Source organism: Malaclemys terrapin, chromosome 21 (genome assembly GCF_027887155.1).
Source record: "Malaclemys terrapin pileata isolate rMalTer1 chromosome 21, rMalTer1.hap1, whole genome shotgun sequence".
Lineage (NCBI taxonomy): Eukaryota > Metazoa > Chordata > Testudines > Emydidae > Malaclemys > Malaclemys terrapin.
This window is the reverse complement of record NC_071525.1, coordinates 11,997,141-12,283,931: the sequence shown is the minus strand read 5'-3', so window position 1 is coordinate 12,283,931 and position 286,791 is coordinate 11,997,141. Positions and strand designations below refer to the sequence as shown.

The following is a 286,791-nucleotide window of genomic DNA, read 5'->3' as shown; positions in this document are numbered from 1 at the left end:
ACTTGAGGATCTGCTCCATGATTTTTCTGGCTGACCGATCTGTAATTCCCCAGATTCTCCTTCTTCCCTTTTTTAAAGATGGGTACTATATTTGCCTTTTTCCAATTGTCTGCGACCTCCCCTGTGATAAATGAAAGGTGCGGGGAGCTCCCTTTTATGGACATATTCCTTGTTCATGCACTGTTACAGACTAGGGATCGAAGGCTAGGAAGCAGTTCTGCAGAAAAGGACCTAGGGGTTACTGTGGACAAGAAGCTGGATATGAGTCAACAGTGTGCCTTTGTTGCCAAGAAGGCTAACGGCATTTTGGGCTGTATAAGTAGGGGCATTGCCAGCAGATAGAGGGACATGATCATTCCCCTCTATTCGACATTAGTGAGGCCTCATCTGGAGTACTGTGTTCAGTTTTAGGCCCCACACTACAAGAAGGATGTGGAAAATTTGGAAAGAGTCCAGCGGAGGGTAACAAAAATGATTAGGGGGCTTGAGCACATGACTTATGAGGAGAGGCTGAGGGAACTGGGGTTATTTAGTCTGCAGAAGAGAAGAATGAGGGGGGATTTGATAGCTGCTTTCAACTACCTGAAAGGGGGTTCCAAAGTGAATGGATCTAGACTGTTCTCAGTGGTACCTGATGACAGAACAAGGAGTAATGGTCTCAAGTTGCAGTTACGGAGGTTTAGGTTGGAGATTAGGAAAAACTTTTTCACTAGGAGAGTGGTGAAACACTGGAATGCGTTACCTAGGGAGGTGGTGGAATCTCCTTCCTTAGAGGTTTTTAAGGTCAGGCTTGATAAAGCCCTGGCTGGGATGATTTAGTTGGGAATTAGTCCTGCTTTGAGCAGGGGGTTGGACAAGATGACCTCCTGAGGTCCCTTCCAACCCTGATATTCTATGATTCTTCAGCTTTTGCGAACAGGGGCTGCTAACAGGGAGTTTTGCAAGGGAGTTTGGAAGGGGAGCAGGAAGGGGGCGAGGGTCCCTTGCCAGTTCTATCTGTTTTCCCTTTATTCCCCTTAAAACCTATAAGCCAACTACATTCAAAACGTCTTGCTTAACAACCCTTTCAGCGGATAGGGGGCTGCAGACCGGAGTTTGACAGAGGGAGGCTTACGATGGTTAGGAAGACCCGCAACACCTGTGCCAGCACTGCTTCTGTTTCCTCCGCCTGTGCCTGTAGCCAGACAGAGCGCCTGAGCATGGTTGCTTCTACCCAGATCCTGGTGTGGTTTTGCAGAGACTGTAACTTGCAATTTCCACTTACTGATCTCCAGGCTGGGGGGACCATCCAATGTGAGAGGTGCCTGCTGGTGGAATCTCTCACCCAGCAGGTGGGAGAGCTAGGTTGAGGAGCATCCGAATCCACGAGCAATTCCTCGACAGTGTCCATGTGGAGACAGCTGAGGTAGCTGTCCCAGTACACAGGACTGCTGATACACCACTGGTGGAGGAGGAGATGGCTCAGGGTGGACACTGGCAGCTGGTTACTTCTGGCAGCAGGCAGTGCTCAACCCCTGCTCTGAACCCTCCTGCCGTGGTAATAGGTAACCGTTATGCTCTTCTTGATACAGGAAAGAAGGAATCACCCCCTACAGTAAAGGAGGAGAAACCTCGTACCCCTAAGGCTGGGAGGTCTGCTGCCACCACTGCGAATAGGAAACGTAGGGTAGTGGTGGTCGGAGACTCTCTGCTGAGGGGGACGGAGGCGCCCATCTGTCGCCCTGACATTTCATCTCGGGAGGTACGCTGCCTGTCGGGAGCCCGTATCCGAGACATTACGGAGGCATTGTTGAGGATTATCCAGCCCTCTGACTACTACCCCATGCTACTCATTCATGTGGGCACAAATGATACTGCGCGGTGTGACACTGAGCGGATCAAGCGTGACTACAGGGCTCTGGGAGTACGGGTGAAGGAGTTTGGAGCGCAGGTGGTATTCTCTTCGATTCTTCCTGTCAAAGGTAGGGGCCCGGGCAGAGACAGATGCAGCATGGAGGTGAATGCCTGGCTGCGAAGATGGTGTTGCCAGGAGGGCTTTGGCTTCCTAGACCACGGGATGCTATTCGAGGAAGGACTGCTAGGCAGAGATGGCATTCACCTTTCGAGGAGGGGAAAGACCCTATTTGGACACAGAATGGCTAACCTAGTGAGGAGGACTTTAAACTAGGTTCGACGGGGACAGGTGAGCAAAGCCCACAGGTAAGTGGGGAACATGGAGACCTGGGAGATGGGTCAAAAACGAGAGGGAGTGTGGGCTACATTGGCAGAGAGAAAGGAGGGTCAGGACAAAACTGGGAGGCAAGATCAAACCAGTATCTTAGATGTCTATATATAAATGCAAGAAGTATGGGAAATAAGCAGGAAGAACTGGAAGTGCTAATAAATAAATACAACTATGACATTGTTGGCATCACTGAAACTTGGTGGGATAATACACATGATTGGAATGTTGATGTGGATGGGTATAGCTTGCTCAGGAAGGATAGACAGGAGGAAAAGGGAGGAGGTGTTGCCTTATATATTAAAAATGTACACACTTGGACTGAGGTAGAGATGGACATAGGAGATGGAAGTGTTGAGAGTCTCTGGGTTAGGCTAAAAGGGGTAAAAAACAAGGGAGATGTCATGCTAGGAGTCTATTACAGGCCACCTAACCAGGTGGAAGAGGTGGATGAGGCTTTTTTTAAGCAACTAATAAAATCATCCAAAGCCCAAGATTTGGTGGTGATGGGGGACTTCAACTATCCGGATATATGTTGGGAAAATAACACAGCAGGGCACAGACTATCCAACAAATTCTTGGACTGCATTGCAGACAACTTTTTATTTCAGAAAGTTGAAAAAGCTACTAGGGGGGAAGCTGTTCTAGACTTGATTTTAACAAATAGGGAGGAACTCGTTGAGAATTTGAAAGTAGAAGGCAGCCTGGGTGAAAGTGATCATGAAATCATAGAGTTTGCATTTCTAAGGAAGAGTAGAAGGGAGAACAGCAAAATAGAGTCAATGGATTTCAGGAAGGCAGATTTTGGTAAGCTCAGAGAGCTGATAGGTAAGGTCCCATGGGAATCAAGACTGAGGGGAAAAACAACTGAGGAGAGTTGGCAATTTTTCAAAGGGACACTATTAAGGGCCCAAAAGCAAGCTATTCCACTGGTTAGGAAAGATAGAAAATGTGGCAAAAGACCACCTTGGCTTAACCACGAGATCTTGCATGATCTAAAAAATAAAAAGGAGTCATATAAAAAATGGAAACTAGGACAGATTACAAAGGATGAATATAGGCAAACAACACAGGAATGCAGGGGCAAGATTAGAAAGGCAAAGGCACAAAATGAGCTCAAACTAGCTACAGGAATAAAGGGAAACAAGAAGACTTTTTATCAATACATTAGAAGCAAGAGGAAGACCAAAGACAGGGTAGGCCCACTGCTTAGTGAAGAGGGAGAAACAGTATCAGGAAACTTGGAAATGGCAGAGATGCTTAATGACTTCTTTGTTTCGGTCTTCACCGAGAAGTCTGAAGGAATGCCTAACATAGTGAATGCTAATGGGAAGGGGGTAGGTTTAGCAGATAAAATAAAAAAAGAACAAGTTAAAAATCACTTAGAAAAGTTAGATGCCTGCAAGTCACCAGAGCCTGATGAAATGCATCCTAGAATACTCAAGGAGCTAATAGAGGAGGTATCTGAGCCTCTAGCTATAATCTTTGGAAAATCATGGGAGACAGGGGAGATTCCAGAAGACTGGAACAGGGCAAATATAGTGCCCATCTATAAAAAGGGAAATAAAAACAACCCAGGAAACTACAGACCAGTTAGTTTAACTTCTGTGCCAGGGAACATAATGGAGCAAATAATTAAGGAAATCATCTGCAAACACTTGGAAGGTGGTAAGGTGATAGGGAACAGCCAGCATGGATTTGTGAAGAACAAATCATGTCAAACCAATCTGATAGCTTTCTTTGATAGGATAACGAGCCTTGTGGATAAGGCTGAAGCTGTGGATGTGGTATACCTAGACTTTAGTAAGGCATTTGATAACGGTCTCGCATGATATTCTTATTGATAAACTAGGCAAATACAATTTAGATGGGGCTACTATAAGGTGGGTGCATAACTGGCTGGATAACCGTACTCAGAGAGTTGTTATTAATGGTTCCCAATCCTGCTGGAAAGGCATAACGAGTGGGGTACCGCAGGGGTCTGTTTTGGGACCGGCGCTGTTCAATATCTTCATCAACGACTTAGATATTGGCATAGAAAGTACGCTTATTAAGTTTGCGGATGATACCAAACTGGGAGTGATTGCAACTGCTTTGGAGGACAGGGTCATGATTCAAAATGATCTGGACAAATTGGAGAAATGGGCTGAGGTAAACAGGATGAAGTTTAACAAAGACAAATGCAAAGTGCTCCACCTAGGAAGGAAAAATCAGTTTCACACATACAGAATGGGAAGAGACTGTCTAGGAAGGAGTACGGCAGAAAGGGATCTAGGGGTTATAGTGGACCACAAGCTAAATATTAGTCAACAGTGAGATGCTGTTACAAAAAAAGCAAACATGATTCTGGGATGCATTAACAGGTGTGTTGTGAGCAAGACACGAGAAGTCCTTCTTCCGCTCTACTCTGCTCTGGTTAGGCCTCAGCTGGAGTATTGTGTCCAGTTCTGGGCACCGCATTTTAAAAAAGATGTGGAGAAATTGGAAAGGGTCCAGAGAAGAGCAACAAGAATGACTAAAGGTCTTGAGAACATGACCTATGAAGGAAGGCTGAAAGAATTGGGTTTGTTTAGTTTGGAAAAGAGAAGACTGAGAGGGGACATGATAGCAGTTTTCAGGTATTTAAAAGGATGTCATAAGGAGGAGGGAGAAAACTTGTTCACCTTAGCCTCTAAGGATAGAACCAGAAGCAATGGGTTTAAACTGCAGCCAGGGAGGTCTAGGTTGGACATTAGGAAAAAGTTCCTAACTGTCAGGGTGGTTAAACACTGGAATAAATTGCCTAGGGAGGTTGTGGAATCTCCATCTCTGGAGATATTTAAGAGTAGGTTAGATACATGTCTATCAGGGATGCATGTTGTGGGGAGAACCCAGGGCTGGGGCAGCAAGGAGCGGGCGGGGGGAGCCCCGGGCTGGGGTGGGGGCAGCCAAAATGTTTTTTGCTTGGGGCGGCAAAAAACCTAGAGCCGGCCCTGATCCTGCCCCAGTGGTGGTGCCTCTTGGGAGGTGTTTCAACCTCAGTGAATTTGACTAATTCCCCCCTACCCTCACTGTTCTTAGTTCCTGGAGGGCTGTGGTCCCCCTCCTGCATGCAATTACAGACAGACCTTATATATTAACTGCTTGTTGCTTTGTTGCAGATATGATGTGTGGGAAACATGACTCACCTGGAGAAACACTAGGCACAGGGCACAACATCTGAACATGCTACCAGGCATACAAATGTGGACCCATTTAGCTCCCATTGACTTCTTATTAATTATTATGATGATGTAACATTTGTATTGTGGCAGTGCTTAGGAGACCTAGTCCTGGATCAAGACTCATTGCACTAGGTGCTGCACAACCAAACAGACAGTCCCGGCCCCAAGGAGCTCACAGTCTCAGCAGGGAGTTGAGGGCTCTGCACACTCATATGCCACAGGGTTGTTTTGCCTTTGTCTCTCTCTACACACATTTTATACTGTTTACGTATCCTTAACACACATGCATTGGTCACATTTCTGTGACTACAAAGAAATTCCCAATAGATTGTAGAAATCCAGGTCCAAACTGCACTGTTATTGTTCCCGATCTCACCTGCACAACCCTTTGGGGATTCCCAGTCTGCCATGGATCAGAAGATTCATCTCAATGAATTTATACTCAATTGATAAATCTCCGACTCACAAATTAATTGTCAGACACAGACCCTTACGGTGACCTGGGAAAGCAACATGGAGAAATACTTTTCAACCCAAGTATTTTCTCACTAACTTCACTACTCTCTCTGCCCTTGCCTGCACTGGGGAAAAAATGTACACTTTAGAAAACGTGCTGTAGGAAGAGGCACAAAACAAATCAGCTGCACGGCTCATTGTACCAAATGTGTTCTTAATTTCTTCAGCACTCCTCACCTGTGTGCCCGAGTGCCTGGCCAGATTTAAGGTTCAGCATGGATCTCTGGAACGCAGTTTCTCACTGATACAGAATGCTGGAGTCTGATTCCTTCACTGCCAGGTACATTCCCACATGGCTGTTTGGGGGAATGATTGCGGAAGCAGGTGCATTGTTACATGGTGTTCTAAGGGAGTGAGAGTTGAGATAAGCCCAGCCTGCAGAAGCATGTTCCATAACAATGGACCCTTTGATGAGACAGACTCTGCCTGTGACCACTAGGGTTTGACATCTACAGGCCATCAGCCAAAGCGTCTGTACTGAGCACAGCAGACATGCTGAGGAGTGGTGAGGGAGGCAGTAGCTCAGGTCCCTGGTCCCGAGCCCATTCCAGGTTTGAATGTGGGGATGAGAATTTAGAAATGGACTCTAAATTTGACTGACAGCTCAGCACTAGTGAATTGGCAGCAGAGCCTTCAGGAGCTGTCTTCAAGGTGGTTGTCTTAGAAGGCAGGTTACCATGTGCTGCATCAATTGCAGCTTCTGGGTTGGAGCGAGTTGTAGTTGTCCTCTCTGGGTGTTACATACTTCACTCAGGATGGACAAAGCTGTGATGAAGGTGACAGAAGGCATTTGTGGCCACAGCTTCACCTGGGCTTCCACAAGCAAGGAGGAGTTGGGCCACCTTCGCCACTGGGGGGAGATGTCTGCAGCAAGGGTAGGTCAGCCGTGCCCTCAAACTATCTTCCCCAGCTAGCAGCATTGCCTCATCCTGCCTGGATTAAGCTGTAGCCACTGCTGCTCCATCAAAGCCTCCCTTCACTCAGGCATAGCCAGGGTGTGCACAGGCCTGGCTCATCTCAATAATACTGGGGTCCCCTCACTGTGATGGTGCAGGGGAATCAGGCCCCCAATGTCTGGATTTGTGAAGAATGTGTTATGCAGCTGGGAGCCATCCGTATAATGATGGCAACAGAGCTTGGTGTGTCACTCTCTCCACTGTGCCCTTGCATAGATGCTAAACACAATCACTGACCCTGGCAAGGCTTTATCAGGAGAGAAGTTAACAGCACTACTTTGGGGAGTGAGCAGAGCCAGTGAAGCTGCTCTGTTTACACCCGCCGAGCCCCATAGATGGGTATACAGTGACGGGTGGGCCACAGGCCTGAATGCCACTGAAAGATGGTGCACCATGGGCATTTGCTCTGTCCAGCAGGCAGATCACCCATCAGCACAGGGTGGGCTCTCTCTGTGCCATGTCAAGGCCCAAACTCGGACTGGAAAGGACTCAGACGCCTACATGCTTCTGGAGCCTCCCCACCACAGGTTCGAAGTCCCTGCCCAAAAGAGAGAGGGTGATACCGGAAAGGACTGTAACTTGCAAGATTACCCATGATTATTAGATTAATAGATAATAAGGCCAGAAGAGACCATTGTAATCATCTAGTCTGGCCTCCTGCATAACATGGGCCATAGAAATTCTTGTTTAAACTAGAGCGGATCTTTTGAAAACATCCTGTCTTGATTTAAAAATTGCCAGTGATGGAGGCTCTACACTTAGTGTGGTAAATTGTTCCAATGGTTAATTACCTTCACTGTTGAAAATTTGCTCCTTATTTCAAGTTTGAATTTGTCTAGCTTCAAATGCAAGCATTTGGCTTGTGGCTTCTTTTGAATGGTGTTACTTTTCTCTGCTAGACTGAAGAGCCCTTCGTTATCAAAGTTTTGTTCCCTTTGTAGATAACTTATAGACTTTGGCCAAGTCACTCCTTGACACCCCTCTTGTTAAGATAAACAGATTGAGCTACTGGAGTTTAATACTATAAGGCACATTTTCTAGTCCTTTAATGATACTTATGTTTTTTCTCTGAACTGTTTCAAATTTATCAACATCCATCTTCAGTTGTGGATGCCAGAACTGGAAACAGGATTCCAGTAGTAGTGGTCACACCAGCACAAAACACAGGAGTAATATAACCTCTTTACTCCTACTCAATATTGCCTTCTTTATACACCCCAGGATCACATTAGTCCTTCTGGCCATATTGTTGCTCTGGGAGCTCACATTCATCAGTTTATCCAGCACAATCCTTCAAGTCCTTTTCAGAGACGCTGCTTCCCATGTTAAGAGCCTTCCCTGTTGTAAGTATGGCCTACATTTCTTTATTCATAGATTTATAAGATAATAAGATAATAATGGAGATATCCCATCTCCTAGAACTGGAAGGGACCTTGAAAGGTCATCAAGTCCAGCCCCCTGCCTTCACTAGCAGGACCAAGTACTGATTTTGCCCCAGATTCCCAAGTGGCCCCCTCAAGGATTGAACTCACAACCCTGGGTTTAGCAGGCCAATGCTCAAACCACTGAGCTATCCCTCCCCCCAACTTTACATTTAGCCATATTAAAATGCATATTGTTTGCTTGTGACCATCTCTACCAAGCAATCCAGATCACTCTGTGTCAATGACATGTCTTCTTCATTATTTATCACTCCCTCAATTTTTGTGTCATCTGCAAACTCTATCAGTTGCGATTTTATGTTTCCTTCCACATCATTGATCAAAATGTTAAATAGCCTATGACTTAAACCAATCACTGCAGGAGCTCACTAAAAACGCACATGCTAAGTGATGAATCCCTGTTTACACTGACATGGTGAGACCTATGTGTTAGCCAGTTTTTAATCCATTTAATGTGTGCCAAGTTAATTTTGTAACTTTTTTAGTTTTTTAATCAAAATGTTTTTGTGGTATGAAGTCAAAAACCCTACAAAAGTGTAAGTATATTACACCAACACTATTGCCTTTATCAACCAAACTCATCATCTCGTAAAAAAGAAAAAAGATATCTAAAACTAAAAAAGATATTAGTTTGATAGGATCTATTTTCCATAAACCCATGCCATTGGCATTAATTATATTACCCTCCATTAACTCTGTACTAATCAAATCCTATATCAGCTACTTCATTATTTTGCCCAGGATTGATATAAGGCCAACAGGTCTATAATTACCTGGGTTGTCCCATTTACCCTTTTTGAATATTGGCACTGCATTCATTAGCTTTTTTTTCTGTCCTTTGGAACTTCCTGCTGGGTGCTGGCTCCCTGAGCAGGGCTGGCTTATTGCACTAACCATTTGCATTCGCAGCCTCTGACAGTGGCAGACTCGGCTACTCTGCATATCCAGCCAGGGCATGGACCTCCCCAATGCCTACACCACTTCTCCCTGTGGTGGGATAGGTTCAAACACAATGAGGGGTTCTCGAGCTCATTCTTTTCCCCCTTCTGTCTCCACATCAGCAGGGATGGGAAGGATTCTGGATTTGCTCCTCTTTTTCTGTGACCCTAGATGTGAGTTCCTTGCAGGGCCGGCTCTAGGTTTTTTGCTGCCCCAAGCAAAAAAATTTTTGGCTGCCCCCACCCCAGCCCTGGGCTCTCCCCATCCCAACTGCACCCTCCTGCTATCTCAGCCCCGGGTCACTGGTAACTTGCTCCCAGGGCAGGTCATTCAGCAGGAATTTTGGATGTGCACAGAACACAGACAGGATTGGTTCCCACATGGTTACAGAACTGCAGTAAAGTGGAACAATTTTCAGCTTGTGTGATTGGAGGATGTCTGGATGCATATTATAAGACTGTCCTACATAAATGAGGAAAAGTTGAGGCGCCTTTATTATTCTTTTGTTCCATTCTTTCTTTCTATGGGGAATTTGCCAATGCAATCACTGTCTTCCTTTTTACCAAATAAAACTAAAAAAAAGCAATGGCTGTTGAAAATAGCAATTCCAGTCCTTAAAATCACTGGGAAGCATTGCTTGCTCAATTGTATCCTACTTTTTCTACAGCAAGTTACAGTGGATCAGTATATTTGATTTGGGAGAAATGAAGTAACAGCTGCCTAAATTGAGCTTGAGCACTCCTGAATTTTGAGGGTGTTCAAATCTGGAAGGCAGGTGCTAGATTCCCTTTCTGAATATTAGCTGTATCTGGAAAGGAAAAATCAATTTCTGCTTCCATGGCTCAGAAGTGGAAATCCTCTTACGTGCCTGGTACTGTATCTAAAGCTGCCCAGGTCCTCTAGCAGAGCCTCCCCTCCCTTACTTTTCATTTTAAAGTCTAGTGGGATCCACGTACCTCCCTTGCTAGGTTTCAGATAGAGAGGTGCACTGTCCCTTTAGTCCACCCAATTCCTTCTTTGGAGGGTGCAAGGTGAGGTCACACCAGTATCCCTAATCCAGTCTGGGGAAGTCTTCTGAAGGGGATATCTGGGGCAAAGCCTTCTACTCCTTGGGCTGGGCACACTTGTCCCCCACTCACAGTGCCACCCCATTCTAGCAGCCAGCTCTCCATTCACAGCAAGCTGCAGCGTGGCTCAGCTACCTCACTCCCTCCCCCTCCCTTTCCTGTTGATAGCTGTCAAGGGATTGCTGGGAAATGTAGTTCTTTCCCTGCTCCAGGGCTGGCTCTATAGGCAGGGAGCTAGGCAAGGAACTACAGCTCCCAGGGTCCCATGGGTTCTCCATTTCTGCAGCATTGCGAGAGGGGAGGAAGTGCGTTTAAAAAACAAAACAAAAAAAGGATGGCCAGAATGCCACACCCTGCAAATGTGCTGCCCCAAGCACCTGCTTGTTTTGCTGGTGCCTAGAGCCGGCCCTGGGCAGGATTACTTCAACTGTTCATACTGGACTATCCAACAGACACAGAAAGGCCTTTTGGAGAAATAGCTTGAGTTCTAACTGACTCAAGGCCTTCTGTGATCCAGCAAATAGACAGGACCTTCTGTTCAAAGGGGACCCCATTCTTTCCTGGGAAGGGCTGGAAGTACTTCAGCCTTCAGAGGCCCATAGGACTGATTTGTGAGCTCTGGTAAGCTTTGAGCTTGTGAATAAGAACTTGTATATTTTTTGATTTCTCTGAAATTTTTCCACCTTAAGAATATATGTGCTTGCTTACAGGGCTGTGTGGTAACTTACCACTGCTGGAAATCATGCTGTTCGTAGCCTTCAAAGAGGAAACAAAGGGCAAACAATGGCCTATAAAGGCAGCCTGGCTTGCTGGGGATATCACAGTGTAGGCAGAGAACTGTGCAGCCTGGAAATACCCCGCTCTGGAGGGAGAGAACTCAGGTCTCTACTCAAGAGAGCTGATGACTGAGGAGCCGGGAGCCTACAGTGTGTCCCCTCAAGGGACCAGGGACAGGGAATACAGGTGCATTTGCCCTGAACTGTGACAATATGCTGATCAGGTTGTTTCTTGTCTTTATTTTCATCAATGTCTTGGTAAGGTGTTCCTTGAAAGTCACAGTCCAATCCAGTGTAACACCTAGATACACATGCTTCGGGTTGTGGTCCAGCCTGTACTTATGCAGGAAGATGTTGAGTTGTTTGTTGGCCTTTGTGTGGTATAGATGGAAGCAGCTGGAAACTGTCTTTTTGGTAAGAGGTTTAAGTACAATAGTGGGCCATCTGTTCATGTCAACATTCAGGACTTCCAGGTCAGTGGCTCTCAAACTTTCCAGACTACTGTACCACTTTCAGGAGTCTGATTTGTGTATCCCCAAGTTACACCTCACTTTAAAACTACTTGCTTACACAAATCAGACATAAAAATACAAAAGTGTCACACATTGTTATTAAAAATTTGCTTATTTTCTCAGTTTTACCATACAATTATAAAATACATTAATTGGAATATAAATATTGTATTTACATTTCAGTGTAACAACAAACAAATTATTGTCTGTATGAAATTTTAGTTTGTACTGACTTCGCTCGTGCTTTTTATGAAGCCTGTTGTAAAACTAGGTAAATATCTAAATGAGTTGATGTACCCCCTGGAAGACCTCTGTGTACACCCAGGGTTACATGTACCCCTGGTTGTGAACCATTGGTCTAGGTGACTGAATTCCTGGTCCTGCACTACCAGACAGATGTCATTGTCTGCATTGATAAAACACCTGGCAGTGGTGCTGGGAAAGTCATTTTGTGAAGAGGTTGTAAAGTGTCAGTGTTGGACCTGAGAATAGACTGTTGTTTTGGGAGCTCCAGGAGCTGGGGTTTCTTTTGTCTAAGTAAAATTTGAAACCAGCAGCCTCTTAGCAACAGTTCCACAGCCCTGACAACCCATGTCAATAGGACCAATGACAGTTTGTACAGTAAGCCTGTATGCTAGATCATGCCATATGCCGCAGTAAGATCTAGGAATACAGATTCTGTCTTCTGCTTGGTCCAGAAGCCATTCTCGATGCAGGTGGTGATTGCCAGCACTTGATCACAAGTATTGCAGTTTAGTCTGAAACCTGCTTGATCTGCACTCAGGATATCATCAGTGCTGGAGGCATTTTTTTGGCAGGATAAGCCTTTCAGCTAACTTGTGCACTCAGCTTAGCACAGAGATGGGGTAGTAACTTGTTGTGGTCTTTCTCGGATTTTTAACAAGGCTGTTGCTTTTGCTCTGCACCAGAGCTTAGGTATTTTATTCTCCTGGATGACCCTAGAGAGGAAGATGGCTACCTGTTGTCTGCTAGTTTTTCCCAAGTTCTTCAGGAACTTGGGGGAGATGCCCCCCCCCCCCCAGAGGTCTTACCTGTTTTTAATGTTTGATCGAACAAGAAGCAATGGTCTCAAGTTGCAGTGGGGAAGGTCTAAGTTGGATATTAGGAAACACTATTTCACTAGGAGGGTGGTGAAGCCCTGGAATGGGTTCCCTAAGGAGGTGGTGGAATCTCCATTCTTAGAGGTTTTTAAGGCCCGGCTTAACAAAGCCCTGGCTGGGATGATTTAGTTGGTGCTGGTCCTTCTTTGAGCAGGGGATTGGACTAGATGACCTCCTGAGGTCTCTTCCAACCCTAATATTCTATTCTATTCTATTCTGTTGCCCTTTCTATTTCATCTGCGGTGAAAGATTGGAAGCCTTCTTCACTTCCAGGTGTTTATATTGCTCCCATTTCTTCTTTGCCTCACCTTCAAAATTTTTGTCCTTCTCTACCTTTGGGACATTTATCAGGTGGGTAGCAATGCTGTTTGGAGAGACTGGGTGCTGGTGCTGTGCTGGAGGCTTCTGAGCAGCACCAACTCTTTTGGTGAGTGCCCAGGCTTTGTGGCTGGATCTGGACAGGTTTAGTTCCACGGTAGCCTCCTGTCTTGCTCTTTTGGAAGCATTCAAGCCGTCTACAAGATATGTGGCAATGTCTGGATCACAATTCTTTTTATATCACTTGAGGAGTTCTGCACACTCCTTAGCTAGGCAGGGAATGTAGGCCTGACAACCACCTCTTGGAACTGAGTTGGTGGCAGCTTTGTAAATAGCCGTTGTGAACCACACATAAGCTCCTTTGATAGAGATGTTGTTCAGGACATAAACGATACACCCACCAGTGAATTGTGTAAAGCTGGGCCAGTTTGCTTTCTGATAGCTCCAGTGAGGGCTTTTATTGGTATGGCTACTCCAATTTTGGTAAAGATTATGACTATGTGGAAAGTTTTTCAATACACTGCTTATAGCATGCACTGGAGCATTGCCTGTGCTGGTGGCCCAGGTGTGACCAGGGGAGTAAGTCTTGCTTCCATCTGGCAGCAAGAAAAGTACCCCCTTGTTTTGGGTCATGAATGAGGTGAAGGACATGGAGCAAGGCCCAGACCAAAAGGTCAACTCCACTTTGATCTGACTCTGTATCCCCAAGTGGTGTGGGGGCTATTAAAATCTCCAACATAGATGGCAGGGTGTGGGAGCTTAGGAAGAATATTTGAGATAGCCCAGGGGTGGCTAGGGGGCTCGTACACGCTCACCACTCTGAAATGGGCGACTCTCACAATATCACAGAGGTCTGAATTAGGTGGAAGTGGTTCCGTGTCAGCAAGATCCTCTCTAATATAGTGTGCACGGTCATAGTTACTAGCCAGAGAGTAACTCATAAGGTCCTAACCTTTGATGTTAAGGTGACTGGCAGAAAGGGAGTTGACATGTGTCTCCTGAAGGCCATGGGCAGTGGGTCTAATAGGCAGGGGAAGACTCTGCCTCCCCAAACAGCCCTGCGTGGCCCCACCCACGCTCCATTCAGAGGCCCCCTTCTGCTGCTAGTTGGCCCCAGCCCAGGCAGTCTGCTCCTCTTCTGGGAAGGGAAGCCTGCTGGGTCTGGGGCTAGGGGGCTGGGACTTGGGTTAGCTGGGGCTGCCCAGTGCTGGGGGGGGGGGGGGAGGAGGGGCTGGAATTGGGGCCGCGCCAGCCAGTGCTCCAGGGCTGGGGGGAGAGGGAACTATGCACCACCCGCCACTCCAGGGGCTGGGGGGGGTGCTCCACGTGCCACCTACCCCATGCTCTGGAGCTGGGGGGCACGCACCACCCCATGCTCCAGGGGATTGTGAGGGGGCACATACTGCCTGGTGCTCCAGGGGGCCAGGATGGGCCGCGCGCCACCCGCCCGGTGCTCTGGGGTTGGGGTGGCTGATAGCTGCGGGGGGTGGGAGATCTGGGATGGGGGGGAGGGGCGGGGCCTCAGGCGGAAGGGGTGGGTTAGGCTGGGGGTTAGCCTTCCCAAGCTGGTGGTTCACCCGCCGCCCATGCTGAAGGCACATTATATTTGTTACATTTGAAGGCTAAGGATTGGAGAATGGAGTGTTTAGCAGCCGAGGGGGCCTTTCACATTTAACTAAAGGATTTTCAGGAACAGGCCAATGTCCAAGATTTCTTGATCATGGTTGAGATCACTTGGAAGTCCATGCCGGCAAGGATCTGAAAGATTTGTCCTGCTGGTTGCAGCTCTGGTTTCCCTGGAAAAAGCAGGCTACTTAGGGGTATACAATGGGAACATAGCAAAATCTTCATGAATGTAGAGCAATAATTCATTAACACGAAATTAGGTTTCTTTGTCAAATTCAGACAAGTTCCCTTGCTTCCCCCCACAGCCTTTGCTATGATCGCTCTGGATTTCATAAGTCTGCATCAGCTCTTTGGTTTGTGCTGTTTGGAAGTAATTATCTGTATTGTAGTGAGCTATCGTGCCTGCTATCTGAATGCTTGTCCCCATCTCCCTGGCCCTTTGCTTACATTTGTCAGCACCTCTGTGGCTGGGATGTACTTTAGGCAGGGCCGGCTCTGGCTTTTTTGCCGCCCCAGGCAAAAAAAGCCTCCCGCCGCGCCCCCTCCCCCCCCCAGCGCGCAGGGGAGGGCGCCAAGCCCAGCCGTGGGCTGCTTTCCCCAACCGGCTGGAGCGCCAGGGGGAGGGCGGCGAGCCCGGCCGGGGCTCCGCTCTCCCTGGCGGCCAGAGCGCTGGGGGGAGGGCGGAGAGCGCGGACGGGGCTCCGCTCTCCCGGGCGGCCGGAGCGACGGGGGAGGGCGGCAAGCCCACTGCGGCTCCTTTCTCCCCGGCGGCCGGAGCACCGCACTGTGCCGCCCCCCTCCAGGTGCCGCCCCAAGCACAAGCTTGGTGGGCTGGTGCCTGGAGCCGGCCCTGACTTTAGGAAGTATCAGCACCACTTTTCCATTAACAAGAAGCTGTCATCCTCACTAACTCCTGCCTGAACTGACCAACATGGGCCTGTCTTGGGCTAACTCTTTTCTGGTAAAACTGTGAACACCAGCCTCCTCTAAACTGGCCTCCGTGTGTCAGGGTGAGACACTGCTATACGTGAAGAAGGATTAGGCCTCTGCTTTCCTGTATTCATCAATATTGTTCCCAGGTGATCAATGCCCTGCTATGGATGTCTAATAGGTTAGTCATATTCAGAAAGATAGCATGGCCTAAATTCTGCCCTCAGTGGCACCCGTGCAGCCTCCTGCACTGAAGGCAATGGGACTGTACAAGGAACTGAGGGCAGAATTTACCCCCAGAGCTTTGCAGTCGCAAGAGCAATTGTTTGGTGTCTAACTGGTGCTAAAGACAAAGGTTTCATTTTTAAGTACACACACTGTCTCCGTAGGATCTCTGCCTTGCTCACAGCCACTCCACCATCTCAGCTTCTGCTGCCCCATCCAGATTTACACAAGTAAACTCAACGCACATCAGTTTTACACATGCAAACAAGTCATAACTCACCCTTCGCATCTGCCAGAGTGAGAGAGGAGTGACCAAATGGGTGGGAAATGACCTGAAAGGGGAAGGCCTGTGCTTTGGGGCACATTGCCCTGTGCCTGACAGCTTATAATGGTTTTAATGATAACGTCTCTCTTACGGATTGCTTCTCAGCATGTGAATGAAATAGACCAACAATAGCCCTCCCCTAGGAGGCAGGCAAGTGTCATTCACACCACTTTCAGATCACGTAACTGGCTGGTTGCACAAAGTCACTTCATCAAGAGATGGGAATGGAAACCACCTTTTTAGGACACTAGAGCCAAGCCTTTACTTCTTAGCCAGACTGTCTTTCAGAATGGATGGGCCAAATCTAGGTGCTCAGCTATCTCATCTGGAACCACAACAACACCCCCTTCTCAATCCAGGAGTAGAACCCAGCTGTCCTGATCCTGTGGCTGTCTAGCAATTGTGTAATCCATTATCAAAGTCTGTCCTGTTACAAACTCTTTGGGTTGTTCCACTATGAGTCAACAGTGTGCTCTTGTTGCCAAGAAGGCTAACGGCATCTTGGGCTGTATAAGTCGGGGCATTGCCAGCAGATCAAGGAACGTGATCGTTCCCCTTTATTTGACATTGGTGAGGCCTCATCTGGAATACTGTGTCCAGTTTTGGGCCCCACATTACAAGAAGGATGTGGAAAAATTGGAAAGAGTCCAACGGAGGGCAACAAAAATGATTAGGGGTCTGGAGCACATGACTTATGAGGAGAACCTGAGGGAACTGGGATTGTTTAGTCTCCAGAAGAGAAGAATGAGGGGGGATTTGATAGCAGCCTTCAACTACCTGAAGGGGGGTTCCAAAGAGGATGGAGCTCGGCTGTTCTCAGTGGTGTCAGATGACAGAACAAGGAGCAATGGTCTCAAGTTGCGGTGGGGGAGGTCCAGGTTGGATATCAGGAAAAACTATTTCACTAGGAGGGTGGTGAAACACTGGAATGCGTTACCTAGGGAGGTGGTGGAGTCTCCTTCCTTGGAGGTTTTTAAGGCCCGGCTTGACAAAGCCCTGGCTGGGATGATTTAGCTGGGAATTGGTCCTGCTTTGAGCACGGGGTTGGACTAGATGACCTCTTGAGGTCCCTTCCAACTCTGATATTCTATGATTCTAAGAGCTAGGATTTGATTCTTTAACTCACAGATGAGAGATTTGTTGTAGCCTGAAGGGCCTAGGTTCAAAGCCTGATGACACTGTATGTGGGGGCTCACTACTGTTACAGTGACAGGCTTTCTGCTTTTTTCACTTTCTATTGTAAAAACCTAGGATGTTTCATACAAAAAAACTATATTAAGAGAACATTAAGGTTCCAAAATCAAGCACTGAAAAGGCAGGAAACGCCGTCATTGAGGTTGCCTGTGCCATTTTAATATTGCCCACTTGGGCGCATGCATCATGATACAAACTTTAATTATATGACCCCATTGTTTTAGCATATGGACAAAGAATAAGGCCAGCTTTTGTAATGAATGTGTAATACGGACAGTCATTGGGCAGGATTGAACCTGGGAACCTCAGTGCATGAGCCTCTACCATATGAGCTAAAAGCCAACTGGCTGTTAGCTAAGGCTGTTGAGCAAACTCATTAAACTCTCTCTTTAAGTGGTCTCAGTGCCACTAGATGGGATAGAGCACACCAGAAGGTGTGTGGGTTGCAAATGCAGCTGTTTTCTGTTGACCCTCCTACTTCTTTTGCAACAGAATGCTGTAATGAATGAAGAAGAGAAAGTCTGGTCTTGAAGCTAAGTCCTAGGCCAGTGAGCTAGCAGAGCTGGATCCTGTCCTGGGCTCTGCCCTGGACTCTGCCCGGCACCTTCCTGTGTGATATCCAGAGTTTAATGAGACCCGAGTTGTCAGGCGTGACTGTTACGTGTGTATTTCTCCATTTCCAGGTGTGCAAAGTGAGACACCCAGGGCCTGATGTTTGGAAGTGCTGAGGGCTCACAGATCCAGCTGCAGTCAATGGCAGTTCAGGTCTCTGTCCTCTAATGGCAGGCCCAAGATGTCTTCAGTTCAGCACATCACATTTGCAAATTGTGGCCCAAATTTCTCCGAGCCTCAACTCCCCAACTGTAAAATGGGGAGAATAAAGCTTCCCTCATGCAGTGTGGTGTTATGTTGCAAACAGAAATGCACAAATGTTTATGAGGGGTTCAGCTAATCCAGTGATAGATAACATAGAAAACCCATGAGGAGCTAATGACTTCCCTGCAGCATGTGGTTTGTGCAGTAAATGAGGCGTGGGGCCACACACTGAACGATGGGGATGAAAAGGGACATCAAATAGCTGCCTCAGTCCCTGAGCTGTGTCCAACAAGGGGCCTGCGGAATGTGATCATGTCCCTTCACACAGCCTGGCCCCTCTGGTTTGAGTTGTCTTCTGTGCAGCTCCTGCCTCCCCACATCATTCTATGCTATAAGCTTCACTCGGCATTTCCATTCTCAGCAAAAAATACTCTGTTCTTCCCCACAATCTCTCTCTATCCCCCCCTCACCCTCTTTCTGTGGTTTGTTCACACCACATACCGCTGACTACCTGGTCTGATTTAACTCTCCCAAGTGCCTCAGGGATCTGTAGTTACTATGGACCATGTCCTGTATGACAGCAATGCAGAGGATGAAACTTCCAGGAAGGGTAAGGAAGTTAGTGAGAACTCATAGACTATCAGGGTTGGAAGGGACCTCAGGAGATTATCTAGTCCAACTCCCTGCTCAAAGCAGGACCAATTCTAATTAAATCATCCAACCAATTTTTGCCCCATATCCCTAAATGGCCCCCTCAAGGGTTGAACTCATAAAGCTGGGTTTATCAGGCCAATGCTCAAACTACTGAGCTATCCCTCCCAGTGGGGATGTTGGTCAGGAGCTGTGGGGATGCTAGCCATGTTATGGGGAGAGGGCCAGAGACTGCTTTCCATTCATACTCTGCAGCATCTAGACCAGGGGTCGGCAACATTTGGCATGTGGCTCGCCAGGGTAAGCACCCTGGCGGGCCGGGCCAGTTTTATTTACCTGCTGACGTGGCAGGTTCGGCCGATCGCGGCCCCCATTGGCCGCGGTTCGCCGTCCCGGGCCAATGAGGGCGGCGGGAAGCGGCATGGGCGAGCGATGTGCTGGCCGCGGCTCCTAGCCACCCCCATTGGCCCGGGATGGCCCAGTGGGGGCCGCGATCGGCCGAACCTGCCACATCAGCAGGTAAATAAAACTGGCCTGGCCCGCCAGGGTGCTTACCCTGGCGAGCCGCGTGCCAAACATTGCCAACCCCTGATCTAGACAGACTGAGACAGTGGCAGCAGAAGATCAATGCTATCACAGGATCCGCCCTGCCCTTCCCCTCTCTTCATCCCCACGGCCACTCCTCACCCACAGGACTCCAGGCTCTCAGGGCTCTGAAGGAGGCCTATCCTTCTCTTGCAACTTTCCCTGGATTTCTAGGGGAGCAGTGTTCCCTGGAGGACCCAGCAGGTGTGGTTCCAAGGTACCGTGGGGAGCTCTCTGAGCTCCTCTGCTTGTCCTTTGGAGACCATTTCACTTTGATGGGATAGACAGTTGTATCAAGCTAACAGCTTTCCCTGCCTGGTAATGATTCTCTTTGAAGGTTGTAGGCAAAACCAAAGTAGGAGCAATTTCTAGCAGAAAATCCACTGCCAAATCCTCCTGGGGGGAAACAGTTGTGTGCAGGGCTGGGAGGGAGAGAGCCAGAGAGCAAACCCCAGGGGAGATGTTTTGCTTTATATCAAGTAACTTTGTTACTGCGGTTTTAGAGCTAAGTGGCAAATGGGAGTGAGATGCCAGGCAACAAAGCAGAAAATGGGCCTGGGCTATTTTGTAATTCTGTTGGTGCAAATAATCAAATATACATTGATCTACCAACGTGTATCTTCAACAAACCTTGGAATATTAGGGAAGTTCCAGAGTACTGAACAACAGCCGTATTGACCAGTTAGCCTGACACTGATCCCAGCACAATCATGGAAAACCTGATATGGGAAGCAATCAGTAAAGGATGAAAGGATGGCAGCACAGTTAGTGTCGGTCAGCATGGTTTTGTGGAAAACAGGGCATGTCAAACCAACTTATTTGCCCAATGCATCTCCCCTTGGCCCAATGCATCTCCCCTTGGCCCAACGTTCTTCAATTTGGCTGTCAAAGAGACCTGGAAGAAGATATAAAGTAATTACTTGTAAAGTTGGCAGATGTGACAAAAAATGATGGATTGGTAAATAATGATCAGTCAGGTCAGTAACACAAAGTCATCTGCATCACTTTTGGAAGGTGGGCTCATTCAAACAATATGGATTTTAATATAGTTAATTGGAATGTAGGAACATCTAGGAACAAAGGATGTAGGTCACATTTACAGGATGGGGAACTGTATCCTGGAAAGTTGTGACTCTCACAAGGACTTTGCGGTCCTGGTGGCACCTGGTGTGATGCCATGGCAAAGAGGGCGAATGCAAGTCTTGGACATATATATGGAGGAATATTAAGCAGGAGTGGGGAGGTGTTACTACCTCTGTATATGACACTGGTGAGACCATTACTGGACACTGGAGCTGGTCAGAATTTTTTAACCCAAAATCTTTTTCCATTGGAAAATGCCAGTTTATCGAAATCGAAAATTTTCACGGGAAGGTATTGATTTTGATAGAACTTTTTTCAGGAAGGTTTCAGGATGGTCCAGGGTGGAATTTCTGGTCAAAAAGAGAGAGCGAGAGAGAGACCAACTCACCCAGATTAGCCAATAACCTGGTGGTCTGAGCATTCAAGTCCCTGTTCTACATGACTTGGAGCAAGGACTTGACCCTGGCTCTCCTACATTGCAGGTGAGTGCTCTAACTATGGGCTATCTAATGCAGAATGAGAACAAATTCTGAAACATCAATTTTTTTTTTTTTGAGAAATGGAAATCTTTTTTTCAGGCCAGTCCTATTGGATCCTGAGTCCAGTTCTAGTGCCCACACTTGAAAAAGGATGTTTTCTAATTAGAAAGGGTACAGAGAAGAGCTACAAGAACAATTAGGGTGCGTCTATCTAGCCCGCAGCAGCAAGCCTTTCAGCCTGGGTCGACAAACTCAGGCTCACAGGGCTTGTGGTGCTGAACTAAAAATAGCTGTGTAGATGTTGCCACTTGGGCTGGAGCTCACTTTCTGAAGGGTAGGGAGTGGGGTGGGCTCCATAGCCCAAGCTTCAGCCAAGCTGCAACTTCAAAGCCCTGTCTGAACGTTCACTGCCACAGGCTGTGTAGAGATACCCATAGAGGTCTGAAAAACTTGCCTTACAGTGAAAGACCATAACAAACTCAATCTATTTATCTTATCAAAGAGAAGGTTAAAGTAGGAGAAGTTAAGGGGAAGTGTGGCAGGGAAGTTTGTGCAGGATAAGCATCTGGAAACAGATTTGCCATTGGCTGAAGAGGAGTGGAACCACTTAAAAAAATGTCGATTGCAGCAGTGGAAGAGGTTTGTGGATGATGCAGATGGAGAAAGCCAAGGGAAAGAGGGGAGTGGTGATGGACTGATGAAGGGCAAGTAGCAATCTGAAACAAGAACATGGAGCGTAAAGAAAAATAAATCAATCCATTGTGTACAAATGAAAGCAAATACAGAGAAGCAAAGTGAGCTGCCAAGCACGCAGTGAGAAGGCCCCAAGACAGTGCCCTAGACAATATGTATGCTGAGCTTGTAAACCACCCACAGCTGGCTGGCAAAAAGATCTATAGTATTGCAAAAATGAGGTGCAAAGGGAAGCAGGATGATATTGTAACACCATTTGTACATGATGCGTAGGTGAGACTGCTAGTAACACGCAAGTGAAGGAGAGATGGAAACAATACTTTGGGAGTCCCTTAAATGAAGCAAATCCTTTAGGACAGAGGAAATGTGGTGCCTGAGCCTCATATAATGGAGGAAGAGGTGAGAAATGCACTCCAGATAATGAAGACCGTAAAGTAGTAGGACCTGATGAAATGATGGTGGATCTGGTCAAAGTCTTAGGTGAGAGAGGCGTAAAATGGATGAGCAGATTAGTTAAAACCGTATGACGAGGCAAGAGAATTCCCAAAGACTGGTGCGAGTCTATCCTGGTCCCAATACATAAGAAAGGAAACATCCATGAATGAGAAAACTATCAAGGAACAAAGCTATTGTCGCATCGGATGAAGCTACTAGAACATATTCTGGGATCTTATAGACCTAGACAAGGCCTACAAGAGTACAGAAGGATGCTCACACCCGTGCTGAGGAAATATCGAGTGTCTGAGGATTTAATAACTACAGAGTATGCCCTATATAGATCACCTAAAACAGTGACCCAAACATGTTTTGGAATGACAAGTCCCTTTGAAGTAAAAGTCAGACTGCACCGGGGTCAGTCCTCTGTCCACTCCTGTTTATCACATTGATGGACTACATCAGCAGGAAGAAGGGAGAAATTGCAATATGCAGATCACACAACAATAAGGGACCCTCAAAAGAAGACCTACAGGAAATATTAAACCAGATATATGACCAGCTAAGCAGGCATGGGATGAAAATGAGCATGACTAAGGGTATGTCTATACTACGAAATAAGGTCGAATTTATAGAAGTCGATTTTTAGAAATCGATTTTATACGGTCGATTGTGTGTATCCCCACTCAAGACCATTATGACCATTAACTCAGGGGAGTGCATCCACAATACCGAGGCTAGTGTCGACTTCCGGAGCGTTGCACCGTGGGTAGCTATCCCACAGTTCCCGCAGTCTCCGCCGCCCATTGGAATTCTGGGTTGAGCTCCCAATGCCTGATGGGTCAAAAACATTGTTGCAGGTGGTTTTGGGTACATGTCGTCAGGCCATCCCCCTCCGTGAAAGCAACGGCAGACAATTGTTTCGAGCCTTATTTCCTGGGTTACCCGTGCAGACGCCATACCATGGTAAGCATGGAGCCCGCTCAGCTCATCGTCACCGTATGTCTCCTGGGTGCTGGCAGACGTGGCACTGCATTGCTACACAGCAGCAGTTCATTGCCTTTTGGCAGCAGACGGTGCATTACGACTGGTAGCTGTCGTCGTTGTTTCCTGGGTGTTCTTTTAGCTGACCTCACTCAGGTCGGTCAGGGGCGCCTGAGCAGACATGGGTGCTCCTGGCAGACCTCGGTGAGGTCTGTCATGGGCACCTGGACATAAATGGGAGTAACTCCAGGTCATTCTCTTTTTACGTTTTGTCTCATGGAGATTCAGTCCTGCCTGCAGTCGTACTGCACCGTCTTCTGGTGAGCACCCAGGAGACGACGATGGCTAGCAGTTGTACTGCACCGTCTGCTGCCAGCCTAAGATGTGTAAGAGAGATGGAGTGGATCAAAACAAGAAAGAGACTGGATTTGTTTTGTATTTGTGGTAATGTGGGCTAGTATTGGTGCCAGAGCGAAACTGGACATAGAGATTAATGGAGCACAATTAAACTAGATTGACCTTGGCAGCTGGCTCATGGAAGACAGTGAGCCTGATCATGAGATACAGTCCAGACTAGGGAGTGCTGGAAGAGCGTGGAATAACATCTCAGGGATATACATGACCAGTGTATGCCACCGAGAGTAAAAACTTAGCTGTGTAGAACATGCTGCACCCCACAACGCAACATGGTGCAAACGATGGGTATAAAGAGATGGCAGGGCCAATGCCTACAGGTATATGAAATGAGATGTCTTTTCTCCGGAAGGGGACTTATAGGAAAAGACAGATTTTGAATTGTAAATATTAGGATGGAAGTCAAAGTCTGTGATGTGGCTGACAAAATCCAGGAAGCACAGTTTTGCTGGTTCAGACATATGCAGAAGATTCATTGTTTCTAAGACCAGAAAGTACCATTGTGATCATCTAGTTTGACCTCCTCTATAGATCTCTCTTCCCCCAGAGAACTTTGCCACAAAAATTCCTAGAGCAGATCTTTTAGAAAAATGTCCAATCTTGATTGAAAAATTGTCCATGCTGGAGAATCCACCACCACCCTTGGTAAATTGTTCCAATGGTTAAATACCCTCATGGTCAAAAATGTATGCATTATTTCCAGTCTGAATTTGTCTAGCTTCAACTTCCAGCCATTGGATCATGTTATACCTTTCTCTGCCAGGCTGAAGAGCCCATTACTTGAGACCATTACAAGGAGCAGTGGTCTCAAGTTGCAGTGTGGGAGGTCCAGGTTGGATATTAGGAAACACTATTTCACTAGGAGGGTGGTGAAGCACTGGAATGCGTTACCTAGGGAGGTGGTGGAGTCTCCTTCCGTGGAGGTTTTTAAGGCCCGGCTTGACAAAGCCCTGGCTGGAATAATTTAGTTGGGAATTGGTCCTGCTTTGAGCAGGGGATTGGACTAGATGACCTCCTGAGGTCCCTTCCAACCCTGATATTCTATGATTCTATGATTATTAAATATTTATTACCCATATAGATACTTCCTGTGAACAAACTGCCTAAGTTCTCTTTGTTAAACTAAATACACTGAGCTCTTTGAGTCTATCGCTATAAGGCAGGTTTTCCAATCCTTTAATAATTCTCATGGCTCTTCTCTGAACCCTCTTCAATTTATCAATGTCGTCCTTGACCTGTGGACACCAGAACTGGACAAACTATTTCAGCACCAGTGCCAAATACAAAGGTAAAATAACCTCTGTACTCCTTGATTTTGGGATTTCCTCTGAGACCTCATTCTACTCAGCTTCCCAAGAGCTCATTTCAATTCCAAATTTTATCACTCAAGAATCTTTATTTGACATACAGCAAAGCTATACTGAATTGCATTTACTATGCATTGCATCACAGGTTTGGGGTTTGGCTCAGTTATTTTGTAGGAACCAAACTCTGTGTAGCATGTTCTGTCCATGTGCTACTCATGCGTAATCTGACCGCTACCTTATCTTACATTTAGGCTTGTAAGACCAGGATGTTCCTGATGATCTTAGCTAGCCATCCTGACTCATCATAGTGCTTGTTATAACAACTTAACATTCCATTCACCTTCCCAATCATGCCAACTAAGAAATGAAATAAGCCTAAACTTGAGAATCCTGTTTATGCGTCCCATGGTCACATTAGTTCTTTTGGCCACAGCTTCATATTGGCAGCTCATGTTCAGCTGATTATCCACCAGGATAATCTTTTTCAGAGTCACTGCTTTCCAGGACAGAGTCCCCCATTCTGTAAGTATGGCCTACATTCTTTGCGTCTAGATGTATGTGTTTAGATTTGGCTGTTTTAAAGTGCATATTGTTTGCTTGCGCCCAGTTTACCAAACGATCCACATCACTCTGAAACAGTAACCTGCTCTCTTCATTATTATTTACCACTCCTCCAATTTTTGTGTCATCTGCAAACTTAATCAATGATGATTTTATGTTTTATTCCAGATCATAAGAACATAATAGCCATACTGGGTCAGACCAATGGTCCATCTAGCCCAGTATCCTGCCTTCCTACAGTGGCCAGTACCAGATGCTTCAGAGGGAATTAACAGAAAAGGGCAATCATCAAGTGATCCATCCCCTATCATTCAGTCCAAGCATCTGGCAGTCAGAGGCTTAGGACAGAGCAGGGAGTTGCATCCCTGATCATCATGGCTGATAGCAATTGATAGACCTATCTTCCATGAATGTATCTCATTCTTTTTTTAACCCAATTACAGTTTTTGCCTCCACAACATCCCCTGGCAATGAGTGCTACAGATTGGCTCTCCCTTGTGTGAAAAAGTACTTCCTTTCCTTTTGTTTGTTTTCCTGATTAGTTTCATTGGCTGACCCCTAGTGCTTCTGTTATGTGAAAAGGTAAATAACACTTCCTTATTCACTTTCTCCACACCATTCGGTGGGAGACCCCTGTCATATCCCCCCTTAGCCGTCTCTTTGCCAAGCTGAAAAGTCACAGTTTTTTTAATCTCTCCTTGTAAGGAAGCTGTTCAATACCCTTAATGATTTTTGTTGCCCTTTTCTGCATCTTTTCCAATTCTGATGTATCTTTTTTGAGATGGGGCAACCAGAACTTCATGCAGTATTCAAGGTGTGGGTGTACCATGGATTTATATAGTTGCATTATGATATTTTCTGTCTTATTATCTCTCCCTTTCCTAATGGCACCTAACATACTATTAGCTTTTTTGACTGCCATTGCACATTGAGTGGATGTTTTCAGAGAACTATCCACAATGATTCCAAGATCTCTTTCTTGAGTGGCAACAGGTAATTTAGACCCCATCATTTTGTATGTATAGTTGGGATTGTGTTTCCAATGTACATTACTTTTCATTTATCAGCACTGAATTTCATCTGCCATCCCAGTTTTGAGAGATTGTGATGTACTAAGGTGAATCCAGACTAATGGGCAGCTGTGTCACCCCAGTCCTACAACCTTGGGTGCCTTACAATGCCTTGCTGAAGTATCTCCCACCTGGGCCTCTCACAAACAGCCTGCCAGCTACACCCTTGCTGTCACCAGCCTTGGTTATACTGCAGAGTGACCCCAGCACATGTGCAGTCTTAGATTTGCCCCCAGAAACATATGTCCTATGTTGCCCAGCTCTCTCCTGGACAATACAAATTATATTAAGTCTGTTATTCCTTTAAGGGAATAATATGCACACAACTTGTCACCCCCCAAATGGAGTTACCCAGAGACGTCAATTTTAACACTCTGGATTAGATAAAACCAAGTTTAAAAAGTATGGATTGGATGAATGGACAATAAGGTGGATAGAAAGCTGGCTAGATTGTCGGGCTCAATGTCTAGATGGCAGCCGGTATCAAGCAGAGTGCCCCAGGGGTCAGTCCTGGAGCCGGTTTTGTTCAACATCTTTACCAATGATCTGGATAATGGGATGAATTTCACCCTCAGCAAGTTCGCAGATGACACTAAGCTAGGGGGAGAGGTATATATGCTGGAGGGGAGGGATAGGGTCCAGAATGACCTAGACAAATTGGAAGATTGGGCCAAAAGAAATCTGATGAGGTTCAACAAGGACAAGTGCAGAGTCCTGCACTTAGGAAGGAAGAATCTCATGCACCGCTACAGGCTGGGGACCGACTGGCTAAGCTGCAGTTCTGCAGAAAAGGACCTGGGGATTACAGTGAATGAGAAGCTGGATATGAGTTAGCAGTGTGCCCTCGTTGCCAAGAAGGCCAACGGCATATTGGGCTGTATTAGTAGGAGCATTGCCAGCAGATTGAGGGAAGTGCTTATTCCCCTTTATTTGGCACTGGTGAGGGCACAGCTGGAGTATTGTGCCCAGTTTTTGGTCCCCCCACTACAGAAGGGATGTGGACAAATTGGACAAAGTCCAGCGGAGGGCAACGAAAATGATTAGGGGGCAAGGGCACATGACTTACGAGGGAAGGCTGAGGGAACTGGGGTTATTTAGTCTGCAGAAGAGTGAGGGGGGATTTGATAGTAGCCTTCAACTACCTGAAGGGAGGTTCCAAAGACAATGGAGCTAGGCTGTTCTCAGTGGTGGTAGATGACAGAACAAGAAGTAATGGTCTCAGGTCACAGTGAGGGAGGTCTAGGTAGGATATTAGGAAACACTATTTCACTAGGAGGGTGGTGAAGCGCTGGAATGGGTTACCTAGGGCGGTGATGGAATCTCTATCCTTAGAGGTTTTTAAGGCCCGGCTTGACAAAGCCTTGGCTGGGATGATTTAGTTGGTGTTGGTCCTTCTTTGAGCAGGGGGTTGCACTAGATGACCTCCTGAGGTCTCTTCCAACCCTAATATTCTATGATTCTATAAAAAAGTGTGTTAACTACAAAGAGTTTTAAGTAGGTACAAATAATGAGGTATAAAAGTCAGAAACAGTTACAAGAAAAATAGAGGTAATAGTAAACATCTTATCTAACTATGTCAGATTCAGCAAAGTTTCTCTCCACATGCTTTCAGCCATCCTACTGACCAAACCCTGTAGGTCAGGACCCCTCCCCCAGAGTCCAACAAATGCTTTCTTTGTCATTTCACGTGCAGTGAATGTGATGGGCAGGGGGAGAGAGAGGGATCCCTTGGAGTCTTTATCCCCCTGTAGCAGGGTGGTTACTCCCGCTCCTGCCCTGAGGGGTTTAAAACAGCCTTGGAGGAGGACTGTGGAAGGGCAAGAGGCCTGGGCTGATTGGGAGGAAGCAGGCTCAGCTGGGGCCACGCCCCAATCAGGGCCCAGCCGGCCCTATAAAGGCTTGAGCCGGGAGCTCAAGCAGACAGCCTCTCTCTATGTTCAGAGAGAGAAGGGCCTGACTGCAGGGAGCTTAGCTAAGTGCCTAGAGTGGAGCAGGGCTGGGGAAAGGCCAAGGGAGCGGGGAGCTCCGGCCTAGGAAAGCCCCAGGCTGCAGGCCTGGTAAGGCTTATTAGGTACTAGGTTGCAGGGGGCAGCCCATGGGTAGGCAGAGGCAGCAGGTCTGAACCCCTTTGTCTGTGATGAGTGGCTGATACTGCAGTCTGCCCCAGTGAATGGGGCTAGATGGAGACTGGGCAGTAGCCAAGACTGAGGTGAAGTGGGGATAGTGTGGGGGGGGTTCCCCTGAGGGGGGAGACCCAGAACTGAGGGGTGTATTGCCAGGGGACAGCACCCCAGACAACAGGGCACCGGTCTGGGAGGGACACGGGGGCCAAGCAGTGGCAAGGCGGATCACCAGCCTGCAGGGGGCACTCTGGGACGCTGGAAGAGCTAATTCCAGAGATGACCAGCAGGAGGCGCCACTGGGTGAGTCCGCTCCTCTACACCCACCTTTTTGTATTTTCAGTCCCTCTCTTGAAAACATTTCCAGCTGGGCACTAGGAGACAAAGAGTCTATGTGGCAGGATGTTCCCTGCTGGCTTTTCCTCACCTATTTGAGCTTCCTTCGGTCCCCTTCCTGCCTAAAGAAAAATTGAGCAGAGCACACACTCCTTTGTTTAGGACAGACCTGCTTGCCAACCTTAGTTTGGGAAGGGCTGTGGGGTTTGGAACATGCGTTAATAACATCATAGAAAGAATCTTATAACTTTACATTCAGTGTTGCTACAAATACTTTACCAGGACAATACTGACCAGCAAATTATGAGTTTTCAAATGATACCTTATAAGGCATACTTTGTACAAAGATTATTACAATAGTGTGTAGGGTGTGAATACAGGGGTGTATACTGTCACAGTGATCCCTTTAAAAAAAAGAACAGGAGTACTTGTGGCACCTTAGAGACTAACAAATTTATTAGAGCATAAGCTTTCGTGGACTACGGCCCACTTCTTCGGATGCATATAGAATGGAACATATATTGAGGAGATATATATACACACATACAGAGAGCATAAACAGGTGGGAGTTGTCTTACCAACTCTGAGAGGCCAATTAATTAAGAGAAAGGGGGGAAGAAAAAAAAAAACCTTTTGAAGTGATAATCAAGATAGCCCAGTACAGACAGTTTGATAAGAAGTGCTCACACTTCTTATCAAACTGTCTGTACTGGGCTATCTTGATTATCACTTCAAAAGGGTTTTTTTTTTTTTCCCCCTTTCTCTTAATTAATTGGCCTCTCAGAGTTGGTAAGACAACTCCCACCTGTTTATGCTCTCTGTGTGTGTGTATATATATATATATATATATATCCTCAATATATGTTCCATTCTATATGCATCCGAAGAAGTGGGCTGTAGTCCACGAAAGCTTATGCTCTAATAAATTTGTTAGTCTCTAAGGTGCCACAAGTACTCCTGTTCTTCTTTTTGCGGATACAGACTAACACGGCTGCTACTCTGAAACCAGTGATCCCTTTGTGATTTTTCACCATCTGCTTTTGACTTAACTATCTTGAGTAATTTTGTATTGTCTGCAAATTTTGCCACCTCACTGTTTACCCTTTTTTCCAGATCATTTATGCCTATGTTGAACAGCACTGGTCCCAGTACAGACCCTTGGAGGACCCAGTTATTTACCTCTCTCCATTCTGAAAACTGATCATTTATTCCTACCCTTTGTTTCCTGTCTTTTAACCAGTTACTGATCCATAAGAGGACCTTCCCTCTTACCCCATGACTGCTTACTTTGCTTAAGAGCCTTTGGTGAGGGACTGTGTCAACGGCTTGCTGAAAGTCCAAATACACTATATCCACTGGATCCCCCTTGTCCACCTGTTTGTTTATCCCCCTCAAAGAATTCTAATAGATCAGTGAGACATGATTTTGCTTTACAAAAGCCATGTTGACTCTTCCCCAACAAATTGTGTTCATTTGTGTGTCTGTAGTTCTGTAGTTTCAACCAATTTGCCTGGTACTGAAGTTAGGCTTACTGTAATTGCCAGGATTGCGTCTGGAACCTTTTAAAAAAATTGATGTCATATCAGCTGTCCTCCAGTCATCTGGTACAGAAGCTGATTTGAGCGACTAGTTACAAACCATTTCATTATTTGGGTTCCTTCAGAACTCTCAGCTGAATACCACCTGGTTCTGGTGACTGATTATTGTTTAACTTATCAATTTTCTCCAAAACCTCTGCTACTGATACCTCAATCTGGGATCGTTCCTCAGATTTGTCACCTAAAAAGAATGCCTCTGGCATGGGAATCTCCCTCACATCCTCTGCAGTGAAGACAGATGCAAAGAATTCATTGAGGTTCTATATTTGACTCTATGCTTTCTTTCATATACAGTGCTACCCCCCTCTCCCCGACCAGCACAACCTACTCCGTTATTCCTATATATTTTGTACCTTGGTATTATCATGTCCCATTGATTATCAGCATTCCACAAAAGTTGCTGTGATGCCTGTTATATCAGTATTCTCAGTTAATATCTGGCACTCAAGTTCACCCATCTCAGTTACTTCTTGTATTTATATACAAGCACTTATAAAATTTGTTACTTTTTAGTTGTCTGCCATTATGTGATGTGATTGAACAGGACTCTTTTTCATTTGACTGTTTCTCTTCAGTTACTACCTGTACTTTATCAACTTCTATCCTCTCCTCTTTACTAGGATATAGAGAATCCCCATTAATAGAGCCTCACCTACAAGATGTATCTGTCCAAACCATGTGCTCCTCCACAGGGTCAGATTTAGGGGCAGGCAACACAGGCAACTGTCTGGGGTACTGGATTTGGGGGGTGCTGAGCTCGGGGTGCTGTTTTTGTTTTTAGAGACAAAAAGGAAAATAGAATGTTTGAAGTAAAATGTTTCAGGTATTCCATATGTGGATTCATTTTTCACTAACCTCCTAGAATGTTCTGGACCTTTGTAGAATCTCATGGAACCTTCCAGACATTCTGAGAACTACATTTTCCTTGAACCTCCTAAAATGTTGTCAGCCATGGCCTCAAAGGTATATAAGGGGTGGGGCATCACCAGTCAGTCAGTGAGATGTAAGAACGAAGTGAAGTGAGACCCCAGCTGCAATATTGTGAACCTTGTTTTACTGTGTAATTGTGAAAATGTATTTGTGTTTTAAGACTTGAAGCATGTAAGTAGTGACCAATAATGGACATATTTAATGAGACACCAGAAATATCTATTAAACACCTATCTATGCAACAATATAAAAGAAATACTGTTATTTATTTTTCCATGCTTAACACGTAATGTTTCATGACTTTCTAAGACTGAGTAACACACACTTTTGCTCTCCCTAATACTGTCTGTTTTCCCCTGTAGAAAATAAAAAATGCCCCCAAATAAACCTTCAGGAGCTCAGTATAGGAAGCAAAAAGCTCAATTGCAATCTAGTCTGCAGCAAGGTGCAAATTTGATGGGAAAACATCTGAAACAGAAAAACAGACCGAGCATTAGGCAGTAGCGATTGTCCCAGTACAGAAGAAATTGAGGAGTGAAGCACAAAGAATAGTAATAGGATTTCCAAGGAATTAGCAGATTTACCTGACGACAAGGAAAGGAAATATGAGGAAAGCGATGAAAAATTGTCCAGTTTTCCTGGCGACGTAAAGGAAAGTGATGATAAAGAAGAATGGATCACATGAAAAGGAGTGATGACAAAGAAAAACCTGGTATACATGAAAAGGAGAGAAACAATAAAGAAAAATCAGCCTTGCATGATGACAGAAACAGCAGTGAGAAAAATTGCACACCACAGATTGATACATCAGGTCCTGCTTTATGGTTGGCGGTCCTAAACTCTGCTGATATTGATTGTACAATTTTGAATGGGCTGGGGAAAATTGAGGATATGACATTTCCATTAAATGAACAGAAGTGACACTTCTCAAAGTCACGCTACAACAGAATGTTCGAGAATAGTGAGAAACTGAATTGCCATTAGCTAGTTTACTGAAAATCAACTGACAAAGTGTTCTGTTTTTGTTGCAAACTATTTGACAAGAATGACAAATCATTGCTTGCACTTCCCAGGCACAATTATTGGCATAACTTAGCCGATGCTTTGAAGCAACATGAAAAGCCACCCGACCATTTTATGTCCTACTCCAAATGGATGGAGGTCAAGTCCAGGTTCAAGTTGAGTAAATGTATAGATACAGAAAACCAGTGGATTATGAATGTAGAAACCCAGCACCAGAGGAACATGCTCGAGCGTCTAATCTCAATTACCCGCTTCCTTGCAAAGAATAACTTGGCTTTCTGGATCTTGTCAGATAAGTTGTTCACTGAACGTAGTGGTACTGTAATTTCTTTGGTTTGGTAGAGCTCATTGGGAAATATGATGATGTCATGCATGAGCACTTATGCGAGCTGTTCATAAAGAAGCTATGCAGCAAAACAATTGAAAACAAATTGATTGACCTTATGATCGGGAAGGTGCTTGATAACAATTTGATGCAGCTTGGCAAAGCCAAGTACTACGCCATATTAATGGACTGCACTCCCGACATTAGTCACAGTGAAAGATGTCATTTACAGTAAGACTTCTTGACAACAAGGATGGCTCTATCCAAGTAAAGGAACACTTTATCTGTTTCCGGTCTGTGGATGCCTCTACTGGAAAAGGCCTAACAGAACTGTTTATGAACGTTTTGAGTGAGAATAAAATAAAAATGATCGAGGAACGTGATCGTTCCCCTTTATTCGACATTGGTGAGGCCTCATCTGGAATACTGTGTCCAGTTTTGGTCCCCACACTACAAGAAGGATGTGGAAAAATTGGAAAGAGTCCAGCGGAGGGCAACAAAAATGATTAGGGGTCTGGAGCACATGACTTATGAGGAGAGGCTGAGAGAACTGGGATTGTTTAGTCTCCAGAAGAGAAGAATGAGGGGGGATTTGATAGCAGCCTTCAACTACCTGAAGGGGGGTTCCAAAGAGGATGGAGCTCGGCTGTTCTCAGTGGTGGCAGATGACAGAACAAGGAGCAATGGTCTCAAGCTGCAGTGGGGGAGGTCCAGGTTGGATATCAGGAAAAACTATTTCACTAGGAGGGTGGTGAAACACTGGAATGCGTTACCTAGGGAGGTGGTGGAGTCTCCTTCCTTGGAGGTTTTTAAGGCCCGGCTTGACAAAGCCCTGGCTGGGATGATTTAGCTGGGAATTGGTCCTGCTTTGAGCAGGGGGTTGGACTAGATGACCTCATGAGGTCCCTTCCAACTCTGATATTCTATGATTCTATGAAAGCTTCAGGACTGCTGTGGCCAAGGCTATGACAACAGCACGAACATGAAGGGAAGAAACAGTGGCATCCAGGCAAAGATCCTTGCGCTGAATCGTGCCTTGTGGCTGCCATCCCTCAACCTGGTTGTGTCAGATGCAGCATTTTCTTTAGATTCACTATCTCTCTTCAGAGTACTGCAAAGGTTATAAGTTCTGTTTTCAGCATCAACTATCAGGTGGAAGATCCTCACAGACAAAACAAATCTGACTGTGAAGCCACTAAGCGGCACTTGCTGGGAGATCTGCATTGACAGCATAAGGACCGTGAGGTACTAAGTGACTGAGGTTTACGATGCCCTGATGGAACTGATGCAGTCGAATAAAGCCAAGGCTGGAATCCAACACGAGGTGAAAAGCCTGGCAAACCAGCTCACTGACTTCAAATTTATGGTCTCAGTTGTGGTTTGGCATGATATCCTGTTCTAAGTAACCATTGTAAGCAAGCCATTACAAACTCAGTCAATGGACATTGCAGCTGCAACTACTTTGAGAAGCTGCCTAGATTTCATTGTGGCCCACAGACCTAACGGATTTGAAGATCCCAAAAAAATGGCAGAAAACTTAGGAGTTGAGCCTGACTTCAAGGAAACTTGTATTCAGGGCCGGCTCTTTTTTTTTTTTTTTTTTTTTTTTTGCCGCCCCAAGCGCCAAAAAAAAAAAAAAAAAAAAAAATGCAGGGCAGCTGGAGCCAGGGTGCAAACTTTCAGTGCCACTTACTTGGCGGCTCACGGCTGCCTCCCCCAGCCGCGCTGGCTAGCGGGACTCCCTGCACTGCAGATGTGCCCCAGGCAATGGAGTGTGCACCCTGGCTAGTGGGGGGAGAGAGAGAAAGGGAGTGGTCAGGGCTTCCTTCAGCCGGGGCACTCGCCATTCGGTCCCTTCCGCTGTGCCACCTGCCGGGAGGGCTCCACGCAGCCCCCGCCTGCAGGTGAATTGAAGGTCAGTGGGGAGGGAAGGACGCGGGCTGCTGGGCTTGCGGCAGACCTGGCACCGGCTGGGACAGATGGAGCACGCAGCCTGCTCCCAGCAGGGCGCTCCATGCCACTGCCCCCTAGAGGGCAGCCGGAGCGGCGAACCAAAAAAAAAAAAAAAGGGTGGGCGTGCCACCCTAGGATTGAACGGAATGCCACCCCTTAGAATCTGCCACCCCAAGCACGAGCTTGCTCAGCTGGTGCCTGGAGCCGGCCCTACTTGTATTCATCAGAAGAAGAGACAGTTTGGTTATGAGGGCAAAGCTGAGGTGATGGGAAGATTTTTGCTCGCTTGTTGACACTGCTCAAGTGTCCATCGAATAAAGGTTTTGAAAAATGAAGCACTGTGAAAAGACCTGGGGGGTTTTGTAGGATCTTCACACCTGGCAGGCAATTCAATGCAATACAATTCAATTAGTAAAGTAGTTCAATAGTGTAGAGCTAAGATCCAATCCCTGCAGGACTCCACTGGAAACAAACCCGCTCAGTGATGACTCCCTGTTTAGTCACATTTTGAGACCTATCCATTAGTCAGTTTTTAATCTACTTAGTGTGTGACATGTTAATTTTATATTGTTCTAGTTTTTTAATCAAAATGTTGTTCTGTACTAAGTCAAATGCCTTACAGAAGTCTATTACATCAACGCTATTACCTGTATCAACCAAACTTGTAATCTCCCTCAAAAAAGATATTTAGTTTGACATGATCTGTTTTCCATAAATCCAAGCTGACTTGCATTAATTACATTTAAAATCTTTATTAATTGACTCCCATATCAGCTGGTCCATTATCTTGCCCAGCATCAATGTCAGACTGACAGGCCTATAATTACCCAGGTCATCCCATTTACCTTTTTAAAAATTGGTTCATTAGCTGTCTTCCAGCCAGTGCTCCAAGATTTATTGAAAATTAACATTAATGATCCAGCAAGCTCCTCAGCTGGCTCTTTTAAAACTCTTTTATACAAGTTATCTGGGCCAACTGATTTAATAATGTCTAACTTCAGTAGCTTCAGCTCAACATCCTTCAGAGCAACTAGTGGAATGGAAAGAGTGTTATCACCATATGATGTGACTATATCATCAGATGACTATATCATCTGATTTTTTTGCCCAAATATAGAACAGAAATATTTATTGAACACATCTGCCTTTTCTGAATTATTGATAACTCTACTATTTCCATCTACTAATGGACCAATACCATTGCCAGGATCTTTTCTGTTCCTAATATTTTTTTAATTCCTTCTTATTGTCCTTTATTCTGCTGCCCATAGAGTTCTTCTTGTGACCCTTTCCTTCCTTATCAGTTTTCTACAGTTACTAACTTCTGATTTATATTCATTACTATCAACTTCCCCATTCTTCTATTTGTTATATATTTATGTTTATTATTGTTATTTTGAATAAAAGGGACCTGCTGAAGATAGCATGGCAGGAGGGCAAGGGACAGGAAAGACACCCCAAGAAAAGCAGAGGAAGCACTGGATGGTTTGCATCAAAGAAAATAGTAAGCAGGTGGACCTTAGTGCTTCCTTGGAGAGGCAAAGATGGTGGATGCTTGCACAACAACCCAGACACAGTTGATGGGATAAGGGGAAAGGAAGAAGGAGAAGGTTAAGAAGCAAACAGCCCTGCACTGGTAATAGAAATTGGAAGCCTATAAGTATCTACAGAGGGAGGAGATTTCTGATAGCAGAGGGCTCTTCAGTTTAGCAGACAAAGGCAGGATAAGATCCACGGGCTGGAAGCTGAAGCTAGATAAATTCAGACTAGAAAAATGTGCAGATTTTTAATAGTGAGGGGAATTACCACTTAGCTCGGGAGATAGTGGATTCCTCATCACTTGGAGTCTTTAAAGAATACTGGATTCATTTCTAAAAAATATGCTCTAGCTCAACCACAAGATATGGGCTTGCTTCAGGAATTAGTGAGGGGAAATTCCCTTGTATGTGTTATGCAGGCAGTCAGTCTAGAAACTAATAATGGACCTTTGACTTTAAAATATATAAATATGACAAGATTAACTTTAAAAGATTTTTGCTGCTTATAGTTTATGGTTCTGTTGCCCTTTAGATATCTGACATTAACTAATCTTTCTTTTAATATTTATTCTACCAATTTTTAGGAATGGAAGTGAGATTTTTTTGGGGATGATAATTACCAGGGCCGCCTTCTTCCCTGTTCTGAAGATTGGTACTACATAGCTCTCCAGTTTTCCATGACTCATCAGCTTTACAGTAAGATCCTTAACTAATTCCTCAAGTAACCGAGGATGCAGACTACTGTGCAGCTGATTTTGATATGTTCCAAGTTTCCAGCTATTCCCTGGTTTTTATCTATTGCTATTTCCCTAAGGTCTTTATTACATCAAAAGGTCTCCATCACTCACCTGGGTCCATGGCCTCTTCAGGCCCTAGTGGGATTCACCTGCACAGCGCCGACCCCAGGATTGGGCCCATCCAATGCTCTTGTGGTAAAGAAAACTTTCCCATTGACTTCAATGGACATGAAATCAGGCCTGGTGTCCAAACTCTTGTTTAGTTATGCATATTATAGGAAGATTTTACAAGACCCTGTGGGCCTCAGCCATTCAAGAGTCTGTCTCTGTCTCTCCTCATTTATTAATAAACCCACTTTCACTGCACTGTTTTCTTCCCCCATGATGTCTGCAAAAGTCCTGGGCTAGTTTGGGTTTATTGGTGGCTATGTGGTGCTGCCTCCATCCCTTTCAGTGCATGGCTGGAGCTGCACCTAGATTATAGTATCTGCAAGGATGCTCCGTGCGCCCCCTCCCTCAAGCCCCCTCCCATCCTCTAGATGCCACCAAGCACTCCTCCCTCACCCATCTTCACTCCACATGCGTCAGAGGTACAAAGGGATCTCTCTTCTGTTCCTCACTTCCCCCCAGAGAGGCCAGTAACCCCTGTTACTTCCCTAAACATGGGTCAGAAACCTCCTTGTGCTCCTGCTGCCCTCTGGTTCGGACGCAGAGGCCCCATTTGAACACCATGCCCAGTGTCATCAGCAGGAGGGGCAGAGGGAAGGGACCTCATAGCAGTGGCTCTGCTGAGTTGTTTGCTGCTATGGACATCATCTCTCATGCCCAGAGCAAGAGGGCAAATGGCAATGGCCCTGCCCCTGGCCAGTGCTTGGTGTCTGTCATCCTGTACCCATTCAATGCCCCAAACAGATTCCCCTTGCCCCCATTCAGTGGTGCCCTGCTCCCCTCACCCATTTCCTGTCCTCTTTGTGCTTATCTCTGGGCCACCCCTAAGCCCCTTGTTAGCTGGTGGCTTCCTCCAGGATGTCAAGAGGACCTGCCCAGGCAACAGTATGGTTGATTCTGGCACCTGGACTGGGCAGTCAAACAGCACACACCAACCCTCTCTTTCAGGGATCTCATCTAAAATCCCAGGGACAACTCTACCTCAGCAATTGTCTCTAGTTACACGAAGAGCTTGTCCACATGGCTCTGCAAATGAGATGACAGGACTGCAAATAGCATCTGTGACAAAGTGGGACTGTTCTTAATGTTTCCTCTGAATACTGTGTGGGTGCCTCAGTTTCTGACCGACACTCTGTTACCTAGCAACTAATGGCCAGACCCTTCCCCCGCCCCCTGCAAGGGATGCTAACGGGATCCATTGCTGGCATATGATGGCATATATAACATTGGTGGACGTGCAGGTGAATGTTATATATGCCAGCAATGCCCCTCTGCTATGTACATTGGCCAAACTGGACAGTCACTACGCAAGAGGATAAATGGACACAAGTCAGATATCAGGAATGGCAATATACAAAAACCTGTAGGAGAACACTTCAACCTCCCTGGCCACACAATAGCAGATGTAAAGGTAGCCATCTTACAGCAAAAAAACTTCAGGACCAGACTCCAAAGAGAAACTGCTGAGCTCCAGTTCATTTGCAAATTTGACACCATCAGATCAGGATTAAACAAAGACTGTGAATGGCTATCCAACTACAGAAACAGTTTCTCCTCCCTTGGTGTTCACACCTCAACTGCTAGCAGAGCACCTCACCCTCCCTGATTGAACTAACCTCATTATCTCCACACTGATATATACCTGCCTCTGGAGATTTCCATTACTTGCATCTGAAGAAGTGAGGTTCTTACCCACGAAAGCTTATGCTCCCAGTACTTCTGTTAGTCTCAAAGGTGCCACAGGACCCTCTGTTGCTAGTTCACATTAACATCTTCCTGTTTGAAGAGGACTACATTAACACAAACTAGGTACCTTTTAGTTCATGCCAGCAGTGTCTACATGGGGCAGTTAGAGCACAGTACTTTGGTGTGCATGGCAGTTCACACCCCACCCTTGTAGTCTGCCCTGTGGAACAGAATAGCCATAGCCCACGAGAGAGGAAACTCCCTTGCGAGTTGTGATAGCTCCCCCAAAGTAAATACCTCACTGAACTAACGATGACACAGCTCTTCAAAGACAGAACACTGATCTCACCTATGGAAGAGAACTTGTGGGTTACGTTTTCAAAAGCACCTAAGTGACCTCAGAGTCTAAAGGTCATCTACACTAGGCCCCCTAATCCCAGACTCTCCACCCTTTGCAGTTCCTGAGGAACAATGTGGTCACTTCTCCCTGCACCCCCACAACATACCACATGGCATCACAGGCCACATCTTTACCCTTACTTCTCCACACCAGGGACAGCGAGGAAAACCATAGCTTCCCATACACCAACTGCGGTGCTTCCAGGTCAGTGTATGTGTAGCCACAACACGGGACATTTGTGCACTGAAGTGGACAGAAATGTTTGCAGCCTTTCCAATTTTAAAGTTCCACTCAGTTAATTTATGTTAAGAATTTGTATTACAATGCCTGCATTGTTTTGCAAATTGTTTTTCTGCACTGTTTTTGGCACTCAGTAGACTTCTATTTTTGGAGAATAAAATTATCTGTATTAGTTCACAACATATATTGCAAAATGCATAGTGGTACTCAAAGAAAAGAGTACTTGTAAATGTACAGCAAGCATCACTAATTCATAGCTTCAGGAGAACACTCAGCCATATTTATACATTTACAGCAAGCACACCACCAGTGATTTTCAACCTTTTTTCATTTGCAGACCCCTAAAAAAATTTCAAATGGAGATGCGGACCCCTTTGGAAATCTTAGACATAGTCTGCAGACCCTCAGGATCAAACATAGATACACACTCTTTCCCCTCTGAACTTTTTTCAAGATAATTGCTTACAGTTTGAAAACCACTGTTCTGTGGTACCGACAACCTTTCACTGACCCCTTAGACATACTTTGCGGATCTCCAGGGGTCTGCAGACCACAGGTTGAAAACCATCACACTAGCTCCAGGCCCAGAGAACAGTCCAGCTCAGAACTACTGTGTCTGGCTGTTAAAATGCTCTTTCCAAGTCTCCCTCAGCAGCATAACTCCACATTGGTTCTTGTAATGGCCCTTGTGTCTGGCTGTTCAAAGTCAGCCAGCAGCCACTCCACCTCAGCCCTCCCCCCGGTGGCAGCTTTTTCCCCTTTGCCTTGCAGATGTTATGCAGGACACAACAGGCAGCAATAACCATTGGGATATTTTTCTCATTGCGATCCAATCTAGTGATCCACCAGCAAATTTCAATCTACCAAAAGCACCTTATCCTGTCATTCTGCACCTGCTGACTGAGTAGCTGAATCTTTCCTTGTTGCTGTTGAGATGGCCATTGCACGGCTTCATGAGCCATAGGAGCAAGGGGTAGGATAGATGCCCCAAAAATCACTATTGGCATTTCAGTATCACCAACGGTAATCAGCTGCTTGGGAAAGAATGTCCCTACTCATAGTTTTCTGAAGTGTTGTGTGTTCTTAAAGATGCAAGCATCACGCACCTTCCCTGACCATCACACATTGATGTCAGTAAAGCATTCCTGATGGTCCATCGGTGCTTGCATAACCATAGAAATATAGCCCTTTCTGTTGAGGTGCTCTATGGCAAAATGAGCTAGGGCCAAAATAGGAAACGTGTGTCTATTGCCCCACCAGTTTGGAAACCCCATTGCTGAAAATCCATCCACCATGTCCTACACATTGCTGAGAATCACAGTCCTGCACAGCAGATGAGTTAATGTCCCTACACATTTGCATGACAACTGCTCCTACTGTAGATGTTCCAACTCCAAATTGGTTTCCCACTGACCAGTAGTTGGAACATCTACAGTAGGAGCAGTTTCCAGTGTGTGATCGCCACTCCCTACTCCACTGTCAATGCAGCTCTCATTCTGGTGTCTTGCTGGAGGGCTGAGATGAGCTCAGCACACAGCTCCAGGAATGTGGCCTTTTGCATCCCGAAGTTCTGCAACCATTGCACATCACCCTAAACTTGCATTAGAATGAGATGCCAGGAGTCAGTGCTCATTTCTCGGGCTCAGAACCAGCGCTCCAACGTCTACAGCTGCTCTGTGGATGCCATCAACCTTGAACTGTTCTTTACTAGGTCCCTTAGCAAACTGCCTGAGAAAATTGTCATGTCCCCCATTGTGGTAGTACTTCCTGAGGGTCTGCACTGACACAAGCACCCATGGTGAGCATGTGCAACACTGACACAGCACTGACACCTGAGTGATACACAAACCTTGGCAGCTGTACACGGATGTAATTTGTGTCATCCAAAGTTTGTACTTTAGACATGGCCTCACAGTCAAACCCAGGGTGACTGTATTTAAACCCTGAATTTAGGCTTTCTTAACAGCTCCCATTCATCTTCTCAGAGAGAGCCCCACACAACTAGACCATGTACAGAGTTTTAGTTAAAACACCTGCCAACCAAGCACTTTAAGCAGCCCTTTAAATGTTACATACCCAAAAGCTCCCTGGGCAGCCTTCCTCTATAGACTGCCACAGAGATTGACTTCTTCATGCTGCCTACACAGAACATGTGTAACAGAATGGGGGTTTCAGTCTCACACTTACATTCCTTGACTTTAGCACAGGTACATGCTCTTTCCCCTCTGATCTTTTTCAGAGACAATTGTTTAGTCTATAATCCAGCCTCAAATGTAGTGGGTGTCACTGTAATCCTTCAGAACTGAACTGAAAACTCCCAAATGATTATTACTAGAGTAGAACCTAGGAGGCCGAGCCTGGATCAAGACCCCCGGTGCTAGGCACTGTTCAAACACAGGACAAAAGGACAGTCCCTGTCCCAATGAGCTCACAATCTAAGGCACTGCATATGCTGCACTGCAGTGTGGGCTGCGTGAGCACGAATTGCAGAGCACACCAAACTTGTGCTCTAGCTCCCCCATGTAAATGCTGCTGGCATGAACTCAAAATACACCTAGTTCTCGTTAATGTAGTCCCTCTTTCAAGAGAACAATGTGAATGCAAACTAGATACCTTTTAGTTTGCACCAGCAACATCTGCACAGGGCAGATACAGCCCAGCATGCTAATGTGCGCTGCAATTCATAGAATCATAGAATATCAGGGTTGGAAGGGACTTCAGGAGGTCATCTAGTCCAACCCCCTGCTCAAATCAGGACCAATTCCCAACTAAATCATCCCAGCCAGAGCTTTGTCAAGCCAGGCCTTAAAAACCTCCAAGGAAAGAGATTCCACCACCTCCCTAGGTAACGCATTCCAGTGCTTCACCACCCTCCTAGTGAAATAGTGTTTCACACTATTCACAATTCGCACCCCTGCAGTCCAAACTGTGTGGCCGAGTCCTTGGCAATAATCTCTCACCCCTCTCCAAACCCTGCTTCCCTTTACTGTCTGGTCCAGGAATCTTGCTAGGTGGCAGCACTCCAGGCTCTAGTAATGGGGACTAACTCTTAGCAGTCATCTGCTCTGACAGGGAATCTCACTTGTAGCCACAATGGCCAGCTTTTGAGCAGGTGTCTACTGGGAACTGCAGAGACTGGCATTATTCCATTATTTGCCAGGTTCATGTAACTCCTTCCTTAACCATCTCAAGCAGGGATGTAAAGGGTGTGCTAATGACACCAGCAGATTGGGAGAAGGTGCAAATGTAACCAGTGGGTGGGCTAAAATTCACTTCACTACCCCTCTCCTAATGCTTAAACACTCCTTCTGTACAAAGTCACAAGGATACCCAGAATTCAGTCACTGAAGATTTTCACCAAGGATTGCACAGCATCTGCCTCCCACGTCAAATCCATAAAAAAACAAAAGGAATTAATTTAATTCTGAAGTACCAACTTCCTAAAAATTGTACAATGATAAAGAAATAATAATAAAAATTCTACTACATACTGCGGTTAGATGTTCGGCTGCATGTGTGTATTTTCCCTGTATGTTGCCCCAGCTCTGCGCAGCCAGCCAGCACAGCAGACCTCGAGCAAACCACCCAAAGACCACAAGATCCGTTAAGGTACGAAAGCACCAGGCCAGGTTTACTATCGACAAAGCACGGTAATAGCACCTGGCAGACTCTCTGAGGATACTAAGACATGTATGCCTCTGACAATGGATGCAGCTGAGTGAATGGCAGGACTTTCCATTCCCACCTCAGCTGGACAAAGATACTCCCTGTGAGATACATCTTTATACCCTAATACAAACAAGTTACGTCCTGGCTCTGACGTAGTTAGTCACTTCCCCCTGACGTGGCTAGTTATCACCTTGTACATTTTGGTTCAATCAGAACATCTCTATTACAAACTGTCATCCTGACCTTATCTTTTAGGAGGGATTAGTATGTTCCTGTTATCCTTCAGGAATGTTTTTGTACCATCCTTGATATTGGGGTGTTCTGGTACCACTTGATATCGGGATGTGTTTGCGTGAGTACTCTGTGACTAGCACTTCTTAGGAATGTGTATTTCTGTGATATCAGCCTGTTCTTGCCATATTCTGTGAGCAGATCCTGTGTCATACCAGGCCTCTGATACAAGGGGTTATGTCTCAGGCTCTCTTCCTACTACACATACTGGGCTACTTTTTAATCCATATACATAAATCAAAGAAACAAATTAAGTCTAAACAGGTCAGTCCCACAGAAACACAGAGAAAAGTAAATCTGAGTTTCAAAAACTTAAGTTGAATTCCCCTAAGTCTCAGCTAGAGCTTTTGTTCATCAACTCTGTACAGCCTGCTGACTCAACAGCACTGCAAGCATATTGTCCCTCCTCTCGCCAGGGCCGGCTCTGGCTTTTTTGCCGCCCCAGGCAAAAAAGCCTCCCGCCGCGCCACCCCCCCCACCCAGCGCGGCAGGGGAGGGTGCCGAGCCCGGCTGCGGGCCGCTCTCCCCAACCGGCCGGAGCGCAGGGGGGAGGGCAGCGAGCCCTCCGCGACTCCGCTGGCGGCCAGAGTGCCGGGGGGAAGGTGGCGAGCCCGGCCGGGGCTCCGCTCTCCCCAGCGGCCAGAGCGCCGGGGGAGGGCAGCGAGCCCACTGCGGCTCCGCTCTCCCCGGCGGCCGGAGCCGGAGCACCGCACCGCCCCCCTCCAGGTGCCGCCCCAAGCACAAGCTTGGTGGGCTGGTGCCTGGAGCTGGCCCTGCCTCTCGCTTGCAGAAATCTCCAGCTGGAATCCAAGCGGACTCTTTCTCCTCCTCTGATGGACTGTGGAATTGTTCAGTTAGCTACTCAGCTAAACAATTAACCAACCAATCAATAGTCAGTATATAACCACATGGCACAATTACAGCAGGGCTTGCACATTCTGTGTGAGTGAATGTGGAGCCAGAGAGCTTTCAAAGGCAATGCCCATTGTCAGCTGTGATGCAGTTCTTTCTGGATACTGAGCATCTCCCCTGGGAAGTCTGTTTGCCCTGACTCTCTCTCTTCGATGCTTGTGTAACCTCCAAGGAGATTACCAAGATTCCTGGGGCTCTGTCTGGGCAGCTCAGGGAGAGGCACACTGTCCCTGGTAGGGAGGGGGAGCCAAGGCAAACTCAGTCTGCCCGGCAACCAATAGGGAGTGAGATGCCCCTCCCAGGGAGTTCAGGAAAGGGGAGAAGCCATTTTTTGAGTCAATCTGGAGCCAGCCAGGGCAAGGGAAGGACTAGTTGTGTAGGGAGCTAGTTAGTCCCAGGCCTGCATGTAGGGTTCCCCCTGAGAACTGGCCTCTAGGGACCTGACAGCAGATCCCTCAGCTGGGCTTTTCCTTCTCCACTGATGATTCCCAGTTTGTAGAGTTTTGCTGGGAAACTTCCCCAGCCAGGCTGAGTTAGCCCCCCAGCTCCCTAGGTGAGACCAGTTACCACAAGGTCAGCTCTGCTCTGCCTGCTAGTTCAGGGCTGCTGCCTGCTGTGTGTGTGTCTGGATGCTGGGCTAGGAGACTACAGTTTGGATTTTAGTACAGTTGTGTAATTTGCACCTTGAGCCCTTTACCCCTTTGTGGTGAGGGGAAATCCTGGGACCGAAGCAGCCTGATTCCTGCCTGAAGAGGATCCCTACCAGCAGAGATCAGCCCCTCTGCAGTGACTGAGGAGTCCAGAGTCATCTCTGAACCTGAGGATCATTCATGGAGTTTGGGAGTGCACCATCTTTTATTTAGTCAGTTAGGGAATTTGTTTTGGGGACCCCCTACTCCCTGAACTGAGTCCTCAAGCCAGGGAGTGAGGGTTTGGGGATTTTATAACCTGCTACATATTAAACCTGTGGAGGGATTTACCACCTTCTCCCACTTGTGAGTCCTTTGGGCTGTACTGAATCTGTCAGCCACACTGCTAAACCACTGCAGAGAAGATCTCGTGGTCATAAGTCATCAAGGGCCCCAGCAAAGTACGAATACCAACGGGACACTAATCTTACATTTGCTACGTCAAGTCACATGACTGGGGAAAGTCACAGGTATTATCAGTGTGGGCACCAGTGAACCTAACAATAGTGTTTTACCCTGTTATGTTATATTTGTCTCCTGTTTAATATAATTATTGTGTTGAATATATTGTATGTGTTTGTGTTATTTCTTGGAAGTCTCCAACTCTCTGGCAAATAAGTGGGGGTTGCCCTGTGGTTAGAATTTTCCTCCCAAGCTGCCCTGGTGACCCTGCCAGAAAAGGACCGAGGGGGGTTGAGGCACCGCCAAATAAATTCATAGGAAAAAATAAAGAAGATACACCCTGCTGAGTGACTGGCAGGATCCAGAAGAACCCAGACCTGTCCATCAAAACCTGTAAGCAGATTGGCATTAAAGAAGGTAACTGGGTGGAGAGGGGGCGCTACACTTGCTTTCTCTTGCCTTTACCTCATGAGAACAAACAAAACATCATGTAATGCCAAGACATGAGAGGATGCTGCAGATGCCCCTGTTTTTCCTGGAGCTCTGAGGTAGGAATCCTAGCATTCTGTGGAGCAGGAGACAACTACCTGGGGATAGTGGAGGGTTTTGCAGTGTTAACTGCTGCTTTCTCTTGTGTCATAAATACAGCCAGAGCAGTTACATCCCGGAGGTGGGGGGAGGAGGAGTAATAGAGAGAGATCACTGGATAAGGGATTGAGTCCCAAAAGCAGCTACCTCTCCACAGCTCCAGTAGATGGAGGCCTGGCAGGGATGGTCCCTGCTGCTCCCTAGCTCTCCCACATGGCAGTCTGTAGGAATGCTCCTTGCTGCCAGCATTGGCACATGGCATACTTTCAAAGACAACTCCCAGTGGCCCTGGCTACTGGCATAGGAACTCAGGGAAGGGTAGGAGGAAGGAGGGGGATGTTTCTAATACACAGTATGTAGGGTAAGCACAAGAACCAGTCACTAATTACAGGGCAAGCAAATTATTCCGGTAACACCACAAATGAGAGCATATGTCTGATAAACCCATCTCTAAGGAGAGCAGACCCAACCTCCTCAAGCCCTTTATCTCTCTGGTAGCTTGGGGATTAGCAGCTTCCTAAACCATGCTACAGACTCCATAGTAAAGGGTGTTTTCCATTATAGTTTTCCATTATAAACCTGATTTCACACCCTACATTCCTCAAAATAAGTCTTTGCACTTTAATTTCACACGTTAGCTGTGGCCAGAGCAGAATTCTGGCAGCACTTGAGATGAAGGGGGAGCTAAGATATGGGACTGAGAAGAGAAGAGGAGAATGGTCTACAAAAGCCACGTTTTAGAAACGTCTCTGCTGAGAAGCAGCTCAGCCTTTAGCTCTTGTTGGTTCATTGCCGACTTTGGAATGCTTGAATGTTCTGCCAGGCCCTGCTGGACGTCTAAGAGCTCCCCCTGAAGGGTGGGGCTGGGATCTCCTAAAGGACTGAAGGGAGGTACATTCCCAAATCCTGCTGAAATTCAGTGGCTGTTCAGTGCCTATTTCCCTATTAAAGGTGTGCTACTGAAGTCAGCAGAGTTCATGCCTGTGATGAAGGTGTGATGCTCGGCATAGCTGGCAAGATTAGTCAATTCATCTTCATAAATTTGAAGATCAGAAGGGACCATTGTGGTCATCAGCTTCTGTATAACATAAACCAGAGAATCTCATCAAGTGATTCCTTCATCAAGTCCATCACTTCTGGATGAGCTAGAGCTACAGATTTACATCAGAATGTAAAGATCCCAGTTGATGGAGAATACACCACATCCCCCTGGGTAAGTTGTTCCATTGGTTAATAAAGCTCTTACTGTTTAAATTCCACTTATTTCTACTCAGAATTTGATGATCTTCAGTTCCAGCCTTGGATTTTGTTCTGTCTTTGTCTACTAGATTAAAGAGAAATCTTCTCCCCAGGTAGTTACTGTGACGGTATTTTCCCTAATGTTTTGTATCAATATTGTGTGTGCCTCAGTTCCACTGTATGGTGCATGGTTAACTAGGTGGTAAGAAAAGGTTGTTTATTTGGTGCAGAGACACAGAGATTGAGGTGATCATGGGGCATGGGCTCCCATACCCGTGGGTTTTGCTCGAGCTTTCTGATTGGATGATTAAAACCTTTTAAACTGGAGGACAGTGAATGGGAGTAATGCACTTTCTGGCACCAATTTTCACCCAAATCATCATTTGTTACAAGGTTGGGATTATGAAACATGATTGCAAAGACCCAGTGGTGTCCAGACACCCATGAGTATGGTAACTCCACAACACTACTGAGTTGGACTGGGCTCCACAGATGAGGACTTGTGTATTTCCACCACCACTGTAGGTACAGCTAGAATTTCTTCAGCAGCATAGAAAAATCTCATATCTAACAGTTTACTATCCAGAGCTGCAAATCTAAAATGTCACCTTTATGTAGACCAAACCATTTAGCCAACAGCTGATTGCACTCTCTAAAACTTCTGGGTGATGTTCCAGTTCCCAGAAGAGACAGCCAAGTTTTCCAAAGCTGATGTTTCCCTCCCCATGACTACAGGATTTTGCAATCTGCCCGATTTTTTAAACAACCTCAGGAGTTTGCTCTTTTACATTTGTAATTTTTTGTTAATTCTCATGCCAACTCTTCAGGGAAGGTTTTCAGTTTGATTGGCATAATATATTGTCTTATTTGTAGCTACTTAAATGTATTGTTTTGACATCACGCTTCTTTTTCTATTTAATACATAATTCATTGTGGAAAATTATGGTCTTTTACAGAAATAAAACCATCTCCAGTAATTTCTTATACTTTGATTTTCAAAAGCTTTTTAGAAACAAAAACAAAAGAAATTCACCAATAAGCCGTCATTACAATTGTTGTGAGAGGGTACACAGAGTTCTTGTGCCCTGGCTAGGACCCCAATGCTGTGCAGCACACTGTCCTAGTAGTGTCCCTAGAAGGAGGTCCCACCTTCTTAGGCTCTGTTTACACTACCACTTATGTCTGTATAACTTATGTCGCCAGGCCCTCTCAGAGGTCCAGAGAGGCCCAGGCCACTTCCAGCTTTTGAGGCTCCTAGCCATAATAAAAATAAAAAATGGTGACACATGGTCTAATCTTGTGCCATCAGAACCAGTATGTTTTTATTAATATTTATGAACATTTTTAACTCTTTAATATGACAAAATCTATATCAGTTAATCAAAAAATTATGTCTTTTACCAAATCACATCTCTTATTTGCTTAACTCTGCAGCTCTAAGCTGAGAGAATGTGTCACACTTTGGTCCGATAGGGATGTGCATAAAAACAAGCTGCAAAACTTATCAAATGCCAAAAAATGAACAAGTGTCTAAATTTGAGGCCCCCTTTGAGCTTGAGGCCAAGGCCAAATGGCCCTCCTGGCCCCCTCTCTGATTGGCCCTGTATGTCGCTCAGGGATGTGAATAAACCCCCCCGGCTGAACAACACAAGTTACACCGACATACACCTATGTCGGCAGAAGAGCTTCTCCCGCTGGCAGAGCTGCCACCGCTCTTTGGGGTTGAATTAATTATGTTGATGAAAGAGCTCTCTCCTGTCAGCTTAGACCAGCCACACTAGAGATCATCTGTGTGGCTGGTCTAAGCTGCAACTGCACCGATGTAAGCTCTCTAGAGTAGACATAGCCCAAGTCAGCTCAGAGAGACACGGCCTGTTCGGAGATAATTAGAGGTAGCTGAGCCTCTTAGCCGGGGTTCTCATAAGAATTTTTTGGTGGCCTCAGAGTGCGGCCACCAACTCTTGCTGCTGGCCGCGCTGACAGTTTTTCCTAAAATACTCAATTAATTTTAGGAAAAACAAATAAATATGCACATATCCACATCCAAATCATTGTCATTTATTTATGTAGGGTTTTTTCGCAGACTCAATGATCAAAATAATGTACAGTTTTCTCTGTTCTTTACTGGACCTAAACAGAATAGAAACAAATACTGTGCTTTGCATGTTCTTGTCCCTTTTTGTTGTTGTTTCTTTTGCTTTATTGGTTGCTATTTTTAAAGACTTGCTAGCTAGTAAGTCTGTTTCTGTGAAAAGTGATATTTGTATTTTGTTAATACCACTTTTTACAGCAGCAGACTTGCTAGCTAGCAGGGAGGCAGTGAAAAGTGATATTAACAAACATACAAATATCACTTTTCACAACAGACTTACTCAGCCCTGACAAGTTGGGGGACAAATTAAGCCCTGGATGGGGAGGTGAGTAAGGAGGCAGCTCGGGGCCAGGAGTGATTGGACAGGGCGTGAGTTCGGGGACCGAAGTCCTGCAGCTCCACAGCCAGAGACTGGGACTGGAGGACACAGTGGAGGCCGGGGGCGAAGTGGGGTGTGTGATGAGCTTGGGGTTGACAGTCACTGATGCACAGCTCGGGGCTGGATCGCATGGCCCCATGGGTGGAGTCCAAAACCCTGCAGCTAGGGGTCAGAGCCCACTGCCGCACAGCTAGAACCAGAGAAAGCAGCGTGTGTGTGTGGGGGGGGGGGTAAGCCTAGGCCAGGGCTCAAAGCCCATGGCCAGAGGATGGAGCCCACTGCCACATGGCTGGAGCCTGCTGCCCGCAACCCCAGGTCTGAAGCCTGAGCCCCACCGCCTGCCTGCTCCTCCAGTGTTTGTGGCTCCAGAGGGGGACAGGGCCCAACCCCTACTGGCAGCCCTGGAGGAAGGGCCACTGCTTTGGCCCACCCCCCCATCACCACCCAGAAGGCTGTGGCCACACAAAAAGCCCCTGGTGGCCGCATTTGAGAAACGCTGTCTTACGGTATGTCTACACTGCAATTAGACACCTGCAGCTGACCTGTGCCAGCTGATTTAGGCTCACAGAGCTTGGGCTAAGGGGCTGTTTAATTGTTGTGTAGACATTTGGCACCCACGTTCTGGGGCCCTCCCACTCGCAGGGTCCTACAGCCTGGGCTCCAGCCCGAGCCAGAACATCTACACTACAATTAAAAGTCCCTTAGCTCAAGCCCTGTGAGCCCGAATCAGTTGGCATGGGCCAGCCGCGGGTTTTTAACTGCCATGTAGACATACCCTTAGACTAGGCCTATGCTACAGACCCTGTGCCACCAAAGCTCGAAGTTTTTCTGCCAGTCCATGTCTACGCAACGGTTCTACCATGGCATAGCTGCAGCACTGCAGCTACGGCGCTGTAATGCTGTAGTGTAGACACTTTTTATAGCAACAGAGGGGGTTTTCCATCAATGTAGGTAATCCACCTCCCTGGATGATGGTAGCTTGGTTGATGGAAGAATTCTTCCTTTGAGCTAGCCACATCTACACCAGGGTTAGGTCGGCATCACTACAATGCAATGTGGGGTGAATTTTGCACAGCCCTGAGCAATGTAACTAGGTGAATCTAAATTTTTAACTAGAGACAATTTTAGCTATGCTGACAGAAGCACTCTTTTGTCAGCATAGCTGCATCTACACTGGGGGAGTTATCAGTCACGCCTGGTTTTTTTCACACCTCTCACTAGCTATGCCTGTGTAAGCAGGGTCTGAATGAGCTCTCCCCTGACTGCTAGTGATCAGCTGGAGCAGGGAAAAGGCTTTGGGACCAGACTGTATTTACATGAACACACCCACTCTGCCTAGTTATGAGCAGGCAGAGCTGTGTTGTCAAAGTGTTCAACTTCGGCTAGTGTTGAGTTACAAATCATTTTAATATTGAATACAGGGATAATGAAATGTTGTTATCCGTATTGTATGAGTAAAGGGCAGCAGAACTGTACTTAGCTTGTCCTAATTGAGGGGGTCACCCAATCTCAACTAAACTGAACTCGCTAAGCAGGGGGCCTCTGTGAAAGGTAAGAGGGGGTGGGGACAGGTGTCCCTGTTGGGAGGTGTGGGCTATGCCTAAGGGGCCCAGGTCTGGTTTAATCTGCCCCTCCCCACTGTTTAAAGACAGAACTAATTAAGGCTCCATTAGGAGTCTTTTTGTTTTGCTGAGTGATTCCTAGAGCTGAAATCACCTGTTGTGGGACAGAGTTTCTGCCCAGCCTGCTGCAGCAGTGAACTTCCCCCACTAAAATTACTGAGTGCTGAAAATCATGAGAGCTGGGTGGAACCTCAAGAGACTGAACTGCAGAGGTCACAGTAGAGAAGCAGGTGGCAGCAGAGGGTAACGGTGTGCATCAGTGACAGCCAGTGGGGTGGGTGGTCAGTGGGGCAGCTGATAGAATGGAGCGCTGAGCAGCTGGTGGGGAAGCCATCAGAGCAGTGAGTAGCCAGCAGGCTGGAGTGGTGAGTGGCCAGCAGGGTGACCAGCAGAGTGGAGCAATGGCTGGCTGGCAGGGAGGCAATGCCAGAGTTTGGATGGTGGAGAAATCAAGGTGCCTTCTCCCCTCCCACACTTTCAGGGTGGAAGGTGAACTCACGCAGATGCACCTCTGAACTCTGGGTCTTCACTGACCAAGGACAACCACTGTGAGTGGGGTGTGGAGGAGGGAGAAGGGAGGGGCATGTTAAAGGAACTTTCAGTTGTTGGACTCAAGAACCTGAGGCAAAAGACACTGCCTAACGTACTCTGGAATGGGTGTTTTGATCACGGTTTTATATTTATGAATCCTGCTTGCGGCGTTTGTCCTAATTAATGCCAGGTTACTTTCCTCCTTTCATTAAAAGTTTCTTTTCTACACAACAAAGTTAAATCAACTTAATTTAAGTCAACATCCAGCTGCCACAGAAATGAAGTCGGTCGAGCGCGTGCACACCATGCTCATTGTGTCAGTGGAGTGTGTCCTCACTAGCAGTGCTTGCATCGATGCACAGAGCAGTGCACCATGGGCAGATATCCCACAGTGCAACTAGCTGCAGGGGATTTTGGGATGGGCTTGCAATGCCTCATGGGATCAAAACATTGTCACAAGGGAGAACATGGCTTCCACCTCCCATAATGCACTTTCCTTCCTCCCTCCCCTGTTACACTGCTCTACAGCCAAAATGCTTCTGAAATAAATGTAGTCAAACTTTACTAATTCTGGGTCACTGAGAACGAAAATGATGCTTAAAATTGTTGATTGGCTCTAGTTTTCAAGATATGTTATTGGGTCAGTATATACGACCCTTGACTTGGGAATGGCGGAGGATACGTGAGTTATAAAGGGAAGGGATCTCAATTTAAACCAGAAATGACTAAAATACATCTTTGCCTGGATCTATGAATAAATCTATGGACAGTACTTGCTTTTTAGGCAAAACAATGAATGATGCAATCTGAAGCTGGTATTGCGTCATACATGATATGAATTGCATCATGTTATTCCTAGAAGTCATGGATGATGCAATCATAACGAAGCTTACATCACTCTGCTGAACAAATTGCCCTATATCAGCTCTAGAAATCATACAGTGTCGTGCTCTCTTATTTGTCAGTGTTTGATTTTGCAAAGGGACACATTTCTGTCTATCCAAAGTGAGCAGAGATGCCTCGTACTTGTGTGAACAGTGCAGATAACTTCTGCTATGTTTGTGGTGAAGTGACTTTTGCATCACAAAAGCGCATATAACCACTATGGTTAAGAAAGCCTATCACCTTTATTTTGGCTGCAAAATTGGAGATGAGGACAAGAGGTGGGCCCCACACATATGCTGCAACACTTGTACAACAAATCTTCGCCAGTGGTTGAACAGGAAAAGGAAATCTATGCCTTTTGCAGTGCCAATGATTTGGAGAGAGCCAACAGATCATACCAGCAATTGTTATTTCTGCACGGTGCCTCCAGTTGGGAAAGGTGTGTCAAAGAAGAAAAAGTGGATTGTGCATTATCCAAACATTCCATCAGCTATACGCCCAGTACCCCACGGAGAAGGACTGTCAGTTCCTGATGCACCAGAATCATTCTCACTTGAGTCAGACGAGGAAGAGGAAGAGGATGAAACTTCTGGTCCTGAACCATCAATGTCACAGGACCCACATTTTCTCCCATCCTCCTCCTCTGAACCACACCTCATAACACAAGGTGAATTGAATGACCTTGTCAGGGATTTGGAACTACCCAAGAGTAAGGCAGAGCTGTTGGGCTCCAGACTACAGCAGTGGAATCTCCTGGCAGGTGATGTTAGGGTTTCCAAGTTCCGTGACTGTCAAAAGGATCTTGTCCCATTCTTCTTCATGGAAGGTGATCTTGTAGCCTGCAACAACATCGATGGTGTGATGGCAGCCCTCAACATCGTTCACGATCCAGATGAGTGGAGACTGTTCATTGATTCATCCAAGACGAGTCTTAAAGCTGTTTTACTGCATAATGGCAATGTTTTGCCATCAATTCCAGTTGGTCATGCAGTCCATATGAAGGAAACCTATGACAACATGAAACAGCTTTTGAGGTGCATAAACTATGACCAACATCAGTGGCAGCTTTGTGGTGATTTGAAGGTTGTTGCTCTCTTGCTTGGTCTGCAGACTGGATACACAAAGTACTGCTGTTTTCTCTGCGAATGGGATAGTCATGCAAGAGATTCCCACTACATCAAGAAAGATTGGCCACTCCGACAATCATTGGAGCCTGGGAGGAAAAGTGTTCTGCATCCACCACTTGTTGAATCAAGGAAGATTTTGTTACCACCCTTACACATCAAGCTGGGTCTGATGAAGAACTTTGTCAAGGCCATTGACAAAACACAAGCGGCTTTCAAGTACCTCCATGGAAAATTTCCAAGGTTAAGTGAAGCTAAGATAAAGGAAGGTGTCTTTGTTGGTCCTCAGATTCGTGAACTTCTTCGAGATGATGCATTTGACCATGCACTGCGTGGCAAGAAAAAGACGGCATGGAAAGCCTTCCAGTTAGTGGCAATACATTTTCTCGGAAACAACAAGGCAGACAACTACAGGTTGTTGGTGGCATACAAAAGCCTTGGTTGCAACATGTCACTAAAGATACATTTTTTGCACTCTCATCTAGATTTTTTTCCACCAAACTGCAGCGCAGTGAGCGACAAGTACGGCGAGCGATTTCACCAGGACATTGCAAAAATGGAGAAACGCTATCAGGGCAAATGGAGCCCATCAATGCTTGCAGACTATTGCTGGACAGTGACAAGAGATGCTCCATTTAATGAATACAAGAGACAAGCCAAGAAGTGCCGAGTAGACACTGAATAGGACTAAACTATGTACATAATAATTTTTTGCCTTTTGTTTCATAATAAATTTTATTTATATAACCCTTTTGCTGATTTTTAAAGTGTTACATAAACAGGACAGGTGAAATATTATCATGTAAAGCAACCATAAACACATGAAAAGACCTAGGTTTACAATTTATGATTAAAACGCTACTATCTACACAATATACATAGACATAAAATGTAAAAACTTAAATATCTTAGAAACAGTAGCCAATCAGTTGTTTTAATTGTCATATTTGAATTCAGCACATCAAAATACATAATAAATAGCACATTTTATCTCTGAAGCAGACGACTTCTCAAAAATTGTAGACCAGTGTTATCAAAGGCAAACAACCCATGTTTTTTCACACCTTTTTTCGAAAGCCTGCTTAGTCGTACGAACGCCATAGCCCGAAAAGCACAGACCTCACTTAGCTGTGCACTTTTGCTGTGAGCATTCCAAACACCTCTTGCCTATCCCACAGTATTTCCAGAGCTGTGACAGGAGCCACCATGTGGAACATTGTGGTGTCCTTCAAGCAGCCCTGCTGCAAGCCATAGAACAAAGCAATTCCCAGTTGCTGCTGGCCATCACGCAGCAGCTGAAAATGGTGGAGCACTGTTTCTGGTCCCAGGAAACAAGCTCTGACTGGTGGGATCACATTGTTATGCAGCTATGGGATGATGAGCAGTGGCTGCAGATCTTTCAAATGCAGAAGGAACTTTGTGCAGAGCTTTCCCCAGCCCTGAAGCACAGCAATGCTAAAATGAGACCTGCTCAAACAGTGCAGAAGTGAGTGGTTATCGCTCTGTGGAAGCTTGCAAAGCCAGACTGCTAGTGAGGGATCAATTCAGAGTTGGTAAATCCACCATGGGAGCTGTTGTGATCCAAGTGTGCAGGGCCATTAATCGACTTCTGATAAGAAGGGTAGTGACTCTGGGCAATGTGCAGAACATCGTGGATGGTTTTGCCACAATGGGGTTCCCTAACTCTGGTGGGGCAATAGATGGCATGCTCATCCCTATCTTGTTACCAGACCTCCTTCCTAAACAGTACATAAATCGTAAGGGATACTTTTCAGTGGTGTTGCAAGCACTGGTGGATCACAGGGGGCATTTTACTGACATCCGAGCAGGTCAGGAAAGGTGCATGACCTGTGCATCTTTAGGAACACAGGTCTGTTCAGAAAGTTGCAATCAAGGACTTTCTTTCCAGATCGCAAAATAACCATTTATGGTGTTGAAATGCCAATATTGATCCTGGGAGACCCAGCCTACCCCTTGCTCCCATGGCTCATGAAGCCGTACACAGGCAACCTGGACAGCAGTAAGGACCAGTTCAATCATAGGCTGAGCAAGTGCAGAATGGTGGTGAGATGTGCCTTTGGACATTTAAAGGGTGGCTGGCGCATTTTGCTTATTAGGTTAGACCTCAGTGAAAGCAATATCCCCATTGTTATTGTTGCCTGCTGTGTGTTTCACAATATCTGTGAGACAAAGGGAGAGAAGTTTCTGCAGGGGTGGGGGCATGAAGGTGGATAGGCTGGCAGCTAATTTTGAGCAGCCAGATATCAGGGCAATAAGAAGAGCCCAGCAGGGAGCTCTGCATCTCCAGGAGGCTTTGAAAACCTGTTTCAGTAATGAGCCACAATAATGTGTGCAGTGGCACACATAAGTGTATCTGCATTGTGCCTTCCCATACCATCCCCTCCACTGCATCAGTTTCCCTGTACCTCCCCTTCACCCTCCAAGCCCCCTGTATGGAATAAATAAAGAGCATTTCATTCTCAAAACATTGACTTTTATTGCACAAACATAAAGCAACTGAAACACCAGGAAAATAATTTAACCTTGGGCAAAATTGGAAAGGGAGAAACCAAGTCAGCCTGTCTGTGAAAGCACAGAAGTCTTGCCCATCAAAGGTCTTCAAACTGCCGCATTTTGTTCTTAGTACCCTTCCCCAATATTGAATGGAAGGGACACTGCACCTCCTCCCCCCCACCCACCTCCTGAATTGTTTGGGGGAGGGGGATTGGGAATAGGGTGATGTTTGCAGGCTGCAGAGGGAGTCTAGCCTCAAACTGTTTTTCTTGAAGCTCAACCAGACACCTCAACATGTCTGATTAGTCCCTCTTAATCCGCAGCATCTCATCCTGCATGGCCTACTAATGCTCCTGGGATGCTCTCCTGCTCTCCGTGTCCATGTCCAGTTTTTCAGACAATGAAATCTTCCAGGATCCAAGCTCCGTGTCAGCTGTCCAGGAGGCGTTAATTATCTCGCTGAACACAGAATAATAGAATATTAGGGTTGGAAGAGACCTCAGGAGGTCACCTAGTCCAAAGCAGTATTAACCCCAACTAAATCATCCCAGCCAAGGCTTTGTCAAGCCGGGCCTTAAAAACCTCTAAGGATGGAGATTTCTCCACCGCCCTAGGTAACCCATTCCAGTGCTTCACCACCCTCCTAGTGAAAACGTTTTTCCTAATATTCAACCTAGACCTCCCCCACTGCAACTTGAGACCATTGCTTCTTGTTCTGTCATCTACCACCACTGAGAACAGCCGAGCTCCATCCTCTTTGGAATCCCCCTTCAGGTAGTTGAAGGCTGCTATCAAATCCCCCCTCACTCTTCTCTTCTGCAGACTAAATAACCCCAGTTCCCTCAGCCTCTCCTCGTAAGTCATGTGCCCCAGCCCCCTAATCATTTTTGTTGCCCTCCGCTGGACTCTCCAATTTTTCCACATCCCTTCTGTAGTGGGGGGACCAAAACTGGACACAATACTCAGGTGTGGCTTCATCAGTGCCGAATAGAGGGGAATAATCACTTCTCTCAATCTGCTGGCAATGCCCATACTAATACAGCCCAATATGCCGTTGGCCTTCTTGGCAACGAGGGCCCACTGCTGACTCATATCCAGCTTCTCATTCACTGTAATCCCCAGGTCCTTTTCTGCAGAACTGCTGCTTAACCAGTCGGTCCCCAGCCTGTAGCAGTGCAAGGGATTCTTCTGTACTAAGTGCAGGACTCTGCACTTGTCCTTGTTGAACCTCATCAGATTTCTTTTAGTCCAATCCTCCAATTTGTCTAGGTCCCTCTGGACCCAATCCCTACCCTCCAGCATATCTACCTCTCCCCCAAGCTTAGTGTCATCTGCGAACTTGCTCAGGGTGCAATTAATCCCATTATCCAGATCACTAATAAAGATGTTGAACAAAACTGGTCCCAGGACTGACCTCTGGGGCACTCTGCCAACTAGACATTGAGCTGTTGATCACTACCCATTGAGCCCGACAATTTTGCCAGCTTTCTATCCACCTTATTTCATCCAATCCATACTTTTTTAACTTGCTGGCAAGAATACTGTGCGAGACTGAATCAAAAGCTTTGCTAAAGTCAAGATATACCACATCCACCGCTTTCCTCATATCCCAGAGCCAGTTATCTCATCATAGAAGGCAATCAGGTTGGTCAGACATGACTTGCCCTTGATGAATCTATGTTGACTGTTCCTGATCACCTTTCTCTCCTCCAAGTCCTTCAGAATGGATTCCTTGAGGACCTGTTCCATGATTTTGCCAGGGACTGAAGTGAGGCTGACCAGTCTGTAGTTCCCCGGGTTCTCTTTCTTCCCTTTTTTAAATATGGGCACTATATTTGCTTTTCCAATTGTCCGGGACCTCCCCCGATCGCCACAAATTTTCAAAGACAATGGCCAATGGCCAATAGTTCTGCAATCACGTCAGCTAACTCCCTCAGCACCCTTGGATGCATTAGATCTGGACCCAAGGAATTATGCATGTCCAGCTTTTCTAAATAGTCCTGAACCACTTCTTTCTCCACAGAGGGCTGCTCACCTCCTCCCCATACTGTGTTGCCCAGTACAGCAGTCTGGGAGCTGACCTTGTTTCTGAAGACCGAGGCAAAAAAAGCATTGAGTACTTCAGCCTTTTCCACACCATCTGTCACTAGGTTGCCTCCGCTGTTCAGTAAGGGTCCCACACTTTCCCTGACCTTCTTCTTGTTGCTAACATACCTTTAGAAACCCTTCTTGTTACCCTTCACATCCCTTACTAGTTGCAACTCCAAATGTGCCTTGGCCTTCCTGATTACACCCCTGCATGCTCTAGCAATATTTTTATACTCCTTTTATAACATGTCATCATGCGCTCTCCTTTTCTGTCTTCTGTCTTCTGGGCTGTATGCTCTCCGCCAGTGTGGAATATGCACTGAAGGCCAAGCTTTCCACTGTGAGGCATGCAAAGCACAAGGCAACCATTATCAGTGCATAGCCTGGGTCTGGTACAAGGTTGCTATTTAAAAATTACTCCCCTTATTACACTCAAGTGTAAGTCAGAACATAATCAGAATCCCTAGCTATTCAAAGGACTGGTCTGCTGTACCAGCCCTGGTGAGTATGGCCCAGCGGCATGGGTGACAGGCATTGTGCTGCAACTTGTGGGGAATCCACATTGGGAGGATAGAGTGGGCAGCTAAACAATACCACCACCCCTTAGCAACATGGATGATACTTTGAGACCAGGGACCAGCGTTACGCCTCTCAAGTGGCAGTCTTTATCCGGGAGATGGGGGGTTGTGGCCACAACTGAACACAGGAAGCTCACCCCACCCTTCCCTTAACGCTGCTAGTAGCAGTTGCCCTGGCCTTGACGATTCTGAGGTCAACACCAATCCCTGCCACCAAAACCACCAGCATGTTAGGGAAACCGTGGTTGAGGGACCCAGAAATCACCATGGGTGGGAGATCACATGCTCTCTTGTTTGTGGTATGAGCCCTTGTAATGAAAACTTCCACCATCTCCGCCAGGTGACCCTATGTGATATCAGTCTCCTGAGAGTAACAGATGCAGCAATGGAGCAGATGCTGCAAGCATCTGGGTACAGACCTGGTCCTTATGCTACTATGTTGTGTACCATCATGATGCCAGCAGAGTTAATACTGGAGTGGTGTGGGAAAGGGTGCTACTGTGGTGGAAGAAATAAGGCAGCCTTCCCCAGAAACCTGCTACAGAGGATTGCAGAGAACCTCCAGGAAAATTTCCTAGAGATCTCCATGGAGGATTCCCAGGCCATCCCAGTGCACATAAACAGTCTTTTCCGGGGGGACCCTCTGCGTAGCTGGAGGATCCACTGGGAAGCAGATACCCATTGCACCTCACTTTGTCTTCAGATTAAACATAAAGTAAAAGAGCATGTAATCCCTACAGTTTGATTGGAATTGCATACTCACCCGAGGGGCCTTCCCCAGCATCACACTCAGCCACAAGCTGTTCTGCGACCGGCTGGGCTCCACGGTTGAAAATAGCTCCTGGCTCTTGGGGAGAATGGATCCATCACTCATCTGTCTCCCATTCTCCTTCTCCTCTTCCTCGTCCAGAATGTCCTCCTCGTTGTTGCCTGAGGTGGCCTGGGACTCAGACTCCTGGGAGGTATCCATGCTTCATTTGGGGATAGTGGTGGAGTCGCTGTGGAGAATCGCATGCAGTTTATTGTAGAAGCGGCATGTCTGTGGTGCAGAACCAGAACAACTGTTTGCTTCCCTTGTCTTCTGGTATGCCTGCCTGCCGAAGTTCTTTGATTTTCACACAGCACTGCTGCTTGTCCCTGGTGTAGCCCTTCTCCCCCATGCCCCATGTGATCTTTTTGTAGATGTCTACGTTTCTACAGCTTGATCAAAGCTGTGCCTGCACAGACTCTTTTCCCCACAGACCACTAAGAACCACAATCTCCTGTGTACTCCAGGCTGGAACGTGGTTGGGGTGTTGAGTCACCAGGATCAGCTGGGCTGGAGAGCTCTCCATACTAATCAAACAGGATAGGGGAATTCAAAAGTTCCTGGGGCTTTAACAGGGGAGGGGCTGTTTCCTGTATACCTGGCTGCTGTGCAGTGGAATTGAAAATGATCTCCAGAGCAGTCACAATGGAGCATTGTGGGACACCTCCTGGAGGCCAATTCAGTCGACTTACACAATGCTGCATCTACACTGCCTCTGTCAACCCATCATCACGGAGGTGGAGTAATTAAGTCGATGTTACAGACAAGTTAGGTCAGTGGAAGGGTCCTGGTAGTGTAGACGCACACATTACTAGGTTGACTTAAGGCGGCTTCTGTCGACCTAAGTTTGTAGTGTAGACCAGGCCTCAGACTCTGTGCTTGTGAGAGGGGAAGTATTGCCTCATAGCAGCACCCAGGGGTGGTGTGTAATTGTCCTAGGTTACAGGGCGGGGGCTTGAGCTGCTTCTGTGTTGTATTGTTGAAAAGGAACCCCTAGCTATTGAACCCGGCCCTAGTCACTGCTGACCACCTGGCATAAGGGTTACACCTGTATTGTTTTCAGTGTAGAGCAGCATTAGACTCAGAACCTTAAAAGAAAGATATTACTTTCAGAGGGGCTAGGAACACAGAGTCCGACTGACCAGAAGCCAGAGCTCTACCTTGTATGGTTTGTGCTTTCTGATCTTGCTGCAGGAAGGAATATGCAGCTAGAGAGTTTTGCCAAGTTGGTGTCAGTTTGGGATGAACCAAAAAGAGCCCCTGCAGTGCAGCCCATGCAGTCACTTTGGGCTCAAGCCTGAGTTTCCACTCATTTTGTCTCTGTCATTGTTCTGCTCTGTCCCTGCTACAGCTGTAAATTAATTTTACCTTAAAGAAGCCTCTTCCAAACCTGACAGTAACTATTATCGAGAGTAGCACCTGAAAACAGGGCGGAAGCCAGTGCAACGCCAAGCAGAAGTGTCAGGCTCCATGCAGGAAACACCACTGAGCAAGTGGGCTGCAGCATTCTGCACAAGCTGCTGCTTGTGTGTGCTCCCATGCAGAGTGTGTGGCAGGGCTCCAATCTGGAGGGGACAAAGGGCTGGATCTTTGTAGCAAAGCCTCATCCAGGAAGAAAGCAATTGAAAGTGCTCCTGGCCACTGCTGCTAACAGGATTCCTGCATCTCCATTCTTCTGCACCGAGTCTGCGCCAGTGGAGCTCCATTGAAGGGAATTAGTATGTGCAGGATGGACAGTCAGGACCCCAGAGGTATCCAAGGATTAAAAAACAAAATAAAAAAACCTTCAAAAAGAGGCTGGAGAGCCCTCTCTCTTGGATGGTTTAGACACAACAAACCCTGCATCTTGCCAGGGAGTTAGACTAGATCAGTGGTTCTCAACCAGGGCCCCCTGGGGGGCCGTGAACAGGTTTCAGGGGGTCCGCCAAGCAGGGATGGTGTTAGGGGGTCCATGACAGAAAGCCAAAGCCCCGCCTCATGGGGCTGTAGCCCGGGGCCCCAAGTCCCGCCACCCCGGGCTGAAGTTGAAGTCTGAGCAACTTAGCTTCACAAGGGTCCCTGTGACATGGGGCCCTGGGCAGTTGCCCTGCTTGCTACCCACTAATGCTGGACCTGGCTTTTATATGCAGAAAAACAGTTGTGCCCTAAGTGGGCTGAGGAGTTTTTATAGCATGTTGGGGGGGCTCAGAAAGAAAAAGGTGAGAACCCCTGCACTAGATGACCCTTGTGGTCTCTTCTAACCCAATGGTCTATGATTTTGTAAAACAAACAGCAGGAAATTCCTTCAGTCAAGGAACCTGAAATAATCTCTGCCAGTTCAGCAGGTTGCCTCCTCCAGCCTGCACTGTAAGCCTCAGTTGAATGTTGTCGCAGCCAGCATGCATGCACTCTGACCCCAGTCTCTGTTATAGCCCTGCGTTTATTCAGACACAAATGCTGTCGAGCTATTTCTGTTGCTTCAAGCTGGTGACATTCACTATCACTGGAAGGTGTCTCCCCTTCCCAGCTGGAGGGTTGGGCTGCAGGTGTGTTCAGACGGAGGGGGAGGTCCGGCTTCCTCCAATCCGCAAAATAGTGGCATTCCTGGCCAGGCCTCCCCCACCATGTGGGTGAAAGTGCCAGTGGGAGCACAGCACTGGCAGCACAGCCTGTGCTACACTGGCCTATTCAATAGGAACTTGGTTTGCGACATCAGATTCATCCAGTGGAAACTTGATAATGGGGACAGGATTTTCAGTAGCTAATTTGGGTGCCCTAGAGTCACTCTAGATATTGCTGCAGGCATGTCCAAGATATGCCTGAACATCCACATGCTCTATCCATCCAGGGGGATGAGGTGGACGAGACTTTCTTCTGGCAACTAACAGCAGTTACTAGACCACAGGCTCTGGTTCTCATGGGGGACTTCAATCACCTCGATATCTGCTGGGAGAGCAATACAGCGGTGCACAGACAATGCAGGAAGTTTTTGGAAAGTGTAGGGGACAATTTCCTGGTGCAAGTGCTGGAGGAACCAACTAGGGGCAGCATAGGTGCCAACTTTCTCCGGCACCGGTGGGTGCCTGCGCCCCCTCCGCCCCTGTCCCCGCCCCCATTCCAACCCCATCCCCAAAGTCCCCTCCTTAACTCTGCCTCCTCCCTGTCCCTATTGGAGCCCTTCCCCAAATCCCTGCCCCGGCCCCGCTTCTTCCCCCAGCACGCCACGTTCCCCCTCCTCCCCCCTCCCTCCCTGCCCCGCGAATCAGCTGTTTCACGGTGCAAGCGCTGGGAGTGAGGGGGGAGAAGCAGGATACGGTGACCAGCTTGGCTTAACAGTGAAATCCTTGCTGATCTTAAACACAGAAAAGAAGCTTACAAGAAGTGGAAGCTTGGACAAATGACCAGGGAGGAGTATAAAAATATTGCTCAGGCATGCAGGAGTGAAATCAGGAAGGCCAAAGCACACTTGGCATTGCAGCTAGCAAGAGATGTTAAGAGTAACAAGAAGGGTTTCTTCAGGTATGTTAGCAACAAGAAGAAAGTCAAGGAAAGTGTGGGCCCCTTACTGAATGAGGGAGGCAACCTAATGACAGAGGATGTGGAAAAAGCTAATGTACTCAATGCTTTTTTTGCATCTATCTTCAGGAACAAGGTCAGCTCCCAGACTACTGCACTTGGCAGCACAGCATGGGGAGGAGGTGAGCAGCCCTCTGTGGAGAAAGAAGTGGTTCAGGACTATTTAGAAAAGCTGGACGAGCACAAGTCCATGGGGCTGGATGCGCTGCAGAGCCATTGGCCATTATCTTTGAAAACTCATGGCAATCAGGGGAAACAGGCTAATGTAGTGCCTATCTTTAAAAAAGGGAAGAAGGAGAATCCAGGGAACTACAGGCCAGTCAGCCTCACCTCAGTCCCTGGAAAAATCATGGAGCAGGTCTTCAAGAAATCAATTTTGAAGCACTTAAAGGAGAGGAAGGTGATCAGGAACAGTCAGCATGGATTCACCAAGGGCAAGTCTGCCTGACTAACCTAATTACCTTCTATGACTAGATAATTGGCTCTGTGGATGAGGGGAAAGCAGTGGACTTTAGTAAAGCTTTTGATACCATCTCCCACAGTATTCTTGCCAGCAAATTAAAGAAGTATGGGCTGAATGAATGGACTATAAGGTGGATAGAAAGCTGGCTAGATCATCAGGCTCAACGGGTAGTGATCAATGGCTCCATGTCTAGTTGGCAGCCGGTATCAAGCGGAGTGCCCCAAGGGTCAGTCCTGGGGCTGGTTTTCTTCAGTATCTTCATTAATGATATGGAGGATGGCGTGGACTGCACCCTCAGCAAGTTTGCAGATGACGCTAAACTGGGAGGAGTGGTAGATACGCTGGAGGGCAGGGATAGGATACAGAGGTACCTAGACAAATTAGAGGATTGTGCCAAAAGAAATCTGATGAGGTTCAACAAGGACAAGTGCAGAGTCCTGCACTTAGGACGGAAGAAACCCATGCACTGCTACAGACAAGGGACTGAATGACTAGGCAGTAGTTCTGCAGAAAAGGACGTAGGGGTTACAGTGGACGAGAAGCTGGATATGAGTCAACAGTGTGCCCTTGTTGCCAAGAAGGCTAACGGTATTTTGGGCTGTATAAGTAGGGGCATTCCCAGGAGATCAAGGGACGTGATCATTCCCTTCTATTTGGCATTCTTGAGGCCTCATCTGGAGTACTGTGTCCAGTTTTGGGCCCCACACTACAAGAAGGATGTGGAAAAATTGGAAAGAGTCCAGCAGAGGACAACAAAAATGATTAGGGGGCTGGAGCACATGACTTATCAGGAGAGGCTGAGGGAACTGGGATTGTTTAGTCTGCAGAAGAGAATGAGGGGGGATTTGATAGCTGCTGTCAACTACCTGAAAGGGGGTTCCAAAGAGGATGGATCTAGACTGTTCTCAGTGGTACTAGATGACAGAACAAGGAGGAATGGTCTCAAGTGGCAGTGGGGGAGGTTTTGTTTGGATATTAGGAAAAACTTTTTCACCAGGAGGGTGGTGAAGGATTACCTAGGGAGGTGGTGGAATCTCCTTCCCTAGAGGTTTTTAAGGTCAGGCTTGACAAAGCCCTGGCTGGGATGATTTAGTTGGAGATTGGTCCTGCTATGAGCAGGGGTTGGACTAGATGACCTCCTGAGGTCCCTTCCGACCCTGATAGTCTATGATTCTATGATTCTATGAGTTAGATGCTGAAACACATCTGCAGGTGAGTAGCACGAGCCCTTTAGCTGCTAAGTTTCTGTAAGGGCCATTAGATGTCTCCAGACCTACACAGTTTTCAGTGCATAAATGTTGATTTCCTACGGTACTGACTGGACTGCCCATTTTCTTCACTAGCATATGAGACACTAAGGAGGATATAGGTCAAGTGTGTGGCATGCAGACAGGGCTGGTGCAAGGAAGTTTCGTGCCCTAGGCGAAATGTCCACCTTGTGCCCCCCCACCCCTGTGGCAGCTAAACCCACCCACCGCCCCCCCGTGGCAGCTAACCACACCCACCCGAGGAGCCCCCCTCGCAGCAGCTACCCCCCCCTTGCAAGCCCCTCCTCCATGGCAGCTAACCCGGCCCGGGGAGCCCCCCCCCACAGAAACTAATCCCGCCCCCCTCCACAGCAGCTAATCCCTCCCCCTCCACGGCAGCTAACACCGACTGGGGAGCCCCCCCCGCGGAAGCTAACCCCGTCCCCCTCCACGGCAGCTAACCCCGCCCGGGGAGCCCCCCCCCGCGGAAGCTAATCCCGCCCCCCTCCACGGCAGCTAACACCTCCCCCTCTGCGGCAGCTAACCCTGCCCGGGGAGCCCTCGCACGGAAGCTAACCCCGCCCCCCTCCGCGGCAGCTAACCCCACCCGGGGAGCCCGCCCCAGCTCTCTTCCGCTGAGCATGCTGGCTCTGCTCTAATTCTCTTCCCCTCCCAGGCTTGCGGCACCGATTGGAGGAGACTTAGAGCGGGGGCTGTGTGCTCAACAGATGAGGCAGAGTGGAGGTGATCTGGGGCACGGAGCGGTTCCCCTGTGTGCCCCCCCGTTACTGCAGGCAGCTCTGCCCCCCGCCCCCCTCCGCCCCAGCTCACCTCCACTCCACCTCCTCGCCTGAGTGGGCTTTTAGGCGCTCTCAACCACTAGGCGCCCTAGGCGGCCGCCTAGTTTGCCTAAGTGGTTGCACCGGCACTGCATGCAGAGCCCTTAGGACAGAGGTGGGCAAACTATGGCCTGTGGGCCACATCTGGCCCATGGGACCGTCCTGCCCGACCCCCGAGCTCCTGGCCCGGGATGCTGACCCCCAGCCCCAGCCCCGCTGTTTCCCCTCGCCCTCAGCCTCAGCTCACTCACTCCGCCACTGGCGCAATGCTTTGGGCGGCGGGGCTGTGAGCTCCTGGGGCAGCGCAGCTGCAGAGCCTGGCCTGACCTGGTGCTCTGAGCTGCGTGGTGGCGGCAGCGGCGTGGTCCCGCTCCAGCCACCGGTGCTCCAGGCAGCACGGTAAGGGGCATGGAGCAGGGGGTGTTGGCTAGAGGGCAGGGGAGTTTGGGGTGGTGGTCAGGGGGCGGGGGTATGGATAGGGGTCGGGGCGGTCGGGGGGAGGAATGGGGGGTTGCATGGGGCAGGGGTTCCGGGGGGGCAGTCAGGAAGGAGGGGGGGTTGGATGGGCTGGCAGGGGGCAGTCGGGAGCAGGGTTTCTGGGGGCAGTCAGGGGACAGGGAGAAGGGGTGGTTGGATGGGGCAGGGGTCCGGGGAGGGGGCCGTCAGGAATGAGAGGAGAGGTTGGCTGGGGCGGCGAGGGTACAGGGGTGGCCAGGGGACACAGAGCAGGGGTGTGTGGATGGGGCAGGGGTTCCGGGGGGGCCGTCAGGGAACGGGGGGGTTGGATGGGGCAGGAGTCCCGGGAGGAGGAGGGGGGGAAAATAGGAGGTGGGGGCTGGGCCACAACCCCCTCCCCTAACTGGCCCTCCATACAATTTACGAAACCCGATGCGGCCCTCAGGCCAAAAAGTTTGCCGGCCCCGCCTTAGTAGCACAAAACCCTTGGCTCACAGTCACCACAGTCAACATTTTCTCTGTAACTGTCTCCAGCCTAAATCTCCAAATGCAACACTGATCCACTCATGGAATCCTGGCAGCCTGGCTCTGCATAGTAAACCAGGGCGATAGCCCAGAGCCTCAAAGGTACTCAGCTTCCTAACTTCCATTGAAATCAACACCTTTGAGCCAATAAATCTCATCTGCCCTCCCTGGGAACTTGGTCTGGCAAAGGATGACACCTTGTCATAGAAGAACTCCTTGGCTGGAAGCACTGAAATGGCCTTATAGTGGTTGGATATGGTGGTCTGGTAGATAAGGCTTTAGCCTTGGTTCTATTCCTATGCCTATTCCCAGCTCTGCCACTGACCAACTAGATGACTCTGGACAAGGCATTCGTCTCTCTGGTCCTCTGTTTCCCTTTCTATACCTTGTCTTGTCCGGAATGGGGGTCTGCAGCTGGGCTGGGATCATTCCGATACTGCAGCTGAAGCCCCTAATTGGCTAGATCTCCTGATTGGCTGACTGGCTTTGCCAGGACTGCTCCTAGGCCTGGCACTAGCACTTGACCAGTAGCTGCTCAGCGTTTCACCCACAGCTACCATTGCTCCTGTGCCTGACTGGTTTCCAGTCTTGTTCCTGCCCTGCTCTCCTGCTCAGTTTCTGACTCCTGGTTCCTGACCCCAGCCCTGACCCTTGGATCTGACTCATGGATTTTGACTCGACCACTAGCCTGACTGCACATGTCCCAGTCTGTGACAGTTGGAGCAGCCCAACAAAACAGGAGGTAAAGGAGGTGAGTAGGAATGAGTTGGTTACTGGAATGAATAAGGTCAGCATCTCCCTGTTGGAGATAGATGCCATACAGAGCCAGGCAGATGCCTGCAGGCACAGAATGCTACGCTGCAGACAGGCCATGTCTCCCGTGACTCCTCCCCCTCAGGAACATAAAATTCCTCTGCTGGACAAGTTTGGCTGTGACCACAGCCAGTTGTGTGGTTTTATGAAGCAGTGCTGACCTCTATACCTGCTGCACCCACAGTCCTTCCCAACCATGCAGTCTTAGGTGGGACTTATCATTAGCCTGCTGACCAGGAAGGGGTTGATTTGGGTCTCCATGCTCCTGGAAAAGGCTAGCCCTCTCCTGAACCAGTTTCAGGACTTTGTTCAAGCCATGGCAGTAATTTTTGATGACCCAATCCATATGCACACAGCCAAGGCCGCACTCCAGACCCGGTGGCAGGGACACCAACAACTTGCTAATTATGCCACATCACTAACAGCTCAGCCTGGAAGATGAGATCAAAGACGAGCTGGTAAGAAGGGGATCCCCAGCTGGTCTGGACACCTTGCTAGCAATCACAATACAGTTAAATTCAACATCCTAGTGGGAGATAAGGTACCAAAGAGTGCCACATTGCCACTAAACATTAGAAAGGGAGTGTAGGGAGCCAGGGTGGCTTCCCTCCGAGCCTGAGGGTAAAGTGCCTTTCCCTCAGCCTGAGTGGGCGGGGCCAGCCCAAGCTCGCTCCACCCCCCGGAAGGGGAGGGGTGGAACAGGAAGTATAAAGGGCGGGGCCCTTAGCTCAGTTAGGGCAGCACCAGGGAGGGAGGCAGACACAGACCGCGGGCTGCTCCCTTCAGAGCCTGCTGCCACACCAGGGGAGGCCCTGGACCCGTGGAAACCTCACCTGGAGGACGGACTGGGGCTGCCAGGACTGCCTGCTGCCGAGTACCCAGAGGAACTGGAGGAGCCTGAGCCTGAGGGGGAGCCGGAGCTGCCAGCAGCGGACTACCCCGACGCACTCACGGGACCAGAGGGATTCGGGCGAGCAATCGGGTAGGAAGTAGCCCAGGGACAGAGCTGCACAGTGGTGAGTCTATGTAGCGGGACGACCCCGCTGACCCAGTGGTGGGACCCTCGTTCTGCCACTGTCAGGGCCCTGGGCTGGAGTGCAGTGGTGTAGGGTGGGCCTGCGCTCCCCTACCTGGCAGAGCCACGCCGGGACCTTTGCCGGCGCTCCCCTGCCTGAGGGGCGCGCTACTGGCCTTTGCCGGCGCTCCCCTGCCTGAGGGGCGCGCTACTGGCCTTTGCCGGCGCTCCCCTGCCTGAGGGGCGCGCTACTGGCCTTTGCCGGCGCTCCCCTGCCTGAGGGGCGCGCTACTGACCTTTGCCGGCGCTCCCCTGCCTGAAGGGCGCGCTACAGACTCTGGCCGGCGGCCGCCCCGCCGCTAATTCCCCGCTGACGGAGGCGTGACCCAGGCCGGCCAGTGACCTCGTAGCTCCCCACCGCCCCCTAGCGGGTAGGTGGGCCAACGCCGATCACAGGGAGGCTTAAATAAAATGAAGCAACAAGTCAAAAAGACCCTGTAGCTTGAATTAAAGGAAATAAAATCCTGAGAGGTGGAATGGACGCTACTTAAAAAAACAATTCTAAACCTTAACTGTAGCAGAGCTGGACCTTCACTATAATGGCAAGAATCTCAGAAGATATGTGTGACATGATGCTCACAAAGAGAACCAGGAAAGCACAGATTAAACCACTATGACTAAATGACAGGTTCAATTCTGACCTGGTGAAGCCGATAACAGGAGCATAAATTACAGCAGCTAATATGCAAGAGGGAAATTAAAAGGTCCAAATGGATTTTGAAGAGTAAATAGTTAAAGGTTTAAAATAAAAAATTAAAAGAAACAGGTGTTAAAGGGAGCAATTTAGGAAGATAAGGACATCAGTGAGACACTAAATGATTTCTTTGCATCAGTGTTCACCACAGAGGTTTTGGGGGAAATATCTACTCCAGCCCAGTTCTTCTCTGGTAATAAAGAGAAGTGCTATCAGAGATTGAGATGAAAGAAGAAAAGGTGCTGGAACAAATTGACTATTTAAAATGCAATATGTTGCCAGACCCAGATGTTCCATCCAAGAGTTCTGAAGGAGCTTAGATATGAAGTAGCTCAGCTGCTAAGAAAAGTTTTCAATCTCTTTAAAAATGGCAACTGTGCCAGAGGATTGTCTAGATTGTCGGGCTCAATGGATAGTGATCAACAGTTCGATGTCTAGCTGGCAGCCGGTATCAAGCGGAGTGCCCCAGTGGTCAGTTCTGGGGCCGGTTTTGTTCAACATCTTTATTAATGATCTGGATGATGGGTTTAATTGCACGCTCAGCAAGTTCGCAGATGACACTAAGCTGGGGGGGAGAGGTAGATATACAGGAGGGTAGGTATAGGGTCCAGAGTGACCTAGACAAATTGGAGGATTGGGCCAAAAGAAATCTGATGAGGTTCAACAAGGACAAGTGCAGAGTCCTGCACATAGGAAGAAAGAATCCCATGCACCGTTACAGGCTGGGGACTGACTTGCTAAGCGGCAGTTCTGCAGAAAAGGACCTGGGGATTACAGTGGACGAGAAGCTGGATATGAGTCAGCAGTGTGCCCTCGTTGCTAAGAAGGCCAACGGCATATTGGGCTGTATTAGTAGGAGCATTGCCAGCAGATCGAGGGAAGTGATTATTCCCCTCTATTCAACACTGGTGAGGCCACACCTGGAGTACTGCATCCAGTTTTGGTCCCCCCACTACAGAATGGATGTGGACAAATTGGAAAGAGTCCAGCGGAGGGCAACAAAAATGATTAGGGGACTGGGACAAATGACTTACGAGAAGAAACTGAGGAAACTGGTCTTATTTAGTCTGCAGAAGAGAAGAGTGAGGGGGGATTTGATAGCAGCCTTCAACTACCTGAAGGGAGGTTCCAAAGAGGATGGAACTCTGCTGTTCTCAGTGGTGGCAGATGATAGAACAAGGAGCAATGGTCTCAAGTTGCAGTGGGGGAGGTCTAGGTTGGATATTGGGAAACACTATTTCACTAGGAGAGTGGTGAAGCACTAGAATGGGTTACCTAGGGCAGTGGTGGAATCTCCATCCTTAGAGTTTTTTAAGGCCGGGCTTGACAAAGCCCTGGCTGGGATGTTTTAGTGGGTGTTGGTCCTGCTCTGAGCAGGGGGTTGGACTAGGTGACCTCCTGAGATCTATTCCAACCCTAATATTCTATGATTCTATGATTGGAGGCTAGCTCATGTTGTACCTATATTTATAAACGGCTCTGGGGTGATTTGGGGAATTACAGATGAGGAAGTCTTGCATATGTACCTGCAATTTGATTGAAATGATCATAAGAAATTAAATAATAAAACACTTGGAAGGTCATAATATGATAAGGCCTAACCAGCACAGCTTCTGCAAAGGAAAATTGTCTCTCACTAATCTCTTAAATTTTCTGAGTGTGACATAAAATAATGGAAAAAAGAGAACTGATTGACATAATTTATTCAGACTTTCAAAAGGCCTTTTACAGGGTCCCTTGCAACAGGCTACTAAAGAAACCAAATAGTTATGGGCTGAGAGATAAAGTATTGTCATGGATCACAAACTTGCTTGGAGATAGAGGCTAGGATTAAATGGTCAGTTTTCACCTTGGTGATAGGTTAACAGCAGGGGCCTCAAGGGTGAAGTTCTGGAACAGCCTCCCAAGGGAAGCAATGGGGGCAAAAAACCTAACTGACTTCAAGATTGAGCTTGATAAGTATATGGAGAGGAGAGGAGACTGCCTACGGTGACATGTAGCTGATCTGCAACTGCTAGCAGCAAATAGCTCCAGTGGCTGGTGATGGGACACTAGTTGGGGAGGGCTCTGAGTTACTACAGAGAATTGTTTCCCAAGTGTCTGTCTGATGGGTCTTGTCCACAAGCTCAAGATCTACTTGATCGCCATATTTGGAGTGAGGAAGGAATTTTCCCCCAGGTCAGATTGGCAGAGACCCTGGGGATATTTTGCCTTCCTCTGCAGCATGCGGCACATGTCACTTGCAGGTTTAAACTAGTGTAAGTGGTGGATTCTCTGTAACCTGAAGTCTTTAAATCATGATTTGAGGACTTCAGTAACTCAGCCAGAGGTTATGGATCTATTGCAGAAATGGGTGGGCGAGGTTCTGTGGCCTGAGAAGTGCAGGAGGTCAGACTAGATGATCACGATGGTCTCTGCTAACCTTAAAAGCCTGTAAGTCTGAAGGTCCATGCTAGTCCTCGTTGTTTAATATATTTATTAATGATTTGGAAAGGGGGTTAAATAGTGAAGAGGCAAAATCTGCAGATGATACAAAGTCATGTAGGTTAGTCAACACTAGAAAGGACCATGAGAATTTCAGAATGACATAATTAAGCTGGGTGAATAGGCAATAGGATGGTAAATGAAGTTCAATGTCAATAAATGCAAATGAATGCCCATTGGAGGGGAAAATTTAAACTCCTCTTACACCTCATAGGGTTCTAAATTAACTGTATCAACTGAGGAAAGGGACCTGGATGTCAACAGCTCAATGAAAACCTCTGCTCAATGTGCAGCTTTGGCCAAAAAAGTAAACAAGTCATTCGGATGCATAAGGAATGGGATAGAGAATGGTACATAAAATATTGTAATGGCAATATGATAATCAATGGTGCAGCCTCATCTAGAATAACGTGCAATGCTGGCCACCCACCTAAAGAGGGCTTTGTAATATCTGAGGGGGTTCAGATAAGATTGACGTGAATGTTCAGGGCTCTGGAAAAAGTCTCATATGAAGAAAGATTGAACAGGTTGGAATTGTTGCCTTAAAGAGGAGATGAACAAGAGGGAACATGAGAAAAGAATACAGAAAACTGGCTGGCCTAGAGAAAGGAGATAGGGAGAACAGAAGCCCCCAATCTCATAACGCAAGAACAAGGGGACATTCAATGACATCAAAGGTGACAAATTCATGCAACATGTGATTAAACTGTGGAACTCATTGTCACAGGAAATCCTTGAGGCCAAGAACATAACAAGATTCAAAAAGAGATTGGACGTCTATGGATAAGAGACATATGCAGTTACCATTGCTATTACTAACAGGGTAAAAGGATATTAACCCTTCTGCTTCGGGGCTCAAGCCGACCTCTGACGATTAGAGTATATCTACAGCCTCCCAGCCCGGGTTGACAGACTTGTGTTAGTGGGGCTTGTGCTAGCACGCTAAAATAGCCGTATAGATTTTGTAGCTCAGGTTGGAGCACCAGCTCTCAAGCTGCGGGATGGGGCACTGAAGGGGTCTTGAAAGCCTGAACTTTAGCCCAAGTCACAATGTCTACATTGCTATTTTTAGCCTGCTAACATGAGCCCTGCGGCCACCAGTAAGTATGAAAGGGGGTCAAATTATGAATTTGCCCGGGTGCCAGTTAGATTTTAAATCTGAATTCTAACAAGCTAGATTTGCCAATATATAAGAAAATCCAATCGGATAACCCCTTTTATTGAGTCAAGGGAGCGTTAGCTTGCTAGTTTTAATGCTGGGTTTTGTTCAGGTCAACTTTTAACTTGAACAGTATTTCTCAAATCAGGACACTTGCTTATTCTTAACCAACCAACCAACAATTTATTAATTCATCCAGAACCACATTAATATATAATGAACAATTCACCACTCCAATACCAATTGAGTGTACTACACACACTAGAAAGTCTTGCAAGCAATTATCATAGACTGGAGGAGGGGGTCAGCAGTTATAGCAAGGAACAATGCAAATTACCAAGATTTATTATTACATTTACTTATGATCAACAATTCTCAATTCTTTAGTACCTAATACATTTAATCACACTTCCAAGTGTGCACTTCGAAGGGTGTGGTTCCTTCTCTTTGACTAGATTGGTCCAAAAGGGACACATTTAGAGTCTTAAAAGTAATTGCTTAAAACAATTCTTTTCAGTCTCTCTGAAGCCAATTTGCTTGGACTTATAAAGGAGTTAAAATCTAAAATATAGTTACTTGAGGTCTCATTAGGGAGTGTAGACTCAGCAAGATAACCTACAGTTATTGATATTAAAGAATAGAAGGGGAATTTAATCTTTGAAATTAAATCTCACTTCTTCTTATCCACTTAGCCCTGGGACGGGGGAGAGTCCTTTCCACATGGCTGATCAGGCTTCGGTGGCACTTAGGATTCTCCAGCTTCTTGTGTTCAGTTCAGTCAACTCTCATGAGCATCTGCTGACCTCAGTTGTATATACGCTAATTTCGGGGCTCCTTGGAGGAAGCCATCCTCTGAGTCCCATTGGACAAATGCCAAGTGAGTGCTCAGATTTCCACTCTTAGTTTCTCTGCTGCTTCCATTGGTATCCAGTGGATGGCTCAGGGGTATAATGAATTTATTTAATCTTTTTCTTATTGGAGGCTTTTTAAGCCTGATTCATTTCAAGGATTGTATTTTATGATTAGGCCCTACTACCTGTAGGGATCCCCCCAACTTTTAAAGCAATTTCTCTTAAAATCCCAAAGTTATACCCTGGTTTATATTTTTTAACATTTCTCCTTCCTTGTGCAAGACAATTCCTATTACGTCTAGAGTGTAACAATTATTTACAATGAAAACTAACAAAATCCTTATAATCTAAATTTGGAGGATATACTCCATATGTTTTGATTATACATAAACATTTCACATTATTTAGGACTTAGAACAGAACAAGAGACATTTTCCACACATAAAAGGATGTAGATCAGACTCACAAGGCAAACAAACGTGCAGATTCTAATTTGGGGTGACAGACAGATAATTCACAGTATATTTGATTTACAAGGAAACAATATACAGTTTATAATTTGGGGTGAAAATATGTGGCTTGGATTTCTTGGAGTTCTTTTTAGCTAGGTTGGGTGGGAGAAAAAGGGTTATACATATGCAAATTATGAGCAATTCTTGCCCAGGTGATTAACAATACTTTCATTTAGCCATTTTAGTTTCTATAGTTGGGGAGGGGAATGCCCAACCTTGGCTGATCTGTGGGTCTTAGAAGAAGTATCTCACATGATATGAACCATTTTCTGATTGTCTTCATAGATGGGTCCCATTTTGGAATAAACAGAGGTGGATAGCTTTTCTAATTTTTGAGAGCCACAAGGAATCATTAGTTATTAAACATTCAAGGCATCATCTGTTCCATATATCCCTTATACCAGTGTACCTTGTACATCTACACTGCACAAAACCCCTGCAGCAGTAAGTCTTACAGCCTGGGTCTACAGACTTGGGCCTGTGGGGCTTACGCTGCAGCTCTAAAAATTACAGTGTAGAAGTTTGCGCTCAGGCTGGAGCTCAAGCTCTGAGGCTAGGGTTGCCAGGTGTCCATTTTTTGACTGGAAAGTCTGGTTGAAAAGAGGACCTGGCAGTGTCTGGTCAGATGTACTGACAGACACCAAAAGTCCAGTTACCGTGGGCTGTGGGGGAGGGCGAGTCATGAACTCGCACCAGTCCCTGCTCAGCCAGGGCTGCCTCCTACCTGCATCTGGTGGGCAGGCAGGCTTCATGGCAGGGGCTGCAGCTCCCAGAGCAGAGGAAGGGGGAGAGGGAGAGCAACGAGCAACAGGGGGATGGGGAAGAGGATGTGGGGCCTTGAGGGAAGAGGCGGGACGGGGGTCCAGTTTTCAGAAAGTTGACAACCCTATCTGAGACCCACCCCCCTCGCCAGGTTTCAGTGCCTGAGCAGGAACATCTACACTGCTGTTTTTAAAGCCATCGCTCAAGTCCCATGAGCCTGAGGTGGTAGAGCTGGACTCGGAGACTCGCTGTTGCAGCTTTTGTTTTGCAGTGTATATACACCCTTACAGCCCAGGATGAGACTTAATGTGGGGGCAGATTACCCCACAGCTGCCTACTGTAGCAGCCTTACACCTTCCCCTGTAGCATCTGGTACTGACCACTGTCAGAGATGGGACACTGGCGAGATGGCCCTCAAGTCTGACCGAGTCTGGCAAAACCTATTTTCTTAAAGTGATGGAGATACACATGTGCAAAGATAGTGTAAGCAGAAGAATCAGACTTGCAGTCTTTATTTTGGGGCTGTTGCAGCCTAAATCATGTAGCTGAGTTGAGAGGCCCTGATTCTCCACTGCACAGCACCCTGTGCACTCATTCACACCAGTGGAAAGGGATATAAACCACAGTCCTATCAGAATCCCTTTTGTAAATGATGACACAAGGTGCAGACCCATGGAGAGTGCTGGCCCTAGAGTGCAGGGCAGAGGCCACTGACCCTCATGGCACAACAATCTGACCCTTTGTAGCTTGTGGGAAGCAAGGCTTGGAGAGAGCAGAATACAGCAGCTTCCTATGGTGACTTCGCTCCCGCTTGTCTGGTTTTGCTGAGCTCAGGGAAGCCCAGAAGTTCAATCTTTTCTCAGCCACTGGTGTAAGAGTGTATTGCTGCATCAGTGCCGGTGGTTCACCTGGGGTAGGGACAGCATGATTTCTGTGCTGTGGAGGCTGTGTGCTGGAGGCTCCAGAGCTATTTATTGTTGTTTGTTATGTTCTTCCCCCAGCAATGGCAGATGCTTTCAGGCTGAATCACACGGGTTTGTTGTGGTGAGCTCTGCCTCAGCACCTGCTGGGTTCTAAAGATCTCTCCCTACCTGCTGCCTCCAGAGGCAAGCTGTCCCTTGCAGGCTGAGTCAGTGCCTGAAAGCCACCGCTCCCAAGTGACTGACAGGGGGCGCTGCTTCCACAGGTATGCACACAGCATTGCCATGGGAAGTGGCATGTGGGAGAGCCTTTTTTGTGGCTTGAAAGATTCCCTGCCAGGCTAAGGGGAAGCACTCACAGTGGGCAGGGAAATGGAGCTAAGCAGCCTCCTCAGGAGTCTGCAGGGATGGCAGGGAAACTGGCCTGGCTGAGGGTGGGCTGAGAGACACAGTTGGGCTGAGCTGGGGTTAAATGTTCCAAAATATCAAATAACCCAAAGAGAAAATCCTTTGCATGGAGTCCCTCACATAAAGCCATGTCTTCTGTCCCCATCTATCAGAGACATAACTTCACACAGCCCACCACAGAGAGACCCCACTGTGATAGAAACACCTCTTCACAGAGACCCCACCTCCCTAGGACAGAGCGGGGGAAGTGTGTGTGTGGGGGGCTACTGGGGGCTACAGCCACCTCAAAATTTGCCTTAGCCTTGCCCCCCACCCCGGTAGCCACCCCTCTGTACGGATAAGGCCTTTGTCTGCAGTCATATTAAGAGAGCAGCAGCCATTAGCTAAGAAGCAGGAAATCACATCCTCACATTCTATCTAAATGACATGAAACCACTGTAATATCAGGCTGTGAAGAAGGAGATCCTGTCTCAATAGCACCACTAGCACCAGATAAAGAACCAGAGCTTAAGATGGTTAAAGAAAATGTAGTTTGACAGCATCTGTCTGGCAAGAAATCACTTATCAAGAGTTGTGGTTGTGAAATCCTCATTTCTTTATTGTTTTATCTTTATGGTCCCCACTTCCCTATTGTTTATCTGTATGGTCTCTGTCTGGTTCTTTGACTGTTTCTGTCTGTTACATAATTCATTTTTCTATGTGTAAATTAATTAAGGTGGGGTATGATTGGTTAGAGAATTATGTTACAGTATTTTAGGATTGGGTTGTAAAATTTTAGTAAAATAATTGGTTAAGGTACAGCTAGGCAGGACTCAAGTTTCACTATATAAACTGAGATCCAAAAGGAAGTTCTTTGGGAACCAACTCCAGGACACAGCCCCAAGCTCAGAGCTGCCGGACCTCAACACTCTGCCAATGACACTGTGCAGAAACTGGAGTCCTCCAGATGGACCTGATCCTGACTGGCCAGCAGGGAAAAGTTCATGCGTCTTATTGGGAGCGGTGAGCATTGTATGTGTAGCGTGTGCAGTCTGTTTTAGTGATTATTAATAAATAGAGGTTAAGTAGGATATTACTACATAAGGCTCTTTCCTGGTAAAAGACCCTGTAAACCCACAAAAGATTACAGAGGGGATGGGTGTTTGCTCTGAGTCCAGAGGGAATGGGTATTTGCCTGGAGCCCAGAAGGAATGGATGTTAGCCTGGAGCCCAGCAGAGTAGAGCCCGGAGCCCACAGAGTGGTAAATAAATTTGAAGGGTTACGCCTGAGCCCTAGGAACAGGGTAAGGGTGGGCATCCCTAGAGTGTGTGAGTAACAGAGAATTTTGTGCAGGTAACACTTCCTAGTGCAAAGGTCAACCGTTACACAGAATTAAGGGTGGCAGGGTATGGCATTGACATCCTTACTTCTGCACTGCTGCTGGTGGGGCGCCTCCTTCAGAGCTGGGTGCCCAGCCCGCAGCTGCCTCTCTCTGGCCACCCAGCTCTCAAGGCAGCACTGTCACCAGCAGCGGCACAGAAGTAAGCAGGGCCGGCTCCAGGCACCAGCACAGGAAGCAGGTGCTTGGGGCGGCACGTCCAGGTCTTTGGTGGCAATTCGGCGGCGGGTCCCTTAGTCCCTCTCGGAGGGAAGGACTGGCCACCGAATTGCCACCGAAGAATGAAGCGGCGCGGTAGAGCAGCTGCCAAAGTGCTGCCAATCGCGGCTTTATCTTTTTTTTTCCCCCCTCTTCACTGCTTGGAGCCGCAAAAAAGCTGGAGCCGGCCCTGGAAGTAAGGGTAGCATACGAGTGTGGGGGAGGGGTGGGAGCATGGAAATAACAACAGAGGGGAGGGAACATGCAGGGAGAGAGAGGGAGAGGAGCATGCATAAGGGAGGGGGAATCACAGACTGGGAAGGAGAGCATCACTAGGGGAGGGAGATCACCAGTGGGGGAGGGGGAGCATGCATGGGGCTGAGGGTCACAAACAGGGGGCGCATGCATAGAGGAGGGGGAATCACAGAGGAGAGGGGGAATCACTGACAGGGGAAAGGGGCATGGTCAGGGGAATGGGACAAGAGGCAGAGCCCCAAACAGAGGGAGTGTGGGTGAGGTAGGAGTCCCAGATGGGCAGGCACCATGCCAGGAGGGACTGGCACATGGCAGAGCAGTAATGTGCAGCCCAGTGTGGGGGACTGCACACCATGGGGGTGGCATAGGGATGGGGAACCACAGCCAAGTTGGTAGTACAGGGGACACTGCTGCAGTGAGCGGGGTGGGCAGGGGCCAGCGCATATCATGAGGGATCTGGTCCTGCCACTAATGCTGTCCAAGGACTGCTAGCGGCAGACTTGCCAGGCACTGAGATGAGCTGTGCCACGGGGCGGTGAGCAGTGTGAGGTGTGCAGGACTGACCTTGAGCCACAGGTCCAGAGCCCAGGGTGGCTCCGGGACCCTGCCCGTGAAGAGGCAGCAAGGGGCCAGAATCCTCACGATACACCCAGTGGGTGGGCAGCGGAGCCTCAGTGCTCCCACGTGTGCCCACAAGAGGTATAGCACCACCCCCATCCCCAATTTTCTGTCTAGCTCACCTCAGACCCCACCCTGGGAAGAGGCTGGCACCGCCCCTGGGAGAGAGAAACCCCCTCACGTCGACGTGATGTATTAATTTAGATGGAATATAGGGCCAAAGGTGTTGGACAGTGACTGGATCATGTCAACATTAAACAGTGTTAAACCAAGTTTGCGGTTTCATATCCAGAGACCTCAGCCTGCTTAGCCCCAGGGCAAGTGCACCATTAACTATCCTTTTAACCTTTTATTAAAGATTCAGAAAAGAAGGAAAAACAGTTAAAACCTTTGCAATGTTACAGTATTAAGTCAGGCTTTTATTGTAATAGCATTCCCTTTCCTATCAGCTGGAGAGAGGTTTTATAAGGAAAACACCCTTTGTTTGACAGTTGCTTAGATGGAATTAAAGATGTGGCAAAGAGAAGTTAGTTGAGATGGCCTGGAGATGTGTCGTTGTTGTTGTTAAAGTCCGATCCCGTTTCCTAGAAGACAAAATAACACAAACACACAAAAAGGGGAGAGAAAAAAACAACAAATAGAAAATGCAGCTTCTGTCTCTGGTGCTGACTCTCACTTGCAACCTCACTGCTGGAGAAACACTGGCCCAGCACATGGTCTCATCAGCCACTTGAAGATGTGCAGAACTCATAACAGCATCAGCCCATTTAGGGCATTGCTTTTAGCTGCTTCTTTCAGGTCACGGGCTTACAGCAGTGCTATGACATATACAGTCCTGACCAGTTAAGCCAGACTCTCATTTGACAGAAGGAAAAAGGAGAGAGATGGGAAAGAAAATAAATAAAGTGAGGAGGGGAAAGGACATACTGCAGAGAGGGGAGACAAAGTCTCACATTCCAGATGGTATTTGGGATTCAGCCAGAGCTGGTAGAGGTGGCAATATTATCTGGCCTTTCTGGTCAAGACACTTCTCGAGAGCAGGATGATGAAGGACTGGGGTCAGAGAAGATGGTGGGGGTGGCAGCCATGATAATAAAACTCACTGCAGTGGCTGTTTCCCAAAAGTCTTTTCTTTGTAAAAATTCCTAAAGGAAGTGTTTGGCGGAACAGTCCATCCTGTGGTTATTTTGTCCACCAACAGGCCTCACTTCCAACACACCAATTTTGGTCCTTTGATTTCCAGTCCTCTACTCCTCTTGTTTATCAGGCGCGATCTTAATACAGTCCTGGAATGGTGTCTGTAGGACTTTTTGTTTGAACTAATTCCGTCCTTCTGTCTCATGTTTGCACCTTTTCCATCAACTGGGGGGAGGTATAGCTCAGTGGTTTGAACACTAGCCTGCTAAACCCAGCGTTGTAAGTTCAATCCTAGAGGGGGCCATTTAAGGATCTAGGGCAAATATCTGTCTGGGGATTGGTCCTGCTTTGGCGTTGGACTAAGGTCCCTTCCAACCCTGATATTCTATGAACTTCTACTGTTATTGGGACAGTTTAGGAACTTGTATCCACTTTTTACAGCTGAGCTCAAAATTAAGGAAAATTTGTAGGCCCAATTATTAGAGCAAACCTCACCTCCCATCCCCCTCTATGAAAAACACCTACTCTCAGTCACCCCAGGCCCAATACCCTTGGTATGAGACACGCCCTCCCAGAGACCTCCCTCCCATCCCTTTCTAAGAGACACCCCCACCCAGAGACCGCCATCTCCCACAGACCCACCCCAACACACAGATGTCCATCTCACAGACACCTCATCCCACCAACAGAGAAGTCTCTCCCACTGGAGAAAAACTCCAAACCATGGAGACATTTCAACCCACAGGGACACTTGCCTCACAGACACCCATCCCATGGACAACCTGACCAATAGAGACATCCTATCTACTGGAGACAACCCTACTACCAGAGATGCACAGAGAATCCTGCTTCATGGACACCCCAACTCACTGATACCCAGACTCCCAGAAACCCCTCCATCCCGCTGCAACCCTGATCAACAAAGACATCCCACCTCCTGGAGACTCCCCAACTGAGACCCTGATCCATAGAGATAGCTGCCTCTCAGACACCCGCCTCATAGACCCAGACCTTCAGAGACATCCCACCTCCTGGAGATACCCCGACTCACAGACTCCCCCATCTCACAGAGACACCCCATCACATAGAAACCCTGACTCCTGGAAGTGCCCTATCCCACAAAGGCTCCAACCCCCAGAGACCTCAGCTCACAGAAACACCCTGATCCCCAGAGAATCAGCCTTAGAGATATACCCTCACCCACCAAGACACCCCAACCCCAGAAACACCCTACCTCACAGAGACCCCCTGGCCCAGACAAAGCTTGCCTCACAGAGATGTCCCAATTCACAGCAATCCCCACTCTAGAATGATACTTTGATCTACTGAGAGTCTGAAACCCGTCGTCCCAGGCCTTCTGGGCTACACTACATCAGTTGATCATGCTCAGTTACATTTGTTCCTCTACAGCTGATGGAAATGCACCTGGCAGCTACACACCCCAGTGTTTCATTTGGTTCTCCATGGTGCTGACATCCCAGACAGACTGGTTGTTTGGGGCCCAAGAAGGACCGAGTCTCATTCCAGCCTCACTCATTTGTGTGCCAAAGTGGTTGGAGCTGCCTGAAAAAATGGAGAGAACTGGGCTGTCAACAATGGGGCTTCAGGAGCAGAGCTACCAGCTCTCTCCATCTCCTCTCTGCACATTGCCCATGTTTCCCACAGTATCCATGTGGGAAATGCCCCAGCCTTCCCTAATCATAGAATCATAGAATATCAGGGTTGGAAGGGACCTCAGGAGGTCATCTAGTCCAACCTCCTGCTCAAAGTAGGACCAATTCCCAACTAAATCATCCCAGCCAGGGCTTTGTCAAGCCTGACCTTAAAAACCTCTAAGGAAGGAGATTCCACCACCTCCCTAGGTAACCCATTCCAGTGCTTCACCACCCTCCTAGTGAAAAAGTTTTTCCTAATATCCAACCTAAACCTTCCCCACTGCAACTTGAGACCATGCTATTGCTTTGCACATTTTCAACTGGTTCTCAACCAAGACGAGCCACCAATCATTAGCCAGCCCCAATTAGTGTAGTATGGAAAGACAGGGACACCTGTGCAAGCCAGGGGTGTTTCCAGGGCTAAAAAAAGGGGGGGAGGATGATGAAAGATGGTTCCACTGGCCTCCCTTAGCGCTATGAGACAACCACTTCTCCCACATTAACTACTCCACTGGAGCTGTATTTACACAGCAGCACCCCCTTTTTACAAAGAACTAGTTCCTCAACAAAGGATCCTGATTAGGAAAGTTTCTATGGACCCTGTTTCCAGAGATCCTGCCACTGATACAGGCTGCCCCAATGTGACACCCTCTCACCAATACACCACTGATAAAACCTGACCCACAAGGAGTATCCTCACCAATACCAGTGCTGATCTAGCCTGCCCCACACAGACCCCTCCTCACCAATACACCGCTGATACAGCATGCTCCACAGACCCCCTCCTCACCAAAACACCACTGAGCCAGCCTGCTCCACACAGGCCCTTCCTCGCCAATACTACATGGCTGATACAGAGACCCTGCCTCACCAACACACTACTGATACAGCCTACCCAACACAAACTACTCATCACCATCACTACTGATAGAGCCTGCCTCACAGGGACCCCACTTCACCTATACACTCCTGATACAGCCAGCCCAACAGAGACCTCTCCTCACCAAATCACCACTAATACAGCCTGCCCGACACAGACTCCTCCTCATCCAAACAACGCTGAGACGGTCTGCTCCACACAGACCCCTCCTCGTCAATACACTGCTAATACAACCTGCCCCACAGACACCCGCCCTCACCAATACACCGCTAATACAGGCTACCCCACACAGACCCCTCCTCACCAATACACCGCTGATACAGCCTGCCCCACATAGACCCCAGCTCCCCACACATCAGTGACAGCCCCAGTGGGGAAATGGGTTTTATCACGTCCTTTCCCCACCATGACTTGAACCATCCTGCCACCCCGGCCTAGCCCGAGCCTGGGGAATGAGCCTGGGGCAGGGACAATCACGCCGCGGTGGCCCGGATCTTGGAGGCACGGCTGGGTGTGTTCTGGAAGCGGGTGTGGCTTGTTTTGGTTTGGGGCTGGCGGCTGCCGTGTTTTCCCAGCCGCTATACAAAGCGTCGGGGAGACGCAGCCTCCCATGGTCTGTGGGGACGCGGGCTGTGCGTGTGCGCCCGCCGGGGGAGGGCTGGTCCCGCTGCCTCGGAGCAGTCACCGGAGGCAGTGCCGGCAGGTGCCAGTGACCCGCCCGCTCCCAAAGGCTGCATTGCACCGTCCGAGCCCAACGCTGCTGGTTCGGACCCAGGCCCGGCTCCCGGGCCCCCCGCGGCCACTCCAGCCCCCGCCCCGCGAGCAGCAGCAAGCTCCGCGGGGACCGGAGCGTGTGGATCGCACCAAGTCTTCTGTGGGGGGCAGTGCGCGCGGGGGGGAGCCGAGCGAGCGTGTTTCAACAGGGCGGAGGGGGGAAAACGTTCGGAAAGATGTTCCCGTCCCCCTACGCTCGCAGCCCTAATGGTCCGTTCCGCGTACTCTATTTAATCCCCTGCTGCAGCCGCCGCGCTGGCTTCAGTCAATAGCAGAAGCCGCGGTGGTTGCTCGTGGTTTTGGGTGCGGGCGGGCCGGCCGCTCGCTCGCTCGCTTCCCGCGGGGCTGAGCCTTGGAGGATCCCCGCAGCCCTAGAACAACCATGCTGCCGCCGGCGCTGACCCTGCTGCTGCTCCTCGGCTGCCTGGCGGCGGGCAGCGGGACCCTCTCGCAGGATGGTGAGTGGGGGGCCATGGGGTGTCAGCCCGGGCTCCGGGCGGGGGGTCCAGCCGCTCTTCTGTCTGTAAACGCCGTTTCGCGGAGGCCGGTCGCGCCATCCGCGGCCCAGGGAGCGGACCGCGGACAGCGCCGTAACCCGGTCCTCTAGAAGAGGGGCCGGGAGCCGCCGCCTCCTGCCCGGCAGCTGGGGTAGCGCGTCTCGCCTGCCCGCCCCCTGCGTTGCCTCGGTTCGGCCGGGCTCAGCCTCGGGCCCGCTGGGGCTGGGCCGGGGGCGCCGCGCCCCTAGGGCGCAGCCAGGTGCGGGCGAGGGTTCCCTGTTCTGCGGCGCTCCGCGCGGGGGCTGGGAGCCCGGGCACAGCGGGGAGGGGGTCGCTGGGCGCTGCCTGCCGCTGGTGGGTGGTGCCGCTATGTAGGTCAGCCAGGCTCCCCGGGTGATAGGTATCCCCTCCGCCTGCCCAGCCCTCCTTGGGATCGGTGTCGGGCTCGGCTCCGGAGACCCGTCCTCGTCCTGTAGATTGGCCTGGCTCCCAGCCCTGCTCGGTGCTGGCTGCAGTCGCTGTCCCGAAAGGGGCGCGGGAGGTGCTCGGGGACCGGACTGGCCGGGCCATCGTCCCGGGGGAGGGTCCCCCGGGCACAGCCGTGTAGTGGCGGTTCGGTGCATCCAGCCAGCGGCTCTGCAGCCTGCGACGCAGCAGGGCGCAGCTGGGCGCGGTGAGAAAGGGAGGGGCAGGGCCCCTGCCTCGGAGGGATGGAGTTAGCGGAGCTGGCCGTGCGGTTCTGGGCTGAGGAGCAGGGTGTTCCCTGCCACCCGGGTGTTCCCCCGAGCCCTTCCAACGGGGTCCTCCAGCCTGGGGCAACTGGTATCAAGGTCACCCCCTCCCCAGGCTGTCCCTTTGCCACCTTTTCAGCAAACAGGTATGGGTGGCTCCACACCTCCTCATCCCTGGAATTTTCCAGAGAGGCTGGCACCCCTGCCCCTCCTGCCGCGAGGATCGGGAGTCTTCCCATGATGTGTCTCTCCATGGCTCCCACTGGGTGACTATGCTGGGGGAGGGGGGTTAGGGTGCAGAGTAGGGAGCCAGGGCCTCAGTCACTGCACCCCAGATTGGCCGTGTCACCATCTCAGCAGGCTTGTGTTCTTGCAGCTAAGGGTAGCCAAGTGCCAAAGGTGACCGCAGTCCTGCCAGGGCTGTGGCATGCTGCATTTCGAGGCAGGGCTTCAATGCTAGAGTTGAGGCTGAGATTGGCTTTTAGTTCCAGTAGCAATTTGGAGAGATTTATTTAACATTATTAGGCTTGCTGCCTGTCTTCCCATCTCTGCCTGTTTACCTTCCTAGACAGCTTTCCATTTGTATCTCTGTTAGTCCATCTGCCTCTCCTATTAAGCTAGGACATACAGTGCTGCAATTAGCTGGGTTTAAAGTGCTCGGAAGATAGCAGAAGGCTGCAGCAGGGTTTGGAGAAGACAGACCAATTCCACCAGTTCCTCCCAGAGAAACCTGTTCATATTTGTATGTCTTATTGTTCAAGTATCTCTCAAATCCCCCTGGCACTCTGTATACAGATTGTTTATTACGCAGAAAGCATGGAGCGGCTCTGTAGCCCCATAACCCTTGAGACAAAGGGTGTTTACCCATTATGTATAACAACAATAGGCAGAGCAATGCATGCCAAAACAACCTTTAATGAAGTACCACAAAGCAAACATAATTTTGATAAGGATTTGTAAAGGTAATACATTGCTTTTCGTAACTGTATTGCTGCAAAATGAAATGCTGGCTGAACCTCAATAGCCAGCCTTGGGGCTTGTGGCCTGAAATGACCATGAGATCACTGATGTCATGTCAGTGATACCCTCTCTTTATATTTGTCTTTAAAGTATTATATACGCATCTATGTGGTGCTGTACACGTACTGAGACTCATCAGAAGCAGGAAATAATTCAGAGGTGGGCGGTGAGGGACCAGCAGTGCCAAGACAAAGGTTTCGCAGATTTCAAAACCAGAAAGGACTCTTATCTACTCTAACCTCCTACTTAACAGAGGCTGGAGATTTCTCCCAGTAATTCCTGCATCTATCCCAGCAACTTGTGGTGGAATTAGAGCATGAGGTGAATTAGAGGTGTGAAGTAGAAGAGCATTGTGTGTACTCACATGCTAATGAGAGGACCATTCATCCATTTCCTCCTTCCCCCTTTCTCCTCCTCCCCTCCCCCATGCATCTAGAAATGCCATGTTCAGAGCAGACAGGATTCTCAGACTATCTCTGCAACTGTGGCCATGTATTTCACCAGTTAGGTCTTGAATGAGCTTTTCCTCAGTGTGCATTGCAGGTGCTAATGATGGAGGGGTGCTGGACTGCACTCCTTACACTTCCTCATTGCCTGATTTCGTGGCGCAGGAAGTAAAACTGAAAATGCTTACTGGGGTAAAATAGCCTGGAACCAAAGGCTGGATGAAGTATTGCAGCATGTGGGAAGGATGAGAAACTGGAACCAGGAAACATCCTGGTTAGGGCATGAACTGGAGGTGCTTGGATCCCAAAGTAGGAGCAGCTCTCCTGTTGAGCTACTGGAGAAGCTCTGCTAGCCCTTCACAGCAGGTGAGTTTCTATCCTCTTCCCCACCCCACGCTAGAGGAGAAGACTGTTACTGGAAGCAGGGTGTCATGTGATCACACCCATTCAAAAGCCCCAGAGACAGGCACTCTCCATGCATTCTAGGTGGTGGTGGTCTTGGTGATTATGATATAAGGAAAAGTTATTTACTTGTTCCCATAATATAAGAACTAGGGGCCACCAAATGGTTTAAAACAAATAAAAGGAAGTTCTTCTTCACACAGCACACAGTCAACCTGTGGAACTCCTTGCCTGAGGAGGTTGTGAAGGCTAGGACTATAACAGGGTTTAGATAAATTCATGGAGGTTGTCAGTTAATGGTTATTAGCCAGGGTGGGTAAGGAATGGTGTCCCTAGCCTCTGTTTGTCAGAGGGTGAAGATGGATGGCAGGAGAGAGATCACTTGATCATTGCTTGTTAGGTTCACTCACTCGGGGGCACCTGGCATTGCCCACTGTCAGACAGCAGGATACTGGGCTGGATGGACCCTTGGTCTGACCCAGTATAGCCATTCTTATGTTCTCATGAGCATGGGGCTGTCATGCCTTCGGCATCATGAAGTCCCAAAGAGGAGCCACCTGGGTATGGCTGGGACCATGTCATTCTTGATTGTTTGTTTAAAAAGGCCATGCTAAATGCCACTGAGATCACTGTGATCATCTAGTCTGACCTCCTATATAGCAAAGGCCACAGAACATCCCCAAAATAATTCCTAGAGCAGGTCTGAGTTTTTCGTTTTGTTTTTAAAGTGTCCCAATGGCTAATAACCCTCAGTGTTTTAAGCCTGATTGTGTTCAGTGAATTGACTGGGTGTCCATGTGCATGGACACACTTTTGACTGAATCCCAAGTGCTCATAAAAATGCACGTGGTATCGGTTGAGAGTGGTGGGTTGAAGTTCTCTGTGTAGCCCCCAGGCAGAGTACAGCATGGAAAATGACATGGCAAGCTTCCCTCAGGAAGAACGGTAAGAAGTGTCAGTGTTTCCTTTGTTCTCTGGCCCTTTGCTGAGATATCAGCAAGGGTGATGCTGGCTGAAAAACATAAAACCAAAAAAATCTGTGAGCACCAACCTGGAGCACTGTCTACTCCCACTATGAATTCAGAAAAGCATTGGCTAAGAAATACTGCCCCTGCAGGAAGACATTCTGTAGTGTCATGCTGTTCACCAGTCTGACATGGGCTCAGGAAAATGTCTTCGCCATTGATTGTCCTAAACCCCCCCTCCCATGCACCCCTCAACCTCTGAATGTGTCCCTGGCACAGCTCTCTCACCAGTAGGGCCCTTCTGGCAGTGTTACTGAGGAATGTGGTACTCCCTCAGAAGGGAGAGGTAAGGTGCTGCAAGTATAAAATTCCCCACCTGTCTCCTCCCCTTGGGAATTAGCTACATTGTATCCCACAGCTCCTTGACCATTGTAATGAGACAGGAGGTGGGGTTCCACAAAGGGTTCTGTTGCCCAGGGAGCAAAACTGTTAGACTCTGGGAAAAGTCTTGGTACTTCACCATAGGAGCTTTGTCTGTGTGCCCTTGGACAGCTGATGTGCTGTGCAGATTTTGGTGTCTTTGAGCTGGGAGTGTGTGAGGTTGGGGAGAGGATGATTCTGTGCCTACAAGAACCCCACCAGTAAGAGAGAGAGAGAGAGAGAGAGGATTAGTTCAGGAGCAAAACCTTTTTATTTATTTGAAAATCGTGTACACTAGCTACATGGGGAAACCCACTGAACACTAAAGCTCCAGGTCCTGGTCTGCTGCGGACCTCATCTACTGAAGGTACTTGTATATCACCTATTACTGTAGCACCTCACAATCTTTAGTAGCTCTGAGTGCTGTTATCCCCATTGTACAGATGGGGGACTGATGGTCAAAGAGGCTAAGTGACTGGCCCAAGGGGTGTCAGGCAGTCTGTGGCAGAGCAGGGACTTGAAATGAGATCTCCCAAGTCCTAGGCTAGTTCCCCAATCACTGGGCCATCATTCCTTTCTCAGCACAGTAGAAAATGTTCTCCCCCATGCACTTCCTCCTACCCTCTCCTAGTTGTGTGCCCTAAGGTCTGTTGATCTAGAGATGGGTGGATTCACCAAGTATCTGACCCTCATGTGAATTCCCAGGCTTCCCCTAGGAGCACTTCATGCTGAGCAGAAGCACTGTGATGGGAGGAGATTTCCCTGTCTTTGGTGAGTGCCGTGTGTTTCCAGCTAACACCCAGTGAACGAGACCATCCCCTCACAGGATACCCAAATGGGTATTAGTGCTTCTGGGAGGGAGTAGTGGTTGGAGCGCAGCCCTGGGAGTCAGGAGCTATGGGCTCCATTGGCTGTGCCAGAGGTGTATTGCGTGACCTTGGTCTAGTCAGCAGCCTCTCTGTCTTTTAATTTCTCCACCTCTGAAATGAAGATAATAATAATGATTTGTCTCACTGGGAGGTTGCGTACATTGTTAATATAAGCCCTTGAGCCCCACCTAAGGAAATCTGTAGTGGCATGCTCAGTAATACTCTGATCAGCTGGGCAGATGGGTTTGCCACCATCTGCTGGCTCAGCCCATGGTCTATCTGTGTGCTTGGACCTGATGCACTGTAACTGTCCTATGCAAATGATGGCGAGATCCTTGCAATAGCTATTTTTCTTCAATAGGACACATTTGTACCATAGTGAGACTGTGCGGCAGCTCTCACAGGGGTGGGGGTGCTAAGTGTAGTCCCTCAGCCCCATAGTCATTTCTTAGCCCCTCCTTGCCAGACTGCGAGCTCCTTGTCCTCAGTTGCAGTCGCATTAGGATGCACATTGTGCCTTTTGTAAATACTACTTAGGCTTGGGTAGAGGCACATCCACATACTTGTGCTAAAGCAACTACTGACTTCACAGCTATCATTAAGGTTTAACATATGCTACAAACCTTGTTTCAGTCCCATGTCACATGGGGGAAGTTGGCTGGGGAAGTTGTGGCAGCCCAGGTGAACTAATTCCACCACAGGCATGAGAAAGGAGGAGGAAAGTGAAGTGCAACCTTTTGTGAATCTCTTGAAACAAAATTAAAACCACTCTGATAGTTTCAGATAGGCCCATTCCCCCTCAGGGAGCCATTCTGTTGCAGGAAGCTTAGCCAAGAGGAAATGCAGCTGTGGTTGCTTTTTTGCATTATTAGACTCTGAGAATAACAAGTGCAACAGAACAGGGAAGCTGTCTACTAAACGGCAGGCAGAGCAAGCTGCAAACCAGGATTGCTGAAACAGACAACTCAGCTATCTGGCAAAAGGCATTAGGATCAATGAGACACACTGGATTGAAAACAACAACAGAGATCAGGGTACACAGTGTCTCCCAGCCACGTACTCAGACAGTGAGGGGAAGTGCTGGCGCTGCAAAAGCAGGATTGAAACTTTGCTTCCACTCTGACTATCCTCAGGTTTGGGACTAACCTGTGTTACTGACTCAGAGGCTGTGCTGGACATGTGCTGGGGAATGTGGAGGGCATGTCTGCAATGAGCCGGAGGAAGAACTGAAACAAGCTGGGGAACTGCAATTGCCAGCGATGACTACTGAGTCCCTGCCAGGCCCTTGTGCCTTTCCAGTCTCCTTCCAGTCAGAAGGTGTGAGGAGAGAGAATGCTGGGCTGCTGTCTAGACACAGAATGCATGGGAAAGGCAACTCCCTCCTTGTCCCTCAGCCCTGGTGCCCATGCGCCAAACTTGCCCAAGTGGAACGTGTCTCTGGCCTCATTTTATCACTCTCCACCGAGATGAAGGCAGACAGCCCTTAGCTCCACCATTGGCCAGGGCTCTTTCTGCATCTCTGAGCAATTCCTGGTCACCAGCTACAATCTCCTCTCTTCTTCAGACAGCCCCCTTCTCTAAAGCAATGCTGCTTCTCCCTTCCCCACGGAACCCACCTCTCTGTCCAGGGCCATCTTAGTTCAGTGGCTTTCATGTCTCCTGCTTAAAGAATTGCACCCATTGCAAAGATAACTGTCACTGGTCCCCCGCCTCCTACATACACACAGGAGTGGAGAGAGCTCCTCTGAGACAAGGGCTTGAGAAAGGAACCAATTCTCACTACTATGGCAATGCTTTTGATGGAAGAACTGATCCATCTGAGCAAATCTTGAGATGATGATTGGTTCCTTCTCTAAATCGTTTTGGCCAGCAAAACTAGAACCAGTTGGTCCGTTGCTAATTTCCGTGCCCTGATCTGGGAGTCCACAAACCAACAGAGTCCTAGTGAGGTTGTGAGGGAGTCACAATGACACTTGGGTGTAGGGCTCGGTTTCTGGTGATCCTCTGCACATCTCAGTTGCTCCCCAGGAAGACCCAAACTGGCAAGAGGCCAAAGGTGGACATGACTCACCCTCACTGGGATGGGCTCTATTCCAACATGACCGTCCCTGTGTTAGAATGCAGAACCATCTCTCTGCTCCCTTCTGCCCTGTCTCTCCTGCTGGGAGGGGGAGCAGGAGAGATGGCTGCTGCTTCTCCCCATCCCATGTTTCAAAGAGCTCTGGGCGCTCACTTCAACTTCTGCCTCCACTCCATTATCAATTATTTATTAATATTTTAGGAATCCCCAGAAGCCCCGGTTAGGATTGGGGCCCCATGGGTGCCTGGTGCTGCACAAACATGTAAGGAGATACGGGCACTGTTTGTCCTGAAGGGCGCACAGTGTAGTTTGAGATGAAGGTAACGAGGGAGAGGAACCAAACAGAGACACCTTTCTGTTCTGTGTTCATACAGCGCCTTGCACCTGGGCTCCTGTAACAAGGGATGGGGAGGCTGAGGCACAAAATGTAGCTCTGTCAGCAGCATGGCCCCTCAGGGTGAGGGGCACTGGGACCTGTGTATAAAACCAGCCACGCCAGCTCACTCCTTGTCTGAGATCAGGTTGGCTAGTGTGTATTGAGCAGCTGCTTTTCATGACAGAAGGGTGACTGAATACACAAAGGAGACTATTCTTATTGAAGTGGCCTGAACTCTGGAAGCTCAGTGGGATCCCAGGCATCTTGTTTCTGCAACAGTGCAGCGGTGGCCTCTGGCAGTAGCACAGTGGCATTGGCTGTGGCATGGTGGTGTTCTCGCTGGCTGCATTATTCTGTTACTACTGTGTCTTGTGCTTGTGGCAAGTCTGTCACTCTATGAACTGCTCACTGCACAGCATCACTTCTGGGCCCTCCGAGTCCTCTTTGCAGGGATTTGCAAAATATTACAAATGGCCAAAGACTTGCTTGAGGAGAGGAGGCAACAGCTGGGTCCTGGAGCAGAAAGTCAGCATCTGTCCAGTTCAATAAGAGGCGTCGCAGCTGTGACTGTTCAGCAATCCTCAGCCACCCTGTAAACTTCTGAGCTATGTTTCCTGAAATCCTCCTCGCTTCTCCAGCGTGACCAGCAGATGGGCACAACCCAACTGCACGTGGCCTTGGTGTGTAGCAGAAGCAGAGACCAAAGTGAGAGACTGGACAGTAATACTCACCAGGGAGAGGAGTGAACTCTGGCTGCTGCCCACCCAGGTGTCAATGCCTCCCCATCCTCCCCTTGCTCCTCTTTTTGGGCATTGTCCCCTTTCAGCATGATGGATCCTTCTCTAGCCAACACCCTTTCACTCTGCTGATGAGGTTCCTTTCCAAACCAGTTAATTAAACTGATGCCATGCCCTGTGTGGACATTATTAATTCCATTTAAACTGGGCTTATCCATTTAGCTTAACTTGCTAAGGAGCCCCTAGAAGCCAGGTTTAAACTAAATTGAGAGTGCCCTGGCTGATGAGGCTGGGCACCAGCTTAATGGAATTGGTTTGAAATGACAGTGGTGCCACTCTGCATACATCTACACAGCAGCTGGGAGGTGTGATTCCCTGCTCAGGTAGATGTATACTTGCTAGTGCTCCTTGAACTGGTGCCAAAAAATAGCAATGTCATGACAGCATGGGTAGTGGCTTGAGCTAGCTGTCCGAGTATATACCCAGGGGTCAGGACTTGACACCATGAATGCTTTGGTCTCTCGTACCAGCTGTCGGCTTGCTGAACATTCATGGGATGGACCCGTTCCCTTTGTTGTCCGTGACAAAACTCTTATTGACTGGCTTGGGCCTTAACTCTTGAAATGGAATTTGCTGTTGCTCCTGCTCTCCATGTGTTTTCATGTCTGCATGTCAAGTCCTTCTTGTCGCTTATGCTGGTTTTTGAGGGTAAAAGCTGGGTGCAAACTAAAAACCTGATCATCTCCAGAAACAATAATGTTGTGGAATTCCCATGCACCATGGACTCATTTCCGTCTCCCCTAGGCCAGCCATACCCCTGGAGAGAGCTCCTTTCACAGGAAAGAGCACTCTTTCCGACTTCACCGTAGGGCCACTCCATGACACAGACTCCTGACAGTTCGAAATTCTTCCCAACTCTCTGATTAAGCCATCACTTTCTAAGCTGAAGTTTCTTGTTAAAGAAATGGCAGTGGTAGCCCTTCTGGTAGCAGAGTCTGTAAATCTGTATACTGCTGCCTTGCCAAGTTCTGAGATAGATGGGTGGAAGCTGCTAGCAGCTGAGATGTCAGGCCCCTGTCTATTCATATAAAAGGGTATTTGCACATTCAGCTGCTAATGGAGCTGTGCTCACGGCACCCAAACTGTGGTGATCTGTCACCCATCTTTGGCATTAATCTGGCCTTAGGAACTTGTCCATTCTCTGGTATTTCAGCAAAGTAGCTGAACACCAAGCACAGTAAAGAAGACAATCTGAAGAAGAGCTCTGTGTTGCTCGGAAGCTTGTCTCTCTCCCCAACAGAAGTTAGTCCAGATATTCCCTCCCCCATGTTGTCTCTCTAAGTGCAGTAATGAATATTTGCATAGAGCTGTCCCTTGTGGACTCTGCTCGTCACCTCTCCTAAACTTGGCAGCTTTGCATACTGTTTGCAGTACTCCCAGTCACACTGTAGTGCTCCATGCTGGGCTCTGACCAGGACTGCTCCATGCAGAGGATCGAATGGTCCAAGGCACCACTCAGAGCTGCTGGAGAGAACTGTCCTTCAGGTTAACCTGATTTCGCCACACCTGCTAGATGGTGACTTTCATTATTGGAACCAGCTGCATCCATCTCCAGGGGCTGGGATTCACTGGGAATGACTTCTCCATGGCCAGGGTTTTTTTTTTTTTTTTTGGTTCTAAAATTGCTTCTCCTCCCATTTGCCTGGGAGCCAGTAGGAGACTTGGCTGTTTGGTGCCAGATCAACAGACTTTCTAAGATTCATGCCCTATTGAATGAGCCTGCAGGAGACAGTTTCCAGGTAATGGGACTCCTGCCCCTTTTCATGGGACTTCTAAAGGATTTAGCTGTGACAAATCACTAGGAAACATGCCCTGGGCAGAGGAGAGGGTGAGGGCTCCAAGGGTTTCCAGTTCTCATTTCTAGGGTTTCTCATTAATATTTTCTTGTAGCTCTCAAGGGAAAAATAAACAATCCTTATTTTCCATTTTTCCTTTGAAAGACATTGGCTGCTAGAGTTCTACATGACAATGTCACTGAACACACACAGATCCCTGTAAAGCAAAGAGCAGCCCTAGGACCCGACTCTGAGGCCCTCACTGGGGCAGGATGGCCCCAGACACCAGAGAATATCAAACCAAACCATCTGCTTCATTGGCAACAAGCACGTCAGCGATTGGCCCAGAAGGAGCTATGGCGTCACCATGCAGAGATCCCACAGCCTTCAAAGGGGCTCAGACCCCATCCTGTTGCCCAGAGACTGTTCTAGCTCTCACACCCCAGAGCCGTGTCATACCACCACGCCGAGAAACATCAATGGAAAAGGCAAGCGTATAAAAGCCACAAATTCATGAGAGGAGACCTGCAGGCTCTCGGAGCAGTGCCACCTCACCAGCTGGCTGCATGTTATCAGAGACTTTTAACAGCCCAAGCAAGAAATCAGAAATGCTGCAGACAGCAGGGGCACCCTATTGTCTTACTGTGTAAAAACTCCTTTTGTTGTGCACAGTGTTTGTACGACCGTTACTGTGCAAGTAACGCAGAGGGGTGGGCATGATTCTCCTCGTACGTATGCTGGGGTAAATCAGATGGAACTGTGGGTTTCAATAGGTTTCTACTGGTCTAAATCGGTGTGGGACAAGGGCTTCTCAGTCCAATCTCGTGATCCGCTGATAAATGAGAATAACCGTTCCATGTTCCTGAGCTATGATCCGGAGCGTGTGGTCCGGTCTTTCAAAAGAGCTCTGCACCCCACGTGAAAATGACACTGCTAGTTTAGATGTCTATCTGTGCAGAGCATCTGGAAGCCTGGTCCAAGGTGCCATGTTTGGTAGGCGTCTCACTGCTCATGGTCTACTATACGTTCATGCTGCTGGCCCACGAGGTGGGCAGTGATTCCTGCACAGACTTGTCCCCACAGAGACTGCAGCACAGTCTCTCCAGCAGGGCGCAAAGCTAGCTGGTCACATGTGGCCCATCAAATGCAGAGATCAGGACATGGCAGGAGAGCCCTGTGTGCCCCACTGCCTGTCCTGGGATCCCCCCTCTGTACAGATACTAGGGACAGCTGCACCCCGTTCTGCTGCTTGCGCTCCTTCCCCATAGATACTTGCAGCCCTGTCCTTCCCCCTGGATACAAGTGATGCTCAATAATTGCAGTGGGAGAGCAGAGCCATGGGAGTGGCTGGACCATGCACCTTTTCCTTACAGACCCAAGCCTGGCTGGATCTCCCCCAACCCCATCCCTCTCTCTGCCTCAATGCTCTGGATGCTTTGGTTTGTATTTATGTAGCTCGATCTGGAATGCTCCTGCCTGAGTCTAGCGGGGGGCTCTCCTCACACTGTCCAGCTGGTCCAGGGCTCACTGTGAATGCCTCTGCTTTAGGCTCTGCCCTGGTGACATGTGCTTGGAATAGTGCTGACTCCTGAGCTGGCACCATCCATCCCTCGGCTCCATGTGCCACAGAGTGCTGATGAGCAGGATTCTGCATCCCATGCTCTTGCTACCAGCATTCCCTGCAAATCCCTCTCATTTCAGGGATGCGCAACCCCTTCCTGAATGGACTCTGCTCTCAGCAAATACATCCCCTGGAGGGACTTGGAAAGGTTCTGTGGCTGTTGAGATCTGGGGTGAGGATGAGATTCCTGAGACAGGCAGTTTCAGAGAGAACTGGGACCAGCCTCCTTTCCCCTCCCTCGGGGGTTGTGCAGGGAGAGGACGCAGTGCTGGATGCACAGGCAGTGGCTGTGCCCTGCACTGAGATTCCCTTACATTGTTGCCGCATTTTGCAGAGCTAATTGGCCACCACCCCTGTGTGAAAGTGTAAACACCACTGGGAAGCACAGCCAGCAGCAGCCCGTGTCTGTGCGGCTGGCTGCCAGAGCCACAGGCAGGAGCTGCTGCTGCCATCAGAGCGTCTGCTCCTCCCCACTTGCTGCCAGTGAGCTCGCCCATATCACACCTCAGGAATGTGTGGGCACAGCCGCTGCCGGAGTATTAGGGCAGCACCAGGGGGCGGGGAGGAGGGGGGGAAGTACAGTCCATTGCCCAAAGCTGTACTCCCTTCCCCAAGTCCTGTTATGGGCTGGAGAGGGGGTTGCTTTCCAGCTCCTAGTACAGTGTGTGTCTGCAATGATTATAGGGCCCTTGGGCTGGGACCTGTGCATATGGGAGGGGGGCTCTAATTGCACCCTTGTCTAGAAACAACCAGCCAAGACAGGTTAAAGACTACCCCCTGGCCCATCCTCCTCTGCAGGTTCTCCTGGGCTCGCTCCTTTCCAGCACACCCTGCCTCAGGGCTCCTATTAACTGCCTATTGTGCTAATGACCAGCCATGTTCCAGTCCTTCAGCTCTCCTTAAGTGCAGTAGGCAGCTGATAACTTGATCAAACTCCTGGAATGCAGCATCCTGTGGCAAGGGCCCAGCGGCTGAGTGTGCAGGTATGGGGGGGGGTTCCATTTGGGGAGAGGATGTCATCACATCCCAGCAACCTGCAATCACTCTCGTGCCAGCGCCAGTTATATCCAAGGCCCCAAGTGCTTGTGAAAGCTGGGCCCAAATCATGTGGCAAAGCACTGGGTTCTAGAGCACTGTAGTGCGGCAGGGTGGAGAATCCACCTCAAGGCCCTGGGTTCTAGAGCACTGTAGTGTGGCAGGCTGGAAAATACATAGGCTCTGGGTTCTAGAGCTCCAATGCAGCAAGGTCCTGGGTTCTAGGTGACTCTAGTGTATCAGTTTTGCTTTTCTGTAGTTGAAATGAGTGATCTGCTCAGCATGGGTCCCTGTATCACTGGCCTTGAGATTAATTACATTACTTTGTGCTGTTCCCTCATCTTCTGCTTTTGAGCTACCCAAGATGTTTATACTGAAGTAGCCATAACTGTATTGTCCAAACTGGCATGGAAGAAGCTGCAGGGGGGAGGTGACAACATGGAAAGGGTGATTGGGGATTTGGCAACTGGAGAGGCAGTTTGAGATTGTGGGATAAACACAACAGCTGGCTGCTTCTGCTAAAATGATCAGCAGTGAAAGATTGAGCAATGTACTTATAGGCTGATCGGTGTGGCACTATAACAGTAGAACAGCCAAAGATGGCAATTTAAATATGAGAGTGAATACCCTTTTGAGATGAATGGGACAGTTCTTATCTATTGCAGAACTATTAGGGGGAGAGGGATAGCTCAGTGGTTTGAGCATTGGCCTGCTAAACCCAAGTTTGTGAGTTCAATCCTTGAGGGGGCCACTTAGAGGGATCTGGGGCAAAATCAGTACTTGGTCCTGCTAGTAAAGGCAGGGGGCTGGACTCGATGACTTTTCAAGGTCACTTCCAGTTCTAGGCGATAGGATATCTCCATTAATTTAATTTATTTATTTATTTGTGTCCAGCTGCCTGCAGACTCAGGCAGACACCACTGGATTGGTTACTCAATTCATGTTTTCCAGGTTATCTTCACAATCACCAGACCAGACTTTCAGAAATGTTCAGAATCCAGCAGCCCCCGTGGAATCCTTCCCTTCCACAGTGAGACCAACAGGGATTCCACCCTTCATTATCCTCAGTGGAGCTGCAGGAGGCTGAACTGTTTTGAAATCTGGCCCACAAGGGCTAGAAGCTGCATTTAAAAGCCACCATGAGCATGGTGGGTGATTCCAGGCTGAGGAATGCGGGGCCATGCTCTAACCCGCTCCCTTGCTCTGTCGGTCAGAGGCAGAGCCCTTCGCATTGCTGGCTGGATCCCCTCCATCTGTGAATCATGACTCAGCCCCTGCTGACTCCAGCCTGCTCCATGCTGCACTTCCATCACCATACCTACCCCTTCACCTGCTCCTTACAAGGGTAGGCACCTGCCATTGCCTGGCACACGCCCTCCTGCGCTGTCTGCCTCCCAGCTGTGAGTGCTGATTAAGGAATCCAAGCAACAATCGCTGGTGGCAGTGCATGATCTAAATATCACTGAACCAGAAAACTAGCCAACACTCCAGTGGTCCAGGGCTGCCTGCCTCAGGTCTCCCCACCACTCGCCTGTCTACTCCCAAAAGGCTTCCAGATGCAGACTGAGGCCATTCTCCGCACAGCCAGAGCTGAGCCCCTTCCCTGGGAGGTGGCCAGGAGAGAGAGGTGGCAGGTCTCTGTGCTCAGCAACAGTCCAGTCTGTGCTAGGAGCCAGGGTCACAGCATTCCTGGGGCTTGACCCGGCGTGTGCTACACAGCACGAATGGGAGAACCTGAAATACAGCTGCTGCTCTGCCCACAAAATCCACCCTGCATGCTGTGGGGTGAATGAGATGGATTGCCTAGAACCAGCTGGTACCTGCTCCCCACCTCCACGCTCGGGAGTCCAATATTAATGCCCTCGTGACTGATAACAAGAGACTGCTGAAACCATTAGAGCCCATCCCACTATGAATCACCATGCCACAGCAGGCAACTGGCCCCTTCCTGGAGCTGTGGCAGGGCCAGCTCCAGGGTTTTTGCCGCCCCAAGCAGGGGGTGGGGGTGGGGAGTCGCGATCTGCGGCGGCAATTCGGCAAAAGGTCCTTCGCTCCAAGTGGGAGTGAGGGACCATCCGCCGAATTGCTGCCGAATAGCCAGACATGCCGCCCCTCTCCAGAGTGGCCGCTCCAAGCACCTGCTTGGCAAGCTGGTGCTTGGAGCCGGCCCTGAGCTGTGGAGAGCAAGAGCTGCTCCCTGGCCCCAGCCCCTGGTGTAAAGGGGAATGCTTCAGTGCAGGCTGGCTGCATGGTCCTGTGTTCATGTCCTTGCCATACAGCTGCCCCTCTCTCTTCCACAGCAGCTCATCTCCATTCCCCACCCTCAGAGGTGGATTAAGGTCTCCTAGGGCCCTGGGCCAGAGCAACTGTGGGGGCTTCAGCACTGGAACCGTGGCCCTGTTCACCCCTTCCTCCTGTGGCCCCACTCACCACTCCGCCCCCTTCTGCCTCTTCCCCCACGGCCCGGCCCTGTTGCACCTATGGCCCGACCCAGTTTTACCCCTTTTCCCTGCGGCCCTGCCCCCATTTCGCCCACAGTCCTACTCATTCCATCCCTGCACTGCAGCCCTGCCCCCCATTTGCTCCTTTCTGGCACCCCCCCCCCCCCGTGCCCCAAGACTAGAAAAGCTTCCGTCCCCCCACCACGGCAACGGGGCCATAGTGCTGAGCAAGAGCACCTCCAGTCCCAGGGTGGCAGCCAGGGTTGGGGCGCTGTGGCTTCTGCCAGGTGTTGGGGCTTCCCCCGCCTGGCACTTCTGTCGGGGACCAGGGTTGGGGTGCTGGGGTCTCCCCTGGCTGTCACACGGCTTTGGCCAGGGCTCCGGGCTTCCGCTGCCCCACAGTGGATTTCTGCTGGGGCACCCATTTTTCTGGGGCCATGGGCCCATTGGATAATCTGTCACTGCCCAAGTTGACCCTCCAGCTGCCTGTGCTTTCCCTTCTGCCCCACGTGCTGCCTGCTCCTGCTCCAGCACCCCCAGTTGCACCCCCTCTTGGGGCATTTCTCTACTCATCCCCAGCTGCTCTCCATGAGATGTGGTGGGGAAGAAGGATCTCCAGTCCCACAGCAGTTCCTCTTCCCTGGTCTGTAAGAGAGAGAAGAGAAGGTTTCTGGCTCTGCATGGGAGCCAGGGGAGAGGCCTGGCTCTGGCTCTGCAGGAGGCTCCTACAGCTGCCAACTATAGGTGTTGGAACTGGGGGTGATGCCATACTACCGGCTTGAAGTGGTTTCCATCATAGACAGGGTTAGTTTGGTTCAATGACTCTCAGCACCCCCGCTCTACAAGCAATGGGATGGAGGGAGGGAAAGATTTTTACCAGAGATAAAAGAGGAGGAGGGGCTGGGCTGGGCTGAGAGACCGAGCACAACCAGCGGCCGGGCCCCCTGGAGCTGCAAAATGGTCTTCATTCAAACCTGCCACCTCCAGAAAACTTTGCCTTTGGGGCTGAACTGCTTCAATTGGAGGCTATGCCAAGGGGTGGGGAGTTTGTGTGTGTGAGGGCATGGGGGTGAGCAAGAATGGGGCATCTGAGCAGGCGAATGAATGGTGCTATAGCCTTCCTAGTCTTCTGGGCTCTGGAGCAAACTGCCTGGGGTTGAACCAGAGAACAAGGCCTGCTGAAGAGAAGGGGGTTTATACCCCTGTGCCCATGGCACTAAGTGTTGGGAAACCACAGGTCAACCAAGCTTGTACAGCAGATTTGTTTGTTTGCTTAGCTCCTCAAAAGGGCCTGATCCAAGCTAATTGAATTCCAAGACTCCCATCTCCAGCTAAGTTAACTGCCTCACCCCAGACTTGCAATTCATGAAAGCTGTGCTGTGAGTTGAACAGTAGCTTTATAGTCCAGGGTTGCTGCCTGAATTATTAAAATGCAATCCGTAGAGAGAAGAGAACTTGCCATAGAAAAAAACCTGTGTCAATAAAGATAAACTGGATCCTTCTGCTGATGAAGGACGTGACAAGCAGCTCCATTTATGTGTTTAAGGAGAATAAAATGATCTGCTATTCTGTTGTATGACTTGAGAGATACTGTGCAATGGTATAGTCACAGGCTGTATCATAATTGTGTGTGGGGGGAGGAAGGGGGGGCAGAGTTAAGGGGTCATGTGCAACCTTACCTTGGGCAGTTCCTAGCATTTCGTGGTCTCAGTGCAGTGGCCTTCCATGGAATTAATGGAAACATGTAAACACGTTACAGTAAATAGCCCAATCCTAAACTAGAGGGACTGGGCTGGGAGTGTGTGCGCACACATCTAGGGTGACCAAATACCACAGGGCAGCTTGCTGGTAGAGTAGGCCTCTAGAGTGGCTAGCACCCGATCCTGTCCCAATTAGAGTCAATCTACCATTAACTTGGGTGAATTGTTCCAATGGTTAATTACTCTCGTAGTTAAAAAAGTATGCTGTATTTCCAGTCTGAATATGTCTAGCTTCAACTCCCAACCATTGGACTGTGTTATAACTTTCCCTGCTAGATTGAAAAGTCCACTATTAAATATTTGTTCCCACGGTAGGTATTCATAGACTGTAATCAAGTCATCCCTTAACCTTCTCTTTGTTTAGCTAAATAGGCTGAGCTGCTTGAGTCTCTCACTATTAGGCATATTTTCTAATCCTGTAATCATTCTCATGGTTCTTCTCTGAACCATCTCCAATTTATCAACATCCTTCTTGAATTTTGGGCTCCAGGACTGGACACACCAGTGCCAAATGGAGACGTAAAACCTCTACTTGAGATTCCCCTGTTTACTCATCCCAGAATCACATTAGTCCTTTTGGCCAGAGCATCACACTGGGATCTCGTGTTCAGCTGGTTATCCACCATGACGCCAGATCTTTTCCAGAGTCACTGCTTTCCAGGGTAGAGTTGCCTCCTTCGTGTAAGTACAGCCTTCTTAGATGTATACACTTACATTTAGCTGTATTAAAATGCACATTGTTTGCTTGCGCCCTGTTACCAAACAATCCAGCATGCTCTGTCAGTGACCTGTCCTCTTCATTATTCACCACTCCCTCAATTTGTGTCACCTGCAAACTTTATCAGTGATTTTGGTTTTTTTCAGACCACTGATATAGATGTTAATTAGTGTAGGGCCAAGAACTGATCCCTGCAGGACCCCACTGGAAACATACCTGCTTGATACTTACAATTCCATTTTGAGACCTGTCACTTAGCCAGTTTTTAATCCATTTAGTGTGTGCTGTGTTAATTTTATATTCTAATTTTGTAATCAAAGTGTCGTGCTGTACTAAGTCAAACTTCTTACAGAAGTCTAAGTATATTTTGTCAACAATATTACCATTATCAGCCAAACTTGTAATCTCACCAAAAAAATCAAGTTAGTTAGGATCTATTTTCCATTTGCGTTAATTAATTGCCCTTCTTTAATTCTTTGTTAACCTGGTTCATATCAACTGCTCCATTATCTTGCCTGGGATCAACGTCAGATTGACAGGCCTATAATTACCTGAGTCATCCGGTTTACACTCTTTTAAAAACTGGCAAAACGTTAGCTTTCTTCTAGTCTTCTGGAACTTCCTCAGTACTCAAAAACTTAATGAAAATCAACATTCTGTCTAGTGAGTTCCTCAGCCAGCTCTTTAAAACTCTTTGGTGCAAATTATCTGGACCTGCTGATTAAACAATGTCTAATTTTAATAGCTTCTGTTTTATATCCTCCAGAGATACTAGTGGGATGGGAAGAGTGTTGTCACCATATGATGAGACTTATATTATCTGTTTTCCCCCAAAATGCAGAACAGAAATATTTATTGAACACATCTGCCTTTTCTACGTAATTATTGATAGTTCTACTATTTCCATCTAGCAATAGACCATTACCATTGTCAGGATTCTTTTTGTTCCCAATATATTTTTAAAACTCCTTCTTTGGGGACATCTAGTAAGGTGTTCTTAAGGGATTCCCAATCTTTCTCGCTAAATTCTTCCTCCTAGCTGATTTGGCTCATTATTGTTTTCAGCTTTGAGAAATTGACCCTATTAAAACACCAAATATATAGATATTACTTCTCTGGATTTTATTTTACTTGCACGTTATAAGTGTGATCAAGTCATGATCACTTGTACCTAAGCTACCATTAATTTTTAGTTCTGTGATCACTTCCTCTTTATTATGGGCGGTGGGTATAAGAGGCTCGGGAAGGCTGAGCCTCCCCAAACAGGACAAGAAATGCCGAACATAGTGCACCACCCTTTGGAGGCGCGCTGGCCCACTGCCTTTGGAGCACCGCCACCGGAAGCTCCTGAGAAGTGTCGAGGGGCATCGGTGCCCAGGCCATGGCCCTCCCCCTCCCCCAAGGCGCCCTCTGCCCCTGCTCGGCTTCTTCCCCTGTGGTTTCGCCCATGCTGCACCTCTTCCCGACCCCGCTCCACCTCTTCCTCCAAGATGCCACCCCCCTCCACCTGCCACTCTCCCTCTCTGCCTCGGGAGGGGGCAGAGAGGAGCAGGCAGGGGGCACTTTGGGGGAGAATGCTGAGTGGGGGTGAGGTCTTGGGGTGGGGCCACAGTCTGGCAGCATGAGACCTCTGGCATACACCACTCAAATGGAAGTTCCCCATGATCACACAATCTTTTTTCCCCCTACACATTAGGGATAGGCGCTTAAGGGGGCAGTCATCCTGTTCCCTATTGTGATTTGGTGGTCTGTAGCAGACACCAGCTTCTTGTGCTTTATCTGTCAGGAGCATCTGTCCATAAGCATTCAGGATCATTTTCTTCTGAATTGTCAGTGACTCAAAAAGGTAATGCCATTTTAAAATAGAGTGCCACTCCCCCTCCCCTTTTGCCCACTCAATCCTTCCTAAATAGCTTATAACCATTGATTTTAACATTTCAATTGTGCGAATTATCCTGCCAGGTTTCAGTAATACCAACTAGCTCAAATCTATGCTCATAAATGAGCAATCCCAATTCCTCTTGTTTGTTACCTAGGCTATAGGCAATTCAAGAATCTCTTCTTTTCATGTTCTTTGGTCCTTGATTAATTTTGTGCTCAACATCCTGATTTTGTGCCGAGTGCTCATATCTTCCCTCTTTTACACCCTCCCCTTTTGCCTATTAGTTTAACCATCTCCGGACCACTATGGCCAGCCTGTCCCCAGGGAGGTTGGTTCCCCTTCTACTGAGGTGGAACCTATCCAAACTGTACAGTCCCCTCTCCTCACAGAGTTCCACAAAACCAAAATCATCCATCCAACACCACTTACCTAGCCAGTGGTTTACTTCCAGAATCTTCTGTCTTCTGCTTTCCTTTGCTTGTGGGACAGTCGTCTTCAGCATTTTTCAGAGTTCCCTGAAGTCATCTGTTACCTGCAAGATATCCCATGATGCAATGTCATAGTGCTTCAGCATCAATGATTCTTGCCTGTCAATGTCAGAAACCTATCCAGTCCTGGAATAGCATCTTGTGTCTTGGCTCCAGGGAGGCCTCATGCTGTCCACTTGGCCCTTGCAGAATGTTCTTGTGAATCTTCTGAGTATTCACTGTCCCACAAGGATTGTTTGTCTTCCTTGGACAGTTGGAGAAAACTTTGCAGATAAACTTGATTTTCTTTCAGGTTGGGCCAAGCTGCTATCCACATGTGTTCTGTACATCTGCCGTTCCCTTGAATTTGCTGGATCTTGAGTGGTGTCTTCCATAGTTTCCATGTTGAGCAGGGCAGGCTCCAGGATTTTGGCCGCCCCAAGCAGCCAAACAAAAACAAACAAAAAAAGCTGCGATCGCGATCTGCGGCGGCAATTCGGCGGGAGGTCCTTCGCTCTGAGCAGGAGTGAGGGACCGTCCGCCGAATTGCCGCCAAACAGCTGGACGTGCCGCCCCTCTCCAAAGTGGCCATCCCAAGCACCTGCTTGATAAGCTGGTGCCTGGAGCCGGCCCTGATGTTGAGGATTTGGTATCACTTTGAAAAAGGAATTCCTTGTGGTCCGCTTTTCTCTCTGGAGGCTGCAGCCTGCCTGTCCTTATTGGTCTGCAGCTGTGTAGAATGCCACTGTGACCTCTTTCCCCTGGTGGTTAAACATAATAAACATTACAAACTGACCCATGGAGTAAAGGATTTCTTCTGCTGGAGATTGTCTTATGCACTGGAGCCTGGGGTCCGATTAATCTTATTATGTTTGCTTGCATAGCTGCAGAATGGCCCCAGAATGATCCAGCAAACTGCAGCTGCTGTGTTAGACTCAGCCCATGTGTTCGCTGATCCTGGATTTCCATCATATACAGGAGCATTTCCTCTCATTGGGCTGAGCTTACTGCCCTGTAATCGTGGCCGGTGCCCCTTGGTTCTGGCTTGGAGGAGAGGCCTTCACTCCTCATTGCACGCTTCCTAGCTGTGATCCCCTCGGCCAGGGCCCCTCTAGCTTGTCTCTGTGACTCCCCTTCAGACTGCTAAACATTTCCCCTGCCCACCCTGGCCCTTCGCTAAGGCTGTATGGCTCCCACGCAGGTGCTGCCATTTTATGGTTCCATGGCCTTTGTCTCCTCTCCTGGGGTTGAACCATTTACCTGACACCCACTAGCCCAGTGGCCGAAGCCTACGAGGCAGGGTAGTATGGTGGAGAGTGCGACTGGGGGGCAATGCCATGATGCTAAATGTGGCCCCAGGTGCTGGAAAGAGGCTGAGTTTTCTTCCAGTTGGTCCCTGCTGGGCATGTGTCTGCCCCATCATCCAAAAGGGGCTGTCCCTCTCCTCCCCTCCCCTCAGGGGCCTCCTGCCTGGTGCCTGAGGAGGCTGTTCTAAGAGCCTGTCACTGTGGTCTCTGGATGCTGTGCTCAGGTCTGCAGTGCCACAGCAGACTGTCTGGCAGGGAGGCCATTGTCTCAGCCCTGCTCCTGTTAGGAGTGGGGGCTGCTTGCTATCTTTTGCATCCTTGGGTTCCCTGGGAAAGATCCCCTCAGCCTCATGGCTTCTGGGAGGAGGGAGGTCTTCTCTGCGCCAGCCTGCCCTCAGCTCGGCTGTTGGGTTGGAAACACCGCTGCCCCGCTTCTGGCTTCCCCAGCAGCAGCAGAGTGAAACTCCCAAGTCTGTAGTCAATTTCTCTGTGGCTCAGAGGTTCTGAACCAGGGCAGAAATGGATCGATCTTGTTAGTTTCACCTGGCAAAGCTCCAAGCAGGAATCTCATCCCTGTTCTCTGGTGGGAAATGAGACCACTCTGCCCCTGATGGTGACTGTATCTCACATGCAGCGTGATGCTTCTCCACTCATGGCCTGCTGGGATGGAGCCTGCTGCCTGCATGTGACTCTAGCGCTGCCCTGTTCTCGGCCTGGCCAGGGCAAAGTGTCGGCACTCCAGGGAGATCTGGGGTGCCGGGTGAGGGGAGCATGAGCCCAAGGGCGCCGCAAGTTACTGGGAAGTAACTTGGTCCTTACCCACTATCATTGAGGTTTTCTGCTGTAGCCAGCTGGGGACAGAGCCCCCACAAGGCTCCCAGGTGGGCAATGGGCCACTGTTGGGGGGGAAGCCCCATGGGGCACAAACGGCCTCTGTTAGGAACTGCTTTCCTGCCACTGTCTTCCCCTTTCACCAGCTATGGCAGCTCAATGCAGCAAGTTCCCTGGCAGACTTAGCTCAACATCTGTCCTCAGAACCACTACTCCCCCCACCTCACCCTATTTCTGTGCATCTCTTTCCCCAGTTCCCTGCCTCTGTGTCCTGACCCCACCCCACCCGTCTCTCTCTCATTTAGCACTTTGGACATGAAAGCTGGACTTTGTTTTTCCATAATCCATGAAACTGTGCTGGCTTTTAGAGTGAGCTCTGTGGGGCAAGAGCTGGCTCAGTCTCTGGGTGTAGCACCAGCTGGGGTCTGTACATGCTGCTGGAATAACAGTGATAGCCATCCCCTTTCAGAGCCCAGGGGCTCCTGCCCCCTTTCCACCCCCTGATTATGTCTGTAGAGGAGACTCCCCTCCCACCCCCACTGGTTTCAGGAAAAGCTGGGAGACTGAGGAGCCTCTCCAAGGTGACAGCCAGCAGCCTATGGAATGGGTGTGGCCAGCACCATGGGGCTGGCACTGAGGAGGAAACAGAGGTCTTAGTTAAAGGATCAGGTTCTTTCCCTGAAGCCATGGAGGGCAGGGGAAATAGTGAGAATGGTGTATGGGGATGAGGGGCAGTGGGGGTAGGGGGGATGAAAGTGGGGGATGGGAGGGAAACCCCAGAATGCCCAGGTGTGTGTGTGTGTGAATGAGTGAGATGGGGGCGGGGGTGGCAGAAGGGGCATCTGATCTGTCTCCTCAGGCTTGGCTGCTGAATATCCCTGCCCCCTATGAGTTAAATGATTTGATCAGAAAACTCTGCTGGCACACACAGCGTGCACCACAGCTGACATTGGGCATTTATGCAAGAGCTCCCTGTCTCTGCTGCAATTACACCAAGCTTAGAGCGCTATCTGCAATAGGCCAACAGTGATCGAGGATTTAGTGGTGTCATGTGGCTTTGGCAGTGTCCCGCTACAGTGGCTGTCAGGATGCTGCATGTGCACTCTGCCTCGGCTGCAGAGGGCTCAAGCTTAGGGGCCTGCTCTAATGTCTGAACCGGTACGCTCATTCTCCATGCTGTATGTTTAAGCCATAGGTTGCTCCTTGGTAGGGGTTCACACCACACTGATGGCCCTAGGGGAAGATCCCAACAAGTCAGCCAGTGGGGAGGAAGAATCCAATGCAGCTGAGTTGAGTGGGATTCAGAGGAGAGGGTTCTGTCTGGATCCAGGGAAGGGAACTCGTCAGCTGGCTCTGCTTTTTGCTGTTTCAGGGACCGTGGCCGGTGTGTCTGCTGGGGGCATTGGTAGGGCTGTGCACAGACCCTGAAACCCCAGCACAGTCCTGTGTTTAAGCTGGATCCTTATCCAGCTGCCGCATGCCCTGCTGACCAGGGCCAATGCTCTGAACAGATGAGAGCTGCAGCTCCCTAGACACTAGGACTGGGATGATGCCAGTGAGTCATGTTGGAGAATCGTAAATGCCAGGAGGCTAGCTGTAATCCTGTGGATAATGCACGTGTGACTGGGCTGTGCAGGTTCCTGGATGCTATTATATAACCCAGCTGTGTCTGAGTGCCCTGGGTTACAGGATGCTCTGCTGTTCTAAAGTGGAGCTGACACAAGTTAGTTCCGCAAATGTGGCTTGGAAGATGCTTGGCTATCAAACTCTTTGCAGGAGGCAGTACAAGCATGTTCCAAGGCTTGGCTTTCCCAGAGGACTCCCTGCAGGAAAGTGCTCCATGAAGATAGGAGAGATGCCAAGGGTCTCAGTGTGGGAGGTTCCTGAGAGCCACGAGGCTGGAGAGAAGATGCAGCTTTTCTCCATGCAGAAGTTCCCAGGGCTGGAACCTAGCAGAGGGGATGCAGGCATGTGTCAGTACAGGAGCCAGAGGCCCAAGGTGCTAGGACACAGTGAGGGGACACAGCCCTCTGCTGGGGCTGGAGGAACCCCTGGTATAGCTGGGCTGTAGTGCAGGGACGCAGGCATGCCTCGGGGCGGGGGGTGCTAGGAGCTGTGGCACGGTGCAGAAGCTGCAGTTGTGTTTGAGCACCTGGCTGTGGTACTTGCAGGCACTGGACTGCCATGCATCACCATGTCAACGCTTTCCTCTTCATAAATATTCATGCAGGCCCCTGAAAAAAAGCCAAGGTTTAATTCAGAAAATATTGAGTTCTGTTGAGTGTGTTACTGCTCTAGTTTGCTTGTGGCAATGGGGTTCTGACCCTGTCCACAGCAATAACCCAACTGCAGGAGGACTGGCTAAAACCTTGCCATAGCAGCAGCATCTTAGGGGATGAGCCGTCTCTGGTGCTACGGGAGTGCAGATTCCGAGTGTTAGCAACATACCAAGGAGGCAGGCCAGGCCCAGGCAGTGCTGCAGGCAGCGAGGGGCTGGGGCTGGTCAGAGAAATACCAGCAGGCAGAGCCAGAATGCAGTGAATGAGAGGGTACCCCTTTGGAAGCTTGGGGATTGCAGCTCTTGGGCAGTGGCTGCCTCAGGGGAGGGAGGTACTTTTGCTGTGCCATGTGTGAAGGAGTTGGTGGGGCTGAGCCCAGCTCCTGCTGAGACAGGCTGTCCTGCACCAGTCAGGTTGCCTGGCTCTGCTGGTGTTATTCCCCTATGGGTAGAGCTCCTGCTGGCAGTGTGTCTCAGTGCTTATTTGCGGCACACACTACAAAACAATCCATTATATTTAGATCCACCCCCTCAGGGTGCAATTGAAACCCAGCGGCCCACGGGCACGAATGAAATGGAACGGGAAAGAAACTGCCCAAATCTGGCAAAGCAAAACCCGCCTTTTCCCCTGGGCCTGGGAGCTGAGGTGCTGGTATCACCAGGGGGAGTGAATTTGCAGTCGGCAGCCCTGCCCCCAGGGCATGGTGTTTCTCTTCAGCTGGGGGCTCCTGTGGGTGGTCATGGTCAGGGCTGAGTGAGGGGTGTCTCTTAAGTTAAAAAAAAAAAAATTCATGGGGATATACCTATCTCATAGAGCTGGAAAGGACCCCCAAAGGTCATTGAGTCCAGCCCCCTGCCTTCACTAGCAGGACCAAGTACTGATTTTGCCCCAGATCCCTAAGTGGCCCCCTCAAGGATTGAACTCACAACCCTGGGTTTAGCAGGCCAATGCTCAAACCACTGAGCTATTCCCCCCTAGCTGAGTCCCCAGCCTGGCCAGGGCTTTGAAGTCCAGACTTTGAGTTGCGCTCAGCAGGAGGCAGGTGCTGTGCATGAGCCCAACGGTGGGGGTGGCTGCTGCAGTCGGCACCCATTGGAGCTTCTGGGGGGCAGCAGGGGAAAGTGAGGCAGAGCCCCCGGCAGGAGCCGAGCCTTCAGATGACCTTTGGGAGCACAGCGGTAGAGAGAAATTGCTGCAGGTCTAGCAGAAGAAAAGTCCCCAGGTCTCTGACCCTCTAGAAGCAGATGGAGGCAGTAGGGTCCCTCTTTGCTGTGTCTCTGCAGAGCAGGGCCGCCCAGAGGATTCAGGGGGCCTGGGGCAAAGCGGGGGAGCTGCGGCGCTAGTACTCACCCAGCAGCAGTCTGTGTCTTCGGCGGCATTTCGGCAGCGGGGGGCCCTTCAGTCGCTCTGCGTCTTTGGCAGCACTGAAGGACCTGCGGCCAAAGACCCAGAGCGACTGAAGGGCCCCCCCACCGCCGAAATGCCGCCGAAGACCCAGACCACCACCGGGCCAGAGCTCGCGGGGCCCCTGCAGGGCAAATTGCCCCACTTGTCCCCCCGGGCGGCCCTGCTGCAGAGAGGACAAAAGCTGGGTGGGTGCTGGAACCGGAGGCTCTAGAGCAGGCATGAGCAGGTGGGAGAAGCTCTCACAGTCGCTGACAGCTCTGGGAATGCAGCAGACACTGGGCCTAGGGCTTACTGGCTGTAAGTAGTTTACATGCAGCAGGATTCCAGCACTGAGAACCAGGGCTGTGCGGCCAGCAGTCGGCTGTTTGCTTTTGTGGCTCTACCCCCAGAGCTTTGCAGGCTCGTTGGCTGCCTATTTCTCATGCTTGGCTCCTAGCTCCAGCTCCCAGCGCCCTGGGCCAGTTGTGCTGCAGCCTCTTGCGTGCAGGTCCATGTCCTCACAGAGGGAACAATGAGCACCAGACTGACATCATGATGTGAATGTCCCTGCTGCACGCTCCTGCTGCCAGCAGCCGCCTCTCCAGCACCACCCAGCCCTGGCAAGGAGCTCTGCCTAGCTGCTCTCTTCAGCTCCCGGCAGCTGGCTCCAGGGTCGGTGGCACGGAGAACTCTTCCACCCTCCACCCCCAGGCCCGGTGGGAGGGAGGGAGAGGCAGCGCGACGCTCCTTTGTTCCCCTGCAAGTCAGAGGCCATGAAGCAGCATTTGCTGGAGCCAGCCCTGTGGAAAGAGCTGTCCCTGGTGCTGAGCAGCAGCCGGCCACCTGCCTGGAAAGGAAGGCCCCAAGCTCCCTGCCTCTCTCCTGCCTTCCTTCCATCTCCAAGTCACTGGGAAGCGCGTGTCACCTCCCAGAGCCAGCCCTAGGCTGCTGGCTGAGGAGCTAATCAGGCCGTTTCCCTCTCTGCTCTGTCTTTCCTTGCCCCACTTGGCTGGGGGGGACACAAGTTTCCTTCCTACCTACCATGGAAGGGGGGTTACCTGTAATTGTTTCTGTTGGCAGGAGCAGCCCCTGGCTATGGGTGGCAGCTGTGCACCCCACTCTATCCAGGGCAAAGGAAAGGGGTCCCTCAGAGCTGACAGCAGTTGCTGACACAGGGTGCACGTGTCCTTGGAGCTCCCAGGGGGCTGTTCTGATGGGGATGGCAAGGAGCCCTGAAAGGCTGCATTACAATCTGCTTTTCCAAGCAGTGTGCTCCCAGGGGAGCTGGGTTGTCAAGAACTCTCTGCCTCTGCTGTGGCCCTCAGCAAATGGATAAGAGCCTCTTTCCTTCCCCTGAACAGTAGCTTGTAGTTCATCCCAAAGCATGTTACAGATGCACAGGGGGAGCAGTTATGCCCCCCGTATTAAGAATGCCTAATGCTTCCTACTAAAAACATTCTGATTTTTTTAATGTATTAATTTTATTTTTAAAGAAGCTCGCTGCTTTGCAGCAGGACTCTGTGGTTGGAGAAGGGGGTAGCCCTGGGCTCATGGAGGTGCCCTGTGCTACTCCTACGTGAATCTATTTGGAGTGTTTGGAGTTATAAGATAACAAAAATCACCATTTGCAGCCTGCATGGGGCTTGCTGCAGACTTATTGCTAAAATCACGCAACCTTCCTTCTGCACTGAGCATGCTTCTTAGGATCTTGCTTGGCGATGTCATTCAGAATGGACCCTCGGGATGGGGCACAGACAAAATGGATCCTTCCCTTCCCTCTGCTGCTGCTTTTCACTATCAAAATGGGTGTAGGGTTAGCAGACATGCACTAGCCTGGGAGCAGGGGACCATGAGTTTTAGACTCCCCTCTTCTACTTGAAGGGGTTAATAATTCCATGCCATTCACATTCCTCATTAAGCAACTAGCCCCAATGCTCCGCTTAGAGGCTACAGAAGCCAGAATTAGAATCTGCACCTCTAATATGGCAGACCCAGCCTCAGTCACTTAGCCCATTGCCTCTCGGAAGGAATCCACCCAGCTTTTGTGCTTGGCTGTGAGGCTTTAAAATGAAGCTGTTCGTGCACGTGCAACCACTATTTCAGCATGTTACACGTGTTTCTCTAGGGGCTGGTCCACAGGGAAAAACAGCCTACTACTACTGCTGCCAGCTACTGTAGTTAGCCCTTTAGTTAAAGGTTGGAGCTGAAGGTCCAGGATCCCAAACCGGTTGAGGATGCAGTGGAGCTACGCTTTCATGTAACAGAATTTGTGGACTGAATGTGGCAGGGTCCGGTGTGGGGGAAATGGCAGGTGATCATGTAAATAGAGACTGTCCCCTAACACGCATGCCCAAGGGGTCAGAGTTAAGGTTGCACAGACAGCCTCAATTTTGACATTTCCTAACTTTAAAGTACTTGACTTTGCAACCTTAATATTCTTCAGTTGTAGCTTGTATGTAATAAATATTTTATGGGAAAAGGAGCAATTTCCCTTAAAATGCAGCCATCTCTGGGATGGAATGTGGCAGCCATTTAAAGGCCCGGTGTTAATTATCCAGGTTGGGCAGAGTGCCCTCTGGTACTGTGCTGGGCTATTGCAGCCAGTGTTACGTATTTAGCACTCACTCTGTCTCGGTATGTATGTATCCCCATAGCATCGTCTTGGCGCATCTGTGTATGATCCTTCCCTGCATGCTGCATGGAGCCCAGTGCCCCTTAGGAGCCGGCTAACAGACAGAGCCTGGTCTGGGTGTCCTCTCTGGGAGGCCTTGTGCAGGAGAAGGGATTTGAAGGTGAGGGAGGAGGTTGGGGAATGTTCCGTGTGAGTCTGTTTCAAGCCTGGGGATGGTGTGACAGAAGGTACAAAGGAAGCAGTGGACACTGAAGGGAGGCAGGGGAAGGAGTGAGTTGATCTGGGCTGAGGGAGGGAGGGCAGGAGAGAGTGGCTCTTTCATTCACAAAGGAGTCCGAGATCAGTTACAAGTTTGCAGGGGTTGGTATTTGCTGCAGAGAAGTGGGAAGAACCAAGTGACAAGAGCAGGGCAGTGACTTATTGACAGTATGGGTAGAATCCAGCTGTAGAGTCTTCATCTTCCTCCCCACAACTCCTTCCCAGAGTCCAGCATCCTCCAGAATGTGGACTGGCCATGAGCTGCTCCAGAAGCTGGCTGGGAACTCAGCCCCTCGTAGCGCAGGTCCCAGTTCCTGCCCTTCTGCTCACTGTGCAGGAGCTTAGGCTCAGTCATCTCTGCAACCAGCTCTCACTGAGTCAGCACTTGGCTCCCCTAACCCTCCCTTGTGCTTCCATGGCCCCTGGCCTGCTCCCTAGCAAACAAGTGAGTCAGCTTCATTTTGTGACAGAATAACCCCCCTCCTGTTTATAGAAAGGTTCCATCTAGCTCTGCGGGGCTCCAGTGTTTCTGCCTCCTCTCAACCCCAGCTGGTCTCTAAAGAAGGAAGTCCAGATCCTGAACCCAGATACCTTCCCGTGAAGTGCCCCAGAGTGCTGGGCTCTGTCAGCAGGTAGCACGGCAGGAGCCAAACTCTGCTGTGGAGGTGAAGGTCTCGTAGTGGGAAGGGGCAGAGGGGAGGCTGTTCTCACTCCCTAATTATTGGAGATCCTGGGTATCCCCCACCCTGGGCTGCCTAGTGTCTGTCAGCATTGCTAGGATTGTCCAGTCCTGATTTCCCCGGCTACTGGTGCTGCAGCTCTCAGTACTCGGAGGAAGGATGGGTTCCTGGCTTGGGACCGTGTCTCTTGGGGAATGTGACCTTTAGCTCAAAGGTCCCACCCTTGCTCAGCAAAGAGCCAGAGCTCTGAGCTGTGTGTGTCCTAGCAGTCAGTGCCTTGGTTTCCCACTTCACAAGTGCACAACTGACACTGGCGGGAGATGGGAGACCAGCAAACCCAATGGTCAGGGTGTGATGGAAGAGATGAGAGAGCTGAAGTGGCCTAGCTTGACCAAGTAACTGCTACCGAAGACAGAGCCAGCCCAGGAGGGGGGGGAGTGAAACACCAGCCTGGCTAGGAGGAGCGGGTGAAGGGAAGAATCGGGCTGAATCTCAGGAAAAGCCTCCAGCCAGGGAAGTGGCTGTGGCTGGGAGCCTGCTCCAGGAAAGGCCCATCCATCACATGGGCCTTCAGAGTGAGCAATGCAGCCCTAGGAACTGTCCATAGGGAGCGCTGGGGCTGACTGCTCCAGTAGGTCTTCTCAAGCTATTAACAATCACTACTCCTTCCCCAGGGAGCTCAGCAGGCATGGTGTTCCATGTCCCTAGTGCCTGCTGGGCCAAGTCTGGCAAGGGCCAGCAGGGCCCAGCCCTGGCCGTTTTTAATTAAATCAAGCTGGCACAGGCGCAGCATCCTAGCCATGCCCATCTGTCGTTTAAAGCTGTCGGCCATGTAAGTCGTGGCTATGAGCAGCGTATGTAGGTCAGGCTGGAGGGCGGCAGCGCATGCACTGCGATTAGAGCTGACTGCAGTCAGAGAGGAAGGGAGCTGGACCAGCTGCTGGGCCACATCCTGCTCCGGCAGCACAGGCTGCATGCCCTACCCTGCCTCAGGAGGCTGGGCTGGGGCTGGGACTCCCTGCCAGGGAGAGCGCTCCCAGCACTGCCAGTGTCCATGCGCAGCCCCTCAGTCACAGGGGGACACCAGGCACCACCTGCAATGACGTGTCAGACCAGACCCCTTTGTGCAGTGCACTGCCCCTGGGAGCCCCTCTGGAGGGGCGAGGGCCAGCTGGGGGGTGTTGGCTGGGAGAGTTCTGGCTGGAAATGTCCCCCAGTGCATGCAGGCAGTAGGGAAGGGTCTCCTGGGGGAGCCTTCAGCCATGGGGGAGCAGTCACTAGCTGTGTCGTAGGGAGTGGGGGGGCCTGTCCCACATCAACGGCTGTCAGCCTTGGCTGTCTGCTCCCAGATCTTTCCCCCAAATGCAGACCTGGTTCCTGTCTCTTTCCAAGCCCTGCGCACCTAGCCTGGTTCTGGTATTCCAGGCTCCTGCCGTGTCTGAGAGACCCATTGTCGTGGATCCAGGGGATCGGTGCTACACCCCCTGCTTTGGAACAATCTCTTGGAGGTGCCCCTTTGATGGGCCAGACCCCCACGGGCTCTCACTCGTCCTTCAGGTCGCCTATGCGGCCTTGCTGCCTCCTGAGACTGAACCTCTGGGCTCCAGGACTCCTGCTTCACGCTGTGAGCTCTGCTCCATGAGTCCAACTGAGCCATACTCCTGGGAGAGACTTGCCCACTCTGCAGGGATTAATGCACCTCACCCAGCAATCCCAGTGACGCTCACACACCATCTCCAAAACAGCCGGATTTATCAGTCAGCTGGAACACAGCAGTGGGAGGCCATAGGTCAGCACAGAGACAGGAAGCCATTCTGGTTAGTCCAGAGCCCAGCCACGCTGTAGTGAAGCCCATGTTCAGGCTGTCTCTGACCTCCTTAGAACAGGTCTACACTTAAAACGCTGTATTGGCGCAGCTGCACTGCTGTAGTGCTTAAATGAAGACACTCCTAAGCAGGGCCGGCTTTAGGCCAATTCAACCAAGTCCCCTGAATCGGGCCCCCGCGCCTAACAGGGCCCCGCGCCCAAGCCCCGGTACGGCATACCAGTGTGGCCCGGCTTCCCCAGGAGGCAATTTAAAGGGCCTGGGGCTCCCAGCAGGGTCTAGAGCCCAGGCCCTTTAAATTGCCACCCAGTGCCCTGGGGTAGGGCTCTGGGGGCTATTTAAAAAGTCCAGGGCTCCCGCTGCTTCTACCACCCCGGCCCTTTAAATAGCCGCTGGAGCCCTGCTGCTTCCCCAGGGCTCCCGCGGCTATTTAAAGGGCCGGGGCAGTAGAAGCAGGGGAGCCCTGGGCCCTTTAAATAGCCCCCAGAGCCTGGGATGGGGGGGCTCGGGGGCTATTTAAAGGGCCGGGGCTCCAGCTGCCTCTGCTGCACCCCCTGCCCGCAGTCAGATGCTGCTGCACCCCCTGCCCTGCCCCCCATCCTGCCTGCACCAGCCCTGCCTGCACCAGCCCTACCCGCAGCCAACCCTTGCCGCACCCTCTGCCCTGTCTCCAGCCAACCCTTGCTGCACCCCCCTGCAGCCCTGCCCGAAACCAGCCAGCCCCACACCCCCTGCCCTGCCTGCACCAGCCTCTGCATCCCCTGCCCTGTCTCCAGCCAACCCCTGCCGCACCCCCCTCCCTGAAGCCAGCCAGTCCCACACTCCTCTGTCTCCAGCCCTGCCAACCCCTGCCACACACCCCTGCGACCCTGCCTGAAGCCAGCCAGCCCACCCCACACACCCCTGTCTCCAGCCAGCCCCGCATCCCTTGCCCTGCCTGCAGCCAGACCCTACCTCCAGTCAGTCCCTGCCCTGCCTCCAGCCAGCCCCATGTCCACTGGTGCCCTGCAGTTCCCAGGGCAATAACCCTGCACACCTGCTTCAATGAGGGGGCCAGGGAGCAGCTGGGACCCACACATGTGCACACACCCCCAGGGAGTGGCAGGGGCCCACACATGTGAAACAGAGCTCATTAATAACCGATCAACAGCATATATGACACAATGTACATAATATATAATTTTATTATTTATATAATTATGGAAATTAAATAATACATGGAAGAAATGAAAGGCTTTTTTTTTTACATGTTTTTTTGTTTGTTTGTTTTTGTTAGTCATCCCTGCCGGGGCCCCGCACTTCCTAAAGCCGGCCCTGCTCCTAAGCTGCCGGGAGAGCACACCATGGGCGTAGTTAATCTACGTCTGGGAGAGGTGGTCGCTAGGTCAATGGGAGAAGCTCTCCTGCCGCCATAGCGCTGTCTACACGGTGGGTTAGGTCGGTATAACTGTGGATTTAACAAATACCAATACAAGTCTGTGGTGTAGACCTGGCCTAAGTCAGTTCCCAGGTGAGAGAGTTCCCAGCTTCCTCCAGAAGCCAGCACTTCTCCCCCACCTTCCAGTCCTTTGTTCTCCAGCTGGGGTGTCTGCTCTGCTTCCCTGCTGAGAGGGAAAATCCTCCTGCCTCTGCCTGGTGTCAGTGTCTTGGTGCTTGGCTCTTCTATTGTCTTCTCCATTCTCCACTGACATGGGGTCAGCCTCTGCCAGTCCTTTTGTAATGATTCATCCCGGGTCAGAAAGCTAGCCACCCCTCCCCCTGCGTACTTTAGCCTGCCCTCAGAGCAAACTGTCCTATTCCGCCCCCAGGAGTAATGCACAATATAAGAGAAACTGAGGCACACATAGGCTTCAAAAATACAAAACCCCCCTCACTTTATCACATTGAGTATCCATAGGACATGCCCAGGCTTCCCCAGTAGGTGTGAGCGCGGAGAGCCTCCTCAGCCGCGCCCTGGGAGGCTCACAGGGCACAGCCAGGCCAGAAATTCCCTTTGGGATTCAGTATTAAAGACAGCTGCCAATCAAAGCAGGACCGGTCCCTTCCCCTCATAGAATATCAGGGTTGGAAGGGACCTCAGGAGGTCATCTAGTCCAACCCCCTGCTCAAAGCAGGACCAATCCCCAGACAGATTTTTACCCCAGTTCCCTAAATGGCCCCCTCGAGGATTGAACTCACAACCCTGGGTTTAGCAGGCCAATGCTCAAACCACTAAGCTATCTCTCTCCCCATCTGTGTATTAGCAGTCAGATCCTCGCTGCTGACTTGAATGGAATGGAGACTCTCGCTCACAACCCCCCTTCCCTCCTGCTGCTCCTTCCTCTGCCTTTCCCTCCCATCCCACCCTGCCTCTCCCTCAGCCCCAACTGCTGACGCTTCCCCTTCCCACTGGCCCTTCTCCCCACCCACTCACTTTTCAGGGCTGGGCTGAGTGCTGCCCCCTGGAAGTTGGCGCCCACCACACTGCTGTACAGAGAACCGGCTCTGGGTCACAACACCTCTGTGATTGCAGCCCAGACCGGCATTAGCCTTTGTGGCTACTGTAGTTCATTGCACTCCGCCAGCTACCCCACTGCACTCCTTGCTGCAGTCAGTGGGCTCCAAGGATGGACCTGACCACCCTTGAGATGACAGAGGCAGCCGTTCCCTTGGCACAGCCTGCCAAGCCCTGTGCTCTCTGGGCATGACAGGCTGCAGCCAAGCTCCTGCTACATGCAGCAGTGAGAGCTGCAGAATGAGCAGAGCAGCTGGGTGTCCTGCTGTCCCTGGGAGCACCTGAGCCAGGGCCCTCCCTCAATGGGCAGGAGGAAAGCATGGGGCGGGGGGAGCAGGCAGCAGCAGGTGGGAGAGGCTGGGGGGACTAAGTACTTGGTGTGGGGAGGTTTAAAGGCTCTGGGGAGCACTTTATTGTATGTTGCCTTGAGAAGAGCAGCAGGGACTCTGCAGGACCCTGATCAGTGCAGCCAGTATGGGAAGCTCCCTTGGGGATGGGGCCTAGCACCCAGCAGGAGGGCGCATTGGAAAGCTGGTGCCCCCTGGTGGGGCGGGAGCAGCAGACAGAAGGCGTGGGGTGGGGGGTGTCACATTTCCTAGTACAGGGTTTCTGTGGCCAAGAGACCCTAGCTCCTGCCTTGAGGGCCCCACCTCTCCAGCTGCAGGTTGGGGAGCTGGAGGGATTGGCACAGGGTTCCCTCTAAGCCCTGCTGCTAGCACATGTTGGGAGCTGCAGCCGACGGCCCTTTACACAAAGCTGGCAACCAGACAGACGCTGGGGCTGGGGGAGATGCAGGTGGATTGTGATGGAAACAGGGTGCATGTCTGGTAGGGACAGTATTGGGGTGAGTGCTCCTGCCTCAGAGCAGCCAGACCCTCAAGCTCATAGCATGGGACAATGCGAAGGGGCAGCATGGAGGGGCCGGGTGGGAGGGGGCAGCAAGCATGTGAGTGGGAGGACGTCCCCCAGCAGTGTTGGGCAGGCTCATGTGCTCAGCATCTTTCCTGGACATGCGCTCAGACCCTCGTCCCCTGGCAGAGTAGGGGGGACTCTGGCCCTCATTTCCTGTAGGGATGCTGGGGTCACACTCCAGACCCGATCTGCTGAGGCTGGTACAGCCACTGCCTTTGTCTAGTTCCCCCGTCTCACTGCCTCCGCCCCGGGGTGAATCCCCCCCACACCTGCCCAAGAGATCCTGGCTCTCTCCCAACAGTGCAGGGCTATGAAGGGCGTGGGGGGGCCTGCACATGGGCCGAGAGCTCAGCCTTGAAGCTAATCTGGAGCTTGGCCCCTTTGGGTATGTCTGCACTGCAATTAAACACCCACACTGGGGCTGGCATGGGGCAGCTGACTCAGCTCACGGGGCTCAGGCTGTGGGTCTGTAAAACTGCCGTGTAGACGTGCGGGCTCAGGCTGGAGCCCAGGCTCTGGGACCCTCCCTGCTCATGGGCCATATCCCAGTGCCAGCTGTCATTGCCCCATGCCCATCTCAGAGCTGGGGTAGCGTGGGGTGCCCACCATTGCTTAGCAGGGCAGGAGCCTGGATCAGCATCTCGAGAAGGGGCCTATTCAGTGGCTTGGCTGGGGCTGGTAGTAACAGCTGCATTTGATAGGATAGTTGTCTGTGATGTCATAGTTAGTCTCATTTCCTATTGGCTCGCGTGAAGGCCACGTGGGAGATGAGTGAGGGGTGTGGCTGGGGGAGGACTTGAGGCCAGGATCTGGCCCTGCCCTGGGATCCAGCTCACTGCACCAGGGGCCTGCAGAGGGACATGGGGACAGGCAGAGACTGCAAGGCGCGCTGGGGAAGGAGCTGCCCAGGGTTCAATGTTCCACAGCAGCTCCCTGGCCCAACACGCTCCACACATGTCCCAGAAAACAACGGGGCCAGCCCCTGCGGTCCACGTGTGAGGGGGTGAGCTGCTCTGGGGGCTGCTCCATGGGGTGAAGCCATCTCTGCCCCTCCCCCCAGCTCTCCTTGGTGCGTTTTGCTGACATTCGCGGTAGTGAGAGGGGATCGTGCTGCCTTAGGCTCAGGCGTCTCACCCCATCTCCTCTTCCCAGTGGCTCCTCTTGAGGTTTGGCCTGTGCTCTGTGGTGCCCTGTTCCCAGCTCTCACTGGTGTCCCTGGCACTAGCTGGTAGGAGTCGGCCTTAGCTGGACACACATCCCTGCAGTGCAGGGCTGTGAGTGGCATCGCTGGGCAGGGCGCTGCAGGCCTGGGGCTGGCTGTGATAGGGGGTGAGAGTGACTCATATGCTGGGGAGGTGCTGGGCTGGCACCCTGCGCAGTTGGAGATCACATTTCTGCTGGCCAGGAGAGGCCGGCTGCTGAGGGGGGAGGTGTGGGAGTGGAGTGGGGGGGCTTACTGTGGAGTTGGTTTCTGATGCTCTTGTGCTCTGTGGTTTGGCTGAGATGGCCCCAGCACTGAGCGTTCACTAACTGAATGGCTCATCAGGGCCCCGTTTGATTGATCCCTAAATGAGAGCTTCTGAGAGCAGCTTATTTTGGGGCCTGTGGGGGAGTCTGTGAGTCAGTGAATGGCAGGTTAAGACAGGAGGGGCGGGGGGACCCGCACAGGCAGCCAAGATCTTAGCACATCTATCTTTGAGCTTCTAATTGGGAGTGATTCCTCCCAGAGCCACTGCAGCCACAGACAATGCCCAAAAGCCATGTTGAGCGCAGAGCAGGGACAAAGCCTGCCCAATGCTGGGCCGGGTTGGGGAACGTAGAGGCCTTAAGGGCAGGGGAAAGCAAAGCCCCAAGGCAGCCCAAGGCTGGCAATCAAGGAGGCTGCGTGTTGCCAGAACGGTGGTTACAACGGCACTCACACAGGGAGGCAGCATAGAGCCTCTATCTCTGCCTGGTTCCTAGAGGGGCTCTGACGCAGAGCCCTTCTCCTCTGCAACAGGAGGCTCTCAGTGCACTTCACAGAGAGCCAGCGATGGCCTCTTCTGACCTCCCCGTGCTGTAAGGAAGCCTCATTCAGGTGGTTGTACAGATGGGAAAACTGAGGCCCAGAGGGGAAGAGATTTGCCCAGTGACAGTGCAGGGAATTGGGTGGAGGTTGTGAGCATGTGCGGCTGTGAGCATGCGTGGGTGTGAGAGGGTGTTCCAGTGCCTCCGACTGCCCCTAGTGGCTGGTGGAGGTGTCAGGAGCTCCTCCCCAGCAGGGTGATGCCTGCCTGCCCTTTCTCTCCTTGGAGCCTGAACTAATCTCTGTAGACAAACCACCACTGGAGCCCATCACTATGGAAACATTGAACTGGCCGTTATGGGCCGCAGGTGCATTCTCAGCCAGGCCGACCCACTGGGACCAGTGCAGGGGAAGTGACGCCTCATAAGAATGCAGAGCAAACCCCCCCCCCCCCCCCGACGGCCTACTGGTGACCCAATGCAGCAGGATCCCCAACACACACACAACCAGGGGCACACACAACACACCTCCAACCAGGGACCATATGCTCAGAATTCATACAAACATGCCCACGCAGGCCTACAACCCAAATCAGGGAATTACACTCACCACACACGCGTGCACACACACACAACACCAACAACAGGATCACACACACTGACACAGCCCTCACACCCAACCCGGGGGGGGGATCACACACAACTAACTTGAGAATACAAGTTGGTTGATAAAGGTAACAGCATTGACGTAACATACTGACACTTCTGTAAGGCGTTTGACTTGGTACTGCACAACATTTTGATTACAAAAATAGAAAATAGAAAATTAACCTGACACATATTGCTGGTATGGACAGCGCTATATTGGAGGGAGAGCTTCTCCTGCTGACATAGCTACTGCTGCTCGTTGGGGTGGTTTAATTATGCTGATGGGAGATTTCCCCTCCCCGCCCCTGTCGGCATAGAACAGCTAGATGGGAGACCTTACAGAAGAAGAGTTCTGTGTAGTTCAAAAGCTTGTCTCTCTCATCAATAGAAGTTGGTCCAATAAAAGATGTTACCTCATCTGCATTGTCTCTCTTAATGTAGGCCAGGTCTACATTACAGACCTATATTGGTATAACCACATTGCTCAAGGGTATGAAAAATCCCCCTGCAGTTATACTGACCTAATGCCCTGTGCAGACAGCACTGTCAATGGCAGGGCTTCTCCCGTCAACATAGCTATCGCCTCTTGGAGACGTGGAATAACTACACCGACAGGAGAAGCTCTCCCATTGGAATAGGGGCATCTTTACTTAAGTGCTACAGCAGCGCCGCTGCACCGATGCAGCATTTTAAGTGTAGACCTGCCCTTAGTATCATTTGTAAACTTTGCCACCTCATTGTTTACCCCTTTTTCCAGATCATTTATGAATATGTTGAACAGCACTGGTCCCAGTACAGATCACTCTCTCTGTGAACACTGACTATTATTTCTGCCCTTTGTTTCCTGTCTTTTAATCAGTTACTGAACCATGAGAGGACCTTCCCTCTTAACACAAGACTGCTTACTTTGCTTAAGAGCCTTTGGTGAGGGAATTTGTCAAAGGCTTGCTGAAAGTCCAAGCACACTATCCACTGGATTACCCTTGTCCACATGTTTGTTGATACCCTCAAAGAATTCTAATAGATTGCTGAGGCATGATATTCCTTTACAAAAACTGTGTTGACTCTTCCCCAACAAATTGTGTTCATCTGTGTGTCTGATAATTCTGTTCTCTACTGTATCAGAGGGGTAGCCGTATTAGTCTGAATCTGTAAAAAGCAACAGAGGGTCCTGTGGCACCTTTGAGACTAACAGAAGTATTGGGAGCATAAGCTTTCGTGGGTAAAAACCTCACTTCTTCAGATGCAAGAAGTCTTGCATCTGAAGAAGTGAGGTTCTTACCCACGAAAGCTTATGCTCCCAATACTTCTGTTAGTCTCAAAGGTGCCACAGGACCCTCTGTTGTTCTCTACTGCAGTTTCAACCAATTTTCCTGGTACTGAAGTTAGGCTTCCCGGCTTATTGCCAGGTTCACCTCTGGAGTCTTGTTTAAAAATCAGCATTGCATTAGCTATCCTCCAGTCATCTAATACAGAGGCTGATTTAAGGGATAGGTTTCATACTACAGTTAGTAGTTCTGCAATTTCATATTTCAGTTCCTTCAGAACTCTTGGGTCTGAAGTGACTGAAGTGATCTGGTCATGGTGACTTATTACTGTTTAATTTATCAATTTGTTCCAAAACTTCCTCTATCAACACCTCAATCTGGGACAGTTCCTCACATTTGTCACCTAAAAAGAATGCCTCCAGTGTGGGAATCTCCTTCACATCCTCTGCAGTGAAGACTGATGCAAAAAATTCATTTAGTTTCTCTGCAATGGGCTTGTGTTCCTTGAGTGCTCCTTTAGCACCTCGATTGTTCAGTGACCCCACTGATTGTTCAACGGGCTTCCTGCTTCTGATGTACTTAAAAAAAATTTCTGTTAGTTTTTGTGTCTTTTGCTAGTTGCTCTTCAAATTCTTTCTTGGCTTGCCTAATGATTGTTTTCCACTTGACTTGTCAGAGTTTATGCTCCTTTCCATTTTCCTCAGTAGGATTTGACTTCCAATTTTTAAAGAATGCTGTTTTGCCTCTAACCGACTCTTTTACTCTGTTGTTTAGCCATGGTGGCATTTATTTATTTTTATTTGGGGTATACATTTAATGTGAGTCTCCATTATAGTTTTATTAGAAAGTTTCCATGCAGCTTGCAGGCATTTCATTCTTGTGGCAGCTCCTTTTAATTTCCATTTAACTAGCTTTCTGATATTTGTGTAGCTCCCCTTTTTGAAGTTAAATGCTACTGTGGTGGGCTTCTTTTGTATTCGCCCTCCACGCACAAAGATGTTGAATTTAATTACATTCTTCTTAAAATGATAATCCCTATTGTATTCCATTGAGGGTTACGCATGCGCACCATGCGCCTGAAGTCAGAGAATTTGAAAGTAGTGTCCATTGGTCTGCTCATGAGCCCTGGCTCGCCTCTGCTTCCATCCAAGATGATAAAGGGCGGGGCAGGCTGACCACGTCTCCAGTTCCTCCTCACCGTCACATGGTCTGGATCGGAACTTTCAATGTCCTTGTCTCTAAAACACTTTTATATAAGATAATTGTACATAGTTTTAAGTTTTTTAGTAGTTTTACCAGTTTCTTGTAGTATTATTGTAGTTTAGTGATGGCAGAGGGGCTTGTTTTTTTCACCAGAACCTCTCCCCCCACCCCCATGAGTGAGTTTCGGACTATGCCCAGGACTACGGACTTCAAACTCTGCATCTCCTGCCCGTGCTCCTTTTTGGACAATGACAAACACCAACACTGCTTCTACTGCTTAGGGGAAAGCTCACATCACGTCCAGGTGCAGTATTTGCCAGTCTTTCCCCAGCCACACTCAAGAACGCCGGGCTCTCTGTCTCCAGAAACACCTCATAGAGCTTGCCATGAGGCCTCATTCGGACCCAGGCCAGGGAACCCTCCCGCCCCGATACATCGGCCTAAATCAGCAAGGAGTACTACGTCCGAATCCTGTGTGTGTGGAACCACCCCCACGGACTTCATGGTGGGGACTAGTTGGGAGGTAAGGAAGCATACTCATAAGCTTAGGAGTAAGTATTCCTCAAAATCAAAGACAGTGGAAGCTCCTTCTAAAAGTCCGAGCCATGGGGACAGAGCTTGTGCTAAGTCCATAGGCACGAGAAGAAATCCCACAAACAATGGAGCCAGCAGTTTCGAGCACTGGTCCACAGGTACCATCATCAGTGGCACCCCCACAAGATGTGGGATCCTCCCATTCTGGTAAAGTCCATGGCACTGGCACCAATAGCAGGCAAAGAGAGGGAGTTTCTGACACTGGGAAGATCCGGAACCGTAGCCAATCCCCAGCATGTGTTTGCCTTGCCAGACCCAGAGTCACCCCATCCATCAGGCCTCTCCGCCTCTAGAGAGATTATTCCTCCACCATGGGATATGCCCCGGTTTGGGATCCCTTGCCATCCATTCCAGTAATCTACACTCTTCCACTGGTTCTAACAGTGCTGTCATTTAAACTGGAGTCCACCTTCTCCTCCGATGAATCAGAAGTGGGAGAGGAACCTTCACCTGCCTCCTCCCATGGGATCCTTCTAGCAGGTGCTCGGACCTGCTGGTAGAGGAGGAACCCCTTAGTCTGGTCCTGGTGGTGCCACTGGAACTGGCGAAATTTCTGTCTTCATCTCTGGACGAAGCGGTGACTGCAGCATCCCCTTCTCCTCTGGATGACTTTTGGCAATTTCAGGAACTGTTGTGGAGAAACGCGGGGAAACTCCAAATTCCCCTGGAAGAAATCCGGGACAGTCAGCATAAGTTGCTTGATATCCTCCACACTTTGAGCCTTGCCAGAATTGCACTGCCAATTAATGACACTATTCTGGAGCCTGCCAAGACAGCGTAGCACACCCCTGCCACATGTATAGCTAGCCCCAAAGGGGCTGAAAAATGTTACTCTGTTCCTGCCAAGGGGTATGAGTTCCTTTGTTCTCATCCTCCTCCAAACTCCCTAGTTGCCCAGGTGGCGACTGAATGAGCCAAACAACGGCACCCTTGATATACACCAGCTGATAAGGAGGGCAAATGTGGATTTTTTCCTCATCTAGCCTTCAAGTCAGGATCATGAATTATCACACATTACTAGCCACGTAGGACTTCTTGAATTACAATAAATTCAAGGAATTTACTGATAGCCTGCAACAACACAATTGGGCTCATTTTCAGATGCTTATTGAGGAAGGGAAGCTGCTAGCCAGAACAACCCTCCAGTCAGTGGTAGATGCAGCAGATATTTCCCCCAGGGCCATGGCTACAGCCATAGTTATGCTTAGGGAGTCTTGGCTCCATTCCTCTGGTTTCCTCAGGGAGGTACAGAGCACTATTGAAGACCTCCCTTTCGATGAATCCCATCGTTTTAACCAAAAGACAGCTGAATCGCTGCAAATCCTCAAGGATTCCAGAGACACTCTTGGCATATATACTCATCCCGAAGCACAAATTCCACTGCCCACCCAACGCTGTAGGTCCCCCCCAATTCTACCCTCAGAGACCGTATGAGCCCCTGAGGAAACGCCAAAAAATTCTGATCTTGCCGCCCAGGCCCTCCTCACAGGTTTCGATGTTGCAGCTACAACCTCCAGCCAAGAGGTATTTCTGACGTGACCCCGAGAGCTGCCAAACACTATACTTACCGCTTCATGACCCCCCTACCCCCTTTTGGGTCGTTTAGCACTCTTCTCATGCTTGGAGTGCAATAACAAGGAACAAATGGGTGTTGAAAGTCAGTGAAGTCAGGCTTTCATTGTATCGGCATCCATTGATCCCTTTGCCTTCAGCTGGGGGAAGTCTCTGAAAGGAAGAAGCCCCTTGCCTGACAGTCTCTTAGATGGCGCTAAAGATGGTAATAACTGGCTCCATACTTTACAATGCAAAGGCTTTCACTGTTTTGCCTTCTTTTCTGTATCTCACACTTTGCTAGCTCTTCTGGTCGCTTAGGAGCTGGCATTTAAACCTCCTGTTCTCCCTGAGCAGCTCTGCATTAAACATTAAACATTAAACAGTGTTAAACAAGTCCCAGGGCAAGCAAACCATTAAACATCCTTTTTACCTTTTATTAAAGATACAGAAAAGAAGGCAAAACAGTGAAAGCCTTTGCATTGTAAAGTGTGAAGTCAGGCTTTCATTGTATCAGTATCCCTTGTTCCCTTTCTGTTCAGTGGGGGAAGTCTCTATAAGGAAAAGCCCCTTGTCTGACAGTCTCTTAGATGGCACTAAATACGGTAATAACTGTTCTTTTGGGGAAAAGAGTGGGCTGGAGCGCATATTGTTGCTGTTGTTGTTGAAGTCCAATCTCATTTCCTAGAACAAGACAAACAGACACGAGAGGAGAGAAAAGATCAGCAAAGAGAAAATGCTGCTTCCGTCTCTGGTGCTGATTCTCACTTGCAATCTTACTGCTGCAGAAACACAGGCCCAGCAGAGGTCTCATCAGCTGCTACAAGACCTGGCAAACTTGTACCAGCATCGAGCTTTTCAGGGTATTGCTTTGAACTACTTTTCTGGTCAAAGACTTACAGCATTGTTGCAAAATATACAGTCTTGGCAATCTAAGTCACTCTCATTAGCCAGAAGGTAAAAGGAGAAAGCTAGGAAAGGGAAGAAATAAGGTAGAGAAGGAGAAGGACACGTGGGGGGTGGGGGAGGAGGGAAGAAAAGGGGAGACAAAATCTCATATCCCAGGTGGAGTTTGGGATTTAGCCAGAGGTGGTAGAGATGGTGATATTATCTGGGTCCCTCTCTCCAGCCTGGTCTGGTCAGGACACCTCTCAGGATTAGGATGATGACGGTTCGGGGTTCCAGGAGATGGTGGAGATGGCAGCCATGATGGTGAAGCTTTCTCCATTTTTGTATTTCAGTCAGTTGTGTCAGAGTAGCCAACTTTCCCCCAAAGAGTTTTTTTTGGAAGACCCCAAAAAGGGAGTGATGGGTGGTGTTACCTGCACATTCTAGGGCACCCCACCTTTACCTTTCTGTGGGCTCAAGGCATAACCTTGTTAATTTAGGCACCCCCACCCTTACCCAGTTCCTAGGGCTCAGGGCCACCCATATCCATTTCCTAGGGTTCAGGTTGTAACTAGTTCCCAGGGCTCCGGGTCAAAGGCATCTATCCATACCCAGTTTCTAGGGCTCAGGGCATACTCTTCTGCGGGTTTGTGGGGCCTCTTACCAGTGAAAGAGCCTTACACAGTAATATAGTAATATTATTAACCTCTATTTATTAACAGTTACCAAAACAGAATACTCACACTAAGCATAGAATGCTCACCACTCCCAATAAGGCAGACAAACTTTTCCTGCTGGCCAGCGCAGCTCCTCTAGCTTCTGCACAGTAGAATCATAGAATATAGAGTTGGAAGGGACCTCAAGAGGTCATCTAGTCCAACCCCCTGCTCAAAGCAGGACCAACCCCAACTAAACCATCCCAGCCAGGGCTTTGTTAAGCCTGCCTTAAAAACCTCCAAGGAAGGAGACTCCACCACCTCCCTAGGTAACGCATTCCAGTGTTTCACCACCCTCCTAGTGAAATAGTTTTTCCTGATATCCAACCTGGACCTCCCCCACTGCAACTTGAGACCATTGCTCCTTGTTCTGTCGTCTGCCACCACTGAGGACAGCCGAGCTCCATCCTCTTTGGAACCCCCCTTCAGGTAGTTGAAGGCTGCTATCAAATCCCCCCTCATTCTTCTCTTCTGGAGACTAAACAATCCCAGTTCCCTCAGCCTCTCCTCATAAGTCATGTGCTCCAGACCCCTAATCATTTTTGTTGCCCTCCGCTGGACTCTTTCCAATTTTTCCACATCCTTCTTGTAGTGTGGGGACCAAAACTGGACACAGTATTCCAGATGAGGCCTCACCAATGTCGAATAAAGGGGAACGATCACGTTCCTTGATCTGCTGGCAATGCCCCTACTTATACAGCCCAAAATGCCGTTAGCCTTCTTGGCAACAAGAGCACACTGTTGACTCATATCCAGCTTCTCATCCACTGTGACCCCTAGGTCCTTTTCTGCAGAACTGCTACCTAGCCATTCGGTCCCTAGTCTGTAGCAGTGCATGGGATTCTTCCGTCCTAAGTGCAGGACTCTGCACTTGTCCTTGTTGAACCTCATCAGGTTTTTTTCGGCCCAGTCCTCTAATTTGTCTAGGTCCCTCTGTATCCGATCCCTACCCTCTAGTGTATCTACCACGCCTCCTAGTTTAGTGTCATCTGCAAACTTGCTGAGAGTGCAGTCCACACCATCCTCCAGATCATTAATAAAGATATTAAACAAAACCGGCCCCAGGACCGACCCTTGGGGCACTCCGCTTGAAACCGGCTGCCAACTAGACATGGAGCCATTGATCACTACCCGTTGAGCCCGACGATCTAGCCAGCTTTCTATCCACCTTACAGTCCATTCATCCAGCCCATACTTCTTTAACTTGGCGGCAAGAATACTGTGGGAGACCGTATCAAAAGCTTTGCTAAAGTCAAGGAATAACACATCCACTGCTTTCCCCTCATCCACAGAGCCAGTTATCTCATCATAGAAGGCAATTAGGTTAGTCAGGCACGACTTCCCCTTCGTGAATCCATGCTGACTGTTCCTGATCACTTTCCTCTCCTCTAAATGTTTCATAATTGATTCCTTGAGGACCTGCTCCATGATTTTTCCAGGGACTGAGGTGAGGCTGACTGGCCTGTAGTTCCCTGGATCATCCTCCTTCCCTTTTTAAAAGATGGGCACTACATTAGCCTTTTTCCAGTCATCTGGGACCTCCCCCGATCGCCATGAGTTTTCAAAAATAATGGCTAAAGGCTCTGCAATCTCACCCGCCAACTCCTTTAGCACCCTCGGATGCAGCGCATCTGGCCCCATGGACTTGTGCACGTCCAGTTTTTCTAAATAGTCCCGAACCACTTCTTTCTCCACAGAGGGTTGGTCACCTTCTCCCCATGCTGTACTGCCCAGTGCAGCAATCTGGGAGCTGACCTTGTGCGTGAAGACAGAGGCAAAAAAATCATTGAGTACATTAGCTTTTTCCACATCCTCGGTCACTAGGTTGCCTCCCTTATTCAGTAAGGGGCCCACACTTTCCTTGATTTTCTTCTTGTTGCTAACATACCTGAAGAAACCCTTCTTGTTACTCTTAACATCTCTTGCTAACTGCAACTCCAAGTGTGATTTGGCCTTCCTGATTTCACTCCTGCACGCCTGAGCAATATTTTTATACTCCTCCCTGGTCATTTGTCCAATCTTCCACTTCTTGTAAGCTTCTTTTTTGCGTTTAAGATCAGCAAGGATTTCACTGTTTAGCCAAGCTGGTCGCCTGCCATATTTACTATTCTTTCTACACATCGGGATGGTTTGTTCCTGCAACCTCAATAAGGATTCTTTAAAATACAGCCAGCTCTCCTGGACCCCTTTGCCCTTCATGTTATTCTCCCAGGGGATCCTGCCCATCTGTTCCCTGAGGGAGTCAAAGTCTGCTTTTCTGAAGTCCAGGGTCCGTATTCTGCTGCTCTCCTTTCTTCCTTGTGTCAGGATCCTGAACTCGACCATCTCATGGTCACTGCCTCCCAGGTTCCCATCCACTTTTGCTTCCCCTACTAGTTCTTCCCTGTTTGTGAGCAGCAGGTCAAGAAAAGCTTTGCCTCTAGTTGGTTCCTCCAGCACTTGCACCAGGAAGTTGTCCCCAACACTCTCCAAAAACTTCCTGGATTGCCTGTGCACCGCTGTATTGCTCTCCCAGCAGATATCAGGGTGATTAAAGTCTCCCATGAGAACCAGGGCCTGCGATCTAGCAACTTCTGCTAGTTGCCAGAAGAAAGCCTCATCCACCTCATACCCCTGGTCTGGTGGTCTATAGCAGACTCCAACCACGACATCACCCTTGTTGCTCCCACTTCTCAACTTTATCCAGAGACTCTCAGGTTTTTCTGCAGTTTCATACCGGAGCTCTGAGCAGTCATACTCCTCTCTTACATACAACGCAACTCCCCCACCTTTTCTGCCCGGCCTGTCCTTCCTGAACAGTTTATATCCATCCATGACAGTACTCCAGTCATGTGAGTTATCCCACCAAGTCTCTGTTATTCCAATCACATCATAGTTCCCTGACTGTGCCAGGACTTCCAGTTCTCCCTGCTTGTTTCCCAGGCTTCTTGCATTTGTGTATAGGCACTTAAGATAACTCCTCAATCGTCCCTCTTTCTCAGCATGAGACAGGAGTCCTCCCCTCTTGCGCTCTCCTGCTTGTGCTTCCTCCCAGGATCCCATTTCCCCACTTACCTCAGGGCTTTGGTCTCCTTCCCCCGGTGAACCTAGTTTAAAGCCCTCCTCACTAGGTTAGCCAGCCTGCTGGCGAAGATGCTCTTCCCTCTCTTCGTTAGGTGGAGCCCGTCTCTGCCTAGCACTCCTTCTTCTTGGAACACCATCCCATGGTCGAAGAATCCAAAGCCTTCTCTCCGATACCACCTGCGTAGCCATTCGTTGACTTCCACGATTCGACGGTCTCTACCCCGGCCTTTTCCTTGCACAGGGAGGATGGACAAGAACACCACTTGCACCTCAAACTCCTTTATCCTTCTTCCCAGAGCCACGTAGTCTGCAGTGATCCGCTCAAGGTCATTCTTGGCAGTATCATTGGTGCCCACGTGGAGAAGCAGGAAGGGGTAGCAATCCGAGGGCTTGATGAGTCTCGGCAGTCTCTCTGTCACATCGTGTATCCTAGCTCCTGGCAAGCAGCAGACCTCTCTGTTTTCCCGGTCGGGGCGGCAGATAGATGACTCAGTCCCCCTGAGGAGGGAGTCCCCGACCACCACCACCCTCCTCCTCCTCTTGGGAGTGGTGGTCGTGGAACCCCCATCTCTAGGACAGTGCATCTTTTGCCTTCCAATTGGTGGAGTCTCCTTCTGCTCCCTTCCCTCAGATGGGTCATCTAGTCCACTCTCCACATTAGTACCTGTAGAGAGAACATGGAAACGATTGCTCACCTGTATCTCCATTGCTGGTGCATGGACGCTCCTCTTTCTCCTTCTGGAGGTCACATGCTGCCAAACCTCTTCACAATCCTTCTGTCCCTGCTGCGCCTGCTCTGAATCTTCAGAACATTGTGGCCGTAGAAGCATTTCCTGACGTCTGTCCAGGAAATCTTCATTTTCCCTTATGCAACGCAGAGTCGACACTCATTTCTCCAGCCCTCGAACCTTCTCTTCCAACATGGAGACCAGCTTGCACTTTGTACAGACAAAGTCGCTTCTGTCCTGTGGAAGAAAGACAAACATGGCACAACCTGTGCAGGTGACAACAGCTGATCGCTCACCTTCCATATCACCGTCCTCTTAAGAGCTTCCTCAGCTGTGGCAGGAACTACTCAGAGAAACCTGCAGATGAAAGCCTCAGTGCGTTCTCCCTAGGCGAGCTCCCAGGCAAACTCCCGCTGTTAGCCTCTGCTGTTCGCCGCTCCAATAGGGTCGGCAGGGTGTTTAGGTCTGGCAGCTCTGATCTTGGCCTGTGTCCTGGAGTTAGGGTCCAAAGAACTCGCTTTTGTACCCCAGTTTATATAGTTAAACTTGAGTCCTACTTAGCTGTACCTTAACCAATCATTTTAAACAAAGTGCTACAAAATAATTCTTTGACCAATCCTAACATATTGCAAAACAATTCTTTACCCAATCATACCCCACCACCTTAGCTGATTTAAATCTTGCAAAATGAGTTATGCAACAGACAGAAACAATCAAAGAACCAGACAGAGACCATACAGATAAACAGTAGAGAAGTGAGGACCATAAAGGCAAAAACAATAAAGAAGTATAGATTTCACAATTACAACTGTTGATAAGTGATTTCTTGCCAGACAGAATGCCATCAAACAAAGTTTTCTTTAACCATCTTAAGATCTGTTTCTTTATCTGGTGATGGTGGGTACTATTAATATAGGAGAGCCTCCTTAATAGCTTGATATTTCATTGATTTAATGTCATTTAGATGGAATGTGAGGATGTGACTTTCTGCTTTTTAACTCATGGCTGCAGAAGGAAGGCCTCAGACTTTACCGGTGGAATAGCCCAGCTCCTTGTTATTTTATTCACCATTTGGACCTAATTTCTGACAAAGCAATTCTGGTTCCACACTTCTCGTTTGCATTAGCCAGATGATCAAGGGTTTTATCCCGTAGGGTTTGAGCACGCAGTCATTCTCCTGAATTGCTGCACCCAGCTGCAAAGGAGTTAAATGCCTGCCTGCCCCTCCATCCTGCATGCCAACCCCTTGCCCCTAGAGTGCCTTGAGCTATGGGCATACCAGCCAGCAATCAAACTCCATCCTCCAGCGACAGCTTCCTGGGGGTTGGACTCTCTCTTCTCTGCAGGGAGAACAGAACATAAAGTTCTGGTATTCCCTGGGGGCATGATTCTGATGGATGAGGGATATTTCCTTCTGTGCTTGGGCTCTCTGCCGTCCCATCTGGAAGGTATAGAGCCCCAGTGAATCAGAGCCAGAGATTAGCTCAGGGACCAGGGCAGCAGCCTTCCATGCAGGATGTTTCCAGGGCTTTGCTCACTCCCCTCTTCCCTGGGAGACAGTTCCCCAGCCCTAATCCATCTCTCTACCACAGAGCTTTCCTGGAGATGAAGCTCACGGTTCCTTTTGTTCATTTCAACCCCCTAAATCACGCTCCCTTTTGTGCACTACAGGCCTGTCAGCTGTAATCTCACACACATGCGTACTCATGCACACACTGTAATATACATGCCCAGACACTAGCACATGTACAGATGAGCACACACATACATGCTAGTGTGTATGCACACACACATCCTTAATTACCATTTCACCAAATAATCAGGTTTAGCTCCTTAGTATTTTCATATAAAGGAATCCTTCTAGCATCTTTGCTACTCTTCTCTGAACTCCATCCAGCTGGTCAATATCTTTGCCATGAGGTGTCCAGGATGGAAACAATATCCTGGAGTGCTCTAGAGAGGGCCCATCCCCTCCCTGCTCTGGGGATACAGACCAAACTCACAGTACCCTCTTGCAGCCCTGTGATGCTGGGAGCTGCTATTCACCCTCCCTACTCAGGCTCTTCTACCCTTTCCTGCTGCCCAGTTGTTTTCCTCCCACTGACTATCTGGGTCTGGGATATTTCCCAGACATCAGACCTGGTATTTCCCAAGCAGAATCCCAGTTTGTCCTTCCCATATGTCCAGCTTCTGCAGATCTCTAGGATTATGTCTCTGTCCTTCAGGTGCCAGCAGTTCCTCCCAGTTTAGTATCATCTGCATTGCATATTATCCACCTAGAGCCTTGGTGAAGATCCAGGAAGCGATAGGGTTGCCAACCTTCCAGGACTGACTTGGAGTCTCCAGGAATTAAAGATTAATCTTTAATTAAAGATCATGTCACATGATGAAACCTCCAGGAATATATCCAAACCAAATTGGCAACTCTAGGAAGAGAGCAGGTCTAGCAATGGTCGTGGCAGTGCCCAGCGATACTGGGGAGGTTAACACTGCTCTTTGTTTATGGCCCTGCAGCTAGTTTTCTGTCTTGGATGCAGTTTTCATTCCCCAGCCAATTTGAATTAATTATAAGCACAGGGTTTAGGAGACACCATGTCAAATTCTTTGCTAAAATCCATAGCTGATGTCTTCTGCTTTGTCTTCATCCTTTCCCTTTGTAAAATGCATGTCAACAAAAACAATCAGCTGTGTGTGTGTCAAGATTTATTCCCCAAAGCAACTTACTGCTCATGATTCCATTCCCCTCTAGATGTTTAGTGATGCTTGTCAGTGTTCCATCCATTATTTTATATGGGGTGATGGAAGAGAGACTTTCAGGTGTTAATTTCCAGGATAGACTCTTGCTTCCTTCTGTGAAGATCAGTACTACAATGCATTTGCTTCCCCCCGGTTGTCCACGATATTTGCCCTGGTCTCTGTGACTTTCCCAAAATTCCTGCCATTGGTGCAGTAAGCTGGTTACCCGATTCCCTTATTGCTCCCATCTGCCATTGTGTTGCCCATTCACTGTCCAGAGCAGAGTGTGAGGAACTTCACAAGGACCTAACCAAGCCATGTGAACAGGCCACCTGGTGGTAGGGGAAGTTCAGTGTTGATAAATGCAAAGTAATGGACGTCGGAGGGCAATGTTTGAATTGCTCATACACCTCCCTGGGATCTAAATTAACTGTAACAGTTCATGGAAAAGACCTGGGCATCATTATTGACAGGCCAAGTGAGACCTCTTTCCAAAGTCCAAAAAGGCAAAGGACACGTATAAGGGATGAGATGGAGAATGATAAAGGGAATAGTTTATCACCATTCTATAAATCAGTAGTGCAGCCTCACCTGGATACTGTGATGCACTGATCACCCCATCCCAGCAAGGGATTCAAGGAGGTCAGAGAAGTGTGACAAGAGTGAGTAGGGGTCTGCGAAACCTCTGCTATGAGGAGACACTGAATAGATTGGGATTGTTACTTTAGAGCGGGGACATGGGAAAAGTTTATAAAATAGTGACTGGTCTGGAGAAGGGAGACTGGGGAATTCTAGTTTCCTTGCCTCATAACAGAAGAGTGAAGGATGTTCACTGACACTGAAAGGTGGCAAACTCAGAACTGAGAAGAGAAAATACATTTTTCCTCACCAGATAATTAGATTCTGGAACTCTCTGCCACAGGAACTCACTGAGGCCAAGAACATAGAAAAACTGAAAGAAGGATTTCTACTGAGAATGAGACTACACAGAGCTAGAATATATAATACTAAATAAAAGGATTTGGAGAGTTATGGGATTGGGTCTGAAGCGTAACATTTGTATATCATGGCGAGGGTAAATGGATAAGAAGGGATTTAAAATGAGGCCTGGATGTGCTGGACATCAGCTGATCTGTAAAAGTCTATATAGTGTTTGGCAGTTAAACATTAGAAAGATAGCTATTAGCCACCTCCTCCCCCTCCCCCACTGAATGGGGGCCTGTGGATGATGACCAGTTCCTGCTGAGGGGGGGTTATCTTCAGAAAACTGCTTTGAAAAACAGGTGTGGAGGGTGTTGGCTGGCATCGGGGTGAAAGGTGGGGACCTCTGGACACAGCAGCAGGAGGCTGTCAGTCTCCAGTGCAGGGGGAGGTCAGAGAAGGAGCTTGTTTTTTAGAGATGTGAGGGTTTCCTTTGGGTCGAAGTGAGCGAAGGGTGGCTGGCCTTTGTGGACAAGGCAAAGGGCATCACACAGCTCCTCTCAGCTCAGCCCCTTTCCCTCTGTGTGTAACTCACTCTCCCTAGCAGCACCCCCTGGGGGTTCATACCAGCACGTGGACAGCAAAATCCATCAGCTCAGAGAGGAAGCACAGGCAAGGTAGGCTGGAGCCAACCCCTCCCAGCCAGAGGTATCTTTTAGGGTTGCCAACTTTCTAGTCGCACAAAATCGAACACCCTAGCCCCACCCCTGCCCTGAGGCCCCGCCCCTTTCTTGAGGCCCCACCCACGCTCACTACATTCCCCCTCCCTCAGTGACTCACTCTCCCCCACCCTCACTCACTTTCACTGGGCTAGGGCAGGGGGTTGGGGTGCGGGAGGTGGTAAGGGCTCTAACTGGGGGTGTGGGCTCTGGGTGGGACCAGAAATGAGGGGTTCAGGGTGTGGGAGGGGGCTCAGGACTGGGGCAGGGAGTTGGGGTGCTGGAGGGGGTGAGGGCGTTGGGCTGGGGGTGGTGGCTCTGGGGTGGGGCTGGGGATGAGGGGTTTGGGATCCAGGAGGGTGCTCCGGGTTTGTGGGGGGCTCAGGGCTGGGGCAGAGAGTTGGGGCTCGGGATTGGATCATGGGCTTACCTCGGGCAGTTAGCGGCGCAGCGGGGGCGGCTCCCAGTCAGCGGCGCCGTGCGGGGGCTAAGGTAGGCTGCCTGGCTGCTCTGGGCCTGGCACCACACTGCGCACTCTCCAGAAGCAGCCAACTGATCTGGGTCCTAGGTAGGGGGCCAGGAGGCTCCACGTGCCACTATCACCCACAGGCACCGCCCTCACACCCAGCTCCCATTGGCTGGTTCCTGGCCAATGGGAGTGTGGAACCGGTGCTTGGGGCGGGAGCAGTGTGCAGAGCCCAGTGGCCTCCCACCTAGAAACCAGACCTGCTGGCTGCTTCCGGGGTGCAGCACGGTGCTAGCCAGGCCAGGTAGGGACTAGCCTGCCTTAGTGCCGCACCATCGCCAACCAGACTTTTAATGGCCCGGTCGGCAGTGCTGACCAGAGCCGCCAGGGTCCCTTTTTGTCCGGGTGTTCCAGTTGAAAACTGGACACCTGGTCACCCTAGTATCTTCTGCCAGCAAGGAGTGTGTGTGTGTATGTGTAAGGGCTCCATCAGGCCCCACAAGGAGGGAGCCCAAACACTAAGGAGGAGCCATGAGAGAAGGGGGAGGGCGAGGCAGACAGGATATGAAACCCCTCTCATCAGGGCAAAAGCCTGCCTCTGTAGTGACCAGGAGGCTTCCCTGAGATGGTATATTGAGGACTGTTAAAATTGTAGGCAGTCACTTCAAATCTCAGGGGTTCCTGGTCCTGCTTGGGGGCTCTGTAGGGAAACATGCAGTTGCGGCCTGGCTGCAGACAGTCTGCAGCCAGGCAGCCTATATTAGTGGGAGAGGGGGAATTGTGTCTCTCTGAGGGAGCAGCCTGCTTTCTCTCTTTCTGTTTTGGGGTTCTTGTGGGTTATCATTTTGAGTTGTAAGTACTAAAGCAGTGTTATATTGCAACTTTCCTGCAGGAGTATTTAATGTATGTAGTTAACTACTCTGTGGGTTTGCCATGACCATTCTACCTGGGCCATGCAAGCCCAGTGCTGCTCACTGTGTGGAACTTGCATCATAGGTGCCGAGTTTCTAATCTGCTGGGGGGTGCTCCAGGCCCCGACCCCACTCTACCCCTTCCCCCAATGCCCCACCCCCACCCTGCTTCTTCCCACTCCCGCTCTGCCCCGCCTCTTCCCGTCCCTCCTTTTCTCCGCTCAGTTCCGCCCCCTCCCCTGAGCGCTCTGCACCTTCGCTCCACCCCCTCCACTCCAGCTGATCCGCAGCAGGCGGTAGGCACAGGAAGGGAGGGGTAGGTGCTGATTGGCGGGGCCCACCAGCGGGCAGGAGGCACTGTGGGGAGGGAGAGGTATTGATGGGGGGCTGCTGGTGGGTGCTAAGAGTTGGCACCTGTGACTTGCACATTCCTCCAAAGCAGCCATGGCTCATCTCACATTGGGAGCCAGGGTTGGAGGGGTGGGGTCTCATCCAGTCTGGTGATTCCCATGTCTCTGGGCTATTGAGAGGGGGAAGAAACCATCAGCAGCTCCCTGCCCCCTCACCTGGTACAGCTGCTGGGTGTGTACTGTCCACTGCTCCCCATGCACAGCACCCTGGCCCAGATACTTCTGCTATATGGGGTACTGTCTATTTACTGCTCCCTGTCCCCAGTGCCTTGGCTCTGCGTGACAAAGTGGGAATTTTCTGTATTTGTATAACTCCTATGTGGGCATCAGTTTCCCCTGAGTTTCACATGATTACCGAGTGCGGGGAGAAAGGACTGTTTGCTCTCAGAGAGACAAGGTGGGTGAGGTAACATCTTTTATTGGACCATCTTCAGTTGGTGAGAGAGACAAGCTTTTGAGCTAACACAGAGCTCTTCTTCAGATCTGGGAAAACTTCTCAGAGTGGCACAGCTAAGTATAAATTGGAACCGATTATTTAGCCACTGCAGTCATAGGACTAAAAAGGGGGTGTGTGGGTTAAAGATTGTAATAAGCCATCAATCCACTGTCGTTATTAAGTCCATGATTTTTAGTGTCTAGCAAACTTATAAATTTAAGCTCCTAGGCTCATCTTTTGAAGGTGTTGTGCAGGTTTCCTTTGAGGATGAGAACTGAGAGGCCAGGTTAGAGTGATCGCTTTTCGAAGCATTTGCCCACAGGTGCTATGGTGTTTTTGTCTTTTAGCGTTTTTCAGTGTGAGTTCATTTGAGAGCACAGTGATTGTCTCATTTCACCCTCAGAATTGTTATTGGAGCATTTAGTGCACTAGACGAGGTACAACACGTGTTGGGATAGCTCTTCTAGGATCTGTGGATCTTGAAAGGTATGTTGCGGGAGCTATAGATCATCATAGCAGTGATGCTATGTCTGCAAATTTTGTATCTGTTGTTCTGGCAGGGTCTGATGCCGCTGGTGGGTCCTGGTCTGTGGGGAGCTTGCTTCTAATGATGAGTTGGTGAGGCAGGTGGGTTGTTTGAAGGCCAGAAGAGGGGGTTTAGGAAAGGTTTCTTTCAGGCTGTGGTCCCCTGTGACAGTGCAGGGTGAGAACAGGTGAGCCTGCACTCTGATCACCCGATGTAAATTAGTTCTCCTTGAGAAAGCTTAGGGAGGTAATTAGAGAATCGGATTGGATGGATGGACGGGATGGGAACCCAAGAAGGAAGTCCAATGGGGGGAGGAGAGGGAAACAGGATGGGACGGGACCAGACCAGACAAGAGCTAGTTGAGCCCAGTTACACTGAGACCACAGGGGTGGGAGACCTTGTTCCCTTCAGGACCAGAAGTGCTGTTGGTGCTGTAAATGGACTGTTGCACAGGGATTGCTGTAGAAATGGTGGAGCAAACTTAAAATAAAAGGGTTTGGTGAAGGCACAACCACTGGAGTCCATGCAGTTTCTGCGGGGAAGAAGGTGGGAGAGGAGCCATGCCCCGTGACATGTGGGCGCTTGTCCAGGATCTTGACTCCCCCAGTTGTGGCGATTGAGAGACACGGGGGAGGCTGCTGCAAATATTTGGCACCCGTAAGATGGAGCAGACTCTGCAGTGGTTGGTGGACCAGCAGAAGAAGCTGCAACAGAGCATGCAATCTTTCCAACAGGCACACCAGCTGGAGAGACAATCCCTGCTGGCCTGACAAGCAAAGCAACAGAGGAGCTTGCAGAAATTTATCAGGGAGCAAGCACAAGTGCAGCAGCAGTTGCTTCAGACACTGGTGAGTCCTGGTACGGGGAACGGTAACTGGAGCCTGGGGGTCGGCCTGTGTAAAATGGGACCTGCCGCTGACCCCAATGCTTTTTAATGACATTTGAGAGGGTAGCAATGGGAGCTGGCTGGGACAGAGGAATGTGCCCCCCCCCCCCCCCCCGTTAGCACCCAATTTGGCGGGGGAGCTCAAGTGGCCTGCATGGTCTTGGGTGACAGACCAAGGACTTTGATGTCGTTAAGGCAGCCATGCTCGTCCGAGTGGGATTGTCTACAGAGAAATATTGGCAGATGTTTTGGGCTGTTAGATAGGCTGGAGATGTACGGGCCAGGAAATGTGCCCAAAGGTTAACTGATTGGGCTACCTTCTGGTTGAAGCCAGGCACGCAGACTGTGGGTGAAATCATGGACGCCATATCCTGGAGCAATTTCTACAAAGCATTCCAGAGAACACTCGTGTCTTGGTGAGGAGGCACCAACCCACAATCCTGGAGACAGCGGTCAAACACACGAAAGAGTTTGAGGAAGCAGATTTTCCCCACAAGGGTGCGCATTTGTTTAACAGGCTCGAGCGAGGAAAGAGGGTTGGAGAAGTGGTAGGGATGAAGCCTACAGAGAACCCACTCTAGGGAGGCTGGAAATTACCTGTTACCAATGTGGGAGACAGGGCCTATAAAAAGAGACTGCCCATCTATGGACTGGGAACTGGCATAATGTTGTGGTTGGACTGTGACCTGCAACAGAGGAAAATGCCAACCATCTCAATGAAGGTGGTGAAGGGATGGGAGAAGGGCCTAGTGGACACTATATCAGGATGTTCGCTGGCTAGGAAAGATGTGGTAAAGCCACACTGGATCCTTCTCAGAGACAGGCTGAGTTTGGAGTGCATCATGGGGAGAGAAAGCTCTGCCCATTGGCCGAGATTCCCCTGAAGGTTTGGAGAGAGTTCAGGTGGAAATGGGTTGGGATTGTGGATAGATTGCCACATCCAGTGGTGGTAGGGATGGACTGGAGCCCCTTCCCCTTTAAGAGGAAAGCAGTTAGTTGGGGTCCATGGCAGAAAGGAACTGGTCAAAGATGGAGAAAGGGCGTGAAGTAGAGGAGCAGGAAAACCCTAGACAACGTGATATAAGCTGAGGGTGGCAATGGGAAACAAACGTTCCCAAGCGGAAAGCGGAAAAAAGGAGGAATTAGCCGAATGGGCATTAGGAGAAAAGGGAAGGCAGGACATACCAGAGTGGGATGGGCTGTTCTCGGAAGGTTCGCTACCAGGGCCTCGAGAAGAGGAGCCCTGAGATAAGTGGGTAGGACTAGGAGAGCAAGAGTGCACAGAGGAACAACATGGGAAGGGGACAGGACAGACCCCACTCCAAAGCAAAGAGAGTGACAGGGAGGAGTTAAACCCTCGAGTTGCCCTTGGTGTGAAGACCAGTGGGTCAAAACAAAATCATGAGGGTGTCCTCCACCCACAAAATGTGACTTCTGTAGGTGGAGGGGGGATAATCACCCTGGGAGTGAGCACAGGAAAGAGGTACCTGGCACCTCCTCTAGAGAAGGGCGGGCCAGAGGCAGAAGGACCGTCAGCGGTAGGCAAGGGTGGAGGTGCGTGACAGAGTGGAGGGTGCACACAGGTGAGTCTGTCCTTTGATCACCCCGATGTTCATTAGTTCCCCTTGAGAAAGTTGAGGGAGATAATTAGATCTTCTGGCTGGGCTGACAAGGAGGCAGGAAGGAAGTCCCACAGGGGCGGGGAAGAGAGAGGGGACCAGGGCTAGTTGAAACCAGTTACACTGAGGTTCTCAGGGGAGGGAGACATTTGTACCCCACAGGTCCTGGGGAGAGGGCCAAAAGGGTTGTTGGTGCTGTAAATAGATTGTTGCACAGGGATTGCTGTAGAAATGGTGGAGGGAACTTAAAATAAAAGGGTCTGGTGAAGGAACAAGAACTAGAGTCTGTGCAGTTTCTGCAGGGAAGAAGGTAGGAGAGGAGCCATGACCCGTAACATCCCCATTGAGCTAAGTTCCCTCTAAGCTGCGCGGCCATGCAGCAGGCTATTAAGGGCCGCACAGCGGACAGAGGTGCTCTCCCCCAGTCCTGGGCTGCTGCAGCAAGAGAGGGGTGGGGGGAGTCCTCTCTTCCCACCGCAGCCCTGGGGCAGCCTGCACCCCAAACCCCTCATCCCTGCCCCCCCCAGAGCCCGCATCCCCAGCCAGAATCCTCACCCCCCTGCACCTCAACCCTCTGCCCCAGCCCTGAGCCCCCTCCCACACTCTGAACCCCTCATCCCCGGCCCCACTCCAGAGCCCATACCCCCCCCACATCCCAACTCTCTGCCCTAGCCCTGAGCCCCCTCCTGCACCCCAAACCCCTCATCCCTGGCCCCACCCCAGAGCTCTCACCCCCCGCATCCCAACTCTCTGCCCTAGCCCTGAGCCCCCTCCCATACTCCGAACCCCTTGGCCCCACCCCCACCACACATCACCTCCATATTGGTGCACATAACAAAATTAATTCTGCACATGGATGTAAAAAAAACGTAGTGGGAACTTTGCCATTGAGTATGGGTTGTAATTGTTTAATAATACCTCGTCTGGGTTCCAGTGTGTGATGATAGGTGACAACTAGGGATGTGCGCTCTGAAGGTTTTGTTCCCTATATTGAAGCAGGTTCTCTTGTGGTATTTTGGTGGCCCATTCCAGGCTGTGATCTTCTTCTCTGGTGGAGTGTCCTTGGTTGGTGAAGCCAGTTTTACATGAGTTAAGGTGTGTGTCCTAGGCTTCCTCCTTCGAGCATATTCCTCAGTATCCGAGGGCCTGGCTGTAGATAAAGGATTTCTTAGTGTGTTTAGGGTGGCTACTAGATCTGTGTTTCTTGTCTGTGGTTTTCTGTCGGGTTCCATTGTTGAAGCTGATTGTGATGTCTAGGAAGTTGCTGGTGCAGCAGTGTTCTCAGGGCAGGCTAAGAAACATCAGTTTGAATGTTGCCTAGCTGTCTGAGCTGGGATGGGCCATTAAAAAGGACTGGCTGAGGCCACCACCAAAGTAAAGGAGAATCAGAGAAGACACTGGTGAAGCCAGTCATCAGGACATGGACACCTAGTAACTAAGGACCTACAGGGAGAGAGATTTCCCCACCTGTCAGCAGGGAAACTGAGCAAAAAGCCTAGCTTGACAACAAAGGATGGGGAAGGTGGGAGGTGGGGGGTAAGGGTTGATTGCTGGAAGGAATCGGGGACTCTCACCTGGGAACTGACTAAGGAGGTCAGACAGAGACTGAACATGGGATTCACTACAGGGCTCTGGGCTGACCAGAACAGTCCATGCTTTAACCTTCCTGTCTCTGTTCTAACCTTCGGACTGCCAATGCTCTGTTTTGGCTGACTAATAAACCCGACAGCGCTCTCTGAGGATCACTCTAAATACTGGGCAGGGGAACATTAGTCCCTGCAGAGTGGACAAGTCTCTCCCAGGAGTCTATCTCAGTTGGACTCACTGAGCAGAGCTCACGGTGTGGAGCAGGAGTGCTGGAGCCCAAAGGTTCAGGAGGTGGTGAGGCCGCATGGCTGACTCTGAAGGAAGAGGGAGGGGGCACAGCACTAGTCCTGTGGATCCGGGACACTCTGCTAGTGCTGCTGGGTGTTTACCATCCACAGCTCCCCAAACCTGTGCCTTGGCCCTGGCACTGCTGCTGGGTGAGTACTCTCTACTGCTTTCTGTCCCCTGTGGTCTGGTACTGCTAGTGGGTGTGCACCATCCACTGCTCCCCACTGCTTCTGGGGTTGTACCGTTGTCACAGATCCGTGCTGCACCCCCAGCTTTGGAACAGTGTCTGGCAGGAACCTCTTCCTTCAGGGTTGGCCACATGGCCTTGCTGTCTCCTGGGACTGAACCTCTGGGCTCTAGCACTTCTGCCCAGGGCCAGCTCCAGCTTTTTTGCTGCCCCAAGTGGCGGGGGGAAAAAAAAAAAGCTGCGATTGGCGGCACTTCGGCGGCAGCTCTACCGCGTTGCTTCATTCTTCGGTGGCAATTTAGTGGCGGGTCCTTCCCTCCGAGAGGGACTGAGGGACCTGCCGCCGAATTGCCACCAAAGACCCGGACATGCCGCCCCCTTCCATGGGCCGCCCCAAGCACCAGTTTGCTGCACTGGTGCCTGGAGCCAGCCCTGCTTCTGCCTCACACGGTGAGCTCTTCTCACCGAGTCCAATTAAGCCAGACTCCTGGGAGAGACGTGTCCACTTTGCAGGGTTTGATGCACCCAGCCAGTGTTTACAGGGACACTCACAGAGCGTTTCCAAAACAGTCTGACTGATCTGTCAGCTGGAACACAGCATTGACAGTCCGTAGGTTAGCACAGAGACAGGAAAGTTAAAGCATAGACCGTTCTGGTCAGCCCAGAGCCCAGACGATCTGTAGTGAGCCCAGGTCCGGGCTCTGTTGGTCTCTGTCTGATCTCCTTAGTTCCCAGGTAAGACAGCTCCCAGCTTCCTCCAGGAGCAAGCACTTCTCCCCCACCTCTCCGTCCTTTGTTCTCCAGCTAGGCTTTTTGCTCAGCTTCCCTGCTGAGAGGTGGAGAAATCCCTCTCCCTCTGGGGTATGGTTGCTAAATGTCAACATCCTGGTGACTGGATTCTCTGGGATTCTCCTTTGATAGGGGGTTGGCTTCAGCTAATCGTTTTTAATGAGCATTTAATAATGCTCAGACAGCTAGGCGATGCCACAACATCCCCGCCACTCCACCCCCCATGTGTCAGTCTGCTTGGAGAGCAAACCTAGAGGCTGTGCCTAGGTTGACGGAAGAATTCTTCCATCAACCTAGTGCTGTCTACATGGCCGGTTAGGTTGGCTTAACTGTGCCACTCAGAGTTTTAGGTTTTTCACATAGGCAGCTTATGTCGACCTCACTCTGTAAGCGCCTGCACTAAAAGGTAGCTCCCACTGATGTAATTGCACACTACACCGATTTAATAGCTGCACCTCCACGAGAGGCGTAGCGTTTATGTCGATGTAGTTAGGGTGACGCAGAGTCAGTGTAGACACTGTGTTACTTACTTCAACTGTTGCTGCCTTCAGAAGCTATCCCACAATGTCCCACACTGGCAGTTACAAGCGCTTCTGGTGAGAACGTGCACCACTGACACAAGGAGCGTAGTGTGGACATGTAAAACTGATTGACGTAACTTAGGTAGACTTAATTTTGTAGTGTAGTCTTGCCCATAGTTAAGTCAACCTAATTTTCTATTATAGACCAGGGCTTAGTCCTACCCCCACTCCCCCGCTCAGGGCAGCCATGCAAAATATAAGGGAAACTGAGGCACACAAAGGATTCATAAAAATATTTCAGAAAATTCTCACATCATAACCATCCATGGCTCCCCATCCCTGGGCCCTGGCCATGGTACTGACTTTCCCCACAACAGGGCCCTGCATGACCAGTGTTCAGTTCCCTAGTGCCTCTCACAGAGCAAGTCAGGGCCCATCTGCGCTAGGCCTCAGTCCCTCCCCAGCCAGGGGCCAGGATGCGGTGCCAGCTTCCTGTCTTTCTGCTCCTGCTGATGAGAAATATTTCTCTATGCCTCTTGCAGGCTCAGGGACCCTCCTGGGCAGTGCGTCCCTGAAGGACCATCCCTAGCTTAGCTCAGTTCTAAAGAGCCCCTATGTCAAAGCAGGTGAGACCCTCCCAGGCCAGGGAGATGCTTCCCATGAAAGTGACTGGCAGCATCACAGCATGTCTCAAACTGCCCTCCCCACCCCAGGGACTCCATCATTCCCCCTCCCTGATTGCATCCCACAGAACCAATTGCTCTCCCATCCCTGTCCCACCCCATGGACCCTATCACTCTCCCTCCCTGATCCCAATCCACAGACCCCAACACTCCCCCTTTCCATCCCATCCCACAGACCCACTCCTTGATCCCAGCCCACCATCACTCCCCCTTCCTGATCCCTGCCTCCTCCACTCAGCTAGCTCCAATTTCTTCTGCCTCCCTGCTTCTCTGTCAGCCTCAGCAATGGGGTCCACATGGCTGCCTCACCTCCTCCCAGCTGCAGCAGCTCCCACGGCCTGGCACAATCTCCCAGCTGTCCTGGGTGGCTGGGTTACCCACTCACTGGAGGTCAGGGTCTGACCCCAGGCTATTGACTCCCCCCTGGCCAGACCTTGCTAGAGCCACTGTGCTGTGCCTGCCTCCTTGTTGAGTTTAGCTGCTTCCCTACTGGGGACCTGTTCCCTCCTGGCTCCACTTTTGGGCCATTGATCCCAGCCTGAGCTGGGCTCCCGGCCTGCAGCACCGGGTGATGGCCAGACACATGGGCAGTGGAGAAATCAGTCGGGGGCCAGGAGAGGTGGTTGGCTTGGCTCTGAGAGGAGCCGGCTGCCCCCGCTCCCAGGCAGGGCAAGGTGCTGCAGATGCTTCTTGAGGGACGTTTGCCCATAGGCCCTGCTCCAGGAGCTCCCCTGGGATCCGCTGAAACATAAAGGCTGCCCAGATGCCGTCAGCAAGGCCCAAGGAGTTGGTGGACTGGGCACTCAGCCAGGGATGTGCTGGGGGAACCAGGCCATAGGGCACTGGGCCCCGGCCTGCAGAGGAAGCTGAAGGCAGATGTGGGGCCTAGTGATGGGGCCTTGGGAGCTTGGGGTTGCTGTGCAGTGAGCAGGGCTTACAAAGTATCCTGTAGCCAGGGGCTTGGTCTGTGAGACGCGGGAATGGAAGAGGAGGCCAATGTCAAATGGCATCAGCACTGGGGAGATATGCGCCCAGGCCTGCCCTTAGGGCCTCCCTGGCCAGGTCTCTCCTGCTGTCTCCATTCTTCCACCCTGCCCCCCTGGCCCTTCCCCAGAGTTTGTCTGTGCCCCGGATCTCTCTCTAGCTCTTCCCCCTCCGGTGCTGAGTAAAACAGCCAGGTGATGGCAATGCCCAGGGCTGGGGTTCCCCTGTGCTGCTCTTCCCTGGGTCATGGAGCTGTGGTGGGGAACTAAGAGCCCACTTGTGTGGTCCTGGGCCCCTGGGTAGACTGTGGTTCGAGTGGGGCCCCTGAGTAGATGGGCCCGTGGTGTAGGGTGACCAGATGTCCCGATTTTTGGGTCTTTTTCTTATATAGGTGCCTATTACCCCCCACCCTCGTTCCGATTTTTCACATTTGCTGTCTGGACACCCTACCGTGGTGTCAGAGAGACTCAGTCCCATCAGCACGGGATCTGTAACCCACGGAGCTGGTTCTGCCAGCGTTCGGATGGCAATGCACACGGGGCGGCCTCGACATTGTCAATGGGCTTGTCTCTCTGCTCAGCACCATTTAAACCTGCCACTGTGACGAACTGGGACTGTTCTTACTGTGGTCTTCAAATGCTGACAGGGGAGTGTGGCTAGGATAGTCTGCATTGGGGGATGGGAGACTGACCGACAGAGAATACCTGAGCATGTAACATGAGAACCCAGGAAGGGGTTAGAGGCCAGGTGACACCTTTGCCCGGGGAAACTGAACAAAGGGCTGTGGGAGGGGTCGCTGAAGGGAGAGTTTTTTCAGGAGCTGGCTGGTGATATGACTGGGAGGTAGACGGGGCTCTGACCTCCCAAGGGGCTGGGGTGCCCTGAGACCCCAAGATGGACCCAATTGAGGGGGATCCTGTTGTGTGTGTGCCTGCAAGACCTGTCTTGGACTGTATTCCTGTCATCCAAATAAACCTTCTGCTTTACTGGCTGGCTGGGAGTCATGGTGAATCGCAGGAAGCCGGGGGTGCAGGGCCCTGAGTCCCCCATACTCTGTGACAGCCACCACCTCTCCAGATGGCACTGCCCGAGGGTATTGCAGAATGGAGCAGGCTACCTTCTCCCAGGTGCCTTGCAGCCACCCCCACCATTCTCAGCTGTCTAGCTGGATGCCCCTTGGTCATCTCATCCTCACATCTGCTCCCTCTCCAATCGCCTGTGGGCACCAGGTTCCTGAGCAGCCGCAGGGGCTGCGTTTGGCACGGCTCCAGGCCCTCTCCCAATACATGGTGTGTTGCGTTCACACTACGTTTCCTTTCAAAGGCAGCTGCTGTGCAGTGAACTCAGGTCCCAGCTGCCCCCTGGGACATGGCTTTGCTCGGGGCCTGGGAGGCTCCTTCTGCCTGTTGCTCTTGTTGCACGGCTGCTGCAGGTATGTAGTGCCAGCTCCATGCCCCAAGCAAGGGCACTGCTGGCTCGGGCGACCCGCTGTTCAGCCTGCCTTGCACCTGCGTGGAGGCAGGAGCAATTTGGAACTGGGCGGCTGTGGGTGTCCCAGGAGAGATGGGCAGTTTATTGTGAGGGGCCAGTGTGTGTGTCTGTGTTTGGGGGGGGGGGGGGCAGGGGGATGTCAGTGTGTGTGCAGAGTGGTGTTGTGAGCAGGCACCTTTCTCTACATTTTCTATAAATACTCTGCTTCTTATGGACCAGATTTTCAAATGAGCGCAGCACCCAGCAGCTCCCACTGTCATGGAGAATCCCACTCTGTTCACCCCCACCCCAGAAAAATGGAGAATCCCCGTGCCGGGGCCGCTCACCTCTCGTGAGCGCTTCCGGCACGTGCATGCAAACCAGCCTTCTCTCTGCTTGCAGTGCCCCCTGTCGGGTCTTCAGGGGTTCAGCCCTCGGCTAAGCCACACAGTCTATACGTCTGAGCCCACAAACAAACAAACAACCAAACCCCTTGCAGGGCAAAAGGTTCAACAGGGCCTGTCACAGTGCCCTGGATAATGTCTTTAGCCCTGTCTCCAGGCTCAGTTCTCAGCCGCTTCTGGGCTAGTTTCAGTCTGTCCCTGGTCTGGTATAGAGCAGTGTCCCAAGGGCCTTCTCCCTGGAGACTCTGCATCCTGTGCTTTCCTTGGGCCTTCTTGGGGCTCTGGCCACTCTGCGGGGGTGGGGGACCCAGAACCGAGGCCCACCCACTACTCCAGATCCAGATCCCAACCCAGGGCCCCTATAAATAGCAGCCACATGCTACTTCCTGTAACAGTTGCTGCTGCTTTTCCCTGGGCCACTTCCCACACAGCCCCTTCTGCATCACCTGTCCCTCAGGGCTGAAGCTCTCACTGGAGCTCCAGCAGCCAGCAAGGAGCAGCACCCCAGGGGCTCTACTGGTGCCAGCCAGCAACTGAACTGCTCATGCCTCCCCTGAAGCTCCTGATTGGGTGCTTCGCTGCAGCCTCTCTAGGCAGCCCTGGAGGACCCACCTTTATGGCTCCTTGGCTGGGTCAAGGTGTGGTAGGAGCATGAGGCTTCCAGCAGGGGGCCTCAAAGGGCCTGGCACATCCGGTCATACTGCCTCCCCTCCCACAGAGAACAAGGGAGCGTCCCCCTCTCCTCTCCCCCCCTCTGAGAACAATGGAGAGTCTCCCTCTCTTCCCCTCGCACTAAACAATGGAGAATTTCCCTCCCCCCCAAGAACAACAGAGAATCTCCCTCCCCTTCCCCTATAGAGAGCAATGGAGATTCCCCCTCCCCATGCAAAGAACGAGGAAGAGTCCCTCTCCCCTCCCCCCACAGAGAACAAGGGAGAGTCCCCCTTTCTTCCCTCCCTCACAGAGAACAAAGGAGAGTTCCCCTCTCCTCTGCCCCCCCCAACAAGGGAGATTTCCCACCCCTCCCCCCCAGACAACAATGGAGAATCCCCCTCCCCGCCATGGAGAACAATGGAGAATGCCCCCTCCCCTCTCCCACAGAGATCAATGGTGCTGCTCAGGCTGCTGAGCTCTTTTGAAAATCTGCTCATCTGTGAGATCCAGGCTCTGCCCCTCCCTGAGTCAGTAACAAGAAAATCCCCAAGCACCTCACAGTGTCATCTCATGCCCTTTCCAGGTGGGTTTCCCTGGCTGGAGCAGCTCAGAGAATGGGGGGAAAAGCGGTGCTTGAGGTGCTCTGTTCTCTGGAAGGAGCCTGTGATCAAATGGAATTTTCTGTAGTATTGTTATGACTTGACCCCCCTCAGTTTTGACTATGTTCTTCTTCGAGTGATTGTTCACGTCCATTACACATTAGGTGTGCGCGCGCCGCGTGCACGGACGTCGGAAACTTTTTCCCTTAGCGGCTCCCGTCGGGCCGGCGGGGCCCCCACCTTCCCGCCAGAGCGGCGCCCCGCTCCAGGGTATATATATCCCTGCCGACCCGACCCCTCCAGTTCCTTCTTACCGTCCGTGGCGGCGTTGGAACAACTCTGTCTCTCGTCTGAGAGTGTCCCTTAGCAATAGTCTTTAGAGTTATCTAGTAGTTATCAGTTAGTTATAAGATAGTGTTACTCAGTAGTTAACGGCTCATTAGAGTCCTTAAAGCGCCTGCTGGGATTGTTTGTTCAGCCCCGGCACCGGACACGTTTGAGGCAGCTAAGGACCTCATCGCCTTGTCCGTTGAGGCCCCAGTACGCGCTGAAGGCGCCCCGCCTATGCTGCCGCGCAGAGGCAAGCCGGCGATGGTGCGCCCGTCACGGTCGCCGTCTCGGCACCGTTCCAGGGACCGGTCCCGGTCGAGCTCCGCATCGGTGGACTCCCGGTTGCCCCCGGCGCAAGAAGCACCGCAGCAGTCGGGCTTCAACAAACGATCGGCACCGACTCAGCAACCGAGCACGAGTCGGCACCGCGAAGCATCGGCGGCTCGTTACCCAAGGCCGACCAGCCGTAGCCGTTCCCGGTCCCGGGATCACCGGTACCGTTCCAGGTCCAGGTCGACGAGGCGCCATTCCAGGTCCTGGTCGCGAAGGCGCTACTCTCCAAGATCGGATCGGCACCATTCTACGGCTCCACCGTGGCCTTCCAGGTCACCGTCCGTGGTCTCGGGGACTGACTCAGACCGATACGGCGGGGTTGCCCGTAGGTCACAGGCTAGCAGGGACTACGGACAGTCTCAATGGGGCCAGCCGAGCCAATGGCCATTCTGGACACCCTGGGCCTACCACCAACAAGGGCCCCCATCGAGGGCCTCGAGATCCGGGCCATCCCGGTACCGGTCCCGCTCCCCGCGGCACCGTCCGCCATCGTATAGGGAGGCAACGGTCTCTAGACCACCGGAGCGGGAAAGAGGGGACTCGGCACCGAGTACAGTACCGTCCCAATCCCACGCGGCGGGTCATGCCGCAGAGGAGCAATTGGCTGAGGCCGGGTTGCAGGATACTGAGGATGGGCAGAAGGCCCCGACCTCTTCCTCCTCGCCAGATGAGGCAGTTGCGGGCACATTGGTGTCCGGCCCTCCCCCGATTGACCATCGGGCACATCAAGACCTGCTTCGCCGGGTAGCCCTCAATCTGGGTTTACAGGCGGAAGAGACCGTGGAGCAGGACGACCCCATGGTCGATATCCTGAGCCCAGAGGGCCCCTCCAGAGTCGCTCTCCCGATTATACGGACAGTACAGTCCAATTATAAGACGGTGTGGCAAACACCGGCCTCCAGTGCGCCAACTGCAAAAGGCGTGGAGAGAAAATACTTCGCCCCATCTAGAGGGTTTGACTTCCTCTTTCTGCATCCGTCCCCCTGTTCGCTGGTGGTCTCGGCGGTAAACGAGAAAGAGCGGCATGGCCAGCAAGCTCCTGCCCCCAAGGGCAAGGAAGCTAAGAGATTGGACTTATTCGGGAGGAAAGTCTATTCATCGGGAGGCCTTCAGCTGAGGATCGCCAATCAGCAGGCGATTCTAAACAGGCACAATTTTAACTCCTGGGCATCAGTCGCCAAGTTTAAGGACTCCCTCCCACCTGAAGCCCATCAGGAGTTCACGGCCCTGGTAGAGGAGGGAATGGCAGTGGCCAAGACCTCTCTACAGGCCGCTCTAGACTCAGCCGACGCTGCGGCTAGAACAATTGCGTCGGGAGTCGTGATGAGGCGTTCGGCGTGGTTGCAGGCTTCAGGTCTCCCGCCGGAGGTACAGACCACGCTGCAAGACCTCCCGTTTGAAGGTTCGGGCTTGTTTTCCGACCAGACGGACGCCAGGCTGCATAGCCTTAAGGACTCACGAGCGACCCTTAAGTCATTGGGTATGCACACGCCGGTGACGCAGCGTAAGCCCTTCAAACCCCAGCCGCCGCAAAGGCATTACCACCCTCGGCCCCGTCACGAGCCTTACCGCCGTCGAGGCAGGGATAATAGGCGGAGACGAAACAATACGCCTAACCAGGGCCAGAATCATGGCCAGGGCAAGCCACAGCCGGGAAATAAACCAGGCTTTTGAAGCTACGCCCGAGGACAGCGTACCACTCCCTATACCGGATCCTCCTTTGGGTTTCAAGGACCGTCTGTCCCGTTTCTACCGGGCCTGGTCGCGCATAACATCGGACTGCTGGGTCCTGCGCACAGTGAAGGCGGGTTATACCCTCCAGTTTTCCTCGCCCCCTCCCTGCCATCCCCCTTCCCCGTCCCTCTTCAGGGACCCTTCTCACGAGCAACTCCTCGTTCAGGAGGTACAGACCCTTCTCGCTGCAGGAGCAGTAGAAGAGGTCCCTCCGGACCTAAGGGGAAAAGGATTCTATTCCAGATACTTCCTGATTCCCAAGGCAAAAGGGGGCCTTCGTCCTATCTTGGACCTGCGCGATCTAAACAGGTTCCTGATCAAAACGCGCTTTCGTATGGTCTCCCTTGGAACTATTATTCCATCCCTGGATCCGGGGGATTGGTATGCTGCCCTCAATATGAAAGATGCCTATTTTCACATCGCAATCAATCCGGCCCACAGGCGGTTTCTGCGCTTCATTGTCAGCCAGCGCCATTTCCAATTTACGGTCCTGCCCTTCGGCCTGGCGACAGCACCACGGGTGTTTACAAAGTGCATGTCCGTGGTAGCAGCCTTCCTTCGAAAGAGAAGGATGCGTGTGTTCCCGTACCTGGACGATTGGCTACTTGCGGGCAGGTCGGAGGCTGAAGTCCGATCTCACGTAACTCTGGCCTTGCAGACGTTCGACAAGCTCGGCCTCCGGGTCAACGTGCCGAAATCCACGTTAGTCCCCACACAGAGGCTGGACTTCATAGGTGCTACCCTGGACTCGGTAACCGCGTGAGCGAGTTTACCAGAGGCACGGTTCATGTCAATTCACGGGGCCGTAAGCTTGGTCCAAAAATTTCCCACGACAACGGCAAGGTGTTGCATGCAGCTTCTGGGGCATATGGCAGCTTGCACACACGTGGTCAGACATGCCCGGCTGAGGCTCCGGCCGTTACAGTTGTGGTTCGCCCACACGCATCGCCCCAACAGAGACCCATTGGATCAAGTAGTCACGATCCCGAACCAGGTACTCAGCTCGCTACGCTGGTGGCTCGATCGCCAGCAGGTATGCGAGGGGATCCCCTTTGCTGCCCCACAACCCACTCTGACGTTAGTGACAGATGCATCAGACATGGGTTGGGGGGCGCACCTGGGGGAACTGCGGACCCAAGGGCTGTGGTCCAAAGAGGACAAGCTGCTTCACATCAATCTGAAGGAGCTAAGAGCGGTTCGCCTCGCCTGCCAGACCTTCCACGCCTCCCTAAAAGGTCACAGCGTGGCAGTCCTGACGGACAACACTACCGCCATGTTCTACATAAACAAGCAGGGCGGGTCCCGGTCTTCTCCCCTCTGTCACGAGGCACTCCAATTATGGAACTTCTGTATAGCCCATGCGATACACCTCATCGCGACGTATCTTCCGGGAATTCAAAACGGCTTAGCAGACCGCCTCAACCGATCCTACCAAATGCACGAATGGACGCTGAGAGGAGACGTCCTGCATTCGATCTTCCGGAGGTGGGGTTTTCCCCGGGTGGATCTATTCGCCACCAGGGACAACAGCCAATGCCCTCAGTTCTGCTCGTTCCAGAACCTCAGCCCGGGATCATTAGCAGATGCTTTCATGATCCCATGGGGAGGGAGCCTAAAATATGCCTTCCCTCCATTTCCACTTATACACAAGGTTCTTCTCAAGACACGCAGGGACAGGGCAACGATCATACTTATTGCCCCGGCCTGGCCTCGCCAGCATTGGTTCACGTCCCTGCTGGAACTGTCCATAGCCGATCCAATCACCCTTCCCCTCCATCGCGACCTAGTCACGCAAGACAAAGGTCGCCTACTCCACCCGAACCTGTCCTCGCTTCATCTCACAGCATGGTATCTCTCTGGCTGAACGATGCGGAACACAGGTGCTCTCACCAGGTTCAGCAAATCCTCCTTAATAGTAGGAAGCCCTCCACAAGGGCAACATACCTGGCGAAGTGGAAAAGGTTCTCCCACTGGTGTGAGCCTCAACGCATACAACCTTTACAGGCCTCGGTCCCGTCCATCTTGGACTATTTACTGCACCTTAAGAATCAAGGGCTTGCGCCCGCCTCAATTAGAGTTCACTTAGCCGCTATTTCGGCATGCATCCGGGAGAGTTGGGAGTGTCAGTATTCTCCAACCCCACAGTGGCCCGATTCCTCAAAGGGCTGGAAAGGGTGTTTCCCTACTCACGCCTGCCGGTTCCGACGTGGTCTCTGAACCTAGTCCTAAATAAACTCATGAGTCCTCCCTTTGAGCCCCTGGCCACTTGCTCCCTCACGCACCTCTCGTGGAAGGTGGCGTTTCTCGTGGCCATCACGTCGGCCAGAAGGGTATCGGAATTGAGGGCCCTCTCGTCGGAACCACCCTATACAGTGTTCCATAAAGATAAGGTGCTACTTAGGCCGCACCCCAAATTCCTCCCAAAGGTGGTATCACAGTTTCACATGGGGCAAGACATTTGCCTACCGGTGTTTTTTCCAAAACCCCATACGGACCCTCACCACTGCAGCCTACATACCCTGGATGTCCGAAGGGCGTTGGCATTTTACCTGGAGCGGACCAGGTCGTTCCGCAGAACACCCCAGCTGTTCATTGCGATTGCGGAACGTATGAAAGGCTTGCCTATCTCGACACAGCGCTTGTCGGCATGGATTGTGCATTGTATACGCACTTGTTATGAACTCGCCAATGTTCCGGCCCCGGAGATCCGGGCCCATTCGACTAGAGCCCAAGCGTCCTCAAGGGCCTACTTGGCGCAGGTCCCGATCCAGGGGATCTGTAAGGCAGCCACCTGGTCGTCCATACATACGTTCACAGCCCACTACGCGATCCATCATCAGACCAGAGAGGACGCGATGGTCGGCCGGGCTGTGTTACAGTCAGTTGTACCTTGACTCCTACCCACCTCCAATGGTAAGCTTGGGAATCACCTAATGTGTAATGGACGTGAACAATCACTCGAAGAAGAAAAGACGGTTACTTACCTTCTGTAACTGTTGTTCTTCGAGATGTGTTGTTCACGTCCATTACACTTCCCACCCTCCTTCCCCTCTGTCGGAGTCTCCGGCAAGAAGGAACCGGAGGGGTCGGGTCGGCAGGGATATATATACCCTGGAGCGGGGCGCCGCTCTGGCGGGAAGGTGGGCCCGCCGGCCCGACGGGAGCCGCTAAGGGAAAAAGTTTCCGACGTCCGTGCACGCGGCGCGCGCACACCTAATGTGTAATGGACGTGAACAACACATCTCGAAGAACAACAGTTACAGAAGGTAAGTAACCGTCTTTTTTTCCAGGCTACCCATTGTGGGGGGAAAAGCACTGTTTGCTCTCAGGGCAGGCTGGGAGACATAGGTATCAATATCACCTGCCTGTCTGAGCCTGAATAGCCCATTAAAAAAGGCTGGCGAGGCTGATTCCATGTCAGTGGAGAATCTGAGAAGACAATGGCAAACTCAGTCACCAGGATATTGACACCTAGCGACCAGGGATCCACAGGCAGGAGGATTTCCCCACTCTCAGCAGTAGGGTTACCAGACGTCCCGATAAAATCAGGACCGTCCCGATTTTTTGGTGTTTGTCCTGTATCCCGACCGATCTCTGGTCGGGATGCAATTTGGCCCGATATTTCGGTCCGCTGGCAGCACTCGGCTTTCCCCCCGCCCCCCAACCGGCGGCCCTCCCCCGCTGTCCCGATATTTTGTTCCTCTCATCTGGTCACCCTACTCAGCAGGGAGGCAGAGCAAAGACCCCACCTGGAGAAGGAAGGATGGGGAAAGTGTGAGGTGGGGTGGGGGTAAGAATTGGCTACTGGAAGGAGTCAGAGCTCTCACCTGGGAACTGACTGAGGAGGTCAGGCAGAGCCTGAATATGGGCTTCACTACAGTGTGTCTGGGCTCTGGGCAGACCAGAATGTCTTCCTGTCTCTGTGCTAACCTATGGCCTCCCGCTGCTGTGTTCCAGCTGACCGATAAACCTGGCTGTTTCATAGAAACTGGGTTTAGAATATCCGGGTTGGAAGGGACCCCAGGAGGTCATCTAGTCCAACCCCTGCTCAAAGCAGGACCAATCCTAGGGTTACCATATTTCAACACTGAAAAAAGAGGACACTCCAGGGGGGCCTGGCCCTGCCCCAACTCCACCCCTTCCCCACCCCCACCCCAGCCCCGCCCCTTCCCTAAAGCCCCTGCCCCAACTCTGCCCCCTCCTCTGAGCACCCTGCATTCCCCCTCCTCCCTCCCGCTCTGATCTTGGTTGAGGGTTGCTAAGTGCTTCCCTGCTCCCCACTCGCCCTGCAGCCCCTCCACCCCTGCAGCCTCTGTGACCCCTGCTCCCCACTCACCCTGCAGCCTCTGCACCCCCCACCTGCCCTGCCTCTGCACCCCCCGGCCCCTGCAGCCTCTGTGACCCCTGCACCCCCTGCCCCTGCAGCCTCTGCGCCCTCCGCCTGCCCTGCCCCTGCACCCCCCGGCCTCTGCAGCCTCTGTGACCCCTGCTCCCCACTCACCCTGCAGCCTCTGCGCCCCCCGCCTGCCCTGCCCCTACACCCCCCGCCCCTGCAGCCTCTGAGACCCCTGCTCTCCACTCGCCCTGCAGCCCCTGCCCCCCCCGCCCCTGCAGCCTCTACGCCCCCGCCTGCCCTGCTCCCCCGCTCACCCAGCAGCCTCTGCCTGCTGGGGGCTTCAGACGCTCGGTTGGCAGCGCAGGTCCCTGCAGCCCCGAACGCAGCTTTCTTCCTGCCGCCGAGCTCGTTCCCCGGCCTGTCTGTCCCCGCCGGAAACAGCTCCCGCAGCGCCGGGTTCCAAGCTGCGCGGAGCAACGGGGCCACAGGAAGGGTCCCCCAGTGGCCGGGGGTCCCCGCCCTCAAGGGAAGCCCGAGCCCCCCCCCCCCCCCCCCCCCGTTCCCCATCTGAGCATTGTAGCTGGGGCAGCTGGGCTGCGCTGCGGACCCTGGCTTATGCCTCCCTATTTCCCCGGACATGTCCGGCTCTTTGGAAATTCCCCCCGGACGGGGATTTGAGCACCAAAAAGCTGGACATGTCCGGGGAAATCCGGATGTATGGTAACCCTACCAATCCCCAGACAGATTTTTGAACTCACAACCCTGGGTTTAGCAGGCCAGTGCTCAAACCATTGAGCTATCCCAGTCCCCAAACAAGGGTGACACTCACATGTCCTGTTTTGGAAATGCTGTGTGAGGATCACTGCAAATACTGGCTGGGGTGCACCAATCCTTGCAAAGTGGACAAGTCTCTCCTAGGAATGCAGCTCAGTTGGCCTTTCTGAGCAGAGCTGATGGCTTGAAGCAGGAGTGCTGGAGCCCAGAGGTTCAGTCTCAGGAGGTGTTGCGTTCGCATGGCCGACCCTGAAGGGAGAGTGTGACCCTGTAGAGGTCTGGCGCACTGAAGGAATTCCTCCAAGAGACTGTTCCAAAACTGGAGGTGTAGCACCCATCCTGGGGATCCATGTGACACACCCCAGCAGAGATTTCGATGTTCTCAGGCCCAGCCCTGTCTGGACTAGCATCTCTCCTGCTATGCACCTGGGTTACTGCTGGGAGGCAGGGGCTGCACAACCTGAAGGCTGTCCAAAGCTGAAGAGCCAGCTGAAGGCAAAGGTGGGAGGCTTCCCCTGGCCCTGGACTTGTGGGGCAGTGGCCAGAGTATGGCCTATGTGTGTCCATGGTTGCACACTGTCTCAGCAACAGTAGTCACATGCACACCTGCCCCCGCGTCGTGCACAAGTATCTGTGGGAAGACATGTAACACTGACAGACCCCAGTCGTCGGTGGGTAGGATCAAACCTGGGAATCTCTGGAGCTTAGTGCACGAGCCTCTACCACATGAGCTAAAAGCCAACTGGCTCTTAGCTAAGGCTATAGAGCAAACTCATTAATCTCTTTCTCTCTCTTTAAGTCAGGGGTTCTCAAACTGGGGGTCAGACCTCCTCAGGGGGTCGTGAGGATATTACATGGTGGGTCACGAGCTGTCAGCCTCCACCCCCAAACCCCGCTTTGCCTCCTGCATTTATAATGGTGTTAAATATATTAAAAAGTATTTTTAATTTATGGGGGGGGGTCGCACTCAGAGGCTTGCTGTGTGAAAGGTGTCACCAGTACAAAAGTTTGAGAACCACTGCTCAGTGCCACTAAATGGGATAGAGCACCACACCCAGGAGGTGTGTGGGTTACAGACACACATCAAGAGAAATCTTGGGTAATCTGACAGGCGGGGGAGGGGCTGACACCATCCCTTTACCCCGGGTCTGTGGCTCTGACAATGCTCTGGACATCAGTGAGGGGGACCCCAGAGCCTTCTGAGCTGAGACTGTGCCTCTCCCGTGGGCACTAACGTGTCCAAGATTGCTCTGGCTGCTACCTGGTAATGTGTGTGGCATCCTACCCTAGTGTTGCCACCCATCTGGGTTTTATCTGAACAGTCCGGTTTTTGGCTTCCGTGTCCGGGTGCCATTTAGGCTTGCCAGATGTCTGGTTTTGAAAAGGGGACCTGGCAACCCTAAATGGCATCCAAACCAAAACTCTGGTTACCGCAGGGTGGGGGGGAGGTGCCGGGTCATTAACCCATGCCAGTCCCTGCTCAGCTGGGGCTACCTCCTCCCTGCAGGCAGGCTCCTTGAGAGATCCAGCAGGGGTCAGGGAGAGAGGAGCGAGTGACGGGGACGTGGCCTTGGGGGAAGAGATGGGACGGGGCCTTGGGGGGGAAGCAATGGAGAAGGGGGCGGGGCCTGGGGGAGAGGCAGAGAAGGGGCAGGGCCTTGAGGGAAGAAGTGGAGCAAGGTGGGGCCTTGGGGGGAAGAGGTGAAGCAGGGGGAGGGCCTTAGAGAAGAGGTGGGGCAGGGGCGTGGCCTCTGGTGAAGAGGAGGAGCAGGGTTTAGGCCTTGGGGTAGAGGCAGGCAGGATACAGGGCCTGGCAATTAGAAAGGTGGCAACCCTATTCTGCCCACAGCTGGGGAAACTCCTCCTCACCAAGGGCTGAGGTCCACAGCTGTTTAAATCGCCATGCGTGGGCTGGCATAGTGGCGTGAATATGTTCACAGCACTGAGTGTGAGCGACCGAGTACCCCTAGGGCAGTTTCAGAGCAGAAAGTGTGTGGAGTGGGGTGTCTCCAAAGGGAGGAACCCTTTGGAACAACTGCATGATTGGCCCACACCACAGCCCCTGCTGCCAGCTGGGTGGAGAATGATGAACAAAGACATCTTCTATCAAAAAAGGGAACCAACCCCCAGGCGAGCCCTGTGAGGACCTGCCAGTGTCCCACTTGCTGGAGTTTTGCAGCAGAGGTGTGATGTGAAATTCCAGACTCTCGGCCGTTCTTTTACTTGCTCTTCCCTGTTTGCCTTGCTGCGCCTTTCGGTAATGGATTCCCCACCGATTCCTCTCCTCTGCTGCCCTCGGTTGCTGTCCCCTTTTGCCCACCCTTCCCTTCAGCACCAGTCTCGGAATCTCTCTTCCCTAGCTGGGCTGAGCCACTGCTCCATGTGCTGAGTGTGAGCTGCATGACTCCGCTCAGTGCATCTCAGCTCCCTCTCCGCATGGGGCCTGGTGCTGCCTCATGAGGGGGGGCTGGCAATGGGCAATAGACCTCTGTGCAGGTAGTGATAGGCGCACATCAGCCCGCAAGTCCTCGGAGCCTCCCTTTGGAGTGCCCAGCCATGGTTTCACTGGGCACTCACAGAGCTCTCAGTTCCTCCACTCCCAAAGGACCAGCGCGCACCAGCTCCCCAGGGTCAGGTCAGGATCACCGGTCCACGTAGCACACAGCTCTGACCTATGTTCGTAGTGAACACAAAGAGAACAAGGAACAGAGATCTAGATAATAGGGAGATATTGGAAACAGATTGTTACAGACAAAGCAAACTCATGGCATGCTTTCTAGAGCCTTAGCTTACCTCACAAGGCATTCACCTCTCTGCTGCAGGCTAGCTTATCCCAAGGCCTGGCCCCAGCTGTATAGCTGAGATTCCTCTTTCGTAAGATCAAGCCACTCGCAGCCTGTCTCCACAGGCTGAAGGGATGCCAGGGTGTCTCTCTGCACCCCCAGATAGACTAGACCTTCAATCTTCACAATGGTATTTCCCTGCTCCCCCGCCATCCCTCATGCTCTCACCCAGCGAGAGTATCCACCCACTCCTCAGCCCCCATGGCCTCGGCATACTCTTAACCCTGGCACGGTCTCCACACTCCAACCTGCCCACTGCCCCTGCAGAGCAGCTGGGGCAGGAGTAATGTACATCCATTACATGCAGATGGTGGCTGGGGTAGGGGGTATGGCTGGCTGGGGTGGGGAGTTGGGGAAATATGTGTTTCGGAGCCAGAAGGCAGGATCCTTGGGGAAGGGCTGGGCAGTAACTGGGGAAGGTCAGGAAAGGGCTGTGGTGGGGGTGGGTTTCTCAGATGGTGGGAGGGAAACATCCCTGAGGGCCTGGTATTGGGGAGCCTGGGCAAGGCTCTGCCCAGTCCAGGTTGAGGTCCTGACCCAGAGATGCCTCCCTTAAAACCTGGGTATGGGATCACAAATGGTTCCCCCACCACACAACTGGGGGAGGGAGAGGGGTTGCACTTGCCCCTGGAGAAAGGGCACAGCAGGCCCCAGGGAGTGAGTCATCTCTGCCCATGTGAGGTCTGGGGGGGGGGGGCAGCACTGCGGGCACAGAGGGCCCAGAGTCAGGGCCTTGGCCACCCACAGCAGGGCACTAAAAGGTCAGCCCCACCTTCCCTACTCTCCAGCCTTGCACATGCCCAGGCCCAAGAGTTGCAGGAGCAGCATATGAGTTGGGATGGGCCTTGCCTGCTGCCTGGCCCTTCCAGAGGTCAGCCTCCACTCCTGGGCCCTGACTCGTCTCCAGGGGTGATGGCGCGGCAGGGGGTGGGGCTCCATGTGGGTGGTGAGTTCAAGGCCAGGGCAGAGTCTGACTCCATCTGCATCTCCAGGGTGTGACATGCTGCAGGAGCCCGACCGGGGAAGCTGCCCCCTCACCGGGCAGGCTGGCCACCCGGAACGCAGGGGCTTTAGGGGCTGCAAGGCCCTGGGCTAAGGGCACCCCAGAAAGAAGCGGTGCTTTCCCCTTCAAAGCTGGCTGGAGAGAAGTGGCGCTTTGAAGGGGAAAGCACTGCTTCTTTTCGGCCACTGGCTGTGCGGCTGCCCATGCTCCTCCACGGGCCGGAGGACTCAGGGCCGCATTCCAAAAGGGGCTTTAGAGCTGCAGGCCAGCCCCGGAGCCCCCTTAGCTCAGGGCCCTGCAGCCCCTAAAGCCCCTGCCGGGGGGGGGGGGGAGCAGGCTGCTCCCAGAATCGTGGCTCCCAGAATCACGGCCATGGGGGCGGTGCTGCGCTGCACTGTGCAGAGCCACCTGCACACCCCCTTCACCAAACAGGAACTGCCCCAGGTAAGTGTTCTGCACCTCCTGCATGCCGCAGCCCTGAGCCTACTCCCACACCCCCATCCTGAGCCCCCTCCTGCACCCTAACTCCCTCCCAGACCCCGCACCCCATCCTGAGTGCCCTCCCGCACCCTAACTCCCTCCCAGACCCCGCACTCCCCCGAATGCCCTCCCGCACCCTAACCCTAATCCAGACCTTTGAATAGCTGTATCACAAAGTGTTAAACCAAGATTTTCAGAAATAATGAAGCATATTCAATCACATTGCTCTCACTAAAAATATTATTAATAATAATATTTTTTTTGTGAGAGCAAAAAGGTTTTTTGTACCATTAAATAAAATAAAATAAAAAATTATTTTAAAAATATTGTTTATTTCATCTTTATCTCACCCTTTTTTAATTTCTATTTTTTGTGTATGTTTTATAATGTACATAATATATTAGTACAGCATATGAATATAATTTATTCATAAATAAATATACATATATTGGGCGGGCGTGCTCAAAAAATTTTTACTGATGGGGTGCACGATCAAAAAAGTTTGGAGACCACTGGCCTATGGTCTCCATGACACCTAGTGATGAGGAAGGCACTAAATGCTCTGGCTACCTGAGCAGCGCCAGGCAGAGTGCTACAGGCTGGCATTAGAAGCCAGCCCTGCACAGATGCAGGCCAGCATGGAATCCATGGCTTGGATGTGCCTGAAGGGGTGGGGAGGCAGCCCAGTGGTGCTCTCAGCCTGAGCGAGCCTGCAGGGCGTGCAGCCCAGTGAGTGCTCTCAGCGTGCCAGGAGGGGGGAGGGGACGGGACAGCAGCCCAGTGGGCGCTCTCAGCCTGGGCATGCATGGGGATGTGTAGCTCAGTTGAGGCTCTCAGCCTGAGCGTGTGTGGAGCAGGGTGCAGTCTGGGTGCTGTCAATCAATCCATAACTCCCAGCATCTCTGTGATTCCCCTTGCAGGGCACAGAGAACACTTGGTGCTGGGCAAGGCTGTCAGCTCCACTTGGGGGTTGGGCTGAGCGTGGATCCTGTTCTTTGGGTTTAGTGGGAACCATCTCCTTTCTGTCCAATCCCTGCCCAGCTAGAGCCCAAGTGTGAGCTCAGGCACACGGGGTGCCCATGGGGGAGGGGGGTTGAGAGGTTCCAAGCAGGCAGTCAGGGTCTGCATCAGGGCAGGAGCCTGGGGATAGGCTCAAAATGAGGAGTGGGAAGGACCAGGAGGAAGAGGGGGAGGAATCCTTTCAGGGGGGTTCTAAGGGTATGTCTACACTACGGGATTAATCCGAATTTATATAATTCGAATTTGGGAAACAGACTGTATAAAGTCAAATGTATGCGGCCACACTAAGCACATTAATTCGGCGGTGTGCGTCCATGTTCCGGGGCTAGCGTCGATTTCTGGAGTGTTGCACTGTGGGTAGCTATCCCATAGCTATCCCATAGTTCCCGCAGTCTCCCCCGCCCATTGGAATTCTGGGTTGAGATCCCAGTGCCTGATGGGACAAAAAACATTGTCGCAGGTGGTTCTGGGTACAGCCTCACCCCACCCTCCCTCCCTGCATGAAAGCAACGGACGGCAGACAACCATTTCGCGCCTTTTTTCCTGGGTGAACACTGCAGACTCCATACCACGGCAAGCATGGAGCCCGCTCAGCTCAAGACAGCAGTCATGAACATTGTAAACACCTCGCGCGTTCTCGTGGAGTTTATGCTGAGCCAGGACCAGAAAAACGAGGCGAGGAGGCAGCGGCGGTGGCAGCGCAGCGACAAGCGTGATGAGGACATGGACATGGACATGGACACGGACACAGAATTCTGTCAAACCGCGGGCCCCGGTGCTTTGGAGATCATGTTGTTAATGGGGTAGGTTCTATCCATGGAATGCCGATTCTGGGCAAGGGAAACAAGCACAGATTGGTGGGATCTCATAGTGTTGCAGGTGTGGGATGATTCCCAGTGGCTGCGGAATTTTCGCATGCGTAAGGGCACTTCCATGGAACTTTGTGACTTGCTGTCCCCTGCCCTGAAATGCCAGAATACCAAGAGAGCAGCCCTCACAGTTGAGAAGCGAGTGACGATAGCCCTGTGGAAGCTTGCAACGCCAGACAGCTACCGGTCAGTCGGGAATCAATTTGGAGTGGGCAAATCTACTGTGGGGGCTGCTGTGATGCAAGTAGCCAAAGCAATCACTCAGGTGCTGCTGTGAAAGGTAGTGACTCTGGGAAATGTGCAGGTCATAGTGGATGGCTTTGCTGCAATGAGATTCCCTAACTGTGGTGGGGCGAAAGATGGAACCCATATCCCTATCTTGGCACCGGAGCACCAGGGTACCCAGTACATAAACCGCAAGGGGTACTTTTCAGTGGTGCTGCAAGCACTTGTGGATCACAAGGGACGTTTCACCAACATCAACGTGGGCTGGCTGGGAAGGGTTCATGACGCTCGCGTCTTCAGGAATACTACTCTGTTTAAAGGGCTGCAGCAAGGGACTTACTTTCCGGACTAGAAAATAACCGTTGGGGATGTTGAAATGCCAATAGTTATTCTTGGGGACCCAGCCTACCCCTTAATGCCATGGCTCATGAAGCCATACACAGGCAGCCTGGACAGGAGTCAGGAGCTGTTCAACTACAGGCTGAGCAAGTGCAGAATGGTGGTAGAATGTGCATTTGGCCGTTTAAAAGGTTGCTGGCGATCGTTACTGACTCGCTCAGACCTCAGCCAAACCAATCTCCCCATTGTTATTTCTGCTTGTTGTGTGCTCCACAATCTCTGTGAAAGTAAGGGCGAGACCTTTATGGCGGGGTGGGAGGCTGAGGCAAATCGCCTGGCTGCTGATTACACGCAGCCAGACACCAGGGCGATTAGAAGAGCACACCAGGAAGCGCTGTGCATCAGAGAAGCTTTGAAAACCAGTTTCATGACTGGCCAGGCTACAGTGTGAAATATCTGTTTGTTTCTCCTTCATGAAAACCCGCCCCCTTTATTGACTCATTCCCTGTAAGGAACCCACCCTCCCCCTTCCCCCAGCTTGCTTTCAAACCAAATAAAGTCACTATAGTTTAAAAATCATTTATTCTTTATTATTAGATTATAAAAAGAGGGAGGGAACCTGGGTGGGGTTTGGGAGGAGGATCGGCGGGAAGGAAAAGGCCACTAAAAAAGGTTAAAAAAATGACAGCCTTTTGCTTGGGCTGTCCACTGGGGTGGAATGGGAAGGTGTACGGAGCCCCCTCCCCCCCCCTGCGTTCTTACACCTCTGGGTGAGGAGGATATGGAACATGGGGAGAGGGGAGGGGGGTTATACAGGGGCTGTAGCGGCACTCTGTTATCCTGCTGCCGTTCCTGAAGCTTCACAGACGCCGGAGCATGTCTGTTTGCTCACACAGCAGCCCCAGCATTGCATCCTGCCTCCTCTGATCTTCCTGCCGCCACCTCTCATCTCGAGTGTCTCTACTCTCCTCACGTTGGTCCCTCCTGTCCTCACGTTGGTCCCTCCTATCCTCACGTTCACTGGCTTCTTTCCTATACTTTGAAACCGTGTCCTTCCACTCATTCAGATGAGCTCTGTCACTGCGGGTGTATTCTATGATTTCTGCGAACATCTCGTCTCGCGTCTTCTTTTTCCGACGCCTTTTCTGTGATAGCCTTCGGGACGGAGGAGGGAGGCTTGAAGAATTTGCAGCTGCTGGAGGGAGGGAAAAAAGGAGAGAATTTTTTAAAAAGATACATTTTGCAGAACAATGCTTATACTCTTTCACGGTGACCAACACTATTCACATTACATAGCACATGTGATTTCTGTGCAAGGTCGCATTTTGCCTCTTATTATTGAGTGCCTGTGGCTTTGCTTCTAGAGATCACAGACGCAGGTCCGGGCAACAGAATTCAGCTTGCATGCGGCTATGGTAAGCCATTGTCTTTCGGCTTCTGCGCCCTCCTTTCCCACATACCAAGCAAAGCCCGTTGAGTGCTGCGGTTTTCCTGTTAACATTCAGCAGCAGAAAACAAACTAACCACCCCCCCCATCCAATTCTCTGGATGATCGCTTTATCCCTCCCCCCACCGCGTGGCTGGTATCAGGGAAGATCCCTGCAGGAACCAAACTAACACCCCCCACCCCCCATGAATTCTCTGGGATGATCGCTTTACCCCTCCCCCCACCGCGTGGCTGGTATCAGGGAAGATCTCTGCTAGCCAAACGCGAAAAGCTCTGGGCCAATTCCCCCCCTTCCCTGCACTTGGCTAACTGCAGGGAAGGATTTCTTTTCAGCCACAGGCAAACAGCCCAGTAGGAACTGCCACCTCTGTCCCCTTAATTAAATTCCCGTATTTCAACCAGGTTACCATGAGCGATATCACTCTCCTGAGGATTACACAGTGAGATAAAGAATGGATGTTGCTTGAATGCCAGCAAACACCGGGACCATACGCTGCCAGGCTTTGTCATGCAATGATACCAGATTACTTGCTGCAAGCATGGTGCGGTCAAGTGTCCTACCATGGAGGACGGAATAAGGCTGCACTGCCCAGAAACCTTGTGGCAAGGCTTTTGGAGTACCTCCAGGAGAGCTTCATGGAGATGTCCCTGGAGGATTTCCGCTCCATCCCCAGACACGTTAACAGACTTTTCCAGTAGCTGTACTGGCTGCGAATGCATCCCAAGTCCTCAGGGCAAAGTAATCATTAAAAACCCTTGCTTTTAAAACAAGTTTTATATTTTAAAAGGTAAACTCACCTGAGGTCCCTTCCATGGGGTCGTGGTCTTGGATACTGGGTTGGGAGGGTTGGGAGGGTACTTCAGTCAGGCTGAGAAAAAGATCCTGGCTGTTGGGGAGAACGGAGTGCTGGGTGCTCTCTGTAAGCTCGTCCTCCTCCTCCTCCTCTTCCCCGTCCGCAGAATCCTCAGGTGTAGCTGATGAGATTATCCCCGCCTCAGAATCCACGGTCAGAGGTACGGTAGTGGTGGCGGCCCCCCCTAGAACTGCATGCAGCTTGTCGTAGAAGCGGCATGGCCGCAGCTCTGACCCGGAGCGACCGTTTGCCTCCTTTGTTTTTTGATAGGCTTGTCTGAGCTCCTTGACTTTCACGCGGCACTGATCTGAGTCCCTATTGTGGCCTCTCTCCATTATGCCCTTGGAGATTTTTTCAAAAGTTTTTGCATTTCATCTTTTTGAACGAAGTTCTGCTAGCACTGAATCCTCTCCCCATATAGCGATCAGATCCAGTACCTCCCGTACGGTCCATGCTGGTGCTCTTTTTCGATTATCGGCCTGCATGGTTACCTGTGCTGATGAGCTGTCTGTGGTCACCTGTGCTCTCCACGCTGGGCAAACAGGAAATGAAATTCAAATGTTCGCAGGGCTTTTCCTGTCTACCTGGCCAGTGCATCCGAGTTCAGATTGCTGTCCAGAGCGGTCACAATGGTGCACTGTGGGATAGCTCCCGGAGGCCAATACCATCAAATTGCGGCCACACTAACCCTAATTCGAAATGATAAAATCGATTTTGGCGCTACTCCGCTCGTCGGGATGGAGTACAGAAATTGATTTAAAGAGCCCTTTATTTCGAATTAAATGGCTTCGTTGTGTGGACGGGTGCAGGGTTAATTCGATTTAATGCTGCTAAATCCGAATTAAAGTCGTAGTGTAGACCAGGCCTAAGGCATAAGAGAAAAGTGAAAGGGCAGGAAAAGGAAATGCTGCTGGGAGTCTGGCATGGGCTGGAAGTGAGTGTGTATAGCAAGGGGGCGCGGCAGGTCAGGATTAAGGGGCAAGAGCAGAGCTGTGGGGGGAGGAGCACGGGGTGGGATAACAAGGGGAGATACATTCTGAGAGTGAGGGGCACTGGCAGAGCTGTGGGGAGGGCTTAGGGCTGGGATAGCAGGGGGCTGTGGGTCAGAATTTAGGTTATCAGCAGAGCTGGGGGTTGGGGGGAGCCCAGGGCTGGGATAATAGGGGGCTGTGTGTTGGGCCTGAAGGGTATCGGCAGAGCTGGGGCCGGAGGGAGCCCAGGGCTGGGATAGTAGGGAGCTGTGTGTTGGGCCTGAGGGGTATTGGCAGATTGCGGGGGGCAGGGCTGGCATAGTAGGGGGCTGTGTGTTGGGCGTGAGGGCTATCGGCTGAGCTGGGGGGGCAGCGTGCTATTTGCCCACAGTGCCTGCCATGATCCACCACTTGCTTTCCTGAGCAGCATTTTTTGCAACCAATGCCCAAGTCTCCAGTGTGAGGCTGCCTGGGCCCAGCTGTTTATTGTCTTAATTAGGAGAACTATTGAAAGCTGACAGGAGTGGATGGCAAGGGAGACATCGCCCCAGACACACTCAACACGGAGCACTTGCTGCCTACTCAGCCAGATGCCCATGAGAGCTCTGGTTAACTGCAGTCAATGGGCTCTCACAGCACCAGGTCACAGCGCTGTGTGTGGATGGTGACTTGGGACCTGGGGCTGAGCCTGGGGGCCTGGCACCCTGGAGGGTCCCGATGGGCTGGGATTTATTGGATGGGGGGGATAGCTCAGTGGTTTGAGCATTGGCCTGCTAAACCTAGGGTTGTGAGTTCAATCCTTGAGGGGGCCACTTGGGGATCTGGGGCAAAATCAGTACTTGGTCCTGCTAGTGAAGGCAGGGGGCTGGACTCAATGACCTTTTAAGGTCCCTTCCAGTTCTAGGAGCTGAGATATCTCCATTAATTATTATTATTATTTGAAAAAGTTCTGAGTTTTCCAGCCCTCTGGCCCTGCTCCCCTCCACCAGCCAGGACTGCGGGGTGTGAATGAGGCGGCAGGCCAGGCTCCCACAGCAACAGGAGGGGCTGGGGGCTATCACTGCCAATGATACAGCTCAACAAGGTCTCCCCTGCCTAGCACCAGTGGGAGGCTTGGAGAGGTCTGGGGGGGGAGGGTGCCTTTGGCAGGTCTCTGGGGGAGCCCTGGGGATGTGCCCCCAGGGCTGTGGCCCAGAAGCCGACATTGTGATTGCCCCCCAGTCTGAGGCACGTCGACCCAGCCCACCGTTCTTGTTCTCTCATATCACCGTGGCTGATAAATTCCCTCATCTGTGGTTGGATCCTGGCCAAGGCCCAGCTCTGCCTCCCTGGCTGGGCCCTGGCTTGATCAGTGTTCCAGACAGGGCTGAGAGTCTGCCTCTGCCTCCGGCTTCTGATGCACAAGCTGCCCCTCTGCCTCCATGGTGCGTGCTCCCCTTGTGCATGAGGCCCAACCAGGGGGGTGCCTGGGAGGGCTGGAGGTAGCACCCTCCCAGTCCCAGTTGTTTTGATGCTCTCGTCATCGGGCTGTCCTCAGCCAGGCTTAATGCCCATCCTGGGAGACTTGGGAGCAACCCAGGTCCTGTCCCAGGGGTTGCAGACTCCACAGTATTCTAGGAGGACTCGTGTGGGATCCTTTGTTTGACATGTGGTCACTGTTTGGCTCTGGGCTGAGCAGCTCCCTCTCTGCCTTGCTCCAGCTGGGTGAGGGAGCTGGTCATGACCCTGGATAGATGTAGGTGGCCTAACACTTTCTTGGGACCTCTTCTTTGATTAGCTTCTAACCTCCATTATTTGCAGTGGGCCTTTGAAATTCCTTGATTTCCAGGTCAGAAAGGACCACTGTGATCATCTAGTCTGACCCCTGCATAACACAGGCCAGAGACCTGCCCCCAAATAATTCCTGAAGCAAATCTGTTAGAGAAACATCCCTTCTTGATTTAAAACTTACCCAGGAGAGAGAATCCACCACAATCCTCCATATGTTGTTCCAACTGAGCTGTTAATTACTCTCATTCTAGAAAATTTACACCTTATTTCGAGTCTCAATTTGTCTAGTTTCAACATCCAGCCATTGGATTGTGTTTTACCTTTCTCTGCTAGACTGAAGAACCCATTATCAAATGTTTGTTCCTCATGTAGGTACTTCCAGACTGTGATCAAGTCACCCCTTCACCTTCTCTTTGTTAAGCTAAATAGACTGAGCTCCTGGAGTCTGTCACTATAAGATATGTCTTCTTATCCTTAAATTGTTCTTGTGGCTCTTTTCTGAACCGTCTCCAATTTATCAACATCCTAATTGAATTGTGGGCACCAGAACTGGACACAGGATTCCAGCAGCAGTCACACAAGCGCCAAATACAGAGGTAAAATAACCTCTCTACTCCTACTTGAGAGTCTACCTGTTTATGCATCCCAGGATCTCATTAATTTCATTTGGCCACAGCATCACAGTGGGAGCTCATGTTCAGCTGATTATCCACCGTGAGCCCCAAATCTTTTTTAGAGTCACTGCTTCCTAGGATAGAGCCTCCGCATGTAAGTATGGCCTTCATTCTTTGTTCCTAGATGTATACTTTTACATCTGGATGCATTAAAGTGCATATTGTTTGCTTGTGCACAGCTTAACAAGTGATCCGGATTGCTGGGTCGGTGACCTGTCCTTTTCATTATTTACCACTCCCCAATTTTTTGTCATCTGCAAGCTTTATCAGTGATGATTTTATGTTTGCTATCAATGACCTGGAAGAAATGTTAAAATAGCATAGGGCCAAGAACTGATCCCTGCGGGACTTCGCTAGAAGCTCACGCGCTCAATGATGGGTCACTGTTTTAAATTACATTTGGAGACGTATCACTTAGCCAGCTTTTAATCCATTTCATGTGGGCAGTGTTAACTTTCTATTGTTCTCATTTTTTTAATCAAAGTGTTGTGTGGTACCAAGGCAAACACCTTAAAGAAGTCTAAGTCTATTACATCAACACTATTACCTTTATCAACCAAACTTGCAATCTCATCAAAAATAGTTATCAAGTTATCTGTTTTCCAGAAACCCTTATGGAGCCATTGTTCCATAAAATTTGACATATCAGAGTCCTAGGGAAGTGCCTTTTCTTTCTGAGGGTACATCTACACTACAGGGGGGAGTCGATTTAAGATACACAAATTCAGCTACGTGAATAGCGTAGCTGAATTCGACATATCGCAGCCGACTTACCCCGTTGTGAGGACGGCGGCAAAATCGACTTCTGCGGCTTTCTGTCGGCGGCGCTTACTACCACCTCCGCTGGTGGAGTAAGAGCGCCGATTCGGGGATCGATTGTCGCGTCCCAACGGGACGCGATAAATCGATCCCCGAGAGGTCGATTTCTACCCGCCGATTCAGGCGGGTAGCATAGACTTAGCCTGAGATGCAATTCTATTCCGGTTTTACTGTTTAAAAATACCATTTACCTTCTGTTTCTTTTAAAGTGGTAGCTGTGTTAGTCTGTATGCCCAAATACATTTGTTAGTCTCTAAGGTGCCACAAGGACTCCTCGTTGTTTCTTCTGTTTCTTGCATCCTTCAGGACATGCTGGCAATTGCCAAACTAAGCATGGAACATGAGCATTCTAAGGAGCATTCAAAGCAGCAGCTGCAACACACACTATGCTGGGAATGCCTGTTTGCTGTTGGAGTGACTGTAGAATGGGGGAGAACCAGGCTGGGCCTGCTCCAACCTCTCTCTAGGCCTGCACATGGCCTAGGGAGAGGGGTGGGCTTCAGAGTCTGAGCTACAACTTCAAAGTGCTGTCTTTAGAGCACTAGCATGCGCCCTACTACTCCAAGTCTGTTGACCCCCCCACAAGTCTCTTGAGGCTCACTCCCAAATGCTGTGTAGGCATACCCCACACGGCAGCAGTTGGTTTAAGCCCCGCCACTGATACACGATGGTGGGGTTGTTGCAGGAAGGTTGTTGTGGGAGGGGTATAGCATGATGGGGAAGGTTGTTGCAGGACTTGGGGGGCTGTTGCAGTTGCACATGATAGAGTTTTTCTCCCTTCTTTCCTTTTAAATAAACTTAGGAAATTCCATTTTGCAATAAAGGCCATTAACTGGTATAAAGTAGGTCGCCAATCCAAGCACTCAGATGTTAGAAAACTACCCGATTTAGGGTTGTGTGTGCCCATTATTGCTGCCCATTGTATGTAGGCATCATGACCCAGCCAGATTACACACTCTTTCCCACAGGCCCCTGCCTCCTCGGTGCACAGGATCAGCACAGCGGCAGCTGTGGATCTGGCATTTCTTAACTCCTGAGTGTTTGACTTGCAGCTGAAGTGACATTCTTGTAACATAGATTTGTTGTGTGTAATTATAACATTACATTGCAGTGTCCCCTAGAGGCCTCAGGCAGGCTGGGGCTCCTTTGTGCTGGGCGCTGCATAAACATAGCGCACATGACAGTCTCACCTCATGGAGCTTACCATCGAAACTGCAAGCATACTAGGTGCTGGAACAGGAGGTGCAGGCGGGGAGGCTATGTTAACACAGACTCGCTGCTTGTTCAGTTATTAGCCTCTCTGCCACACTGATCACAGCTCAGCACCTGCCTGGGTGGGCTGGGGCTCCAGCTTCGGTGTCCATTTGCAGAGACTGAAGGGTTCCAGCTCTGCATTCCTCAGGGTTCTCTTGAGGCCTGGGGAACTTGGCATGAGCTGGCACCTGGCCTGCCAGTGTCACAGATACAACACACAATTACAAATACCAATAACCCGCCTGAGAACTAAACTAACTAACAACGTTCAGTGAGTCTGTGAGGTGCCCTGTGCTGCTGCCTAGACCTGGGGGCTCCCCTGGAACATCCGCACCGCTGCTTTCAGGAGACGGTAGGGTGACCAGACAGCAAGTGTGAAAAATCAGGACAGGGGGTGGGGGGGTAATAGGAAATACAAAATTGGAACATCTGGTCACCCTAGGAGACAGCAAGGCCCCTTGCTCTCGCTGTGCCACATACTGGGTCTCCATTGTCTGACCCTACTGTGATTGTTCCTAAGACCCTCTTAGGCAAATGGCCGACTGTGCACCCTTTTGTCTCCCTCCCTCCTGGGATTTGGAGAAGATGTTACCTGCTCCTCTGCAGTACATGTCCATCTGGGGTGACAGCCTCATAAAATCGCAGCATGCCCTTTTGTGACCCCACTGCTGTTTGCGGCCATTGTTCCTCATCATAGAGACACAGCCTCATTTCCATGAAGTGGGGGGCAGCTCCTGGGACGCCAAATCATACTGAGGTTTTGTTTGGCCTTCTCTATCTCTATATATGTCTGCAAGTCCCCAGCGACTCTGACCTCAGTTTCTAACAGTGCAGGCATTCTGGTTTCAATTTGCTGTGGAACAGAATGTCAGCAGGTGATAACTCCAGGCTTCATTGGTGCTATTCTGTAATTTAACAGCGCTAAATGTGGATCAAAGTCTGACTCCGTTGCTTCTTTCGGTAGGTGCTTTATTATTTTGACACCATTTTCCACTAGCTCGTTGGATTGGGGATCATGGGGACTAGCTGTTACATGTCCAAACCCAAACTTCACTGCAAACTGCTTAAACTCATGCCCACTAAACTGCAGCCCATTGACATAGGTTACTGTGTAAGATATGCCATGACGAGTAAAACCAGATGTGATGTGCACAGCCACCTGATTAGCGGTAGCATCTTCTAGTACGGCTGTCTCAGGGAAGTGGGAATAATATCTAGGAAAAGTACATAATGTTTCCTGTCAACAAATCTCTGCCTATGTTGTTCCAGGGAAGCCCACCAGCATGGGCTCTTTCTCCTGACATGTCCTTTATTTTCAATATATACAACAAGCCTTAACAATGTTCTTGATGTCGCTGTTCATTTGAGGCCAGTTTAAAATGTCTCTGGCCTTTCTCTTAGATTTTTCAATCTCGAAATTAGTGGTTCTGAACAAGGGGTACATGTACACTTGGGGGTACTCAACTGATCTAGATAGTGGATCTCAACCTGGGGATTGCTGCCCCAGGGGGCGGGTGTCAAGGGATGGGTTTGGGGGGGGCGGTTGGAAGTGCAGGGCCGGCATTAGGGGGTAGCAAGCAGGACAATTGCCCAGGGTTTTCCGCCACAGGGGGCCCCACGAAATTAAGTTACATGCTTCAGCCGCGCTGCCTGGGTTTGGGCTTCAGCCAAGGCTCTCAAGTGAAAACAGGCTCATGTATCACACTGAAATATAAGTACAATATTCATATTCCAATCAACGTATTTTATAATTCTATGGTAAAAATGAGAAAGTCAGTAATTGTTCAGTAACAGCGGGCTGTGACCCTTTTGTGTTTTTATATCTGATTTTGTAAGCAAGTAATTGTTAAGTGAGGTGAAAGTTGGGGCGTGCAAGACAAATCAGACTCCTGAAAGAGTCACAGTAGTCTGGACAGGTTGAGAACCACTGCTCTAAATGACCTTCATCAGGGCCGGCTCCAGGGTTTTTGCCGCCCCAAGCGGTGGGGGGAAAAACAAAAAAAAAAGCCGCGATCGCGATCGGCGGCACTTCGGCGGCAGCTCCACCGCGCCGCTTTCTTCTTCGGTGGCAGGTCCTTCACTCCGAGAGGGACCGAGGGACCCGCCGCCGAATTGCCGCCGAAGAGCCGGACGTGCCGCCCCTTCCCCTTGGCCGCCCCAAGCACCTGCTTGCTGCGCTGGTGCCTGGAGCTGGCCCTGACCTTCATGTATCCTTTGTAGTATATTTTTTCTGTAACACCTTAGCAATCACTATCATGCTGCCTTTAAGCAAAATCCCTTTTAGTATTGAGAGCTCCCCTGGAATTGCTAATAGGGGCTGGAATATGCTGTCCCAGCCACCTGGTGCTAATAGCCTTGATTACTTTTTGTAAAGTGTAATGCTGAGCAGTTGCTTTGGCAATCACAGTCCACATTTCGTCCAGGTTTTGTTTATCAGAATGACATACAAAATCTACCTCTGATCTTTGCTCCACTGCTCTTTTGTCAACTGCTCTAGAGAGTATGTCTGCAGCCACCCAATCTCTCCCAGGTTTTATCCAATTTGCAAATGACACATTTGTAACTTACAAATTCACCTCTGTATTCTTGGAGTGACCAGGTCCCTTCTGGAAATGGCAATGAGTGGTTTATGGTCAGTTTCAGCTAACACTGGCCTCTCCTAAATAAAGTCATGAAAACTTTTATACCCATGGACTAAGGGCAAAGCTGCCTCCTCTGTTTGAGTGGATTTGACACTCAGGTTTGATTAGCACCCGTGACACATAGGCCACTCCAGTTTTGCCCATGCTGTTGTGAGGATATGTTATTAGAATGGAAGAACAACGAATTACAAAGTGTGCGTACCAAGGAATGCCGCTGTGTGGCCCATGATCATGGGGCATCAAAAGCTTTGGTGATGTGACAAGACGGCCAGCGATGGACATAAACTGACTATACAACCACACCACGTTAAGTACATCACCAGAGATCACTCTGGGTGGTGCTTGATATGCAAGGAGACCATGTCATAAGAACATAAGAATGGCCATACTGGGTCAGGCCAATGGTCCATCTAGTCCAGTATCATCCTGTCATCTGACAGTGGCTGGTGCCAGATGCTTTAGAGGGAATGAACAGAACAGGGTAATTATTAAGTGATCCATACCCTGTCATCCAGTCTCAGTTTCTGGCAATCCAAGGTTTAGGGATACCTGGGACAAGAGGTAACATCCCTGACCATCTTGGCTAATAGCCATAGATAGACCCTGCCCAATCAGCCCCATCCCCTCGCCAGGGTCATCCCTGAGTGGCCGGCCAGGTCAAGCCATTTTGAGACACTCCCTAGCTTGCACGTGCACATCCACATGCACATGCACTGATACACACACACACTGACACACACTTGCACCGACACCGGCTGTTACCCCTTTTTGACCTGAGCGGCTAGTCAAAGTTTGGGGTCGTGGGGATGGTGGGAGTAGAAATTGGTGATAGCTATTTCTGTGATGCCGTTTTGTTTATTTCAAAGAATGTAAAAAATCCTGTACTCTGAACACAAAGAATTGAAAAGCAGGGAGGAGCTTCAAGCCTCTTTAGCAAACAGACCCCAAAGTTCTCCCTCTAGCTTCTTCCAGGGTCACACTGGGTATGTCTGCACCACAGTTAGACACCCTTGGCTGGCCTCTGCCAGCTGACTGGGGCTTGTGAGGTTCAGGCTAAGGGCCTGTTTAACTGTGGCCTGGGGGATCTGGCTTGGGCTGCAGCCTGAGCTCTGGGCCCCTTCCACCTTGCAGGGTCTTAGAGCCCAGGCTCCAGCCAGAGCCTGGAAGTCTACACTGCAATTAAACATCCCCTTAGCCCAAGCGCTGTGAGCCCAAGTCAGCTGGCACAGGCCAACCGCAGGTTTTAATTGCAGTGGAGAGATACCCACTGTGTTCACTGGCTACTGCTTGGCTTCCTTGCTTTTTGCCTCAGCCCCTCTCTGTCTATTCTCAGTTTCTGTGTGTTCTGCTTTCACACAACACATGCACACACAAACACTCTCACTACTCAGCAAAACCCTAGCCTCTGTCCACTCAGTCCAAACTCCTGTCTGTCCCCTTTTATCTTAGGGCTGGGGATTCTGACTAACTCATCCTGATGAGGTTCAACAAGGACAAGTGCAGAGTCCTGCACTTAGGACAGAAGAATCCCATGCACTGCTACAGACTAGGGACCGAATGGCTAGGCAGCAGTTCTGCAGAAAAGGACCTAGGGGTCACAGTGGACGAGAAGCTGGATATGAGTCAACAGTGTGCTCTTGTTGCCAAGAAAGCTAACGGCATTTTGGGCTGTATAAGTAGGGGCATTGCCAATACATCGAGGAACGTGATCGTTCCCCTTTATTCGACATTGGTGAGGCCTCATCTGGAGTACTGTGTCCAGTTTTGGGCCCCACACTACAAGAAGGATGTGGAAAAATTGGAAAGAGTCCAGCGGAGGGTATCAAAAATGATTAGGGGTCTGGAGCACATGACTTATGAGGAGAGGCTGAGGGAACTGGGATTGTTTAGTCTCCAGAAGAGAAGAGTGAGGGGGGGATTTGATAGCAGCCTTCAACTACCTGAAGGGGGGTTCCAAAGTGGATGGAGCTCAGCTGTTCTCAGTGGTGGCAGATGACAGAACAAGGAGCAACGGTCTCAAGTTGCAGTGGGGGAGGTCTAGGTTGGATATTAGGAAACACTATTTTCACTAGGAGGGTGGTGGAATCTCCATCTTTAGAGGTTTTTAAGGCCCGGCTTGACAAAGGCCTGGCTGGGAATTGGTCCTGCTTTGTGCAGGGGGTTGGACTAGATGACCTCCTGAGGTCCCTTCCAACCCTGATATTCTAAGATTCTATGATCCTGACAGTTAGTTAATTGAAGGGTTCATTCACACCCGTCTCAAAGGGGTTTAACTCAATCCATAACAAGTTTTCACTCAGCCCATAACAGACACTCTGATACACACACACAAACACACACTGGTACACACACACACGCACACACACACTCGGATTCACACACAAACTGCAAAACCCTGATACGTGCATAAACACATACTTACATATGTGCAGACATACACACGTTACATGTACACACACATGCGCGCACATACACACACCCCTTACACTCACACATGTTAAATGCTTCCACATAGACCAGGGGTGGGGCAAACTACAGCCCGCGGGCTAAGTCCGGCCGATCAGACCTTTTAATCCAGCCCCTGAGCTCCAGCCAGGGAGTGGGGTCGGGGGCTTGCCCCACTCCATGTGTGCTGTGGCTCCACATGGCTCCTGGAAGCAGCGGCATGCCCCCCTCCAGCTCCTACTCGTAGGGGCAGCCAGGGGGCTTTGCACGCTGCCCCGTCCCAAGCGCCAGTTCTGCAGCTCCCATTGGCCAGAGTACTCACCCCCTAGCACCCCAACCCCCTACCCCAGCCTGGAGCTCCTTCCCACACTCCCCAATCCCCTGCCCCAACCCAGAGCTCCCTCCCACACCCTGAACCCCTTGTTTCTGGCCCCACTGTGGAACCCACAACCCCAGCCCAGAACCTGTACCTCCTCCCACACCCCAACTCTGCCCAGAGCCCCCTCCCATACTCTGAACCCCTCTGTTCCACCCCCAGCCCCCCTTGTGCATCTCAAAGCCCTCATCCCTGGCCCAACCCCAGAGCCTTCACCTCCAGCCAGAATCCTCATCCCCTCCCGCATCCCAACCCCCTGCCACAGACCGGAGCCCCCTCCCGCACACTGAACTCCTCATTTCTGGCCCCATCCCAGAGCCCGCACCCCTAGCCGGAGCCCTCACTTCCTCCCGCACCCCAACCCCCAATTCTGTGAGCATTCATGGCCCGCCATACAATTTCCATATGATATGGCCCTCAGACCCAAAAGTTTGCCTAGTCCTGACATAGACCCACCCCTCTAACAGCCCCACTTGACGGAGGGGACAGCTGGCACTCCCCGTGAGTCTTGCAGCCTGCACTCGGGGTAGCAGGGCGCTTTCTGCCCGATCCCCTGCCCAGCATGGATTTCCTCTGAGGGACTGGTCTGGCCTCTCCTGCTGCACGTGCCACGTGGGGATCTGCTGCATGGTCAGCACTGTCACAAGCCTGGAGTCTGCTCCAGCCTGCTGCTGACTCTGCTCCCTGCAGCAGCCTCCAAACTCTCTGGGCATGCTGGAGCCAGCTGGGCTCTGGGCAGGGGAGCCAGGAGACCCAGGCACCCTGAGAGGGCAGGGGAGCCATAGGCCTGGAGCAGGAAGTTCCTCCCTAGATATTCAGCCCAACACCTGCATCCTGCCCCCCAATCTGGGACTGAAGGGGAGAGAGAACATGGGAGGGGGAGCCTCTGGGGTCCCCCATTCCCTTCCCTTTGCTTTGGGCTGACATGCCCTTCCCCACCCCACAGAAGGCGCCATCCACCCTGATGCTCCAGGGTATCCAGAAACTTCCCCAGGACTCAGCCTCTCCAACCCCCATAAGCCAGCCCTCCCCCACTCTGTGAGGCGCCCCTCCCCCACTTCCACCATGCCATGCCCACCTCTTGAGTTGATTATTATTTATCATTATTCTGTTCATTGCATCCATCTGTCCCTCTTGGAGTGGGGGACAAGTCCTTCTGGTCCAGCCTCTGCCCGATGGGCGGGGGATTCGCACTGTGCCAGGCTGTCCCTGATGGGCAGGGGATTTGCGCTGCACCAGGCTGTCCCGATGGGCGAGGTATTTGCACTGTGCCAGGCTGTCCCTGATGGGCAGGGGATTTGCGCTGTGCCAGGCTGTCCCTGTTGGGCAGGGGATTTGCGCTGTGCCAGGCTGTCCCTGTTGGGCGAGGTATTCGCACTGCATCAGGCTGTCCCTGGTGGGCTCGTGGGCTACAGTCCCAACTGCCCTTGGCGGTTCTGACATACATAGTGGGTGCAGGGGGCTCAAGCGCAGATTCTGGTCAGGATGCATCATAGGCAGAAGGCCACACCAGTCCCTATGGAAAGAGCAGTGCCAGGTGCTGCCTGGAATCAGGATCTGCTCCATGTGGGTGATGCCAGTGAGCCCAGGGTGAATGACCAGCCTAGTGCTGACTCTGCACCCAGCCCACGTGGCCAGTGTGTTGTCCTGCTGTGGGCATGGGCCCTTGCAGAGACCCAGCAGCTGCTATCTAGGGGTGTGGTGGGGAGGGGTGAGTTGGGCACAACAGGAGAAAAGCCTCTTTGTACAGCCAGTGGGAGTGGAGCCGCCTACAGCCAGTGCTGTGTGCTGGGGCTACTGGCCAGGGCCTTTTGACTCCGGCCAGGCAAAGGAGCAGAGGCGGGATGAGAACTCGGGGCCATGACCCCAGGGAGTGGGGTGGCTGGAATGTGCCTCCCAAAGCCCAGGCACAGACATGCAGCAAGGTCAGCCAGCGGCAGGGGTCATGCTTCCATCTGGCCAAAGATGGTCTTTCACCTTCATCCCAGCGCACACAGGGCAGGAGCCCGGGCTGCTGGGAGAGGGATGGTGCCCTGGAGCAGGGGGCTCAGCCCAAGCTGACATCTCCCCGTTTGCCCACAGAGAGCCAGCCCACAACATCCGATGAGACAGTGGTGGCAGGTGGCACCGTGGTGCTGAAGTGCAAGGTGGAGGATCCCGACGACTCCTCACTGCAGTGGTCCAACCCAGCCCAGCAGACGCTGTACTTTGGGGAGAAACGAGGTACTGTCGGCAGCCCCAGCTGGGCCTGGAAAGGCCCCGCTCGCCGCTCCCTGGGCCTCGGGCTAGACTGGCTGTGAGGGGAACAGGCTGCAGAGAGCATTCCTCAGCCTTTGCCCCTAAGTGAGGGGTGGGGTGAGAGGGAATGGTGCCCCAAGGCGGGGGGGCAGCAGAAAGGGGAAGCAGTACTTCAGGGAAAGAAAGGGGGCGGAGGGGAAGTAGAGACCTGTGGAGGGGGGCATAGATGAGGTGCAGTAGTACCTTGCGAGGATGAGGGGAAGCAGTGCCCCATGGGGATGGGACAAAGGGAAGCAGTGCCCCATGTCGGGAGTGGAAACATTCCCCCCTGGGGATGGGGGGGGAGGGGAAGCAGTGCCCCATGGGGGGAGGGGAAGCCGTGCCCTTCAGGCAGGAGGATGTGCTGCTGGGTTGAAGTATGACCTGGCAGCTCCTGCTGGCTCTCGGCCCCGGCTGTCGTACCCACCCCTGCTGGTCAGCTGGCCGGCCAGCATTGCTAACCCCTCTCGCTCTGGCCCCAGCGCTCCGGGATAACAGGATCCAGCTGGTGAAGTCCACACCCAACGAGCTGGCCATCAGCATCAGCAACGTGGTGCTGGCAGATGAGGGCGAGTATACCTGCTCCATCTTCACCATGCCTGTGCGGACGGCCAAGGCCCTCGTCACCGTGCTGGGTGAGGGCTTCTGACTCCCTTCCCCTGGGGAACCCGCTCAGCGCCCTGGGTGACAGAGCCTGCTTGCGCACGGGGCCCAGTGAGTGTAATCCTGGCCTGGCAGCAGCCCGCACAATCCCCTCCCTCACCCTGCCAGCTCCTGAGCTGGGCTCCCTGCTGTCGTTGAGGGGTGGGTCCTCGGCCCCCAGATGCCTGGCCACGGCCCTTTGGGATGCTCCTGGGCTCCCCTCCAAGCTACAGGGCCTGGATTCTCCTCACAGCCCCAATCTGAGCAATCCAGCCACTCCCACTCCGCAGCCAGTGGCAGAGCCCCCAGCCAGGGCTCCGTGTCTGGGCATGTCTGTGTGTTTGCATGTGCCCATGTGTATGCGTGTCTGCGTGTGTCCGCATGTGCCCGTCCATGTGTCTGGGTGTGTGTCTGCACATCCATGTGTCTCGGGTATGTCCGTGTGTCTGCATGTGTCCGAGTGTGTCTGCAGATAGGAGAATAACATGAGGGGGAAAGGCTGTATTTTAAAGAATCCTTATTGAGGTTGCAGGAACAAACCATCCCGATGTGTAGAAAGAATAGCAAATATGGCAGGCAACCAGCTTAGCTTAACAGTGTAATCCTTGCTGATCTTAAACGCAAAAAAGAAGCTTATAAGTGGAATATTAGACAAATGACCAGGAAAGAGTATAAAAATATTGCTGAGGCATGCAGGAGTGAAATCAGGAAGGCCAAATCAGACTTGGAGTTGCAGCTAGCAAGAGATGTTAAGAGTAACAAGAAGAGTTTCTTCAGGTATGTTAGCAACAAGAAGAAAGTCAAGGAAAGTGAGGGCCCCTTACTGAATGAGGGAGGCAACCTAGTGACAGGATGTGGAAAAAAAGCTAATGTACTCAATGCTTTTTTTGCCTCTGTTTTCACAAACAAGGTCAGCTCCCAGACTGCTGCACTGGGCAGCACAGTATGGGGAGGAAGTGACCAGCCCTCTTTGGAGAAAGAAGTGGTTTGGGACTATTTAGAAAAACTGGACTAGCACAAGTCCACAGGGCTGGATGCGCTGCATCGGAGGGTGCTAAAGGAGTTGGTGGATGTGATTGTAAAGCCATTGGCCATTATCTTTGAAAACTCATGGCAATCGGGAGAGGTCCCAGATGACTGGAAAAAGGCCAATGTAGTGCCCATCTTTCAAAAAGGGAAGAAGGAGGATCTGGGGAACTACAGGCCAGTCAGCCTCACCTCAGTCCCTGGAAAAATCATGGAGCCAGGTCCTCAAGGAATCAATTCCGAAGCACTTAGAGGAGAGGAAAGTGATCAGGAACAGTCAGCATGGATTCACTAAGGGCAAGTCATGCCTGACTAACCTAATTGCCTTCTATGAGGAGATCACTGCTTTCCCCTCATCCACAGACGCAGTTGATGTGTTATTCCTTGACTTTAGCAAAGCTTTTGATATGGTCTCCCACAGTATTCTTGCCGCCAAGTTAAAGAAGTATGGGCTGGATGAATGGACTATAAGGTGGATAGAAAGCTGGCTAGATCGTCGGGCTCAACAGGTAGTGATCAATGGCTCCATGTCTAGTTGGCATCCGGTTTCAAGTGGAGTGCCCCAAGGGTCGGTTCTAGGGCCGGTTTTGTTCAATATCTTCATTAATGATCTGGAGGATGGCGTGGACTGCACTCTCAGCAAGTTTGCAGATGACACTAAACTGGGAAGAGTAGTAGATACGCTGGAAGGTAGGAATAGGATACAGAGGGACCTAGACAAATTAGAGGATTGGGCCAAAAGAAACCTGATGAGGTTCAGCAAGGACAAGTGGAGAGTCCTGCACTTAGGATGGAAGAATCCCATTCACTGTTACAGACTAGGGACCAAGTGGCTAGGCAGCAGTTCTGCAGAAAAGAACCTAGGGGTTACAATGGACAAAAAGCTGGATATGAGTCAACACTGTGCCCTTGTTGCCAAGGCGGCTAATGGCATTTTGGGCTGTATAAGTAGGGGCATTGCCAGCAGATCGAGGGACGTGATCGTTCCCCTCTATTCGACATTGGTGAGATCATCTGGAGTACTGTGTTCAGTTTTGGGCCCCACACTACAAGGAGGATGTGGAAAAATTGGAGAGAGTCCAGTGGAGGACAACAAAAATGATTAGGGGTCTGGAGCACATGACTTATGAGGAGAGGCTGAGGGAACTGGGATTGTTTAATCTGCAGAAGAAAAGAATGAGGGGGGATTTGATAGTTGCTTTCAACTACCTGAAAGGGGGTTCCAAAGAGGATGGATCTAGACTGTTCTCAGTGGTACTAGATGACAGAACAAGGAGTAATGGTCTCAAGTTGCAATGGGGGAGGTTTAGGTTGGATATTAGGAAAAACTATTTCACTAGGAGGGTGGTGAAGCACTGGAATGGTTACCTAGGGAGGTTGTGGAATCTCCTTCCTTAGGAGTTTTTAAGATCAGGCTTGACAAAGCCCTGGCTGGGATGATTTAGTTGGGAATTGGTCCTGCTTTGAGCAGGGGGTTGGACTAGATACCGCCTGAGGTCCCTTCCAACCCTCATATTCTATGATATCCATGTGTCCGTCCCTGCCTGTTTGTGCACGTGTCTGTAGGTGCCCCAGTGTTGTGTATACGTTTGCCTGTGTATCCGTGTGTCTGTGCCTGCCCTTTTCTCTGCGCCTGCCCTTGTCCTTCGTGTGCTTGGGAGCCATCAGGAGGGCAGTTCAGAGGTGCGGAGGGACAAGATGTTCTCTGTTTCTTGCCCCCTCCCCCAGGAATCCCCCAGAACCCTCAAATCTTTGGCTACGAGCTGCCCATCCGAGAGACAGAGACGGCCCAGCTGACGTGTAGATCCTCTGGCAGCAAGCCAGCTGCCCAGCTCCGCTGGAAGAAAGGCAACAAGGAGCTGCAGGGTAGGTGCTGGCTGCAGGGCACTAGGGCATACGGAGAGCCCAGCTCTGGTGAAGCAGGGTAAGGCCTGAACCTTGCAGCTTGTCCTGCAACAGAAGGGGAGAAACTGGCCCTGCTCAGTAAAAAGCGGAGGCTGCCTCAGCCCAGAGCCTTAGGCTGGGGCACTGCTGTCCCTGGGGCATAAGCGGCCACTCCAGGTGGGTGGCACCTTAGCCAAGATCTTTCCCTGGGGCTGAGCCTGCAGAGAGGGAGCTGCCCCCTAGGGCCTGAGGTGGGCAAAGGGGTAAGCATCACCCGTCTGAGTAAAACAAAGTAAAACTCACAGTCCCTTTGCAGCATGGCCATGGGCAGCAGAGGGTCCTGCAGCATTGGGGTGCATTGTGAGTCTGCTAAGGGGGAGCAGGGAGGCAGCACAGAGCCTGGTACGGTAATAATGAGGGCTGGGAAAGAGTGAGGAACCCTAGAGGAACCTGCCCCTGTGGGCCAGCGGGGACTCGGTGCCCAAGGCAACGTGTTGTGCCCTGGGGGGAAATGATCTGAGCTGGGCCCCCAGTCAGGGGCCAGCACTCAGTACATTGGAGATGTGGAGGCAGCTCTCGGGTGACCTGGCCATTGCTCGGACCCCACCTGGGGGAATGTTGGGGCCCCCCAGGGAGAGCAGGGCCAGTACAGTGAGGCTGTTCGAATCTGAGGACAAGGGTGGGAGGCAACACAACGAGCTGCCCTGAGACACCAGGTCAGGCTCCAGCCGTGCCTCCTCATACCACCACCAAGGGGACACTCAGTGATACTGCAAAGGAAGACTGGTAACCACTATGCCCAATACACTGCCTGTGCCATTCTCTGCCCTAAGGGGCCCCGGGGCCAGGATTCAGGACCAGTTAGACAGGCCAGGATAACTGGTGGAAGGGCCGTGCACCCTCCTGCAGGGCACCAGCTAACCACTAGCTGAGGTTCTCCCCTCACTAGCAGCTCCTGTCCCTTGCTCTGAAGCAGCAGGTGAGGTGCAGAGGGGGCCTGTGGGTGAGATGACTCACTCCCATGCCCTGTGCAGGCCCCACGCTGATAACACCTGTTCCTTTGCCCCCCAAAGGTGGGGCCCCCGAGGTGATGGAAGACTCCAATGGGAAAACCTTCACCGTCACCAGCCATGTTGAGTTCACCGTCACCAAAGACGACAACGACGTGGAGGTGACCTGCACAGTGGATCATGAGTCCCTGCAGAACTCAGAGAGATCCACCAGCCAGAAACTGCAGGTCCACTGTACGTACAGGCCAGCCACAGCAAGGGAGGGGGAGGCATCCAGGGACTGTGCTCCGAGTGTCACGGGAGCATGATGAGGTGCAGACAAGACTGAAAAGAGGCATGAGCCAGTGACCCACCCTTCACAGATACCCTGTGCCTCACATGAACACCCCACCTATAGCTACATGTCACCCATGCCCACTCGCAGCCCACCCCAACCCCCCACAGCCCACCCCCACCCCCCACACACACCAGACACAGCCCTCTGCCTACCATCCTCCACACAGCCCACTGCCTGACACCCCCCCCAACCTGCCACACCCCACCACAGCCCTCTGCCTACCACACCCCCATACACAGCCCGCCACTAATCAATGCCACTCCCTCACCACCAAACACCCATGTTAAAAAGTGGGGAGACCAGGTTTGGCTCTGGTGGCCCCCCCACACTTGTACAGTGATTCTGGTGCTCTTACCCTATGTGCACACACAACCCACCACTACCAACCCCTACACAAACAGCCCATCGCCAACCACCCCCAGCATGTGCACAGTCCACTGCTAACCATCCCCATGCACAAAGATCCCACCGCTAATCACTAATAGGCACACACACACAGCCCACCACTAAACACTCCTTCACATGCATGCATCCCACAGCTCACCACCCCGTCCATACACACAGCCCACCACTAACACCCCCTATGCGCACACAGAGCCCAACGCTAGGCATGCCTTACACTCACACAGTCCACAGCTAACCCTCCCATGCAAACACACAACCCACTGCTACCCCACTATGCACACAGCCCACCGCTAACCACCCTGATGCACACACAGCCCTCTGCTCACCACCCCAACACACACACACACCCCCCACTGCTAATCATGCCTATGGGCACACATCCCACTGCTACTGTCCGATGCACACACAGCTCACTCCTAACTCCCCTGCCATGCACCACACAGCCCACCGCTAACCACCCCCTACATACACACAGCCCATGTCTAACCATCCCCTATGCACACAGACTACCGCTAAGCCCCACTACATAGACACAGGTCACCGCTAACCCCACACACACAGCCTGCCGCTAACCCCTTCTATATAGGCACAGCACACCACTAACCACCCTCCTACACACACACAGTCCACCACTCACCGTCCCCTATGTGCACACATCCCACCTCTAACCACCCACCCACACACAGCCCAATGCTAACCACCCCTGTCCATACACAAGCCCACCGCTAACCAGACCCTGCACTCAGCCTACAGCTAACCCATCCACACACACACAGCCCATCACTAACCACCCCTATGCACAAACCTTCTACTAACCAACCTCTATATGCCCTAACAGCCCACCACAAACCACCCGCAGCATGCACACACAGCCCACTGCTAACCATCCCCACGCACAAAGCACCCACTGCTAACCAATACTACGTTGTGACAAGTCCTCTGCCCACCCCTCGTCTGTGGCCCACTGGCTGCCCCAATAAAGCTCAGAGAGGCTTCTAGTTATGCAGCACCCATGGCTTTATTTACACAACGTTCTCCCACCACCAGTGTTGTGCTATATACAGAGCTTGCAGGCCTGATAATCTCCTCTCCTAAACAGAGTCTGCCCTCGGCCAACAAACAGACCTACCTTCCCCTGGTCATTCCCCCTTCTTCTGGGGGCCAGCCAGCCTTTATAGCCCTTGAATCCTCAGGTGCAGCCAATTCTAAAGGCCAAGCACCAGGCTTCTGACCAGCCCAATCTATTTCCCCTGATTGGGGCTGGCTGAGCAGGGGCTAATTAGGTGCCTTTGCACCAGCACCCTACTACACACCTCCCCCTTAAGCTGATGCCAGGCCTGGTCTTCCCCGGCCCCGCTTTCCTCGGCCGGGAGTTTTACTCTGGAGTTGGGCTCCCTGCCCAGCCGAGGGATCCCCAGGCACAACCCTGTGGGGCTTTGGCACACCTCACCCACAAAAGGTGTATTGGGTAGAGGGTGGGGCACCCCACAGGTACACACTCACCCAGAGGTCCTCACACCAGTCACATGGTTGGGCCATCCGTCCTGGAGGATCCCCTTCCTTTTCTAGTGGGGGCGACGGCTCAGAGCCCACTGCCCCGAGTCGGCCCCGTCTCTGGTCCAGGCCCTCTGTCCCTTAGATGTTGGGCCTCCCCCTGTTGTGTTTCTTCCACCCTCCTTGGGGTTCCCTCCCCCAGGTGATCCTGCCCAGGAAGCTCCCTTTGCTCCTTGGTTACTCCTTCAGGCTCCCTATTTTGGCTTGGTTGTCTAGGCTGCTCGTCTTTTCCCCATGGATGTCGTGGAGCCTCCCCTTGCACCGGGTCCACCTCCATCAGGGTCTTGCCCCCTCTTTCCAGGGTTCTCTTTCCCCCTTTCTTCGACGGTCCCTTCTCCGTGGTCTCGCTCCCCTTCTGGGGAGGGTGCTTGTCCAGCCCCAGGACCACAGGGTAGGCCAACCCCTCTATTACCCCCACCTGCTTCCAGGTAAACTGCCCTTGCACTTCAAGGGGTACCTGGGACACAGGACAATATTCCCTATCCCCGTGAATGCATGCTACTAACATCCTTTCCCCAGGGATAAGCCAATGCGGCTTCACTAAGTGCCGCCGTATAAGGGAGCAAGCGGAGGCCATGTCCACTAGACCACTCTGGGGCCTTTTCCCAACCCACACCCGGATAGTGGCCAACCCATACCTCTTTTTCCACCCCCCAGTCTTAGTCCATCCACAAAATTCAACTGCCCCACATTCCATCACTGGACAATCCCAGCTTTTATGTCCCAGCTGTCCACACCACCAGCATACAAGCTGCCCCGGGCGGCTAGGGGTCCCCTTGGGCTCCTCCCATCACCTGTGTACCAGCTTCACCCCAGCGTGCTCACAGGGTTTCCTGCCCCCCTGTGTCCCACAGGGCCCGATGCTCCCTCAGTGGGAAGTCAGCCTCTGCATAGTCTTCCATTCTTTGCACGGCAGCTTCTACAGTGGCCGGCTGATGTCGCCGCACCCAAACCTGCATGCTGTCGGAGAGGCACTGTATAAACTGTTCAAGGATCACTTGATCCATTATCTGTCCCATGGTGTGGGCATCGGGCCTCAACCACCGTGTTGCCCAATCTGTTAATTTTTGAGCAAAGGCCCGGGGCCGCACGCCCCCTACCCACCCTGCTGCCTGAAACTTTTGCCGATATTTCTCAGCCGAAAGCCCGAGGCGGTCCAAAAATCACTGCATTGTAGTCCCTGGCTTGGGCATCCGTCAGGGTCATATACGCTGCCTGTGCCTCCCCAGCGAGATAGGGGGCCAGCCACAGGGCCCACGTTGTCCGGTCCCATCCCACACCCAGGGCCACCCACTCAAAGGTACCCAAAAAGGCATCGGGATCATCTGCTGGGGCCATCTTACAGAGGCCGAGGCCTGGGACACGGGTGCCATCTCCCCCAGCAGGACTCACCAGCTTTTGCAGGAGCTGCTGCACCATCAACTGCTCCTTGATGAAGTCCTGTAGGGCCCTCTGCTGCTCTACCTGCCAAGTGAGTAGAACTTGCCTCTCCACCTGGTGGGACTGTTGGAAGGACTGCAGTGCTTTCTGCATCTCTGTCTGTTGTTCAGTGAGCCACTGCAGGGTGCTCTCCATTGCCGGGTCACCAAACTGTGTCTTTGGCACTAAATACCAGACAAGCCCCCCCCCACTTGTGACAAGTCCTCTGCCCACCCCAATAAAGCTCAGAGAGGCTTCTAGTTATGCAGCACCCATGGCTTTATTTACATAACATTCTCCCACCACCAGTGTTATGCTATATACAGAGCTTGCAGGCCTGATAATCTCCTCTCCTAAACAGAGTCTGCCCTCAGCCAGCCAACAAACAGACCTACCTTCCCCTGGTCATTCCCCCTTCTTCTGGGGGCCAGCCAGCCTTTATAGCCCTTGAATCCTCAGGCCTGCAGGTGCAGCCAATTCTAAAGGCCAAGCACCAGGCTTCTGACCAGCCCAATCTATTTCCCCTGATTGGGGCTGGCTGAGCAGGGGCTAATTAGGTGCCTTTGCACCAGCACCCTGCTATATACGTACACACAGCCCACCTCTAATCACTAATATGCACACACATAGCCCACCGCTAACCATCCCACATACACGCAGCCCACCACTAACCGTTCCCTACACACAAACAAGGTCCACCAATAACCCCCCATGCACAAACATCCCACCGCAAACCACCCTCCACATGCACACACAGCCCACCACTAAACACCCCTTCACATGCACGTATCCCACCACTAAGCACCCCTGTCCACACACAGCCCACCACTAAATACCCCTATGCACACACAAATCCCACCACTAAGCACCCTGACGCACACATATCCCATGGCTAGCCACCCCTATGCACAAACATCCCACTGCAAACCACCCTCCACATGCACACATAGCCCACTGCTTACCAACTTGCTGCACAAAGTGCCCACTGCTAATCACCCCTGTGTACACACAGCCCAGCACTAACCCCCCCATGTACACACAGCCCACTGTTAAACACCCCCCTCGATGCACACACATTCCACTGCTACCCCCCATGCACACAGCCCGCTGCTAACCACTTCCTATGCTCACCCACACAGCCCACTGTTAAACACCCCCCTCGATGCACACACATTCCACTGCTACCCCCCATGCACACAGCCCGCTGCTAACCACTTCCTATGCACACACACAGCCCACCGTTAAACACCCCCCTCGATGCACACACATTCCACTGCTACCCCCCATGCACACAGCCCGCTGCTAACCACTTCCTATGCACACACACAGCCCACTGTTAAACACCCCCCTCAATGCACACACATTCCACTGCTACCCCCCATGCACACAGCCCGCTGCTAACCACTTCCTATGCTCACCCACACAGCCCACTGTTAAACACCCCCCTCGATGCACACACATTCCACTGCTACCCCCCATGCACACAGCCCGCTGCTAACCACTTCCTATGCACACACACAGCCCACTGTTAAACACCCCCCTCGATGCACACACATTCCACTGCTACCCCCCATGCACACAGCCCACGGCTAACCACTTCCTATGCACACACACAGCCCACTGTTAAACACCCCCCTCGATGCACACACATTCCACTGCTACCCCCCATGCACACAGCCCACGGCTAACCACTTCCTATGCTCACCCACACAGCCCACTGTTAAACACCCCCCTCGATGCACACACATTCCACTGCTACCCCCCATGCACACAGCCCGCTGCTAACCACTTCCTATGCTCACCCACCCAGCCCACTGTTAAACACCCCCCTCGATGCACACACATTCCACTGCTACCCCCCATGCACACAGCCCGCTGCTAACCACTTCCTATGCACACACACAGCCCACTGTTAAACACCCCCCTCGATGCACACACATTCCACTGCTACCCCCCATGCACACAGCCCACGGCTAACCACTTCCTATGCTCACCCACACAGCCCACTGTTAAACACCCCCCTCGATGCACACACATTCCACTGCTACCCCCCATGCACACAGCCCGCTGCTAACCACTTCCTATGCTCACCCACACAGCCCACTGTTAAACACCCCCCTCGATGCACACACATTCCACTGCTACCCCCCATGCACACAGCCCACGGCTAACCACTTCCTATGCACACACACAGCCCACTGTTAAACACCCCCCTCGATGCACACACATTCCACTGCTACCCCCCATGCACACAGCCCGCTGCTAACCACTTCCTATGCACACACACAGCCCACTGTTAAACACCCCCCTCGATGCACACACATTCCACTGCTACCCCCCATGCACACAGCCCGCTGCTAACCACTTCCTATGCACACACACAGCCCACCACTGTCTACCCTTATGCGCACACACAGCCCACCACTGTCTACCCTTATGCGCACACACAGCCCACCACTAACCACCCCTATGCATACACACACGTCCCACTGCTATCTACCCCTATGCTCACACACCCACAGCCCACTGTTAAACATCCATGCACACAGCCCACCGCTAACCACCCCTATGCACACACACAGCACACCACTAACCACAACATATGTACACATAGCCCACCGCTAATCATGAATACGCACATACGGAGCCCACCTCTACCCCCCCCCATGCACACCCAACCCACCGCTACCCCCTACACAGACACAGCCCACTGTTAACCCCCCCCACGCACACCCAGTCCCCAGCTAACCATCCCCCTACACATACATACAACCCACCACTATGTACCCTCCCATGCACACGGGCGGGGGTGGGCAATGCAGCTTTGTGAAGCTGTGGAAAGTACAGTGTTTGTGTTGGGTGAGGGGCACAGTGCCTGAGGGGAGAGCTGTACACTGTGTGGGTGTCTGAGGTGCATGCTGTGAGCGTGTGTGGGGAGGCAAACACTGGAGGTATTAGGCTGTGGGTGTCTGGGGGAGTGCACGGTTCAGGTGAGTGTCAGAGAAGCAGCACCTCATGGTTGGGTGCAGGGAGGGTGGCACAGTTCTTAGGGAGCACCCCTTCCTGGCCACCCACTGGGGCTGCTGTGTGGGGAACCCAAGCCTCTTCCATTCTGCATTCCCAGGGGTGTTTCAAGCTCCCTGGCACAGCCCCAATCTCAGGGTCCCTAGGCGTGCCATCTCTCTGGCACCCCCCTCTGAGTACTGGAACTCGCTGTCCAGCTGCCCAGCCCCTTGGGGTGCAGCACTGATCCTTCAAACTCCCCCACACTTAAACCCACCCTCTGCCAGATCTCCACCCCACAGGTGGGAAGCTTCGGGTTGCAGGGCTTGTCTGCACTTGCAGTGCAGCTGCGCTGCTGAGCATATCCTGTCGGGATAGGCACTCCACCTTCCTGAGAGGCAGTAGCCGTGTCGCAGGAGAAGCCCTCCCAGCAACATAGTGCTGTCTACAGCAGGGGCTAGGTTGGTATAACTGCGTCGCTCAATCCATACCCCGAGCGACATAGTGATATCAACGTACGTTTGTAGTGTAGACAGGGGTGCAGTTTAACTACCTCGGGGACAGGCAGCCATTGTGAAGCAGTCAGCACCCCCCCAACACACATGCATTTTATTCAGTCTAACAATTTTATGCTCTTTATATTTAATCATGTAAAGCACAGGAGAGCCCCGGTCAACAAAACCCCGTAACCACAATATCCCTTCCCTTGGAGGATCAGCTGGGTTCTGTCTGCCAGGCAGGCAGGATCCTCCAGTCCACTGCCTAGCCTGCCCCTGCAGCAGCCTCCCTCACCCTAGTCTGGTGCAAGGTGGCTCTCTCCCCAGTTCCCCTTCTCCCCTTGAGTCAATTTAGAGACTCCTGCTGGGGTCACCTTCTTCCTTTGTTCTACCTTTTGGTCAGTTGCCATTACCCCCCTCCCCAACCCCCTGCCACTCTTCACCAGAGGAGGAGCAAACCCATTGTCCCAAGGCATTGAACTTTGACTAAAGGATCTCTGAGCTCAGATCACTCACCGGTGTCTCTGGCCTGGCAGAGGTATGGCACAGCCCGGCTTTCCCATGACACCATCATTCCCTGGTATAGTTTCATAAAATCATCCACCTTTCACAAGTGGTACAGACAAGACTCCCTATTCGCCACATTGCTCCCCCTTTCCAAAAGAACCGAGCCGGAGTACCCCGCATGTACCCCAGTGGTGTTCTGGCCCCACACTGCTAGACAGAGCATCTGCTGCTGCTTCTGCTTAATCCGAAGTTCATACAGTCAGTAGCACTTCCAATGGTCACACCGAAATGCAATTTTGTGACCACATTATAGGTCCTTCCCATGTTCACACCTCCGTGGGGAGAAGTGAGGTGTGTTTCCTTCCCCCCTTCCCCTGGGGTTTAATTACACCTCAAGTGACAGATTAAGGGGCACCTTCCCGCCTCTGTAACCTCTACACTCCCCCTGTGGGTGTAGGAAGGGAGCCAAATGCTACAGGTGTAGAGGAGGGAGGGGCACACTGCGGGTTTAGGGGAGGGAGCCGAACGCTGTGGGTGTAGGGAGGGAGGGAATGTTGTGGGTTTATGGAGGGAAGGGCACGTTGCAGGTGTAGGGAGGGAGGTGGATGCTACGGGTTTATGGAGGGAAGGGTACGCTGTGAGTGTCTGGGGGCAGAGGCACTCTGCGGCTGAAAGGAGGGAGGGGCACACTCAGGGTGTAGTGAGGGACATGCTGCAGTTGTGGGGGGAGGGACACCGTGTGGAGGACGGCAGCACAGAACTTGCCCCAGGATTTTGATTTTTACCTTTCTCTTTTATCCCTCTCTCCAGTTAAGCCAACGGCAACGATCGAGCCGGACCCCCCCTACCCCCGGGAGGGCGAGGAGCTGCGGCTGCAGTGTGAAGCCCAGGGCAATCCGATGTAAGCGCCAGCGCCTACACCTCCCCAGCCCCTCTGGCTTCTGTCCTCTCCTGCAGGGCTGCCTGCACCCCTCAATGCTCTCTTCACCGGGCTGCAGCCTTGCTGCTTGGGCCTGCCCCAGGGGCGCTGCAGCTCCTGCCAGTTCAGTGGGATGCAGTCAGGCCCGTGTCACAGTCTGCAAGGGCCCCTGGGAAATTGAAGCTGCTGTAACAAATTCCCAGCTGGGCTGACCCCTGAAGCCAGCACTTGCTGCTGCATGGGCGGTGCCGGCCCAGTGTGTGCCCATCGGGGAGGTGCCCCTTGCCTCTCACTAACCCCCCTCCTCTTAGCCCCCAGGAGTTCCTGTGGACGAAGGAGGGCAGTGATGTCCCCCTGAATCTAAACACCAACCGAGTCCTCACCCTCCCCTTCCTCAACAAGAGCGACAGCGGCACTTACATCTGCATGGCCACCAGCACCATGGGCAGCGTCGTAGTGAGGTACAACTTGGACATCAATGGTAAGCACTGGGCACCAGAGAGGGCATGGAGCACCTGCCTGCTGTCTCCTCCCATCTCTGGGGACACGCACCAGAACCTCTCCTTGCACTTGGCTCCCCGGAGCATCTTTGATACACTGCCAAATACACTGGAGTTGTCCCTTTGTGGGGCTCGCCCCCCATTGCTGGAGCCATCTCATGTGTGCCCTTGGGTTTGTGCAGCACACCCCTTGCAGCTCTGGGTGTGTTGGGATCACCCCCTGCCGGGGAGTTCCGGCTGTGATGGGAACACCACCTACCAGGGAGCTCCAGTTGTGTTGGGAATGCCCCCTGCCAGGGAGCCCCAGGTGTGTTAGAAACACCCTCTGCGGGGAGCTCCGGTCGTGTTGGGAAGACCCCCTGCCGGGGAGCCCCAGGTGTGTTGGGAATGCCCCCTGCCGGGGAGCTCTGGGTGGGTTGGGAACACCCCTGCTGGAGAGCTCCGGTGGGTTGGGAACACCCATTGCTGGGAAGCCCTGGGTGTGTTGGGAACGCCCCCTATTGGGGAGCCCCGGTATGTTGGGAACACCCATTGCTGGGGAGTTCCTGGTGTGTTGGGAATACCCTCTGCCAGGGAGCTCTGGGTGTGTTGGGAACTCCCCCTGCGGGGAGCTCCTGGTGTGTTGGGAACACCTGTTGCTGGGGAGCCCTGGGTGTGTTGGGAACGCCCCCTGCTGGGGAGCCCCAGGTGTGTTAGAAACACCCTCTGCGGGGAGCCCCAGGTGTGTTGGGAACACCCCCTGCCAGGGAGCCCCAGGTGTGTTGGGAACACCCCCTGCTGGGGAGCCCCAGGTGTCTTGGGAACATCCCGTGCTAAGGAGCTCTGTGTGTGTTGTGAACACCCGTTGCTGGGGAGCCCTAGGTGTGTTGGGAACGCCCCCTACTGGGGAGCCTCAGGTGTGTTAGAAACACCCTCTGCGGGGAGCTCCGATCGTGTTGGGAACACCCCCTGCCGGGGAGCCCCGGGTGTGTTGGGAATGCCCCCTGCCAGGGAGCACCGGGTGGGTTGGTAATATCCCTGCTGGAGAGCACCGGTGGGTTGGGAACACACGTTGCTGGGGAGTTCCTGGTGTGTTGGGAACAACCTCTGTTCGGGAGCCCGGTGTGTTAGGAACACCCTCTGCCGGGGAGCTCTGGGTGTGTTGGGAACCCCACTGCGGGGAGCTCCTGGTGTGTTGGGAACACCCGTTGCTGGGGAGCCCTGGGTCTGTTGGGAACGCCCCCTACTGGGGAGCCCCAGGTGTGTTAGAAACACCCTCTGCGGGAGCTCCGGTCATGCTGGGAACACCCCCTGCCGGGGAGCTCCAGGTATGTTGGGAAGACCCCTTGCCGGGGAGCCCCAGGTGTCTTGGGAACATCCCGTGCCGAGGAGCTCTGTGTGTGTTGTGAACACCCGTTGCTGGGGAGCCCTGGGTGTGTTGGGAACGCCCTCTGCCGGGGAGCTCCTGGTGTGTTGGGAACACCCCCTGCTGGGGAGCCCCAGATGTGTTGGGAACACCTGTTGCTGGGGAGCTCTGTGTGTGTTGGGAACGTATGTTGGGTACGCCCCCTGCCAGGGGTGGTGCTCTCCGGAAGCACACTGGAGTGTCCCACGGAACGGGCCCTGCCCCAGCATGGACCCAGCCAACTGCAGATGCTGAGCCTCAGGGAGATTGTCTCTGAGCTCCTGCAGCTGTTTCTTTGGCGTGGGCTCCGTGAAGCTGCTGCTGCCTCCTCCAACCTGTTCCTCTTTTCTTCCTTCTCTGGTATTTCTCTGCTGCTCTGCCCTCCCTACTCCCCACTCTCCCCCTGGGTCACTCCTCACCGCGCTCCTATGCTCACTCCTCCCTCCTCTCCTGTTCATTTGCTCCCCTCTCTCCCCACTGGCTCCTCAGGCCCCCCGTGGCAGAGCAGGAGGGGAGCAGATTGTCTCTCCAGAGCCCTGCAGGAGCTGATAGGTGTTGCTTGGCCGGGGAGCCCATGCGCAGGAGGAGGAGAGCGCTGCTTGTGGGGAGCTGGGAGGGGAGCCACACAGCCTGGGCTGGGTTCAGCCATTATCTGCTGCTGTAAGGACAAGAGATGAGGCTGAACTGGGGCAGGGAGGGGGGTGGGCTGCTCAGCTACCCGCCTGTGGATAGTGATATGGGAAGAGAGCAGCCAGCCATGTGGGTGCCTGTGGACCAGGGGTGAGCTGGAGCCCAGGTGTGGCACCAGGGCCAGCCAGCAATGGGGAGGAAATGCTGGCCCTGAACATCAGGGACTGCAATAGCTGGAAACATCCTGCTGGTCCCTTCTAGAGCATCCCCAGGGCAGAGCAGGACTGGCCCTGCAGGAAGTTTGGAGGTGTTTGTCCAGTCCCATGGGACGGGGCTCCCACCCGTCCTCCAGCCAGATCCAGCTGCACACTTTCAGAAGGGCTTCCTGGACATTCAGATTGCTCCCCCCTTCTGGGATGGCAGCCCACTGCTCCGAGCTGCACTCTGTGCAGGATACTGAACTGAGTCTGCCCTCTCCCTTATTATCTGTTAACACCCTGCACATGTTGACAGGCTGAACTCCCCGGTGTCCCGCCCTCTCCTCCCAGAACAGATGGGCCAGATTTGCCTGTTACTTTGGGGTATGCTCATTTATTAGGGTTACTCTTCTGGAGATGGGGTTCTGTATTTCTATCCATGTACTGCTTGTGTCACTTGTGTTCTCATACGGAGCTCTACTCCTCCCTTCTGCAAGTTCCCTCCCAGTGGAGCTCTCCTGCAGGCCCTAGGTTCCCCAGGGCCGGGTTCTTCCAGCCCTAGAATCAGACGAACACACACACACACACACACACACACACACACACACTAACAGAGCACATCTGAGAGGACCAGGTCAATCAGCACTCCCAAGCTGACCCCTTATATGTCCCTAGACTCAGCAGGCTGGGTCGAGCAGCACTTCCAAGTTGTCACCCTCATAGGCCCTTGGATTCAGAAGGCTGGGTTGAACAGCACCTCCAAGCTGTCACTCTCATATGCCATGCACACTGCACTGGAATAGAGCACGCCTGAGCAGGTTGGGTCAAGCAGCACTTTCAATCTGCCACCCTTATGTGCCCCTGGACTCAGCAGACTGGGTCGAGCAGCACTTCCAAGCTGCCACCCTCCTATGCCCCAGGTTCAGCACGTCCCTATCCCCACTTTCACGTTACAATTGTTCTGGTCGTAACCCACTTGATGAGCAAACCCCACAGGATTTTTGGGTGCTATAGGGATCTTTAGCTTAGGTATGAGGAGCGTTGCTGCAGAGAGAGAGAGAGAGAGGGAGGGAAGCAACCAGCTTAACCATTAAAGTTATTTATTGCCAGGTAATAACCATACAAGGGGAGCCAAACAAACAGAACCGTTATAATATTAAATCTAACTTAAATTTGATTACAAAAGTCAGGTTTAGAAAACTATAAGTGATCACAAAGTCAGGGTCAGAAGGCTTTACCTAGAGAGAGAGAGATGGGTTCTCACCACTCCGTGAAGCTTGAATCAATCGGGGTTACCACTTGGTGGTGGTAGCAGAGAGTCCTGAGTGCTGGAGACAGGCAGAGCCCCCAGCACGATCAGTCAGGAGAAGATGAAGTCCCAATGGAACTGATGCAGCTGTTGGATCCAGGCATCAGAGCACTTACTTGAGCATGGGTAGGAGTTTTTGTAGGGAAACAATAATAGTTCAAGGGAGCACACTAGAATTTTTTGTGGGTAAACTGATGGCTCAGGGGAGTATACCAAAGTTGTTTTGTTCAGGCTAGACAATAGGAACTGCTCATTCCTGGCTATGGGTGGTGTTCCTTCGAAGGAGCTCACAATGCAATTAGAGAGCTTCAGTATTTTGGATACCAATAAAGGATTTATTACTAGAATTGGTCTGATAACTGCTGAGCTGGGTGTGTGCAGGCGTGGGTTCATTAACATCTGGAGCAGAGATCCCCCAGAGTTCAGTGCGGTTCTTGCCTTGGAATCTCTGTTCTCCATTCTGTATGCTAAGGGGATGCCTCCCTGTCTCATCCTTGATGCAAATGAGGCTAGGGGAGTTGCTTTAATCCTGTCGCCCTTGTCCAGAGGGGTTGAGGTGTGTCTTTCACTGCCTTTTCATTGCTTGTTGGAAGCCAATTTAGGGCCAGATGTTCAAAAAAGCCTGACTCCTCCCAGCTGCCACTGAGAACAAAGGAGGCTCAGCCCCTAGCCCCATGGAGAATAATGGGCTGCTGAGCACTTGGGAACTTCCTCTCTTCCCCTAACTGAGCCTTCCCAGCCCCAGATCATTTCTCTGAGCTGTCCAGAGCTGAACAGTGTCCTTGGCACAGCCTCTAGGGCAGGGGTAGGCAACCTATGGCACGCGTGCCGCCTTCAGCACGTGAGCTGATTTTCAGTGGCACTCATACTGCCCGGATCCTGGCTACCGGTCCGGGGGGGCTCTGCATTTTAATTTAATTTTAAATGAAGCTTCTTAAACATTTTAAAAACCTTATTTACTTTACATACAACAATAGTTTAGTTATATATTAAGACTTATAGAAAGAGACCTTCTAAAAATGTTAAAATGTATTACTGGCACGTGAAACCTTAAATTAGAGCGAATAAATGAAGACTTGGCACACCACTTCTGAAAGGTTGCTGACCCCTGCTCTAGGGTGTGATCCCTCTGTTCCTGCCCCAGTGCATTAGCAGCTCATGTCTAACCTGCTGTCCGCGTCCTGCCAGCTGCCCCGGATTCTCTTCCTGTGAATATTCAGGCTGCTGTGGTTTTTTCACGTGCTGCACGTGCTGCATTTCCAAGACATCGCTGCTGCTATTCCCTGCCTATGTTTAATGAGTCAGTGTGCTCTGCATGTGGAACAGAGCCGTGTACCGTTCAGGGTTCTGATTCTGATCACTCTAATCTCCTGCTGCCTTGGGATCCTTTCTGTGTCTCCACTGGTATTTGCAGCTCCTCCTAGTGGGGGTTGTTGGTGAATTTCATGGCTGTGCTGCCCGCTCCCAGACCTGCAGGGCCTGGCTTTCAAGAGCTCTCAGGGACACATCTTTGAAAGTGCTTGGTACAAAGCCAATCCCACTGTGACAGCCAGGGCTGGATTCTCAGGAGCTGAGCCCCCAACATGCGTTCAGCACGCTTAGCTCTTTAGAAATGTGGCCCTGATTCTGTATGCTGACTACTTCTGGAAATCTGCTTCTTTCTGTGACTTCCATCCATCCATCCTTGTAGTTCCCAGCACAGTTCTATCTCATGGTCCATTATTGTGAATTGGCTGGATTATTTTGGCAGTTCTTCCTCCAGTTTTCAGCAACTCCCGAGTCAATCTGAGTGACTGAGGTAAGCAGAGGTTCCGCGTGACAGGAAACCAAACTCCAGATACACGGCAGCTCCAGTACCATCTCCTCTTCTGCTGCCGACTGTGGAATTCTAGCCAAAAAACCAAAATCAAGTTTGTCTCTTCTCCTTCATTCTCAGTCAGCTCCCAGTGCTGCTTATTGCTCATCGCCTCAGTATCCTCCATGCACAGGTTGAGGGAGCTTTCGCTTTAATAGTCCATCATTTTGCAAGGGGCAGAGGTCAGAGTGAACTGACAGTAACACCAGGATTGCTCTTGATCTTTTGTAAAAAAACTGGCTCCCCGGAACCTTCCTAAATCCCCAGAACTTTTCTTTACTGCGCCGGCAGGTAAGTCCATTAGTTCATGCCTGTGCCTCCCCGGGACTCACATTGTCCTGATATTAATACATCGCCCATTTGCCTGTCTTCACGTTTTTCATGGACTCTCTTGCTAGTTTTCAATCAGAAGCTTCCTCACCTCATTTGTCCCCATTCCTCGTCCGTGTGTTGCTTGGTGCAGAGAGCTTTCTGACAAGTGCTCAGTGTCTCGGTCAGATTTCATTCCCTTTCGTACTGACTCATGTCCCTGCTGCACCCACTCTCTTTGTCTTCTCCCCTGACATTTGTGGCAAAAGCCCCTCCTTCCCCCTTGGCAGAGTTAGCTCCTCCCTCGCCTTTCTTTTCTCCCTAGGAGCCTTATTGGATTCTGGTGGCTTTTGATGGTTGCTTGCTTTCCACTCCCTCCATTTCCAAAGCAAATGACTTCCCCCCTCTGAAGCCTACTGGCCATGTCTTGTTCCTTCTCCAAAGAATTGGAGTCTCAGAGAGCTCCTCAGTAACCACCACTCTGTGTGCACTCTGATGTGCTCTTCCATTGGACTGTGCTTGCTAGATTTCTGGATTCCCCAAATGTGCATTTCCACACTGAATGCCCCTGCCTTGCGGCGTGTGGTGAGCCCCTTAAGCTGGGTTCCGGCAGGCCAGGGTTACAGGTCCCAGGCCTCCCTTTTATTCTGTCTCAGTCAGTTCCTTCATATCAGTAGATCTAGGATGGCTTCTTCTCTGAATGGATTCTCCAGTATCCAGGTCATTCAAGTCCTAGGAATGTGGACTGGTGCTGGACTGGCTGAATCCTCTCCCAGAAGAAACCAGGAGAGGTAGCCTCCCATGAGCAGAGCTCCCAATGGTTTTGAGTTCTCCGGGTGCTGGAGCTTGTCCCTGTTTGAGTCTCATCCTCTCTGCAGCTCAGCAGAGCACTCCCCTCCCTCGTTGTTATCGAAATGCAGATCACAGGGACTTCAGACCTGGTTCAGGTCCAGCTGCCAGCACCCTGTACCTCCTTTACACCACGGCGAGTCCTACTCACAATGGGCACCCATAACTCACAGGCTTTGGTTTTGCCCCTTCCAATCTCCCTCTTTGGCCCCCGCACTCAGATCCCAAACACACATTTGCCAGGGCCTTGCACTGCCCAGCGTCCTCTCTGGGGAGAGGGATAGCTCAGTGGTTTGAGCATTTGGCCTGCTAAACCCAGGGTTACGAGTTCAATTCTTGAGGGGGCCACTGAGGGATCTGCTGCAAAATCAGTATTTGGTCCTGCTAGTGAAGGCAGGGAGCTGGACTCAATGACCCAAGGTCTTCCAGTTCTAGGAGATAGGATATCTCCATTAATTTAGATAGAATGAATGAGCCAAAGATGTTAACATCACTGAGTCACTGTCTGACACCAACAGTGCTAAACAAGGTCCTCGTGGTTAGTATCCACAGACCTCAGCCTGCTTTGTCCCTGGGCAAATACACCATTAAACATCCCTTTAGCCTTCTATTAACATACTGAAAAGAAGGGAAACAGGTGAAACCTTTGCCATGTAAAATGTGAAGTCAAGCTGGCATTGTAACAGCATCCCTAGATCCCTTTCCCTTCAGCTGGACAGTTTTTAGAATGAACAACCCCCACCCCCATGTTGTTTGACAGTCTCTTAGATCAGCGTTTCTCAGCCCGTGGGTCAGAAAACTGGGTCGCCAGAATGTTTCAAAGGGTTGAGTGGCAGCTCGTTTGTGTCCCTTGGGGCTGGCTGGGCTCACCTCCCTGCTCCAGGCGCTGCAACCTCTGGGTCTCAGCATCACTCAGGATTGGCCCAGCCATCATGGTGACAGGAGTTTTTGGGAGGCCAAATTTGAGTGAGTGGCACTGCAACCCAAGAGCCAGGTCACAACTCCACTCACGCAAATTTGGTCTAGACAGAGGGGCGGGGCCGAACCTGAGTGGCGCTGCAACCCCAGAGGTTGCAATGCCCAGAGCAGAGAGCCAAGCCCAGCCACAGCACAGGAGCTGCAGGAGCCGCCACTGTGGGGTGAGTGCCAGGCAGGACCCAACCCTCTTGGGAGGGGAGGCAGGATCCAACTGAAACCGCCCCATGGCCGAGGGTTACCATATTTCAAGTTCCGAAATAGATGACACTGCCAGGGGGAGGGGGAGTTGAAGAGCAGGTATAGTTTCTATGGCAGTACCATCCCATCCCACCCTTACTTCTGCCCTGCCAGCAGCCGCTGCTCTCCAGAAGGCAAGGAAGAAGGACAAGCAAGGAAAAATCACAGACATTTGTTCGTGTTTCAAAAGTCCGCCCAGATGGAGGTTGGCGGACCAGAACAGAGGTCATGTCTGGGAAAACCCAGACATATGGTAACCCTACCAAAGCCTCTGCCCCCAGACTATTTACTGGGTTCCAACAGGCCATAAACATTTGCAAATGGATCCGGAGCCCAAAAGAGTTCAGAACCACTGACTTAGGTGGTATCAAAGATGGCGGTAACGGTCATCCCAGGTGGTGATTGGGATTCAGCTGGAGCCGGTGGGGTGGCCATGTCATCTGGGTCCCTTGTGCTAGCCCGGTGTGGTCAGGACACCTCTTGGGATCAGAATCTGCCCTTGAGTCCCATGATGGTGACGCTCGCTCCAGGAGCCTCTGTCCTTCCTGTCCTTATTTTTGTTCTTTTCTTCCTGACGAAATCTCGTTCTTATAAGGACCGAAAAAGGGAGCGATGGGTGGAATAGCTCCTCCCCTCATTATTTTGTCCCCCAATTAGGTCTAATTTCTGACATACCAATTTTGGCTCATTCACTTCCTGCTCCACATCTCCGGTTTTTAACTGTGTAATTTCAACACAGTCCTTGACTTATATCAGCTTGGCCTTTTTGTCTGGACTAATTCAGCTATTCTGTCTCCCCTTGTACCTTTCCCCATCAGCATGAATCATTATAGGGTATTGTAACAACTTATGAACGTCTACAGCCATTTCACAGTTGAGCTCACAATTTGGGTCAATATGTAGGCCCAGTTGTTACAACGCCACGCCGCATAGCGATCCAGAGGCAACCCCACATCCACTTCCTGAGCTCCTGCCTGAGGGGACACTCCTGTGTTACACTGAGAGCCGGACAAGGGCATGCCTGGAAAGCTGCAGTGAAATGCCAAAGAGATGCCTGGAAAATGCTGCATTGGGCTGCTAGGCAGGAACTCATCACAGACACATGCTGAGAGCTACCAGAACTCATAACACCCAGGGCTCCTAAGCAGGAGCTAACCAGGCTATACTGCCTGAAGGGCACAGAGCCAGGATGGAGGGAGGCAAGGAGGGGCTTATGGGCAGGGGCATGTGGAGGTCATCTGAGGCTGATTAAGGGCATTAGAGGGGCAGGTGGAGGCCATGGATCCAGACGTGGAGCTCGACTTTCCAATGGTCGTAGCCAGAGCCGTCTGGGGCAGTGAGAGGAAGCGGAGAGGCACGGGGAGGAGGAAAAGGCCCCTGGTGGCGAGGGGAAGTAGAGGGACACAGTGAAGAGGAAAAGGCCAGTCCATGTGGATGGCAAAGGAGATCAAGGGTGGGTAAGGAGTCTTGATGTGGAATTGGCAGTGAATGTGACAGCCACAGAGCGGCAGATGGCAGGGGCTGCCTCGGCTCCCCTGGGAAGGCAAGAGGGAGAAGATGTCAAATAAGAAGGGGCTGAGGCTGGGAGGAGCCTGTAAGGAAGGAGGTGTGGAGCTAAGCAAAGGCCAAGCGTCACTGACACACCCCCATATTGGGTCTCTGCTATACATTGTATAGCTCCCAGCATCAGGGCCTGTTGGGAAAAGCTCGCAATCTGAATCTGAACCTGTGACAGCAGAGGCTGTGGGTTGGGATTGAGGGGCACTGGCAGAGCAGTGGGGGAGCCAGAACTGGGACAGCAGAGGGCTGTGGGGGATGGGAGCCCAGGCCTGGGATAGCCGGGGGCTGCAGGTCGGGATTGAGAGGCATCAGCAGAGCTGTGTGGGGAGGGCCCAGGGCTGGGATAGCCGGGGGCTGCAGGTCAGGATTGAGAGGCACCAGCCGAGCTGGGGGGAATGGGAGCCCAGGGCTGGGCTGTCGGGGTGTGGCTGTGGATTGGGAGTGAGGGGCACCGGCAGAGCTGTGAAAGGGGGAACTCAGGGCTGGGATAGCCGGGGGCTGCAGGCCAGTATTGAGGGGCATTGGCAGAGCTGTGTGCGGAGGGCCCATGGCTGGGATAGCAGGGAGCTGCAGGTCAGGACTGGGGGGCACTGGCAGAGCTGAGTACAGAGGTCTGGGCATTAGGAGGGAGTTGACAGAGACCTCCAGACATCATTTCCATCTTGGAGTCTCTCACACCATCGCTGTCATCTCTCTGGGTTGATTTGTTTCCCTTTTTTTGTTGTTGTCCTCCCCAGATTTTTCCCAGCTCCCCACCCCACATGTTCACTCCACTCCAGCCCCTTCGTCAGGCCCTTCCCAGTTCACCACTCATGTTACCATGGCTACTGCTTCATCCTTCACTCCAGTTGCTGTCCAAGGTACTGTAAGCTCCTTTTCTATTTCTTTATGGATTCCCTGCTCCCGTGCCCAGTGGGGAGCGCTGCAGGACATAGGAAGAGAATGGCTGCCAAGCCCAGAGGGACAAGGGCTGTGGCTCCAGTGGAGGAATTACTGCCAGCCCCTGGCTAGTACAGTCAGGATTGTTCCTAGCACCTGGCTTCTTCGTTGGAATGTCCAGGTTCTGCAGCCGCCTTGCCAGTTCACACTGCAAAGCCAGAACCCATAGGAGTAAAAGGTCCCATACTGTGGCAAGTAGGATTGTGGTAGCAGAAGAGGCCAGTGGCCCATCTAGTGTGACAGGCCACCTCCCGGTTAGCCCTTCTAGCCCAATACTGCTCCTGCCCATGGTAACACACACCACTGGTCTCTCGCTCTGGGTACTGTCTCTGCTGGAACCATTGCCAGAGGCTTCGGAGATTGTGGAAAACCCCCATATGCACCTTCTGGTCCCAGATGGGGAACCACCTATCTCTCCCCTAACACATGAGCCCTTAACATGTGTATGGTAGCGAGTGCCATTGCTTTCAGGCAGTGACATGTGTAATCAATGTACTAACAGTACTAAGCTATTTGCTGTAATGCGGTCTTGTGGCAGGAAGTTCTATAGGTTAATCACACATTGCAGAAAGTGCCTTTTGTCTGTCTGAAGTGATGCCTTTTCATTTTGAATGCCTCTTGTTCTTGTGTTAAGGGGCTGGATGGCTCAAAGCCCTACTGGCTCCCTGCCCCGTTCCTCTATTTATATCCCTCTGCCATCCTCTATTTTATTCTTCTCCATTCCAAACTCTCCCCCTTCAGATGCCCCCTCCATCTCTAAGCATTTCTGTGACCCTTCCCTGGACTTTCCAATTCCTGAGCCAACACTTTTGAGATAAAGCAACTAAAACTGAATGAAAATTTGCCCCTACACGCCCAGCGCAGCTGGCAGACACTGTTCCCCTGACAGGCACAGACTCCTGACACTGCCCCTGCTCCCAGATGTGAACACCAGACATCATCCTCCTCGCCAGATGCAGACACGAGAAACACCATCACCCCCAGCACAGACATGAGACCCCGTTCTCCCCCCAACCTAAGCACAGACACATGAAACACTGTCATCCGCAGGCACAAGGCATTGTCCCCATCCCCCCAGCATGGACACAAGACACCATCACCCCCAGCACAGCCATGAGACGCTTCCTCCCCCCAAGCACAGATATGAGACACCATCCCCCCAGCATGTACATGAGACACCATCATCCCCAGCATGGACACAAGACCCCGTTTGCACGGACATGAGACACCATCCTCCCCCGCCCTTGTGAGGCGGATGTGTAACCTTGGTGTGGGGTTGGGGCACTGTGACAAGGGGCCTGGAGGGTGCTCTGTTGTGCCAAATGGCCAAGGTGGGGCCTGGCAGGAGGTGCTCTAGGGGCATTGCTCCCCAGTCAATGCCTGAGGTTTCCCTCTAAGTCGTGAGCACCCTGCGCTCCAAGCTGCTGTCCCCTTCAGCCCTGTTCTGCCTTTGCTGACAAGAGACAGGAGGGTTTGAACAGAGGGGCCAGAATGAACTAGGCCAATGTCAACTGCTCCGAGTGTAGTCACCCACCTGCCATGGCAGCTTCCAAGGCGAAGCACTCCTGACAGCCAGAGGAGCCAATTGCACAGGCTGTGCTGTTTCAGAGGCAGAGGAGACTGGCAGAGCAGGGCCTGTGGTAGCAATGGAGATAGAGCCCCTGTGCATGCCACGGGCAGAGCCAGGGCTGCGGGTTGGGATTGAGGGGGCATCACAGAGCTGGGCAGGAGCCCAAGACTGGAATAGCTGGGGCGCTGCAGGGTAGGAGGGAGGGGCATGAGCATGTGGGGGAGAGTCGCTCATTCTGTGGCCAGTGCTAGTTGTTACGAGAACAAATGGATATAAACTGGCCGTCGGGAAGTTTAGGCTTGAAATTAGACAAAGGTTTCTAACCATCAGAGGGGTGAAGTTCTGGAACAGCCTTCCGAGGGAAACAGTGGGGGCGAAAGACCTCTCTGGCTTTAAGATTAAGCTTGATAAGTTTATGGAGGGGAGGGTTTGACGGGATAACGTGATTTTAGTCAATAGGTCAATAACGTGCCATCGCTGGTAATTAGTAACAATGGTCAATGATGGGATATTAAAAGTTACTACAGAGAATTTTTTCCGGAGGGTCTGGCTAGAGAACCTTGCCCGCATGCTCGGGGTTCAGCTGATCGCCATATTTGGGGTCGGGAAGGAATTTTCCTCCAGGGTAGATTGGCAGAGGCCCTGGAGGTTTTTCACCTTCCTCCGCAGCATGGGGCAGGGGTCGCTTGCTGGAGGATTCTCTGCGACTTGAAGTCTTTAAATCATGATTTGGGGACTTCAACAGCTGAGTCAAGGGAGAGAATTATTCCAGGAGTGGGTGGGTCAGCTTTTGTGGCCTGCATCATGTGGGAGGTCAGACTAGATGATCATAATGGTCCCTTCTGACCTTAAAGTCTATGAGTCTATGAGTCTACTCGCTTTCAGGAGTGCTCATTGTACTCGAGACTAGGGCATGGGTTGGCAGGGGAAGGAGAGGAGAGGGGACAGGGTGGGTAGGGATGGGGTGGGGTGAGGCAGGATGGAGATAGGAGGGGATGGGTGGGCAGAGGAGAGGAGAGGGCAAGGATGGGGTGGGGAGGGAAGGAATGGACAGGGACTGGGGTGGGCTTTCACCTCTTGCCCAGTCCGAGCTCTCCAGGCCCTTTGACCCGCTCTGGCCTCTCTCTCTCCACTCTCCTCCCCTCCCAGTTTCCTCCTCTTCTGTCTGCATCCAGCCCCATCACACTGGGGCAAGAGCTTTCTCAATTGCCGCTCCACTGTGCATCCATCGCATTTCCCATCTCTGCTGGCAGCTCATCTCTGTGTCCATCGCATTTCCCATCTCCACCGCAGCCCCTCTCTGCCTCCATTGCATTTCCCATCTCCACTTCAGCCACTCTCTGCCTCCATCACATTTCCCATCTCCACCGCAGCCCCTCTCTGCCTCCATTGCATTTCCCATCTCCACTGCAGCCCCTCTCTGCCTCCATCGCATTTCCCTTCTCCACCGCAGCCCTTCTCCACATCCATCACATTTCCCATCTCCCCTGGCAGCTCCTCTCTGCAGCCATCACATTTCCCATTTCCACTGCAGCTCTTCTTTGCCTCCATTGCATTTCCCATCTCCACTTCAGCCACTCTCTGCCTCCATCACATTTCCCATCTCCACCGCTGCCCTTCTCTGCCTCCATCATATTTCCCATCTCTGCTGGCAGCACCTCTCCTCTCTCTGCCTCTGCACTTCTCTCTCCCACTGGTAATATTTCACTCCCAGCTTTTAGGACCTGGCAGCTGGTGGGAAGGACATGGCCATGGGGAAAGCTGTGCTGTGCTGTAATATGCCCTTAGCACCTCGAGGTTCCATGTAGGGCCACATGGAGCCAGGCCAGGCTCACACATTGCGACCCCCCCAGTTCTGGCACTGAGAGAGTCTCTGTACCATGCAGGACTTCAGCAGGGCCTGTAAACACCTCTGTCTCTCTCTCTCTCCCCCGCACTGCCACATGGATAGACGCCAGCCCGATGTCTTCCTCCTCTGGCACATACCATGCTGTGATTGGTGGAGTGGTCGCAGTCATCGTCTTTCTGCTGCTCAGCCTGCTCATCGTCCTGGCACACTACCTAATCAGGCACAAAGGTAAGGCCTGGCCACTGCCTACAGCTCAGCTGTCCGGCTGGCCTCTCAGAGATAGGAGGGAGAAGGCAGCCAAGTCTCTCTCGCCAATGGCCCTTGGTCTATTCCTGATTGCTCCCTGTTTACTGCTCTCCGTCCCCTGCTCTTCCAGAGCCTCCTGGGGCTTAGCACTGCCATGCGAGGCACAAGTGTTTTGCTTTCACGGCCCGGGTGCTGCAGGGGCATGCTGGGCATGGAGCATGCGGAGCTAGAGTTCCAGCCCTGGGGGAAGGAATCGCCTATTGCCCCGCAGCACCCCCTGCCTGCCGAACTCAGAGGAGTAGCGCATTACCTGGCACAGGGAGCAGAGACCTGACTGATGTGCTGAGAAACCTCAGCAGCTAAAAGCAGATCAAATTAAATCTGCACAGCACCGCATGGGGATTCCTGGTGGGTCATTCTCCCTCCCTGGGGGCTGGCAGCTTGAGCGTTTCTCCCACTGACCCCCAAGAGCAGGAGCAAGTCCCACAAGACTCTTGTAACCAATCAGCTTCCGCCTGCCTGAGCCCGGGTTAGGGAAGGCTCCCAAATCGCATCCCTTCCTTCTCCGTCACTCTCCCATCACCTCTCTCTCACACCGTGTCTGTCTAGTATCAGCATGTCATCGTTTTCTGTTCATTTCTCGAACACTCATCCACTTAAATATCCTGCATCACATTCAGTCTATTCCTGGACACCTAGACACTCATCCTCCCCTCTCTGACCATCTGCAGAGATTTTTCATTGGCCATATATTATCCGTCCATCCATCCATCTGTCCACCTCTAACCATCCATCTACCATCCACCCCGCCCCAACCAGGCTATTCACCTGTCCCTTGACTTTTCATCTGTCCAGCAGATATCTGTATAAAACACAGAGGGATGGTCAGTCGTGCTGGAACCTGTGATGTTCATCATATTCATAAATGAGCTGGAAAAGGAGGTGAACAGGGAGGTGGCAAAATTTGCAGATGACACAAAATTACTCAAGATAGTTAAGTCCAAAGCTGACATCAAAGAGTTACAAAGCGAACTTACTAAACTGGGTGACTGGGCAACAAAATGGCAGATGACATTCAGTGTTGATAAGTGCGAAGTAATGCACATTGGAAAACATAATTCAAATTATTCATACAAAATGATGGGGTCTACATTAGCTGTTACCACTCAAGAAAGAGATCTTGGAGTCATTATGGATAGTTCTCTGAAAACATCCACTCAATGTGCAGTGGCAGCCAAAAAAGCTCACATATTGTTAGGAACCATTAGGAAAGAGATAGTTAATAAAACATAAAATATCATGTCACTATATAAATCCATGTTAAACCCACACCTTGAATACTGCATGCAGTTCTGGTCACCCTATCTCAAAAAAAAATGAGAACTGAAAAAATTACAAAGATCAACAAAAATGATTTAGGGGTATTAGGAGAGATTAAAAAGACTGGGACTGTTCATCTTAGGAGAGAGATGATAGAGGTCTATAAATAATGACTGGTGTGGAGAAAGTGAATAGGGAAGTATTATTTACCCCTTCACATAACACAAGAACTAGGGTCACCCAATGAAATTAATAGGCAGCAGGTTTAAAACAAACAGAAGAAAGTACCTCTTCACACAATGCACAGTCAACCTGTGGAACTCATTGCCAGGGGATGTTGTGAAGGCCAAAACTACAACTGGGTTCAAAAAAGAGCTAGATACATTCATGGAAGATAGGTCCATCGCTGGCTCTTAGCCAAGATGGTCAGGGATGCAACCCCCTGCTCTGAGCCTCTGACAGAAGCCAGGACTGGCACCAGCCACTGTTGGAAGACAGGATACTGGGCTAGCTGGACTGGTCTGACCCAGTATGGCTGTTATGTGCTTATGACACCAGGCCAGCTTCAGAGATGATGTGTAAGTTGGAAACAGCCACCCCCTCAGCTCCTTTGGAGCTAGGTGCACCCCCAGCTAATGTAAGGGAGTCGGAGTTGGTACGACTTACATACTGAGGAGCCGGGGGTTTGAAGTTCATATGGGGTGGAGGCTTCTTTGCTTTCTGCTGTCCTACACACTCTGGGTAGGTGCTCTCCTGGCCCCTCCGGCTGTCACATCACCCTTGGCAGTCATTATTTGTGTGGCTGTAGCTCCCAGGGCCCCAAGCAGCTGGGGCAGTGATGGGCTGGGTGCTGCACAGACCCAGAGGCAGCCATGGTCCATGCCCTGAAGGTCCCACACCCTGCTCAACTTGTGGCTGATGAGTGAGGTTGTTTCAGCCTGGAGGGTGCTGGCAGGAGTAAGGTGCCCACTGAGGGGCTGGGAGTTGGTGGACATTACATGGGCTCAGACTTGTCTCTTGACCTAGCCCCTGGGGCTCCAGGCTGCACCTGGCCGCGGTGCTCTCAGCACAGGCGCCGTGAGTACAGCTGGCCGGGAATGATTTTCCAATGCCCTCTTTGCAAAATTGAGGTTTTGGGTGGGAAAATTGAAATGCCAGCAACCTGGCCACCCACCTGCAGGACAGGTGAGATTGACAAGAGCCAGTTCCAGGCAGTTCCCGGCCAGCTGCAAACCTCCAGTTTGGTTCTCCCACAGCAGAATTTTTTCCATTTCTGCCCAAGCAAAATGTCAAGGTTTCTACTTCCCAGCTCACACCCAGAGGAAATATTTTCTGAAACCTCAACATTTTCAGCAGGATGGAAATTCCATTTTCCGGCCAGCTCCAGCTGTGAGCTTCAGCCCGGAATCCCCTTTGAGCCCTGCCTGCCACATGGTCCCTCTCCCGGGTGGTGCAGAGAGAGCCCAAGAGCCACCTAAACCACTAGGCACATGATGAATGAGAGCCCTCTCCCTGCCCAGGTACCTACCTGACTCACGAGGCCAAGGGATCAGACGATGCCCCGGATGCTGACACTGCCATCATCAATGCGGAGGGAGGCCAGGCCAGCGGCGATGACAAAAAGGAATATTTCATCTAGGGGTGCAGAGTGGAGAAAAGAGAAATGGAGCCAACAAACCCAGATGGAAATGGAAACCGGACCACAAACCCCACTCAACCCAACAGATTTTCTCTCGTGCCCTGGATGGATGGACGAACAGAGGGATGGCGGGACAGAGACCAGAGAGTGACCGGCTTGACTCATGATGCTTCTTCTCGAACTTGTATAAAACGTTATTACTAAAAACATTGAAAGCCCCACCCCCGTTCGCTTGCTTGTACCTTCATACCCGCGACCGACACTCGCACTAAACACACAGACAAGCCAGTGAGTGAGTGACACTTTCCTTCTTTCCTTTGGCCCCTTTGCTTTGGTTTTGTGGATGCTCTTTGCTTTGGTTCCTTGGGTTGGAGTGTCGGGGTGGGGTCAATGTTGCTCTTTCCGTTGCTTCTCTCCATTTTTGGTTCCTTTTACGTCCAAGGATAAAATCAGCCTTCGTGGTGGCTGCCTGCTGCCATGGGCCTGGGCAGCCTGGGATGCTCTTTCTGTTGCTTATGTTTCTCATCCGAGAACCGGGGCCACGATTCCATTGTGTTCCCCCGTCCTTGGCTCCTGCATGGTGCTCTGAGCCAGACCCATGGGAATGACCCTGGGCTGAGCATGGGAGGCGGTGACGTGGGGTCTTTCTCTGCCCCACAGCAGCAAACAAGCCATGAGAGCCAAGGGGAATGTCCAGTGAGAGCGAGGAGACCAGGGAGCCACCCAGCCCGGCTCCTCTCCAGAGGGATGTGCCCTCCCCACAGCAAGATGGGGAGGGAGGCAGTGTCACTCCCTCAGAGAGCCTGGCACACCCAGCCTGCTGGGGCCCTGCACTGATTTTATCCTTGGAGGTTGTGTCTGACAATGTTCATTTGGGAGGAGAACTGTCCTGTGTGATACATGTACAAAGGGGAGCCAGCTGCCAGGATGGGAGCCGCTCATAGGCTCCAGTCCCCACTGACGCCCAAGGAGAGAGATTCAAATGCTGCAAGGTGACTGGCAGTGCTCGTGCATGGTTCCAAGAAAGGCTGTAAAGTGTCAGATTGGAGCCTTGACAATAACCCATCTGGTGAGATGCTCAGTGCAAGGAAACCATCCTTGTGTATCTTCCCTGTGCCAGGGAGTGATGAGCAGAGCGAGGCCCTGGCAAGCTAGGTGACAGGGGTGAGAGTGTCCTGGGCCTCCATGCTGCTGTCATGCCTTTCCTGCTCTCTGACCGGTCGACCTGCCCCAGCGCCAAGGCCCGGGGAGCATTTGGAGATAGAAACCTTGCTATGATCACAGGTGACTTGGCCAAGGGGCATCTTTCTTCTAGGCCACAAATAGCTGAGCAACCTCATTCCCACAAACCAACCACCCAGAATCTGAACCATTACAGCTCAGAACCTGAGTGGCTGCACCAGACAGGGTGCTGGCAACCACAGCTAGGGCCAGGGGAGGGAATGAGCTTTGTGGCAGACTGCCCTGGATCCAGCTCAGCGGCCCGGGAAGTGTGCTCAGGGGCTGAGCTGCACGTGGTCGGGGACAGAGCGAAGTTTGCTCATCAGACCTCTCAGCTTTGGGAACCGTAAATTCAGTCAGGGAGCCTCCTCCCCAGGCAAGAGCCTGAGAGCAGCGTCTCAAGCCACAGGGCTGTTACCTGTCGCCCACTCTCCAGAGCCATAGCCCTGCTCCCTCCGGAGCCCGCATGGCCCTCACCTGCTGTCGCCCCCTTCGAAGAGCACACATCATTCCCCACTGAAGAGCCCCAAGCCTAGCCCTTGAGATGGGCTCAGCCAGACAGCCTGGGAAGTGGGTGAGGGGCTCAGCTAGAGCTGCCAGACTGGTGGGGGCTTAGCTATTACAGCCATGCTGGGGGTTCCTCTGATTCTCCTCTGAGGTGTTCACTATTATCAATGCCCAGGATTTTATCAAGAGTTTCCTGAGATCTGGTGTTTTTCTCAAAGCCCCAGCTCCTGGAGTCCTGTGAATATCTGAGCCTCTCAGCCTTCATTTTTAAAAAGTACATTTCTAGCCCTGCTGGTTGGAGAGAAAAGCTGGAAAACATGACAGGAATGTGGCCTAAAGGCTGCAATATGAGTAGGCAAATCCCCTGCCCCCACCGCCAAATTTAGAATTTTTGAAAATCTCACAATTCTTCAGCCAGTCTCAGGATGTTGGGGGGCCTGACCCACTGCTTTTGAGCATGCGAGACTGGGTCTTGGCCCCTGCGATAGGCAGGAGCAGCATGGCATCTGCCAGCTGAGTGCATGAGATGGTGATCAGGCCATCAGAGAGCTACCTGGGACATTATATCTGTCTGTTTGTGGGGGCTGCTGTAATTCTCACTGGTGAGAGCCTGGGGGAAAGGACCCTGCAGGGACTGGTGGTGGCTGCTGCTCCTTCCAACAGAGGCACGACAGCAAGTGCTAGCAGAGGGGCCTGGCCAGGGGCGAGGCTGTGTGGTCAGCAGAGAATGGACACAAGTGCTGACTGAAGCCGTCTCACCCCTGGGGAGCAGGGAACTAAGACCTGGACCCCAACCCCAGGACCCAACATACAGGCTTCAACAAATGAGCGAAAGGCTTCTCTTCCCTGTGACAGACACTAGCCAGGCCCACCCCATGCACACAGAGCCAGTGCCCCGTGTGCTGCTCCCCTTGGCATGACTCAACGCTGGCCTCGCAAGCCGGGCTGAGTCCCAGAGCTCCTGGCCCCTCAGGTCCCAAACCATGGGCCTCTGCCGTGAGCCCCAACAGCATCTGTCCTCTGCATGGGGCACAGGCCCACGAGGCCTCATCATGCATGCATCCACCCAGTCTCCATGGCACAGGCCGAGCACTCCAGCCGCCTTGAAGAATCTCTAGGCCCTCTTGCGGTAGCCAGGTAGGGTCTTTGCTAAATGCCTCCCTAGGCCCCTGGAATGTGACTGAGTCTCCATGGGTGGGGTTCCCTGTTCTCCCCGGGGCCCTGACGGGCCTGGGCTCCACTGAGACCCTAACAGGCCTGGGCTCCCTGGACTCCCATGTGGTTAAGATGGGCCTTGGGAAAGTAACAAAGGGCACATGGCGGCAGGCAGGAGGTGTGTGTGAAATGAGGCATCCCCAGATGTAAGGCATGATCCCCCTCTCCTGCCCAGGGGGTTTATACAGGTCCCACCCCTCCAGTGCATGGCTGTTACAGGTTGTTCTATGCCTTGTAAATATGGGAATAGCATTTTCCAAGCCTCTGAGGCATGGGACCAAGTAGAGACCCAGCTGTGGGTGTGGCAAGGAAATGGGAAGGCCCACATGTCTAGTGGGAAAAGCTAAACTTCCCCTCATGCTGGGTGTGTGAGAGGCAGGAGATACAGCCTTCTAGTAGTTCTTGAGTATGAGTTCTTGAGTATGTGGGAGCTCCAGGATACATCACCATTGCAGTGGGAGTTAGGGAATTAACCATGTCCCAAGGGAGTGCAAGTGACAGGATTCAGCGTGTCTTGTATGTATGGGAGTGCCAGGATACATCCAATCTCTAGCATGTGGGAGTGATGGGATAAAGGTGTAGGACTGATGGAATACATCGTGTCTCGAGTGTGTAGGAGTGATGGGATACACCATGTCTCAAGTGTGTAGGAGTGACAGGATACACCATGTCTTGTGTGTGTAGGAGTGGTGGGATACACTATATCTCAAGTATCAGAGGGGTAACCGTGTTAGTCTGTATCCACAAAACCAACAAGGAGTCCAGTGGCACCTTAAAGACTAACCAATTTATTTAGGCATAAGCTTTCGTGGGTAAAAAACTACTTCTTCAGAGGCATGGAGTGAAATGCCTGCATCTGTAATTTTCACTCCATGCATCTGAAGAAGTGTTTTTTTTACCCACAAAAGCTTATGCCCAAATAAATCTGTTAGTCTTTAAGGTGCCACCAGACTTCTTGTTGGTTTTGTGTCTCAAGTGTGTAGGAGTGATGGGATACACTGTGTTTTGAGTGTGTAGGGCTGATGGGCTACAGTGTCTCGAGTGTGTACCAGAGATTAGATATATTATGTCTCAAGAGTGTAATAGTGACAGCATATACCATGTGTCCAGTGTGTAGCAGTGGCAGGCTACACCGTGTTTTGCGTATGAGGGAGTGACTGGATACACCTGTTCTGTGTATCACTGGTGGTAGTTCTGGGTTCAGCCAGGTTAAGGTTTTTAAAAATCTAGCATGCTGTTATGACATTAAACGGTCATCTGTGGTTCGAGGTTTTGCATCAAGTTGGGGCTTGTGATTCCATGTAACAAGCACCATTAATAAAACCACTGAACCTTGTATAAAACACACAATGAGGGGAAATACCAAAAGCATTGGCCACAGACAGTGATTTTCAAAAGTTCCTTTATTCCCTTTCCATTTATGTGCACAAAGATGTATAAAGGAAAGGTCCTTGTCTGAGAGCCCTTTCGATCAGTGCAGGTGTCTCCCTGCCCTTGGGGGCAGGAAGGTCAAGCCCAGAGGAGCAACCAGACAGTTCTCTCTCAATTGCTCTCCATCTCATTTTCATTTTTGGAAAAGTCAGTATTATTCTTGAGAGGAAAAACCTTAATAATGTGATCAATGCGGTGATGTCTGCCTGAGTCTGTAGAGAGCCTGAAATCGTAGTGCTGAGGTGTGACTTGTCCCTTTCATTTCAATGGTTGTAACTCTGATGCCAGTGATCACTATTTCACTGCTCGTCAAAGTGTGTGTGAATGGAGGGAGCGGATACTATTATGAAGATCTTTAACATTCAATATTGAATAGAAATCATTCCTTAAAATAAAAATGTAAGGACATGATTTACAATACGATTTCATTTCATTTCATTACAATTCTAAAAGCTGGGCAGGGTGGGGTGGGGGAGGGGGCACAAGTGATTTCATTTTCATGGGGGTGGCAGGGGAGGGCTCAGTTTTCCAAAGTTTGGGAAATGCTGCTTCAGAGTGTAATCAATGTCTTTCTGGAGGGAAAAGGGAATAGGTTAGTTACGGACTATAACTCGTGGGTTGCTGATGTTAAAATTGAAGTCTGATTCTTTTTAAGACAAAACAAGAAAGAAAGAAAGAAAAAGAAAATACATCTTTTGTGTTTCTGTGACTTTTCACTGGCAGTGTAGCTGCTGCAAAGTTATTGGTGCAGCACACAGTCTCTCTGGTCTCTCCAAGACCTTGCAAACTTCCATCCAAATTGGGATGTTTAAGTTATTGGGTCAGATCCTCAGCTGGTGTAAATGGACATAGTTCAATTTACTTTAAGGGTGCTATGCTGATTGACCTCAGCAAGGGATCTGGCTCCTTGCTTTAGCTTGCCTTACTGATCACTCCAATGTCACGTTGATAAATGCTGGACTGGCCATTATGCCAGACTCTTATTAGACAGAAGGTGAAAAAAGAAAGATAGGACAGAGGGAGGAATAAGGTGAGGAGGGAAAATGATGCAGGAGAGCGGGGGTGAGAGTGGGGTGGGGGGTTGAGATGGGTTCCAGGGGTTGTCAGAACTCAGCCAAATGCGATGGACGTGGTGATATCTCCTCACCTGGTCAGCATCTTTCGGGATCATTGCAATGGCAGCCTAAATTCTGGGGTCAGAGATGCTGGAGGCAGTGATGGGGGGGACACTCCCTCTTTGGCCAGTTGGCTCCTTCAGGGTGTCCAGTCTGAAGCAGAGGCAGCCAAGCTAACTGCTCATTAGCTAAGGAGAAATTGTTTTTCTGATTGTTGTTCAGCACCCTGAGCAGTTTGCAGGGGGCAGGGTGTTGCTTTATAATAATAATAATTATTATTTTATTTTATCTATTAAATAAGTTGCCAAGAGGCCTCCCCCATCCCCCACATACCAGTGTCCTGGAAGGAGTGGCAGCCCAGTCCCATCAGAATTCACCAGTCAGAACACACATCTGGGGATTCCGGTTATGAACATGTCCTGTCATTCTAACATCATCTTGGTTTGTTGCCAGAGCAATTCTGGGACCTGTCCAATATATTTTGACAACCCATGGTGAGTTCTTGTCACTAAAGAAATCCACTCCTATCAGTCTCTTTGTCTCCAATTTATTTATAAACTGCTTTATAGAACAGGTTAAACTAAATTTTAGTTCCCTTTCTTCAATGAAAGTGACAGTACACCATCACTCGAGTGTCCAGGAGTGACAGGGTACCCTGTATCTTATGGGTGCAGGAATGACAGAATACACTATGGCTCAAGTATGCGGGAGTGATGGGATACACTGTGTCTCGTGTGCGGGAGTGATGGGATACACTGTGTCTCGTGTGCGGGAGTGATGGGATACACTGTGTCTCGTGTGCGGGAGTGATGGGATACACTATCTTGTGTGTACAGGAGTGATGGGATACATAGTGTCTTGTGTGTGAGGGAGTGACAGGATATATCATGTCTCATGTGTGCAGGAGTGACAGGACACACCATGTCTCGAGTGTGCGGGAATGATGGGATACACCCTGTCTCATGTGCAGGAGTGATAGTATACACCATATCTTGTGTGCAGGAGTGAGAGGATACACCATGTCCTCAATGTGGAGGAATGATTAAATTCACCAGGCCTAGTAAACGGATTTCATGGGAAGTCTCCCAGGCAGGTGACTCTTGCTGGGGATAGAGTATCCCTGTCTACACTGGCTTCCCTGGACTGAGGGGTCTGCAGTTAGAGTGACTCGCAGAAATAGACCTTACTGATAGTGACTCTGCTTGAGGGACTGATCATCATGATGCCATATTCCTGCCACCTGTCACCTGGTGAGATGGAGGCTCAGTTAGTGATTCCCCCAGAGAGAGGCATCCCCTGCCAGTGACTCCCCCGGTTCCTAGGATTCTCCTGAAAGAGAGTCAGCATCGCTGATCAGTGACCCCACAAAGTCATAGTGACAGAGTTTAAGGCCAGAAGGGCCCACCAGATCATCTGATTTGACCTCCTTTATGTCCCAGGCCACCAACCCCACCCAGCCCCCGCACACTAACCAACAACTGCAATGAGACCAATGTATTCCAGCCCCCAGGAGAGGAGAGTGTTACGTACCACAGACAGAGAAAAGGAAGGACTGAGGCCCCTGCAATGGCAGGGAAATGACTAAGTGAGAAATACCCAGATAATCCCAGCACCCACACTGCCAAGGAAGGCAAAAAGCCCCAAGGTCACCGCCAATCTGACCTGGGGGGAAATACCTGCCTGACCTCACCTATGGCGATCAGTTAGACTCTGAACATGTAAACAAGAACCAGCCAGCCAAGCACCTGAGAGAGAGAATGCTCAGTGCCCTGGCCCTCCCTGCCCAACATCCCATCTCCAGCCAGGCCCACCCCAATGCTTCAGAAGAAGGAGAGTCAAGCAATGCAAAAAAAACTCCACAGAATAACACTGTGGGGATCCCACCCTGACTTCTTCAGGTGGCTGGCTGAAGCCCTGAAGCATGAGCTTTTAGCACCATAAGACATAAACCAGAAGGGACCCCCCCAGGGCTGCCAAGCCCTGCACCCCCCCCACTACCACAAGCAACCCCATCACACAATCACACTCATTGCTTTATACAGTTCTCTCTTGAGACTAATTGAGTTGTTTGCCCCCACAACTTGTATGGGGAGGGGTTCTAGAGCCTCACCCCTCTGATAATTTCCAGACTGAATTTGTTCATGGCCAGTTTATATCCATTTGTCCTTGTGCCAACACTGTCCTTTAGCTTAAAGAGCTCTTCCCCTTTCCTGGTACTTATCCCCTGGGTGGATTTAGAGAGAGCAATCATAGCCCTTCTCGGCTTCTTTGTGCTAATCTACACAAGGCAAGCTCTTCCAGTTTCCTCTCCTAAGACTCCTTCATTCCCATGACCATCCTAGGAGCTCTTCTCTGCACCTGTTCCAGGTTGAATTCACCTTTCTTGACCATGGGTGACCAGAATTGCACAGTGTTCCAAAGGAGGGCTTACCAGTGCCTTGTGCAGTGGCATTAATACTTCCCGATCTCTACTGGAAATGCCTCACCTGATACAGCCTAGGATCACATTTGCCTTTTTCACAGCTGCATCCGTTAGTGGCTCATAGTCATCCAGTGATCAGCCCACACACCCAAGTCTGTGTCCTCCTCTGTTGCTTTTAACTGACGAGCCCCCAGCTTGCAGCAGAAATTCTTATTATTAGACCCTAAGTGCATGGCCTTGCATTTTGTACTATTCCATTTCATCCCATTCCCGTCACTCACATCTTCAAGGCCATCCAGATCTTCCTGTATAATATTCCAACCCGCCTCAGTATTTACACTGCCTCCCAAATTTTATATCATCAGCAAATTTCATTAGCACACTCCTACTTTTTGAGCCTAAGTCTCAATAATAAAAGTATTGAATAAGATTCGTCCCAAGACTTATCCTTGAGACACTCCACTAGTCACCTCTCTCCAGTCCAATACTTCACCTTTCAGCAAAACCCATTGCCTTCTCCCCTTTAGCCAGTTTCTTATCCATCTTACAATGCTTGTGCTGATCCCCATCTTCCCCAATTTAACTAATACTGTCCTACGTGGTACCATGTCAACTGCTTTACCGAAGGTCAAGGATATCAGATGTACAGCACTTATCTTATCTAAGAAAATCACTTATTTTCTCAAAGGCAAAAATCAAGTTAGTCTGGCATGATCCACCTTTCAGAAACCCGTACTGCATTCCATCCCCTCCATCTTTTACCTCCATGAAGTTAATTATTCTTTCCTTCACAATTTGTTCTAAAGCCTTGCATACTACTGAGGTCACACTAAAAGGTCTGTAATTGCCCTGCTCACTTTTTTTCCCTTTCTTAAACATAGGTGTTCTCCAGTCACATGGTACTGCCCCCAAACAGCTAGATTTATTCAAAATCCTTGCTTCTAGACTAGCAATCTCATGTGCCAGTTCTTTCAGTATTCTGGGGTGGGAATTATCCAGGGCCCCTAATATGAGCACATTAAGCTGGTTAAGTTTTATTCCACCACAGTTGTGGTAATTTCCATTTCTAGATATGCATTTCCATCTGACTTCATGCACGTGTTCCCTATTATCATCCTGATTGAAAATGAAGGCAAAGTACTCATTTAGTTTTTGGGCCATATCTCGATTACCTGTAATTTCTTTCCCAGGCACACTGCACAGAAGCCCAACCTCATCCTTCCTTAGTCTCTTTATTTATAGAACTAAAAAAAATCTCTTATTATTTATTTTAATTTCCTTGGCAAGAGCTACTTCAGCTTGACTTTTAGCAATTCTCTTTAGTCCTACATTTTCTAACCTCTGTGAGGTAGATTTCTTTGCTGATCTAGCTCTTTGTCCATTCCCTATAGGCTCTCTGCTTACTCCTCCTAACCTTTTTGAGGTGGTTATTCATCCAGCTGGGGCTGGAGCCTTTCCCTACAACTTTTCTCCCTTTGCTTGGGATGCAAATTGCAGCTCATTTTTGTACAGTTAATTTGGAGAAATTCCAAACCTGTGAATTGAAGTGCTTGAGCTTGTCAGTCCAGTCTCTGATTCCCTAGAATTTCCTAGAATCTGCCCTTTGGAAATCAAATCCCATAGCTGAGGACCTGGTTGATCCTTCCATTTAATTTAAATTGAATCAACATGTGATCACTCAATCCAAGGTTATGTCCTACAACTGGCTCGTCTATGGTATCCTCACTGCTTACCAAAACCAGGTCTGAAATTGCATCATCTCGTGGTGGTTCAGTGACAGTTTTATGAAGAAATCTCTCATATATCACATCCAGGAATAGCTGGGCCCTAGCAGTATTAGTAACATTTATTCACCAATCTATACCTGGGAAGTTAAAGTCTTTCATAATGACACAGTGAAGAGAGGGGGGAAGGATAACTCAGTGGCTTGAGCATTGCCCTACTAAACCCAGGGTTGTGAGTTCAATCCTTGAGGGGGCCACTTAGAGATCTGGGGCAAAATCAGTACTTGGTTCCGCTAGTGAAGGCAGGGGGCTGGACTTGATGAAAGGTCGAGTCCAGAACTTACCTTCCAGTTCTATAAGATAGGTAAATCTCCATATATAGAGTGGGGTCTCCAGGTCATGACCCCACAGAGACAGTGGGGATCTCCCTAGAGCAGGGGTGGGCAAACTACAGTCCAGGGGCCCGATCCAGCCCCTCAGGGCTTTGGATCTGGCTCATGGAATTGCCGACGCTGTGGGCCCTGCACTGCTCCCAGAAGCGGCTGGCACCACTTCCCTGTGGCCCCTGGTGGTGGTGGTGGGCAGAGGGCTTGGTGCACTGCCCTTGTCTCCAGGCACCAGCCCCCGCAGCTCCCATTGGCCGGGAATGGGGAACTGCAGCCAATGGGAGCTTCAGGGGAGGTACCCACAGGCAAGGGCAACATGCGGAGCTCTCTGACGTGGTGCTGGCCACTTCCAGGAGTGGCGTGGTGCAGGGCCAGGGCAGGGTGTGCACTGCTGCCACCCCGGAGCCGCTCCAGTTAAGTGGTGCTGGGACAGAGCCCAAACCCCTCCTGCACCCCAACTCCCTTCCCTGGCCCTGCATGCATTTTCCTCACCCAGATGTGGCACTGAACAATCAACATCAAAAGCCCTTTTGCATCTGCCCGGCCCTCCAACTGCCCAGCTCCTTGCTGCTAAGTCCTGGGCAGCCCCGCCTGGAGCAAAAGTCACCATTACCCCTTTAGGTGCCCTGGGCAATGTGAGCAGGTTGGTGGCACAGGGAGGTTTGGGGGAAGCCAGCAACAGCCAGGGGCCTAGGGAGACAGGGGGGATTAAGTATGGCAGGGAGTTGGGGTGCTAGGGGAAGAGGCACCATGAGTGGCAGGCTAGGGGTGGGGTGCTGAAGGTTGTTACGGGCAGTGGGACCCCACTGGGGGAGCTATGGGCAGCCTCCCACCCCGCTTTGTACCCATCCCCCATTCTGTGCCCCCAGCCCCTCTCCTGTTGCCCTAACAGCTGCCTCCTCCCGGACTCCCACTGCCAGCAGGGGGAAGGGTGGCAGGAGGCTGCTGCAGTGGCCATTGTAGCCAGGAGGGGGAGCTGCAGGCCACACTTGCTGGATGCCTGAGAACCCCTGTGGGCGATGCCATCAAATGCCATGTGCCATGTCAAATGCTGGATCACCTCCCCTGGCCTCCCCCAGCCAGGGCCTCCCCTGGGTACCTCCAGATCAGCCAGCCAGGGCCTCCCCTGGGTCCCTTCAGCCCAGCCAGGGCCTCCCCTCAGTCCCCCAGCCCAGTCAGCCAGGGCCTTCCCTGAGTTCCCCCAGCCCAGCCAGCCAGGACCTCCTCTGGGCCTCTCCAATCTAGCCAGCCAGGGCCTCCCCTGAGTACCCCCATCCCCACCAGCCAGGGCTTCCCCTGAGTCCCCCCAGCTCAGTCAGCCAGGGCCTCTTCTAGGCCCCTCCAATCTGGCCAGCCAGAGCCTCCCCTGGGTCCCCCCAGCCCAGCCAGCCAGGGCCTCTCCTGGGTCAGACTCCCCCAGAGGCCAGAGCAGTCCATTCCTTGCTCTGCTATTGGTGAGTCCCCCAGAAAGCAAGTGTGAATCCCCACCCTGACCTGGCCTGTCACTGAGCGCGAGGGCCGGCGGTACGTGAGAATGGGACAGCTCTGTCCCCACAGCAGCCCAGTAACTGGTGGGGTCTGTGTTAAGGTGACTGGGTGGAATACGCTGCAGCAGGTGCAGAAGTTCGGGTCTGACACCTGGGCTGGGACACGCCTGGAGCCAGAGCAGCTGCAGAACCAGTCACATTCCTTATGCTCCACAGGGGAGCCTTCAGTGGCCTCTCTGGGTCAAAGTGAGTTCATGGGGAAGGCCTCAGAGACCAAACCTGCCAGTGCAGGGGTGAGGGACTGATGGGGCCATTCCCAGGTCTCAGGGCAGCAGGAGCTGCTGGGGGTGGTGAAGCAGGAAGGTGTGGTACTAGCACCTGCAGTGGGTGTGGAGGGTGAATTCCCGGGCCAGGATGTAAGTGGGATGTCTGGACAATCCCCACCTTTCTCTGGCTAGTTTTCCTGCACAGCCTGGTGCACAGCCACCAGGGCTGGTAGCAGCCATGCACAGCAATGAGGCACGACCCATCGCACGATCTCTGGGGTGGCAGCGGCACATGAGCTCAGCTGCTTCCAGCTCTGCAGCCGACCCGCCATACGCTCTGCTACAGAAATGAGCAGCCAGTCAGAAAGTTTCCTTCCATGAGAGGCCTGCAGTGAGGGTGGGCGAGTGACAGTCGGGGAAACGTGGTAGCCAAAGGAGGCCACTTTGCGCTGCAGCTCCTGGCCCCACAGCTACTTCCTCACTGGAACCCCTGGCTGTGACCCGCAATGAGCTCCAAGCAACCAACTCTCCTGGCCAAAGCCACGGTGCCACAGGCAAGGGGGCCCTGCATTCCACAGCGCCCCCCTGGGTTTGTGCCCTCAGGTGAGGGAGGCTGGGAGCTCGCCAGGTGCAGCTGCCACTAGCTTCCCACTATGAGCCTGATCCCCCCCCTCCCGCCCCTCCAAACAACCAGCCTTCCCCCAGGGTGCTGCACCCTGGAGCTGACAGAGCCCATCTCAGCCCAGGGTGCAGTCTGGGGCCTGCAGACGCTAAGGGGGGTTTGTTCTGTGGCCTTGCTGGGGAGAGAGGCCTTCAGCAGCTTGGGAGGCATTAGTGGGGCAATCAGCAGGGGACACACACTCATGTAGGCGAGGGACAGGTTAACTTGGGGCTCCTGGGAGCAGGGGTTTCTATACCAGGCCCAGGACAGCTGGGGCAGAGCTCTGAGGGGATGAGGCCGGATCCTCCTTGCCATGGCCCAGAAATGAAGCACTGGGGCCTGGCCATTGGTCTGGCTTTAGGCTGGTGGGGTTTGGACAGGGCTGAGGAAAGCCCCAGTCCCAACCCCCTGCACGCTGGGCCGGCAGGGGATGTTCTGAGCAGAGCAGGGCACATCCTGAACATGGCAGGGGGCAGGACTTTGTTCCCCTTTGTGGTTCCCTGTGGCCTTAGCCAAGGCGCCCTCCAGCTCAGCTGGCTCCATATCTACACCAAGCAATGCATGAAACCCTTTGTAAAGGGAGCTGCTGCTGCCTCTGGGCATGGAGTGGGCAGGACAGCAAAGAGGTGGCGTGGCATGGTGGGAACACAGGCTGGGGCAGGAGGTGGGATGGCAGGAGCTGTGCTGCCTGTTCTTAGCATGCGGGCCTGAAGGAGGAGAGGGTGTAGGACAGGAGGGTGGCAGGAGATGAGGGCTTAGGGAAGTCCATTGTATAGTGGGAGGGAGGGAAGGCCACTTGCAAAGGTTGTGCCCAGGTTGGAAAGAGCCTGGGGTAAAGTGGATGTACATCCAAAATAATGGTCAGTTCCCAGGGGAACATTGCTCCAGTTTTTGCATGTCCCAGGGCCTGTCCTTCGCAATAACCTCCTGTCACTGACCCCTGTATCCCAGCACGTACCCCCGGGCAGCCTGGGAGGCTGAGCTCTGCTGCCCCAGTGCCCGTACTCTTGCCATCTGCACAGCTGGCTTTACCTTAGGTACAGGCTCCTGGGAAGAGGCAGTGAGATCAGCAGGGTCCACAGGTGAGAGGTGGGGGCTCTCCCAACAGCAGCTGCTCCAGGTTGAAGCGAGGCAAGGGGCTCTCCTGTGCAAACCAACCGGGGACTCCAGTGGCTCCATTTCCACATTGACCCCAGGAACTCGCCTGAGCCCAGCTCCTGCAGAAACGAGCAACGAACCCAGCAATGTGAGGAGCAGGTTGGAAGCCAAGAGGATTGGAGGGCAGTGGGCATGACTGCCCAGGACTGGATTCATCATTGGTCTGCCCAGTGCTGGGGGGAGCATTGGCCCATGCAGGTTCTGACTTGAGGACAGGGTGGATGACAGCAGCATGGCCCTTTTCCACATTGCATGCCAGGCTGTATCTGCGCTTAGTGCCCACAGTGCCTCGTGTGGCCGGGGGGAGGAGATTCCTGCGTTGCTGACTTTGGCAGCTGGCCCCCCCTTCGGAACAGGCTCTGTGTTCATCCCAGCTGGCGCTGAACTCTCAATATTACCGGAAAGCCATATTTGTACCATGCTCAGAACACTTGGTTTGGGTGAGCAGTGGGGCAGGGTGGAGGGCGGCCGTTGAGTGTTGTGCTGTGTTCTTGTATGTACATAAAGGGGATACAACCAACGTCAGTGTTACTTTATAACCTTTCTAATATCCTGTGCTAATCTCAGAAAATAGTCCTATTAATATATCTGGATTGTACATGTCACCTGCCTGCGTCTCTCTGCTTCCCTGCGGGGCACCCAGCGCCGAGCAAGAGCTACCTGGGCATAGGCTGCCCCTCAAATGCCAGTGTGATGCAGCACCAATGTTTCCCCACCACCTGCCTTTCCTCTGTCTCCTGGAGCAGCACCCGCTGCCATAACTGCTCCTCATGCTGAGAGGCAGGCTCTTCTCCGTCACTCACACACACCCTGTGTCTCTCTCTCACACAGTTTCTCTCTCCCGCGAGCACATGCGTTGCCCTGGGCAGCGTGTTACACTCGCTCACACACACAGGTTGTTGGGCCCGGTTCGTGCCTGCTCAGACCTGCTGTTGGTCGCTCATTCCAGTGCTTAGCTCTATGCCCTGACCGCGGTGCTGGGATTTGCTTGGAAATGGAAATGGCCTTGCAGCACATTGCTGGAAATGGCTTCACACTTGCTACACAGAGCTGGGGCCTTTGGGACCAGCCCATGGTGATTCCAGGGGGGTCAGGCCAACTCCCCCCCCCCCCGACTGACTCTGCCAGGTCAGAGACCGCTGGCGAAACACATGGCCACGGCCAGTGGCGGCTCTAGCTTTTTTGCCGCCCCAAGCACGGCAGGCAGGCTGCCTTCGGCAGCTTGCCTGCGGGAGGTCCCCAGTCCTGTGGATTCGGCGGCATGCCTGCGGGAAGTCCTCTGGTCCCGTGGCTTCCGCGTACCCGCCGCCGAATTGCCGCCGAATCTGTGGGACTGGCAGACCTCCCGCAGGCATGCTGCTGAAGGCTGCCTGACTACCGCCCTCGCAGGGACTGGCAGGCGCCCCCCGCGGCTTGCCACCCCAGGCACGCACTTGCAGCGCTGGTGTCTGGAGCCGCTGCTGGCCATGGCTGCCCAGGTAGCCTCACAAATCCCTACTTCACCAGCAGTGCTCTTAGAGGGATAGCTCAGGTGTTTGAGCATTGGCCTGCTAAACCCAGGGTTGTGAGTTCAATCCTTGAGGGGGCCACTTAGGGATCTGGGGCAAAATCAGTACTTGGTCCTGCTAGTGAAGGCAGGGGGCTGGACTTGATGACCTTCAAGGTCCCTTCCAGTTCTAGGAGATGGGATATCTCCATTTATTAAATTTTTTTAAATTAGAGTGTGAGGAGCAAATCACCAGTGCCAGAGCCTGGCTGAAAGGCCTGAGATGACAGGCACTGAGGGGTGAAATGGGCAGGACTGCATGGAGCCAGCTCTGGGACTGCTAAGGGTAGCAGAGGTCACAGTGAGCCAAGGGCAGCAGAGGGCATGGGGAGCCAAGGGAGCAGAGGGGCTAAACGGGATCCAAAGGATCTTCAACAAAAAAGACAGGCAAGGGAACACCATGGAGGCTCCCCAATGCCTCTGATCCCTTCACTCTCCTCCTAGCATGAAAGAAAACCCCCACATCTGCACAGATGATGCATAAGGGCAAGTAAAGGACTAGGTGGACAGGGTGAACGTGTACAGCTCAGTGGCTCGGCAGAGGAGCTGCTTCCTTAGTTTGTTAAAGGCATCACCGACCCCTTTGAAAGTCATGGAAACCCGTGGGGAGTCCAGTGAACTGGAGGACCTTAGCCTAGCTCAGCTCCACAGCACTTGGCAGAGCCATCCTGGAGTTACCATCCGGTAAGTCTGAGTGCAGCTCCAGGAAAGGCTGGAGGAAATACTAAATCTCTACAGGACCCTGCAGCCATGAGGCACTGTACACATCAGGGGGCTTGTTGGGGCCAGGCATCATGGATCCACAGGATCGCTGCTACACCCCCAGCCTTGGAACTGTCTCTTAGAGGAACCCCTTTGCCGGGCCAGACCCCCAAGGAGTCTTCCTCTCCCTTCAGGGTCAGCCACACAGCCTTGCCGCCTCCCAGACTGAACTGCTGGGGCTGCAGCACTCCCACTTCGCAGCATGAGCTTTGCTCGGCAAGTCCAGCCAAGCCAGACTCCTGGGAGAGACTTGTCCACTCTGCAGGGCTTGATGCACCTCCCCAGCAATCCCAGTGACACTCAAGCAGGGTTGCCAAAACATCCGAATTTACTAGACAGCTGGAACACTGCAGCAGGAGTCCCTAGCTTAGCACAGAGACAGGAAGGTTAAAGTATGGACCAGTCTGGTCGGACCAGACCACAGCCACGCTGTAGTAAACCCCAGGTTCAGGCTCCATCTGTCTCTTATTCTCACCTTCTTCCTCAGTTCCAACTCCCCAGGTCAGAGAGCCCAGACTCCTTCCAGCCACCCGTTCTTATCCCCGGCACCTCACCCCTTATGCCTGCTTAGTCCGCAGGCTGGGCTCTTTGCTCAGCTTCTCTGCTGAGAGGTGGGGAAATCCCCCTCCCTCTGGGTCATGAATCGCTAGGTGTCCATGTCCCACTGACATGGGGTCAGCCTTGACCAGTCCTTTTCTTAGCGACCCATTGAGGCTCAGACAGCCAGGGCTGGCTCTAGCTTTTTTGCTGCCCCAAGCAGCAAAAAAAAGCGCTGCCCCCGAGCCCACCCGCCGAGCACCGCGCCGCCCCCCCCCGCCGAGCGCCACCGGACCCCCCCCCAAGCGCGAGCCCTGCGCTGCCCCCCCCCCCGCTGAGCGCCGCCGGAACCCCCCTCCAGCGCCACAACCACGCGCCGGAGCTCGCCCCCTCCCCCCCCGTGCTGAGCGCCGCCGAAACCCCCCCCCCCCGAGCGCCGAGCCCCGCGCTGCCCCCCCCGCTGAGCGCCGCGCCGCCGGAGCCCACCCCCCCGCGGAATACCGCACCGCGCTCCCCCCGCCGCCCCTTACCAGGTGCTTGGGTGCCTGGTGCCTGGAGCCAGCCCTGCAGACAGCTAGGTCACATTCACCCCTATGTCTCTTAGCCTGCCCTGAGAGCACACTTAATCCCTCCCCGCAACAAACACACTGGTAACAGTGTGGCACACAGGGGAAACTGAGGCATGCATAGGGATCATAAAAATATTACAAAAAATTCCTACTTCATCACGTCTTTGCCCCCTTCGAGACCAAATTGAGTAGGGTCACTTCAACCAGTGACCTGGGGAAATTCAACTCACAACTGTTATCCAAAGATGGCCCAGCGTCTTTCCCATCCCCTGGGGAGCTCAACTCTCAGGCACTCCCACGATTCTTCCAGCCCAGTTCCTAACCAACCAAACGTAGGGTTTCCAGTGCACAGCTCAGAGCAGTTCCCCATCCCCCCTTCGGTCTGGGCGGGTCGATGGCACTCGCAGGGTGCATGTGAGGCATTTTCATGTGGCCCTTCTCCCTTTTGTCACCCCAAAAGCTTTGGGTTTGAAACTGGGCTGGGGTCCTGCCACTGCCTCCTCTCCCTCGTCTGCCAGGGAGTGAGGAGGGCAGTGACCCCACATTCCTCCATGTGTCAGACCTCTTGGCTTCAGCCTGGGTGTCCTGACCCCGTGGTTGGAGTAGGAAGTTGACCTCCTGAGCAGTTAGCAGGGGATCAGTGTAGGTTTGTCCCCCTCCAAAGTTGATCTTAACCCAGCCATATCTCTGGGGCTCTGGTGAGGCAGGGATACAAGGTCCAATTCTACACTGGCAGGCCCCCTCTGCAGAGGTTTCTCCACCCAGGGCTGTGCACATGCCAGGACTCCATTTCCCCTTGGGGGTTAGCCAGTTGCCCTCACCCCCAGGGCAGATTATGCCTGAGCCCGTGTGACTCACATCTCCCATGAGGAGATGGGTAGGAGCCATTCCTCTGCCCCACTCAGATCCAGGTGTCTGCTTGTAGACAGAAAGGTGTCCTGAGTGTTACAGCCTTTCCTTTGTGTTGCAAGCAAGGGGGGTGACCACCCCTCATTCTCCCTGCCAGCCAAGCTATTTGCATTTGCACTGACACCACCAGTCTGAATGTGATTCAAAGCCTTGGCTGGTACAGAAACAGGGACTGAATTTTGTCTTACGGTGATACAATTAGTTCCCAAAAGAATGTCACAGCTGATATCCTGAAGAACCCCAACTACCAGCCACCCCAATCCCTCCTGTGTCTGCCCCGGATCTGAGCCACAAGCAGGATGAATGGCTTCACATTTAGAACCTTAACCCAGGCCACACAGCCCGGCAGCATCTAGTGGGGTTGACCACACAGGGTCTGACAAAGGGTCTCTCTGTCCTAGAATCTCTCCACCCCATGAATGTCTTCCCATTACCCACCACCTTCTGCTCCCACTGGGGGTCAGAGGAGTCTGAGCCCAGGAGAGTACAACAGGACATGTACCAGTACCTGGAGGGAGAGCCCATCTGTCACCTCCCCCTGTCTCTATGACTGCTTTCCTCTGAAAGGTCAATCACTTAGTTCACTCTCCAGGCCTGAGCTCCACGCTGCCTTCTTGGCTGGGGGGATAAGTTAAATCCTCTGTCCTGGGCAAACTTTATTTCATCAAGCTTTAGGCATCCTCCCCTCTTGCACCCTGTTTTTCCACAAATGTTGCACTTCTGGTCCTTGCAATAACTCAGTGGGAGTCTACTGGGATTGGCTGCTCCCCGCACTTTGGGTTTCCCTGAATCCCACTTCTGGGCACCTCCATTGGTTCCCCTTCCCAGGATCCATGCTTAGACCAGTCCCCTTTGGGTCTTTTTTCATACCCAGACCTGTTGTCCAAAACCCATCTGCCAACCAGCCTGTGCTACGCAGCTTCTTCGGCTTCCTGACCACTAGCCACATTTTCAGCTTGTGGGGGACAGATCTCAGGGAGTTGTTCCAACCCAACTGCTCCAGGTGATACAAATCCTCCAGTGTGGTGATGTCTGCACTTTACCCCACTTGTGCAGGTATTCTCCCGCCAGGGTGGTGGCTTCCATCTGTCACACCCTGGGCCTTTTGCACACCCTGAAAACTTTTCCTATAAGCCTCAGGTGTCAATTCAAACTGTTCATAGTCTCCAGTATCAACTCAGTCCATCTGTCTGTACACCTCTATAGCTTATGGACTGAGTAAGGGGCTGAGGCAGCTGAGCTGGTCTGTAGAGTCAACCTGGTTCAAATCACAACCCTTCTAAAAGGCAGTGAGGCTGGCGTCTATATCCCTCCCTCCTTAAACTGGGGCAACAATTTGTTATCTAGGTTTCCTGTGGAATTGGCAACCCAGAATCTTTCCCCACTTACCCCTCGGGGGGTCGTCTTGCCCCTCGGCTTCCTCATCTCGAGTTCATGAGTCCTCTGTGTTCTCCTGGCTCTTCTGCTGGTCTTCCTCATGCTTCCACTGCTTCTCCTGGTCAGCTCGCTCCCTTTTGTGGTCCTCTAGGCTCTGTTGCTCTAGCTGAAGCTCCTTCACTTTCAGCTTCAACCCCCCACTTCTTCAGTTCTATTGATGGCATGAAGATGCCCTGCTGGATGGGGATCAGAGTCATGTAGATCATAGAATCATAGAATATCAGGGTTGGAAGGGACCTCAGGAGGTCATCTAGTCCAACCCCTGCTCAAAGCAGGACCAGCCCCAATTAAATCATCCCAGCCAGAGCTTTGTCAAGCCTGACCTTAAAAACCTCTAAGGAAGAAGATTCCACCACCTCCCTGGGTAACCCATTCCAGAGCTTCACCACCCTCCCAGTGAAATAGTTTTTCCAAATATCCAATCTAGACCACCCCCACTGCAACTTGTTCTGTCATCTGCTACCACCGAGAACAGCCGAGTTCCATCCTCTTTGGAACCCCCCTTCAGGTAGTTGAAGGTTGCTATAAAATCCCCCCTCACTCTTCTCTTCTGCCGACTAAATAACCCCAGTTCCCTCAGCCTCTCATAAATCATGTGTCCCAGCCCCCTGATCATTTTCGTTGCCCTCTGCTGGACTCTTTCTAATTTGTCCACATCTTTTCTGTAGTGGGGGGGCCCAAAACTGGACACAATACTCTAGATGTGGCCTAACCAGTGCCGAATAGAGGGGAATAATCACTTCCCTCGATCTACTGACACTGTTCCTACTAATGCAGCTCAATATGCTGTTAGCCTTCTTGGCAACAAGGGCACACTTTGACTCATATCCAGCTTCTTGTCCACTGTAATCCCCAGGTCCTTTTCTGCAGAACTGCCACTTAGCCAGTCGGTCCCCAGCCTGTAGTGGTGCATGGATTCTTCCATCCTAAGTGCAGGACTCTGCACTCGTCCATGTTGAACCTCATCAGATTTCTTTTGGCCCAATCCTCCAATTTGTCTAGGTCACTCTGGACCCTATCCCTACCCTCCAGCTTATCTAACTCTCTCCCCAATAATGTAAGGGTGTGATGGATCCAGCTGGGAGGGTTTCCAAGATGCCCACCTCTTTGGGTATTTGAAAGTGCACACTAAGCAGGGCTGGCTCTAGGTCATTTGCCGCCTCAAGCAAAAAAAATTTTGGCTGCCCCCCACCCCAGCCCTGGGCTCCCATCCCGCTCCTTGCTGCCCCAGCCCTGGGCTCTCCCCCCAAACCTGCACCCTCCTGCTGTCCCAGACCAGGGCGGGTCATTCAGCAGGAATTTTAGATGTGCACAGAACACAGACAGGATTGGTTCCCATATGGTTACAGAACTGCAGTAAAGTGGAACAATTTTCAGCTTGTGTGACTGGAAGATGTCTGGATGCATATTATAAGACTGTCCTACATAAATGAGGAAAAGTTGAGGTGCCTTTATTATTCTTTTGTTCCATTCTTTGTTTCTATAGGGAATTTGCCAATGCAATCACTGTCTTCCTTTTAAACAAATAAAACTAAAAAAAAAAAGGCAATGGCTGTTGAAAATAGCAATTCCAGTCCTAAAAATCACTGGGAAGCATTGCTTGCTCAATTGTATCCTACTTTTTCTACAGCAAGTTACAGTGGATCAGTATATCTGAATTGGGGGAAATGAAGTAACAGCTGCCCAAATGGAGCTTGAGCTCTCCTGAATTTTGAGGGTGTTCAAATCTGGAAGGCAGGTGCTAGATTCCCTTTCTGAATATTAGCTATATCTGGAAAGGAAAAGTCAATTTCTGCTTCCATGGCTCAGAAGTGCAAATCCTCCTACATGCCTGGTACTGTATCTAAAGCTGCCCAGGTCCTCTAGCAGAGCCTCCCCTCCCTTACTTTTCATTTTAAAGTCTAGTGGGATCCACGTACCTCCCTTGCTAGGCTTCAGATAGAGAGGTGCACTGTCCCTTTAGTCCACCCAATTCCTTCTTTGGGGGCTGCAAGGTGACCTCACACCAGTATCCCTAATCCAGTCTGGAGAAGTCTTCTGAGGGGGATATCTGGGGCAAAGCCTTCTACTCCTTGGGCTGGGCACACTTGTCCCCCACTCACAGTGCCACCCTGTTCTAGCAGCCAGCTCTCCATTCACAGCAAGCTGCAGCATGGCTCAGCTACCTCACTCCCTCCCCCTCCCTTTCCTGTTGATAGCTGCCAAGGGATGGCTGGGAAATTTAGTTCTTTCCCTGCTCCAGGGCTGGCTCTATAGGCAGGGAGCTAGGCAAGGAACTACAGCTCCCAGGGTCCCATGGGTTCTCCATTTCTGCAGCGTTGTGAGAGGGGAGGAAGTGAGTTTAAAAAAAAAAAAAAAAAAGGATGGCCAGAATGCCACACCCTGCAAATGTGCTGCCCCAAGCACCTGCTTGTTTTGCTGGTGCCTAAAGCCAGCCCTGACACTAAGCCAAAGGTCTAGCCTGAAAAGAGAAATGGAACCAAAACAACCTGACTTCGCTTTGAGACCAACTGAGCTGCCCATGTGGACATTCTACGGGCATGTCTACACGACAGACTTAAGTCGACTTACAGCCACTGTAGCCCAGCTGGCAGCAGGAGCCGGGGGCAACCAGGCTTTAGCTGCCCGGGTTTCTTGTCAATTTCACAGCTCCAGCATGGAACCCTGAAAATTGACAAGACAGCCAACAGCCCATGTAAGTAACTCAGTGTCTACACAGATACTGTGTCACCCTAACTATGCCACCATAAGCCCTACAGCTCTCATGGAGGTGGAGTTACTATGTTGGTGTAGTAGGGCACTTCCAGCGGCAGGACAAGCCTGTAGTGTAAACACTGACATAGCTGCCTTACGTCGACCTAGCTATGTAGTGTAGACCAGGCCTGAGATCCACTGAACTGTGGCTTCTTCCACTTTAGTGACTTAATGGGCTTCACTAAACCAGAACAGGTGGCTTTAAACCGCCTGCAGGGGGGCCCACACAGCCTTGACTCCAGCTTAACTCATTGCTTTAAATTTACTCCCTGGCTGACCTTGCCCTTGCAGACCAGGCCCTAGAAACTACCCCCCGGGGAAAAGCCTGCAGTGGCTGGGAGCTAGAGGCTGTGCACCCACCGGGTCCTTTGCCTCACTGATTGTTCTGATTCTTTGTCTTTGGTTTACTGGACTCATTTATTCAGCAGCAAAGTGGGCATGTGATCATCTGATGGGCCTGTCAGTGCCCGCCCAGCTTCACCCTGGCACGGGGGCCGGGTGACGGAGCTGGGAGCTCAGCCCCACTCTGAGTCACCATCTGCCGCAGCATAATTCACACAGACAGGCCAGATGCTGTGACTAGCACAAAGCTCTGCCACTTTCATGTGAGTTAAAATACATGAGCTGGGGGGCACCGGCCAAAGACTGGACCCAGCCCTGCTCTGAGCACGGGCAACACGGCACTGCCGCTGGCCACACGTGATGGGAATTGCTGCCAAAGGAAGCACAACAAGTTTTATTGCATTTCCAAAACGCAGAATCTGCACTGCACGGTGCCGAGTGACGTCTCCTGGCCCCTTCTCCACTCACTGGTATTCACGCATAGCCAGCCATAGCGCACTACCGTACCAGCACCCCTGACAGCACTAGCATCACAGCTCTCATCCTCTCTGAGGCCCGTGGTCCCCTCCTAGGTGTTGGAAACTCCCCCGCGTATGCGCTCCTTTCAGTGCCAGACCCCACAGAGCAGGATTCCTGCCACACGTGGCATCCAGCTCCCTCCATTGCGAAGGTCCAGCTGCTTGCAGGGAGCTCACAGGGGCTGGCACTGCTGCCTTGTAGGAGCTGCTTGACATCCTCGCCCAGCTGCCCTCTCTGCCGATGGCTGGGCTGGGGAGCAGCTCAGCAGGCATGGCTTGAGCCTGATCTAAGTCCTGCTCTCACGCGCCATCCCCAGCTGCAGTTCTTTGGCACCCCCTGTAAAACCCACCAAAGCAGAGACGCTAGCTAGGGGTCAGACTTGCTCACCTGGGTCCCAGGGGCGGGGCTAAGTGCTGAGGGGTTTGCTCGCCCCAATTGTTTGTTAATGTGGCCATTCACTGGAGAATGGTAATTACCCTGAGGGAGGGGCAGAGGTGACAGTTAATGGGTGAGATTTGACTTGAGCCATTTCCATCTGTGCTGTGCCCAGATATCACTGTGATGGGAGCCACAGAACTAAACTAATGTCTCTCAGGGCCTTGGCATCCTCATGTCAGGGGAGTGCCCTCTGCACAGTCCCTCTGCCCTCTCAGGGTCCGGTCACTCAGCCAGCTGAGTGCTCCTGTGTGACCCCACCCAGGTATCTTCCTTTCCTCTCCTCCGCCTGCACTGCCTCCCCTTCCCCAGTGCCTGGCCCTGCTCTAGTTGCCAGAGGTGGCAACCTGGCTTCAGAGTGATCTGCCTGCCCCCCAGGAATTGAGCAGGGCTGACTATGGCCCATGTAACGACCAGTGCTCCCCACTTATCATAGCCTACAGCTCACCTTGACACAACTGGTGGTGTTTCCCCAGTACCAGCCTGTGACATTCCCCAGGCTACAGTCTGGACTGTGTCCACTCAGTTCTCCAACCTGGGGAGCCTTTTACCTGGCTTCGCTCTGAGAGCAACCACTCCTGGCCTGCCCACACCCAGCCTCCTGCATATAAGTTACTCCCGAGTACAGTACATGAGTGCTGCAGCCTAGGCTTGCCAACAGTCCCTTATTACACCCTTATTTTTCATCTCAACAAGATTGGGAGTTGCTGAGTGCTGCAAAGAACAGCAAGAAATTCCCCGGCAAACGTAGGTGAGTGCTGCTTAGTATTACTCTCATTATTATGTCCCTTATTTTTGAAATATTGTTGGTGACTCTCCTACAGCCAGCCACTCTTGACTTACACTGCAGAGTGACACCGGCAAACTCCCAGGTCCAGACTTTCCCAAAAATGCGCGTCTTGCATTAAACCCTCTCCTGGACAATACAAACCCAAAGAAAGTCCATCATTTTATTAATAGAAAACTATATGCACAAATCCTGTTATCTCAAATGAAATTTCCAAAAGATATTTCAGTCACCTGCTCCCTGCCCCAGCGCTGCCACCTCTTTCATTACATCACGTATGGGTGGGAATTTCCCAGCTCCCCAGGATTCTGCAGAGCAGTTTCCTGCCGAGCCATTCCAAGCTCACAGAGGAGAAGCCAGCGCTCTGCTGAACTCCAGCCTCCATCAATCTACACAGCTGAGCATTAGTGGCTGGCGTTATTCTGCGGGCATTGCTGTATGTGCCCCACTGCTTGGTATGAATCTGAATAACTGCTTGGTCAGTGCTGACTAGCATAGTCCGGCAGCAGCAGGAGGAGCCACCCGCGCCAGGGCTGTGAGCCTGCCCTGAACCACCGGGACTCTGAACATTAGAGGGGCTGCTCAGCCATACTGCCTGGGTGTCTATTTGTGCCACAGGACTTACCCAGCAGCCTTCAGGGCAAGGTGACAGAAACCTGATGCTTTGGCTCAAGAGATGGCTTGGGGCTGCCTCCTTGGCTGTGCTCAGCAATCAGCCTGCCCAGCCGGGGAGCAGCCAGCTCTCCCCTCCCCTCATCACAAGGCTGCTCTGCACACGGCAGCTAGGCCTGTGTCTGAGCAGGCAGGGCTAGTTAAGCAGGTGCTGGGGCTGCAGGGGTAGGGTTACCATACGTCCGGATTTTCCCGGACATGTCCGGCTTTTGGGGGCTCAAATCCCCGTCCGGGGGGAAATCCCCAAAAGCCGGGCATGTCCGGGAAAATCGGGAGGGCTGGGTGGTGCTCGGCCGGGGCCGGCGGTGCGGGGCCGGTGCGGGGCCGGGGGCATGGTGCCGGGCCGGGAACCAGGGGCGCAGTGCCGGGCCGGGCGCGGGGCCGGCCGGGGAGCCGGGGGCGCGGTGCTGGGCCGGGGGCCGGGCCGGCGGGGAGCCGGTCAGCCGGGCCGGCGGGGAGCCGGGCCGGCGGGGAGCCGGGGAGCCGGGCCGGCGGGGAGCCGGTCAACCGGGCCCGCGGGGAGCCGGGCCCGCGGGGAGCCGGTCAGCCAGGCCGGCGGGCCCGCGGGGAGCCCGGGGGTGCGCTGGGCCGCCGGGGGCCGGCAGTGCTGGGCGGGCCGGGGCCGGCACCCCAGGGCCCGAGCCGACCCAGGCTGGAGCCGCCGGGGGGCCAGCCTGGGCCGCGCCTCCTCCCCCCGCCCCCCTTACCTGCTTCAGGCTTCCCGCGAATCAAATGTTCGCGGGAAGCAGGGGAGGGGGCGGAGACTTTGGGGAGGGGGCGGGGTTGGGGCGGGGGTATGGGCGGGGCTGGGGGCGGGGCCGGGGGCCGTGGAGTGTCCTCCATTTGGAGGCACAGAATATGGTAACCCTATGCAGGGGGGTGTCACCGTCGGGGACCAGGGTTGGCGGAACTGAGATCTGTCCCTAGAGATGGACATCTCTGGTCTCCATCAGACCCAGGGCACTATCCTGGATACAGGAATCCCTGAGGAAACATCTGACACCAGCCTATGCGAGGCAGGAGCTCAGACTGGATGATCAGAATGGCCCTTGAAATCTACACAGCTAGGAAAATTAGATAGAAAAGGCCTTTTAGTTCACACCTGAGGCCCATGCAGGATTGTTCCCTATGGCCAGGGCCTGTGTGTGGCAGCAGAGCTGACCTCCTTGGAGCAAGCCCTGTGGGCTCTGGTATGATGGGCCAGCAAGACCCCTGTTCTCTGAGAGGCTGGCAAGGCCCCAGGACTCCACGGGCTCGGGTGTGACAGGTGGGCAAAGCCCCAGGACTCGGTGGGCTCAGGCAGGCCAGGCTCTGGGCCTCTGCAGGAAGCAGCTTGAGGGGCTGAAGATACTCTGGCAGATTTGTTGAATTTAATCAATTGAATGTGGAATGACTAATCCAGCGGGCGCCATCACCTGGGAATTCATTTGGAACCTGATGGCGTTGGACACTCGTCTCCCAGAGCACCCTTGCGCTGCCTTTGAAATCCCCACCATAGGCATGAAATTCCCCTGCTGGGGAGGTACCTTGGGGCGTGGAACACACCCATTGGGCCAGATCCTGAGCTGGGGGATTCCATGTAGCTCCATCAGCTTTGCTATTAAGGGCTGCAGAGGCCGAGGCTCTGGGGCCCTGCCTACAGGACATTGCCGGATGGTATGATAACTAACTGGTGAGCATGTATTATAGGCCCCTCTGTGCCCAATCCACACAGGGTATGAGTTGTTACGGGCCCTGCCTAGGGACTTGACTCTTTAGCTCAAGCTGTAGCAGCTTATGCCTTGACTCTGGAGGTCCCCATTCAGCCCCTGGAGTGCTGGCTGAGATGGCTGCCATCACACTATATCCAGTCCAGGTCTAAATGTACCAAGCAATGGGATGTCTGCACTTCGGGGCAGCATGCTACACCAAGGGGACTGAGGAGATGGTGGCTGTGGATGGGTTGGGGGAGGCGTCCTGTGTGCTGAGCAAGGCGCCCTCTAGTATGATGCTGTGCTTTGAGGGCAGGTGTTGCCATGTCCCTGCACAGGGCCTCAGCCCCTGGGACCAGGCTGGCTGATGATGCCTGTAGAACCTTTCCTTCCTCCTCTCCCGTGCTGTTTGAGCAGGGACCTGTGGAAGTGGCTTGGGGCGGCCCTTCCCTGTGGTTCTGAGCAAGGGCACCCACGAAAAGGAGGCTGCAATGGGATGGGACAGACTTAGGCTGGCGAAGCAGATATCTTTGATGTCAGGTCTAACCTGAGCAATGTATGTCCATGCTGAGTTCCCAACAGCAGCAGCAGACCCGGAGCTCGGCAGCGGCCCGGCGTCTGCCCTGGCTGGAGTAGTCAGGGGTAGAGCTGACCAAAGAATGGAGTTTTGATTCAGAGCCAAACCCCCAAATCTGAAAAAATCCAGTTCAATTCGAACCAAAACCAATTTCATTTTTACATTGAATCGAAAAACTCAAAAAAGCAATTTGTTTTGAATGGACTGAAATGTTTCTGGTAAACTCAAAACTAATTTTTTTTTTCTTTTTCTTTTTTTTTTTAGTTTTTCATTTTGATTCTGCCATTTTCAGGTGTTTTGCACCCTTTTTTGTGGGCTTGGGGTTTTTTGGCCAAAAATGAAACTGAAATGCTGTTTCAGACTTAAAAGTTGAAATGAAATGTTTTGACCTTTTTGAAACGTATTTTCAGATTTTTTCAGCCCAAACTATTAAATAAATTTGACCCAAATTCATGACTATTTTGGAACCCTGAGAAATGCATTTTTTCAGCAAAATTTCTATTTGCCATAAAATTCACCCAACCTGAGTCTGGAGGGTGTTAAACTAATGGGAGAACAAACGGACTTTCATTAGCACAAAATCGAGATGTTGAGAACAAAATTAACCAAGAAACCAAAGGATGTGAAGAAAAGAAATTCTTGAATTGCCTAGACACCAATGCTAGGAACCTGGGTAACAAACAAGAGGAAATGGAATTGCTCTTTTAAACCCATACATTTGATCTAGTTGGTATTATTACGGAAACCTAGAGGGCTGATTTGCATGATTGGAATGTTAAATTCACCGGTTACAACCTTCAGTATTTAGGAAGGCTCACATGGGCAAAAGGGGAGGGGTAGTGGCACTCTGTCAAAAATGGCATTGCCTGTCTCCGAACCACTGGCAATTCAGAAGAAAATAATGTTGACTGCTTATGGATCAATGTCCTAACAGATAAAGCACAAGATGGGGTATCAGTGGTGTTTGCTACTGACCCCCAAATCACACTAGGGAACAGGATGCTGAGGACCACTGCACCAGCCACAGTAACCAACCATTGATGGCGTCACACCAGGCATCATGATCTGGCTCAATCCTGAGAATCCAAGAATCTCTAGGGCAGCTCCGCAGGCAGCAGCAGATAGGGTCAGGGTGTGCAGTGCGCACCTCTTTGTGCATCAATGGAGAGTTTCAGAGCACAGTGTGCTGGAGGAGATGTGCAGGCTCCTTACGTGCCTGTCTATAATATATAGGGGAAAAGGCTGTGTGATCATGGGGGACTTCAGTTTGAGTGACGTATGCTGGAGGTCTCATGCTGCTGCTTCTAAAACATCCTCGGAATTTCTAAATATTATAGATGACAATTTCCCAACTCAGAAAGCGTTGCATCCAACTTGGGGGAATTCTTTATTAGACCTCATCTTGACAGATAAAGAAGAACTGATCACAGAACTAAAAATTAGTAGTAGCTTAGGTTTAAGGGATCATGGCTTGATTGTTATGTGCAAACAGAATAAGTCCAGACCAGGGATATATATATTCTTGGTGCTTTAAAGGGCCAGTTTCACAAAACTGAAAACAATTATGAGCCAAATCAATTGGGAGAAAGAATTTAAACTGAAAAATGTGAATGATAAGTGAGAACTGTTGAAGATTATTTTACTAGATGCCCAAAATGACACAATCCCCCAATTGAGAAAGAAGCCCACACTCATTTAAAAAAAAAAAACTGACTTGGAAGAGAAATAGAGGCAATACGATTAATTACAATTAAAATAAAACCATATATATAACAAAAAGAAAAAAGGGGAAGTCGATAGTAATTAATATAAATCAGAAGCTAGAAATTGTAGAAAATCGATAAGGGGAGTAAAAGGACAGCAGGAGCCCTCTATGGTCAGCAAAGTTAAGGACAATAAGAAGGGGCTTTTAAGTATATGAAGAACAAAAAGAACTCTAACTATGGTATTGGTCCATTACTAAATGGAAATGGTAGAATTATCAATAATGCAGAAAAGACGTAAGTGTTCAATAAATATTTCTGTTCTGTATTTGGGAACAAAAAATAGGTAGTGCAGATATATCATATGTTGATGAAACACATTCCATTCCAATAGTAACTCAGGAGGATGTTAAACAGTAGCTTCTAAAGTTAAACATTTTAAAATCAATAGGTTCAGATAACCCGCATCCAAGAGTTTTAAAAGAGCTGACTGAGGCGCTCACAGGACCATTAATGTAGATTTTCAATAACTCCTGGAACAGGCAGGAAGTTCCAGAAGACTGGAAGAATGCTAATGTGCCAATATTTTAAAAGGATAAATGAGATGACCTAGTTAATTATAGGCCTCTCAGCCGGATGTCGATCCCAAGCAAAATAATGGAAGGGTTTACACAGGACTTAATTAATAAAAGAATAAAGGAGGGTTTTATAATTAATGCACATCAACATGGCATAATGGAAAATTGATTCTGTCAAACTAACTTGATATCTGTTTTTGATGAGATTGTAAATTTGATTATAAAAGTAATAATAGCATTGATGTAAAATACTTACTCTTCCATAAAGCATTCTGCACAATATTTTAATTAAAAACTAGACTGGTGCAAAATTAACACAGCATACATTAAATGGATTAAAACCTGGCTAAATGACAGGTCTAAAAATGTAACTGTAAACAGGGAATCATCATCTAGCAGCTGTGTTTCTATTGGGGTTCTGTTGGGATCAGTTCTTACCCATGCATGATTTATCATCAATGACCTGGAAGAAAACATAAAGTCATCAGTGATTACGTCTGGATATGAAAGAAAGATTGGGGGTGTAGTAAGTAATGAAGAAGACAGGTCACTGATTGTAAATGAGTGGCATCCTCCCAGGTGTCCCCTCATGGCCATAGGGAGCCTTGCAAGTGGACCCTCGCCTCAGTTTCCCTCTTTAGTAACTGAATGGACTCCACTTCAGGCTCTTACTTACAATACCCCTCCTGGAGGGCAGTTTATTACAAAAACCCTGTGCAAATAGTCTATAACAAAAGTCCCAAATCAGAGTCCATATAAACCCAGTGCATAGTCCTTGTTCTCACCATATCCCATGTCTTCCATCACTCCTAGGCTTTTATCCATCCTCTTCCAGCCCTCTGCCAGATCAGCCAGCCCAACACTTCTGTCTGGGATGCAAGCAAACAATATGTGTTTTAAGATGGCAAAATGTAAATGCATCCATCTAGGACTGAAGAATGTCAGCCATGCTTCCCGGATGGGGAGAGGGGCTCAATCCTGGGGAGCAGTGACTCTGAAAAGGATTTGGAGGTGCTAGTGAATAATCAGCTGAATGTGAGCTCCCAATGGGATACTGTGGCCAAAAGGGCTAATGCAACCCTTGGCTGCGTAAGCAGGGGAATATCGAATGGGAGCGGAGAGGTTATTTTACGTCTCTATTTGGCGCTGGTGCGACTGTTGCTGGAACACCGTGGCCAGTTCTGGTGTCCACAATACAAGAAGGATGTTGATAAACTGGAGAACGTTCAGAGAGGAGCCAGGAGAATGATTAAGGGGTTGGAAAACCTGCCTGCTAGTGACAGACTCCAGACACTGAGTCTCTTTAGTGTAACTGGGAGATGGCTAAGGCGACTTAACCGTGGTTTTTAAGAACCACTGTGGGTCATGGTGGATTCTCCATTACTGAACATCAAGACTGGATGTTTACTAAACACTATGCTCCAGTTCAAATGGGAATTAACTCTGGGAAGCCCTGCGGCCTGTGCTGTACAGGGGCTCAGACCAGATGATCACAACGGTCCCGTCTGGCCTTATAACCAGATCTGCGCCAGCTGGGCTCACCTTGCAGCCAGCGATCTCCAAGCACCTTGCAGAGACTAGTGAGTGCGGCCTGGGCCAGCCTCCTCCCACCCATTGCAGGGAGCAGCTGGGCTGTGGGACGGCGGGAGCCGGGAGTGGAGCGGCTGAGTTAGGCTGGGAGGCCAGCAGGGGGCACTGCAGGGCAGGATTGCAGACGTTAGCGCAGGGGCTGGCGGTGCGCGGCTCAGCAGCGGCTGCTGGGGGGCGGGGGGTAGCGCCATGCTCCAGCGGCGCTGCCAGCCCGCGCGCCCCCGCCCCCGCCCCCGCCGAGAGGAGAGACCGCACGGCACTGCGCTGCCCCCGCTGGGGCGCGCCGGCTCCAGGCAGGCAGGGAGACGGGGCTAGGATCCTCAGCGCAAGGGAGAGAGGCCAGCCCCAGCCCCCCCGCTTTGTTTCTAGTGCTTTGGATAGCTGCTCCCCTCCCCCTCTGATAGCTGGACGAGGCCCGCGCCTCTGACCGCTGGGCGACCCCCCCCCCCCCGCTGGGTGATTCCCTGTCCCCCGAGAGAACTGGGTGAGACCCCCTCCCCGACAGCTGGGCGAGAATCTCCCCCCCCCCAGAGAGCTGGGTGAAACCCTCCCCCTCTGACAGCTGGGCGAGAATCCCCCCCCCCCCCGAGAGAACTGGGTGAGACCCCCCTCCCCGACAGCTGGGCGAGAATCTCCCCCCCCCCCCCCCGAGAGCTGGGTGAAACCCTCCCCCTCTGACAGCTGGGCGAGAATCCCCCCCCCCCCCCCGAGAGAGCTGGGTGAGACCCCCTCCCCGACAGCTGGGCGAGAATCTCCCCCCCCCCCCGTGATTCCTCCCCCCCACCCCCAGAGCTGGGTGAGACCTTCCCCCTCTGACAGCTGGTTCCTTTTTAGACCACGGGTTATTTAATGCACCCAGGGAGAAAGCAGCCTTTGGCCAGGCTTTGCAATGTATGCCTGGCGCTTACCTGCCCCTGACAGTGGGATACACAATAACCTCTGGGTGTCCCACCCCACCACTGGGTGTCTCCCCTTCTGATGGTTCCCAGCAGCGTTGGAGGTGGGAGGCTTGAAGGGGGTGTAGGCGGGGAGGAGTAGGCTGGGGTGGGGGGTTGCGGAGGGGCAGGCTGGGGGGGAAAGGCTGGGGGTTGGAAAGGGGTAGGTTTGGACAGGAGGGTTGGAGATGGGTAGGCTGGGGCCGGGGGTTGGGGAGGGGTAGGTTTGGGCAGGAGATGGGTAGACTGGGGTGGAGGGGTTGGAGAGGCATAGGCTGGGGAAGGGTAGGTTGGGGCAGGGGGTCGGAGAGGGATAGGTTGGGGGTCGTGGAGGGGTAGACTGTGATGGGGGGGTTGCGGAGGAAGGGTGGGGGGTCGGAGAGGGGTAGACGGAGGTAGGAGGGTTGGGGAGGGGTAGACTGGGGCTGGGGATCAGAGTGGGGTAGGCTGGGGCAGGGGGTCGGAGAGGGTAGGTTGGGGAGGATAGGCTGGGGCGGGGGGGTTGGGGAGGGGTAGAGAGGTGGGGGAGTTGGGGAGGGTTAGGCTGGGGCTGGGGATCGTGGAGGGTAGGCTGGGGGAAATAGGCTGGGGTTGTGGGGGTTTGACACTAGCTTATCAGAACTCCAGAGCAAACTCTGCCACTCCCACAGCTCCCCACTCACCTGCTGGCATCTCCCGGCCGGCAGGGCTGTGACCCACTAACTGCTCAGGCTGCCAGCCCAGCATCTCCCCAGTGTATGAATCACAGCCAGCCCCAGGCCTGCAGCGCCCTGCCCAGTGATGCCACTCACAGCCCTGCACTGCAGGGATGTGTGCCCAGCTAAGGCCGACTCTCGGCAGCTAGTACCAGGGACACCAGTGAGAGCTGGGAACAGGGAGCCACAGAGCACAGGCCAAATCTTGAGAGGAGCCACTGGGATGTAGGGGGCAGAGGAGACGGGGCGAGACACCTGAGCTCGAGGCAGTGCAAGACAGAGCGAGGTCCCCTCTCAACACCACAGCAAGGGGAGTTGGGGGGAGGGGCAGAGATGGCCTCACCCCACGGAGCAGCCCCCACCCCACAAAGCCCCACCCGGGACATCTTGCCCCCTCACATGCAGACCGCAGGGGCCAGCCCTGTTGTTCTCTGGGATACGTGTGGAGAGTCTTGGGCCAGGGAGCTGCTGTGGAACTGAGCTGCGTGTAGCTGTGCGTTTGCACGTGTGTGTGTAGGGCTCTGTACACATCTCCCTGTGCATGCACTTATATATGTGCTTGTGAAAGACACTTGTAAAGTGTGCATCCTCCTTCTCTAGTGATTAGCCTGAACAGAGGAGAACAGGCTAGTCACATCTGTACTCCCTGTGGGCGAGGCTTGTGCTGTGGTGCTGAAGTCCCAGGCTTAAACCTGGCTGGTAACGTGGGTGGGCTCATTACATGTCTGCTCACATGTCTCTCCATGTACGTATACATGTGTGTGTGTGTGCTGGTGTCCCAGCTTCTGCATGGGTGCATGTGTGATTGTGTGCAAGTGTGTCTCTTCATGGATGTGTGTGTCATTCCCTCCACATGCCCCTGTGCATTAGGGTGACCAGACAGCAGGTGTGAAAAATTGGAATGGGGTGGGGGGTAATAGGAGCCTATATAAGAAAAAGACCCCAAAATCAGGACTGTCTCTATAAAATTGGGACATCTGGTCAGCCTACTGTGCATGCATGTGTTCATGTGACTCTGTGTATGCATACGTACACATGGTAACCCGTGTGTGCAAATAGGTGTGTCCCCCCCGTGTGTGTGTGCATGTGTCATAATGCAGAGCTAGCGCTGCTGTTACTTTAACCCATGTAGTTCATCTGCCTCACCGTTTGGAGGAACAGGCGTGTCCCGTGGCTCCGCCCAGTGGCGTCCCCACTGAGTACTGCCCCAGTGCCTGCAGGCCTGCTCTGGGGTCTCCACAGCCATCCTCTGCTAGTTATTGCCTGGAATGACAGTGACTGCATCTTTCCTGAGAGCTCGGCTCCTGTGATTCTGTTAAACTCCTGGTTTTGGTCTAGTCGCAGGGTGACGGCTTGTCCCCTGCAGGCCAGGGGAGGTTGGGTTCTGAGGCCAGTGAGTGATGGGCAGTCACACTGCACAGAAGGGACTTCTTAATCTGCAGGGTCACAAAGAAAAGCCCCAGAAGGGTCTGGGCTTTTAGCAGGATTATCAGTTTTAACCCAGCACTCTGTCCCGTTCCTCTCAGGAATCCTGCAAACAGAGGCAGGCAGCCCCTCACCGGCTGGTCCTGGGAGTCCCACTTGACACTGAGTTGGGGGTTCTTCCCAGAGAACAGGAGCTTGGGAACCAGCCCTGCACGCCTGCTGGAGGCAGCTCTTGCTGCTGCTGGCGGTGCTGGCCGCCGCAGCCTGTCCCAGCAAGGAGCATTGCTCAGTGGCTCTTAAGCCCTTAAGCATCCGCTGTCATTATTACCGCTATTTATCATGTGAATTCCCATAGCACTTTTTATCTCTCCGGCCCGAGCATAGGTTTCTGGTGCTCGCTGGCTCCTCTGGGAGCATTAATCACAGGGGCCCATGGGCAGCTTCAAGGCTGTTATTGGAGTGCCTTGCTGGGAGCCCAGGCCTGTGTGGCAAGCCAGGTTCCCCTGTTAGCACAGTGGCAGATCTGTGGCTGCAGCCAGAGCATGTTCTAGCCCAGCCTGGCATTCCCCTGCCCCCCATGCTGGAGGCACCTGCTGGTGGGAGGGGCTTGTTTGAAAAAGGAAAGGAAATAAATAGGAATAAAAAATAAAAAATCATCTGTCAAAATCCCCACCCCCTGCTCTGCTCAGGGCAGTCTTGATCCCCAGTCCCTTGGCAGTGCTGATGTTGACCAGGCTGTCTGCTTGTCTCTGGGGGCCACTAGAGCTTCTATTTTCCTATTAATACCTTTGAAACCTTTATGTTTGCAAAGGAAAGCTCCTGAGGGTGATAGAGATTCGGTGTCATCCAGGTGCAGCTAGGCAGCTGGGAATGGCCTCTCCCACCTCTTCTCAATGCTGTATGCACTCTGAAGCCTAATGATCGCCATTTACAATGCAGCGTTTCCTACTGATTGTTGGAGCAGAAATCTCCGGCCACTTCAGACACAACTTGGGCTGTGAGCCGACTGTGGGCTGTGTAGAGCCATAGATCTTAAGGCCAGAAGGGACCCCCAAATTACCCAGTGTGCCCTGCTGCAGAACTGCTCACTGAACAGCACCCACACACCATGCCCAGTAAACAGACGTAGGCCAAAGCATTTCACAGGCAGAGCCCAGGAGGGACCATCGATGCCTGAGGCACCTGCCCTGGCAGGGCATGGATTAGCTGAGACATATGATCCCACCCAGGGAGAGAGAGACACACACACTCTCTCTCTCCAGGCTACAAACATACAAGAAAACTACATCATAGGGGACAAAATTCTCTTCCCCCTGCAGGTGACTGACTGAAGTTCTGAAGCATGAGAATTTAGAGACATAAGACATGAACCAGAAGGGATCCTAAGAACTGCTGAGTCCTACCCTCCACCATCACAAGTAACCCCATCGTACAATCCCACTCATACATTTATCAGGCTCCCTTTTAAAACTAGTCAGTTTCTTTGCCCCACAACTCCCATTGAGAGGCTGTTCCAAAAGCTCACTCCTCTGATGGTTAGAAACCTTCTAATGTCCAGCCTCCGTTTGTTCATGGCAGTTTATCCCCATTTGTTCTTGTGTCAACATTGTCCTTTAGCTTAAATAGTTCTTCTCTCTCCCTGGTGTTTACCCGCTATAGAGAGCAAGCAGATTGCCTCTCAGCCTTTATCTCACTATGCTAAACCAGCCAAGCTTTTTCAGTCTCCCTTTGTAAGATCAGCCTCCATTCCCCTGATTGTCCACCTAGCCCCTGCATCTCTTCCAGTTGGAATTTATCTTTCTTGACCATGGGAGACCAGAATTTCAGTTTTCCAGAGGAGGGCTTACCGGTGCCTTGTACATTGGCATTAATGCTTCCCGATCGCTAATGGAAATGCCTCGCCTGATACCTCCTAGAGTCTCAGGTCTTTTTCCTCCTCTGTCACATTTAACTGATGAGCCCCCAGTGTATAGCAGAAATTCTTGTTATTAGTCCCTAAGTGCATGAACTTGCACTTCATACTATTACATTTCATCCCATTTCTATTACTCCAATCCTCAAGGTCATCCAACTCTGCCAGTCCTCCTCTGTGCTGCTGCCTTCCAGCATTGTGTCAGCAGCAAATTTCATTGGCACCCTCCTACTTTTTGTGTCAAGGTCATTCATGAAAATATTAAATAAGATTGGTCCCAGGACTGAGCCCTGAGGAACTCGACAAGCAACCTCCCTCCAGCCCCACAGCTCACCTTTTCAGCACAGCCTGTCATCATCTCCCCCATCAAGTGACTTTCTGAAGTCCAGATACGTTCGATCACCTGCATTTTCCTCCCCGTTCTGGCCCTGAGTTTCTGAGGCTAGGTCTATACTACCCGCCTGAATCGGCGGGTAGAAATCGACCTCTCGGGGATCGATTTATCGCGTCCCGTCGGGACGTGACAATCGATCCCCGAATTGGCGCTCTTACTCCACCAGCGGAGGTGGTAGTAAGAGCCGCCGACGGGAAGCCGCAGAAGTCGATTTTGCCACCGTCCTCACAACGGGGTAAGTCGGCTGCGATACGTTGAATTCAGCTACGCTATTCACATAGCTGAATTTGCGTATCTTAAATCGACTCCCCCCTGTAGTGTAGATGTACCCTGAGGCTGTAATTCACCTGGATGGCCTCTGAGCAATCCCAGGCTGGACAGAGCCACCTGCCCCTCTGCCTGGTGAGCGTCATGCATGCGCCTGCCCCCCTGGCTGGGTGGGTCTCCCTCCCTAGCTGAGGAAATATGCTCAGGGAGGGGAGTATATGGCTCTGTGGCTGGGCTCCTCACCCCCTCAGGAGGACACCACCCTGTGTATGAGCCGGGCACTCAGCGCTGTCTCACTCTCGCCAGCTCAGTGGGTTGTGGGCTGTGCCAGTTCTCTGCTCTGGGGCAGCCTGAGCACACACCAGCTGGCTCCCAGCTTGGCAGTCGGAGGTGCTGCACAGGCCTTGGCTGATTTATAAGCCACTGATGAGAGCTGGATGCCCCGAGACATCGCCCACCCTGCAGCTGTGCAGCCTGAATTGCAATGGCTGGAACAGAACTTAATTAAAAACCAGGCACAGCCAATCCGGGGAAAGTGCTAATTCAGGGAGCGCAAAGAGTCCTGGTCGGGGGGAATAGGGGAACCTCACCAGATACCAGATAGGAGAGTGATTGCACCTCACAGAGCCAGCACAGACAGGGCGAGGCGGCAACTCCCCACATCATGGCCAGAGCTGAATAGGAGGCAGTGCTCCCCCCACCCGACCCAAAACCTAGTAAAATACACCCAACATGCCAAAGTGCTTGGCAACACACCCCGTGTCCTGCCCCTTCCACATGCTACCGGGTCACAGGCAGGTATCCAGAGACACACATACATGTGCCAACATACATGCCCAGACGAGCCTGGGCACTGAAACATGTTCATGAGCTCATGTGCACACACACACACCAGACTCATTAGCCTGGACTTATGAGGCCAAGCCCAGCTTGTTCCTTTTAGCTGATGTGCATTTCAAGCAATGCCCCAATGCAGTGGGAAGCAAAGCTAGGGGACACGTAGCCAGGGAGACTGCAGCAGGAACACGCCAGGGCACAAACAAGCCACCCAGAACATGAATTGTTTTGACTTTCCAAGGGCTACTGGTAGGGTGACTGCATGTCCCAAATTGGTGGGACAGTCTCAAAATGCAGAGCTCAAGTCCCGGTCCTGGGCTGAATGACTCTGGGACAGTATTTGTCCCGGATTCCTGTGACTCTGCTATGTACCTGCTCAAGGATCATGGGCAGCGCCAGCCTCTTCCCAGCCCCTCCTCGCCATGAGACACCCCTCCCCCCCTCCCCCCGCTCCTCCTCTCCCTTCCACCTGCCACCCCTCCTCCCCTGGTCAGGCTGGAAGCTGGAGCCAGGCCTTGTTAAGGGCCGCTCAGGAGCCCAGACTGCTGTGGGATTACACACAAAAGAACGAAGTTAAAACATTATTAAGGTTGAAAAGTTCAGCACCCTAGACTGAGGAAATGCCAGAATTTAGGTTCCCCATTGAATCTTAATTCCATACCCTGGTGCATAGGCATTATGATACAGCCTTTCACTATATGATCACATACTGTTTTTTCCACAGTATCCCTGTCTTGTTCAGTGCACAGGCTGGACCTGCTCTGGGGATGAAGCAGGTCTCTATAGTGAAGGAGGCGGCAGGACCCCTGCTTCATTAGTTAATTGTGTATTCCCCATTTTCCCAGTGCCTGACTTGATACCCTGGGGTCTGACTGGCAGAAGAGCTGAGCTCTCACTGTTGCAACTGAGCTTTGAACATACGATGTGCTAGCTAATGCTAAGTACCCTGGGAAGTCAGGGTTCATCATCTCCAGTTGGGCATCCAAAAATGTGGAAACTTTTGACTTTAATCTTTGTGCCTGAGTGCTCCACCTGGGAAGTGGGGCCAATGCTCCCCAACCCCAGGGGTGAAAGTAACTTAAAGGACTTACCGGTACACCAGAGTCCTGAGTGGGGGCGTGGCCTCAACCAGAAGAGGCGGGATCTTTCAAGATTTAAAGGCCCTGGGGCTCCGGCTGTGGCTGGGAGCCCCAGGGCCTTTAAATCACCCCGGAGCTACCAGCTGCAGAGGTGGCTGGGAGCCCCAGGGCTCAGGGGTGAATTAAAGGGCCTGGGAGCTCTGGCGGTGCTTTAAAGGGCCCAGAGCTCCCCACAGCAGCTGGAGCCCTGGGCCCTTTAAATCACCACTTCGGAAGCCGGTGCAGTCCAGCACGGCATACTGGCTCTTGGCGGTACGCCGGACCGGACCGGCTTACTTTCACCTCTGCCCACCCCCATCTCGCAGGCGTATTGGGAAGATAAATGAGTTAATGTTTGTGAAGCACTCAAAACTGTCGTGATGAGTGCCATGGAAATGAATGGTTCGGTCTTCAGAGCAGGGTTTGTATAGTGGGCAGCAAATCAGGGCTGGGGCCACCCATTGAACAATGATGGGAAAACCAAATATTGACTCGCTGCTCATTAAGGGAGCCCCGACCACCTGGTGCACTGAACGAGGCAGGGTCCTGTGAGAAAAAAGAGTATGCGTTCAGGGAAGACTGTTGAATGGGCTGAGAACCGACCCCTGTGGGATCCCACTAGAAACTTCCCCAATGGTTGATGATTCCACATTGATCATTATGTTTTGTGATCTATCCATCAGCCAGCTTCAATCCAGACTGTGAAGAAGCAGGGCACAAACCCCAGATTGGCTGTGAGTTCTATACTTAGATTTCACCAACCGAGTATCAAATGTGGACTCCTCAAGTACTATAGCAGCCTTAACATGGAGTCACAGACAGTGCCCTTGGGTACTCTGATCCAGTTTGCTGCCCAGGTAGGCCTGCCTTTGTGATAGATGGTCCCTTATACCAAAACCCACAACATTCAGGTTACTCCCAGTCCCAAAGGATCAGTCACTTACCCTAGGTCAATTGCATCTCAGATCCTTTACCAAAGATAACATTTGTAGCCAATCCTATTATAAATTAACTAAAGATTATTAACTAAGAAAAAGAAATGAGAGTGTTATTTACAAGGTTACGGCAGGTAACCATACCACACAAATGAGTTACACTCTTAGGTTCCAAAAGGGTAATCAAAGCTGCTGTTATATGCAAGCTCTCTGTCCTTCAGGGCTAACCCAGGCCGAGCACTGGGGAACTCTCACCTATGCTTAGAAATCCTTGCCCCTCTGAGTTCAAGCAGCATAGAGAGAATTTCTTCTTGACAACAATTTTTATTCCCTTCCCCCAGAGTTCAAATTGGGATGAGTGCTTGTGCACGTCTCCTCTTCATGGGTGTGCGGGGAGCAATCAACAGTCTTTTGTCCACTGATGATCCACAATCACTTGTCTGGTGTCTATGGGCCTTCCTTTGGTGGAGAGGAGATGACACCTCTTGTGGTAACTAGTATTTCACACTTGGTAATGCTTCTCTCCTGACTGGGGGGTTTACAGTCACAGAGCAAACACATATGACCTTATAACATAAGAGTAGTATATACCTCGATAGCATTCATCACCATGTATTTTTGAAAGGTTTCCACACCACATTTAGGGCTTATATCCTGCCCTCCGTCCCCGTTTCCATTGGTGTCGAGGTTTGGCGCCGTTGGCCATTTTGAAAAAAAAAAGATTATTTTTTATGTTTGAATAGGGGGAATGTTGCGTGCTTGTGCTTTGATACATTTGGTTGATTGTTTAGAGAAAAAGGTTGAAAGAATAGAGTGGGAGAGCTTAAAGATTAAAAAAGGAAAGCTTTGGTAAGGTTTAGAGGAAAAAAGCAAAGAAAGGTTGTTTGGTTAGGTTTAGTAAGGAGAGATGATTTTAAAGGCCTAGTTTAGCAATTTATTAAAGAATAAAAATGTTAAGATAAATGTAAACGGTGTATTAAATATAAGGGTAGGTTAAGAAAAGAGCATTTAAAACATTAAATAAAAGAGAAATAAATAAATTAATTAAATAAAAGGTAGGTTTAAAAAGAACACACATGGCAAAAAAGGGAATCTTATAAAGCAGAGAGTGGTTAGTAAGCACACAGTAAAAAGTATAAAGATAGGTTAATAGAAAAGCATTTAAACTATTAAATACAAGGGTAGGTTAAGAAAAAAGCATTTTAAAAGAGTTAAATAAAAGAGAAACATATAAAGTTAGGTTAAAAGAAAGAACAGGGCAAGAAAAGGGAAAAGAAAGCCCCTTTGCAAAGGGCAAAGATAGACAGCACGTGGTTGAGTCAGAGAGAGAGATCTTATCCTTCCAAGTGTTTCTGTGGAAAGGGTCAGCTGCCCAGGTTCACAGCTCCTCAGGCTTGTTATCACTGCCTTTGGATCTGACCAATTAAATGTTGTTCTACAGCAGTGTCATAGAATTTATTTTCCTGAACCAATCCTGTCGTCCCAAGGTTTTTAAACAAGAGCCATCTCTCTCCCCTCCCCTCACTCCACCCCCTTAACTGCCTTATTCTTATCTAAAAAAACAGAATCCAAGCATTTTCCCCACCACGTAGCCCTTTTACATAGGGGCTTTAATACAAGTTAAAACCATAAGCCCTTAGTAACAAACAATGTTTAAAAGTTTTCCCCTATGTTTTAGACTAACATTGGTTATTTTTTTAGTAAGGACAATTTGAAGCTGCAGCAAAGCTCCTGTTAGCAAAACAGCCTCTGTGAGTCAGTGGTTCAGAGATAAGAAGGCTGCTTCTTCCCCAAACTTTTTAACAAATGCAAGTACAAGTTACATTAAGTTTTGTAAAGGAATAAAGTTCTGCTTTATGTTTACTTGAAAAGACAGGCCTATATGAAGACCTCTCTTTATTTACAGCTGTGTTTCAATAAAAAAGAGCATGCAGAAACACCCCCGGCCTAAATTCACAAGTCCTTACTAACAAAAAGCTTTTAAAAACTTTTGTTTTTACTAAGGGCTTATGGTTTTAACTTTTATTAAAGCTCCTATGTAAAAGGGCTACATGGTGGGAAAAATGCTTGGGTTCTGTTTTTTTAGGTAAGAATAAGGCAGTTAAAAATTTTTCAAAATGGCCGACGGCACCAAACCTCGACATCAACAGAAACGGGGATGGAGGGCGGGACATAAGCCCTAAATGGGGCATGGAAACCTTTCAAAAAATACATGGTGATGAATGCTATCGAGGTATATACTATTCATGAGGTTCAGCTGTTATAAGATTAATACATGCAGCCTCCTATGAGCTAAAAAGTCTAAACAAACACATTTTTATAACTCTAATACCTATTGTAACAATACTAACACACAGGTGAGTCAGACTGGTTCAGTTGATGCCTGGGGCCTTGGCATGAGCTGGCACCTGGTCTGCCAGAGTCACAATCCACTGCATAGATTTTGAACTGAGCTCATTTTTAGCATGTGTCTTTGGCAGCTGCCTCACTCCTCTGCCCACTAAGCTGCAACCCCTGGGGTTGCCTCTAATATCCCAACTCTCTGAGCACTTCCAAAATTTGCCATTTATTTTTAAATCAACCTGCCAGAGAAAAAAAGCAACAGAGGGTCCTGTGGCACCTTTAAGACTTCTGTTAGTCTTAAAGGTGCCACAGGACCCTCTGTTGCTTTTTTACAAATTCAGACTAACACGGCTACCCCTCTGATACCTGCCAGAGAAATGTTCCTTTCTTTCCTAAAATAGATTGCATTTCTCCCCCAAATGACATTGCTCTAACATAAGCCACTAGGACTGGAATTGGGCACTTCATACTCTTGGGGAAGACTTTCCAAGGGCACATAGAGCCTGCTTAATGCACAAGCTGAGGGGGTAGATCTGTAACTAGTGAGTCTTTCTGGCTGAATCAAGAAGAATTCAGCAGCAAAGGGTCCAGCGGGCAAACAAAGAAATGGAGACTTGACACACTTCAAGGCATGTCTGAATGCATCATTGCCTCAGACTCTCCCGACAACGGGTTTCCTCTGCTTCTTCCTCATCAAAAATCATCCCAGATTGGTAAATCCAAGAACGGATACCCTTGTTACACCTCTAATTGTCTGTGAGCATCCAAACCAAGAAGCCAGTCCGCAGCATGTGTGTGCTGTGCAAATGGAAACTGGCCAGCCAGCTAAGTGGGCTGACTAGGGCCTGTGATCACAGTGACACATTCCTGGTTGTGAACCTCGAGCCATGGGAGAACCCAGCTGTGAGTGGCGCCCGTGACGCCAGGCCCTCCTTGTGCTTCCACTGAAGTCTCTGCAGAGCAGGGTTCAGCCCCAACGGAGGTCACTGATGCTGCCCTGAAACTTTGCTCCTCCACAGTCCCCTTTCTGGAGGTGACAGCATTTTTAGCAGCATCAGTGATCAAAGCCTGAAATATAACGAAACTGCTAGAATCGTGTGGGCTCGGAGAGGCGAAGGGAAAGCAGAGCCAGGAGAAGGAGAGGAGGGAGACATACGAGCTTTCTCTGGGGAGAGGAGGCAGCTGGGTGCGGCTGGCAGAGGGTCAGGAACAGAACTGGCAGCGACAGCAGCATGAAAGGAGCTAGAATGCTCTGGGGCGCAGGAGCAGCAAGCCCCAGACCCAGAGTGCCCCAGGGGTGGTCTAGGAGTGCTGGAGTGTCCCTGCGGGCTCCCAGGAATGGCGGTTTGGAAGGGGGTGCATGGAGCTGCGCAGGGAGAATGGCTGTGGGGGTGGTGGTCTCACTCTGCGGAGCATTCAGTGGAGATTCTCCCCCTCGGGTCACCCGCCCTGTTCACCCAGCCTGGATGGCTACGTGCTCCACAGAGGCAGTGGCTCTGGCAGGGAGACAGTTACTCAAGCCAGCAGCTGCCTCTGCCGCCTGAGGCTTCTCCCTCATCCCCATGGCAGTGCTGGGTGGGTGCAAGCCCTGGCTGGCTCCCCTGCATGGCACTTGGTGGCCTGGCATGAGTGACCTGGGCCTGTGGTCACAGCCAGTGCCATACCACAGGGATGGATGTGTCAGCTATGACAAGCAGACAGGTCCCCCAGAGCTGGAGCCCAGACCTAGAGCAGGACCTCTTCTCCCAAGTCCCCACCCCCACCCCACCTCTTCCTGACCTGCCTCTGCCCAGTCTCTTCCCGCCCAGTTCCGCCCCCTCCCCTGAGCATACCCCGCCCCATCCTTGCTCCTCCCCCTTCCTCCCCAGCACCTCCTGCACGCCACAAAACAGCTGCTTGCGGCAGGCGGTAGGCGATGGGAGGGATGGGGAGGAGTTGATCAGCGGCAGGTGGGAGGCGCTGGGGGGAAGGAGGGGAGCTGGCTGACAGTGGGTGCTAAGCACCCGCTAATTTTTTTCCGTGGGTGCTCCAGCTTTGGAGCACCTACGGAGTCGGCGCCTATGACACTAGCTCCAAGCACCTCGCATTGTCCAACCCAGAAACAGACAAGTGATGAGAAACCACTGAAACAACTTGAACCTGAAAAGAAAACCCCAGTCTTGCAAAACAAAGGGCTTGTCATCACGTACAGCCCTACAGCAGCACAGCTTTAGTGATGAGGCTCCCACAGCTCTCCCGTCTGCGAGTGAATCCACCTCCGTGCGAGGCCATAGCTATGTTGACGGGAGAAGCTCTCCCGCTGGCACAGCGCTGTCTACATGGGGCTTAGGTCAGTGTAAGTACATTGCCTAGGGGGGTGGATTTTTCAAACCCGAGCGACGTAGTTATCCCGATATAGGGCTGTAGTGTAGCCCTGGCCTAAGAAAGGAGGGAATTTCCCAACTGTGAATCACCATCATAGTGTGAGAGTGAGAAAAAACCCTGCAAAGTCTATTAAAGGGGAAGGGGTTTGATGTGGAGGCTATCCAGATGTTGAGGGCCAGCATCCAAGTGGGGTGCTGGATCCCCTCTAGGACAGAGGACATGCTGGGAAAGTGAGCAAAGGCACTAGGTAACATGTTAGAAAAGGAAATTTTATCTACTGTAGAAGTGTGAAACCCTGAGGGTATGTCTTTATGTTTATTTTCTGGGTAACTTGCTGGGTTTGCTCTCCCTCACCAGCCCATCTCTGAATCAGGGGCTCTTCTAGTCAATGAACCTTTTGTTTATTTTTACCCCAAGCAGGTCTCTGTGGTGCAAACTGTGTGGAGTGTGGGTCCCAAAGAGAACTGATAACAGGGAGCAGATCAGAGCGGGAAAGTGAAAGTGTCTGGCAGTTAAGAACTCGATGCAGATTGTTTTAGAGGCATTCGGGACAGGAAGGGCCGCTGAAGTCACCTTGCAAGGAGTGACCAGGGTGAGACCTTTATGCTGGTAGGCTGGCTACCGGTGCCAAGGCTCTGAGCCATGGCAGCATGGCATTAAGGCACCCAACAACACAGGGCAGGTGGTGATGGAGCTCCTTTCTGATCTGGGTGATCCCCAAAACATCACAGACACACTGATAGACAGACAGACGCATAAACACAGACACAAACAGACACACAGACATACTGATACAGACACACAGAGACAGACACACACATACTGACACACAGACACACTGATAGACAGGCACACACACAGAGACACAGACACACTGATACAGTCACACAGACACAGACACACACACTGACACAGACACAGACAGACATACACACAGACACACTGACACACTAACAGACAGACACACTGATACAGACACACAGACACACTAATAGACAGACACAAACTGACATAGACACAAACAGACACACAGACACACTGATACAGACACAGACACACACATTGATAAACAGACACACTAATAGACGGACACACTGACATACACACTAAAAGGAGACCAAAGCCCTGAGGTAAGTGGGGAAATGGGATCCTGGGAGGAAGCACAAGCAGGAGAGCGCAACAGGGGAGGACTCCTGTCTCATGCTGAGAAAGAGGGACGATCGTTGAGTTATCTTAAGTGCCTATACACAAATGCAAGAAGCCTGGGAAACAAGCAGGGAGAACTGGAAGTCCTGGCACAGTCAGGGAACTATGATGTGATTGGAATAACAGAGACTTGGTGGGATAACTCACATGACTGGAGTACTGTCATGGATGGATATAAACTGTTCAGGAAGGACAGGCAGGGCAGAAAAGGTGGGGGAGTTGCGTTGTATGTAAGAGAGGAGTATGACTGCTCAGAGCTCCGGTATGAAACTGCAGAAAAACCTGAGTCTCTGGATAAAGTTGAGAAGTGTGAGCAACAAGGGTGATGTCGTGGTTGGAGTCTGCTATAGACCACCAGACCAGGGGGATGAGGTGGACGAGGCTTTCTTCTGGCAACTAGCAGAAGTTGCTAGATCACAGGCCCTGGTTCTCATGGGAGACTTTAATCACCCTGATATCTGCTGGGAGAGCAATACAGCGGTGCACAGGCAATCCAGGAAATTTTTGGAAAGTGTAGGGGACAATTTCCTGGTGCAAGTGCTGGAGGAACCAACTAGGGGCAAAGCTTTTCTTGACCTGCTGCTCACAAACAGGGAAGAACTAGTAGGGGAAGCAAAAGTGGATGGGAACCTGGGAGGCAGTGACCATGAGATGGTCGAGTTCAGGATCCTGACACAAGGAAGAAAGGAGAGCAGCAGAATACGGACCCTGGACTTCAGAAAAGCAGACTTTGACTCCCTCAGGGAACAGATGGGCAGGATCATAGAATCATAGAATCATAGAATATCAGAGTTGGAAGGGACCTCAAGAGGTCATCTAGTCCAACCCCCTGCTCAAAGCAGGACCAATTCCCAGCTAAATCATCCCAGCCAGGGCTTTGTCAAGCCGGGCCTTAAAAACCTCCAAGGAAGGAGACTTCACCACCTCCCTAGGTAACGCATTCCAGTGTTTCACCACCCTCCTAGTGAAATAGTTTTTCCTGATATCCAACCTGGACCTCCCCCACTGCAACTTGAGACCATTGCTCCTTGTTCTGTCATCTGCCACCACTGAGAACAGCCGAGCTCCATCCTCTTTGGAACCCCCCTTCAGGTAGTTGAAGGCTGCTATCAAATCCCCCCTCATTCTTCTCTTCTGGAGACTAAACAATCCCAGTTCTCTCAGCCTCTCCTCATAAGTCATGTGCTCCAGATCCCCTGGGAGAATAACATGAAGGGCAAAGGGGTCCAGGAGAGCTGGCTGTATTTTAAAGAATCCTTATTGAGGTTGCAGGAACAAACCATCCCGATGTGTAGAAAGAATAGTAAATATGGCAGGCGACCAGCTTGGCTAAACAGTGAAATCCTTGCTGATCTTAAACGCAAAAAAGAGGCTTATAAGGAGTGGAAGATTGGACAAATGACCAGGGAGGAGTATAAAAATATTGCTCAGGCGTGCAGGAGTGAAATCAGGAAGGCCAAATCACACTTGGAGTTGCAGTTAGCAAGAGATGTTAAGAGTAACAAGAAGGGTTTCTTCAGGTATGTTAGCAACAAGAAGAAAATCAAGGAAAGTGTGGGCCCCTTACTGAATGAGGGAGGCAACCTAGTGACCGAGGATGTGGAAAAAGCTAATGTACTCAATGATTTTTTTGCCTCTGTCTTCACGCACAAGGTCAGCTCCCAGATTGCTGCACTGGGCAGTACAGCATGGGGAGAAGGTGACCAACCCTCTGTGGAGAAAGAAGTGGTTCGGGACTATTTAGAAAAACTGGACGTGCACAAGTCCATGGGGCCGGATGCGCTGCATCCGAGGGTGCTAAAGGAGTTGGCGGGTGAGATTGCAGAGCCATTAGCCATTATTTTTGAAAACTCCTGGCAATCGGGGGAGGTCCTAGATGACTGGAAAAAGGCTAATGTAGTGCCCATCTTTAAAAAAGGGAAGAAGGAGGATCCGGGGAACTACAGGCCAGTCAGCCTCACCTCAGTCCCTGGAAAAATCATGGAGCAGGTCCTCAAGGAATCAATTATGAAACATTTAGAGGAGAGGAAAGTGATCAGGAACAGTCAGCATGGATTCACGAAGGGGAAGTCGTGCCTGACTAACCTAATTGCCTTCTATGATGAGATAACTGGCTCTGTGGATGAGGGGAAAGCAGTGGATGTGTTATTCCTTGACTTTAGCAAAGCTTTTGATACAGTCTCCCACAGTATTCTTGCCAGCAAGTTAAAGAAGTATGGGCTGGATGAATGGACTGTAAGGTGGATAGAAAGCTGGCTAGATCGTCGGGCTCAACGGGTAGTGATCAATGGCTCCATGTCTAGTTGGCAGCCGGTTTCAAGCGGAGTGCCCCAAGGGTCGGTCCTGGGGCCGGTTTTGTTTAATATCTTTATTAATGATCTGGAGGATGGTGTGGACTGCACTCTCAGCAAGTTTGCAGATGACACTAAACTAGGAGGCGTGGTAGATACACTAGAGGGTAGGGATCGGATACAGAGGGACCTAGACAAATTAGAGGATTGGGCAGAAAAAAACCTGATGAGGTTCAACAAGGACAAGTGCAGAGTCCTGCACTTAGGACGGAAGAATCCCATGCACTGCTACAGACTAGGGACCGAATGGCTAGGTAGCAGTTCTGCTGAAAAGGACCTAGGGGTCACAGTGGACGAGAAGCTGGATATGAGTCAACAGTGTGCTCTTGTTGCCAAGAAGGCTAACGGCATTTTGGGCTGTATAAGTAGGGGCATTGCCAGCAGATTGAGGAACGTGATCGTTCCCCTTTATTCGACATTGGTGAGGCCTCATCTGGAATACTGTGTCCAGTTTTGGTCCCCACACTACAAGAAGGATGTGGAAAAATTGGAAAGAGTCCAGCGGAGGGCAACAAAAATGATTAGGGGTCTGGAGCACATGACTTATGAGGAGAGGCTGAGAGAACTGGGATTGTTTAGTCTCCAGAAGAGAAGAATGAGGGGGGATTTGATAGCAGCCTTCAACTACCTGAAGGGGGGTTCCAAAGAGGATGGAGCTCGGCTGTTCTCAGTGGTGGCAGATGACAGAACAAGGAGCAATGGTCTCAAGTTGCAGTGGGGGAGGTCCAGGTTGGATATCAGGAAAAACTATTTCACTAGGAGGGTGGTGAAACACTGGAATGCGTTACCTAGGGAGGTGGTGGAGTCTCCTTCCTTGGAGGTTTTTAAGGCCCGGCTTGACAAAGCCCTGGCTGGGATGATTTAGCTGGGAATTGGTCCTGCTTTGAGCAGGGGGTTGGACTAGATGACCTCTTGAGGTCCCTTCCAACTCTGATATTCTATGATTCTATGATTCTATGAATAGACAGACACACACTGACACAGACACACTGATAGACAGACAGACACACACACACACACACAAACAGACAGACACACACACATTGCAAATGAATCTGGTCTGCTTCAGGCACCATCCAGGAGCTTGCAAAAGCTGCTTCCTTCCACCCTCGCTGGTGCCAGGCTGAGTGGGCCATGCCCCTCCATTCTCACTAGCTTCTTACCCTCCTGCCCCCGACAGCCCCACTCACCCCCACCTTGACTCTCCTTTCTCATATGAGGACTGACCAGTCGTCCATTTTACTTAAGTTTCTGTACAATGTCTTTAGACATTTTATTAAATGTTTAGTTAGGAGGGAATGACTACAGGGGGAGCTGCCCTGATGTCTGGAGCTAAGTTTGCCTAACACTTCCCGTTATCAGTTGCTCATAACTTTGCCAGACTTTACCTGTTTGGCTGAACTATTCCCTACGCTCTGCCTCAGACAGTATCTACCTTGCTAGCTAGTCAGTTAGTAAAAGTCTGAACAAAAATGATTCAGCTATTTCAAGTGACAGGCCAGAATAAATAGCCTCACTACTATTAAAGACCATTCCAGCCATTTTTTTTTTTTGGAAAAGCTCTAAAGCTTCCATGCTGGGGAACAGGGGCTTGGACTGTGGTCAGCAAGGTGCCTCTTGCTGGCTGTATACAATCCACTCAAGCTCGGTTGAGGTATAAGCCTCTGAAAATCTTTGTTTGCCCATGCTCAGTAGGGTAGCCACTTGCTGATAAAATCTTGGAACAGTCCTTATGCACTGAGCATGCTCCCCAGTGCCACTGACCGTTACCTGCACAGGCCAATTGCACAGAGAATGCCCTGGGATCCAACAGAGCTGGAGCTCCAGAGCGGACACATGTGCAGCAACTGCAGCCAGATATGCTTTGGCCTAAAGGAAGAAATGTTGAGCTGAGAACCAGGAGGAGACCATGAGATCTGGGGCCTGATTTTCCACCAGGTACACCTTGTGCCGTTATTTGCGGCTGTGCAAAGTGGGTATAAAATGCTCCCAGCTTGGAGCAGTGGTATGTAATACCCGCTTTGCAGGTGTAAATGACAACACAAGAGGCTGGACAATGGAGAAGTTGGCCTCTAATCTCAGCTCTTACATTGGGTGGTACTGATAATTCTGTGCACTAGGGAGCATGTCCACGGGCCCCCATCTAAGAAGCAGGCAAGTAGTACACAGAAAGATTGCACAAGCTCTTCTGGCAGCACTAGGGAGCAGACCTAAGGCTCATCCACATAGCCACCCTGCCTTTCAAAATGGCTGTGCCCAATCTATGTGCTTGGCTGTGCTGTTTGTAACCACCAGCCCACACTAGGGTTACCATACGTCCGGTTTTTCCCGGACATGTCCAGCTTTTTGGTAATCAAACCCCCGTCTGGGGGGAATTGCCAAAAAGCCGAACATGTCCGGGAAAATACTGGCCGGGCACTTCCCCTCCTGGGCTCCAGCTGCTCTGCTCCTCCCCTGACTCTTCGGCTCTGTTTAAGAGCCGAGCTGCCTGAGTGCTACCGGCTTCGGGCAGCCCCCTTGCCTCTGGACCCTGCGCCGCTGGCCGGGCACTTCCCCCCCGGGCTCCAGCTGCTCTGCTCCGGCGGCGCAGGGTCTGGAGGCATGGGGGCTGCCCGAAGCCTGAGCGCTACCGGCTTCACGGTTTGCTGGGCAGCCTCCAGACCCTGCACCCCCGGCTGGGCGCTTCCCCTCCCGGGCTCCAGCTGCGCTGGGAAAGCGCCAGCCGGGGGCGCAGGGTCTGGGGGCTGCCCGGCAAACCATAAAGCCGGTAGCGCTGGGGCAGCCCTTTTCGCGTGGCTGGGAGAGAGGAGGGGGAGTTAGGGCTGGGACTTTGGGGAAGGGGCGGGGTTGGGGGTGGGAAAGGGGTGGGGCCAGGGCCCCGTGGAGTGTCCTCTTTTTTTATTTTTTAAATATGGTAACCCTAACCCACACCCCCTTCTAGGGACAAGCATAGAACCCAGGAATGCTGGTTCCCAACATCTCCCTGCTCTCTAGCAAATAGCTGTGTGAGAAATTGATACAACATGTGCTGCATTTCCTTCTAGTTACTGGTCCACATAGAATGTAAATCCTGCTACTGCTACCACATACTCTTCTAGTGCATGTGCTAGAGGTGGAGGCTGTGTGTCTAAAGCATCCAACCCTGAGGATTCCACGTGATGGGATTCCTCTTGTTTCTGTTTTTATTTTTAAAAAGCTAGAAAATTACCTACAAAATACATGAGCAGGATGTTACGTTTACAAAGTCAAGCACTCAAAAGTCAGGAAATGCCAAATGCACAGTTGCCCATGAAATCTTAGCGCTGCCCCTTTGGGTGTATGCACAGTCTTTATGATCACATGCTATTTTTTCCACAGAACTCCTGCCTCATTCAGTGCACAGGATGGACAGTGGGTGAGAGAGAGGACTGTATGAAGAAAAAGACATCTCTTGTGGTTAAGATGCTGGATTGGGGCCCAGGCTAGCTGGATTCTGTCCTTGGCTTTGCCGCAGAATCTCTGCGCAGTACTGGGAAAGACCTTTTCTTAATGCAGGGCAGTATTCAAGTTACACAGGCAGCCTTAATTCTGGCATTTCCTGACTTCTGAGGGCTTTACATGGCAACCGTAATGGTTCTTTTATCACTGTTGTTATATGTAATATGTAATAGTTAGGGTGAGCTTGTTTGATAGGTAGTTATTATCTGGGCTATTGTATAATTGCTGCTATTTCACTGCACATGTTACAATATTATGCTGATGACTGGAAATTAACAATTCAGTTTCTTACAAACAGGTTTACTTGTTCTGTGAGTAGTTCACAGTAAGAGTCACTCATTCCGATCAGTGCTAAGTAGTGAATTATTTAGTATTCTCTGGTAATCAAAGAATAAGTCTTTCATTTATTTAATAAAATTATTGCAAAATAATACAGTTGCTTAGTGTGTAATTACTAAATACTACAGCATGTTGTCCACCAAACAGCCACATTCCTTTTCCACTCAGAAATTCAAAGGCTAATTACGAGTCATTAATTTTGGCGGTGCCCAGAGCCCTTTGGGGGGCTTTGGTAGGCTCACAAGGGGGGTGAGTTACTGGAGAAACCACACCCTCCTCTTTGCACACTAGGAAGATTACACCCCATGAATGTATGTGTGTGTGTGTGTGGGGGGGAGATCTGGGCCTAGATCTGTACCATATTGAAGCTGACCAGCAAAGGGATGAAGAGGGGGCTTATGCCTTTATGTCTCTTGTTTGATGATAAGGATTATGAAGGCCTTAGAATTTGTCTTTTTGTTTTGTTTTGTTTTGTTTTTGACATGAGAAATGCAAATCTCATCTGCCCAGGCACATGAGAGATAGCAGCAGAGTGGGGAAGGGAGATGTAATCAGATTGTCTGACACACTTTGGGTTGAGTTTGCTTCTGTAGATGCCTGTGTAACTCAAATGACTAATACACACTTGGGAAAAGGAGGTCTGAGTTAAAAATCCAAACCCTGCCTCCCCCTTTGAGTAACGGGGAGGAAAAGCTCCTGATACACAGGTGAGCCCTGCTATGAGTCCTCCAGCCAAACCAGGGGAGCCCAGGATCACCAGTCCTGACATTTCTAAGGTAAGAAGCAAACAAACAGGCCAGAGAGGTGAGGGTGATGGTGGAATGGGAGGGCCGTGGTATTGGGAGGAACAGGGAAGGACAGGTGCCCACACCATGCGGGCCAGTGAACTGGACCCTGAAGGATGCCATGTGGGGTTGGCTGTAATCTGGCTGTTGGTTGGTGCTACGTGTAGTCTGAGATATGGAATTAGTCGGGTCAGGTCTCTGGCATGCATTTGTCTCAGGGCCTGGAACATGTATATGAGGCATCCAGACAGGAAGCCTGGAAGAGAGATGCATTCCTTGGCATTGGGGACCCTGCCAGGATATCCAGTAGATTGGACCCCTTCAGGAGTGTTTCCTGCGCAGAGGACTCCAGGCACTTACTGGCAGTGCGGCTCCCCCTGTTTCCTTTACTCCGGGGGTTTCACTGGAGCAGAAAGTTTGTTTTTAATATCCCAGCTCTTATCTTGTAGCAGCAGCCTGTCCCCTCCCCTTGGGCAGACAGACAAAGGCAGAGAGAGCTCTCCTGTACCAGCCACAAAGCACGCGGACACCATGGGGAACTGCATCATCACTGTGGTGAGTCCCGGGGCTCCTTTGCCCACCTACACTGTCCTCCTAAAATAGATTTGCTTCCGTAGTGAAGGTGAAGGGCTGAGAGCAAAGGCAGAGTGCAGAGTGGTGCAGGTGTAACCCACACACCTTCTGGGTGTGGTGTTCTGTCCCATCTAGTGGCGCCAAGACCACTTAAAGAGAGAGTTAAATGAGTCTGCTCTACAGCCTTAGCTAACAGCCAGTTGGTTTTTAGCTCATGCGGTAGAAGCTCAGGCACTAAGCTCCAGAGTTCCCCAGTTCGATCCTGCCCACCGACACAGACACATGCTGGGCTAACACTCCTCGCGCCTGAGCACAGCTGGTCAGGGCTTTCTGACAAAACAGGTTTTCATTGGAAGATGGTGAGTCCTGGAAACAGAGACTTTCCTCAGGAATGTCTTGGTTTCTGTGAAGCTGCCCAGGAAGGTTTCTCAGCTCAAGCAGGAATTTCTTGTCAAAGCCAGACGGGGCCTTGCCCCAGTTGCTGACAGCCCAGTGCTTCGGGCACTCCCCTGGCCCACATTTGAACCTGGGCTATAGGAGCCTCTCTTCAGCCTGGCTGTCTGCGCTGTTCTGCTTAAGTCAGGACTGACCCTGGGGTTAGGGTACTGAGGGGAGCCCCAGATTCAAGGCCCTGCTCCAAGCCAGGCAGCGCAGGGATGTGCTCCCAGGTCCCCCACACTCCAGCAGAGCAGCTGAACCTCTGGACTATTGGATATTTGAAGGCTGCTCTCGCTTGCTCTTTGGTTTTTCCAAGAAAACTTTGGCAGGGCTTGGTGTCCAGCTGGTGTGGAATGGGAAAAAAATTAAATCTTGACTTCCACTGGATGGGAAAGCATTTCCTACCCCAGCTCTCCTCCTGCCTCCCTCTCCACCTGCCAATGCCGGGGAGAGATTCTCTGTACCTATGATTTGTGCCAGGCACTTTTCACTCACTCTGCTCCCTGCTCCAAGTGGGACAGAGACCCAAACCACGGAGCACGCCAGCTTCCCTTCAGGAAGGGGAAGGTACTGCAGGATTCCTTCCTTTAGGGAAAGTAACTCTAGAATCTCCTATTCAAGAGTCATTATTTCTGATGGCAATTTCCTCCAGTAAAGTGAGGAGACTCCGAGTTTGGGGAGAATGCAGGTGAGACAAAAATGAGTGACAGCTCTCCAAACATGGGACACTGGAGAGGGATGCTCCCTGCTTCCCTGGGCTTCCCATGCTTCTCAATCCCAACCCCCAGCCATCCCAGTCCTGGGCCACTCCTAAGCCGTTGGGAGTGGATTCTATGGGGATGAGCACCAACAATGATGGTTTGGGAGTTTATCCAGAGGCATCACCTTGTGGTTCCCCCCTCGTCCCATCCAGCACAGAAGCTCAGTGGGTTGCAGTATCATTTGTACTTGTGAATTGAGCCCAGGCAGCTGGCTGGTACATCACAGATCCCTCAGTCCTTGCCTGATCTCCTGGTTACTGAGTGGTCATCATGTGGGGCAGACTGATTCTTGTCTGCAGAGATAGAGCTGGGAGCTGCTGTCACTGGCTTGAAACTGGCTTTTGCAACCAGCTGTGCCCAGCGTGGCTGGCTGGCTGGTATCATGGCTGCATGAGCCATGGCATCTGTGAAGCATCCAGCACCAAACCTGCCTGGCAGCTTGGCTGCAGCCTTGTCCTGGGGCCCTGAGCCAGGCACTGACTGTGATTTGCGACCTTTGCACCAGGAAAATGGCTTTGTAAAAATGATGATCAAAGCATTAGTTCTGAAAACACTGCTTCCTGATGCTGCTGCTCCTGCGCCCTGGGGGACAGGCAGAGGGGCCATCTGGGCACAGGACTAGCTGCTTACCATGAAAGGGCATGTTCCTAGGCCCACACTCACCCCATCTCCAAGGCTGGCTTTGGTTCTGCCCCCCTTGCCTGAACGCCAGCGGGGCCCCAGTGTCACAGGCTGGACAGCTCTGCCCCCTGGAGCCAAGGACACAGCAAACAAGCCCCAGAGAGCCAGCTTGCTCTTCTCCAGGGTCCCTCCTTCCCCACCTGCTGCAGTTCCAGCCCATCCCCGATTCTCACTGGCATTTCCTCCACCCCATTATTATTCGCCCCTGTCTCTTGGCTGGCCCCGCCTCGCTTTCCTCTCTGGCCCCACATTATCCCTGAGTCTCCGCTGAGCCTCCCCCATCTGTTCCTGACCCCAGGCCACCCTGGCTGTTCCCCACATTCTCCCTCTGCCCCATTTCACCCCTCCCCAGCCACCAGAGTCCCCCCCAACCCTTCCCTTCCCCCTAAGCCCTCCTCCTCCATCCGTCCGTCTCTGCTGCCCTGTGCCGGGGACTCTCACCGGCTCTGTCTGCCCTGCAGCAGGGAGCGAGTCTCCCGGCTGGCCAGCAGGCTCATGCCAGCGGGGCACAAGCTGTGGGCAGCTGCTGCAGTGGAGACAAACGCAGTGACTGCCTGTGCAATGCCCATGCTGCAGAGCAGCGGCTTTCAACCTTCTTTCATTTGTGGACCCCTACAAAGTTTTGAATGGAGGCGCGCCCCCCTTTGGATATCGCAGACATAGTCTGCGCCCCCCGGGGGTCCGCGAACCACAGCTTGGAAACCACTGTTGTAGAGGGCTAGGCCATGGCATCCTAGGAGTGCAGAGTGGACGAGCCCTCCAGAGCTCCTCTAGCCCAGCCCCCGGCGCTGCGGCAGGACCAAGTGACCCTGGACCATCCCTGACAGAGGTTTATCCAGCCTGTTGCTAAAAACCTCCTGTGAGGGGTCTCCCTTGGGAGTCTTTCCCAGAGTTTAACTCCCCTTAGTGTTAGAAAGTTTTTCCTAATATCTGACCTAAATCTCCCCTGTTGCAGACTTAGCCCATCGCTTCTTGACCTTCAGTGGCCATGGAGAACACTTGATCCCCCCCGTCTCTATAACAGCCTTAGCATGTTTGAAGACTGTTATCAGGTCCCCCCTTAGCCTTCCTTTCTTAAGACTAAACATGCCCAGTTTTTGAACCTTTCCTCATACATTCGGTTTTCTGAACCTTTTCGCATTTTTGTTGCTTTCCTCTGCACCTTCTTCAGTTTCCATTTCTGCCTAAAATGTGGTGCCCAGAACTGAACACCATCCTCCAATGCCGAGTAGAGCGGGACAATGACCACCCGTGTAATACAGGGCTGGTGGAAGGATGTTTCGCGCCCTAGGCGAAACTTCCACCTTGTGCCCCCTCCACCCCCCATCCCCGAGCCACCACCCTGAGGCACCCCCCCCCCCGCAGCAGCTCCCCACCCCCAACCCTGAGGCACCCCCCCCTGCCCCAGCTCACCCCTGCCCCGCCTCCTCCCTGAACACGCCGTGGCTGCTTCATTTCTCCCGCCTCCCAGGCTTGCAGCACCAATCAGTTTAGGCACCGCAAGCCTGGGAGGCGGGAGAAGTGAAGCAGCCACAGTGTGCTCGGGGAGGAGGTGTGGCAGGGGTGAGCTGGGGCGGGGAGTTCCCCTGAAGATCTAGCCACTGCGGTCGCTGCCGAAGAAAATGGCGCCCCCCAAATCCTAGTGCTCTGGGTGACCGCCTAGGTCGCCTAAATGGTTGCACCAGCCCTGTTTACATACATCACTCCTGTTAATATGCCCCAGACTGATATTAGCCTTTTTTGCAGCTGCATCACATTATTGACTTGTTCGATTTGTGATCCACTATAACCCCAGATCCTTTTCAGCAGTACTATCACCTAGCCAATTAATCCCCATTTTGTAGTTGTGCATTTGATTTTTCCTTGCTAAGTGAAGTGCTTTGCATTGATCTTCGCTGAATTTCATCTGGTTGATTTCAGACCAATTCTCCAATTTGTGAAGGTCCTTTCAAATTCTACTCCTGATTTCCATAGTGCTTGCAACCCCTCCCAGCATCCTGTCATCTGCAAATTTTATAAGCACATCCTCCTCTCTAAGTCTCTACGGTGCCACAAGTACTCCTATCCTCCTCTCCGTTATCCAAGTCATTAATGAAAATATTGAAGGGTAATGGACCCAGAACTGACCCCTGCAGGAGTCCACTAGAAATGTCCTCCCAGTTTGACAGCGAACCATTGATAGCTACTCTTTGAGCATGGGTTTTCAACTAGTTGTGCACCCACCTTCTGGTAATTTCACTTAGACCACATTTCCCTATTTTGCTTTTGAGTAAGGCTACGATTTAACCACAGGTATTTTAGTAAAAATCATGGACAGGTCACGGGCAAAAAACAAAAAAATCATGGCCCGTGACCTGTCCATGACTTATAACATAAATACCCCTGATTGAACTGGAGTGGGGGGGGACCAGAGGGCTCATGGCACCTGCAGCCGGGGGCGGGGGAAGCCCCAGGGATCCCGCTGCCACTCTGGCCACCACTGGTGGGGGAATAGCCCCGGGGGTCCCGCTGCTGCTCCATCCGCTACCGGGGGAGCGGGGGAGAAGCCCCAGGGGTTGTGCTGCCACTCCAGCTGCCGCCGGTGGGGGAAGCCCCGGGGTCCCGCTCCGGCTGCTGCCTGGGGGGAGCCCTGGGATGCCAGCCACTGCTCTGGCTGCCCCAGGTCTGCTGCCAGGAGCCCCCAGGACCCTGCTCAGGTGGTCACCGGGGCCAGCCTATTCGGACACTGCTCGGGTGGTCCCTGGGGCCAGCTGCCCGGGGCTGCCAGAGCAGCGAGCGGTGCGGCTGGCCTCAGGCCGCTCCAGCAGCGGCTGGTGCTGCTGGCTGCGGGGCTGCCCAAGAGGCTGGCTGCAGAGCCGCTCCAGCAGCTGCCGGTGTGGCTGTCTGCAAGGCTGCCTGAGCAGCTGTCCCTGAGGCCAGCCGCTGAGGCGGCCCTCGGTTCAGCCACACTGGCTGCTGCAGAAATCACAATCCATGACTTCCGCGACCTCCATGACAGACATGAAGCCCTACTTATGGGAATGTCAAAAGCCGTACAAAAATCAACATATAGCACATCTTGGCTTCCCTCCACTAGCCACTAGGCTAGTAACTTTGTCAAAGCAGGGAATTAGGTTGGTTTGGCATGATTTGTTTTTGATACATCCATGCTGGCTGTTCCTTTGAACCCTATTATCCTCTAGGTGCTCACAAACTGTTTAATAATTTTTTCCAGGATCATAGAATCATAGAAGATTAGGGTTGGAAGAGACCTCAGGAGGTCATCTAGTCTAATCCCCTGCTCAAAGCAGGACCAACACCAACTAAATCATCCCAGCCAGGGCTTTGTCAAGCCTGACCTTAAAAACCTCTAAGGATGGAGATTCCACCACCTCCCTAGGTAACCCATTCAAGTGCTTCACCACCCTCCTAGTGAAATAGTGTTTCCTAATATCCAACCTAGACCTCCCCCACTGCAACTTGAGACCATTACTCCTTGTTCTGTCATCTGCCACCACTGAGAACAGCCTAGCTCAGGGGTGGGCAAACTACAGCCCATGGGCCACATTCGGCCCATCAGACCATTTAATCCTGCCCTCAGCTCCCGCCGGGGAGCGGGGTCTGGGGCATGTCCTGCTCCCGTGCTCCAGCCGGGGAGTGGGGTCAAGGGCTTGCCCCGCTCCGCACGGCTCCCAGGAAGCAGGTGGCATGACCCCCCTCCGGCTCCTATGTAGTAAGCTGAGGGCGCAGCCAGGCGGCTTTGTGTGCTGCCCTGTCTGCAGATGCTGCCCCCACAGCTCCCATTGGCTGGGGTTCCCGGCTAATGAGAGCTGCAGAGGCGGTGCCTGCAGATGGGGCAGCGCGCAGAGCCTCCTGGCCACGCCTCGCAGCCGGAGGGGAGACATGCTTCCAGGAGCTGCTTGCGGTAAGCACCGCCTGGAACCTGCACCCCTGAGCCCCCCCCCACCCGCCTAGAGCCTGCACCCCTGAGCCCCCCCCACCCGTGCCAATCCCCTGCCACAGCCCTGATCCCTCTCCCACCCTCCGAACCCCTCAATCCCAGCCTAGAGCCCCCTTTTGGACCCCAAGCACCTCATCCCCAGCCCCACCCCAGCCAGAGCCCTCACACACACACCCTATGCCCCAACAGCTTGCCCCATCCCTGATCCCCCTCCTGCCCTCCAAACCCATTGGTCCCAGCCCAGAGCACCCTCCTGCACCCCAAGCCCCTCATCTCCAGCCCCACCCCAGAGCCTGCACCACCAGCCGGACTCCTCACACCCCTCCCCTATACCCCAACCCCCTGTCCCAGCCCTGATTCCCCTCCCACACTCGAAACCCCTCAGTCCCAGCCTGGAACTCCCTCCTGCACCCCAAACCCTCATCCCTGGCCCCACCCCAGAGCCCTCACCCCCCCGCACCCCAACCTGGAGCCCCTTCCCACACTCCAAACTCCTCATTTCTGGGCCCACCCCAGAGCCCACACCCTCAACCAGAGCCCTCACCCCCTCCTGCACCCCTACCCCCAATTTTGTGAGCATTCATGGCCCGCCATACAATTTCCATACTCCGATGTGGCCCTCAGGCCAAAAAGTTTGCCCACCCCTGGCCTAGCTCCATCCTCTTTGGAAACCCCTTTCAGGTAGTTGAAGGCTGCTACCAAATCCTACCTTACTCTTCCCCTCTGCAGCCTAAATAAGCCAAGTTCCCTCAGCCTCTCCTCGTAAGTCATGTGCCCCAGCCCCCTAATCATTTTCTTTGCCCTCCGCTGGACTCTCTCCAATTTGTCCACATCCTTTCTGTAGTTGGGGGCCCAAAACTGGACGCAATACTCCAGGGGTGGCCTTTCCAGTGCCGAATAGAGGGGAATAATCACTTCCCTCAATCTGCTGGCAATGCTCCTACTAATGCATCACAATATGCCATTAGCCTTCTTGGCAACAACCGCACACTGATGACTCATATCCAGCTTCTCGTCCACTGTAATCCCCAGGTCCTTTTCTGCAGAACTGCTGCCTAGCCACTCGGTCCCTAGTCTATAGCAGTGCATGGGATTCTTCCATCCTAAGTGCAGGACTCTGCACTTGTCCTTGTTGAACCTCATCAGATTTCTTTTGGCCCAATCCTCCATGAGCTCTGGAAGGTAATTACTAATGGTTCTGAGATTGCCGCAGCTAGTTTGTTAAGTACCTTGTGATGAATTTCATCAGGCCCTGAATACAGCCAGTGCATCACAATATTTTTTAACCAGTTCTTGCCCTATTTTAGCTTGTGTTCCTTCCCCTTTCTTGTTAACAATAATCCTGTTGCATATCTGGTCACCATTAACCTTTTTAATGAAGCCTGAAAAAAAAAATTGGCATAAAACACCCCCAGCCATCTTGCTGTCCTCAGTTATTAGCTCTCCTTCCCTGCTAAGTAGAGCACCTCTGCTTTCTTTCATGTTTCTCTAGCTCCTACTGTATACAAAGAGGGCCTGCTGCGTCCCTGGGCCCCTGCGTTCCTGGGTGCCCCTTACACCTGGACCTGCTGCGTCTCCGGGCTCCCCTTATACCTGAACCCCCCTAGCCCGTGGGCCCCTTTTACACCTGGGTCTGTTGAGTCCATGAGCCCCCCAATTACACCTGGGTCCCCCTCATCCCTGGGCCCCCTTGTCCCTTCCCCGTCCTTTCCCCCTCCCCCTCTCCGCTTGCTCCTGGTCCCTCCCTCATTATGGCCTCCTCTGCTGAGAAACAGGAAGCCACGGGGAAGACTGAGGCCTGGCTCCCACACACAGCAGGCAGATCACTAGCAACTCGGTCAGGCCACCAGATTGGGCCCGTGATCCCCCAACAATTGGGTGCAGCACCAACACAGAGAGGCTATTTTCAGGAATGGATCCAGTTTGGACTTGTCTGAAGTGCTTTCGGTGGTGAGATCCCTGTCCTGGGCTCTCTAACACTAGGGTTACCATATGTCCGGTTTTTCCCGGACATGTCCGATTTTTTGGTAATCAAACCCCCGTCCGGGGGGAATTGCCAAAAAGCTGAACATGTCCGTGAAAAATACCGGCCGGGAACTTCCTCCCGGGCTCCAGCTGCTGTGGTCCTCCCCTGACTCTTCGGCTCTGTTTAAGAGCCGAGCTGCCCGAGCGCTCCGGCTTCGGGCAGCCCCCTTGCCTCCGGACCCTGCGCCGCTGGCCAGGCACTTCCCCTCCCGGGCTCCAGCTGCTCTGCTCCAGCGGCGCAGGGTCCAGAGGCAAGGGGGCTGCCCGAAGCCGGAGCGCTCGGGCAGCTCGGCTCTTAAACAGAGCCGAAGAGTCAGGGGAGGAGCACAGCAGCTGGCCCGGGAGGGGAAGTGCCCTGCCGGGGGCGCAGGGTCCGGAGGCATGGGGGCTGCCCGAAGCCCGAGCGCTACCGGCTTCATGGTTTGCCGGGCAGCCTCCAGACCCTGCGCCCCCGGCTGGGCGCTTCCCCTCCCGGGCTCCAGCTGCGCTGGGGAAGCACCGGCCGGGGGCACAGGGTCTGGGGGCTGCCCAGCAAACCATGAAGCCAGTAGCGCTGGGGCAGCCCTTTTCGCATGGCTGGGAGGGAGGAGGGGGAGTTAGGGCGGGGACTTTGGGGAAGGGGTGGGGAATGGGCGGAGTTGGGGTGGGGAAGGGGTGGCGTTGGGGCGGGGCCGGGGGTGGGAAAGGGGCAGGGCCAGGGCCCCGTGGAGTGTCCTCTTTTTTTATTTTTTAAATATGGTAACCCTATCTAACACCCTGTATCCAGAGACACTCCAAACAGCCAAAGCCAGACCCAGTTCTGTGTGACCCCCGGCTGCCCTGCTCCCCACAGTGCCAGGCATTGCTGGCCCCCCCGTGCTTCACTGCCGAGCTGTTCTGTTCCTATCTCAAATGGCCTCAGCAATCCCGTCTGATGGGTGATGCCAAGTCGGGGCCACCTCTGAGGGGAATCTTCCTCTAGGATTTCACCACTGGCCGTTGGACTGAGCCCAGCATCCTGCCAAGGAGGGTTCACTTTGTGCTGGGAAATGAGGCCATTTGTTCCCACTGTGGATGATGAGAGGCCAGGCCATTGTTCTTGTCTTGTGTCACAGGTCATAAATCACAGGCCAATTAGGTAGAGACAAGGGGAACTCCTGATTGCATGGCTGCCTTCCTGCCTGCAGCCGGTTCTGCTGCAGCAGCTGGCCCTGTTAGGGCGGAAGGACCTGGGGAACTGGGTGGAGGAGGTGATTCCAGCTCCCAGGGGCTATGTTGAATCTCCACGCTAAGCGTTAACATTGTGAGGTGCCCAGAGAGCACAACACTGGCGATTTGTGCTGTAAGGAAATGGAATCTCCTGGCCGCACTCTATGACTGTCCACACAGCCTGTGCCACTGGAGTGCAGCGAAAGCCAGTTTGCTCCTAGATCCAAATTGCAACAGCACCATCTTCAGGTTTCACACTCTACAGTTAAAAAATCTTTCTAAAAACTAAGAAAATTATCAAACAAAAACTCTGTGACAATGGAGTTAAAGTTCTAGACAAACATCTTTTAAGTGAAAACACCACTCCTCACGCTCTACCGTACAGTAACACAAACTGGTGTTGAATTAGGGTTAAAAAACAAACTTCGCTGCCCCACTCAGTTGGTGATTAGATGGGCTCTAAGGTGATGTAGAGACCGGTGTCAATGACTGTTCATCACTGACTCGCGGAGGTTCCAGACCTTGTCACAAAACATCGGCTCAGTGAGACGGCCCTAGCTGCTGCCTGCCAGAGCTCAGCTTGCAATGGGATGTTAGGAGAGACCATTTCTAGGCCTCATTTCCCATGTGTAATGAAAGAGATTTATAGCTGTTACCTCCAGTCGAGTGTAGCCAAGAGACACCTTTTCCTCACCCAGCATCAGACGCCAGGTGATCACTGCTTGTTTCATGGTGTTTGTCTGCCCCTCCATCCCTCACACCAGCTTCCCCCTCCCCTGGACTGTGCCGGCAGGTAAGCCCCCAGGCCCAGCCCTCTCCACCTGCCTCACACATAATGAATGTCACACTCAGATAACAAAGTTGCTTAAGACACAGGGATGGTTGTAAATAAGCTTCATTAATTCTAAGCAGACTGGCTATGAGACTGTGGCTATAATAATAAATGTTGGCAAAGAAGCTTTGTCTCCGTCACAGCTATAATTCTCCCTGGGGGCCAGCCTGGCCTCAGCCCACAAAGCAGTAGCCTTCTCCTGAACGCACCAGCCTTTCCAGTGTGGGCCGTCTCCCCCCCCACACACACACAGCCCAGGGCCCATCCTCCAGCTCAGCCTCTCGTTAGGGGCACAAATGTCTTGCCTTAGACAGAGATTCAACCCTCTCCCCCGCCCCCATGCCAGCTACCCAGCATGGCCCACTGGCTACAACATCTCACACTCCTGTCCACGTATGGCCTAGAAGCCCCACAACTCTGCTCTGACCACAGAGACCTCTCCCACTCCGCCACTCTCATTAGACAACCTGGAGACCTCCACACTGCCCCTTCCCTAGTCCAGATACAGGCCCTTGGCTGTCTCCCCCGAGCCCATTCCACACTTCTCCAGAGGGTGATGTTCAGAGGTGAGGTGCAAGGGGCTGTGACTTAGACTCCCATGCCCTCAGCTCCTCACTGTGGCACTGAATGGGTGTAAATGCGGGCAGAACTAGGGTTACCAAAGAGCAAGTATGAAGAATCAGGATGGGGGCAGGGAGAGTAACAGGGTCCTATATAAGACAAAGCCCCTTATATCCAGATATCTGGTCACCCTACGCAGAAAACAGCTCCTCACATTGACTCAGGCACCATCCGACCTTCTTACCAAGGAGAAAAGGGGACTCAGCTGGGGTAGGTCACAATGCAAGCTGGTTAGATTGAGAGGGCCATGGTCAGAGGTGATGTGGAAGCAGAGGGGCATGGGAGTAGCAGGCTAGGAGTTGGGGTGACATGCTGAAGGGGCTGAGAGAAAGGGTAAGTTACATCAGACTGGATTCGTCTTTGAACTTGGCCCAGTGCCTACATGTGGTCTAGATGGGACACTGCTTATTCGCACAGCTCGGTGCCGCCAAAAACCCCAGTCCAAAAGCATGACACTGCGGTGATTAATCAAACAGCAGGTACTAGGATGTGTGACTGCACCTTTCAAGCCAGGACTGCCCATGTCCACACAAACACAATTACTTTGTGTGAATATTGCAGGAGAAAATTGAATGCAAAGGTGACTATAAACAGCCAATAAATCTGGCTCCTAGTGGTTTATGCCTTGCTGTCTCTGCAGACAGGTGTTTTTGAATGCGGGGTCCATATATGCAGCCAGGGGGAAAAGTGTCTGTGGAAAAGGGGATAGGAAAAGGGTCAGCCTGGCCTGAAACTGAAGACCTGGGAGCATCCCAGTGGACTGGCACAAAAGCCAGTGAGAAGGACACACTGAGAGGACAGGGATTTGTGACCTTATGGAGGCCAAAAGGAACCAGAGACAGAAGCTGTGTGAGAGTGAGACAAATAGGAGGACTTCCTCCTGGCGCGGCAGTCTGTGAAAGACCTAGAGTGATGGCGCTGCAGGGCCAGGTGGGACATTTCAGGGGGGCCCATGGGGGCTCCTTCAGGCAGGCTCCCAAGTAGGGTGACCAGACAGCAAATGTGAACAATCGGGACGGGGGTGGGGCTAATAGGAGCCTATATAAGAAAAAGACTCAAAAATCGGGACTGTCCCTATAAAATCGGGACATTTGGTCACCCTACCCCTAAGCGATGTGGCTTCGTACAGAGAAACGTCTCGCTATGAAACAACCCTGTGTTTGAATCTGAGCGGGACAGCCAGGTAAATGGGGCATAACTGAGGAGGCACCAGGAGTCGAACTCCACCCCTTGGCAGCTGGAATCAGACTCTCGCGGGGTTGCCAATTCCACATAGCAGGAAGTCACCAGACAAACCCTGAAAAGTTGCTAGATGTAGCTGTTTAAGCACTCAAAAGGAGACAAAAGTATCACTAAACAAAATGTCCAGAGAATTCATCAGAGAATATATATATATATGTGCCCTGATGAGTATAGTCATAAAATCATTCACAAGCAGTTCGACAGTGTTAACAAAATCCATTCCGTGCTCTTCTTACTTAGGGTTACCATACGTCCGGATTTTCCCGGACATGTCCGGCTTTTGGGGGCTCAAATCCCCGTCCGGGGGGAAATCCCCAAAAGCCGGGCATGTCCGGGAAAATTGGGAGGGAGGCAGGGAGGGCTCGGCCGGGGCCTCTTTGGCCGGGGCCGGGCCGGGGTCGCGGGGCCGGGGGCATGGTGCCGGGCTGGGCGGGGAGCCGGGGGCGCGGTGCCGGGCCGGGGTCCGGGCCGGGCCCGCGGGGCCGGGAGCCGGTCCGGGCCGCCGGGGGGTGCGCTGGGCCGTGGGGCCGCGAGCCGGTCCGGGGTTGCGGGGCCGGGCTGCCGGGGGGTGCGCTGGGCCGCCGGGGGCCGGCAGTGCTGGGCGGGCCGGGGGTGGTCGGCCGGGGGCCGGGGCCGGCACCCCAGGGCCCGAGCCGACCCAGGCTGGAGCCACCGGGGGGCCAGCCTGGGCCGCTCCTCCTCCCCCCACACTCCCCCTTACCTGCTTCAGGCTTCCCGCGAATCAAATGTTCGCGGGAAGCAGGGGAGGGGGCGGAGACTTTGGGGAGGGGGCGGAGTTGGGGCAGGGGCGTGGGCGGGGCTGGGGGCAGGGCCGGGGCCCCGTGGAGTGTCCTCCATTTGGAGGCACAAAATATGGTAACCCTATCTTACTACATTCTGCCGCACACCAAGTCAATGTCATCATGTCTCAATTGAGCATGTCCTCGGAAGGAATTGCATTCCAGGGCTTCTTGGGCTGAGATCACTGGAATCTGCAGGCGAGGAAAATAAGTTTGTGGAGGCTAATTAAATACTTTGCTAAAGCCAGGTGCACTTTGGAAAGAGCAGCACATTAGCCAGAGCTTGTTTTTACCCAAATGTTCTTTCTCTCTGCTCCGTAGTAGGTAGTACACCTGGTCAGGCAGGGAAAGCTGGCTAATGAAGCGGGCTGGGCGGGCAAGGCAGGTTAGCTGGCGAGGAGAGCTGCATTGATGGAAGGTGGGGTGGAGTGAGACAGGGCCATGTGCCCCAATGGGATGGGGGGCACCGTGCCTCCAGGGATGAAGCCCTTACTACAGGATCTGAATGTCATTGTAATTAGCAGTGAAAGTCACTAGATTTGTCACTGGTCACTTTGACACTTATTTTCTTGCTAGGGAAACCAAAAAGTCGCTAAATCTAGTGACAAAGTTGCTAAGTTGGCAACACTCTGAGCCATCAGTGCAGAACTTGGTCAGAGACCAAGACATAGGAGCGCAGCCTTTCAAACTCCTTGTCCAAACACAATGGCGCAAGCCAGAGGGTTCCACAGGCTGGACTGTGCCACACTTATTGCTCACACGTATGACCAGAGTGCTTGCCAGCAGCAGGAAGTGTTGCACAGTCTCCGTGTCTGGGTGACTAACAACATGCTCAATGGAGCAGAGATCTCCGGGACAGAGCAGGGATCTCCATGGTGCACCTTGTAAAGTAGAGTTTGTTGGGAATATTCTGGTGCAATGATTTTCTGACACAAATATGCAGTTTCCTCAAAAATTGAAATTCTTCGCAGGAAAATGTTGATTGTACTGAAAATTTTCAATTTTCTGTCAAGTAAACTGAAATACAACAGTTAATTGCAGGTCATTCCAAGCCAAATTTCATTGATTTAAATGGCCCATTAAACTGTTTCCCTCTGTCATGTTGCCTTATGGGTAGGGCCCTACCAAATTCACGGCCATGAAAAACGCGCCACAGACTGTGAAATCTGGTCTCCCCCGTGAAATCTGGTGTCCCCTGTGAAATGTGGTCTTTTGTGTGATTTCATGGGGGACACCAGCATTTCTCAAATTGGGGGTCCTGACCTAAAAGGGAGTTGCAGGCAGGTCATAAGGTTATTTTGGGGGGGGGCACGGTATTGCAACCCTTACTTCTGCACTGCATTCAGAGCTGGGTGGCTGGAGAGTGGCAGCTGTTGGCTGGGTGCCCAGCTCTGAAGGCAGCATCCTGGTAGCAGCAGTGCAGATGTATGAGTGGCAATACCATACCAGGCCACCCTTACGTCTGCACTGCTGCCTTCAGAGCTGGGTGGCCAGAGAGTGGTGGCTGCTGACTGAGGGCTTACCATATTTTAATTTTTAAAAAGGAGGACACTCCATGGGGCCCCGGCCCCGCCCCAACTCCGCCCCTTCCCAGCCCCGCCCCAACTCTGCCCCCTCCCCTGAATGCTCCGCCCCCTGCTCCTCCCCCTCCCCTGCTTCCTGCGAATCAAATGTTCCCGGGAAGCCTGAAACAGGGAGGCAGCAGGTAAGCTGGGGCTGGGGCGGGGTGCAGCGCAGCCCAGTCCGGCCCCCCTGGCTGAGCGGCTCTCTCCAGTGGCCGGCCGGCCCAGGCCAAGAGGCTCTGGCCCCGGCGTCTCCTGCCGGCTCCAGCCCCAGCGGCCCCGGCTGAGCACCGGGCCCTCCCTCCCTATTTTCCCAGACATGTCCAGCTTGTGGGGATTTCCCCTCGGACGGGGATTTGAGGCCCAAAAAGCCGGACATGTCCGGGAAAATCCGGACGTATGGTAACCCTAAGCAGCGCAGAAGTAAGGGTGGCAATACCATACCATACCATGCCATCCTTTCTTCTGCGCTGCTGCTGGCAGCAGCTCTGCCTTCAGAGCTGGGCTCCAGGCCAGTAGCCGCTGCTCTCCAGCTGCCCAGCAGCAGTGCAGAAGTAAGGGTAGCAGTACTGCAAACCCCTCCTACAATAACCTTGCAATCCCCCCCCCCACACACACACACACACACAACTCGTTTTTGGGTCAGGACCCCTACAATTACAACACTGTGAAATTTCAGATTTAAATAGCTGAAATCATGAAATTTATTATTTTAAAACTCCTATGAATGTGAAATTGACCAAAATGAACCATGAATTTGGTAGGGCCCTACTTATGGGAGCTGTAGTCCTGGCCCCCATTCTCTTCTCTGAGCCAGGCTCCCTGGAGGTCTACATTGCTCATAAGGCAATCTGACTGAGCTGCACAGTGCATCATGGGAATCACATGATTCAGGTTCATTACGGGAAATGTAGTTGGGGCAAGGGAGAACAGCAGTATCAGGCTGCTGAACTTAACACCCATAATGCAATGTGTCACTATGGGAAAATGCAGTTTAATGTTGCAATGAAGCGTTTTGATTTCAGGAATATTGCACTGTTTCATTTTGACTGGATATGTTGAAAGAAAACATTGCCACATTTTGGAACTGAAATTTTTCAGAAAGTCTGTTCCATGGAAAATTTCATCATTTTTGCCTCATTTGAGGTTGTGGGGAATGTGGGGATGTTGGAATTTTCCACGGGATGGAAATTCCAAATTTTGCTCACACATGCATTTCATACCAACCCCTTGTTCTTGTGCCCCAGTAGTTTCTGCTCCTTTCCCTAAAGTGAGCCTGGAGGTGGAGGGGCCTGGTACTGCATCAGTAAGCTCACCTGAGCAGAGCCATCACCCAGCAAAAGGCACCACCCAACTCAGCAGCACAACCCTGTCCAAGGCCTACAGCCACATGCCCCAATAAACTCTGGGGGGGGGGGGGGGAAGAAAAAGTAATCCCTACTCAACTCCCACGCTGGCCTCATGTGGTGTCCCAAGAATGACATCTCCCTCCAGCACCCGGCGTATAAACCCTGGTATCCACAGAGCTGCCTGGAGTCCAGAGAACCCCATCCTCCAATACCCAATAGGTGAATTCCTGGGGCTTGTATTGGGACCTGGTGGCCAAGGAATGCACCCCCATCACCCAGTGAGTGAACCCCTGGGGCACACAGTGCCGCCCAGTGGTCAAGGAATACTTGCTGGGTGGGACACAGGGCTGAACTACCTGATGTTTCTCTTTTCCAGTCCAGCTGCCTGGAACTGAACACAAGCGATGACAGCTTTGAGAACATGATGGCGAATTACTCCTACGACTATGACACTAATGACATCTTGGCCGCTGCACCCTGCCAGAGTGGCTACTGTTCATTCTTTCGCAGTCATGCCTTCAACTTCCTGGCTGTAGTCTGTGCCCTGGGCCTGTTGAGTAACCTGGCCCTGGTGGTGGCCTTGGCCAACTGCTGGGGTCTTTGGGGCTGGCCCCTTGGCAGAGCCTTCCTGTTCCAGCTGACGCTTGGCACCACCATCTTCACAGCCATGCTGCCATTTTTTGCTGCAGGCATCAGCCAAGGTTGGGTCATTGGTGACGGGCTCTGCAAGGTGGCGTACATGCTGTGGTATGGGAGCCTCTTTGCTGAAGGGCTCCTGGTAGCTGCCGGTGCATGCAGTGCCATGTGGGACAAATGGGTTCCCAGCCGGCACCACTGGTGCGTGGCTGTGGCTCTCTGGGTGGCAGCTATCCTCCTGGCAGTGCCAGCTGCCTTGCTGAGTGGGACGGAGGGGCACCCGCAGGAGCTGTGTATGATGAGGGACAAACACTGGTGGCACCTGGCCCATGTCACATCCTGCCTGGCTGTTTTCATTCTGCTCCCTGCCGCACTGGGCGTGGCCAAGGCAATGCTGACATGGCGCAAGAGTGACTGTCAGCTGCGGGTCGGGGTGACGTGTCTGTTCTTCCTTCTCTGGGTGCTGTACGGGACAGCTCTGCTCCTGGACTCACTGGTGCGGAGGCAGCTGCTCGACGCCAGCTGCCATTTCTATGAGTTTCTTGACTTCTTCCTGGGGCTGTCAGAGGGCCTCGGCGTGCTGCACTGCTGCCTGGGGCCCCTGCTGCTTCTTGGGGTAGGGCTGTACCACCGAAGGACCCATGCTGACCCAGGCCCCCTCCGAGTTCCAGCACAGCATGTGCCAGGGCTAGAATTGCCAACCCCAAATGTTCAAAAAGCATGAGTCAGGCTCACCAAAAATCACGAGATTGGCTTTAAAATCCTGCGAGTCTGTAAATAATATTGGGGTGCTTTTGATTTGCTTTCTGCTTTTTGAACCTCTGGTGTGCATGGGGGTCACATTTTAACGCTTTCTCTACAGCCATGAGGGCCAGAAACTGACTTTTTCTTTAAGAATAAAGGCTGAAGTCATCACATCTCCACTTGGCTCCAGGAGCTGGGGCTTTCAGGAAAACAATAATTATCATGAGACTCATGACAAACTCATGAGAGTTGGCAACACAGGGGACAGGGCTGCCTGGGTGCCCTCCAGCCGGTGCTCTGCATGTCCATATAGGCACCCGTGCACAGCAGGGCAGCTCTCACGTGGGCTGGGCTGACTCGAGAGGAGTCACCGGAGCATAGGGAGCTCGAGTTAACTGTGCCCTGAAGACAGACCCTGAATCTCAATCAGGTCAAAACAGAACACTTAACCTGTCCCCCAAGCCCTCCCAGCACCCTGCTCTCTCGGTCCCCTGCCATCGCCATCATGCCCGTAACCTGGGCATTGCCTTTGACTGTCACTCTCTTTAGACATCCACGCTGTGTCTGGATCATATCTCTCCTTCCAGTCTAAGACCCAGCCTGTCCTTTGGCCACACAGCTGTGTCTCTGGCCCAGGCCCTCATCATCTCTCACCTTCATGACCACCTCCTCCTCCTCCTCTCTGGTCTTGACAAACCCCATCTTCCCCCCTTAAACCCTTTCGAAAAGTTACTGCCAGATCATTGCCTAGCTCATTGGGCTCAGCGGGTCACCCCCCGTGCCTCCCTATGCTGGTCCCCCCTCCTCCACGGCACTGAACACAAACAACATGTCAGCCCTTCCCAGCTATGCCCTGCCCAACTAACTCTTCTTTTAGATGGCACTGAGCCATCACCATTCCCCCTTCCCCCCAGTAATGATGCAGCCTTCAGCACCCATCAGTTAGCTCATCCCAGAAGCACCTTCTCACTCCCTCCCGCACCTGCCCTTATGCCATGGACAAGCAAAACCACCATGTTCTCAGCCTTAAACCTCTCCAAGCCCCAGCTAGGCCTGCTGCCTACAAAAGGCTGGACGGTGGCTGCTGGGCTGTGACTACTGCACAGTCCCTGTTCCCTGTGCTCCCAGGTCTGTCTGTGTAACCTCTGTGACACTCTGTACCTCGGGGGAACACCCAGCACCCCCATGTTCATCCTTATCATATGATTGTGTGGTATCCAATGCAAAGTTTGTCATGTCGGGTGTCTTCGGAAGGCTCATGATGTACTGAATAATTAATATTATAGTAATGTCATAGGTTGTAATTTCATGTATATTGTTATGAGGCTGAAAATGTGTCCTCATGGCTTAAAGCAAGCCCAGGGAAAAACTCTCTAAGAGCAGAGGGGCAGTTCACACCTCATCAAGGCATGTATGGGACAAACCCAGCCCAGCCTCACAGGAATAAAGGACGCTGACCTAGGCAGCAACAAAAGAATCTGATGAACTCTTGAGTGAGTCACTCCCTTTCCTTTGGTCAGTTTGGGACTGGGATGAGGTAATGCTCACCTGACTCTGAAGGGGGCAAAGCCAAGAGGGAAGAAAGGACATGATAAAAGGGAGAGACGTTTGCCATGGTCTCTCTTCCACCTCCATCTACAGACACCACACCAAGCAACTGAAGGACATTGAAAGTGTTAAGATCAGATTAGAATGCGATTTGCTTTTATTTCATTTGACCAAATCCGACTTGTTATGTTTTGACTTATAATCACTTAAAATCGATCTTTATAGTTAATAAATCTGTTTGTTTATTCTACCTGGAGCAGTGAGTTTGGTTTGAAGCGTGTCAGAGACTCCCCTTGGAATAACAAGCCTGCTACATATCAATTTCTTTGTTAAATTGATGAACTCATATAAGTTTGCAGCATCCAGTGGGCATAACTGGACACTGCAAGACAGAGGTTCCTTGGGTTGTCTGGGACCAGAGATATTGGCTAGTGTTATTCGGTTGCACTATCAAAGGAGCAGCTTAAATGCCAGAGGCTGTGCATGAACAACCCAGGAGTGGGGGTTCTCACAGCAGAGCAGGGTAAGGCTGGCTCCCAGAGTCAAGGTTTGGAGTGACCTAGCAGGTAGGAGTGACCTAGCAGCTGTCTGTCTCTGGCCACTGCTGGGAGAGGGAGGCTCCCATTTCAGTTTTGTTTGATGGCACCCACTGAAGTATTGTGGTGCCAGGGGCTAGGGCGCCATCCGGAGGGAATCCAGAGTGATGCAATGCCCTCTCTTTCTCCTGGCAACCCATCCTCCAGAATGATCCGGTGTCTGGGAAGTCAACACTGGCCTCACAGAAAGACACTTCCGAAGCTCAATCTGTTTAGCTTGTCAAGGAGACGGTGAAGGGGTGGCAGGATCACACTCAGTGGTAGAGGGCTCTTCAGTCTGGCAGACAAAAGCGGAGCAACATCCCATGGATGGAAGCTGAAGCCAGACAAAATCAGACCAGAAATAAGGTGCAAAGTGTTAAGGGTGAGGGTCATTAACCATCCGGGCAACTGACCTGGGATGTGGTGGTTTCTCCATCACTCGGAGTCTATAAATGGAGATTGGGTGGCACTGTGTAAACAGCCCAGCCCAACCCAGGCTCCAGTGACAGGCAGGGCTCTGGATTCCCTGGGTGAGTGTCTCTGGGCTGTGCACGGCAGGAGGTCAGACGGGGGTGAGCGGAACGGGCCCTTCTGGCTCTACTTGCCATGGGTCTACAAAGGCGTCTGAGGGCCGCACTGGGGAATTGTCCTGCTCCTGGCTCAGGAGGCCTTGCCCTAGGCTAGGGTTACCATACGTCCGGATTTTCCCGGACATGTCCGGCTTTTGGGGGCTCAAATCCCCGTCCGGGGGGAAATCCCCAAAAGCCGGGCATGTCCGGGAAAATTGGGAGGGAGGGCTCGGCCGGGGCCTCTTTGGCCGGGGCCGGTGCGGGGCCAGGCCGGGGTCGCGGGGTCGGGGGCATGGTGCCGGGCCGGGCGGGGGGCCGGGGGCGCGGTGCCGGGCCGGGGGCCGGGCCGGGCCCGCGGGGCAGGGAGCCGGTCCGGGCCGCCGGGGGGTGCGCTGGGCTGCGGGGCCGGTCCGGGGTAGCGGGGGGTGCGCTGGGCCGCGGGGCCAGGAGCTGGTCCGGGGTAGCGGGGGGTGCGCTGGGCCGCGGGGCCGCGGGGCCGGGAGCCGGGCCAGGCCGCCGGGGGGTGCGCTGGGCCGCGGGGCTGGGAACCGGTCCGGGGTAGCAGGGGGGTGCGCTGGGCTGCGGGGCCGGGAGCCAGTCTGGGGTCGCGGGGCCGGGGTTGCGGGGCCGGGCCGCCGGGGGGTGCGCTGGGCCGCCGGGGGCCGGCAGTGCTGGGCGGGCCGGGGGTGGTCGGACGGGGGCCGGGGCCGGCACCCCAGGGCCCGAGCCGACCCAGGCTGGCCCGCCGCCGGGGGGCCAGCCTGGGCCGCGCCTCCTCCCCCCACACTCCCCCTTACCTGCTTCAGGCGTCCCGCGAATCAAATGTTCGCGGGAAGCAGGGGAGGGGGCGGAGACTTTGGGGAAGGGGCGGAGTTGGGGCGGGGGGCGTGGGCGGGGCTGGGGGCGGGGCCGGGGCCCCGTGGAGTGTCCTCCATTTGGAGGCACAAAATATGGTAACCCTACCCTAGGCCGCACCCCAGAATGCAGCCTCCAGGGACCACAACCATCTCCTGCTCATGCTGCCCAGGTCACTGCAAGCTGCAGTGACAGCCGGGGTCCCAGGGCTTCCTGGAGAGGTACAAGCCACAAGGGGCCAGGGCACAGAGTGAGAGCAGCCACTGCGTGCCCCCCACCCACCTGCCAGGCGCACGCCACTTTACACCCACACTGGAGCTGCTCCAGGCTGCTCCTTGTGCCAGGCTCCCTACAGCCCCGTCCCTGGATGGCAGGGTGCACAGGCCACTGCAGACAGACTGGGCTTTGGCTTCTGATGGTCCCACACATCCTCCCAGGCTGCGCAGGTGCAGCCAGCCTGAGCTGCCTTCCCTCTTCCTGGTGCCAGTCCTGCTCCTCCTCTGCCAGCCACTGCCCCACGCTGCACATTGGCCCATCCCCATGGCTCTGTGCATCTCCCCAACACCCCCATCCCCGTGGCTGTGTGTACCCCCCCAGCACCCCCATCCCTGTAGCTCTGTGCTGGGAGAGTGGCAAGGGAGCACCCACCCACACACACACACACACAATACGAAGACATTAGCACAATGATCTTCAAATGCCACCTTAAAACCTCCTGGTTCTCTTTAGTCTGTGACTGATTCTCTCTCTAAAGTATTTTACAAGGCCGCATATTAAGCCTGCGATATGCAAATACAGCACGTAAGGTGGCCTAACCAGAATTGCAGCTCGTAAGCATCCTGTGCCCAGCTCGCCAGGCTGTTAATGATGGCTCTGTGCATTTCAATACGCGCCACATTCCTGTTCCTGATGCAGTGCTGGCTGCTCTCCGGCACACCCTGCCAGACAGCAGCTGTCCTGGGCAGGCACCGAGGAGTCCAGGCACTCTCCTTCTCCCCCAGTGCAGGCACCTGCTACCCTTATGGGCTTGTACCAGGAAAGTGTGTGGGCTGGCTTTATTTATAACCATGCCCACCCTGTACCCCCACCCCCTCCCACTGTCCCTCCCACGGCAACACAATGGCATCTTGGCTGGTACGACAGTGCCTGTCCCAAGAGCTGGCTGGGGCCTGAGCAGGAGGGCTCGGAGGGTCCCAGTCCCAGTGCCATGGTGCACCAGGGTGAGCTGTGCCGAACCAGCCCTGCCCGGCTGCACAGGGGCAGCTCAATGGGGCTGGAACCCCCGGGGTGAGTAAGGCCCAATGGGGGTTTGATCTGAGCAGGGAGAACTGGCTCGGTACCAAACTAATGGTTCCTAGCACTCAGCCAACTCCCCTCCCCGCCCCGAGAAGGAGGAGTGCTGTGGGGTCCTGGCTCAGTGGGGCAGAGGGCAGGGGCCACACACTGCAGTGTCCCCCTCACATGTGCTTCTCCCTCTGTTCAGCACTGCTTGGGGGCACGATGCAAGGCCTGGGCCCCTGTGCGAACCCTTCTGCCTTGCCCTGGGCTGCAGGCGGGCATGAGGGCTCCATGTGGTGTGGGCTGTGTCCATTCCCAGGAGGGCAATACAGCACACCTGCACTCCCCAGTCTCAAAGCCAGGCTTCGGCCACCCATCCCTGCCAGCCACACCATGGCTCCACAGCCCCAGGGACCACCCACAGCTGGGTCTGTCACCATGGAGGTGACTGTGAGGTCACAAGCAGAAGCCAGACTCATAGGTGAGCACAAATATCGGCAGGGAGTGGGATGGCCAGAGTGGGGGCAGGGGCATGCAGGGTGCTGTCTGGGGGCTCAGGGTGGTGGGCAGAGCAGGGTCTAGGCAATGGGTGAAGCAGACAGCACCTCTCTCTCTACCCCTCCTCAGCCAAACAACGGCCCCATATGCCGGGAAGGGCTGGCTCGGGGGCACAGGCCAAAGGGTGGCTCGGGCGGGGAGGGGGGCACACGTGACAATCATGATGCTTTATCTGTCCCCATACACAACTCTCTGTCTGTCTATCCGTCAGGGGAGAGTGGGTCCTTGAGGCAACCATGCGCCTCACCCCCTGTTGCAGGTCTCATTGGCGCCCCCTTTGGGTCGGCACTGTGTGCTGGGGTGTAGATGAACATGCCTGATGCTTTGTGCTGCCTGGCCACCATTACCCCCTGCACTCCAGCAGAGGGAGCTGCTCTCTCAGCTGGGTCAGCACTGCTCGTTGGTCCTGGGCTACCCCAGTGACCGTGGATGCCCGACATACCTGAGCTTTGCTGTGCTGCTAGGATGCGTCCGGGGAGATGCTGTCCTGTCACCTCCCTGGCGATTGCTGGCCGTGGATGTGAGCAGCACCACCTAGCCCATCCCAGCTAGGCCTGTTCCTCTGTCATCTGCCGGTCCTCTCTAGAGTCCAAGCTGTAACCTGTGACTCAGGAATCTTTGCTGCCAAGGGCCCATGCCAGGACACAGCTGGACCTTGCCTGATACCAGCTCAGGACTGATCAGCTTCTCTGGGAAGTGCAGTTTGGGAGCCCAAGTTCTCTCTGTCAATCATCCTGAGGAAGACGTCGGAGCTCGGTGGGAGTTCAGTCCAGGGTACGACTCCAGTGCACGAGCTGTGCTGGCAAAACGGCCTGAGCTTGTGGGGCAAGGAGACCCAGCTCTCCCCACCCCCATCCAGACAACCTGTCCTGAACCCCATCGCACCCAGCCAGCAGGGTGCAGAAGGGGGAGGTTTATAACATGGTATTTGGACAAAGGCACAGTGGGAGGAGTCCCACCAGCCATTTGAGGCCCTTCCCGTTCGAGCTGACAGCTCACCCCGCCCCATACCCCAGCTTCACAGCTCTGTGCCCAGAGGTGTGGGAGTATGTGGGGCACCTGGCCATGCAGGTTCTGCGCAGGTAGAGACCAGCCTTTGAGCTGGGGCAGGAGTAAACAGGGAAGCCCCAACCAGGGTGAGAGGTTGAAACTCCCAGGAAGAGCAGGCCCTGGTAGTGCACCACCACAAGGACACGCAAATGTGACAAAGAGGAAGGCTCCCCAGCCAGATGAAGGACCCAGAGTCAAGGCCAAGAATGGAGCAGTCAGTTCTTACGAGGCAGTTCAGAATCACAGCTGGGATGATGACACTTGTTTGTATTTCCAAGCATCTTCCACAGTGTCACAGACCCACAGGATTGGTGCTATGTGCCTTCCTTTGCAACAGTGTCTAGGAGGAACCCCTTCGATGGGTCAGAGCCCCAAGAGCTTGTCCTTCAGGGTTGAGCACACTGCCTCACCACCTCCTGAGACTGAACCTCTGGGCTCCAGCACTTCTGCTTCACACTCCTGCTGCACAGTGAGTCCAACTGAGACAGACTCCTGGGAGAGACTTGCCCACTCTGCAGGAACTAAAGCACCTCAGACAGTATTTGCAGTGACCCTCAAGCGGCGTTTTCAGAACAATCAGGTTTATCAGTCGACTGGAACCCAGAGTAGGAAGTCTGTAGGTTAGCACAGAGAGAGGAAGGTGAATGCAAGGACCATTCTACTCAGCACAGAGCAACTCACCAGCCAAGCTGTAGTGAACCTCATTTTCAGATCCCGTGTCTCTCCTCCTGACTTCCTTCCTCAGTCCTCTCCCAGCTGAAAGTGTCAAGGCTCCTTCCAGAAGCCAACTCTTTACTTCCCCCCTCACACTCCCAGTCCTTTGTTCTGAGCTGGGGTCTCTGCTCAGCTTCCCTGCTGAGAGGCAGGGAAATCCTCCTGCCTCTAGGTCTTTGGTTGCTAGGTGTCTGTGTCCTGGTGACTGGGTTTTCCATTGACATGTGTTGGCCTCCTCGGACAGTCTTTTTAACGATGACCCATTCAGTTCACTCAGACAGCTAGGCAACACCCATCCACCTATGTATCTTGGTATGCCCTGAGAGCAAACTTAATCCTGTTGCCCCCACCTCCCCTCCACATCCCTCCTGGGTAGCAATACAACATATGCAGGGTAAACTGAGGCACTGGGTCTCGGTTCCTTGCCAGTTGGCCTGGGTCTTGGTTCCTGGTTAGGGGGGCTGCCACTTAGTGCTGATTGGGGCTAGATGAATATTTTCAAAATTCATAGTTTTGATGGAAAAATCTGGCCTCCATC

The 286,791-nt window shown here is 51.7% G+C and overlaps 2 protein-coding genes across 4 annotated transcripts; both read left to right on the top strand.

Moving 5' to 3' along the window:
- Positions 1-83,809: 83,809 nt before the first annotated feature.
- Positions 83,810-223,523, top strand: CADM3 (cell adhesion molecule 3). Of its 3 annotated transcripts, XM_054011049.1 has the most exons (12): positions 83,810-84,031; positions 139,002-139,115; positions 178,559-178,699; positions 179,236-179,388; positions 182,150-182,287; positions 183,379-183,549; positions 191,848-191,938; positions 192,268-192,437; positions 202,502-202,624; positions 206,225-206,350; positions 209,209-209,619; positions 215,118-223,523. In XM_054011049.1, the coding sequence occupies exons 1-11, from the start codon at positions 83,956-83,958 to the stop codon at positions 209,325-209,327; spliced, it is 1,422 nt and encodes a 473-aa protein (XP_053867024.1). In that variant the 5' UTR covers positions 83,810-83,955; the 3' UTR covers positions 209,328-209,619; positions 215,118-223,523. The 3 variants fall into 3 exon arrangements, with proteins under 3 accessions (XP_053867024.1, XP_053867025.1, XP_053867026.1); XM_054011050.1 differs by lacking the exons at positions 139,002-139,115; positions 215,118-223,523 and having other exon boundaries at positions 83,813-84,031; positions 209,209-209,615; XM_054011051.1 differs by lacking the exons at positions 202,502-202,624; positions 215,118-223,523 and having other exon boundaries at positions 83,813-84,031; positions 209,209-209,615.
- A 38,275-nt stretch (positions 223,524-261,798) lies between these two features.
- ACKR1 (atypical chemokine receptor 1 (Duffy blood group)) lies at positions 261,799-280,901 on the top strand. The gene is made up of 2 exons (XM_054011048.1): positions 261,799-262,266; positions 278,100-280,901. Exons 1-2 carry the CDS (start codon positions 261,799-261,801, stop codon positions 279,081-279,083), a joined length of 1,452 nt encoding a protein of 483 aa, XP_053867023.1. The 3' UTR covers positions 279,084-280,901.
- The last annotated feature ends 5,890 nt before the right edge of the window (positions 280,902-286,791 follow it).

What these genes read in the sequence shown, in the direction of transcription:
- CADM3 (XM_054011049.1), top strand. Translation starts at nt 83,956, where the DNA reads ATGCTGCCGCCGGCGCTGACCCTGCTGCTGCTCCTCGGCTGCCTGGCG. An exon ending in GTACTTTGGGGAGAAACGAG is followed by an intron (nt 178,700 to 179,235) that starts GTACTGTCGGCA and finishes CTCTGGCCCCAG; the next exon opens with CGCTCCGGGATAACAGGATC. An exon ending in AGGCAACAAGGAGCTGCAGG is followed by an intron (nt 182,288 to 183,378) that starts GTAGGTGCTGGC and finishes TGCCCCCCAAAG; the next exon opens with GTGGGGCCCCCGAGGTGATG.
- ACKR1 (XM_054011048.1), top strand. Translation starts at nt 261,799, where the DNA reads ATGCGGGCCAGTGAACTGGACCCTGAAGGATGCCATGTGGGGTTGGCT. An exon ending in GGAACTGCATCATCACTGTG is followed by an intron (nt 262,267 to 278,099) that starts GTGAGTCCCGGG and finishes TCTCTTTTCCAG; the next exon opens with TCCAGCTGCCTGGAACTGAA.